This window comes from Dipodomys merriami, unplaced genomic scaffold (assembly GCF_024711535.1).
Source record: "Dipodomys merriami isolate MVZ:Mamm:240054 unplaced genomic scaffold, mDipMer1.0.p SCAF_50, whole genome shotgun sequence".
NCBI lineage: Eukaryota > Metazoa > Chordata > Mammalia > Rodentia > Heteromyidae > Dipodomys > Dipodomys merriami.
The window spans coordinates 1,347,400-1,626,875 of record NW_027206069.1 but is presented as its reverse complement, the minus strand read 5'-3'; the positions used below and the strand labels follow the sequence as shown (position 1 = coordinate 1,626,875).

Genomic DNA, 279,476 nt, shown 5'->3' with positions numbered 1-279,476 from the left:
GCTACCCTGACTTCAGGTGAGGAGGACTTGGCGCGGCCCTTCCCAGCCCCGCCGGAGCTGACGTCGGCCCCTCAAGGCCTGACTGGTTCAGCTGCCAGTACCTCCTAGGGCGGCTGATGCGTGCTGGGTGCCGACCACGTGCCAGGCACTGTGTCAAGATCTTAGCCAGGAATCCATGCCCCTGGCCCCCACTACAGCTCTGCAAGGGTGGCACTGCTCATCCACTCTACAGCGGAAGCCTGAAAGGATGCGTCCCGGAGGACGCAGCTAGAGGAGAGCTGAGTGTGCCGTACACAGATCAGAGTGCTTGCACAGACTAGAGAGGCCGTGGTCTACCTTTCAGCTTATGGGTTTTTTTGAGACTGGACCTGTGTCCTGGGCCCTGGGCCTTCTGTGGAGGTTCTGATGAGTTGTTTTTCCTTGAGCCAGGTCCTCTGAGGTAGTAGGAGAAGGATGAATGGACATCAACTGGGGTGGACCTCCTCCATGCCTGTCCATTCATCCATTCACCCACACAGGCACCCACACTGTCTACTCAACTACCTACCCATCATTCGTCATCCACCTATCCATCCATCCATCCTCCTATCCACCCATCATCCATCCATCCACCTATCCATACATCCAACCATCAATCCATCTACCCATCATCCACCCATCATCCATCCATCCAACTATCCACCCATCATCCATTTACCCATCATCCACCCATTCTCCATCCATCCACCTATCTATCCACCCATCACCCACCCATCATCTGTCCAGCCATCATCCATCCATCCTCCATCTATCCATCTATTCACATACCCATTTATCCTATTCATCCATCTATGCATCCATCATCTATCCAGCCATCCACCATCATCCAAAATCTATCCAGCCATCCACCATCATCCATCCATCCTCCATCTATCAATCTGTCCCCATACCCACTTACCTATTCATCAACCATCCATCCATCCATCCATCCATCCATCCATCCATTCATCCATCCATCCATCGTATCCATGCTTCTGTCTATCCATTTGTTCACTGGTCTACTTTTCCATACATCTACCCACCTACCTGTTCATCCCTCTACTCATCCCATCAACAACTAGTATCTCCTAGATCCCTGACTCTGTTCTAGGCCCTTGGGTACAGTGAAATACAAGACCAGGCCTCAGTCTTCCCTGGCATAGCCTATAGTCTGTTGAGGACCAGAGGTAAGGAGAAGGAATAAAGACAGTTTCAAGTTGGAGAGTTTAACCCAGATCTTGAAAAGCTGGAGTTTTTGACTTGAAAGATGGAAAAGCCTTTGGGGAGAGGTGAGACCTAAAGGGTGGGAAGTAGCTGATCACTTTGAGGGCATGAGGAGGAAGGTTCTGGAAGAACAGCGTGCTGGTCTCAGTGCAGTGGATGAGGGGTCCCTCGGGCAGGGGTCCTGGGGTGGGTCTGGAGCCTGGAGAGCTGGGAACACTGTGAGAGAGGGGCGTGGCTGACACTTGGCTGACAGAGCACTCTGCTTGCCAGCAAAGACCACCTGAGCGCCATCCTGGCCATCAAGGGGAACCTGTCCAGCAGCGACGTCAGGAGCATCCGGAACATTCTAGACATCAGCACAGGGGTGCAGGAGTCCTCCAGGTCCCTGTTTTCACTTATAAATGTTGGTTAGCGTTTGCTGCGGTCTGACCTGCTTGTGAGGGACAGCGAGCATCGGGCACTGCCCCACCGGCTCCTCCGCTCTGCCCCGCCCCTTCTGCCAGCCAGGCACTGGACTAGAACCCTGGCGGCTGGAAGTGGACAGACTCCAGTCTGCTGAGGGAAGCTGCAGATGGTGGCTGATGGTCTGTGCCCAAAAAGAAGGGCGCCGGGCAAGGAGGGCCCGGCTTCTCCAGTCTGTGTCCTAACCATGCGAGCAGCCCCTCCAGCTCTCCCGGGCCGGGGGCCGAGCCTCCTCCCTCCCAGCCACCACGAACTGGGCAGCAAGTCTAGACCTGAAGACTGAACCGGAATGGAGTGGAAACGGTGGACCCTTCACTGGGGTCCTGTGGTGAGCGGGGGCAGACTCAGCGTCAGAGCCCACTTCTGGATTGTGCTGTGGTCCTGACAGGGCCATCTGTCTGTCTAGGCTCCTGCCTAGACTCTCTGCACTCTTCGAGGACTCTGGAGAGTGGACACAGGAGGCCTGAGCATCTACCGCAGCTGGGCGCAGCCGCTAGGGCGTCTCCGGGACTGAGGCCGGGCCGGGCGGGGCGAGCTCTGTGCTCCTTCCCTGTTGCTGCTGTAGCACGTCTCCGCGTCACCACCACACTTGATTTTCTGTGGGTCAGAATCCAGACCGAGCATCAGAAGGAGGGAGGAGGCAGGATTTGGGGAGGCTCTCGCTTCCGGGCCTGCGGCGCCACGTGGCATCTGTCCTCTCCCACTCCAAAACCGAAGGGCCCCGTCGAGAACCTTCACCCGTCTCTGCTTTAAGGTCAGCTGTAAGCGACCTCAGTTCCCATCTTCTGTGTCACTAACAGTCACGCCGTCTAGAATTGGCACGAGACCATCGTGGGGCAGCCGTTCTGCTTGTCCCCTGCCCACCCCCCCCCCCCCCCGGCACCTTCCACTCCAGCAAAGTCCAGTCTTCCTGGCAGGCCTCTACCACCCCATGGGCCAGGCCTGACCCAGCCTCTACCACCCCATGGGCCAGGCCTGACCCAGCCTCTACCACCCCATGGGCCAGGCCTGACCCAGCCTCTACCACCCCACAGGCAGGCCTGACCCAGCCTCTACCACCCCACAGGCAGGCCTGACCCGGTCTCTACCCCCCACAGGCAGGCCTGACCCAGCCTCTACCACCCCACAGGCAGGCCTGACCCGGTCTCTACCCCCCACAGGCAGGCCTGACCCGGTCTCTACCCCCCACGGGCCAGGCCTGACCCGGCCTCCATGGCCTCTCTAGTGCCCAGCGGTGGGTGAGAGCCGGCTCTCTGCATCTATCCCCCTTCCCAGGTACTGTTTTAGAACACTGTGGGTGCACAAAGGTGTTTGTAGGAGTTCGCTCGTTTGATATTAATATTATTTTTATAGTACTGCTTTTGTACATGTGTACTACGCTCAGCGCCGTACAGTTTGGTATAAACATGGCTTTAAGAGTGGCTTTGAGTGGTCTGTTTTGGGAGCTGCAAACCTGTGGTGGGATGAGGAGTGTCTCTGGGGGCTTTCCCAGTCTGGGGTCTGGGCTCTCTGGCGCCCCCTGTACTCCAGTCAGGAGAATGCCGGCCACTTCACTGCGAGCTGAGCCGTGGCGTGTCGGGCCAGCGTGGTGGGTGCCGCTGGGACGCTCGGATGAGGGCTGCAGGGGTGGGGACTGGACTCCACCGTTCTAACTCCGTGCTTGGGCCCGGCGTGGACTCACAGTCGTAGAACTGACCGTGAAAACGGCCGCAGTGAACGGGAGCTCCCAGTGTGGTGGGGGGAGGGGGCAGGGGAGACCTCTGCACGCGAGTTCTGGCCTAGAATTAGGGGACAGAGCAAAGATCCTGGGGAGAGATGTGACAGCCATTCCACAGAGCCCAGGAAGGGCTCCAAAAGGCAGCTGTCCATCGGGACCGAGGAAGCTGGAGAGGGGAGGAGGGAGGCCCTTTCTGGAGAGTTCCATGCCAGGGCTGATGGCAGCTGGGGGTGCTGGAGGTCTCGAGGCCTGGAGAATGTGGGACAGTGCCCCCACCCTGCATGAGATCCTTCCCCCCAAGAGCACAGTGGAGAGCCGAGCGGCGATCACGCCGGCAGCTCTGCTTGGCTCTGGGGAATTGGCTGGATCCCATGACTTGAGGGGGTGCCGCCTGGCCAGAGCAGGCCTGCAGGAACTAGGAAAGAAGGGGTGGAGGGTGCAGGAGGGTGGGGAGGGGAGGGAGGCCTGTCAGAGGGGGCCGGGCGAAGGGCAGTAGCGTTGTGCGGGGCTGAGGTGCAGACGGGTCCTATGCAGAGGGGACTGTGGCTGAGCCGGTAGCATTTGCATTTTACAACTGAACACTTACCGGAGGCCATGAAAGTGGGTACGGTTAGAGGCTGGGGATACAGAAGGAGATGGGACCTGGGCACTGGTGTAGATTCCACCAGACACGGTGCCTGCCAGTGATGACCCGGAGGATGGCAGAGCTGAGTGCGCTGGCTTTGCAGGGTGCGTCTCATAATGAGTGCCAGCGAGCCCGTGGGAAGGGTGCGGGAACCGAAAGGCCCTGGGGTGGGGCAGGGTTTCCAGTGCGCAGCCCCCAGGGTGGGCATAGGGAGCCGGGGTCACAGGAGACCCCTGCTCAGGGGTCACGGGGAAGCACCCTTGCGGCGGGGGTCATGGAGATGGAGGTCAGGAGCTTCTGGGGAGACACATGCAGGCGTGGGCCTGGCAGAGTTGGGAGCTGACGGCTCTAGGGCCGGCGGCAGCCATGCTGGGGCAGAGGCAGGGCTGCTGTCCTCCAACAGTTCACGGGGGGCGGGGGGACATCGGTGGGGGGAGATGACTGCAGAGATGAGGAAGGGGGGACAAGGCGCTGGCCTGGGCAAGGCCCTGCTCCGCTGGACCCCGCCCTTGCCGGGAGGCTCGGGCCCTGAGCCTTCCCGTGGTGGTCCTCCGCTCCCCGTCCCGCATGTGCAGACACCAGGCTCTCCTCAGGACGAGGAGTCATCCGGAGTCAGGACACAGGGGTGCCGTCGGCCAGCCCTTCCCTAGTGACCGGCGCTGTGCAGGTGGAGATGGCTTAGGGGGGGGCCTGGAGGCTGGACGCCCCCCCCGCCAGCTGCCCCCAGGGCTGGTGTCCTCCCTGCACCAGGGTTTGAGGGGGGTTGGGCGGGGGAGGGGGAGGGAGGACGAGGAGGCCAGCACAGGCCACGCGGGAAGTTCTCAAGTCCAGGTCCACTGCTCTTCCCGCTCCTGCCGGGTCCCTTGAGCTCCAGCCCCATGAAGTGGGTCACGTGGCCCAGTCGAGGTTCGAGGCGCTCTGGGCGGGGGGGGGGGTGCGCACTGACTGACGGACCACAGCTCCTTGCATTCCTCCCATAAAACCCACATCCTCCCACCCCACGTCCCCCCGGCTCATCCTGCGTAACTCCGCTGCAGCACACCATCCTGTGGCTACTTGATGCAGTGGCCTGGCCTGGGGGGGGGGGCAGCTTCTCCCCTCCCCACCCTGTGTGGGGAGACGACACTTGGGGCCTTTCACACACAGGCAAGCACTCTTATCAGCACACACATCCCCAGTCCCTACTGTGGAAGAATACTGGGGTTTGAATTTAGGGTACCAGGTTTCCTGGGCAGGAGCTCCACCATTTGAACCATGTCTCTGGCCCTTTTTGCTCAGGATTTTTTGTCAGTTGTGGGGCTTGAACTCTGGGCATGGGCGCTGTCCCTCAGCTCTTCAGCTCAAGTCTAGCGCTCTACCACTTGAGCCACAGCGCCACTTCCGGGTTTCTGGTGGTTTATGGAGATGAGAGCCTGCCCAGGCTGGCTTTGAACCGCGATCCTCAGATCTCAGCCTCCTGAGTAGCTAGGATGACAGATGTGAGCCACCAGCGCCCGGCCCACTCAGGTTATTTTTGAGATAGGGTCGTGTGTTTTGCCTGGGCTGGCCTAGAACTCACACTCTTCCTGTTTCCACCTATTGAGTAGCTAGGAAGCCAGGCACGAGCCTTTGGTGATGCTCTGATATGCCCCCCATTCTTTATCCAGAGACTTGTGAACCTAGAAAACAAGTCACTGGATGCGTGGATGTGTGTACAGCACTGGGACAGGGCAGAATGTGTGCTGCCAACAGTGCCAGGCACAGGGGGAACAGCGGGGGAGCCCCCAGCAGCCCCCCCCCGCCCCTGCCCAGCGGGGCCATAGCCAAGCCTTTCCCCAGCCCAGCAGCCCCCCCGCCCCCGCCCAGAGGGGCCATAGCCAAGCCCTTCCCCAGCCCAGCAGCTGAGGACGTGTCCAAGGGCCTGTCCTGCTCCCTGGGTGCCCCTCCCCACTCCCACCCATGCCCTCTGCCCGCCCGGGGCTCTCCTGTTCCATAACAAGCGGCCATGTTGGTGGCAGTCTCTGTCTTCGTGTTAGCCAGGGGCCAATCACAAAGGTAGCAGCACCCAGCGACTGGACAGTGATGTGAGGTGGGAGCTGTGACCTGGAGCTGGCGCTGGAGTCGGAGGAGGAAGAAGTTCTTCAGAACCAAGGTGGCAGCTATGGGACACGAGACTGAGCTCTAAGGAAGGAGAACCAGGACCCGGGCCTCACTGGAAAGGATATTGCTTTGGCAAAGCTCAAGATTCTCTGCCAGTGGAACTTTCTGGAGAGTGGCTATCTGGAATGCAGCTTGGGTGCCTTGGGCAAAGCTGCCTAAGGGAGTCGGGAAGCAGCGACCGTGCGCCAGACCCAGGGAACACGGTGCCTCTGGCGCCCTCTGCTGATGGAGGTTAGTGCTGCAGCTGGCCCTGAGCAACTTCCACAAGCCCAGGAGGAGGATGAAGGAAGGGCTGGAGCTGGGGGAGCGTGGGCTTCCAGCGCAGCCTTCCACTCGCTGGCCCTTCGAGGAAATTCCCACCACCTGCGATGCGGCATCCGTCCTGCCAGCAAGACCGGCCCCCCTCAGGGACCATGTTCAAATTCAGGGGTACACACACCACACTTTGTTGCCTGAAGACTGCAGGGTAGTGGGCTGGCTCAAGAGTCAGAGCAGCTGTCTAGCAAGCTCCAGGCCCTGAATTCAAATCCCAGTACTGACAAAAACAATACTGAAGTGCAATGCTAACCTGCAAGCAAACTATATTGTAAGTATAGAAATACATACTGGGCCCTGGTGGCTCACGCCTGTCATCCTAGCCACTCAGGAGTCTGAGATCTGAGGATCGTGATTCAAAGCCAGCCCAGGGGCTGGGAATTTGGCTCAGTGGTAGAGCACTTGCCTTGCATGCCTGAGGCCCTGGGTTCGATTCTTCAGCACCACATAAGCAAAAAGAAAAAAAGCCGAAGTGGCGCTGTGGCTCAAGTGGTAGAGCGCTAGCCTTGAGCTGAAGAGCTGAGGGACAGTGCCCAGGCCCAGATTTCGGGCCCCATGACCGGACCCCCAAAAAAAAAAACTTACACAAAGCCAGCCCAGGCAGGAAAGTATGTGAAACTCTTATCTCCAATGAACCACCAGAAAATGGGAAGTGGTGCTGTGGCTCAAGTGGTAGAGCAATAGCCTTGAGCTGAAGAGCTGAGGGCAAGATGCCAGAGTGTCCAGGCTCAAACTTCAAACCCAACAACCGATAAAAAAAAAAAAAGAGAGAGAGAGAGAGAGACTCTCACAGACTTTCTTACCCAGCCTGGCTTTGAACCATGATCTTCAGATCTTAACCTCCTGAGTAGCTGGGATTACAGGTGTGAGTCACTGGTACCCAGCTTGACTCATGTTTTATTAAGGAACCTAGTGTCCTCAGGTCCTTTTTTTCTTTTTTTTTTGGGGTCTGGTCGTGGGGCCTGAACTCTGAGCCTGGGCGCTGTCCCTCAGCTCTTCAGCTCAAGGCTAGCGCTCTACCACTTGAGCCACAGCGCCACTTCCAGCTTTTTTTTCTTTTTGCTTATGTGGTGCTGAGGAATGGAATCCAGGGCCTCAGGCATGCAAGGCAAGCACTCTACCACTGAGCCACCTTCCCAGCCCCCCCTCAGGTCCTTTTCTGTAACACCTCACTATTATCCAACTCAGGTCTGGAGGCACATTGTCCAGACAAACCAATGCCAAGAGAAGAGTGCTGAGGAGGGCATGCAGCGACCCGGGAGGGCGGGCAGCAATCTGGGAAGAAGGCAGACTCATGCCTTCGCTCCAGGTCTCCCAGGGCTTTGGGGGAGAGGGAGTGTTCCCACGGGTGACATGCAGAAATCCTTTTTCTCAGGAGCTTGGGTCAGGACGTCTGCGCTCTGACGCCAAGCAGCAGTGCTAATCTCCTAGAGACAGCCTATTCTTATCGTGAAGGCGACACTCCGGACACAAGGGAAGGTTGTATCCTGGAAATGAGAAGGGGACAGGAAGAAGGCACGCTGGGTCACAGAAGGCAACTGTGACTTCCTGTTTGTCAGATCCCATCAGAAGAACGTCACTGGGCTGGGCGCTGGTGGCTCACGCCTGTAATCCTAGCTACTCAGGAGGCTGAGATCTGAGGATCTTGGTTTAAAGCCAGCCCGGGCAGGAGAGACCGTGAGACTCCTATCTCCAATAAACCACCAGAAAACCGGTGGTAGAGCGCTCGCCTTGAGCTGAAGAGCTGAGGGACAGCGCCCAGGCCCAGAGTTCAAGCCCCACGACCGACCAAAAAAAAAATAAAGAAGAACGTCACTGGTGTGGTGGGCATGGGGGTGTTTTGTGGGGGTTCGTAGTGAGGCCCAGCGCAGGGGGAAGGCGCGCGGGAGTGCTGCGGGGGCTGCGGGGGCGGGAGGGCTGCGGGGGCGGGGGGCTGCGGGGGCGGGGGCTGCGGGGGCGGGGCTGCGGGGGCGGGGGCGGGGGCTGCGGGGGCGGGGGCTGCGGGGGCGGGGGCTGCGGGGGCGGGGGCTGCGAGGGCGGGGGCGGGGGCTGCGGGGGCGGGGGCTGCGAGGGCGGGGGCTGCGGGGGCGGGGGCGGGGGCTGCGAGGGCGGGGGCTGCGGGGGCGGGGGCTGCGGGGGCGGGGGCTGCGGGGGCGGGGGCTGCGGGGGCTGCGGGGGCTGCGGGGGCGGGGGCTGCGGGGGCGGGGGCTGCGGGGGCGGGGGCTGCGGGGTCATCAGTGGACACAGAGTCTTTGAGCAGATGAGAAGAGTCTTGGAGATGGGTCGTGACTGATTTGTACACTGTGAAATGTACACTGCCCCTAAACTGTACTCTTAAAAACTATAAAACAAAAGCCATAAGTGGCGCTGTGGCTCAAGTGGTAGAGCGCTCGCCTTGAGCTGAAGAGCTGAGGGACAGTGCCCAGGCCCAGAGTTCAGGCCCCACGACCGGACCCAAAAAAAAAAAACAACTATAAAACAGGAGGTCTTACGTGTGGTTCACTGCATGCGAAAGGAGTGAAAGCTGTCTATCAAAATGGCATCCTTTGTGTCAACCTAACAAAATGGAACTGGCAGCCCCACAACTGCACGCTTACCAGCCCGGTAACCCTGCGGCGCGGGGACATTCTTCCAGTCCCAGCCACAGCCCCGCAAGAACCGCGACTGCACCACGGCGAAGACGTTCCGGCAAGCCGTGCGCAGGGCACCCGCCACAAGCCACGGGGACCGTGAACTCCCGCTACAAACCACCCTCGCATTCTTCTAAAGGTTTCTTCTTGGGGGTCAACCAATCAGCTCAGCGGCCATGAACTCAGTCCTCAGCTCTGCAGAAGAAGAAGAAGGAGAAGAAGAAGAAAGAAGAAGGAGGAGGAGGAGGAGAAAGAGGACGAGGAGGAGGAAGAAGAGGAGGAGCAAGAGGAGGAGGAAGAAAAAAGTTACTTAGCTAATACTGTAAAATCAAATGTCTTCTTCATGAAAATAAACACACCAAGGGCTGGGAAGGTGGCACAGTGGTAGAGCGCTTGCCTCGCATGCATGAGGTCCTGGGTTCGATTCCTCAGCACCACATAAGCAGAAAAAAACTGAAGTGGAGCTGTGGCTCAAATGGTAGAGCGTTAGCCTTGAGCTGAAGAGCAGAGGGACAGAGCCCAGGCCCAGAGTTCAGGCCTCACCACCGACAATAAATAAACAAACACACCAGGTTCTGGGTGTAAAATGTAAGGCTGTGGGGGCTGGGAAGGTGGCTTAGTAGTAGAGTGCCTGCCAAGCTAATGCATGAAGCCCTGGGTTCAATTTCCCTGCACCACATACACAGAAAAATCTGGAAGTGGCGCTGGGGCTCAAGTGGTAGAGTGCTAGCCTTGAGCAAAAGAAGCTCAGGGACAGAGACCAGGCTCTGAGTTCAAGCCCCAGGACTGGGAAAAACCAAAAATGATACAATAAAATGTAAGGTTGTTTCATCTGCTCTCTACTAACCAGTGATGTCATCAGGTTGTGTCGTTCCTTCCTTCCTTCCTTCCTTCCTTCCTTCCTTCCTTCCTTCCTCCCCCCGCCCCCCCAGCAGGCCACAAGCCGCCCGATGCGAGGCTGGCCGCTGGCCGCGCACAGACACAACCGCCTGTGGTGGCAGCACTGTTTCTCCCAGGCCTTCTCTCAGGAAGGGAAGTGGAAAACACATAAATACCAGTGGAGAAAAAGTCTTCAGGCCCCTCCTCCTCCCCCCTCCCCCCCCCCGCTGTGCCAGGAGGGCAGGAGACACGGCCACAGCTCTTGGGATGCCCCACTGCTCTTCTTTGCCACGGTACGTTGGCACGCTGTGTGGCGGCTCGCGGGGAACTCCGTGGCTCTTTTACAGCTGCACAGGGCTCCATTGTCTGGGGACACAGCAATGACTTCTCTGTTGTCCACGGGTGGGTAATTAGGGAGTTTCCAGTATGTTGCCACAACCATCAAAGGACTGACGTGCTCCCCCAGGGTACTGCCTGGGTGCCGGGAACGCGTGGACAAACCCCTAGGAAGGGAACCGGCGGGGCACAGCCTTGTGGGTCGGTCAGCTGGAGGTCAGCTCGACTCCTGTCATCAGATCCCCTCCACAGCGGCCAGCCCAGCCCAGCCCCTGCCCCAGACAGAGGAGGAGCAGCTAGAGTTGCAGGCTTGAGCCACTGGCACCTGCTAAACTATTTTTAATACATTCAGCTTACTGAATGCCAATTATACATCAGATGGTTTTTTTTTTTTTTTTACTTTGCCAGTCTTGGGGCTCGAACTCAGGGCCTAGGCACTGTCCCTGAGATTCTTTTGCTCAAGGCTAGTGCTCTATCACTTGGGCCACAGCGCCCTGCTTTTTCTGTGTATGTGGTACTGAGGAATCGAACCCAGGGCTTCATGAATGCTAGACAAGCGCTTTACCACTGAGCCACCTTCCCAGCCACAAGGAGGGATTTTTTTTAAGGATCTTGCTATGTAGCCCATGTGGTGGGCTGGAATCCATCACATAGCTTAGGCTGACATTGAGCTTGCAGTCCTCGTTGGTAAACTTTCCAGTAAAGAATTAACACCAGGGGCTGGGAAGGTGGCTCAAGTGGTAGAGCGCTAGCCTTGAGCTGAAGAACTGAGGGACAGCGCCCAGGCCAAGAGTTCAGGCCCCACAACGGACAAAAACAAACAAACAAACAAAAACAAGAATTAACACCAATGGAATAACTAGAAAAGATACTACATTGAAAGTATTTAAGTCTCATAAATTGCTTATTTCTGGAATTTTCCATTTAATGTTTTCAGACCACAGTTGGGTAAGTAAAATAGAGTAAAATGTGAATCCAAAGATTTATTTAAAAAATGTTTCTCAGGGGCTGGGAAGGTGGCTCAGGGCCTCAGGCATGCAAGGCAAGCGCTCTACCACTGAGCCACATTCCCAGCCCTGGATGCTAATTCTTTAACCAGGAAGCAGCTGGCAAAGATTTCCTCCAACTCACTGAGCGGTCTCTTGGTTCTGGCCATGGCTGCTTTTGTACAGAAGGGTTTTGTCCCTCAGCTTCTGCTCAAGGTGAGCGCTCTACCATTGGAGCTATAACTCCACTTCTGGCTTTTAGTAGTTTATTAGAGATAAGAGGCTCACAGACGTTCCTGCTTGGGCTGGCTTTGAACTGTGATCCTCAGATCTCAGCCTCTGGAATAGCTTGGGTCAGGCTTGCTGGAGGTGGAAACAGGAGGCTGGGCTGCTTGGCCAGGGTTCCGGGGTGCCGTCTAAGCAGTGGGAGGACATGAAATGTGTGAAGCGTCTCCTTTTGCCGTGCGCAGGATCTCGGAGGTAGCCGTTCTCCTTCTAGAAGATAGGTGCCGCCACAAGCCGTCCGCCAGTCCTGCCATCATCTATGCACAAGGATCCTCATTGTAGGGAAAACTGGAAACTCCCAGAATGTCCAGCAGGAGGGGAAGAGAGGCCAGCACACCACACGGCGCAGCGGGGTGACTCAGCGCCACGGGCTGAGCAGTCTGGGTGTGAGGCAGGGCCGCTCCCAGGGCGTCTTCAGCCCTCGGTGCCCTGACGCTGGTGACCCCTCAGCCTGATGTGGGAAGAGCCCGGGGCCTGCGCCGGCCGCCACGCTGGGGGTCAGTGGTCCTGCCAGGGGAGGGGCCACCTTCTGGGATGCTCCTGCCTCAGGTCCCCCCACCCCACCTCTGTCCCTCTCTGTGTGGAGGTGGAATGGAGGAACGGGCAAGGAAGGGGCCCACCAAAGTGACCTGTGGACTCTTCCAGAATCCTTTGGGGAAGGCTATGCTGTCCCATGCACTTCCACACGGACTCCAGGAAAAAGCAGTGCTGTCTAATACCAGCTCAAGGTGCATCCCAGGCCGCAGCATCAGACAAGAAACTGCCATCACTGCAAGGAGAGCAGGACAAACCTGGAACTCAGAGGCAGAAACTTTTTGAAGAGTCCCAGGGACACAGGAGATGGAGAGAGACTTAGCCAGGTGCCAGTGGCTCACGCCTGTAATCCTAGCTACTCAGGAGGCTGAGATCTGAGGATCATGATTCGAAGCCAACTGGGGCAGCAAAGTCCATAAGACTCTTACCTCCAATTCACTACTCAGAAAAAGCTGGAAGTGGTGCTGCAGCTCATGTGGTAGAGCACTGGCCTTGAAGCACAAAGGGGCTTAGGGACAGCAGCCAGGCCTTGAGTTCAAGCCCCAGGAGTAGCAAAAAAACCCCAAAACACTGAACAAAGATCTTCCCTATGACCCAGCCATACCATTCCTGGGCACCTACCAAAAACATGACAAGCCAGGACACCATAAAGACACCTGCACATCCATGTTCATTGCTGCACTATTCACAATAGCCAAGATGTGGAAACAGCACAGATGCACTACAACAGATGAATGGATCCAAAAACTGTGGTACCTAGACACAATGGAGTTTTACACGGCCATTAGAAAGAATATCATGTCTTTTTCAGGAAAATGAATGGGCCTAGAACAAATCTTGTTAAGTGAGCTGAGCTGAGCTCAGAGACACAAATGGTCCATGTTCTCACTCATCCATGGAAGCCAGCTCTAAACTACACTGGGCAAGGATCATTACTCCAGGTGTTCGCAGCAGTGACATTGAGGAAGGACACTCTCAGGGGAGGAACACGGGGCGCAACGCGTCTGCGTCTCAAAACACACAATATTTATCATGATAAATTCCTGGAAATGGAAATAAGGGTTGTTTGTGTTGTGTTTGTATTTGTTTTCTGATGTTGTTGGTGAAGATGGCATTGTTTGGTTTTGCTTTTTGGTGCTTTTTGGGGGTTTGTTTCTTAGGTTTTTTGTCTTATCTGTCATTGAGGTAAGGTGGGCACAGAAATGGGGGACAAAGGGGGAACAAATGCAGCAGTGGTGCTCACTGGACAGTGTTAAAAATGAACAGTACAGCCGGGCACCGGTGGCTCAGGCCTGTCATCCTAGCTACTCCGGAAGGAAGGAAGGAAGGAAAGGAAGGAAGGAAGGAAGGAAGGAAGGAAGGAAGGAAGGAAGGAAAGAGGAAAGCAAGCGAGCTGTACCGCTGTATGTATAGGGAAAAACTAGGAGAGCGCGAGGGGGACATTGCCCAAAAAGACATGCACTCTTTACCTGCAACCCTCTGTACATCACCTTCATAACATTTTTTTTTGCCAGTCCTAGGGCTTGAACTCATGGCCTGGGCGCTGTCCCTGAGCTTCTTTTGCTCCAGGCTCGCGCTCTACCACTTGAGCCGCAGCCACTCCTGTGTTTTGTTTTGTGTGTGTTTGTTTCTCGTATTGGGTAGGGTCTTCATGCTTTTGGACCAGTGTCTCGACTGCAATCTTCCTGCCTACACCTCCCGAGAAGCTGAGATTCCTGGGATGCACCTCGCCAGACCCTCCTTGGAACTTACAGAACAGTGACTAACCCCTTTGAACTTGCACTTTTATCATAACAATAAAAGACGCTTAATCTAAAAAACCCCTTTGGCGGAACAGTGCGGCCTGTGGTCTCTACCCTAGAGCCCCTTCTAGATGCATCCCTGTTGACGTGGGTCCTAGGTCCTTGTTTATGAGACTCTGTCCCCAAGGTCAGCGATCTGAGGAGCCAAGGACAGCCAGAACGCCAGCTGCCAGTGCCAGGAAGGAGCCGCGCTCTGCTCGGCGAGGTGGGGTCTTCAGGGGCTGCCGGACACGAGGCACCACTGTGGGCAGGGCCCGGACGGCAGGGAGCCCGGGGAGGAGGCCAGGCCTCAGTCCTGGTGCCACAGGACCCTCCCTGGGGGCTGAAGAACCCGGACACCATTCTGAAAGCAGCGAGGCGGTCACCAGGCTGGTGCTGCCCCCTTGTGGTGGCATCTGGCCCTGCCTTCGCCCAGCTGACCGCTGAGGAGCAGCCGGCCCCCTCAGGAGCACACGTTTTACTAGTGCTCCCCAAGCAACACCTGTAAACGATCTCACAATGTTTATGTCGATACAAAACGCTTCTTAAAAACACAAGCTTAAGGGCTGGGAAGGTGGCTCAGTGGTACAGCGCTTGCCTTGCATGCCTGAGGCCCTGGGTTCGATTCCTCAGCACCACATAAGCAAAAAGAAAAAAGCCAGAAGTGGCGCTGTGGCTCAGGTGGTAGAGTGCTAGCCTTGAGCTGAAGAGCTGAGGGACAGCACCCAGGCCCAGAGTTCAGGCCCCACGACTGGACCAAAAAAAAAACAAAAACAAAAAACCACAAGCTTAAATCACTGCTAAAGATGTAATTTCTAGAATACTGTGAGCATTGTCATTTTCAAACAAACATGACACAAAGGTATCTAACCACATCATCTTCAGATCATATTTAAATCTGCATTATTTTTTTTTTTTTTGTCGGTTGTGTGGCTTGAACTCTGGGCCTGGGCGCTGTCCCTCAGCTCTTCAGCTCAAGGCTAGCACTCTACCACTTGAACACAGCACCACTTCCGGCTTTTTCCGCTTACATGGTGCTGAGGAATCGAACCCAGGGCCTTGTGCATGCAAGGCAAGCACTCTACCACTGAGCCATCTTCCCAGCCCCTTAAATCTGCATTTTAAAACTGACACACAATCAATGCCGAGCAGAGCGCACGCATCCGGAGCCTGCAGCTTTGCTGATCCTCACCTGGTGTAACTCATACAACCAGCCCAGCCCTGGGATGCCCCTGGCCCGGACACCTGTGCGGCCCAGACACGCACCCCACAGGCGGTTCTTGAGACTTCTGGCATCATAAATTAATACTGCTTGCTTTGGCATTTCCATTTAAAAACTATACATTTGGGGGCTGAGAAGGTGGCTCAGTGGCAGAGCGTTTGCCTTGCATGCCTGAGGCCCTGGGTTCGATTCCTCAGCACCACATAAACTAAAAGAAAAAGCCAGAAGTGGCGTTGTGGCTCAAGTGGTAGAGCGCTAACCTTGAGCTGAAGAGCTGAGGGACAGCGCCCGGGCCCAGAGTTCAGGCCCCATGACCGGACCCAAAAACAAAAAACAAAAAACTGTACATTTTGTTCTTTTTTTAAAATGCTGGTCCTGGGGGTTTGAACTCAGGGCCTGGGCACTGTTGCAGAACTTATTATGGTTGGAAGCCAGCCTGGGCAGGAAGGTCTGTAAGACCCATCTCCAGTTAAAACAACAACAACAACAACCAAAAGTGAAGATGCTGCCCAAGTGGAAGAACACCATCTTTGAAGAAAAAAAGCTAAGGAACAGTGCCCAGGCATTTAGTGCAAGCCTCAGTATGGAGAGGGAAGGGGGGAAAGAAAGAGAGGGGGGAGGGGGAGGGGGAGAGGGAGAGGGAGAGGGAGGGAGGGAGGGAGGGAGGGAGGAAGGAGGGAAGGAAGGAAGGAAGGAAGGAAGGAAGGAAGGAAGGAAGGAAGGAAGGAAGGAAAGGAGTGGAGGGAGGGAAGGAGGAGTGGAGGGAGGGAGGGAGGGACCAGCAGCCATCAACCAGCCTTGGCACACTCGGCCCTTGAATGGCATTTCATATTCAGTCACCATCACCACCATTATTTCTCATGTGGCAACAGATCATTTTCTCCTCAGGAAGAGTGCTCAGCTTTGGGAATGGTCTCAAACTCTGTAAATCAGAGCTCTCTGGGGGTGGGGGAGATCCCCGTGTTGTCTTTTCTGGAATCACACAGATTGAGAAGCACTGATCTCGGCCAGGTGCCGGTGGTTTGTTCCTGTCACCCTAGCAACATGGGAGGCTGAGATCTGAGGGAGGATCAAGGTATCCAGCCAGTCCAGGCAGCAAAGTCTGTGAGACTCTTATCTCCAGTAAACTACTCAGAAAAAGCCAGAAGTAGTGTGTGGCTTACGTGGTAGAGCACTAGCCTTGAGCAAGAACAGCAGCTCAGGGACAGTGCCCAGGCCCTGAGTTCAAGCCCAGGAGCTCACATACACACGCACACTGGTCTAAACATGGTTTTCCAGCAAGTCGGTTATCTGAGCGGTCTCTCTTCCCCCCTCACTTCAGCAATTCTGGTAACTGTTTACTTTTTTCCCCTTGACCCTGCCTCTTGCTCGTGATCTCCATTAGCTCAATTCCTCCACAGGAGTTGCTGTGCTCTGCATGCTCATCGCCAGCCAGAAAGCAGGGAGCCTACTGCTCTTACCAACTCTACAGACGCCATCAGGGAGCTTCATGGCCTCATCACTCAAGCGCAGCTGTGTCAGACGGGGGGCTCGCTAATTTTCAAGTATTAAAGGAAGCTGGGCATGGTAGCCCACACCTGCAATGTCAGCACTCAGGAGGCTGAAGCAGATAGCAAGTTTGAAGCCCACAATCAAGAATTTGGAGTGACACATGCCAAAGGTAGCGCCTGCCTTATGCCAACTGGGGGGCAAAGTCGTTAAGTCTATGAAGAAAACACAGCTGTGTGACCAGGTGATCAGAGTTCCACAGAGGAGCAGGAGCGGAGCGCGGGAGCCCTGTGCACACCCAGGTCTCCCGGGAGACCCCCATGTTCTCCACAGTGACAGTTAAGCCATGACAGGAAACTCACGCACCCTCTGACTTCTTCCTAGACGCCCTTGGTCAGCAAGAAGTTGCCTGTTATCTTAGCTACTCCTGAGGCTGAGATCTGAGGATTGCTGTTCAAAGCCAGCCCTAGCAGAAAAGCCCCCAGGAGACTCTCACTTCCAATTAACTACTCAAAGCCAGCAGTGGCCCTGTGGCACACGTGGTAGGGCCCTAGCCTCGAGCAAGAGTTCAGGAACAGCGCCCAGGCCTTGAGTTCCAGCCCTGGGACCAACAGAAACAAAAGTACATGAAATGAATAAGAGAAGGGAGAATTGCCAGGTCCCCAACAGTAGGGTGCTCTGCTTTTTAGTTCTTCTATTTTCTCAGTTCCACATCAGGTTACTGTGGAAACTGAGGCACTCAGTCATGTGAAATCCATCTCATGGCCCACTGGGAAGGCAGACTCCAGGCCAGGAGGTTCCTGTTCTGTGCTTGCTCCTGATGGTGGGAAAGCACCTGGAACAGGAGGGAAACTGAGTCATGGAGGAACACACCAGGAAAAGAAAGCACCAGCTACTCCACCTGCACCAAGGCCCCACACCCACCCTTCCCCCAGGACATCAGTATTCACCAAAATACACAAGAGGAACGGATTCTAGGTGAGATTTAAAAGGCAGGCAGATCAAACGTTGAGGGAAAACTCAGGAACTCAATGAATGCCTAAAATCCAGCCGCAACCCCGCGGTGAGGATGGCAACCCCGTGGTGAGGATGGAAACATGCACCCCCTGCTGTGGCTCAGGGCTCAGGGCTCAGAAGCTGCCGTGGTGAATGGCTGGTGCCGGCCGCATTCACGTCAGCTTTGGAGGCCTTGGTTCTGGCCTCGGCCAAGCTTACAGAAAAAGCACAGTGGAAACTGGTGATCAGCCTATGAGGTCACAGGCTGTTAGCTTGATCATGCAGACCAATCTGTACACAGGAAACGCATTCAATCTCATTTTCCAATTGTGCTGTAATAAAACCGGGGATGGTGGTGTTGATTTGTAATATAACCTTTAAAACACACACACACACACACACACACTTGCCGGGCCAGTGGCTCACGCCTGTAATCCTAGCTACTCTGGAGGCTGAGACCTGAGGATTGTAGTTCAAAGTTACCCAGGGCAGGAAAGTCCACCAGACTCTTCCATTAGCCACCAAAAAACATTGGAGCTGTGGCTCAAGTGGTGGAGCTCAAGGACAGCACCCAGGCCCTGAGTTCAAGCCCTAGGAGCAGCACACTCACACAAGTTACCATGTTAGGGGCTGGGAAGGTGGCTCAGTGACAGAGTGCCTGCCTTGCATGCATGAAGCCCTGGGTTCAATTCCTCAGCACCATATAAGCAGAAAAGGCCAGAAGTAGTGCTGTGGCTCCACTGGTAGAGCGCTAGCCTTGAGCTGAAGAGCTGAGGCCCAGAGTTCAGGCCCAACGACCAACAACAACAAAAAAAAAATTACCATGTTTGTTTTTTTTTTTTTTTTGTCGGTCGTGGGGTTTGAACTCTGGGCCTGGGCGCGGTCCCTCAGCTCTTCAGCTCAAGGCGAGCGCTCTACCACTGGAGCTACAGCGCCACTTCCGGTTTTCTGGTGGTTTTATTGGAGATAGGAGTCTCACGGTCTTTCCTGCCCGGGCTGGCTTTGAACCGAGATCCTCAGATCTCAGCCTCCTGAGTAGCTAGGATTACAGGCGTGAGCCACCAGCGCCCGGCCCAAAAAATTACCATGTTATACTAGGTTGTTTCGTGATTTTCAGTAACGAGCCTCGATACGTGCCATCTTCGTTTACACTGGCCTGCGTACTGATCTCGTCTCTCTCTTGCATAACTTCTCTTGTGTTTATAGTACATTCAGGCAAGTCCTTCACAACTTTCTTCCCTGTGAGTTTTAGACTAGTACCCTGAACACATTCTGACAGTGTCTGCACTGGACAGAGAGCCGAGAGAGCGCAGCGAGCCCCGGTGACTGTACAAGGCTCTGTGTGCTGAAGTGTGTTAGCAGTGGCTCTCCTCCTCCACCTTCTAAATATAGCTCTGGTCGGCTCCGGAATGCGGGCGCAGGGGCCGGCCGCCGGGACACTGCGCATCCTGACCCACGAGCTCTGCTCGGCTGGCTTTGTGGTCTTCAGTTCCAATACACATCTGTATCAGAAGATTCGGGGCAAAGAAAATGGTGTTACATTTGACTTATGAGTTTTACCATGGTATAAAATTCACACACAGGTCAGTCTTTAACTTCTTTCCCAGAATTCCAGTTCGGAAGTGGGAGTGAGAGCAGTGTGGGGGCAGCTGGAGGCTGCGGGGGCGGGGCGGGGGCGGGTTACCCATCTCGCCTGTATCGAGTTCTTCCATTCCTGGGGGGGGGGGGGTGGATACTGGAGTTTTAACTCAGATACTCACAGCTGCTACACAAGCTGCCAGTGCTGGGGCTTGAACTCAGGGCCTGGGCGCTGTCCCTGAGCTTCTTTTGCTCAAGGCTAGCGCTCTACCACTTGAGCCACAGCGCCACTTCTGACTTCTTCTGTGTATGTGGTGCTGAGGAATGGAACCCAGGGCTTCACACACTAGGCAAGCGCTCCACCACTGAGCCACGTTCTCACCCCTAGTTATTTCTCAAGGACCTTGCGTTTTTGCTCATGGCCAGACTCAGAACAAAAGACTCCTGCCTCTAACTCCATTGTAGACGGGATGGCAGCGGTGTCCCACCATGCCTGGCTCGCTAACTTACTGCCTGGGAAGGCCTTGGATCACTGTCCTCTAAACTCTACCATCCCAGTTACTGGCACTACAGGCCTAGGTTCACCCCTTTAGAATAAGAGCAAGCACAGCACCCCTTGGCTGCTAAGCAGCTGTATACACCACTCTTCACATACAACCCAAACAGCTTTCTGCTTCTACCAGATAAGGAGTGACTATTTTTAGCTGGGCACTGGTGGCTCATGTAGTAATCCTCACTACTTAGGAGGCTGAAATGTAAGGATCCCAGTTCAAAGCCAGCACAGAAGGAAGGTCCAGACTTTTTTTGTTTTATTTTGGTCAACTGTGGGGCCTGAACTCTGGGCCTGGGTGCTGTCCCTCAGCTCTTCAGCTCAAGACGAGCATTCTACCACTTGAGCCACAGCGCTACTTCCTGTTTTCTGAGTGGTTTATTGAAGATAAAAGTCTCACAGAGTTTCCTTCCCTCACTGGCTTTGAACCTTGATCCTCAGATCTCAGCCTCCTGAATAGCTAGGATTACAGGCATGAGCCACCAATGCCCAACTGAGCCACCAATGCCCAACAAGACTCTTATCTCCAATTAATCACAGGACCAGCAAGAGAAAGAGACAGGGAGACCCAGAGAGAGAGAGAGAGAGAGAGAGAGAGAGAGAGGGACAGGGAGGGGGAGGGGAGAGAGAGAGGCACCAGGGCTCACACCTATAATCCTAGCTACTCAGGAGGCTGAGATCTGAGGATCGTGGTTCAAAGTCAGCCCAGGCAGGAAAGTCCATGAGACTCATCTCCAACAACCCACTAGAAAACCGGAAGTGGTACTGTGGCTCAAGTGGTAGAGTACTCCCCTTGAGCTGAAGAGCTGAGGTATAACATCCAGGCCCAGAGTTCAAGCCCCACAACCAAAAAGAGAGGGGGGGAGGGCCGTGGAAAGGGGAGAGGTGATTATTTTTTCTAAACAAAAGATGCTCTCAGCCTTTCTCCAGGTGCAGACAATCAGAATGGTTATTCCTGGATCACATTAATTACTCCAAAAATCAAGGCAGTGCCAGCTCATATGCTATGGCCTATACCGAACTGCAAAGCTAAGCATCACTCATAGTCCTGGGGGGGGGAGAGAAGGAAGAGGAGGAGAAGTAGGGAGGGGAGGAGGAAGGGAAGGAGGAAAGGAAAGGAAGGGAAGAAGGGGGAGGAGGAGAGAAAAAAGGAGGAGGGGAGGAAGAGGAGAAGAAAAGAAGGGGGGAGGAGGAGGAAAGAGAAGAGAAAGGAGGGAGAGGAGGAGGAGGAAGGGGAGGGGAGTGCTGCCCCACCCAGCCCCCAGGAAGCCACAGGGCCTGGCCCTGCCTCTCCTCTCCTGCCCGGCTGGCACAGCCTGGGAACACTGTCTACACTTCTGAAACCAGCTGGCAAATGCTGGGAACGACCCAGCAGGTCGGTAATTAAGGCGTTCTGTGCGGGCATCCTCGCGTTCTTCACGGAGGGGCGCACGTATTTGCGCATGCAGTGCGCCAGCCAGCTTCCGGCCAGGACGGCCATGGGTCCCAGTCCCCCCGTCTCTTGGCCCTGCCCTTTCTGCTTGTACTTGGTAACTAGGCTGATGGAACGCCTTCAAACCTCCGTGGACACCTGTGATTTGAGGTCACCCACTGGAGGAAAGACAGAGTCCAAGTCTCTGCTGAGAGAAGCCCTTCCTTGCTGGGGCTGGGGAGACGCCCTGCGTGCTGCGCGCTCCCGTGATCAGGACGGGCTCTGTAGTTTTTTATTTATTTATTTATTTATTTTTTGTCGGTCGTGGGGCCTGAACTCTGGGCCTGGGCGCTGTCCCTCAGCTCTTCAGCTCAAGGCGAGCGCTCTACCACTTGAGCCACAGTGCCACTGGGCTCTGTAGTTTTTGTGCTGGGCCTAGAGCTTGAACTCTGGGCTGGGTGCTGTTCCTGAGTTTTCATGTTCAAGGCTAGCGCTCTACCACTTGAGCCACAGCTCTGCTTCAGGCTTTTTTTTCTTTTTTTAGTAGCTAATTAGAGATGAGTCTCATGAGCTTTCCTACACAAACTGGCTTTGAACCACAATCCACAGATCTCAGCCTCCTAAATAACTAGAATCAAAGGCATGAGTCACTGGTGCCCAGCTTCTTTGGTCTTTTTTATTTGTTTGTTTTGTTTGTTTATTTTTTATTTATTTATTTATTTTTTTTGTCGGTCATGGGGCTTGAACTCTGGGCCTGGGCACTGTCCCTCAGCTCTTCAGCTCAAGGCTAGCGCTCTACCACTTGAGCTACAGCGCCACTTCCGGTTTTCTGGTGGTTTATTGGAGATAGGAGTCTCACGGTCTCTCCTGCCCGGGCTGGCTTTGAACCGTGATCCTCAGATCTCAGCCTCCTGATTAGCTAGGATTACAGGCGTGAGCCACCAGCGCCCGGCTCTTGTTTGTTTATTTTTGAGCCGTCGTGGGGTTTGAACTCTGGGCCTGAGGGCTGTCCCTGCGCTCTTCAGCTCAAGGCGAGCACTCTACTGCTTGAGCCACAGCACCACTTCCTCTTTGGTCTTTTTTAAAGGATCTTTTTGTGAATAAGAATTACCGAGGCCAGGCACCATTGGCTCATGCCTGTAATCCTTGTTACTCAGGAGGATGAGATCTGAGGATCACAATTCAAAGCCAGCTGGGGCAGGAAAGTCCGTGAGACTCTTATCTCCAATAAACCACTAGAAAACCAGAAGTGGTACTATGGCTCAAGTGGTAGAGCGCTAGCCTTGAGCTGAAGAGCTGAGGGACAGCGCCCAAGCCCAGAGTTCAAGCTCCGCGACCGAACAAAATAAATAAATTAATTAATTAATTAAATTAACACTTTGAGAACAGACATAGAAACCATAAATGGATCAATTTTTGCAATACAAATCACAATGGAAGTCATAGGTAACAGAATAAATTAAATAGGAACTATCAGGAGTTGAAAGATAAAAGAGAAGCTAGAGAAGAAAGTCATAGATATGGAAAAAACACTCAGAAATTACCAAAGGGAAGTCCAAGAACTGACAATGTCAAGAAATCTAATCTTCATGTAAATGGGATGGATGAAGGAGAAGAATACCAGAATAGAGGAATACAACACTTATTCAATAAGATTATTACAGCAAATTTCCCCAGTCTCAAAAGAGGAAACCTCACCTACATAACAGAAGCATACAGAACACCTAGTAGACAGGATCCTAGAAGAAACACTTCTAGGGGCTGGGGGGTTAGCCCAGCGGAAACACTTCTAGACACATCATAGTAAAGACAGTAGACTTGAGTTGCAAAGAGCTGATTTTAAATGCTCCAAAATCAAAGAAGGAACTATATTACAATGGAAAGAAAATCAGAATCACTGCAGACCTCTTCACACAAACCCTCAACACAAGGGAGCCTGGGAAAGTACTGTCCAAGCTCTGAAAACCAACAACTGCCAACCCAGACTGGTACAGCCTGTGGAGCTAACATTCACGTTTGACAGAGAAACTAAAAATTTTAATAGCAAAAAAAAATTAAAGGAATTCATGAACAATAAGCCAGGACTACAAAAAATACTAAAAGGAGGAATACAACCCGAAGAAAATAATCGAAATCAGGGAACTACATCAGGTAGAAATCACTAGATAAATTTAGTAAGCACAAGAATAGGAAAGAAGCAAAATGCAAGAAAGCAAGAAAATGGCAGGAAACAATGCATCTCTCTATAATAACCATAAATATTAACGGACTCAATTACCAATCAAAAGAAAAAGAACTGGGCTGGGAAGGTGGCTCAGTGGTAGAGCGCTTGCCTCCGATGTATGAGGCTCTGGGTTTGATTTCCTCGGCACCACATAAGCAGAAAAAGCCGGAAGTGGTGCTGTGGCTCCAGTGGTAGAACGCCAGCCTCGAGCTGAAGAGCTGAGGGACAGTGCCCAGGTCTAGAGTCAAGCCTCACTACTGACAAAAAAGAAAGAAAGAAAGAAAGAAAGAAAGAAAGAAAGAAAGAAAGAAAGAAAGAAAGAAAGAAAGAAAGAAAGAAAGAAAGAAAGAAAGAAAGAAAGGAAGAAAGAAAGGAAGAAAGAAAGGAAGAAAGAAAGGAAGGAAGGAAGGAAGGAAGGAAGGAGGAAGGAAGGAAGGAAGGAAGGAAGGAAGGGAGAGAAAGAGAAAGAGAGAAAGAAAGAAAGAAAAAGAGAGAAAGAAAGAGAGAGAGAAAGAGAAAGAAAGAAAGAGAAAAAAAGAACTGCAGGGTGGATCAGAAAACAAGATCCATCCATTTGTTGTCTCTAAGAGACGCATCTCACAGCCAAAGATAAAAACAAACTCTGAGTGAAGGGAGGGAAGATCTTCCCTGCACAAATGCACCCCGCAAGAAGGCAGGGGTCGCCATACTGATACCTGATAGACTTCTAGCTAAAATCAGTACAAAAAAACAAGGAAGGTCATTACATATTAATAAAGGGAATGAAATAAGAGGAAATCACAGTGGTCAATATCTGTGCACCAAACAATGGAACACCTAAATACATTAAACACTTTCATACTTACAGAACAAGATGGACGCAAACACAATAATAGTGGGAGATAAGCAGAAAAAGCCAGAATCGGCGCTGTGGCTCAAGTGGTAGAGCGCTAGCCTTGAGCTGAAGAGCTGAGGGACAGTGCCCAGGCCCAGAGTTCAGGCCCCATGACCGACAACAACAAAAGTGGGAGATTTTAATACCTCACTCTCACCAAAGGACAGGTCAACCAAACAAAAGACAAGCAAAGAAGCCTCTGGACTAAGTGACATTGTAATTTAAATGGGCCTAACAGACACCTACAGAGTTTTGCACCCAGCAACGCCCCAATACACATTCTTCTCAGCACCCCCATGGAACATTCTCCAAAATAGATCATGTCATAATTCACACAAAGAATTTACACAAATACAAGAGGACTGGCACAATCCCTTGCATCCTATCTGACCACAGTGGAATCAAACTAGTTCTCAACAATGAAGCATACTGCAGAAATGACTCAAATACATGGAGGCTGAACAGCACGCTAACACCTGGGTCACAGAACAAATTAAAGAAATCAGTTCCTACAATTCAAGGAGAATGAAAACACATCACAAAGGAACCTCTGGGACACAGCAAAAGAATTACTATGGAAGCTGGTGGCTGTAATCCCAGCTACTCAGGAGGCTGAGATCCGAGGATCTCTGTTCAAAGCTGGGGGGGGGGGGGCGAGGAGGGATCCGTGAGACTCTCTGGTTTCCAATCAATGACCAAATAAGCAGAAGCAGACCATTTTAAATGGTAGAGCACTAGCCTTGATCAAAAAGCTCAGGGACAGCACAAGGCTCTGAGTCCAAGCCCCAGCACTAGCCCCCAAAACTGGAAAAAGCAAAAAACAAAGAAACAACCCACTGTATCACTTTTGATCTAAGGTCTTTTTTTTTGGGTCCGGTCGTGGGGCCTGAACTCTGGGCCTGGGCGCTGTCCTTCAGCTCTTCAGCTCAAGGCTAGCACTCTACCACTTGAGCCATAGTGCCACTTCGGGCTTTTTTTTTTTTTGCTTATGTGGTGCTGGGGAATCGAACCCAGGGCCTCATGCATGCAAGGCAAGCACTCTACCACTGAGCCACCTTCCCAGCCCGCCAGCTTTATTCTTTTTTTTTTTTTTTTGGGTCCGGTCGTGGGGCCTGAACTCTGGGCCTGGGCGCTGTCCCTCAGCTCTTCAGCTCAAGGCTAGTGCTCTACCACTTGAGCCACAGCGCCACTTCCGGCTTTTTTCTTTTTGCTTATGTGGTGCTGAGGAATCGAACCCAGGGCCTTGAGCATGCAAGGCAAGCGCTCTACCACTGAGCCACCTTCCCAGCCCGCCAGCTTTATTCTTATGTGGTGCTGAGTGTAAGGTCCGCTCCTGGATGGCGAGCAGACTCCACCCTCCTCGCAGCAAAGTCTCCACCCAGTACCTGCGTTACCTAGGCAACTGGGACACCTGGAAGAGGTCACATCTGCATCCGCTGAGGTCACATCTGAATTTGATGTGGCCACACCTTTCCCCACCCATACCCTACATAAGGGCTAGCCCAGGCCCAGACTCTCCCTTTTTTCTCTCTGTTCGTTTCTAGCTCTTGCTGCTCTATTCTTGCTCTCTTGCTCTCTCTCTTTCCCAGCCACGTGGAGTGCCAACCTTGCCTGGTCCCAGCAGGTCTACCCCTTACCTGAATACCACGTGAGTGCTACTGTTCTTACCCCTCTCTCTGCTCTTTTCTCTCTCTTTCCTCTCTTCCCAGCTCTCTCTCATTCCCAGGCCTTTCCCAGCCACGTGGAGTGCCACCCTTGCCTGGTCCAAGCAGGTCTACTGAATAAACCTACCCCTTATCTGAATACCACGTACGTGCTGGTGCGGTTCTTACTCGCCTACCTCTTTTTAAAAACCTAACACTGAGGAATCGAACCAGGGCCTCGAGCATGCAAGGCAAGTGCTCTACCACTGAGCCACCTTCCCAGCCCCCTTTCTAAGGTCTTAATGAAAGGTTTATAACCACCAAACCCTCAGCTCCATTGGTCTTCTCACTGATTTGCTTGAAAGCCAGTCCTCCCTCCCCCTTTCTTTTTTAGAGAGCAGTATTAAGCTTTGTGCTCGCTAGACAGGTACTTTACCACATGAGCCATACCAGGGATTTTTGCATTTTTTCCCTAAGGGTTGGGGTTGCTAGAGTCTACCACAAAACATGCTCCCCAACTCAGAATGAGGGGCAGCAGAGAGCAGCTGCCATTTTGGTCCATTTATTCCCACTCCCTGCATGGGATGCAGGAAGCATTTCTTTCTAGCTCTACTTTCACTTGTTAGACTAAAGTAAGTGTTACTAAAAACGGCACCTTTGAAACGCCGAGGTGTGAGACGTGTTCAAGTGCTTCTCCCCTGTGGCTCTTAATGACCTGAGACTTTATGTAGAGCCTGGGGGACTGAGGGGACCCCTCATTCTCTAGTGATGGTTCCCCATTGTTTGCTCTAGGCAAGCGTTAGCCCCGCCTGGGCCCTCTGCTGGGAGGAACCTCAGTGCAATGGCCTGCCACCTGCTTCTGGAAGTCAGCGCTGCTGAGCTCCCCATCCCACCCCGGAACCAGGTCCTCCGGCTTCTCACAACTCAGCCTCACTTCCTTCCGAACCTCTACTCCCGCCAGCATCCTCGAAATCTGGTTGTCAGGCCAAGAGCAGCGATTCATGCTGGTAATCCCAGATGTTCAGGAGGTAGAGTGGGAGAATCATGCCAAGCTGGGCAAAAAATTAGAGACCCCATCTCAAGTAGTAAGCTGGGTATGGTGCCACGGTGCTTTAGCAGCACCCAGAGGGACTCCAGCTTTACCATGTATCTGTAGGGTCATGCTCTCTCGTCAGGTGTGCCATAGCTACATAAAGAACTTACTGCTAAAGAACAAACTGCCTCCACCTGAGCGGTGTAAAACAACAAGCCTCTCACTTTCCTAAAGGTCAGGAGCCTCGTGGTGAGAGCGGGGCTAGGACAAGGGGTCAGCCGACACCCACCCCCACCCCCACCGGGAAGGGCTCCGCTCTCCCAGCTCACTCCGCACTGTTGCTGGCCCCTGGCTTTGCTGGCCTTGGTCACAGGACTCTTTTCTCTGGACCCAGCTCTGAGAAGGACGCAGGGAAGGAGAGCAGCAGTTGGCCTTCTTGTGACCTAATTTGTCACAGCCAGAGTCTGAGAAGAGCTCAGCAGGGCCAGCCCATCGGCAGGGGATGGGAGGGGGACACCCACAAACCACGGGAGGGAAGGGCAGGCCACACCACCCCAAAAGCCGCCAGAGGGGCAGGCATTGTGCACAAGAGGTGAGCAAACGTTTCAAACTCTCCGAGAACCCTGGCCGGCTCTGCAGCCTGGGTGGCACACGGGGGAGCCACAGCTCCCGGGCCGGGCCAGCCTGCCTGCCCACACGCCTGCCCACCGCGGGCCGGGCCAGCCTGCCTGCCCACACGCCTGCCCACCGCGGGCCGGGCCGGGCCAGCCTGCCTGCCCACACGCCTGCCCACCGCGGGCCGGGCCAGCCTGCCTGCCCACACGCCTGCCCACCGCGGGCGGGGCGCAGCTGGAGGGGCCAGCATGGCACCAACGGCCACTTCCACACTCAGGGCTCCCCCAGGTGCTAGCTGGGGTGACCACACAGGCAGGGTCCAGACGTGGGAAAGGTTATAGACCACCCACCCCCACACACACACACACCCTCCAGGCTAGCCCAAGGGTCATACACACACACACACACACACACATACACACACACCCTCCAGGCTAGCCCAAGGGTCATACACACACACACACATACCCTCCAGGCTAGCCCAAGGGTCATACACACACACACACACACCCTCCAGGCTAGCCCAAGGGTCACACACACACACACACACACACACCCTCCAGGCCAGCCCAAGGGTCATCCACACACACACACACACACCCTCCAGGCTAGCCCAAGGGTCATCCACACACACACACACACACACACACACACACACACACACACACCCTCCAGGCCAGCCCAAGGGTCATCCACACACACACACACACACACACACACACACACACCCTCCAGGCTAGCCCAAGGGTCATCCACACACACACACACACACACACACACACCCTCCAGGCTAGCCCAAGGGTCACACACACACACACACACCCTCCAGGCTAGCCCAAGGGTCACACACACACACACACACCCTCCAGGCTAGACCAAGGGTCATACACACACACCCTCCAGGCTAGCCCAAGGGTCATACACACACACCCTCTAGGCTAGCCCAAGGGACACACACACACACACTCTCTCTCCAGGCTAGCCCAAGGGTCATCCAACCCCTCCTTGGGCTGGCATCCTGTGGGACCCAGCAGGACTCGCTGCCCTGGAGTTACTGGGGCCCCTAAGCCTCAGGAGGGGCTGAAGCAACTGACCGTGGAGGGAGGGGGGGTTCTTATTATGTGGGGCTCACCCGAGCAGGCACCATGGCCATCCCACTTGGAGGGCCCCACCCAGAGGGTGGCACCCCACTCGGGAGGGGGTTGGGCTGGCCGTGGGGCCTGCCCTCAGCTCTGATATCTCAGGGCTGTCTTTATTTGCATTTCCTTTAAACCAGGGATGGTGCACATCTCCTTATGAGTTTCTTTGCCATTTTTATCTCTTCTTCTGGGAAGTCTTTGTTCCCTCGCCCATTAGGTAATTGGCTCCTTAGGTTGGGGTCGTCTCGGGTTCCCTGTGTGTGTACACTGGCTATTGGCCCCTGTCTGATAGATTGCTGGTAAGCAGTTCTTCCCGGTCCTTGGCTGTCTTTCTGCCCTGGCTGCGATGTCTCCGGCTGCGCAGAGGCTTGTTTTAGGTAGTCCCGTTTGCCGAGTCCCTGCTGTGCCTCGGTTCCAGCGTCTGGCTACTCTGTCCTGCAGTAGTTTCAGTTTGATGTTGAGGTCTCTAATCCATTTGAGTGGATTTGCGCATGGACCGGGGTATCTGAGGTCAACCCCAAATCCAAAGCAGACATGGCTGCCTGGGGGCGGGAGGCCTGTGCGGCCAGGCCTCGGGCCGGGCGGCTCGGGACGGGGAGCGTGGCAGCAGCCGGGGCGGCCGAGGGCTGGTCTCCAGGCGCGGGGAGGGGCGCCGCCTCACCGGGAGGAACCGAATCCCGGCCAGGCAGGCCATCCCCTCCCCCGCCCGGGCCCTGCCACCGCCCCCCCCAGCGCACCCGCCCCCCCCTCCGCCCCCGCCCCCCCAGCGCCCACCCCTCCCCCGCCCGGCCCCCCCAGCGCCCACCCCTCCGCACCCGCCCCCGGGCCCCCCAGCGCCCACCCCTCCGCCCCCGGCCCCCCCAGCGCCCACCCCTCCGCCCCCGGGCCCCCCAGCGCCCCCCCCTCCGCCCCCGCCCCCCCAGCGCCCACCCCTCCGCCCCCGGCCCCCCCAGCGCCCACCCCTCCCCCGCCCCCGGGCCCCCCAGCGCCCACCCCTCCGCCCCCGGCCCCCCCAGCGCCCCCCCCTCCGCCCCCGGGCCCCCCAGCGCCCCCCCCTCCGCCCCCGGGCCCCCCCAGCGCCCACCCCTCCGCCCCCGGCCCCCCCAGCGCCCACCCCTCCGGCCCCCCCAGCGCCCACACCCCCGGCCCCTGCCAACCCCGGGCCCCCCCAGCGCCCCCCCAGCCCCGGGCCCCCCAGCGCCCACCCCACCCCCCCCAGCCCCGGGCCCCCCAGCGCCCACCCCTCCGCCCCCAGCCCCCGGGCCCCCCCAGCGCCCACCCCTCCGCCCCCGGGCCCCCCCAGCGCCCACCCCTCCGCCCCCGCCCCCCCCAGCGCCCACCCCTCCGCACCCGGGCCCCCCCAGCGCCCACCCCTCCGCACCCGGGCCCCCCAGCGCCCACCCCACCCCCCCCAGCCCCGGGCCCCCCAGCGCCCACCCCTCCGCCCCCGCCCCCCCCAGCGCCCACCCCTCCGCACCCGGGCCCCCCCAGCGCCCACCCCTCCGCACCCGGGCCCCCCCAGCGCCCACCCCTCCGCACCCGGGCCCCCCAGCGCCCACCCCACCCCCCCAGCCCCGGGTCCCGCCAGCGCCCACCCCCCCTCAGGCAAACGGAGACCCCGCGCCACAGGCCGTGCTCCTCACGGAACGGCCTCGGTCCCGGCGGCTTGGAGGGTTTTGGGGGTTTTTGACGGCCGGGGGCCCTGAAAGGCCGGGTTACCCCTCTCCTCCCAACCGTGTTAGGTAATGAGGGAGCCCCGGTACTTCCGTCCAGCCCGGTGCAGCCCCGGGGGCCACGGAGGTGTCCGGACAACACATCTCGATTGGGAAAAGGAAAGCGAAAGACCCCCGGCAGGCGAGGGCCGCGGGCGGCGAGGACGGGGGGGGGGGGGCAGAGCCAGGTTCGGAGGACGCGAGGCAAACGAGACACGCGGAAGCGCTCGGCTGCGGGGCCACTTTAATCCCAATGCACGGGCGCAGAAGCCCACGCGGTGCGTGACAGACACCAACGCGGCCGGGCTGCGGCGGGCCCCGCCCCGGCCTCCCCCAACACCCGCCGCCCGGCCAAGACCCCGCCAGGCCGACGTGGTGCCGCGGAGCCCCGGGCCTCGAGTCGGCGTCATCCGGGGCGGCCTGAATTTTAAGTCCAGGGACGACTCCCAAGGAAGAACCGAAGGGCGGGGCGGGGCGAGAAGGCGGCGGTCCGTCCGGGTGCGGGGCGGCGGGGCCGGGCCCTAGCCGATGTAGCGCTCGGGCAGCCACGTCTGCGGGGCGCGGGCCGGGAGGCGCGGCGGCGCGGCGCGCGGGGCCAGGGCCTCCATCTCGCGCACCACCTGCGTGAACACGCGGTCCACCATCAGCTTGCTCTTGGCCGTGACCTCCAGGAACGGGCAGCGCCACTCGCGGGCCAGCGCGCGGCCCCGCGCCGTGGGCACCTGGCGCTCGGCGTGCAGGTCGGCCTTGGTGCCCACCAGCACCAGCGGCACCGCGCGCGCGCCCCGCAGCTGCCCCATGCGCGCGCGCAGCGGCCGCACCGCCGCGAACGAGGCCTCGCTGCTCACGCTGTACAGCACCACGAAGCCGTCGCTGTTGCGGATGTACAGGTCCTTGAGCGTGACCAGGTGCTCGGCGCCCACCGTGTCCACGATCTCCAGCAGCGCGGGCGCCGCGTTCACCTCGATCACCTTGCTGAACAGGTCCTCCACCGACGGCTCGCACGTCTCCGGGAAGGTGCCGCACGCGAACTGTGTGGCCAGCGCCGTCTTGCCCACGGCCACGCTGCCGAGCAGCACCACGCGGTAGCCCTTGGCGGGACGGATGACCAGGCCTTCCATGGCCGGGGCGCGCGGGGACGGGCGACGCGGAGAATGGCGCGCGGCGGCGGAGGCGGCCGAGGGGCGGGCGAGGAGGGCGGGAAGGGGCGGGGCGGGCGCGGGGGCCCGGGAGGCGGCGGGGCGTCCTGGGGGGCGGAGGGGGCGACGAAGGGGGCGCTCGGTGCGGACGCGCCCCGCGGATCGACGTCCCCCGGGCGGCTCCGGCACGGAGGCCGCGGTCTCGGCGCCGTGGTCCGGCGGCCTCTGGCCTCCCGCGCCCCCTCCGGCCCGGCGTCGGCCCCGGCCGCGGCCCCTCCTCCCGCGCCCCCCCCCACCCCGGCCCGGCCCCGGCGCCCCAGCGGCCCCTCCTTCGGGCCTCCCCTCCGCCGGGCCCCCTGGACCTCGCTCCGCCCGCCGCCGGCAGGGGCCCCTCCGTCAGCCCCGGAGGTAACCCGATCCCTTCCCGGCCAGCCCAGGAAGTGCGAAGATTTCTGCCGCATTCCAGCGGCAGATGTCTGGGGCCGGAGCCCAGCCGCCCGCCCGGTCCGGCCTGGCTGGGCGGCGCGGCGGGCGGGGTACGGGGAGGGGCGCGGGGCGGCGCCGGCCCCGCCTGAGCGGTCTCGAAGAACTTGAAGGAGGGTCCGGCACACCGTGCCCCCACCACGGCCCCTCCCGAGGAGGCCACGACCTCTCACCCGGCGTCCCTGCCGGCCTGTCCGCTCTCCGCCCTGCCGCGCGGCCTGGAGCCGGAGGAGAGAGGCCCGGCCTGGCATCCCCGCAGGACGCCACCCGCCCGGCTCCACGCGAGCCTCGGCCCAGGCTGGCCAGCTCACCACTAGGCCTCCTGCCTCCCAGAGGCTGCGGGCAAATCCAGGCAGCCCCACGTCCACGCTGCACACGGTGTGGGCGGTGGGCCCCGGGTGCGCAGGCGCAGCCTTCCCCACGTACGCGCTGTCCACGGGGTCGACGGTGGCCGCCGGGTGCGCAGGCGCAGCCTCCGCACGTACACAGTGTACAAGGTGTGGGCGGTGGCCCCCAGGTGCGCAGGCGCAGCCTCCGCACGTACACAGTGTACACGGTGTGGGCAGTGGCCCCCAGGTGCGCAGGCGCAGCCTCCGCAGGTACACGGTGTGGGCGATGGCCCCTGGGTGCGCAGGCGCAGCCTCCGCACGTACACAGTGTACAAGGTGTGGGCGGTGGCCCCTGGGTGCGCAGGCGCAGCCTTCGCACGTACACGGTGTGGGCGGTGGCTCCCGGGTGCGCAGGCGCAGCCTCCGTATGTACACAGTGTACACGGTGTGGGCCGTGGCCCCTGGGTGCGCAGGCGCAGCCTCCGCATGTACACAGTGTACACTGTGTGGGCCGTGGCCCCTGGGTGCGCAGGCGCAGCCTCCACACGTACACAGTGTACACGGTGTGGGCGGTGGCCCCCAGGTGCGCAGGCGCAGCCTCCGCAGGTACACGGTGTGGGCGATGGCCCCTGGGTGCGCAGGCGCAGCCTCCACACGTACACAGTGTACACGGTGTGGGCGGTGGCTCCCGGGTGCGCAGGCGCAGCCTCCCCACAGACACGGCCAACGGAGGGACCTGACTGTCCTGTGGAAAAACCCTCGCCACTTCCGGAGAAAGAATTACTCTAGAGCTCAGCGGTTGCTCTGACGGCCTTCGAAGGAAACGCACGTAGGTCACCTGGTGAAACTAGATACTTTTCTTTTGTTGCTGTCGGTCTGGGGCCTGAACTCTGGGCCTGGGCGCTGTCCCTCAGCTCTTCAGCTCAAGGCTAGCGCTCTACCACTTGAGCTATAGCACCACTTCCGGCTTTTTTCTTTTTGCTTATGTGGTGCTGAGGAATCGAACCCAGGGCCTCGAGCATGCGAGGCAAGCGCTCTACCACTGAGCCACCTTCCCAGCCTATGGAAGAAATTTTGAATGCTAACCAAAAACACATAACCCATTGTAAACAAGGGCAGAGAGAATCCTTAAGACCCAGAAGTGACGCTGAAAATGAATTAATCTTTGAGTTTAGTGTAATTTCAAATTAATGTACGTTAGTTTTTTAGGTATTACAAACCTGCTCCATATATAGGAATATAAAGACTGAAAAGTGACAAGTCAACATTAAAGAGAAAACGAAGGGGAGACTTGCCATACTAAATATTAAGACATTCCCTAAAGTTAGAGTAAGAATCAGCACTGCACTGGCAGAAGAGGCTTCAGGGGCAGAAAGCAAAGAAGCCCTATCTATACTAAACATGTACAGACTTTTTATTCCTGTACTTATTCCCTAACCGATTCAGTAGTGTGGTTCTCCATATGGCATTTACATTGTTTCAGATCTTCTAAGAAATGCAGAGATGATTTAAAGTATTTGATAGAGCTAGGCATGATGCCATACACCTCTAATCCCAGCTACTCAGGAGGCAGAGAAAGGGGGAAGAAGAATGCAGTCTGTGGCCATCTGGGACTAAAGTTAACAAGACTTATCTCAGCAAATGAGACAGACATAGCCACTACTGTAATCCCAGCTGGGCAGGATCTGGGGGTAAGGGGACTTTGGTCTGAAGCTGGCGCCAAACAGAAGCAAGAGATTATCTGAAAAATAACCCAAATCACACACACACACACACACAAAAGTGTGCAGGTCCACAGGTGTATCTCAAGTAGTTCAAATACCAGTGTTGCCGAAAATAGGAGCCTGGCGCTGGTGATTCACACCTGTAATCCTGGCTACCCAAAAGGCTTTAAGCTCAAGATCACAGTTTAAGCCAGCCCAGACAGGAAAGTCCATGAGCATAATCTCCAGGTAACAACCAAAAAGCTGGAGGTAGAGCTATGGCTCAAGTGGTAGAGCACTAGCCTTGAGGAGTAAAAGCTCCTGAATTCAAGCCCCAGGACCAGCACACATGCACGCGCGCACACACACACACACACACATTATAAAGTATATCAGAGGATACGAATAAGTTATATACAAATGTTATAAAAGGAACTTGAGCACCCAGAAAGGTACCTGGAACCACTAATAATAATTCTGAGGGTCAAGTATTCATATTACTACATATATATGAATAAACATACATGCATACATTAGACAGAATTTGACATTTGGTCTTCACTCTGGTTCGTGACACGAAAGCATCTACCCCTTGGGGTTCCCAGGTGACAGTGAGTGTGCATCTTGAGTCAGCACAGCAGCTGCCCAGCATGGCGTTCGCAGAGGCCTGAGGTGGATTACAGAGGGTCTGGCTGCCAAAGGAGCAACCGATGAGCCCAGCCTGGCCTCCAGTTCTAACTCACACATGCTATGATACTACAAACCAGAAGCTCCTACAGTCTTCCTCTCCCCAGCCTGCTTAGCAAGCAGTTACAGGGAACTGGCTACGGTTTCCTAAGTGAGATACCGACATCAAACGTGGACGAGGACGAGGACATGCACATGGGAAGCACACACGCACGGCAGTGATGGAGGGGCTGGGACTGAGCTAATCACCGAAGTCAGTGATTTGTTCAATCTCGCCTCTGTGAGGGACCATAAAACCCTGCCTGAAGGAGCCTGGTGACTGTCACCACAGGGTGAGAGGGTGACACGCTTGTGATAGAGCTAGGCGTGGCGCTGTACACGTGTAATCCCAGCTATTTAGGAGGCAGAGAACGGGGGACTGCAGTCGGCGGCCAGCCGCGACTAAAGATAACAAGACTCTTTTTTGGGGGGGGAGGTCCAGTTGTGGGGCCTGAACTCTGGGCCTGGGCGCTGTCCCTCAGCTCTTCAGCTCAAGGCTAGCGCTCTACCACTTGAGCCACAGCGCCACTTCCGGCTTTTTTCTTTTTGCTGAGGAATGGAATCCAGGGCCTCAGGCATGCAAGGCAAGCGCTCTACCACTGAGCCAACTTCTCAGCCCCAAAGATAACAAGACTCTTATCTCAGCAAAGAAGACAGACATGATAGCTCCTGTGCAGGATCTGGGGGTAAGAAGACCTTGGTCTGACCTTGTGTCCAAGGAGACAGATGCTCCTGTGGTAGTGGGCCCTCTTAGGTCTATTAGGTCTAGCTACACATTATCTATTGTCTCCTTCTCCTTAATAATACATAGGAAGCCAGGCACAGGTGGCGCACGCCTGTAATCTAGCTGTTCAGGAGGCTAAGATCTGAGGATTGCAGTTCAAAGCCAGCCTGGGCAGGAAAGCCAATGAGACTCTTATCTCCAATTAACCACCAGAAAAACCTTAAGTGGTAGAGCACTTGCCCTGAGCTAAAGAGCTCAGGGACAGTGCCCAGGCCCAGAGTTCTGATAAATAACAATAATAATGATAGTACATAGGAAGTATACCTCTGAATTCCATGAGCCTTGATAGCACTTTAAGCCTATACCGGACATAGTGGTTAAGCTTGTAACCCTAGCCACCTGGGAGGCAGATATGGGGGTCTTGGTTTGAGAGCCCAGACTGGAGCCACCAGGCCACTTCTGCATGGGTTGCTGGCCAGTGCAGCCACTGGTAGAATTAGCTGGGGCTGCTAGGCGCCGGTAGCTCACACCTGTAATCCTAGCTACTCAGGAGGCTGAGATCTGAGGATCATGATTCAAAACCAGCCCAGACAGGAAAGTAAATGAGACTCGTATCTCCAATGAACCACCAGCAAACCAGAAGTGGGTGTAGCTCAAAGTGGTAGAGTGCTGGCTTAGGGACAGCACCCAGGCCTGAGTTCAAGCCCCATGACTGACAGAACAACAACAGCAGCAAAGACGAAGCCACCATGCCAGAGCAGGAACTTTTCAGAAAAACACTTCTCACAAGATTGACAGAAAGGAAGCGAAGCACTGTGACCGAAAAGACGCTTTCTCACATGGTGGCGGGGCTCAAGGGCGGGCCTGCAGCAGACAGGATTGCAAACGAAGAACACCATGGAGCCAGTGCTTCCAGTGTGAAGATAACCTTATTATTGGGAGACAGAGACCCTATCATCTGTGAACAACAGTAGATGTTTCGTTTCCATTTTTCCTTGAAGAACAAGAGCAAGCCTCATTCCTCACACCTGGTTGATTGCCTTTGTGTGGCACCGTTCACTGAATGCATTCTCTTCCCCTAACCTTAGGGTTTTTATGAGGAATGTCTGCTGAGTGTGTGTGTGTGTGTGTTACTGGAGACTGAACTCAGAGCCTCAGACTTGCTATGCAAGGCGCTCTGCCACTTGAGTTACATGCCCAGCCATGTTGCTTTTTGTTGAGACAGGTCTTGCTAATATTCCTTGGGCAGCCTCAAACCCTCCGGCTTTGCCCTCTGCCTTTCCAGTCGCTGGGGTTACAGGCAGGTGCCCCATGCCAAGCTTCTGCTGGTTTTCATCTTGGCTAGGTTCATGGATGTTGATTTTAGGATTCGTGGGTGAAGGTTCATGCTGGTCCTCGCCTCACCTCTATTCCCGTCTTTTCTTGTCTTTCATCTCACACCTCACACCATACCTCACACCACACCTCACACCATACCTCACACCACACACCTCACACCACACCTCATACCACACCACACCTCACACCACACCATACCACACACCACACCTCACACCACACCTCATACCACACCTCATACCACACCTCACACCACATACCTCACACCACACACCTCACACCACACCTCACACCACACCTCACACCACACACCCCACACCACACCACACCTCATACCACACCACACACCATACCTCACACCACACCTCACACCACACCATACCACACACCACACCATACCACACCTCACACCACACCACACCACACACCACACCACACCTCACACCACACCACACACCACACCTCATACCACACCTCACACCACACACCACACCTCATACCACACCTCACACCACACACCTCACACCACACACCACACCACACCTCACACCACACCACACCACACACCATACCTCACACCACACCTCACACCACACACCACACACTTCACCACACACCTCACACCACACACCTCACACCATACCACACCACACCTCACACCACACTACACCTCACACCACACCACACACCACACCTCACACCATACCACACCACACACCACACCTCACACCACACCTCACACCACACACCACACCTCACACCACACTTCACACCACACACCACACACTTCACCACACACCTCACATCACACACCTCACACCACACCTCACACCACACACCACACACTTCACCACACACCTCACACCACACACCTCACACCTCACACCACACACCTCACACCACACACCTCACACCTCACACCACACACCTCACACCACACACCTCACACCTCACACCACACACCACACCACACACCACACCTCACACCACACACCACACACTTCACCACACACCTCACACCACACACCTCACACCACACCTCACACCACATACCACACACTTCACCACACACCTCACACCAGACACCTCACACCTCACACCACACACCACACACCTCACACCTCACACCACACACCTCACACCACACACCTCACACCTCACACCACACACCTCACACCTCACACCACACACCTCACACCACACACCTCACACCACACCACACACCACACCACACCTCACACCTCATACCACACACCACACACTTCACCACACACCTCACACCACACACCTCACACCACACACCACACCACACCTCACACCACACACCACACACTTCACCACACACCTCACACCACACACCAAACCTCACACCACACCTCACACCACACACTTCACCACACACCTCACACCACACACCACACACCAAACACCAAACCTCACACCACACACCTCACACCACACACTTCACCACACACCTCACACCTCACACCACACACCTCACACCACACACTTCACCACACACCTCACACCACACACCAAACAACAAACCTCACACCACACACCTCACACCACACCTCACACAACACACCACACACCACACACTTCACCACACCTCACACCTCACACCACACACCTCACACTTCACCACACACCACACACCTCACACCTCACACCTCACACCACACACCTCACACCTCACACCTCACACTGCTTCCCGGGATCCCCGCTGGCCTCTGCGTGACTCGGGTCCTCCAAGTGTGGGCAGCCAGGTGCCCGTGGCGCAAACCTGTCATCCTAGCTACACAAGAGGCTGGGATCCGAGGATTGTGGTCCAAAGCCAGTCGAGGCAGGGAAATTTGTGAGACTCATCTCCAATTAACCACCAAAAAGCCAGAGGTAGAGCTGTGGCTCAAGTGGTAGAATGCTAACCTTGAACAAAAAAGCTCAGGGACAGTGCCCAGACCCTGAGTTCAAGCTCCAGAACCAGCACAAAAATCAATAAACAGTAGGGTGCCAGTGGCTTATGCCTGTAATCCTAACTATTAGCTAAGCAGGCTGAGATCTGAGGGTCACAGTTCAAAGCCAGCTCAGGCAGGAAAGTCCGTGAGATTCTTATCTCCAATGAACCACCAGAAAACCATAAGTGGCGCTGTGGCTCAAGTGGTAGAATGCTCACCTTGAGCTGAAGAGCTGAGGGACAGCGCTCAGGCCCAGAGTTCAAGCCCCATGACCAAATATAAATAAATAAGCAAGCAAGCAAACAACAGTTTGGATACAGACATGTGCCCAGGACAGTATCACGAGCTGAGGCAGGAGCCCTCTGCACACGTACACGCTAAGGAATGCTAGAGATTGCCACAACCTGGCGGAAAGCAGGAGAGACGCCCGAGGCAGATCTTCCTGCACAGACTTACAGAACCCAGCCGCAGGCATCTTCTCAGACTATAGCCTCAGAATGTACGAGGATCCAATCATCACCACTTCAGGTGACTGGACAGCCCAGCTGCTCAGAAGGCAGAGGTCAGGAGGATCACAGTTCAAGGCTAGCACATGCAGAAAATCAGTGAGACCCAATCTCAACAACAAGTTGGGTGTGGCAGCATGAACTTGTATTCCCAGCTACACAGGATTACAGTCTGTAATTGACTCTAGGCCAAAACACAAGACCCTGTTTACAAAAATGAACCAAACAAAATGGGTCTGGTAGCTTGGTCTCCAACGATGGCCAAGGAAGTTGCCTAGCAAGCGCAAAGCCCTGAGTTCAAACCCTAAGACTGAGGAAAACAAAATGACGTTCAGTTGGGTGGTATTCAGTCAGTCTCAGGCCCAGAAGAGCAAGAGCACTGGTGTCCAGCATGTACTGCCTGCTCTTCTTTTTCTGTGACCTCTTCTCATGCCATGTATCACATGGTGTTTATGGCCCCCTTACTACAAGGTAGTTTCTGTGAGGGCTGAGACATACGTGCACACACGCATACATGCATGCATACGCATATGTATGTATGTATACACACATGTATACACAATATAGTATGTTTATACATAACACACACATGTGGTTTGTATATAGTGCTCCTAGATAACCCATAGGCCCTGGAGCAGAGATCAGAGGCAGAGTCCCTAAATCTGCAATGCTGCTTGGGAAATGCGAGCTTACCCCAACACAACTGAAATATAATGTACACTTTGCATTTTGCTCAAGTAGAAGTCTGTTTAAAGAAAATGCAAGGTGGGGGACTGGGAAGGTGGCTCAGTGGTAGAGTGCTTGCCTTGCATGCCTGAGGCCCTGGGTTCAATTCCTCAGCACCACATAAGCCAAAAAAAAAAAAAAAAGAGTCTCATGGACTTTCCTGCCTGGGCTGGTTTTGAACTATAATCCTCTGGTCTTCAGATCTCAGCCTCTTGAGTAGCTGGGATTACAGGCATGAGCCACTGGCACCCAGCAAGACCCTTCTGACGTCCATCCCACAGCTAACTTTAGGCCTGTTGAATGAAGTGCTATGTTTATTGCAGTGTTTATGAATTTCTTTTTAAAAATTTCAGTGTTGGGGATCAAACCAAGAGCCCTTCCCATGCTGGACAAGTGCTCTATCACCTAACTACATATACAGGGAATTTCTTTAAAATGCGATGCATAAAGTATTTGTCTTTTTAAAATTAGATTTCCATCTTCTTGAAAACTATGTCAGTGATGAAGAATTTTGAGCATCTGCCCCCAGCTCTGTTTTTTCCAGGTAAGTCTTGTGATTCATTGTGCAATTCTGCACAGCACAGGGGATTGCGTTGTGCCTCCTAGCCAACTGATGGCGCCTGCTGGGAGACTGGATACATGCTTGCCTTTCTGAGTGAAGCCCTGGAGTTACCCTGCTGCTGCCAACTGCATGTTGTGGCTGCTTACATCAGCGCTGTGCAAACAGCACAGCATGGAACAGTCTAATCGGGTCACAGGGGAAGGGGCCCAGCAGGGGGGATTTTGCTGAGTTGTCTGTGACCTGCAGAAAAGCACAGTGAAAGCCTTTCCACAGGGAAGCCGTCGGAAGCGGGGGGCTCATACCTGCAAGCCTAGTCAGTCAGGAGGCTGAGATCTGAGAATCAAAGCAGTTCAAAGCCAGCCCAGGCAGGAAAGTCTAAGAGATGCTTCAATTAACCACCAAAAAAACGAAAGTGGAGGTGTGGTCACAGCAGTAGAGCAATTTGTCACGACTAAACCAGTACCGCGGAAGATACCCAAAGGAATCTGATGGTCAGAGAAGTCAGGAGGGGGTAACAAGTTCAACAAGAAAGGTACTTATTACCTTACTTATGTAACTACAAAGCCTCTGTACATCACCTTGACAATATAAGTAAATAAAACCTAAAAAAAAGGAAGTCGATATGAACATGAAAAGCGTGGAGAGAATCACCTTACCAGATCTAACACTAATATTAAAACTAAAAGTTTGGGGCTGGGAAGGTGGCTCAGTGGTAGAGTGCTTGCCTTGCATGCATGAGGCCCTGGGTTCGATTCCTCAGCACCACATAAGCAAAAAGAAAAAAGCCAGAATTGGCACTGTGGCTCAAGTGGTAGAGTGCCAGCCTTGAACTGAAGAGCTGAGGGACAGTGCCCAGGCCCAGAGTTCAGGCCCACAACCAGACCCAAAAAAAATAAAATAAAAAATAAAATGAATTAAAATTAAAGTGGGCACTGGTGGATCAATCCTGAAATCCTAGCTACTCAGGAGGCTGAGATCTAAGGAGCCCAGTCCAAAGCCAGCCTGAGAAGGAAAGTCTGTGAGACTCTTTTTTTTGGGGGGGAGGGGACCTCATGCATGCAAGACAAGAGCTCTATCACTGAGCCACCTTCCCCTCTGTGAGACTCTTATCTCCAATTAACCACTCCAATTAACCACCAAAAAAAAAAACAAAAAACCCCATCCGGGCGCTGGTGGCTCACGCCTGTAATCCTAGCTACTCAGGAGGCTGAGATCTGAGGATCACAGTTCAAAGCCAGCCTGGGCAGGAAAGACTGTGAGACTCCTATCTCCAATAAACTACCAGAAAACCGGAAGTGGCGCTGTAGCTCAAGTGGTAGAGCACTTGCCTTGAGCTGAAGAGCTGAGGGCCAGCGCCCAGGCCCAGAGTTCAAGCCCCATGACCGACCAAAAAAAAAAAAAAAACAAACCCAGAAATAGCGCTGTGGCTCAAGTGGTAGAGCACTAGCCTTGAGCAAAATAGCTCATGGATAGTGCCCAGGACTGTAGTTCAAGCCCCATGAGCAACATAAATAAATAAATTTAAATGGCAGGAACTACTACCTATCATCTTCCAATCTGAACACTCAATGACAATGAACTCAGTTCTCTAATCAAGAACCATAAGATGAGCCAGGCACCAGTGGGTTACGTCTGTAATCCTAGCTACTCAGGAGGCTGAGATCTGAGGATCGAAGTTCAAAGCCAGCCTGGGCAGGAAAGTACGTGAGACTCTTATCTCCAATAAACCACCAGAAAACCGGAAGTGACGCTGTGGCTCAAGCTGTAGAGCGCTTGCCTTGAGCTGAAGAGCGCAGGGACAGCGCCCAAGCCCAGAGTTTGTTGAGTTGGATCAAAAGGAAGGCCTAACTATCTGTTGTCTACAAGAACTATATCCAACTAACAAAAACAAACATTAGCTTAGGGTAAAAACCTGGAAAGCAGGCAGAAGTAGCTATGTTCGTATCTGCTGAAGCAGACTACAAATCAAAATTGGTATAAAGAGCTGGGTGCCAATTGCTCACACCTGTAATCCTAGCTACTCAGGAGGCTGAGATCTGAGGATTGAGGTTCAAGGCCTGCCCTGGCAGGAAAGTCTATGAGACTCTTATTTCTAATTAATCATAAAGGGGGGAATCCACAGAAGTAGAGCTGTGGCTCAGAGTGGTAGTACACTATCTTTGAGAGCAAAAAAGCTCAGGGACAGCACCCAGACCCGGAGCTGAGTTCAAGCAATTAGTATAAAGAAAGTTAGAAGGAGCCGGGCGCTGGTGGCTCACGCCTGTAATCCTAGCTACTCAGGAGGCTGAGATCTGAGGATCGCGGTTCAAAGCCAGCCCGGGCAGGAGAGACCGTGAGACTCCTATCTCCAATAAACCACCAGAAAACCGGAAGTGGCGCTGTAGCTCAAGTGGTAGAGCGCTCGCCTTGAGCTGAAGAGCTGAGGGACAGCTCCCAGGCCCAGAGTTCAAGCCCCACGACCGACAAAAAAAAAAAAAAAAAAAAAAAAAGAAAGTTAGAAGGGTATTTTATATTAACAAAGAGAATTTTTCCATCAAAAGAACATAATTGTTAACATTTATATGCCAAATGTCAGTGTACCCAACTTTGTTAAACACTACTGAACTTTAAAACACACTGGTGGCACATGCTTCTTATCCTAGCTATTCAGGAAGCTGAGATCTGAAGATGGTGATTCAAAGCCAGACCAACAAGGAAAGTCCTAGTCCTGGGGCTTGAATTTAGGGCCCAGATGCTGTTCCAAAGCTTTTGCTCAAAGATAGTGCTCTACTACTTGAGCCACAGCTCCACTCCCAGCTTTTGGGGGTGGTTTATTGGAGATAAGAGTCTCATAGACTTTCCTGCCTGAGCTTGCTTCAAGCTGCAATCCTCAGATCTCTGCCTACTGAATAGATAGGATTATAGTACAGGCTTAAGCCGCTGGTGCCTGGCTCCAAATTCATTTTATGATACCAATATTGTACTCATTCCAAAGCCAGACAGCAATACAAAAACAAGAAAGAGGGCTATGGACCAATGTCTTTGATAAACATAGACATAAAATTCCTCAATAGGGGAACAGCTTACACTAAGCAAAAGGAAAGAAATGTAAATATCACCTGATGTGGAAGAAATAGTTGTGTTGTCAAAGCTCATGAATTCACAAACTTTATAGACCATGATAATGACAATTTGCCTTGTGAAAGTTAACATGTGTTTGTGACTTCAACTAAGTATCACTATTCCATAATACTGTGAAATGTGAAATTTATATAATCACCTAATCTCAATAAAAAATTACAAATAGGGGCTGGGAAGGTGGCTCTGTGGTAGAGTGCTTGCTTTGCATGCATGAGCCCCTGGGTTCTATTCCTCAGCACCATATAAGCAGAAAAAGCCGGAAATGGTGCTGTGGCTCAAGTGGTAGAGTAGTATCCTTGAGCTGAATATCTGAGGGACAGCACCCAGGTGCAGAGTTCAGGCCCACAACCAACCAAAAAAGAAAATTAAAAATATTCCTCTCTACAGTATTTGTTAACAGATCCAACAACTTATTTTAAAAAATCAGATTGGTTTCACTCCACTTATGCAAGGTTGGTTTAATATACATAAACCAATAAGCACAATACAGCACATAAAGAGGATGAAGAATCATGATCATATTGCTTGTTATAGAAAAGGCTTTTGAGGGGCTGGGAAGGTGGCTCAGTGGTAGAGCGCTTGCCTTGCATGCATGAGGCCCTGGGTTTGATTCCTCAGCACCACATAAGCAAAAAGAAAAAAGCCGGAAGTGGTGCTTTGGCCCAAGTGGTAGAATGGTAGCCTTGAGCTGAAGAGCTGAGGGACAGCGCCCAGGCCCAGAGTTCAGGCCCCACAACCGGATTCCCCCCCCCCCAAAAAGAAAAGGCTTTTGACAAAATTTAACATCCTTTTGTGATAATAGCTCTGAAGAAACTAAGACTAGAGGAATGCAACTTAACATACTAAAGGGTCAATGGATATCCTATAGCTAACATCATATTAAATGTGGAAAAACTAAAATAATTTCCTCTAAAATAAGGAAGGAGACAAGGATGTTCACTCCCTCCACTCTTCAATAAAGTGAGGGAATTCCTAGCCAGAGCAAATAAGGCAAGAGAAAGAAATAAAAATACATGAGGCTCTAGGTTCAATTACTCAGCACCACATAAGCAAAAAGAAAAAAGCTGAAGTGGTGCTGTGGCTCAAGTGGTAGAGCGCTAGCCTTGAGCTGAAGAGCTGAGGGACAGCGCCCAGGCCCAGAGTTTAGGCCCCATGACTGGACCCCCCAAAAAAAATCCAAATAGGCAAAGTAGAAGTCAAATTATCCCCTATTTGTAGATGATGTGGTCCAAAGGACCCTAAAGACGACACCTCAAAACTATTAGATCTGATAAACACCTTTGACAATGTGCCAGGATATAAGATCAACACACAAAACTCAGCAGCTTTTTCTGTCCTGTTTCATTATCATCAGCAACAATTAAGTAACCCTGTGGCAGAGATCATAGCTATGGCTCACCACCTAGTGGCCCTGGGCGGGAGTATCAGCATTTAGTTCACTGTCTACCCATTGTAACTTTGAGTGTCAGTAATGACTTTGGCCAGGTGAATCCTAGAGAACTGAGGTCTTTGGCTTAGAAGACAGATGAAAAGCCGGGCGCCAGTGGCTCACACCTGTGATCCTAGCAGCTAAGGAGGCTGAGATCTGAGGATCAAGTTTGAAGCATCTGGGCAGGAAAGTCTGTAAGACACTTAACCACCAAAAAGCTTTGAGCAACAAAGCACAGGGACAGCACCCAGAGCCTGAGTTCAAGACCCAGGACCAGCATTAAAAAAATGACAATGTTTAGAAGCTCAGAGTTCTTGAAAAAGAAAGAAACAAGGAAAAGAATGCAGACTCTGAAACAGGGACTGGAATGACAACGGTTACACCAGAGGTAAATGCCGTGAGTAGCTTCTCACACTCAACCCTCAGCGAGGTCGGTCAGCGACCACCCATCATCTCTCCAACCTACAGGAAGAAATGGTTTTGTTTTTTGTTTTTTGTTGGTCGTGGGACTTGAACTCTGGGCCTGGGAGCTGTCCCTCAGCTCTTCAGCTCAAGGCTAGCACTATACCACTTGAGCCATAACGCCACTTCCGGTTTTCTGAGTGGTTTATTGGAGATAAGAGTTTCATAGCTTTTCCTGCCCTGGCTGGCTTTGAACTGTGATCTCAGATCTCAGCCTCCTGAGTAGCTAGGATTACAGGCGTGAGCCACCGGTGCCCAGCAAGAAATGCATTTAACAAGTGACCCATTACATTTCCTCTCCAACCCCAGGTTCTCTGTTCTGTTCTACTAATGCAATACAAATGCTGGATACCTGTTAAATCTGAATTTCAAATAAATAACAAATACTTTCTTTTTTTTTTTTTTTTTTTTTGGGTCCAGTCGTGGGGCCTGAACTCTGGGCCTGGGTACTGTCCCTCAGCTCTTCAGCTCAAGGCTAGCGCTCTACCACTTGAGCCACAGCGCCACTTCCGGCTTTTTTCTTTTTTCTTATGTGGTGCTAAGGATTTGAACCCAGGGCCTCAGGCATGCAAGGCAAGCGTTCTACCACTGAGCCACCTTCCCAGCCCCAACAAATACTTTCTTTTAGCATGTGTACATTCCACACAATATTTGGAAATACTTACAGGAAAAATACTTTTTTTTTTACTTTTTTTTTTAATTGTGAAAATACCATACAGAGGGGTTACAATTACATGGGCAAGGTAATGAGTGCATTTCTTATCAAGCATTGTTGCCTCCTCCTTCGTTTCCCATTCCCATCCCTTCCCACCCCCGCCACAAAGTTATACAGTTCATTTTCGACATAACATCTTGTAAATCTCATTGTTGCAATGGGTCCACCTGTATCCCTATTTAAACAATTTGTTCTTTCCCTTCCCCTCCACAAATTATACCAACATCAAATACAGTGAAAACAGGGATTATACTATGGGGGAAGTACATACAAAGCAACAAAGAAATACCTTCTAAATATGTTAGAAACAATAGCAAGAAAGAAAAAAACATTTGAGTCCTTATCTTGGGGTTCATTTCAGGAAAAATACTTTTATCTGAAATACAAATTTAACTGGGCATTGTTTTACCTGTAGCCCTCAATGCATTCTTGTTTCTTGGCAGTACTAGTGTTCGATCTCAGGGCTTCCTGCTTAATAGGCATTCTACTGCCACACTGCATCCCTTTTTGCTCTGGTTATTTTTTTAATTTAATTTTTTTTGTTGTTGTTGGTTGTGGGGCCTGAACTCTGGCCTGGGCGCTGTCCCTCAGCTCTTCAGCTCTAGGCTAGCGCTCTACTGCTTGAGCCACTGAGCCACTTCCAGCTTTTTCTGCTTATGTGGTTCTGAGGAAACGAACCCAGGCCCTCATGCATGCATACAAGGCAAGCACTCTCTGGTTATTTTTTAAAAATAATTGTATTTTTATTATTAAGGTGTTGTACAGAGGGGTTACCATTTTGTAAGTCAGGTAATGAATACATTTCTTTTTTAAATTTTATTTTATTGTAAAGATGCTATTCAGAGGGGTTACAGTTATACGAGTAAGGTAATGAGTACATTTTTTGTCAAATACAGCTTCCTTTAGTATATTGCTTTTTTTTTTTTTGGCCAGTCCTGAGGCTTGAACTCAGGGCCTGGGCACTGTTCCTGAGCTTCTTTTTGCTCAAGGCTAGCAGCACTCTACCTCTTGAGGCACAGCACCACTTCCAGCTTTTTCTGTTTATGTGGTACTGAGGAATAGAACCCAAGGCTTCGTGAATGCTAGGCAAGCACTCTTTTATTGAGCTACATTCCCAGCCCAGTACATTTCTTTTTTGGGGGGACAATATCACCCCTTCTTTTTGCTTTCCCCATTTTCCCCCTCCCATCCCTACCTACAAGTTACACAGGCCATTTTCTACATAATGTATACTGAATAGCATGATTGCATATAATTGCATTTGTTCACACTACCTCCCTCTCTTTCTGCATCTCCTTTTTCCCCAGTTAAAAGGGAAAAACAAAAACAAAAAAAAGCAAAAGCAAACCCCACTACCAACAACAACAACAACAAACCCACGTTTCCATTTCCTGGAATTCTTTCCAGTAAACAGTATTTTAAAAGTTCAGAGAGGGGCTGGGAAGGTGGCTCAGTGGTAGAGTGCTTGCCTTGCATGCCTGAGACCCTGGGTTCAATTCCTCAGCACCATATAAGCAAAAAGCCGGAAGTGGTGCTGTGGCTCAAGTGGTAGAGCACTAGCCTTGAGCTGAAGAGCTGAGGGACAGCGCCCAGGCCCAGAGTTCAGGCCCCACGACCAGACCCAAAAAAAATAAAAAAAGTTCAGAGAAGTCACACCTCTGTGCCCCTCCCCTAAGGGTGTCCTCCTTTAGTCGGCTGTGTGTGAGGGCTGAGTTGCTCTGGTTATTTTGAGACAGGCTTCATTTTTTTCGGAGCTGACCTGGAGCATTATCCTGTTTATACTTCCCTGCAGTAACTGGGATGGTGAGCAGGTACTGCTGCACCCAGCTATTGGTTGAGATGAGGGTCTCATGAGCAACGCCTCGGCTGGCCTGGGAACGCAGTCTTCTCATCTCAGTTTCCCAAGCAGCTGAGATTATAGGAATGAGCCACAGGAGTAAATAAGGAAACCTCATGCCCCATACTTAAAGCGAGGCAGCCTCCTGAAGCTACGCTCCCAAAGACACGTAGCCCTGTCCAGGGCAGACTCCAGGAAGTACGGCGCACAGCCATGACCCAGGAGGAATAATCAGGCAAATCCAAAATGTGGCTGTAAAGCAGTTCCCGATGGGAAGACGCTTCTAAGGGACAGGATAGAAACATGCAACCAGGGGCCCTCGGCCTTAAATTCTGACATAAATAAGTCAACTGTAAAAATATACCTTTTTGGACAAAGCAATTAAAATGTGATATTGGCTATTCCATGATACTAATTCTGTTTACCATTCAGGTTCAGCGGATCCTTTTTGTAACTTTTGTTGAGCAATTCTAATAATTATAATTGATAGGTCATGCTTTTTTTGTCATAGAAGCTCTCAACAAACAAGAATAGAAAGCCAGGCGCTGGTGGCTCATGCCTGTCATCCTAGCTACTCAGGAGGCTGAGATCTGAAGAGCATGGTTCGAAGCTAGCCCAGGCAGGAAAGTCTATAAGACCCTTATCTCCAATTAACCACCAGAAAACCAGAAGTGGCTCTGTGATTCAAGTGGTAGACGCTGTGCCCAGGCCCAGAGTTCAAGATCCACAACCAACAGAAAAAAAAAAAAAACACAAAAAACACACACACACAAAACAAAAAACCACAAGAATAGAAGCCAGACACCAGCAGCTCACACCTATAATCCTAGCTACTTGGGGGATTGACATCTGAGGATCCCAGTGCAAAATCAACCTGGGCAGAAAAGTCTGAGAGACATGTCTCCAATTAACTAGCAAAAAGATGCTAGAAGTGTGCTCAAGTGGTAGAGGCCAGCCTTGAGCAAAAAAGCTAAGGGACAATCCCTAGCTCTGAATTCAAGCCTCAACATTGGCATAATCAAACCCAAAAGTAGAAATGTGCTTATTGGTGGGGTTTTTTTTGGGGGGGGGGGTCTGGTCCAGGGGCCTGAACTCTGGGCCTGAGCGCTGTCCCTCAGCTCTTCAGCTCAAGGCTAGCGTTCTACCACTTGAGCCACAGCGCCACTTCCGGCTTTTTGCTTATGTGGTGCTGAGGCATTGAACCCAGGGCCTCATGCATGCAAGGCAAGCGCTCTACCACTGAGCCACCTTCCCAGCCCCTTATTGGTTTTTAAAAAACAAAGCATTTTGCTTTGCAATTAGCACATTTATAAACATGTTCATGTACATAAATGTATATAAATGTGTGCATATATGTACATTTGAGAATTTAAAGACTTTGTTTTTCCAATATCTTAAAATAGTTTGCTATTTCATCATCCTGAGAATTATTTCCTGGGCATTCCCAATGCTGAGAGATTAAAATGTGAAGAAAATGGAAGATGGATGGAATTGCCTAAAACAACACAGTGAATAAATGTCTGGTCATGTCATCCTCCCCTTTCCCCACCACACTGTATCACTGTCAAGAAGGAACCAATCGGGCCTAGAGACAAGCTTCCCATGCTCCACTTTTATTGGAAAGAACTGAGCACCCCAAGTCCTCCATTTTCTACCTATAACAGTAAGGACAGAAAATTTGGTCCAAGGAGACAGTTCACTGTCATTTAGGCAAGCAAAAGCATGAGAGAGCTGGGAGCTGGTGGCTCACGCCTGGAATCCTACTAACTCAGGAGGCTGAGATCTGAGGACCCTGGTTCAAAGCCAGCCCAGACAGGAACATCCAGGAGACTCTTATCTCCAATTAACCACCAGAGAACCGGAAGTGGCGCTGTGGCTTAAAAGTGCTAGCCTTGAGCTGAAGAACTGAGGCACAGTGCCCAGGCCCAGAGTTCAAGCCCCACAACTGACAAAAACAAGCAGCTGGAGCCAGGTGCTGCTGGCTTACTCGGCAGGCTGAAATCTGAAAGATCATAGTTCAAGGCCAACCCAGGAGAGAAAAGATCTTTAGACCCTATCTCCAAACTAAGCAGCACGAAAGCAAGACTGGAGGCGTGCTAGAGCACCACCTAGCAAGCATGAATCCCTGAGTTGAGCCCCAGTGTAGCCATGGGAAGACACTATGGAACTTGAAGCTCTGCTCACCGACCTCGGTGTCTCCGGGCCTCTCTGCTGTCTATGCCTAGGGAGGAGAAAAGGGTGGAGAAAGTGGCCAGAGACTGTCATTTTTTTCTGGAAGCCCCTTTCCTTGGCTGCCACCTGAGGACCAGAGAGCCCTTCCCGGATTCCCTAGGTCAGGGCCAGGGCCTAGACCAGAGGAGAGCTGACTGCTGGTGTTCTGCCCGCCTGACTCAGATCCGACTGGCCGAGCTAGAGCCCTGAGTGATGTGCTGAGACCACCTGGAGCCGGCCTGGCCTTCTCTACCTTCAGACAAGTGGAGGAGAAAGCTACGCCTCCGTGCCTGCACATGCCCAGAAGGAACCTAAGGCAGAGCCTTTCTTCAGGATTCTCCAACTCTTGGCTGTGCTTCACAGAGGGCTCCAGTGCCAAGAGCTGGCCCTCCCCAGCCCGCCCCAGAGGAGAGGCTGCTTTCCCTGAGGAAAGCTTCAGGAACCCACGCAGCCTCCACCCCTCCCCAGCACTGCAGACCCTTCCCCAAAGGTCGGCGGGAAATTTGGAAATCCAGGATTGAGGGTCAGCCTCCTTGCTCTGGACTGGAAGAAAGAAATGCTGGACAGGAGAAACCTCTGCTGGGGACTGGAGGTTCTGGAATAAGAGTCACAGGTCCATCTCAGGGCAGCACGTGGCAGCCAAGCTGTGCCACAGATAACTGCCGCTCTGGGCCTGCAAACCTTGTCTGTAGGAGAAGCCTTTCCATGTGCCACACCACGTTGTGACCTTTCCTGTGTGACCAGTGGTGGTGCTTACGATGCAGGCCTGGCCACTGGGAGAGCTAAAATAACCGTGCAGCAGAAAGCAGGTGTCAAGCATAGGAGCTCACGGCCAAATCTCTCCCATACCCTCCTGCCCCAGAAGTCACCCACTGCCCCGGCTGCCAGCTTCACTGGGCACAGTGTGTGCATAAACAGCTGACCCAGATTCCCAGCCTGAATGAGGACATTGCCTAGGCAGTCGAGGAAGTACCAGGATGAATTTAAATGTTGCTCAGAAGCAGAAAAACTTGAAAGCAAGTTCAGGCGACTCTTCCTCTGTGGCACTGGAACCAGCCTAAGCCGAAGGCCCTGGCTCCGCAGGGCCCTGGGCAGCAGTGCCGCCAGGCCCAGCTCCCTTGAGCTCCAGCTTGTTGGCAAGAGGTTGTATGCTTTAAACTTTAATTATCCTGCATTCCTGCCCAGACCCTATGACCTGGCTTTCCATCCTCCCTCCTTAGAGACCTACATAGTAGCAGTGCAATCACTTTCTGTCCTAACCACACACCCATCAGAGGCTAGATTCTCAAGCCAAAAATGGGGCTGCGGGGGGGGGGTGGGGTGGGCAGCGGCACAGGGCATCAGGAAGTAGGGAGGAATTAGTGACAGATGCATCAGTCAGGGTCATAGTTCACTTTGACTTTGTGTGTGTGTGCCTCCCACTTTGACTTTTCACGTGTCATCATGAGAACACCCCCCCTACTTCAGCTCCAGGGAGCATCGCTGGCCAGGGTCTGCTACCGAGCTGGGACCTCTGCAGCAAGGCTCTGAAGGGGCCTCATCCAGTACAAACTGGCTGTACTGGATCCTCCTGCTCTCCTCAAATAGAAATCGTCAGGAGTTGAGGAGAGCTTCTCCGTACTCCAGGCACTGGCGGTGTTTGTAAGCAGCAGCGGATGACTGCAGGCAGCAGCACAGGGTTCCAGGACTCAAGGATCCGCTGTTAAAGCTGGAGCTGCACAGGAACTTTTTTTTTTTTTTTGAGGTCCGGTGGTGGGGCCTGAACTCTGGGCCTGAGCGCTGTCCCTCAGCTCTTCAGCTCAAGGCTAGCACTCTACCATTTGAGCCACAGCGCCACTTCCGGCTTATTTCTTATGTGGTGCTGAGGAATCGAACCCAGGGCCTCATGCATGCAAGGCAAGTGCTCTACCACTGAGCCACTTTCCCAGCCCCATGCACAGGAACTTTTGTACCTTGGGACAGGACAGCAGACACCCACAGTAGGGGCGTGTTTCGGCCCTGCCAGCCCGTCAGTCCTGTGGGTTTCTGCTCTGTGCTCGCCGCGGCTTGTCCTAATTGGCAGCTCTGGTCATCTTCTCTTGCAGGCAACTTGAGCTGCTCTGCCTGCACTTCTGCTTCCACCACTGTAGCCCTCATAGGTCATCAAGGCAAAACATGCCGCTGCTGGGGTGGAAGCCCAACATTCCTTCTGAAGGGGGAGTCCCGGATTAGCGGCTGGCATCCCCAAGCTGCTTCTGCAGTGGCTCTCACTTTACAGCAGCCCTGCTGCTCTTACCACCCATCAAGCCGCCGTGGGTTTGAGGGTCCTATTAGCTCAAAGCAGCTCCTACTAACAACCCTGGGCAGGGGACACCAGTCAGTGGCCACTCACTCACACTGCTGCTTGGCTGCCATTCCGCCTGCTGCCGCCACTGCCACCTCCATTGCTGCTGCTTCTCTGTATGCTACCAGCTCAGCTGCTCTACTAATGACGAGAATCAAAGTAGGCAAGGGAGACCATCTGGGAAATCTTTATTGGTGTTGTTAGTACACCACCAGGGGGCAGCAGAGGACGGTTTCGCCCAACTTCACATTATGAGCTAACAGCCTGTTTACACAGCCAGAAAGGGGTGTGGCCACAGGTGTCGGCAGCTGGAGGTTATAGTCCTTTTATAGTTATAGTCAGGTTATAGTCCTGAACACTGGCCTGGGCGCTGTCCCTCAGCTCTTCAGCTCAAGGCTAGCACTCTACCACTTGAGCCACAGCGCCACTTCTGGCTTTTTCGTTTTGCTTATGTGGTGCTGAGGAATTGAACCCAGGGCCTCCACTTGAGCCACAGCGCTACTTCTGGCTTTTTCGTTTTGCTTATGTGGTGCTGAGGAATTGAACCCAGGGCCTCAGGTGTACAAGGCAAGCGCTCTACCACTGAGCCACCTTCCCAGCCCCTATAGTCCTCTCTTGCAAATGAAAAGTCTCAGGTCCTCTGCTGGGCCGCCAGGAGGGATAGTGCTCCTTTTCTGCCAGGGTAGAGTGGATTACAGGGTCTTCTAGAATGCACTGAGACAGGCAGGGACAAAAGTCCAGTGCCAACCGCTGGCCTGGACCGTGTCTTCTGGGCAGTTATGCTATGGGCTCCTAGCTGGTCAGAGTCCAGCTGCCTGCTGGCTGTCCTTTGCTCAAAGCAGCCAGGGTTTTTACAAAGGTCCACCAGTCAATGCTCCTTAGCCACCTTTTTTTTCCCCCTGGTCCTGGGGCTTGAACTCAGGGCCTAGGTGCTGTCTTTGAGCTCTTTTGCTCAAGGCTAGTGCTCCACCACTCTGAGCCACAGCTCCACTTCCAGTTTTATGGTGGTTATTGGAGATAATAGTCTCACAGACTTTCTTGCCAGGGCTGGCTTTGAACTGTGATCTTCAGATCTCAGCCTCCTGAGTAGCTAGGATTACAGGTGTGAGCCACCAGCACCCAGCTTCAGCACCTTTTATAAAGGAGGAAAAGTAAATCGTAGAAGAGTTATCTACAACAAAAGCTTATCAGTAACAGCAGTTAATTCCTGCCCCAATGCCCCAGAGAGGGGGACATTGTTTCCCACAGGAGATTCTGGATTCACAAATGGCCTTGTGGGCCCTGGGTGCCTTCCTTACACTGCACATGTGCTCCTTCCCTTGAAGCCCCACCTGGTCTCCCTGGAGGCAACAGGGTCCTGACCTGCAGGACTGGCCACTTTGGGGCTAGCCTACCTCAGCCGAGCCCTGCACACATGCACACTCCCAAACACCCTTGTGTATACAGCCCAACAGAGCAGCTGGCACCTTGGGGAGAGTGAACACTAGCAAAGCACTTGGGCACTGCAGGGCAAGACTGCTCCAAGAGACCAAAACCTAGCAAAAGCAGGAGTATTAGGCAGAAATTTTTATGTGTGTGAGATAAGGGGCAAGTATTAGCAACACAAACTAATAATAGGAAGGCATTAAAATGAAAAAGAGAGAAAGCTCAAGTTGGAAGAGCATGACTGGAAGTTCAGAACATACAAAATGGAGTAGAGGCCGGGCGCTGGTGGCTCACGCCTGTAATCCTAGCTACTCAGGAGGCTGAGATCTGAGGATCGCGGTTCAAAGCCAGCCCGGGCAGGAGAGACCGTGAAACTCCTATCTCAAATAAACCACCAGAAAACCGGAAGTGGCGCTGTAGCTCAAGTGGTAGAGCGCTCGCCTTGAGCTGAAGAGCTGAAGGACAGCGCCCAGGCCCAGAGTTCAAGCCCCACGACCGACAAAAAAAAAAAAAAAAAAAATGGAGTAGAGAGCAGACCAGACACAGCTGAGGAACAGACAACAGATGGGAAGATTCAATGAAGAAAACGTCCCATAAGAAAGAGTAGTACAGCCAGGCACTGGTGGCTCATACCTGTAATCCTAACTATTCAGGAGGCTGAGATCTGAGGATAGAGGTTCAAAGCCAACCCGAGCACGAAAGTCCATGAGACTTTTATCTCAAATAAACCATTAGAAAACCAGAAGTGGCGCTGTGGCTCAAGCGGTAGAGCACTTGCCTTGTGCTGAAGAGCTGAGGGACAGCGCCCAGGCCCAGAGTTCAAGCCCTGCAACAGAGCACCCCCCCCCAAAAAAAAAAAAAAAAACCAGGGGCTGGGAAGGTGGCTCAGTGGTAGAGCACTTGCCTTGCATGCATGAGGCCCTGGGTTCAATTCCTCAGCACCACATAAGCAAAAAGAAAAAAGCCAGAAGTGGCGCTGTGGCTCAAGTGGTAGAGTGCTAGCCTTGAGCTGAAGAGCTGAGGGACAGCGCCCAGGCTCAGAGTTCAAGCCCCACGACCGGACCCCCCAAAAAAAAACCCAAAAGGTTCAACTCATCAAGATAACAACCTCAAACCTTATGCACCTGCATGACCTGATAAGCCTAGTCCCAAAAAAAACATGAAGTTAAGCCAGATGCTGGTGGCTCACACCTGTAATCCAAGTTGCTAAAGAGGCTGAGATCTGAGGATCATTGTTCAAAGCCAACCTGGGAAGAAAAATTTGTGAGATTCTTTCTCTTTTTCTCTCTCTTTTTTTTTTTTTTTTTTTTTTCAGGTCCTGGGGCTTGAACTCAGGGCCTGGACACTGTCCCTGAGCTTTTTTGTGCTCAAGGATAGTGCTCTACCATTTAAGCCATAGCACTTCCAGCTTTTTCTGAGTAGTTTATTGGAGATAAAAAGTCTCGTAGCTGGGAAGTTGGCTCAGTGGTAGAGTGCTTACCTCACATGCATGAGTCCCTGAGTTCAATTCCTCAGTACCACAAAAGCAGAGAAAAACTGGAAGCCGTGCTATGGCTTAAATGGTAGGGCACTAACCTTGAGCTGAAGAGCTGAGGGACAGCGCCCAGACCCAGAGTTCAGCCCCCACAACCGACTAAAAAAAAAAAAAAGTCTTATGGTCTTTTCTGCCTGGGCTGGCTTCAAACCATGATCCTCAAATCTCAGCCTCTTGAGTAGCTAGGATTACAGGCGTGGGCCACTGGTGCCCAGCTTGTGAGATTGCTTATGTCCAATTAGCCAGCATAAATGCTGGAAGTGGAGGAGTGATTCCAGTGGGAAAGTACCAGCTCTGAATGGAAAAATCCAAATGAAAGTTCAAGTCCCTGTGTTGGAACCCCAAGACTGGCACACACACACATACACACACACACAAAAATCTATCAAGTGTAAGAGAAAAGGACAGAGCCGCTATCTTACCAGGAAGTTTCAACCTGTCCTTCAGATGCAAGGGACAAAACATAGGGATTGTGTGTGCAGGCAAATGCTCTACTATGAGCTATACCCCTAGTCCATTCTTCAAATATTCATTGTTCAATATTGACAAAGCATTGAGAAGTCAGATCTGGGAACCAGGAGGACAGTGTACATCTAGGGAGTTTTATAGCCCACAAAGAACACACACAGCAAGGTTGTTACAAAACATGCTGTGCACTACCTGGGCCTCAGCATGGGGCAAAGACTGGGATTCTGAGCCTGGACTGTGAGATAGAACCACATACCACTAAGATAAAACATTCCTAAGGGAAAACAACAATAACAACGAAAGAAAGGAGGATGGGGCTGGGACAGTGGCTCAGTGGTAGAGTGCTTGCCTAGCATGCATGAAGCCCTGGGTTCCATTCCTCAGCACCACATAAGCAGAAAAAGCTGGAAGTGGGGGGCTGGGAAGGTGGCTCAGTAGTAGAGCACTTACCTTGCATGCATGAGGCCCTGGGTTCGATTCCTCAGCACCACATAAGCAAAAAGAAAAAAGCCCGAAGTGGTGCTGTGGCTCAAGTGGTAGAGTGCTAGCCTTGAGCTGAAGAGCTGAGGGACAGCGCCCAGACCCAGAGTTCAGGCCGCATGACCGGACCAAAAAAAAAATAGTAATAATAATATCCAGGGCTGGGAAGGTGACTCAGTGGTAAAGTGCTTGCCTTGCCTGCATGAGGCCCTGGGTTCGATTCCTCAGCACCACATAAGCAAAAAGAAAAAAGCCAGAAGTGGTACTGTGGCTCAAGTGGTAGAGTGCTAGCCTTGAGCTGAAGAGCTGAGGGACAGCGCCCAGACCCAGAGTTCAGGCCCCACAATCGACAAAAAAATAAATAAAAATAAAATAAAAACAATAATATCTAGGGCTATGAATGTGGCTTAGTGGTAGAGGACTTGCCTAGCATGCATGAAGCCTTGGGTTCAATTTCTGAGTACCACACACAAAGAAAAAGCCGGAAGTGGCCACTGTGCTCAAGTGGTAGAGTGCTAACCTTGAGCAAAAACAGGAAGCTCAAGCTGCACACTGGTGGCTCAGGCCTGTAATCCTAGCTAGTAGGAGGCTGAGATCTGAGGATCACAGTTCAAAGCCAGCCCAGGCAGGAAAGTCCAGAAGACTCTTTTTTTTTTTTTTGGTCGGTCATGGGGCTTGAACTCTGGGCTTGGTTGCTGTCCTTGAGCTCTTCAGCTCAAGGCGAGCGCTCTACCGTTTGAGCCACAGCGCCACTTCGGTTTTCTAGTGGTTTATTGGAGATAAGAGTCTCACGGGGCTGGGAAGGTGGCTCAGTGGTAGAGGGCTTGCCTTGCATGCTTGAGGCCCTGGGTTGGATTCCTCAGCACCACATAAGCAAAAAATAAAAAGCCGGAAGTGGCGCTGTGGCTCAAGTGGTAGAGTGCTAGCCTTGAGCTGAGAGACAGTGCCCAGGCCCAGAGTTCAGACCCCATGACCGGACCAAAAAAAAAGAGTCTCACGGACTTTCCTGCCCCGGCTGGCTTTGAACCTCAATCTTCAGATCTCAGCCTCCTGGGTAGCTAGGATTACAGGCATGAGCCACTGGCGCCTGGCTACGGGAGACTCTTATCTTCAATAAACCACCAGAAAACCAGAAGTGACGCTGTGGCTTAAGTGGTAGAGCATTTGCCTGGAACTGAAGAGCTAGCACCCAGGTCCAGAGTTCAAGCCCCACAACTGACAAAAAAAAAAAAAAAAAAAAAGGAAGCTCAGAGACAGTGCTCAGGCCCTGAGTTCAAGACCCAGAACTGGCAATAACAACAATAATAATAATATCAAGCTGAGTACTGGTGGCTCACAGCTATAATCCTAGCTACTCAGGAGGCTGAGATCTGAGGATCATGGTTTGAAGCCAGGAAAGTCCTAAAGACTCTTATCCCCAATTAACCACACACCCATACACCCATACCCACACACCCACACACCCACCCACACCCACACCTACACCCACACCCCCCCCACACACACACGCAGTGGAAGTGGAGCTGTGGGTCAAGTGTAGAGTGCTAATCTTGACCAAATGAGGCTTAAGGACAGAGCCTACACCCTGAGTTCAAACCCAAGACTGGCACACACACACACACACAAAAAAAAAAAAATATATATATATATATATATATAATAATAACAATAATAATATCAGAACAATCTAGGTGGAGTTCTAGAAGGAAAGTGGCAACACATTTTCCAGAATTGAGAAGACACTTTCTGACACAGAAAGCTAGGCCTTTCCTTCTGGGAATTGGAACGGAAGCCAGGCCCCACACAGCAGTGTGGAACACTTACTGTGGCATGGAAAGCTGATACGCAGAATCAGAAACGGAATACAGGAAGTGTGCACTTTATACTTGCAGAGAAAGAGGGCAGTCAGGGGTTGGGGAGGGGTCACCCGGCTAAGCAGCATTAAGTGTATATACACACTCCACACCAAAAGCCAACCCCTCCAGCCCGGCCCCATCCTCTGGCTTGTGCAGCCTTGATACGGTGTTCTGGGTTGCTCAGAGAGTATCACTCACATTTGCCATGAAAAGATAAGCTCCCGCGGTATCCAGATCTCACAACCTAGAGAGGACAACCCAAGCCAAGTTCCAGAACAGAATCGCCAGTCTCTTAAAAGGTCTGGTCCAGCATATCACCAGAAGCAAGCCAGGTCTACCAGCATCTTCTAACCACAGCAATTGAAACAAGTAATCAGCTGAGTGCCGGTGGTTCATGCCTGTAATCCAAGCTACTCAGGAGGTCAAGATCTGAGGATCACAATTTGAAGCCAGCTTGGGCAGGAAAGTCTGTGAGACTCATCTCCAATTAACCACCAGAAAACTGATAGTAGTGCTGTGGCTCAAGTGGTAGAGCACTAGTCTTGAGCTGAAGAGCACAGGGACAGCGCCCAGACCCAGAGTTCAAGACCCACGGCTGACAAAAAACAAAAGCTGTGATGGAGTACTCAGAAGCTAAGCATTTTGCTACTCACAAATCCACACCTTCAAATAAGTTGTCTGAGTCATCAGCTCCCCTTCCATGGCCCAGCCTAGCCACTAGGCTCCAGGCCCCAGTCCGCTTACCATGACACCAACTCTCCCCCTCCCTTGCTTCCTGCTCACAACTCTGACCCTTCCACCAGTGCTAGGAGGCAGGCCTCTGGGGCGGACCACAGTGGCTCTTTCTGTGCCTGTGTGTCCCAGGGCAGTCTCATACACCAGAGAGCTTCCCAGACCCTGTCACTGGGTCTGTGTCCCAACAGAAGATCATGGTACCTCACATGTGCCTTGCAACAGCTCTTTAGCTTTCAAAGCAATGTTAAGCTATACTCATCGTGATGTAGAAATAATTCTTTGGTCAACAATAACCAAATGCATACTGAGACAACTTCATAAAGGCCTCTCTACCATTTCAGTGGCCCTCGACTACCTTCCCTCACAGCCTGTACAGGTACCCACCCAGCTAGCTACCAGAAACTCTGGAGTGCCCTCATGAACCACAGGATCCTGGAGTGGAGGACCACTGGCTGTGTCACCAAGGATTACCTGTCACTGGAACCTGCTATGGCTGTGTCAGGTCCCCACCACAGAGCCTGCACACAGCAAGTTGCCTATATACATTGACTGCAGGAAACTTCTCTGCCAGTGTGTCCCCTGTGAGGGTCTGGCCCACTGTCTCTGACTCACCAGCAGCCAGCCTGGGCCACTCATCATCTCCTGGATGTTGTCTTTGCCTTACTACCTTCTACTGCCACATACCCAAGCCATCTCATAAGAGAGACACGTAGAAGACCACTCCCCGGGGATCCACTGTTTGGGGTTGGAGGTGGTAAGACAGAACCTCTTGGCTTTGGGAGCTTGTGACAGAGGCTGCTCACCTCATGGCAGCAGAAAGCAGAGAATTAGGACCTGGGAGAGGCCAGGGACAACATATACTGCACAGAGAGAGGTACCTATTTACAATGTGAAGTGCACTTGAACCTATTCCCATGCTGCATCCTGCCTTCTAGTTCTCAAAAGCCCAGGTCCACTCAAAGTATATTGAGTGTTCAATGTTAGTGTGGGAGCATCCTGAGCACAGGTGTCACAATTCCTCACAGATTGTCTGAAGTCTCTGCACAACCCATCCTCACATCAACTCACCCAAGGCAGAAAACCACCAGGGTGACCTCCACACAGCTGAATGACCAGGAAGGTTCTCTGCAGATCCCTGGTCTCTGCCACTGGCAGCTGATGGGACAGGAACTCACCTAGATCTAATTATAAAATGTCTAGTCACACACACACACACACACACACATGCGCACACACACACACGCACACGCACGTGCGCACACACACACATGCGCGAGCGCACACACACACACACACACACACACACACACACACACACACACACACACACACACACACACACACACACACACACACACCCAATCATTTGCCCAAGGGCAAAGACACCAGATGCAGGATGGAGGGACTTGGTCCAGATGAACTGATGCTTGTTTTCTCTGAATGGTAAGAGAAGTACAGTCCCTGTTCCACCCCAGAACATTGATGTAATAAGCAGATTTGGGTGGGGGGAAGTCACTCATGGGACTTGAACTTGGGGCCTGGGTGCTGTCCCTGAGCTGCTTTGCTCAAGGCTAGCAATCTACTACGTTGGGCCACAGCACCACTTCCAGTTTTCTGGTGATTAAATGGGCCTGGTGGGCCTTGAACTATGATCCTCAGATCTCAGCCTCCTGAGTAGCTAAGCCAAGTCTATGGCTCAGGCTGGGTCACTGGTCTTTGTGTTTTCACGAGGAATATTGGGGAGCTACCAGACAGGTGTGGAGAGAGCCTTATAGCCAATCCATAAGAAGTTTCCAAAAATAAAAAACAAAAGAAGTTTCCAAAAATAGAGCTCAGTAAGGAGAATGAGGACATCTCTTTATGATTTTGGGGCTTAGAAACAAAAGGGCCAAGACTCTTCTCAGGGGTGGATGGGGGGATGGGGTACAAGTCCTGAGGGGCATCCTATCTCCAGGTGGGATACTCAGGGAGCAGCTCAGGCCTTCAGGATCTGTCCTCACTGAGAGGCCAAGGGGCCTCCAGGAGCCTCCAGAGCCTCAATGATAGTCCTCACCACCTACTGCCCTACCTCCAACGTGCTGCCAGTACCTTCAGGATAGCAACGTTGTGGACGCCATTCCCTAGAGGCAGAACATTAAAGACCAGCCACCCAGCATCTCCACCTGCTCAGATCTCACCTCTGCCCTCCCCACGCTCTACAAGAGATAGCTGCTGCACAACCCAGGACGCCTGACCATGTGATAAGGGCTAGTGTTGATGAGATCCTCCGTCAGCCACACCAAGGCAGTCTGGTGAATTCCCTCACCTGGTGCCGGGACAAATCCACCAGTGCCACTGCTGTTCCAGCTCACTGCAGACAAGCAGAGGCTTGGAGAATCAGCAATGTTCTTGGATGTGGCTTTGACCCCCTACTGCTCCTTGTGGTCCTCCATGGCATAGTCACAATTCCCATATGTGTTATTTCTTGTCACTGTAACAAAATGCCTGAGATAACATCTAGAGATAACCATCTATGATACTTTACAGTTTCAGTACAAGGTCAGCTAGATGCATTGCTTTTGGGCCTGAGCTTTTGGTGAAGCAGAACATAATGGCTGTGAAGTGTGTGACAGAGGCTACTTACCACATGAGAGACAGAAAGCAGAGAGGCACAGGGCGGGGCCAGGGCCAATATAAACCTACTCAAAGTTACTCTAGCCACAGAATTCCTCCAACTATGCCCTAATCTTCAGTTCCAGCACTTCCCAAGAATCCACTTAAATTTTGAATCCATTAGTGGATTCAACCATTGATTAGCTCAGCAGCTAATTGTCTCTGGAAACACCCACTCACCAAAAAATCTAGGCATCTTCCAATCCAATCAAGTTGACAATCAAGATTAACCTTTACTGTTTGAAATGAAATCCCAGACCCCAGCACTCTTCCTGGCTCTCTACCTCTAGCTTCCACTCCCCACTGCCCACTGCTCCTACCTAGACACGCCCACAATCCCTCCTCTTTGGTCTTGGGCACCTTTGGCATTTTTTTTTTTTTTACTTCCACTCACTTCCAAAAAGCTCTTCTGGGTCTCCCTGGCCTGATGTGCCTCATTACCCCTGAACTTCCATGCTGCCTCTTTAAACTTTTGCCACAACTTACAGTGAGAGAAGAGATTTAGGAAGTGGTGCTGCTGTAGCTCAAGTGGTAGAGTGCTAGCCTTGAGCTGAAGAGCTGAGGGACAGTGCCCAGGCCCAGAGTTCAAGTCCCACCACTGACCAAAAAAAAAAAAAAATTACATTTGGCTTCAGAGAAGGGATTTACACAATTGCCAAGACACACATGCAGACATGAGAGGCAAAGGTTTCCTGGGACAATGCTGTTACTACATGAAGAGGTCTAGTTACTACAGACAAGGTCTAGTCTGTTTCTGAGAGGTGCTATGAATGTGGGCAACTGCTATATCACCATCTGTGACAGCCCCACGAGGCTGCCTGCCAGGGTGCTTAATAGCACAGGGCTGATACAGTTACAGATTCCAATCCAAACTGCAGGCATCTCCTTGCTGCTCATGAGACTTGCCTGAGTCTGGGCTAAAGGGGTATGGGACGCTCCTACACATGGCCAGGAGGCTGCCCAAATGGTGTTTGAGGAGCTGAGCTGGCCTAGATTGTCTGGGGACACAGGGATGTCCTGAGGGTTAGTTCATATGGTTTTTGTTTTGGGTTTTTTGGGGTTTTTTTTGTCAGTCATGGGGCTTGAACTCTGGGCCTGGGTGCTGTCCTTCAGCTCTTCAGCTCAAGGCTAGTGCTCTGTCATAGCGCCACTTCCGGTTTTCTGGTAGTTTATTGGAGATAAGAGTTTCACGGACTTTCCTGCCTGGGCTGGCTTCGAACCACGATCCTCAAACCTCAGCCTCCTGAGTAGCTAGGATTACAGGCATGAGCCACCGGTGCTCGGCTCATATGGTTTCTTGCACCAGTTTCTGACACTACCCTTCTCCAGAAACTACTGTGACAGCAAGGGTGCTGTGCTACTATGGGGTAGCTCTAGTTACAACCACTGTACCTTGCTTCATTGACCAAGAAGAGGGCTGGGGAAAGAGGGGTAACATGCTGTGCTCCACCAGAAAGCAATGCCCCCTGAAGGCACTTTATTCCCAAAAAAAGATGGGAAGAGGGAAGGAGAGAGGAAGAAACAGTATGGGCAAACACAACGCACTTGCAGAGGTCACGGTTCGTGGGGAGGTTTGCACAGCCAAGCCCCTGGCTGAGGTCTAAAATCATGCAAATCCTCATAGCAGATGTCTTGAGAGCCAAAGGGAAAAAAATCCTCAAGACATGTCAAATTTCACAGAAGATAAACAGAAGCACAACTACTATAATGTTCCCAAATAAATTTCTTTGGTGTTTTAATTCAAAGAACCTAATAAAAATGGTAAAAAAAATCTTAAAAGGCTGGTAGGCACTTAGTATGCATGTCAAAATTTAGACATTTAGTCTTGAGTTTTGTTAGGATGGTAGCTATTATTAAAATGGAAAAGTACCAGGAGCTGGTGTTAGGCAGTGAGATAAAATTACATAAACTTATCTATGTGTTTAAGACGCAGAATCAAACTTGCAAGGTTTTATTATCTGAGGGGAAAAAATGTTTCTGGCTAGTCATGCAGAGGAAGAGTTCTATCAAAGATGGAGATCCTAGGGCTGGGAATATGGCTTAATGGTAGAGTGCTTGCCTCGCATGCATCAAGCCCTGGTTTCGATTCCTCAATACCACATACACGGAAAAAGCTGGAAGTAGGGCTGTGGCTCAAGTGGTAGAGCACTAGCCCTGAGCACAGAGAGGCTCAGGGCAGAGCCAGATCCCGAGTTCAAACCCCAGGACCAGCAAAACAAAACAAAACAAAACAAAGTGGAGATGCTGAGGGAGGCACCAGTGGCTCACGCCTGTCATAGCTGCTCAGGAGGCCGACATCTGAGGATTGCAGGTCCAAGCCAGCCTGGACAGGAAAGTCCGTGAGACTCTTTTCTCCAAATTAGCCTCCAGAAAACTGGAAGTGGTGCTGTGGCTCAAAGCGGTAGAGCTCTAGGCTTGAGCAAAAAGACGTTGGGGGGGGGGGCGGAGCCTGGGAATGTGGCTCAGTGTAGAGTGCTTGCTTAGCATTCATGAAGCCCTGGGTTCGATTCCTCAGTACCACAAAAACAGAAAAAAAGCCAGAGATGGTGCTGTGGCTCAAGTGGTAAAGTGCTAGTCTTGAGCAAAAGCTCAGGGACAGTGCCCAGTCCCCAAGTTCACACCCCAGGACTGGTGAAAAGAAAGAAAAGAAATGAAATGAAGCAAAAAGGAGGAGTTAGGACTAACAGGCTCCCCATGCTTCCTTTAGATCTAAGGCTCTCAGGCCACAGCAGAAATTACAAACTAGTTGAGGCCAGTGGCTTATGCCTATAATGCCAAGAGCCTTGAGATCTGAGATCAAGGTTTAAAGGCAGCCCTGGCAGGAAAGTCTGTGAGACTTTTTTTTTTTTTTGGTTGGGGTTAGGCTTGATCTCTGGGCCTGGGCACTGTCCCTCAGCTCTTCAGCTCAAGGCTGGTGCTCTACCACTTGAGCAACAGCACACTCCGGGTTTTCTGGTCGTTAATTTGAGATCAGAGTCTCATAGCCTTTTGCCCTGGCTGGCTTTGACCTGTGATCCTCAGATCTCAGCCTCCTGAGTAGCTAGGATTACAGATGTGAGCCACCTTTGCCCAGCCTGTCTGAGACTTTTCATCTTCAATTAACCACAAAAAGCCAGAAGTGAAGCTGTCATTCAAGTGGTAGAGCACTAGCCTTTAGCATGGGACAGTGCCCAGGCCCGGAGTTCAAGCCCCAGAACTGGCATTAAAAAAAAAAAAAGCAGGGGCTGGGAAGGTGGCTCAGTGGTAGAGCACTTGCCTCCCATGCATGAGGCCCTGGGTTCGATTCCTCAGCACCACATAAGCAGAAAAAGCCAGAAGTGATACAGTGGTTCAAGTGGTAGAGTGCTAGCCTTGAGCTGAAGAGCTGAGGGACAGCGCCCAGGCCCAGAGTTCAAGTCTCACAACCAACAGACAGACAGACACATACACACATACACACACACACACACACACACACACACACGCACACACGCACGCACGCACGCACGCACGCACGCACGCACGCACGCACGCGCCACCAACCACATTCTTCTGGTAATGCTGTTTGACCTGCACAGGATTTTTAAAATCAGAACTTCTAGTTTGCCCTTAGTCCCCATCATTCCTCACTTGCCTTGCCCAGCCTGCCTCACTGTTGTTCCCGGGGCAGCCCTAAAGGACCTGGCTTTCTCGCCTGTTCTATGGAACTTCCACCTACTATCAATTCCCAGTCACACTCTGCTCATCACACTGACGCCAATCAGCAAAGCAGAGTAGGATGAGACCCAGTCTTCAGGGATGAGGAATTTCCAATATGATGTTTGATTTTGATTTTTTTTTTTGCCAGTCCTGGGATTGAGTTCAGGGTCTGGGCACTGTCCCTGAGCTTCTTTTGCTCAATGCTAGCACTACCACATGAACCATAGCACCACTTCTGGCTCTTTTCTGTGTATGTGGTGCTGAGGAGTGGAACCCAGGGCTTCATGCATGCTAGGCAAGCACTCTACCACTAAGCTACATTCCTAACCCTAGGATGCTTGATTTTGTCTCCATGTTAATCTTTTTTTTTTTTTTCTTGTCGGTCGTGGGGCTTGAACTCTGGGCCTGGGCGCTGTCCCTCAGCTCTTCAGCTCAAGGCGAGCGCTCTACCACTTGAGCTACAGCGCCACTTCCGGTTTTCTGGTGGTTTATTGGAGATAGGAGTCTCATGGTCTTTCTTGCCCGGGCTGGCTTTGAACCGTGATCCTCAGATCTCAGCCTCCTGAGTAGCTAGGATTACAGGCGTGAGCCACCAGCGCCCGGCTTCCATGTTAATCTTGCTAAGGGGTAATCTCAATTTACATTTTTTTTTTTTAACCGGTGTTGCAAAGTAACTTCGGTGGCCTATCAGTAATGCTGGGAGCACCATTAATGCTGGGAGCATAGTTATCCTGCTCACATGGATAATGGCAGCCTGAAACACCAAGATGCTCTTTCATAGCCACAGAGCTAATGAATCAGATGTACTGCTGTTTGCCACAGGACTCTGTAACCGGAAAAACAGAGAGAAAGAAGTACCAAAGAGAAAACAAATTCACATAAGCACATATTTAGTATCAGTAACATTTACAATATACATATTTTAGTTGTAGAGATATGTGTACACATCTAATTTTTGTATGTACTTGAATATAGTCACAGGCTATTATTGTAAAGTTGTGGGTGGTAGCAATGAACTACACATACATTAAATTTGCCAATTTTGGAATATATTTATGCAGTGTAGCGATCACCACTCCAAGGCCATCCCCCGACCTCTTCTAATCTGGTAAAACTGAAACTGAAACTGAAACATGAAAGGCCATCTCCCTACTCCTCCTTCCCCAGGGCTGGCCACTACCTATCTACTTCCTCCTTTTAAATTTGATTCTAAGAGCCAGGTGCCCATGGTTCACCCCTATAATCCTAGCTACTCAGGAGGCTGAGATCTGAGGATTGGAATTCAAAGCCAAGTGGTGCTATGCCTTATGTGGTAGAGTTCTTACTTTGAGCAAAAGAAGCTCAGGGTCAGTGCCAAGGGCCAGAGTTCAAGCCCCAGGACTGATTTAAAAAAATAATAATTTTTAATTCTAGGAAGCATGCCATATTATAAAATCCTATAGTAGGACTGGGAAGGTGGCTCAGTGGTAGAGTGCTTGCCTTGCATGCATGAGGCCCTGGGTTCGAATCTTCAGCACCACATAAGCAAAAAGAAAAAAGCCGGAAGTGGCACTGTGGCTCAAGTGGTAGAGTGCTAACCTTGAGCTGAAAAGCTGAGGTACAGTGCCCAGGCCCAGAGTTCAGGCCCCACGACCAGACCCCCCCCCAAAAAAAAAAATCCTATAGTATTTTTCCTCGGGTGACTTATTTCCCCTAGTACAATAGATAATCTTTGAAGACATCCTGCTAAGGAAACTGAGCCAGTCATAGTTTTAAGTCTGAGATTTTAAGGTAGTCAAAACAGCCATGAGCCATGTACTGGTGGCTTACACTTATAATCCTAGTTACTCAGGAGGCCAAGTTCTAGAGGACTGAGGTTTGAACCCAGGCAGGGCAGAAAAGTCTGCAAGAATCTGCCTTCAAAATAACCAACAAAGGGGCTGGGAAGTTGGCTTAGTGGTAGAGTACTTGCCTTGCATGCATGAGACCCTTTGTTTGATTCCTCAGCACCACATAAGTAGAAAAAAGCCGGAAGTGGCGCTGTGGCTCAAGTGGTAGGGTGCTAGCCTTGAGCTAAAGAGCTGAGGGATAGCTGACCACCACACACACACACACACACACACACACACACACACACACACACACACACACACACACACACACACACACACACACACAGAGCAAAATGCCAGGCTGAAGTGGTAAAGTACCACTGAGCAAGCCAACAAGCGAAGCAAGTTAGAGTCCCTGAGTTGAAACCCCAGTATTGCCATAAACAAACACGGAGGGTGGGGAGTGGTGAACTTTGTAATTATCTAGCAAGTGAGTGATCTAGCAGGAGAAGCTTCCTTCTGTGTGAAATATCCAAACATACAAGCAGCCTTTACAAACTAACCTAAAAAAGGAACTCCAAGCACAGGCTTCTGCACACAAAACTCAGAATAGCTAGGTTTCACTTACCCAATTTAACAACAGAAAATGTCAAGCTGGGAGTGTTGAACTGGAGTTCACTGCCTGGTGGGGGAACCCTCTGTGCTCACCTAATTTAAGAAATCTCAAAATGTACCCATTCTTTGCTTAATAATTGCACACTGTACTAGCTATATTTACCTAGATCCCTATAGCAAGGTAAGGTTATTAGACATGTTATGGTTTCTAGATGGTTTTGCCATCTACGAGACAACATGATAGATACAGAAATTGACCCTAAGCTAGGTAGAGGGGCTCATACTTGTAATCCTAGCTACTTGAGTGGTTGAAATCAAGAGGATCACAGTTTTGAGTCCAGTGGGGGAAGGGCAGGAGTTTATAAGATCCCATTCCAACTAATTTAAAAACTGAGTATGCCCGGTACCAGTGGCTCATTCCTGTAATCCTGGCGACTTCAAATCCAGCCAGGCAGGAAAGGCCTGGTTGAGGATTGTGGTTCAAAGCCAGCCTGGGAAGGAAAGTCCATAAGACTCTAATCTCCAATAGACTACTCAAAAAAGCCTGATTGGTGCTATGGCTCACGTGATAGAGTGCTTGCTTTGAGCAAAAGAAGTTCAGGGCCAGTGCCCAGGCTTCTTTTCTCCAATTAAGCAACAAAAACGCTGGAAGTGGAGCTGTGGCTCAAGTGGTAGAGCACTCGCCTTGAGCAAAAGCTCAGGGACAGTGTCTGAGTTCAAGCCCTAGGACCGGTACACAAATAAACAATAAAGAAATGAATAAAACAAAAAGGGCTGTGTGGCGTGATTCAAGAAGTAGAGCATCTGCTTACAAATTAAAGGCTGAGAAACAACCAGTACTGCATTAAAAAAAAAAAAAGTTGATCCTAAACATGGACATAATAACAGCGTTCATGTGGGAGTTTAGAAACATCATGCTTGTGGTGAAGAGGACAATCAGAACTCCTACAATCCCCCGAGAAAAGGAGCTGTTTATTCTACCTAACAGGGCACTAACAGACTTCATCTTGAGTGTGGCCAAGACAAAGGTAGCTCTTTGCTGTCCCTATCACAGAGGAGATCTCTTGGTGGCAAAGAATGTAGTTTGCCAAGCTTCAGTACTTCAGTTTCTCCATCTAAAAATCATAATGACAAGAAAATCGATCTCAGAGAGCTGTTGTAGAGATTTTTTTTTTGTCAGTTGAGGAGCTTGAACTCAGAGCATGGGCACTGTCCCTGAGCTTTATCACTCAAGGCTAGTGCTCCACCTTTTGAGCTTCAGTGTAATATACACAAAGTACTGAGGCCTGAAGCCACCAAGCAGACTGTCAGGAATGCTCAACTGAACAATGGCTGAGGAGGATGGGGCATGCTGTAAATGTTGCATTATTTGGGCCTTTAACTTTATTTTTATTATTATTTTTTTTTTTTGTCGGTCGTGGGGCTTGAATTCTGGGCCTGGACGCTGTCCCTCAGCTCTTCAGCTCAAGGCGAGCGCTCTACCACTTGAGCTACAGCGCCACTTCCGGTTTTCTGGTGGTTTATTGGATATAGGAGTCTCACGGTCTTTCCTGCACAGGCTGGCTTTGAACCGTGATCCTCAGATCTCAGCCTCCTGAGTAGCTAGGATTACAGGCGTGAGCCACCAGCGCCCGGCTGGGCCTTTAACTTTAATCAAGTAAGGTAGGTCTTACTGGAGTAGGGTAGGCCTTTAGTACAATGTATATGACAATCTGATAAGAAGAGAAGATGAGCTGGGCACAAGCGGCTCATACCTGTAATCCTAGCTACTCAGTAGGGTGAGATCTGAGGATTGTAGTTCAAAGCCAGCCCAGATAGGAATGTCCAAGAGACACTTATCTTCAATTAATCACCAGAAAACCCTGAAGTAGAGCTGTGGCTCAAAGTATAGAGTGCTAGCTTTGAGAAAAATAAAAGAGCTCAGAGACAGTACCCAGGTCCTAAGTTCAAGCCCCATGACTGACAAAAAATCAAAACAAACACACAAAAAAAGGATAAGAAGATGACAAGCAAGGCTTCTCAAGCTTTTAATCCCAACTACTTAGGAGGCGATCTAGAGGCCAGCCTGGGAAAAAACTTCTGTAAGAGTCTTCCATTCCAAGCAATAGAAAGAACAAGGGGGAGAGAGAAGAAAGGAGAGCTGGGCATGGTGCTGCACACTAATCATCCCAGCTACTTGGAGCATAAATAGGAGGATCCAAGTTCAAGCCAGCCTAGACATAAGCACAAGACCCTATTCCAGAAATAGCTAAAGCAGCTGGGCACCACGCCTGTAATACTAGAACTTAAGAGGCTGAGATCTGAGGATCCAGGTTCAAAGCCAGCCTGGGCAGAAAAGCCCCTGTGAGACTCATCTCCAATTAACCACCCAAAAACCAGAAGTGGCACAGTGGTTCAAGTGGTAGAGCACTGGCCTTGAGCACAAAGAGGTTCAGGGACAGCACCCAGGCCCTGAGTTCAAGCCCCACAACTGACCAAAAAAAAAAAAATAGCTAAAGCAGTAAGACCATAGTCATAGCCCAAGTAGCAGAGCACCTGCCCACTAAGCACAGGGCCTTGAGTTCAAACCCCAGTGAGAGAGGGGGTGGGGGGACAGGCTCCAGTCCTGACCTCTCACTTATGAGCCACAATCCTCGTGCCTCAACACCTGCGTGCTGGACTGCAGATGTGTGCCACCATATGTGGTAAGATTGGAACCTTGTAGCTAAAAACCAAGGTACACCAAAACCACTAGAGCCAGAAACAGCATGGTCTTGGGACTCCCTCAGCATGGATTTCTGTTCTCTGGAACAGTGAGAAAGTAACTGTTTTAAGCTATGCAGTTTATGTGCCTGCTCACAGTAGACTAAGAGAGTAATGCAATGCACTTGGTTTGGATTTGGATTATATATGTTCCCCAAACTCTCAGGTTTTAGACCCTAAGATTAAAGCTTAACAGGAGGTCCGAAAGTCAGTTGGGGATGCCTTTAAGAGACTGTGGAGCCTTAGTCTCTCTCTCTGGACTACTGTTTTTGGTTTTTTTGTTTGTTTTTGTGGTCATACAGCTTGAACTCTGGGCCTGGGCGCTGTCGCTCAGCTCTTCATCTCAAGGCAAGCGCTCTACCACTTGAGCCACAGTGCTACTTCCAGTTTTCTGAGTGGTTTATTGGAGATAATAGTCTCATTGGGCTGGGAAGGTGGTTCAGTGGTGGAGCGCTTGCCTTGCATGCATGAGGTCCTGGGTTCAATTCCTCAGCACCACATAAGCAAAAAGAAAAAAAAAGCCAGAAGTGGCTCTGTGGCTCAAGTGGTAGAGTGCTAGCCTTGAGCTGAAGAGCTGAGGGACAGCGCCCAGGCCCAGAGTTCAGGCCCCACATCGGACCTGAAAAAAAAGTAGTCTCATGGACTTTCCTGCCAGGGCTGGGTTTTAACTGCAGTCCTCAGATCTCAGCCTCCTGAGTAGCTAGGATTACAGGAGTGAGCCAGTGGTCCTCGGCTGAACTCCTGTTTTGAGACGTGATCTCTTACTTCCAATGTGTGTGACCTCATAAACACTCCAGTTATGATTCTGTAAGGTTCTTACCATGGCTGAACCAAGGGCTGCCTGATCTTGGACTTTCAGTCTCCAACAATGTGAGTTAAATATTTCTCTTTGCTTTATAAAACTAGTCTGCCTCATATATTTCATTATAGTAGGCTATGTGTGAAACATTCAGATTCTCTAGGGCTGGCAAATAGAGTTCATGTAACATATGCTAACTGAATGAATGAGCAAATGGATGATGGAAGATAAACAGGTGCCACAAGCAACAGTGGGTGACTGACAGGACAGTCATGGTAGTCGTGGGTACACATTCACACCTAGACAAAGACAGTGAGTGTATACACCTGGCAGATCAATGGTTCACATCTATGAGCAGTCCCAGTGTGTGTGTGTGTGTATGTGCACACGCGCGCGCGCACACACACACACTGGTTCTGGAGCTTGAACTCAGGGCTCTGTCTTTGAGCATTTTTTCTCAAGGCTAGTACTCTGCCACTTGATCCACAACTCTACATCTGGCTTTTTGGTAGATGGCTGGAGAAAAGTGCCTCACAGGTGTTCCTGCCTGGTCTGGCTTCAAACTAGGAGTCTCAGATCTCAGCCCCCGGGGTTGCCAGGCGTGAGCCACTGGCATCAGCTTAAGTGTTGATGGATAGATATCACAGGGTGGGGACATGGGGGAAAGCAGTTCCTCACAGGTTTGTAGTGGATCCAGACCTCTTACACCTCCTTTCTCCTCTCCCAGGACTAACACACTGATGCTGCCTCCCCTCATGTGTACCTGAAAAAGAGCAATTAGAGCAACTGAATGTAACTCAAGAACCTGCAAGCACCAAACAGAACAATCAGTCCCAATGTGGTGGGAAATGGGTGGGAATTAGGCCTCAGGACAACTGAACCCCACACAGAAACTAGGTCATCTATCTGTGCCTGTTTCCTCATTCATGAGAACATGAAGCCAACCAAGAACACCTCAAGGTCATGCTGATTCTAACAGGTATAATCATGGAATACCAGAGTTCCATATGACACTGCTGAACCTGGAGACTGCTTCAGTAACATACCTACTAGGGCAGATATATATTTTTTTGTAATTTTTTTTTGCCAATCCTGGGGCTTGAACTCATGGCCTGGGCACTGTCCTTCAGCTCTTCAGCTCAAGGCTAGCATTCTACCACTTGAGCCACAGCACCACTTCTGACTTTTTCTGCTCATGTTGTGCTGAGGAATAGAACCCAGAGCCTTTTTTTTTTTTTTTTTTTGGGTCCGGTTGTGGGTCCTGAACTCAGGGCCTGGGTGCTGTCCCTCAGCTCTTCAGCTCAAGGCTAGTGCTCTACCACTTGAGCCACAGCACCACTTCCAGCTTTTTTTTTGCTTATGTGGTGCTGAGGAATCGAACCCAGGGCCTCATGCATGCAAGGCAAGCACTCTACCACTGGGCCACCTTCCCAGCCCCAGAACCCAGAGCTGTATGCCTACTAGGTGAGCACTCTACCACTGAGCCACATTCCCAACCCGATGTTAGTCTTTTTTTTTTTTTTTTTGTCAATCAGGGCGGCCTGAATGCTGGGCCTAGGCACTGTCCCTCAGCTCTTCAGCTCAAGGCTAGGACTCTACCACTTGAGCCACAGCACTACTTCTGACTTTTTCTGCTCATGTTGTGCTGAGGAATAGAACCCAGATCCTCATGCATGTAAGGCAAGCACTCTACCAATGAGCCACCTTCCCAGCCCCCCTGCTACTCTTTATTTGTGGTTATTTGCCTAGGCATTACCAGATTGAATCTGATACAGATAGTCTCCAAAGGAAGTTCCTGAGGCCATGACCACTAGGAAGCTTTTCTGGGCTCCAAAATCACAGGATCCTCAAGTTTTCAGGCCACTGTCCACAGCAACCCCTGGGGTGGGGAGAGGACTGGAAATCTAAACTCTCAGTTTACCCAGAATCAGACCCTGTCCCTGTCCCAGGCTATTTTAATAAGCCGCAGAGTGTAGATATCACACTGAGACCCTCTATCCTGGGGAAACCAGATCCCCACCCAGTTAACTAATGGTGGCTTCCTTTTAGAAACAGCCTCCCTTTAGAAACAGGCTCAAGGCCTGCAGTAGTTCACTCTTGTAATCTCAGGCCCTGGGAAAATGGAGAAATGAAGATCTAGACAGAGCCTCTCTTGGAAACAAAAACTTAAAAAAAAAAAGGCCTAGGGGTAAGGCCAAGAGGCTGACCTCTTGTCTTCAATGCCCAGGGGGGCCAGGGAAGCAGGAGGAAAGTAAACTCAGAACAGTCACAGACGTGGATACTCAGGACTGAGAGAGATGCAAGGCACACACTGGTAGTTCTCACCTGTAATCCTAGCTACTCAGGAGGCTGGGATCAGAGGATCATGGTTTGAAGTCAGCCTGGGCAGGAAAGTCCATGAGACGCTTACCTCCAAAAACTGGAAGTGGAGCTGTGGCTCAAAGTGGTAGAGAACTAGCCTTGAGCAGAAAAGCTCAGGGGCAGTGCTCAAGCCTTGAGTGCAAGTCCCATGACCAACAATAACACCACCAACAAAAAACCAACTGAGAGGACGCCTAGATCAGGTGGCAGTGCTGAGAAGCCAGTTGGACCCACTGTAATGGCGGGGCTGGCGCGCCCATGACAGGGCCCACTCCCTACAGACAGACCATCAGCACCGCGGCTCATCACAGGCTGGCCAAGGCTTCATCTGGGTGAACACACTGCCAGATCCATAACTCAGTGAAGGACTTGCCTCTTCTCTTTGGCCTAAACAAGTTCACACATACTTGGGATTTTGCCTGGTGTCTATATGGGCCTGGGACAATAGGGTGGGGGTCAATCCTTCACTGAGGACAGTGGGAATCATGCGTGATGCTTTTTTGCAGGGTTTTGCTGATAGAAACAAGGCAGGCATCCAGGAGAACCAGTCACAGCTATACCTCCACCAGCACTGGCAGTGGGCATACCAGGCATTTTTCCTAGGACATCTTCCCCATGGCTGCTAGAATTGTCCAGGCAGGTTTTCAGTGGCTACTGGCCTTAGTAAGTAGGATGCACCACATTGAAGAGACTGTCCTGTGTGTGATGACTGACTGTGAGGTGCCAGAACAAAACCAATCCAAGGGGCAGGGCCAGCTCTCCCACTTCCCCCAACTTGCATCATCTACTGTGTGTGGGACACATACAGGCTGACTCAAAATATCTTTTTTTTTTTTTTTTTTTTTGGGTCCGGTCGTGGAGCCTGAACTCTGGGCCTGGGCGCTGTCCCTCAGCTCTTCAGCTGAAGGCTAGCACTCTACCACTTGAGCCACAGCGCCACTTCCGGCTTTTTTCTTATGTGGTGCTGAGGAATCGAACCCAGGGCCTTGAGCATGCAAGGCAAGTGCTCTACCACAGAGCCACCTTCCCAGCCCCATTGACTCAAAATATCTTGCACATTTTCCTTTCTTTCCAGGAACACCAGACAAGATAGACTCTGATGGGTTTGTAATATTGTCCTTGGGAGGTGCCCACTTCAGTCTCCAGCAGTGCCTGAATGCTCCCTGCCTCTGGGCACTCACATATTCCTTCACCAGTTTGGATTCCCTTTTTCTCCTACAGGACAAGGCTCCAACTCCCAGCTAGGACTAATAAGAAAAAACAAGCAGCCAGGTGCTGGTGGTTTATGTATGTAATCCTAGCTACTTGGAGACTGAATCTGAGAATCACATTTCAAACCTAATCTGGGCAGGAAAGTCCCTGTGAGACTTTTATCTCCAATCACTCAAAAACCAGAAGTGCCCATACATCAGTGGCTCATGCCTGTAATACTAGCTACATAGGAGGCTGAGATCTGAGAATCACGGTTCAAAGCCAGCCCTGGCAGGAAAGTCCATGAAACTCTTATCTCCAGTAAACTACTCAGAAAACCGGAAGTGTTACTGTGGCTCAAGTGGTAGAGTGCTCGCCTTGAGCTGAAGAGCTAAGGGACAGTGCTACGCCCTGAGTTCAAGCCCCAGGACTGGGTGGGTGGGGGGGACCTCAGGGACAGCAGCCAGGCCCTGAATTGAAGCTTCACCAACCAAAATTAACAAAAAAAGGCAGGGAAGTATATTGTCCAAAGGGTCGAAGACTTCACTAAATCCACCAAACATTGTTAGCCTCCTTGTGGCTTTCCTGGGCAGGGCCTGAAATATAGGCGGGTCCAAATCCTGGTTGCCTAGCAGGGACTGTGATTTAGAATGCCAACCCTCCAGTCAGCCAAGCTGCTGTACTTACAAGATAACCTTCATTCCCTTCCAGCATCTCTGAATGTTGGCTCCTAACATACTGTGATGAAACACTAGTGCTAGAAGGAATATCTACCCTGTAGCTTGACCTCAAGGAGGACAGACATGCTTAACCAACCTTACGTGGCTTTAAAAGCTGAGAATGGGATGTCACAAAGGGGGACCAGCTGGCCAACCGGATGGTCCCTAACAATGGGGTACTACCTCAGTCCCCTTGTGGCTCACCACTCACAAACACAAGGCAATCAGTCCATGAAGAGGGAGTTAATTCATACTGAGCAGACTCTTAGACACCAATGTCTAAACAATCAGAAGGCCAGTTTGCTAATTTACCTCCGGGTGGCTACTCATCTCTGCCATCCCCGATGTGTGCTGAGATGCACAATCCATGCACTCACTCAACAAGGATTTCATAAGAACCAAGTGTACTTAACAACCTGTGAGTACCTGAGTGACGGAAATAACAAAGCCAAATGAGGTGGGAGCAGAAATGGGAGGTGGAATTGTGTAATAAGCTTGGCGTCAAACAAACTGGAGTTCAAACACTGTCCACTATTTATTAAACAGGTGACTGGGGGAAGTTGTTTAACCTTCCTGAGTCCCTGTCCTCGTTTATAAAATATGGGTGGGGTTACTAATGTAAACTTCTTAGTTGAATTTATGTTACTATTTCTCTGGAAAGATTTTAACAATACTTAAGGGAGAGACTCTAGGATCAGAAAGATCTGGCTTAAATCCTAGTTCTACTTACTGGGAACATGACTTTGGATAAGCAGCTTAATCTTTTTCACTCAGTGTCAATTTACTAATCTATAAAATGAGACTAGAAATCCCTTAGACCTAAGAAATAGTAATTATCTGAAAAGACTATCAAATTTTGAGGGTAATGATAAGCATTGAACAACAGTATGAGAAAGAGTAGTTCCGGGGTCTGCGGATGTGGCTTAGTAGTAGAGCACTTGCCTAGAATGCATGAAGCCCTGGGTTCGACTCCTTAGTACCACATAAACAGAAAAAGTCAGAAGTGGTGCTATGGCTCAAGTGGTAGAGTGTTAGCCTGGAGCAAAAGGAACTCACAGTGCCCAGGCCCAGGACTGGCATTAAAAAAAAAAAAAAAAAAAGAGGATAGCCCACGATTTAGTAGTGACTAAAACATACACTAACGATGGGCACTGGTGGCTCATGCCTGTAATCCTAGCTACTTAGGAGGCTGGGATCTGAGGATCAAGCTTCAAAGTCAGCCTGGGGAGGACAGTCTGGAAGACTTAACTCCAATTAATCACAGAAAAAGCTTCAAGTGGCACTGTGGCTCAAGTGCTAGAGCACTAGCCCTGAGCAAAAGGAGCCTAGGGAGAGGGCCCAGGCCCAGAATCCAAGCGCCAGGACTAGCAAAAAAAAAAAGTATAAACTTTTGTTTGGGGGGCGGGGAGAAGGGGCAATCCTGGGACTCAACCCAGTGCTCAGAACTTTTTGCACGCTCTACCATTTGAGCCACAGCTCCATTTCCAGCTTTTTGGTGTTTAACTGGAGGTCAGAGTTTCACATGGGTTGGAAACGTGGCTTAGTGGTAGAGTGCTTGCCTAGCATGCATGAAGCCCTGGGTTCCATTCTTCAGTACATCAACAGAAAAAGACGGAAGTGGTGCTCCCTTTGAGCAGAGAGGCTCAAAGTCAGTGCCCAGGCCCTGAGTTCAAGCCCCAGGCTTGTATAAAAAAAAAAGAAAAAAGTTTCACTGACTTTCCTACATGGGCTGGTTTTGAACCATGATCCTCAAAACTCACTCTTGAGTAGCTAGGATTGCAGGCATGAGCTGCCAGCACCTGGGGCTTGAACACAGGGCCTGGGCTCTGTGTCTGAGCCTCTTTGTGCTCAGAGCCAGGGCACTACCACTTGAGCTTATTGGAGATCAGACAGTCTCACGAACTTTCCTGGAGCTGGGCCACCGGCGCCCGCCTGGTACAAACTTCTGAAGAATCAAAAAGTGGACAACCAAAAATCGTGCTTTTTCAAAAAGTAATGGCTTTGTACGCCCCATCTCGGCCTCGTTTCACAGCCCTATTTCCCAAGTTTCTAATGCATTCATGCGGAGCCAAGCAAAAACGCGATGTCTCAATACTGCTAAGTCACGCTCCGCGGAGAGGGCCGCGTCCGCCGAGCCCGGCCCCGCGCGCTCCTCCGCCCGCGCGCGCCGCGGGCCGGCTTACAATGTGGAAATCACAGAGGAGTAAGCAGAACCGTCGCCTTCTGGCAAATTCGGCCTATCTAGAACAAAGGGCAGCCTCGTCGACCTCCACGCCGCGGGCAGCTCCCGGTGCGAGCGGCCGCCGCCCCCGGGGAACGCCCGCCCCGGGCTCCGGCGGCCGCCCAGGATCGCGGCGCACCAGCCGGGTCGGGGGGCCCCGGGCCCGGGGGCGTCCCCGGGGCTCCTCGGCGACCGGGCGGCCCCGCCACGCGCTCCCAGGGCCGGGCTGGGGCGCACTCCGCGGCGGCGGCGGCGTTTCCGCTTTGGGAAACGACAAGCCGCGGACGCTGGGCGTCCCGGGCCGCGCGCGGCGACTCCGCCCGGCGGCACCGGGGAGGACAGGCCCGGGCCGGGGAGCAGGCAAGGGCCCGAGCGGCCCCGAGACCAGGAAAGGGCAGGGTGGGGCGCGCGCGGGGCCGCGTCCGGCCCCGGAGACCTCTGCCTAGGCGGCGGCTGCTAGCGCCGTCCCCGCGCTGGCGGCCGGGAGTCACCGCGACGCCCGGGCCAGACCCCGCCCTGCAGGGGGAGGGGCAACCGCCATCTTCCCGGAGCGCCCGAACCGCCAGCCGGGCTTCGCTGTCGCGATACCGCGGAGAGCTCTGGGAAGGACAGGGGGGGAGGGGAGGTGGGGGAGGAGGAAGCCGGACCTGGGACGGGAGGCGGGCCGAAGCCGCTGGTGGAGCCCCAGGAAGCAGGGGAGGGCGGGGAAACGCGCGATTGATGCCGAGTACGAGCCAATGACGAGCGACCTCAAGCGGGCCTCCCACCAATGGGCAGTAGGGCCCGCGGCGGGGGGCGGGCGCCGGGGCCGAGGGTAGCTTGAGCGCGGCGGCGGCGTTGTTCAGTCAGAGCGAGAACATTCCAGAGGTGAGTCCGCGGGGGGCGGCGGCCCGCGCCCCTGCCCAGCGCTCCCCGCCCCTCCTCCCCGCGGGCCGCAGGCGGGGGCAGGCGCCGCCCGGCCGCCCGCGGCTCACGGCCGTGTCCCCGCCAGGTCGCCAGGCTCGGCGCTGCCGGTGTGGACGCGGACGTCGCTGGGACAGCCCCTCCCGCTGCTCGGCGGCGGCACCTGCCCGGCCGCTCCTCCGCTCGCCGCCCGCCCCGCCGCTCCGGACCCGGATTCCAGCGCCTCTTCCTCCCAGTCCCGGGCGAGCCGCGTTGGGTTTATGTCTTTATTTGACGAAAACGGTGAGTCGCGGACGGCGGGCCATGGCGGCGACAAGATGGCGGCGCGGCCGCGTGACCCGCCGCGCGTGTGGCGCAGTTTGTGGGGGGGGCGGCGAGCGCGCGCGCGCCGGCGTCCGGCTGAGTCAGGCCCGGGGCGCGTTTGTGAGTCACGGCGCCCGCGGCGACGGCCGCTCCGCCTCGAGAGGGAGGCGCGGCCATGCGCGCCCGCCGCCGCGCAGCCTCGGGGGCCGGGGCGAAGGTCGGCGGAGGGCGGCCGGGCGCGGCCGGAGCGGCGTCCCCGCGCGCTCCGGCGGGGCAGATGGCTCCCGGCGTGGACCCGCCGCTGTGAGGCAGGCCGGGCCGCCCTCGCGTCGCCGTTGGCCGGCGTTCCCCCCGACGGCGGATGGGGGAGGTAGGACCGGGGAGGCCGATTGCCCAGCGGGCAGGGGCCCCGCGGCCGGCGGCCACCCCCCGGCGGTTGGGACGCGGTCAGTCGGTGACGTGCGGGGCGCGCCGGGCCCACCCCGCGCGGCCGAGGCCGCGGTCCGTGTGGGGTGGTGGAGGCAGGCGTTTCCCTGCCGGCGCGGCCAAGATGGTGGCCTGCTCCCCGAGAATGTCACCTGCCCCGCCACCGCAGCTGGAAGCTTGGCCACCTCGCAGAGGAGTTCACTGGGGCCTGACCCGGGCGGGGGGAGGCATTCCGGGCAAGAACCGTGGCAAGCCTGCCAGGACAGTTGTGTGTGTTTCTTCTTTCTCTTTCAGAGCTGTTGCGCAGCCATTGGTACCTGTATTGGGGAAACATAGCATACAAGCAAGAAGCTCACAGCCTCAGCGGCGAAAATTTTTTCATGTCAGAGACCGAGAACTCTTGCAGTCGTTTATGTCATCCCTTCTTCTCCAGACAGAAGATACCAAAAAGTTGCAATCAAAGATCTCTTCATCTTATTGATAAAGCCACTAATAAGCCAAAATGTCTGTCAACGTCAACCGCAGTGTGTCAGACCAGTTCTATCGCTACAAGATGCCCCGTCTGATTGCCAAGGTAATGTCTGTCTTCATGTTGGTAGCAGCTCAGTCCGGAGCGCTCTCTGCCTTAGCTTTGAAAGATTGCATTCATTGGGAAGACACAAGGAAACTAAAAATTCTTATTTCCTTTAGGTTGAGGGCAAAGGAAATGGAATCAAGACAGTTATAGTCAACATGGTTGACGTTGCAAAGGCGCTTAATCGGCCTCCAACGTGTAAGTAAAGCTTCTTGGAGAAGCCTGAACAGGTATATTACAGAAATAATCTTGACAAATCTTTGAGTTTTACTGTAAATTTTTGTCTGGATTATGAACTTGTTAGCTTAAGGATTAAGTGTGGAGCCTTGGTTAAGCCAATTGATTGGTTGCTGCCACCGATTCACTAAACTACCAAAGCAACACATTTCATTAGCCCCATAATTTTAAAACATGATCGGTTTTGTATAAATTTGGTTGCTTAGGCAGGCAGTTAGTTGTTAATTATAATGAGTCAAACCTTTTCTTCAAATAGATCCCACCAAATATTTTGGTTGTGAGCTGGGAGCACAGACCCAGTTTGATGTTAAGAATGACCGTTACATTGTCAATGGATCTCATGAGGCGAATAAGCTGCAAGACATGTTGGATGGATTCATTAAAAAATTTGTTCTCTGTCCAGAGTGTGAGAATCCTGAAACAGATCTGGTGAGTGTGTTTCAGATTTTTTAAGTAAAGAAACAGTGTTTTTTCTGGTGGGTTCTATTACAACAGTCTGTTGCTGTTCAAGCACAATTGACTGGCAGTATTGAGTCAGTATGGAGCAAAGTTTGTATGTGAAGCTAGTGTTTTAGGTATCTCTTATACAAATTAATTAAGAACTTTCGTCTTGTATTATTGATGACATACTTTTTGCTTTTTTGGCAGCATGTCAATCCAAAGAAGCAAACAATAGGTAATTCTTGTAAAGCCTGTGGCTATCGAGGCATGCTTGACACACATCATAAACTCTGCACATTCATTCTCAAAAACCCACCTGGTAAGTCTTCCTAATGAACTTCTGAGGTCTTAATGTAAAGCAGCTAATGGTTGGAAACAGAAACGAAGGACTTGTTACATTGGATTGAGATATTCACTGTAAAACATTATGACAGGAGCCCACAGTAGGAATCTTACGTTTGGTAAATGAGAATTGCCTCTTTGAGCTTCATTGGCATTGAAGCACTGCAAGCAACACTCTGTGGCAGATAATCAAAACTATCTGGCACAATTTGAGCTTGCTATAGTAAGGAAGTCTAACCTATTCCGGTGTTCTCTCCTCCATGAGACAAGCCGTTATATAGACTTAAACAATACTATTTTTTTGTTGTTGTTGTTTTGTTTTTTTGGGTCCGGTCGTGGGGCCTGAACTCTGGGCCTGGGCGCTGTCCATCAGCTCTTCAGCTCAAGGCTAGCGCTCTACCACTTGAGCCACCACAGCGCCATTTCCGGCTTTTTTCTTTTTGCTTATGTGGTACTGAGGAGTGGAACCCAGGGTCTCAGGCATGCAAGGCAAGCGCTTTATCACTGAGCCACCTTCCCAGCCCTTAAACAATACTCTTAAATAAAGTTGAGTTGAGATACAGCCTTGCTTTAGGTAAATAGTTTTAAGTGGTGAGGCCACCTACCTGGTGGTGAGTTGAAAGCATCACCATTTAAGCTTTCTTAATCCTCAGTTATTTAAGTACTTGATGTTGCTGTATTTTTTGTAACCTATGAAGGACATTTCCCATCTATTTCCCTATAGAGAATAGTGACAGTGGTACAGGAAAGAAAGAAAAAGAAAAGAAAAATAGAAAGGGCAAGGACAAGGAAAATGGCTCTGTATCCAGCAGTGAGACACCACCACCTCCACCACCAAATGAAATCAGTCCTCCTCCACATGCTGTGGTGAGTACAAGGTTGACAGGCTTTTGGTATGAAGTATCTGGCATTTGGTTCAGGTGGGCAGACATAATAAAACCAGACTTCACTGGAACATTACAACAGTATATTGGGACTACTTGCTATTGGTGGCTTGAATTAAGGTAAATCAAATGTATTTATAGTGAGAAAGAGACTTACTGTCAACTTTACAGATCATATTTGTATATTTTAATACCTGATTTAAAGGTCTTTGTTTTTGTTAGCAGGAAGAAGAGGAAGATGATGATTGGGGAGAAGATACAACTGAGGAAGCTCAAAGGCGCAGAATGGATGAAATCAGTGACCATGCAAAAGTTCTGACACTCAGTGATGATTTAGAAAGAACCATAGAAGAGCGTGTCAATATCTTGTTCGATTTTGTTAAGGTGAAATAATATTTGCTTGATGTAAAAATGAACTTAGCACACCTCTTGTTTCAGCCTTTAGGTATTTTATTTACTTGGGCAGTTGTTATTTTGAGTACACATAGCCTGTTTTCACTTTTTTTTTTTTTTTTATCGAAGACCTGTTTGGGAGAGGTGGTAGTTCCAGGCTATCTCTAGCAATTGTGTGTCATTTAGAAATCATGAATTAGAAGAAAAATTAGTAAGACTGGTATCTCCAGTGTACTAAGATGATCTCATGTTGCACCGGTTTTTTTGTTTGTTTGTTTGTTTTTGTTTTTGTTTTTCCAGAAAAAGAAAGAAGAGGGCATCATTGACTCATCTGACAAAGAAATAGTCGCCGAAGCAGAAAGACTAGATGTGAAAGCCATGGGTCCTCTTGTTTTGACTGAAGTTCTTTTTAATGAGAAGATTAGAGAACAAATTAAGAAATACAGGCGCCATTTCCTAAGAGTAAGCAAGTTTGGTGTACTTACACACCAGATTATGAGTATGTGACCTTCTGAGGACTGTTTTAAATCCCCTTTTTGCATTCATTATCCTGTAAATGATATAAGCAGGCCTCCAGAGATAAGTAATGTAGGGATCTTTGCACTGACTTTTAGAACTTCTGAATGAGCCATACATGCCTTACCATACATACCTTCTTGGCAAATACAGTGTTAACTTTAAACCTATACAAAAGCTTGTTAATACTTTTGATTTTTTTTTTTCTTTTTTGCAGTTTTGTCACAACAACAAAAAGGCACAGCGATACCTTCTTCATGGTTTGGAGTGTGTGGTAGCAATGCATCAAGCTCAGCTCATCTCCAAGATTCCACATATCTTGAAGGAGATGTATGATGCAGACCTTTTAGAAGAGGAGGTCATCATCAGCTGGTCAGAAAAGGTAAGGAGTACATAGTAACTTTCAATATTAGTAATTCCTAATACTTCATGTCTTTTTTTTTTTTTTTTCCCCTGTTCATGGGGCTTGAACTCTGGGCCTGGGTGCTGTCTCTGGACTGAACGCTCTACCACTTGAGCCACAGCACCACTTCCAGCTTTTTCTATGATTAATTGGAGAAAAGTCTCACAGACTTTTGCCCTTCCTTCCAACTGCAATTCTCACCCTCCTGAGTAGCTGGGATGACAGGTGCAAGCCCCTGGTCTAATACCTCATTTCTTGTCAGCATTAAGTTGTAATGTGTTTATTTATTTTGTTTTTGTTTGCATGTCCTGGGGCTTTAACTCCAAGATCCTAACCACTGTTCCTGAGCTTTTTTGCTCACAGCTAACACCCCACCACTTGAGCCACATATTGCCACTTTTTCTGTTTATATGGTGCTGAAGAATTGAATGTAGGGCTTCGTGCATGCTTGACAAACAACCTATCACTAAGCTACCTTCCCCCAGCCCTAAATTGTGACCTTTTAAGTGCTTGTTAAGGTTTTGTTAAGAATATTATGAGATGGGCTGGGAAGGTGGCTCAGTGGTAGAGTGTTTGCCCCGCATGTATGAGGCCTTGGGTTCAATTCCTCAGCACCACATAAGCAGAAAAAGCCAGAAGTGGAGCTGTGGCTCAAGTGGTAGAGCGCTAGCCTTGAGCTGAAGAGATGAGGGACAGCACCCAGGCCCAGAGTTCAGGCCCCATGACTGGCAAAAAAAAAAAAAAAGAATATTATGAGACATGTGCCGGTGGCTCAACGTCTATAATCCTGGCTACTCAGGAGCCTGAGATCTAAGGATAATGGTTCAAAACCAGCCCAGGCAGGGCGCTGGTGGCTCACGCCTGTAATCCTAGCTACTCAGGAGGCTGAGATCTGAGGATCTCGGTTTAAAGCCAGCCCGGGCAGAAGAGACCGTGAGACTCCTATCTCCAATAAACCACCAGAAAACCGGAAGTGGCGCTGTAGCTCAAGTGGTAGAGCGCTCGCCTTGAGCTGAAGAGCTGAGGGACAGCGCCCAGGCCCAGAGTTCAAGCCCCACGACTGACCAAAAAAAAAAACAAAACCAGCCCAGGCAGAAAAGTCTGAGATTTATCTCCAATAAACCACCAGAAAATTGGAAGTGGCGCTGTGGTTCAAGTGGTAGAGCACCAGCCTTGAGCTGAAGAGCTGAGGGACAGCTCTTAGGCCCCACGACTGACCCCCCCCCCCCAAAAAAAAAATATTACAATGAACTTTTTTTTCTTTTTTGGTTTCTTTTTTTAGGCCTCTAAGAAATATGTCTCAAAAGAACTTGCCAAAGAGATTCGTGTCAAAGCAGAACCATTTATAAAATGGTTGAAGGAGGCAGAGGAAGAATCTTCTGGTGGTGAAGAAGAAGATGAAGATGAAAACATTGAGGTAATAAACATTGTTTAGTCTTGGCAGTAGGTGAGGTTAAAAGGTTGTGAACAGTTAGTTGTACAAAATGACACGGGCAATTCTAAATTTAAGATTAAAAATGCATAAAGTATAGTCTCAGTTTGGGAAATTAGTGGCAAATATTTTTGCATGGAGGGGTAGGGTGAGTAATTGTTTTTTGTGCAGTGCTGGGGATTCAACTCAGGACCTATGTAAGTTAGGCAACTGTTCTACTTTTGAACTACATTCCCAACCAAATTAAGTCCCCCCCCCCCCCCCCCCCCAGGTATCAGACTATGGAGACCATAACGGGGGGGGGGGGGGAAGGTCGAATATAGTTATATACTAACAGTTGGGAGGGTTTTATTTTTTATTGGTAAATCTATAGGTTTTCTCATTTGTGACCATTTGAGGGGCGAGGGGTGGCGTATACTAGGATTTCAACTCAGGACCTTGTACTTCATAAATGGTATTCTACCTTTTTTTGGGGGGGGGGGTCAGTTGTGGGGCTTGAACTCTGGGCTTGGGCACTGTCCCTGCACTCTTAAGCTCAAGGCGAGTGCTCTACTGCTTAAGCCATAGCGCCACTTTCTAGTTTTCTAGTGGCTTTATTGGACTTTTCCTGCCCGGGCTGCCTTTGAACATGATCCTTAGATCTCAGCCTCCTCAGTAGCTAAGATTATAGGCATGAGCCACTGGCAACTGGCATATTCTACCGTTTTTGAGCCGTATTTCCAGCCTGGCTTTCTTTTGCTGGTTATTTAGAAGATGGAATCTTGAGGATTTTTGTGCCTGCCTGAATCTCAGCCTTCTCCTGAGTTCCTAGCATTACAGGCATGAGCCACCAGGAGCCAATTCATTGAGTATACTGATTTGTTTGGGCAAAGACCTACAACTAATAAAAATACTTATTTACCAGGTGGTGTATTCGAAGACTGCCAGTGTACCAAAAGTTGAAACTGTGAAGTCTGACAACAAGGATGATGACATTGATATTGATGCCATTTAAAGGATGGATGCCACTTAGCTTAACAGTGTAATGCTGCAAAATTTCCTCCATTATCAGCCAGAAGTGCAACATGTATGTGCAAAAGCTAAATGGCTTAACATCATGCTACACTTTATACTAAAAATCTATTACTGTGAGTGGTCTGTGATTAAGCCCAATGAGACATCTAGGGAGTCCATACACACCAGTGAGCAGATGTAGTTTGCTTATTTATAGCATGTTTCTTTTGGAAAACTAGTGGTGGACACATTTGGATCACATTTATACAGTTATAAATAAAGATTTGATTTTGTTCATCAGATTTTGGGCTCTTAATGGCTTATCCTGAAGTAACTGGCTCCTTTTAAAAATGTTATGCTATCATTTAACCTGATAGGTCCTTGGAGCCTGGTAATTGTTATGTGCTGAGACTGTATCAAAGTCTTCAGCAGAATATAAACACAAACATGCTTGTTATGATCTTATTCAGCCATTAAGAAATAGAGAACTTTAAGTTTTATCTTTAGTTCCTTTGAATTGGCATCCTAAATCTTTTATACTAAGGTAATCTGATAATCAGATGGACAGTGCAACATCTTACTGAAGTAAAAATGACCTGCGTGTCCTTTTAAGAACAAGTTTTAAAGATTTGAACTTGTGATTTTTCAGTTCATGTATCCTTGCCCCAAATTGTTGTATTTGGAGTCATGTGCGTTGCACGTTGGATAAGCCAGGGAAATTATTAGGTAAATAAGTATTTTATGTGTATGTAGTGGTTGCTTTGTACTGAGAGAAAACTTAACTTTGAGGTGTAATTAAATAGTAAACTGATTTTATTTGGGAGAAACAGGAAAGAAGGTGCACTTAATCTTTAGCAATTTTTTTTCCAGCTTTTACCCCTAAATTATAATTTCAAAATGTTTAGACATACTGTATATTGTGTTGTGTTCTTTTTTCCCCCTGATATTATGGTTTATTTTTAATGCCTTTTACATTGGACATATAGCTGTGCTTTTTAGGTTTTTGTTGCTATCTTGCCAAAATAAGTGTTACTGTTGTTTCAAGCTTGATTTCCCCCACCCCCTCTCTGGGGGGAAAAACGACTTAACAAAAGTTAAAATCATACTTCCAAGTCAAAGCATATATTTTGGTGTGTGACTTGGGATATTTTTTACTTCACATTGAATATGGCTGGGCACCTGAAAAGTCTGGATGGCAGGTGGTACTAGGACAGCAGGTCCTGGCAGGCTCTCGGACATAACCAGATGAATTCCTTACCCTGTTAGCTGATGTTAACTCATTTGATAAGGGTTCTAACTATCCCATCTTAAAGGTTAAATTTCCCTCAAAAAGCGCATTCTAAGACTTTTGAAGGGTCCATGTGGTTAATTTTGTGTGAAGCACTGGCTTATACCTTTTACTTTACTCCTTTGTCTCCCATCTCATAGATTGAGACTTTTAATAGCAAATGTATGTAAAAAATTTTCACATTGAAATTATACAAACATTTGATAAAAATAAAACCTTGTTAGCTTGATAATTAACAGGAATTGAAACCTAGCAATCTTATTGGATTATCTTCATTTGCCTTGTGATAGAGTCTGGAGAACTTGGAGCAGGAACCATATCTATGCACCCAGAAGAGGGAATATGTTAAGGCACAGCAAAGAAGGTTTTGCAAGCTTACATACCTCCTAGGTTTGAAATACTTTGCAGCAGGGCCTGTTTGCTATTGAGATTGTGTACCAGCATACTGGTGGCAAGCTATTGAGAGTCTTTTGGTTGAAATTTTCAGAGCTTCTCTAAGGAAAGGGTTTGGGTTTCAACTAGTGTTAAGTCTGGTGCCAAATTTCAGTGGAATTCAAATTCACACAATCTGGATTTTATTTAGAGGTTCTCCTAATAGAGTAATCCTTCACTTTGCTCTATTGTCTTAAAATTTGTTTCAGACAGCTACATTACTTGATTAAAACAATTAAAAATGATATTTTTGTCTCTGCTTTAATATTGAAGTCAACTTTCCATTTTATAATCAAAGCTGTTTTGTGCCTGCTGCTTGGGACTTGTATTGGATGTCCTGCAGTGACATTTGTCTGTCTGCCTTTGCCATTGCTCATCTCATTGGCTTATGGCTTTCTTTAGGTTTGGTGTCTTTTATGAACACGAGGTATTTTTCTTAAAATCTCAAGTGCTTACTAGGGAATTCAGACTTCATACATAGAGAGCTGTATACCCATGGAGTATAGTAGAGGTCTATGAGCAGAAACGACTGCTTTCTGAAGCTGACATAACATTCGGTACTGGTTGGGTTTTCTAGAAGGGGTTGGGAGGGCTAATCCTTGCACTAGGGAGGAAGGTAAGAAATGACCTTGGCGTTTCTATTCACTCGTACCCGTGGCCCTGGGATGTGGGTACATGTCCGAAGGTCAATCACCTACATCCAATCAAAATGGTTAAGGACTGGGAAGGTGGCTCAGTGGTAGAGCACTTGCCTTGCATGCATGAGGCCATGGGTTTGATTCCTCAGCACCAAATAAGCAAAAAGAAAAAAGCCAGAAGTGGCACTGTGGCTTAAGTGGTAGAACGCTAGCCTTGAGCTGAAGAGCTGAGGGACAGCGCCCAGGCCTAGAGTTCAAGCCCCACGACCAGACCCCCCCCCCAAAAAAAAAAAAAAAAGTTTTAAGAGCTCTGGGCTGGGAAGGTGACTTAACTGGTAGAGTGCTTGCCTGCATGCATGAGGCCCTAGGTTCAATTCCTCAGCACCATATAAGCAGAAAAAACCAGCAGTGGTGCTGTGGGCAAAAGGAGCTTAGGGACAGTGCCCAGGCCCAGAGTTCAAGCCCCACAACCAAAAAAAAAAAAAAGCAACCTGGGACTTGAACTCGGGGCCTGAGACACTGCCCCTGAGCTTTTCTTTTTGCACAAGGCTAATCACATTGCTTGAGCCACAGCACCACTTCCAACCTTTTCTGTGTATGTGGTACTGAGGAATCAAACTCGGCTTCATGCAATGTTAGGCAAGCACTCTTAATCACTAAGCCACATTCCTAGCCTGTCCCTGAGCTCTTGCTCAAAGCTAGTACTCTACTACTTGGGCCAAGCTCCACTTCCAGGTTTTTTGGTAGTTTAGTGAAGGTAAGTCTCACAGACTTCCTATCCAAGCTGGCTTTTCAAGCTGTGATCCTCAGGTCAGCCCTCCTGAGTAGCTAGGATCTCAGGCATGAGGCCACCAGTGTGGAGTGATACAGCAACTTTTAACTGTTTCAACTAACAGTTGTCTCTAGTACTGGGAGTTGAAAGCAGTGCTTGGACTCATGGACTTTTCTAGCCTAGCCTGGCTTGGAACAACCTCAGAACTCAGCCTCCTGAATAGCTAAAATAGCAGGCGTGAGCCACCTCTTCCTTTTTTTTTTTTTTTTTTGGGGTCTGGTCGTGGGGCCTGAACTCTGGGCCTGGGCGCTGTCCCTCAGCTCTTCAGCTCAAGGCTAGCGCTCTACCACTTGAACCACAGCGCCACTTCTGGCTTTTTTCTTTTTGCTTATGTGGTGCTGAGGAATCAAACCCAGGGCCTCGAGCATGCAAGGCAAGCGCTCTACCACTGAGCCACCTTCCCAGCCCACCTCTTCCTTTTTTGTCAGTCGTGGGGCTTGGGCACTGTCCTTGCGCTCTTCAGCTCAAGGCAAGCGCTCTACCGCTTGAGCCACAAGGCCACTTCGGTTTTCTAGTGGTTTATTGGAGATAGTCTTTTTTTTTTTTTTTTTTTTTGGGGTCCGGTCGTGGGGCCTGAACTCTGGGCCTGGGCGCTGTCCCTCAGCTCTTCAGCTCAAGGCTAGCGTTCTACCACTTGAGCCATAGCGCCACTTCCGGCTTTTTTCATTTTGCTTATGTGGTGCTGAGGAATCGAACCCAGGGCCTCAGGCATGCAAGGCAAGCGCTCTACCACTGAGCCACCTTCCCAGCCCTGGAGATAGTCTTACGGACTTTCCTGCTTGGGCTGTGATTTCCTGCTTTGAACTGTGATTCTCAGTTCTCAGCCTTCTGAGTAGCTAGGATTACAGGCGTGAGCAACCAGTGCCTGGCTTCCTGACATTTTTAATGACACTTGAGTGACATGGGTAAGTGACTATAAGTTCTCATAGGTGGGAGATGGGCATTTATATATCTACCTGCAATGGGAGCAAAGGTCATTTTAGAGTCAAATCTCGATGCATTCTGACCAAGAAATAACACACAGGTTTGCTCTGGGGTATAGGGGATGGCTGCATAGAGGAGTAGTTTATTCTTAGGATATGGGCAACTAACCCCAAGGTAAGGTAGGGATTAGATTAGCTCAATGCCTGCCTTTTGGTTATTCTACAGAACAATACAGAACAGAACCTTGAAAGCTGGATTCTGTCTGCCAAGGGTTTTCCTGAAAAACAGATAATGTCTTTTTTTTTTGGGGGGGGGTCCAGTCGTGGAGTCTGAACTCTGGGCCTGGGCGCTGTCCCTCAGCTCTTAAGCTCAAGGCTAGCACACTACCACTTGAGTCACAGTGCCACTTCTGGCTTTTTTCTTTTTGCTTATGTGGTGCTGAGGAGTCGAACCTAGGGCCTCATGCATGTAAGGCAAGCGCTCTACCACTGAGCCACCTTCCCAGCCCCAGATAATCATTTTCTAACTGGGGAAGATGTTAACCTACTTGAAGCTCTTAAGAAATCCTACTGAAACCGGGCGCTGGTGGCTCACGCCTGTAATCCTAGCTACTCAGGAGGCTGAGATCTGAGGATTGCGGTTCAAAGCCAGCCCGGGCAGGAGAGACCGTGAGACTCCTATCTCCAGTAAACCACCAGAAAACCGGAAGTGGTGCTGTAGCTCAAGTGGTAGAGCGCTCGCTTTGAGCTGAAGAGCTGAGGGACAGCTCCCAGGCCCAGAGTTCAAGCCCCACGACCGACAAAAAAAAAAAAAATCCTACTGAGAAACATGCATTCTTTAGAGGAGGTGCCTGGCTGAGGAAGTAGTGGAAACTTGGGAACTTACGTGCTGAGACCTCTAGATGGAGCAGGTACCCCAGTAACTAGGCAAAGGCAGTAGGCAACCAAAAGGAAAGCTACTCTTGGCTGTGAACTTGCAAGCTATCATCTCTGCTTCAAGTAGCTCTGATGTCCCAAAAGTGGTTGCCATCAGCAACACAACCTGCAGTGATAGACCAAGCCATGTCCTCTTGGGTTCCCTTACAACAGCTGCAAATATCCACCGCCAATCATTTTTCCTCCCTCCCTCCTCCCCTTAATACTGATGACAGTATTGGGTTGGGGATGTGGCTTAGTGGTAAGAGTGCTTGCCTATCATGCATGAAGCCTTGGGTTCAATTCCTCAGTGCCACAAAGGACTCGGTGGAGGGTGTGGTTCCAAGTGGTAGAGTCTCTGCCTAGCAAACCTAGGCCATCAGTTCAAACTCCAGTGCTGCAATGATAGAACGTTATGGAAGTAGGGTTGTGGCTCAGGTGGGTGGTGCCAATGCCAATCTTCAGTGAAAAAGCAAAGTAAGAGCATGAGGCACTGAGTTCCTAGCACTCAAAAAAATTGAACAAACCTCTTTAATGCATGGTTTATACATGTGCTTTTTTATGTTTTTGTGCACTTGGGTGTTTTGGGCTTTGGGGGGATTTTTTTTTAAAGCATATACTAATCAAGGACCACTAATACTAATAATACAGTTATTAAGTCCTTAGAGCTCTGAGGGAACCACATGAAGCACTTGCTATATGTAAATTTCTATACATTCATGCACCTCTTAGGTGGGAAAATTGAGCTTTTATTCAAAGCAACCTGAGGAACATTCAGGGAAACTATAATTTTATAATCAAGTAGGGAGTACAGATACATGTTCATTTGGCAAGTTCTCACTTCTGCTGATAGGCAACACACAGCTTCTGCTTCATATTGGAACTATGGGGTTTTGAAGATCTGTGATGTGTTTGTCATCAAACAATACTTGGGGTCAACTTAATTGACTGATGTGCTTGATTTTTGTGTGTGCTGGAACCAGGGCTTGAACCTCAAGGCTAGGCTCTTGCATGAGCTTTTTTTCCTCATGGCTGGTGATCTCCCAACAAAAAATCTTATAAGGACACCTGTCAGCTAAATGCCAGTGGCTCATGCCTAATAAGCCTAGCTATTCAGGAGGCTTAAGATCTGAGGATCTCTGTTCAAAGCCAGCCTGGGCAGGAAAGTCCTTGAGACTGACCTCTATCACCAAAAAGCCAAAAGTGCAGCTGTGGTTCAAGTGATAGAGTCTAGCCTTGAGCAAAAAAGTTCAGGAACAGTGCCCAGGTTGTGAGTTCAAGCCCCAGGTCTGGCACAAAAATAAACATTTTTCCTTTTTTATAAGTTGTAATCAAAAAAGTAATTAAAAACATCTTCCCAGGATAAGCATCTTTAAGATATTTCTCAAAACAGAGTAATAACTTGAGCTACGGCGCTCTTTGAGTAGTTTGTCTCAAGGACTTTTCTGCCCCAACTGGCTTCAAACCTCCATCCTCAGGTCTCAGCCTCCTGAGTAGCTAGGATTACAAGTGTGAGCCCAGCAAAAAGTCTTGCTTTTTCACTAGTGTGTGAGACCCAAAAAAAAGGCATGTGTACTTTTTTTTTTTAATTTTTTTTATTGTAAAGATACTATACAGAGGGTTACAGTTACATGAGTGAGGTAATGAGTACACTTCCTCTTGAACATTGTTACCCCCTCCATTGTTTTCCCCCTACCATCCCCTCCCTCCCTCCCTTCCCCGAGGTTCTTTTTTTTTTTTTTTTTTTTTTTTTGATTGTGACTAAGTGATTACTTAATTTCCGGAAATTCACAGTATTGTGGAATAATGATGCTCATTTAAAGTCACAAGTTCATTCTAACTTTCCTGGAGCAAATTGTCTATCACAGTCTGTAATATATAACGGTGCTCACATGTTATATACCATATATGTGATCAGCAGCATGGGGATATTTGGTAGTGGTTCAACCAGATGAGTGGGAGTTCTTTGTTTCTTAAGTCCTGTTAGTTTTGTCATATCACCTAACATTTTGGATTTATCATCCACTTATCAGGGAGACCATGTACTGTTTGTCTCTTCGTTCTTGGCTTACCTTGCTCAACATGATTCCTTCTAGCTCCATCCATTTCCCTGCAAATGCCATTATTTTGTCATTTCTAATGGCTGCATAATATTCTATTGTGTATAGATACCACAATTTTTGGATCCATTCATCTGTGGTGGGGCATCTAGGTTGTTTCCATATCCTAGCTATTGCGAACAGTGCTGCAATAAACATGGAGGTGCATGTGTCCTTGTATATTGGTTCCTGTTGTTCAGGGTAGATGCCTAGAAGTGGTATGACTGGGTCGTAAGGGAGGTCAATCTTTAGCTTTCTAAGGACCCTCCAGACTGCTTTCCAAAGTGGTTGTATGAGTGTACATTCCCACCAGCAGTGTAATAGCGTTCCTCGTTCTCCACATCCCCTCCAGCATTTGTCGTTGGCTGATTTGTGGATGTGGGACATTCTGACTGGGGTAAGGTGGTATCTCAGGGTTGTCTTTATTTGCATTTCCTTCACCACCAGGGATGATGAACATTTCCTCATGTGTTTCTTTGCCATTTTTATTGCATGTGTACTTTTTTTTTTTTTTTTTTGGTCGGTCGTGGGGCTTCAACTCTGGGCCTGGGCGCTGTCCCTCAGCTCTTCAGCTCAAGACAAGCGCTCTACCACTTGAGCTACAGCGCCACTTCCGGTTTTCGGGTGGTTTATTGGAGATAGGAGTCTCATGGTCTCTCCTGCCCGGGCTGGCTTTGAACCGCGATCCTCAGATCTCAGCCTCCTGAGTAGCTAGGATTACAGGCGTGAGCCACCAGCGCCCGGCTGCATGTGTACTTCTAACCAAGTTATTCACTAACACAATGTTTTTCTTAGTTTCTAGCTTAAAAAAAATTAATGGGGGCTGGGAAGGTGGCTCAGTGGTAGAGCGCATGCCTTGCATGCCAGAGGCCCTGGGTTCGATTCCTCAGCACCACATAAACAAAAAGAAAAAAAAGCCGGAAATGGTGCTATGGCTCAAGTGGTAGAGCACTAGCCTTGAGCTGAAGAGCTGAGGGACAGTGCCCAGGCCCAGAGTTCAGGCCCCATAACCGGACCCAAAAAAAATTTAAAAAAAATTAATGGCTATTTTCCTTTTATTTTTGTTTATTATTATTGTTATTGTTATTATTATTATTGCCAGTCTTGGAGCTTGAACTCAGGGCCTGGGCACTGTCCCTCAGTTCTTCAGCTCAAAGCAAGCGCTCTACCATTTGAGATATAGCGCCATTTCTGACTTTTACTGTTTATGTGGTTCTGAGGAATTGAACCCAGGGCCTCATGCATGCAAGGCAAGCACTCTACCACTGAACCACCTTCCCAGACCTTGAGCCTCTTTTTTGCTCAAGACTAGTACTCTACCACTTGAGCCACATCACTACTTCTGTTTTTTTCTGTGTATGTGGTACTGAGGAATCAAACCCAGGGCTTTATACATGCTAAACAAGCCTTCTACCACTGAGACACTTTCCTAGCTAGCCCTTTATTGTTTCTGTGGTACTAAGAAATCAATCTCAGGGCCTCAAGCATGGTAGGCAAACACTTTACCACTAGGCCATATTCCCTGCCCAGTTTCTAGCTTTTAAGTCTCATGCTTTCTTATATATCCTGCCTCTGTGTATGTGTCTGTGTATCCATCTGTCTGCTTTTGTGGGTAAAGACAGGTTTAGAATCAAACAGCCTGGTTTTTTTTTTAGAATTAACCATATGGAAACATGGTTAAAAACTCAAATGAGTCCAGCATGTATTGAAAAGAAACAATGCCTGAATGCCTGCCTTCCCCTCCCCTCCCTATCTGAGCAACCAACAGCAGCTCAACTTTTTTTTTTTATGGTTAATAATTTATTATTTTTTATTGTGAAAATACAGTACAGAGGGGTTAAAATTACATGAGCAAGGTAATGAGTGCATTCCTTATCAAGCTGCAGCTCAATTTTCTGTGTGAGGTTTTGTTTTTTTTGTCAGTCGTGAGGCCTGAACTCTAGGCCTGGGCACTGTCCCTCAGCTCTTCAGCTCAAGGCGAGCGCTCTACCACTTGAGCCACAGCACCACTTCTGGCTTTTTCTGCTTATGTGGTGCTAAGGAATTGAACCCAGGGCCTCATGCATGCAAGGCAAGCACTCTACCACTGAGCCACCTTCCCAGCCCTGAGGTTTGGTTTTTTGTATGTTTTTTTTTTTTCTGGTGACTAACATCTAATTACAGTCATGTGTTGCTTAATGATGGGCCATCTCGGAGAGATTAGATGATTTTGCTAAGCAATTTCCTTATTGTGCAAACATCAGAGTGTACTCACACAAATTTAGGGGGGATATAGCTATCCTACCACACACCTAATCAGGCGGCACATGCACATTGTACTATTGTTCATAGGGCCATAGTGAACAGAGCACCCAAGATTAAGTCTTATCTAGCACAAAAGCAAAGGATGCAATGGAGAGATCTGGCAAACATGTTGGTGCTCTCTGTAAGATGGCATACTGTTTTATGGTAAATTATTTTTATAAGCAACAGGAGTACACTGTAAAATAACAATTACAGTAAATACATAACATGGCTATTATAATTGCCACGATGATGCACTGCATAATTGTATATGCTACACATTTATACAATTGGCAGTGTGGTGGGTGGGTGTACACCAGTGTCACCACAAACACCAGGAAAACATTTCCCAATGATGTCATAATAGTTACCTTGTCATCAGGTAATAGGAATGTTTCAGCCGCATCTAAGTTATGGGAGCACCACTGGACATCATTATGTATGACTATACTATGTGATAGGTGTGCTTGGCTGTGTGTTCCTACCATTCTGCTATCATTTAATGGTGTCTTAGGAGGACACGTAAGGAAGTGACTCAGCACTACATATTTTGTCTCAATATGCATGTTATTTTCAGCTCCTCTATTTGTTTCATAAGCATCCAAATTATAATTTTGTTATCTTCCTGACTACCTGGATCATCTTTTTTTTTTTTTTTTTTTTTTTGGGTCCAGTCATGGGGCCTGAACTCTGGGCCTGGGCGCTGTCCCTCAGCTCTTCAGCTCAAGGCTAGCACTCTACCACTTGAGCCACAGCGCCACTTCTGGCTTTTTTCTTTTTGCTTATGTGGTGCTGAGGAATCGAACCCAGGGCCTCAAGCATGCAAGGCAAGTGCTCTACCACTGAGCCACCTTCCCAGCCCACCTGGATCATCTTTTGTTTTTTGTCAGTTATGGAACTTGACCTGAGCTTGCTCTTGGTTCAAAATTAGTGCTGTACCTCTTGAGCCACAGCTCCACGTCTGGTTTTCGAGTGTAAATTGGAGATAAGAGCCTCATGGGGACTTTGTTGCCCTGGCTGGCTATGAGCCAAAATTCAGTCCTCAGCTCTCAGCCTCCTGAGCAGCTAGGATTATAGGCGACAGGCACCAGTGCCTGGCATGCACACCTCGGTGAGTGCCGATACTTATCTCTCTCACCGTGGCTTCTCAACTCCCACCTTGCTTAGGTGTCATTGGTGACTTTCTAAATTCTGTATGAGAAGTTGCTTTTGAGTGTCCTCATCCTTCATTGTTCACCTCTCAAAAGGAAAAAAAAGGGAGATTACAGGGGAAAACAGCCTCTATCTCTTTAAATGTCTTACACAGCCATTGCTGCTAGGATGCCCATCTTATATAACAGCCGTGGTCAGAATACACTTGCCCAATATTTGGAGGACAAGGTTGTATGTCCATCTTTGCTCCTGCTAGCTACTCCAGGCTTGCTCCAGGATGACAGGCTGGAAAGAGAGACACTGGAATTAGCCAGGATTTACCAATCAAGCTGCTATGGATTGAAGGTCCCCTTTGAAACTCATGCTGAAATTTAGTTACCATTTAAAATTTTTTTTTTTTTTTGGTCCAGTTGTGGGGCCTGAACTCTGGGCCTGGGCACTGTCCCTGAGCTCTTCAGCTCAAGGCTAGCGCTCTACCACTTGAGCCACAGCGCCACTTCCGGCTTTTTTCATATGTGGTGCTGAGGAATCGAACCCAGGGCCTCAGGCATGCAAGGCAAGTGCTCTACCACTGAGCCACCACCTTCCCTTAGTTACCATTTTAACAGTAATAAGATAAAAAAAAAATAAGGCCTTTAAAGAGAGTCTGAGAGATAAATGAGGGTGACAGAGGTAGAGGAATAATTCCATTATCACAGAAATGTATGTTACCATCAATATGGGTTTATTATAAAAAGGGAGTTCTGTCTTTTTATACTCTTGTCACTCTCTCTGCTGACACAGAATGAGATAGCAAGAAGGCCCCAGCCACATGCTTGGCCCCTCAGTCATGGAATTCTCAGCTTCCAGAACTTTAAGCTGGTAAATTTCTGTTGATTATAAATTACCTACTCCCTAGTAGTCTGTTATAACTGCACAAACTGAACTGAGGCACAAATCCCTGGCCTGGGAGCTGTAAGTCTACCAGTAGATTATAGATCTCCAAAGCTGTGACATCAGACAGATTTTTGCCAGACTGCCGTTTCATTGAGGAGATGGGTTCTTCATCATCGTCCATGATCTCACTACTACATAACCAAATAGTAATAATGAAAAGATAATGCTAGGCACCAGTGGTTCACACCTATAATCCTAGCTACTCAGGAGGCTGAGATCTGAGGATCTCAGTTCAAAGCCAGCCCAGGCAACAAAGTCTGTGAGATTCTAATGAACCACCAGGAAACTGGAAGTGGCACTGTGGCTCAAGTGGTAGAGTGTTCACCTTGAGCTGAAGGGTTGAGGGACAGTGCCCAGGCCCAGAGTTCAGGCCCCATGGACCGACAAAAAAGAAAAATAATAAATCTCTGTTGTTTGAGTCACTAACTTAGGATTGTTTGTTACAGTAGCTACAAATGGCCTATTTTTTTAAAGGAAGATAACAAACTGGGACTCTGTTATACATACACTGATGTTGGGAGTATAAAATGTGACACTGTAGCTTTGGATAGTAGGCTGGTAATCTTTTAAAAGATTAAATACAGTGTTACCATATGAGCAAATTCTATTCCTGAGGAAACTTACCCAAGAGATGAAAATATATGTCCAAGTAGTAACTTGCCCTTTAATGTTACATCAGCATTAGTCATAGCCAGAAAGTGGAAACACCCAAAATGTTCAACTGATGAAGTATGGAATATTGTTCAGCACTGTTGAGTTGTTCTCTCTTAATACCTATGGAAATTCATTGTTTATTCAAGATGCAATACTATTTCATAATTATGTGTAGGGAAATGTGTTTTCCAAGTTTTTATCCCATTATTGAAGTAGGGGTACTGGGTCTAAGTAACAGTGTCGCGCTCACTGCCATCCTGGTGCCTTGCTTGGTGGTGGGAACTTTAAACCCAGCTCTGAAAACCCTAGAGGTGAGATAGTCCATTCTTTAAGTTGCAGGTACAGCATGCTTGTATTTTGATTTTTTGTTTTGGCCAGTCCTGGGCTTGAACCTCAGGGCCTGGGCACTGTCCCTGAGTTGCTTTTGCTCAAGGCTAGTGCTCTACCACTTGAGCCACAGCAGCACTTCTGGCTTTTTTCTGTTTATGTGGAACTGAGGAATCGAACCCAGGACTTCATGCATGCTAGGCAAGCACTCTACCACTGAGCCACATTCTGTCCTGAGCTGTTTAGCTCCAGAAAACTGCAGATGTGTCATGCTGAGTATTCCCCTAGATGGAAACTTTTGCTCACTCCTAGATATTCCTCTGTATGGTTTGCTTTAACATTTCTGTTGGGTTTTGGGACCCACCCCAGACATGTTGTATTGCCTTTACAAACTTGTATTAGCTATATTCTGGACTGCAGCTCTTTGGGACAGGAGTCCACCTGAGTTACCAGTTTTCTCATAGACCTCCAGAGCTGGGCGCCAGTGGATTATACATATAATACTAGCTATTCAGGAGGCTGATATTGTAGGCTAATGGATAGGAAAATCATGAGACTCTTATGTCTAGTAACTACTCAGAAAGATCCAGAAATGGAGCTGTGACTCAAATGATAGAGTGCTAACGTTGAGCACAGAGAGGCTCAGGGACAGAGCTCAGGCCCTGAGTTCATGCCTCAGGACTGGCCAAAAAACAAAAAAAGCTAATAAAGACTCAATTTGACCTCTCAAAATGTGGCTTCTCTGTATCTTGCGATTAAATTCCTATATAACATTATAGCCATTCTTGTTCACACTCCCCACTCTTAATATTCTACTAGAATTCCTAGCCAGAGAAGGCAGGAGAAAGAAAAGGGATTCATATAGGGAAGAAAGAAGTCAAATTAAACATGTTTGTGGTAAAATGAAAGAAATAAGGAAACACTCCGATACAGAAACACTGGACATGGACTGGGAAGGTGGCTTAGTGGTAGAATACTTGCCTCACATGCATGAGGCTTGGGGTTTGATTCCTCAGAACCACATAAACAAAGTGGTGCTATGGCCCAAATGGTAGAACACTAGCCTTGAGCAAAAGCAGCTCAGGGATAGTGCCCAGGCCTTGAGTTCAAGCCCTAGGACCAGCAAAAAGGAAAAAACAAAAAACAAAAAACAACCCCCCCCCCCCACTGGACACATAAATTGACTTGTTAAATTGTAACCTGCCTGTGAAACTTTGACATTTACACATTTACACATGTGTGTGTCCTGGCTGGGGCTATAACTCAGGGCCTGGGCACCTTCCTTGAGCTTTTTGTTGTTGTTGGTCGTGGGGCTTGAACTCTGGGCTTCAGCTTTATCCTTGTGCTCTTTAGCTCAAGGTGAGTGTTCTACCGCTTGAGCCACAGTGCCACTCCAGTTTTCTAGTGGTTTATTGGAGATAAGTCTCATGGACTTTCCTGCCTGGGATGGCTTTGCACCTCGATCCTCAACCTTCTGAGTAGCTAGGATTACAGGCGTGAGCAGGTGGCGCCCCGCTACTTCCTTGAGCTTTTTTACTCAAGCCTAGTGTTCTACCACTTGACCACAGCTCCACTTTGGGGTTTTGGCTGGTTAATTGTAAAGAGTTTCAGGACTTTTCTGTCCAGGCTGGCTTCAAACAGTGATCCCCAGATCTCAGCCTCTAGAGTAGCTAGAATTTCAGCTGTGAGCCAGCTTGAATTGTTTCGAAATCAGGAAGTGTGAGTCATCTAAGTTAAGTCTGTTTGTTTTCATTTTAAGGTTCTTAGGCTATTCTGAGTCCTTGCCACATGAACATTGGGGTTACTGGAAGTTTGCTGGAGATCATTCTAGGCAAGCTCTCTGTCACTGACAGTTTCTCCAGCCTAGGATCATCTGTCACTTTTTTAACCTATGAGATTTAACCCCACTTTGTCTGTTTCCACAAAAAAGTCACCTGAGGTATTGATGAGAATTGCATTAAGTCAGATCAATTTAAAGAGTGTTGTCTTTTTTCTTTTCTTTATTATTTATTTGCACCAGTTCTGGGGCTTGAACTCAGGAACTGGGCACTGTCCTGAGCTTTTTTTTTTTTTTCTGAAGGCTAACAATCTGCCACTTGAGACACAGCACTACTTCTGGCTTTTTCTGTTTATGTGGTACTGAGGAATCAAACCCAGGGCTTCATGAATGTTAGGCGGGTAGTCTACCACTAAGCCAATTCCCAGCCCAATATTGTCATCAGTATTGTCTTTCAACCCATGAGCATTGAATATCTGTTTAGGTCTTCTTAAATTTCGTTTTGTTTTTAACCAGTCATGGAGCTTGAACTCAGGGCATGGGGCACTGTCTCTGAGCTTTTCTGCTCAAGACTGGTACTCTACCACTTTGAACCACAATTCCACTTCTGGTTTTCTGGTGGTTAACCAGAGAGAAGAACTTTCCTGCCCCAGTTGGCTTCAAACTGCAATCCTCAGATCTCAGCCTCCTAAATAGCTACAATTATAGGACTGAGACACCTGGTATCTAGCCTTCTTAAATTTCTTTCAACAATATTTTGTATTTTTACAATGTAAGTTTGAACTTTTTTAAAGACTATATAGATAGGGCTCGGGAGGTGGCTCAGTGATAAGAGTATTTGCCTCACATTCATGAGGCCCTGAGTTTGATTCCTTTAGTACCACATAAACAAAAAAAGCCAGAAGTGGCGCTGTGGCTCAAGTGGTAAGAGCACTAGCCTTGAGCTGAAGAGCTGAAGGACAGCATCCAAGCCCAGAGTTCAGGCTCCACGACAAAAAAACAAAAAACAAAAAAACTATACATAGGGAGGGGGTAACTGTTTAAAAAGAAATGTACTCATACCTATGTAACTGAAAGACCCCGAAAGACCCCATATATACACACACACACACACACACACACACACACATATATTTATGTATGTATATATGCATATATATATATATATATATATATATATATACATGATAGAACTTTTTCCTTTTTGGTTTGCTACAATATAGAATATAATTTTTTTTTTTTTGCCAGTCCTGGGGCTTGAACTCAGGGCCTGGGCGCTGTCCCTCAGCTCTTAAGCTCAAGGCTAACGCTCTACCACTTGAGCCACAGCGCCACTTACAGTTTTTTCTTTTTGCTTATGTGGTGTTGAGGAATCGAATCCAGGGCCTCATGCATGCAAGGTAAGCCCTCTACCGCTGAGCCACCTTCCCAGCCCCACTGTCTGAGTTTCTTTTGCTCAAGGCTAGCACTCTACCACTTGAGCCACAGTGTCACTTCCGGCTGTTTCTGTTTGTGTGGTAGTGAGGAATTGAACCCAGGGCTTCATACAGGCTAGGCAAGCACTCTACCCCTAAGATACATTCCCAGCCCCCATAATTGATTTTTGTATATTGGTCTTGTATCCTGCAACCTTGCTAAACTTGTTAAATCTAATAGTTCCTATATTTATAAAATATATTTATGTCTCTATATAAATATATACCAGTTTTTATATTTACTATTTTCTTTTTCTTTCTTTTTTGCTGGTCCTGGGACTTCTTTTTTTTTTTTTTGGGTCCGGTTGTGGGGCCTGAACTCTGGGCCTGGGCGCTGTCCCTCAGCTCTTCAGCTCAAGGCTAGCGCTCTACCACTTGAGCCACAGTGCCACTTCCGGCTTTTTGCTTATGTGATGCTAAGGAATCGAACCCAGGGCCTCATGCATGCAAGGCAAGCACTCTACCACTGGGCCACCTTCCCAGCCCCTCCTGGGACTTCTTGAACTCAGAGCCTGGACACTGTTCCTGAGCCTCTTTGTGTTTAAGGCTAGTGCTCTACCACTTGAGCCACAGTGCTACTTCTGGCTTTTTCTAAATAGTTTATTGGAGATAAGAGTCTCACAGACCTTACTGCCCAGGCTGGCCTCGAACTGCACTCCTCAGATCTCACATCTTCCTGAGCAGCTAGAATTACAGATGTGAGCCACTGATTTCTAGCTCTTTACTGTTTTCTATATTCATCATCATTATATCTGTAGATAGGAATTTCCTTTCTGATTTAATGACTTTTATGACTTCTTTTTTTCCAGGATCATGATTTGAACTAAGACCTTCACACTCATTTGGCCTGCTTGCTCAGCTAGGACTCTAACACTTGAGCCCTACCTCCACCCCAGCTTTTTGCTGGTTATTTTGGAGATGGAATCTTTACTTCCTTGCTAGGCTCCTTCAAACCATGATTGTGTCTCAGTTCCCTGATAGGATTACCGGCATGAGCCACCAGTACCAGGCAATTTTTGCTTTTCTCTCTCCTCTATTTTTCTTCCTTCATATTTCCTTCCTTTGTTCCTTCCTTCCTTTCCTTTCTTTTTGTGCCAATACTGACACCTGAGCTCGGGGTCTGGAGCTGGTCCTGGGGCTTAAACGCAGGGCCTAAGCACTCTCCCTGAGCTTTTTTTCCCTCAAGGCTAGCATCCTGCATCTTTCATGGTATACTGGAGACAGAGAGTCTCACAGGTTTTTCTGCCCGGCTAGCTTGGAACCATGACCCTGAGGTCTCTGGCTCATTGAGTAGCTGGGATTGCAGGTGTGAGACACTGGCACCTGGCCCAAATAGATTTTTCTTGTTTGGGAGGTTTTTGAGAGTTTTGTTATTTGCCTTACATCTAGACTAGAGTTCGAGAGAATCTCTTTTGGCTTAGCTACAAAAGCCAGTCTCTGCTTACTAATATTCAAATACAGCGATTATATTCATCTGCTCCTGGGCATATTACACACTCCGAGTCATCCACTCTCCTTCCCTCTTTGTGAAAGGAAGCTTTCAGTCCAGCCACTCCACAGGCAAGGAGTGTAGGTGGGACTCAGGGCTGACTCGGGCCAGCCCTGGACAGCTCACGTCTCAGGCTGAACCACAGGAGAGGCGCATCACTACTTCAGAACCAGAATCTTGTTCTAACAAACTTCCCTGGCTCCATGCTGTCTTTGCCCAGATCCTGAGTCTGACTGTGTCAAGTCAGGGGTTGGCCTTCCCTTCCTCCCTCCTTCCCTCTTTCATCTTTACATTCCATTTTCGGTAGTTCGGGACATGTTCTCTTTATGTAGCTCAGGCTGTCCTGGAATTTACTATGTAAGCTAGGCTGGCCTTGTGCTCATGATCCTCCTGCCCCACCATCCTGAGGGCTAGGATTACAGGCCACCACACCCAGCTGAGATTTTGCTCCTTCAGTTGTCCTTTTCCTTGACCTGCAATCATGCTGACAGCAAGTCATTAACCAAATGCAGTGGTGGCAGAGATTAGGAAATTTGATGAGCAGCCAGGACCACTGAGCAGCGGGAGGGAAACTGAAGTTCTGTGAGGGCATGAAGGCTGGCTGCTGAGGCTCTTGTGGTAGTGTGAGAAAGCCAAACAAGAGTGCCAGGGCCCAGTGCTTGAACACACACATACACAACAAAATAAACTACAAAAATAGCCAAGACATTTTCTCCATGCCGTCACTTGAGGCTGGTGACTTACTTAGCCCCATTCAACTTGACTGCTGGAGGCTTAACAATGGCTCACGAAGGTATCAGGTGCTGATGTCTGAAACTTGAGTGTGCTGCCTGGCCAAAGACTTGCAGGTGTGTGTGGTGACTCTGCTGAGGTGGGGAGATGCAAACCCTGAAGAACACACAGGTGTCCTTAAAGAGGAGAAGAGGCCAGGTGCAGGCCGTGCACGCCAGCAATCCTAGCCACTCAGGAGGCTTAGGTCTGAGGACCCCTGTCTCAAGGCCAGCCTAGGCAGGAAAGTGAGACTTATCTTCAATTAACCACCAGAAGGCTGGAAGGAGAAGGAGAACTGTAGCTCAAACAGTAGAATACCACCCTTGATGAAAAAAGCTGAAGGACAGTGCCCAGGGCCTAAGTTCAGGTCCTTGTATGGAGAAAAGGGGAAGAGAATGGGGGTGGGGGGAGCTAGGGCAGTATATCCAGAGGCGAAATTAAGCATCCACTGGTAGAGTGCTGACAACCATGGATAGAACCCCGGAAGAGGATGACTTTTTGCCCTGAAGCCCTGGGAGGAGTGCAACTTGTGGACACTTTTACTTCAGACTTGCAGTCTCCAGAACTGCGTATACATTCCTGTTGCCATCCCCTTGCCCAGGCCTGCACATCTGCCTTCAGGGGAGGCTGCAGCCCCAGCCGCTGGGCTGCTAAGACGCCCGCTTCCACAACACCGAGGCCATGTCTCTGCCCCCAATTGCAACATTGCCTCAGACAGTTCTTTCAAGCTTCCCCATCATTGAGACCAAACCTGGAGATGCCTGTGCCCTCCCCATACCTTCATCCAGACAAGTCTGGGCCTCTATTTCCTCCTTTTACAGGGCCAGCCTGGTGCCTGAGGCTCAGTCCTCTGGTGTTTTGCCTTCGATCAATTATCCATCCATTCTTTTTTTGTCAAGTCATGGGGCTTGAACTCAGGGCATGGGTGCTGTCCCTGAGCTTTTTCCACTCAAAGCTAGCATTCTACCACTTCAAGCCACAGTGCCACTTCCCATTTGGTTAACTGAAGTCTCATGAACTTTCCTGTCTGGGTGGGCTTTGAACCATGATCCTCAGATCTCAGCCTTCTGAGTTGGTAGGATTACAAGCATGAGCCACTGGCGCCCGGCCTGACCATTTTTTTTTTTTTTTTTTGGTCATGGAGCTTGAACTCTGGGCCTGGACGCAGTCCCTCAGCTCTTCAGCTCAAGGTGAGCGCTCTACCGCTTGAGCCACAGTGCCACTTCTGGTTTTCTAGTGGTTTATTGGAGATCAGAGTCTCAGAGACTTTTCTGTCCGGGCTGGCTTTGAACCGCGATCCTCAGATCTCAGCCTCCTGAGTAGCTAGGATTATAGGTGTGAGCCACCAGTGCCTGGCCAAGTCCTACTGGTGCCCAGCACAGCAGTACTGGGTGAGCGATATCACCAATATGCAGTGTGCTTGTTGCTTAGACATCTCCTGAATCCCCAGACTCGGGGTAGTCTTTCACCCTGTGTACTGAAGGTGGGGTTGTATCAGGTTTGATACCTGTACTTACCCAGCAAGCCTCTTCTTAGAGCACTATTACTTTACTGGTGGCTTGAACTCAGTGAGTTTATTTGGTGCTCTACCACTTGAGTCACACCTCCAGTTCCTCCTTCTTGCAGGTCTCCATACACATATCTTGCCACCTGTTTCTACCTTTTTATAGCAATGTTACTTAATGTAGGTGCAAGGAAAAGGTCAGTGTTACTTCAATTTTAACCTTGGTGAAAACCACAGCATCCTGGGGTGAGTACTGTCATCTTCATTTTGGCATTCACGGACTCACTGTGAGCAAAAGCCCTAGCGTGGAATGCTGAGTTCTCCATGAACTCCTTCAGTGCTCACTCTCTTCTTGTGGCTTCCATTCATCAGGATCAAGTGTAGGACTGGCGCTTCACCAAGCCCAGGCCTACCTGGCTCCTGCCTCCCTCCAACTCCCTTCTCCATTCTCATGCTCTTGACATTATCCTGACCCAGCTCCTTTTGCCAGGACAGCACTCTTTCCACTTGGACTGCCCTTGCTGTTCATTCTCACTAAATGGCTTTACAGAGCATAAACATGCTGCCCTCCAGGAAGCTTTTCCTGACCTTTCCACCAAGTTGGGCCAAAGGCCTTTCTGCTTGGTCTCCAACAACATTATGCTCACCCCCACTTATCACCTACTTTTCAGTATGGAGCACACATGGACCTCACAGGAATTCCAAAGAGGAAGAAGGAGACTGACACCTTCTGAGAGGGGGAGAAGGGAGCTAGTCCTCTGACGTTCCTCTATTAGGATAATCTGGTTCTTTGAGGTGTGAATGATTCTTAGGTGTGAAGATGTTTCACTGAGCAAGAAGTGTCCCAGACCTAGGAAGATGCTGGAGGAAGAAATTAAAATAAGGGAAAAGCAAACAAGATACACACATCCCACTACAAGACAAGGGTTATGAAAGCTTTAGGAATGGGGTTCAAGACCAAACTGGGTGCTTTGGGCAAACTACTCACCCCTTCAAATGGTCACCCAGCGGCTTGGGTAACCAAAGGCTCCAAAGTACGCTCAGTAACCGTTCACGTTACCCTCGCCCACGTAGGCCTCCCTCTTTTTTTTTTTTTTTTTTTTTTTGCCAGTTATGGGTCCTGAACTCTGGGCCTGGGCGCTGTCCCTCAGCTCTTCAGCTCAAGGCTAGCGCTCCACCACTGGAGCCACAGCGCCACTTGCAGCTTTTTCTACTTATGTGGTGCTGAGGAATCGAACCCAGGGCCTCATGCATGCAAGGCAAGCGCTCTACCTCTGAGCCACCTTCCCAGCCCCATGGGCCTCCCTCTTGGAACCTACATTAGTGGACTCCACCCAGGGAGGACAAGGAGAGGTGACTGTGGGGGCAGAGAATCCACGAGAGGGCCTCCTGGGCGACGTGCCGGCCCCGGCTCTCGGAGCCTGGAGCGGCGGGAGCAGCGCGCTCGCAAGCCCGGCAGGAGGCGGCGAGGGTGAGGCCAACCTGGGCTGCACGTCAAAGCTGCGGTCGTGACCGCGGCTTGAGGGACTGGTGCCTGGGGTGTCTCAGGTTCGCCCGCGGGGCGCCCTCACCCTTTGGCGGCATCTGGTGACTGGCGGGTCCGGGTCCGGGTCATTCTGGAAGCCCGGCTCTCGCGGAGAGCCAGGAGCGCCCGCTGGTCCCCAGAGCAAAGGCCCGAAGGTTCGTGGAGGGCTGGACGTCCGAGTCTCGCGGACGAGGCAGGGCCCCGCTCCTTCCCGCAGCCCTCCGGGAAGGGGCTCCCTTCAGAATCCAGCCGACCGGGTCTGAGGGCTGCAGATGCCGGCCCCGCCAGGGAGGCCGGCCCGCGCCGGACTGCGGGAGTCCGCGGCCCCGGGCCCCGCGCGGCGGAGTCGCGACCACCCCGGCCCGGGCGCCGCGCCGCCCCCGCGGCCCGCCGTGACCGAGTCGCCCCTAGCAACAGCAGTGGGGCGGCTTCCTGGGTCGCGCTGATTGGCCGGCCTCCAGGAGGCGCTGTCGTCACTTCCGGCATCCGGAGGCCGCGGAGGAAGCCGAGGGGCAGCCATCTTGGGTCTGTGAGGCTCGGCGGTGCCGGGAGCAGTAGCGGCGGCGGCGGCGGCGGCGGCGGCGGCGACGGCGGCGGAGGCAGGGCGGAGGCAGGGCGGAGGCAGGGCGGAAGGCGAGCCGGAGAGCGGGAAGCGGCGGGTGCCGGCGCCTCCTCCGTGGCCCGCTCCATGGTCGGCGCCCGCGGCCCGCGGCGGACTGTCTCGCGCCCCACCTTCTCCACACCCTCCTGCGTCTCTTCCTCCGGCGGGGTCGCCGGCGGCGCGACGGGCGGGCGGGCGGCGTAGGCCCGGGGGCCGGGACCGCGGGGCGCCCTGAGGCGCCGGGACGCCGGCCGGCCGCCCCGCCCCCGCCGGGCTGTTGGCCGCGGCTGCGGGCGCCCGGGGAGGATGAGCCCCGGGAGCCGTCGGGGCACGGCCCGGGCCAGGCCGGGCATCTAGAGCGCGGCCGGAGAGGGCGGCCGGGCCCGCGGCGGGCGGGAGACGCGCCGGAGCCGGGCGGTTTTGTGTTCGCCCTCGCGTGGTGCCGCGTCGAAGCGCAGGAAGATGTCCACTAGGACCCCCCTGCCCACGGTGAACGAGCGCGACACCGAGAACGTGAGTGGCCCGCGCCGCGGGGGGGCGGGGGCGCCGCGCCGGCTGCCACGGTCGGGGCCGGAGCCCGTGGGGCCGAGGGGCGCGCTCACACCCGGCCCTGCCTGCTCGCGCCCCGGTCTTCGAGTGGCGTGTGTGGAGCGAAGCCGTTCTCAGGGGCTCGCCTCGGTCCTCGCGGGCGTTCTGAGCGGCAGATGCGCAGCAAACGCTCTGCCCTCGTCGTCCACCCTCGGGACGCCCCCTCGGGGGGCTTCGCTCCCCTCTTCCCACCTCCGTGCCCCGCTGACAGCCCGTGAACTCCACGGAAGGAGGCCTGGATGTCGGTCATGTGGACCTTTCAAACTAGGGACAGCGTGGTTAGGGAGTGACAGCTTGTAGTAGAAATTCCGTTGTGGAAATGTTAGACTCCGTCAAAGTGTTTTCTGATCTCCAGTTCAGTTATTGTCTGTGTAAAACAGCTAGCAAATAACTTGTAAAAAACAACTTCACGCCGGGCGCCGGTGGCTCACGCCTGCCATCCTAGCTACTCAGGAGGCTGAGATCTGAGGATCGCGGTTCACAGCCAGCCCAGGCAGGAAAGTCCGTGAGACTCTTATCTCCAGTAAACCACTGGAAAACTGGAAGTGGCGCTGTGGCTCAAGCGGTAGAGCGCTGGCCTTGAGCTGAAGAGGCCAGGGACAGCGCTCAGGCCCTGAGTTCAAGCTCCACGACCGACAAAAAAAAAAGAAAGAAAGAAAGAAACTTTACTGGCATTCCATAAGGATTATGAGGTAATTGCTGGCAAATGCCATTTCATGCTTTCAATAGCATCCTGAGACATTGGTGGCTGGATAGCTATTAATTATCTGTCTATATAAATCTTAGTCTAAAATACCCTGTTAGTATGTTATTGTGCGGTGCTGTGTGTATGCCTATGTATATATGATTGAGATGGGTTAGAATATTACAGTACTAAAAGTTTTAACTAGATGAATGTGAACTCTTCCCACCTCCTTCCCTCTCCCTTTCCCTTTCTTCCTTTCTCACCTATTCCTCCATCTCTTCCTAACCATCCATCCCTCTTTCCTTCTCTTTTCCCTTCATTTTTTTTCTTTCAAGATGAATCTCAGTATTGCCCAGCCTAACTCTTGGGCTTAAGTGTTCCTCCTACCTCAGTTTACCCAGTAGCCAAGATAGACATATGCTATCAATCATGTTGTCTTGTGACCTTTTTCTTACTAAGGTCCTTTTGAAGAAATCTGTCCCTGACCTTTTTTTTTTGACCACTATGAAGAATGGAACAATGGGGGGGGGGTAGGAGAAGGAGCAGTTCAGGATTGATTGGTTTTGGTTGTTGATCTTTTCTCAGAGAATCCAAAACCTTACATTGTCCAGTGTGTAGCCTAGTGCTGGTGGCTCACGCCTGTAATCCTAGCTCCTCAGGAGGCTGAGATCTGAGAATTGCAGTGCAAAGCCACCCTGGCTTTGATAAGAGTCCATGGGACTCTTCAGTTAACCACTGAAAAAGCCAGAAGTGAAGCTGTGCTTCAAGTGGTAGAGCACTAGCTTTAAACACAAAGCCCCAGGACTGGCACACACACACACACATTTTTTTTTCAACCAGTATGGGAGTTCTATACTTACTAAAATGGAATGAGAAATAATCACAACAAATTTGTGAAAATGAACATTTTCAGTTGGATCTTTTTTTGCATATATTCCCTTGATGGGTATTTGGAGAAGATACCAGGAGTTTAGGTGGCAGTTGTGATTATTACAAACTTACTTGTCATATTCACCTGTTCTTTGGTTAGTTTATTGATTGTTTCTCAGTTTTTTGTGTATGTTAGAGTTACTACCTTTGTTCTTTAAAAATCTAGGGCCGGGTGCTGGTGGCTCATGCCTGTAATTCTTGCTATTCAGGAGTCTGAGATTTGGGGATTGTAGTTCAAAGCCAGCCCTGGCAGGAAAGTCCCTGAGACATAATTTATCTTCAACAAAAACCACCAGAAAACCAGAAGTGGCTCTGTGGCTCAAGTGGTACAGTGCAAGCCTTACGCTGAAGAGCTGAGGGACAGCGCCAGGGCCCAGAGTTCAAGCCCCATGACACTCCCTCCCCCCCCCTCCCCGCAAAAAAAAAAAGGGAGGGCTGGGAAGGTGGTTCAGCGGTAGAGTGCTTGCCTTGGATGCATGAGGCCCTGGGTTCGATTCCTCAGCACCACATAAACAGAAATGGCCAGAAGTGGCATTGTGGCTCAAGAGGTAGAGCGCTAGCCTTGATCTGAAAAGCTGAGGGACAGTGCCCAGGTCCAAAGTTCAAGACCTACCACCCGCCAGAAAAAGATTAAATTTGTAGCTTATATTCACCTTAATTCAGCCTTTCCTCGTTCCATTTCTGATGCTCCTGTTGGCATGATACGGAGGTAGCTGTGTGTCTTCCTCAGTGTGGCTAGCATCTTGATTAGTATGAGACCTCAGGCCCACTTCTGACAGAGCCTATATTACTTCTCTGTCATTACTGCATGGCTAATGTCAGACTTCCTGTCAGTTGAGTGGTGAGTGTACTGTGAACAGAGCTCTCCCCTGGCAACCATTGACTGATGTGTTTTTTTGTCCTTATAGTCTTACCTTTTCTAGAATGTTCCTAGGATATTTGTAGAGTCATAGGCTATATACATGTTTGTGTATGACTTTCTCATGCTGTTTGTTTTTGAGATGAGGTCTGATTTCAAACTTGCCTCAACAGGGCTGGGAAGGTGGCTCAGTGGTAGAGCGCTTGCCTTGCATGCTTGAGGCCCTGGGTTCGATTCCTCAGCACCACATAAGCAAAAAGAAAAAAGCCGGAAGTGACACTGTGGCTCAAGTGGTAGAGCGTCGCCTTGAGCTGAAGAGCTGAGGGACAGCGCCCAGGCCCAGAGTTCAGGCCCCACGTCCCGACCCAAAAAAAAAAAAAGTTGCCTCAACATACTCAATGCTGGGATTACAGGCATGCACCACTATACCTAGCTGTACCTGACTTGAATTTAGCATACTATTTTTGAGATTTGTGTTTTCATATGTATTAGTAGTTTATTCCTTTTTATTGCTAAGTAGTATGTTATTGGATGTATCGTAGGTTTGTTTGTGGCCTTTCTTTGTTTCTTTGTTTCTCTTTCTTTCTTCCTTTCCTTCTTCCTTTCCTTCTTTCTTTCTTTCTTTCTTTCTTTCTTTCTTCCTTTCTTCCTTTCTTCCTTTCTTCCTTTCTTCCTTTCCTTCCTTCCTTCCTTCCTTCCTTCCTTCCTTCCTTCCTTCCTTCCTTTCTTTCTTTCTTTCTTTCTTTCTTTCTTTCTTTCTTTCTTTCTTTCTTTCTTTCTTTCTTTCTTTCTTTCTTTCTTTCTTTCTTTCCCATCATTGGGCTTGAACTTAGGGCCTGAGCACTGTCCCTGAGCTCTTTTTGTTCAAGGCTCCAAGCTAGCGCTCTACTTTAAGCCACAGTGCCACTTCCTGTTATGTGGTGGTTAATTGGAGATAGTGTCTCATGGAATTTCCTGCCTGGGCTAGCTTTGAACTGTGATCTCAGACTCCTGAGTATGTGTGAGCCACCAGCATCGGCTCACATTTTCTGTTTTTGCTTTTAATCCATTCACCAATTGATGGACGTTGTGGCTATTATGACTACAATAGATTTATACTTTTCTTTTCTTTTTTTTTTTTTGGGTCCAGTCATGGGGCCTGAACTCTGGGCCTGGGCGCAGTCCCTCAGCTCTTCAGCTCAAGGCTGGCGCTCTACCACTTGAGCCACAGTGTCACTTCCGGCTTTTTTCTTATGTGGTGCTGAGGAATCGAACCCAGGGCCTCAGGCATGCAAGGCAAGTGCTCTACCATTGAGCCACCTTCCCAGCCCTATACTTTTCTTATTATGGGAATGTTAATTATTTTGGATGGTTGTGGGGCTTGAACTCAGGGCCAGGGCTCTGACCCTGATCTCTTTTACTCAAGGCCAGTGCTTTACCACTTTGACCCACTCTCTACTTCTGGGTTGACTGGTTAATTGGAGATAAGAGTCTCACTGACTTTTCTGCCCTAGCTGGCATCAAAATGCAATCCTCAGATCTCCCTCCTGAGTAGCTAGGATTACAGGTGAGAGCCACAGGCACAGGCTTAATTTTTTTTATTACATTAAAAAAAATTCTATTATAGCCAGGTGCCGGTGGCTCACACCTGTAATCCTAGCTACTGAGGAGGTTGAGATCTGAGGATCATGGTTCAAAGCCAGCCCCAGGCAGAAAAGTCCATGAGACTCTTATCTCCAGTTAACCACCAGAAAACTGGAAGTGGTGCTGTGGCTCAAGCGGTAGAGCGCTGGCCTTGAGCTGAAGAGCGCAGGGACAGTGCCCAAGCTCAGAGTTCAAGCCCCATGACCGACAAAAAAAAAAAAAATCTATTATAGAAGTGCTATACAGAGGGGTTAACATTTTGTCATTGGACAGAGGTGAGGATTAGTGAAGCTCCCCTTTAAATATAGGAACTCTTCACTTAGGGTTCTTGGCTTCAATCATAGAATAAGAATTTCTGGACAAGTCACAATGGTAAGAAAACCTGGCAGAGCTTTATTAAGTAAACAAGCAAGGAAACAGACAAAAAAGCAGAAGGGAAGGGGCATACTCTAGCAGAGTATGGGTGCTCTCATAGGGACACAAAGACACAGACACAGACTAGGAGACACCCAGCTCCTTGGGCAGTTGGGTATTTATAGAGTAAAAGCAGGGTGTCTGGCTTTAAGTTATGCAAAGCTAGGTGCTTTGTCTTTGCTTTAACTATACCTGGTGTTCCAGGTAAGACTGTATCCTGCCATAAAACAGATCCTTATCCTCAAAACAAGGAAACACCCTGCTATCTGCATTTTGGGGCATCTTGTCAGGCAGTTGTGAATTCTTGGGTGAGAAATGCATCCCTTAGGGGCTGGGAAGGTGGCTCAGTGGTAGAGTGCTTGCCTTGCATGCATGAAGCCCTGGGTTCGATTCCTCAGCACCACATAAGCAGAAAAAGTCAGAAGTGGCACTGTGGTGCTGTGGCTCAAGTGGTAGAGCACTAGCCTTGAGCTGAAGAGCTGAGGGACAGCGCCCAGGCCCAGAGTTCAGGCCCTATGACCAGCACACACACAAAAAAAGCATCTCTAATGCATTTCTAAGTTTTTATGTTTGTTTGTTTGTTTGTTTTATTTTTACTGTCGTGGGGCTTGAACTCTGGGCAAGCGCTGTCCCTACACTCTTCAGTTCAAGGTGAGTGCTCTACCACTTGAGCCACAGCGCCATTTCCGGTTTTCTAGTGGTTTATTGGACATAAGAGTCTCACGGACTTTCCTGCCTGGGCTGGCTTTGAACTGCAATCCTCAGATCTCAGCCTCCTGAGTAGCTAGGATTACAGGTGTGATCCACCGGCGCCCTGCTAAAGTTTTTAGATACCATATTTCTTAGTTGCCTACACCAGGCCTCAGTTTCCATAAGTTATCCTGCTTCATTTCCCCCAAAGTGACTTTGTTCCCTTAATCTTAAGGGGGGAAGTACATGAAGGAATATATCCTGTACTTGCTGTTAACTGACCATACCTCATTTTTCCTAGTCTATCCAGCTTCATTTCCCCCAAGATGACTTTGTTTCCTTAATCCTAAGGGAAGAAGATGGACAACCTTTAAGCTTGAATATTTGAATCCCTGGTATTCATTTACTATGCCTCATATTTCCTAGGCTATCCCGCCTCAATTTCATAAGTCAGGTAATAAGTGCATTTCTTTTTGGACAGTGTCCCTTCTTCCCTTGCTCTTCCAGTTTTTCCCTCCTGTTTTAACTTTTAAACTATATTCACTTAAAGAGAAGAATATTGCTTATCAAATCAAGAGTAATGAATATGACAGTGTAGTTCACTGGTAGAGCTCTTATCTAGCATTAAAAATAATGGGGTTTGGGCTGGGAAGGTGGCTCAGTGGTAGAGCACTTGCCTTGCATGCATGAGACCCTGGGTTCGATTCCTCAGTACCACATAAGCAAAAAAAAAAAAAAAAAAGCCAGAAGTGTCGCTGTGGCTCAAGTGGTAGAGTGCTAGCCTTGAGCTAAAGAGCTGAGGGACAGCACCTAGGACCAGAGTTCAGGCCCCATGACCAGATCCAAAAATAAATAAATAATGTGGCTTGAACTCAGGACCTGGGGCACTGTCCCTGAGCTTCTTTGATCGAAGGCTAACACTTTACCACTTGAGCCACAGTGCACCTCCAGGCTTTTCTGTTTATGTGGTACTGATGAATCGAACTCAGGGCTTCATGCATGTCTGGCAAGCAATTTACCAGGAAGCCACATTGCTAGCTTCTTCATTTGCTTTATAAATGTTAAGATCCTCCTTTATGGTGGATAGATAGGTCAAAGTTCACTATTACCACGTCATTATATAGGTCAAAAGTTAAACAATTTGACCCAAGTAGTATGCTGAGACTCACTGAGGTAATAAGCCTGCTCATGACCATGGATTGTGTAGTAGAAAAGCCACTACCACGACCTAGATCTCCAGCTCAGTCTCCTTTCTCAAGAGCTAGTTTACAACCAAGTGCTGTGGCTCACACCTGTAATCCTAACTACTCAGGAGGCTGAGATTTGAGAATTGTGGTTTGAAGCCACCCCAGGCAGGGCCTTCGAGATTCTTATCTCAGGTTAATCAGCAAAAAACAGGAAGTGAAGTTGTGGCTCCAGTAGTTGAATGCTAGCCTTGAGCAAAAAAAACTTAGGGACAGTCGTATAATTTGTGGAGGGGAAGGGGAAAAACAAATCGTTTAAATAGGGATACAAGTGGGCCCATTGCAACAATGAGATGTACAAGTCATTATGTCAAAAACGAACTTTATGGTGCCGGGTGGGGGTGGGGGGGGGTCGCGGATGGGAAGGGGAAACAAAGGAGGAGGCTACAATGCTTGATAAGAAATGTACTCATTATCTTGCCCATGTAATTGTAACCCCTCTGTACAGTATTTTCGCAATAAAAAACAAAAAAAAAATGCTTAGGGACAGCATAGGCCCTGCACCAAAACAAAAACCAGTTTATTCATTATTCAATGAGAGGGTGTACCAATATCCAGGACATAAGTAAAGTCAAATCTTAAATAAGTCTTATTCTTAAATTTTCAAACAAGTAGAATAAGTAGTTACCACTACTTATTTAACTCTGGACCATTAACAATGCCTAGAGATATTTTTGGTTGTCAAAATTAGAAGGGCAGATTGTTGCTGACCAGAAATTTTGCTAAACATTTTACAAAACATAAAGACAAACCTCTTTCCCCCATTAAAATTTACCTAGCTTGAGATGTCAGTAGTGGGACTGTGAAGGTGGCTCAGTGGTAGTGTGCTTGCCTTGCGTGCATGAGGCCCTGGGTTCGATTCCTTAGCACTACATAAGCAGAAGAAAATCAGAAGTGGTGCTGTGGCTTGAGTGGTACAGCGCTAGCCTTAAGCTGAAGAGCTGAGGGGAGCGTCCAGGCCCAGAGTTCAGGCCCTACAACTGACAAAAAAAAAAAGCGTTAAGAAATCCTGGTATCTAGTGAGCTCCATGTTCTCAACAGCTCAGTGACAGTCTTCTTTATTCATTCTCCCAGGAAACATGTTCAGTATGTCTTTTATCTCTAAACTTTCAGAAGAAATAAAGGCTTTAAAAAATTAACAGTGCCTTTATCGTGTGTATTTGTGTTGGAGTGTTTGTTTGTTTCTGGTACTGGGGATTGAACCCAGGATCACACACATTAAAATTAAAGGCTCCTTGATCCATGCAGACACACCCTCATGCTTTTTTTTTGTTTTGGTCAGTTGTGGGGCTTGAGCTCTGGGCCTGGGCCCAGTCCCTCAGCTCTTCAGCTCAAGGTGAGTGCTCTACCACTTGAGCCACTGTGTCACTTCTGGTTTTCTGGTGGTTTATTGGAGATAAGAGTCTCATAGACTTTCCTGCTCGGGCTGGCTTTGAACCTCTCAGATCTCAGCCTCCTGAGTAGCTAGGATTACAAACGTGAGTCACCAGCACTCAGCACATATTTTTTTTAATGGTACTCAGTTTATGTAGCTCAGGACCTTACACTTGTTAAGCACACAGTGTTACTTGAGCCAGGCCCACAGCACTTTTACTTTCACTATTTTTTGGGTAAGTCTAGCCTGAGTCATGGTTCTCTTATCTATGCCACCACCCTAGTTGGGATGACAGACAAGTGTTACTGCATACCCAGCTTATTGGCAGAGATGAGGGTCCCATGAACTTTCTCAGCAAGCTAGTTCCCAACTGTGATCCGCCCAGTCTCTACCTCCTGAACAGCTAGGATTATAGGACTGAGCCAGCACATCTACCAAATACTTATTTTTTTTTTTTGGCTGTCCTGGGGATTGAACTCAAGTCTCACACTAGGTTCATACTTTACCACTTAAGCTTGCCTTGAGCCTGTTTTTTTTTTTTTTTTTTTTTTTTGGGGTCTGGTCGTGGGGCCTGAACTCTGGGCCTGGGCACTGTCCCTCAGCTCTTCAGCTCAAGGCTAGCGCTCTACCACTTGAGCCACAGCGCCACTTCCGGCTTTTTTCTTTTTGCTTATGTGGTGCTGAGGAATTGAACCCAGGGACTCATGCATGCAAGGCAAGCGCTCTACCACTGAGCCACCTTCCCAGCCCTGTTTTTTTTTTTTTTTGCCAGTCCTGGGGCTTGACCTCAGGTTTTGGGCACTGTCCCTAAGCTTCTTTTGCTCAAGGCTAACTCTCTACCACTTGAGCCATAGCACCACTTCTGGCTTTTTCTGTTTATGTGGTACTGAGAAATTGAACCCAGGGCTTCATGGATGCTAAGCAAGCCACATTCCTAGCCTCCAGCCTGTTTTTTTTAAGTTACTTTAAAAATGTGTGTGTGTTTGTGCATATGTGTATGTGCGTGTGCCTGCATGTGCGGTGCATTCTTGTAGCAGGGCTTGAACTCCAAGCCTGAGCTGATTTTGCTTAAGGCCAGTGCTCTAGCTCGAGCCACAGCTCTGCTTCCGGCTTTTTTGGTGGTTTAGTGGAGATAAGAGTCTCCTTACGATAAGACTTTCCTTCCTGGGTTGGCTTCAAACTGCAATCCTCAGATCTCAGCTTCCTGAGTAGCTACTCAGCAACCAGCTACAAAGGAGAAACTGTCCTATAGCAAGACTATGTAGTGAAGCCAGGTACCTGCATCTTGATCAGTGTCACCTCTTTCATCATTCTGTTTTGCTTTTGAGGCTGGCCTCAAGTTTGCTATCCTCTACCTTGCCTCCTGAATAACTGGAGTTATAGTCCTGTATCACCATGCTTAGCTATTTTTGGATTCTTGAGACAGAGCCTTACTGTTTAGCCCATACTGACCTGGAACTCCCTAGTTGACCCAGGCTGACCTCAAAGTTGTCTGTTTTCCTGCTCAGCCTTCTGAGTGCAGGGCTTATAGATGTGTAATCACCATGCTTAGCTACTTGTTTGTTTTTTATTTTCGTGCTGGTCCTGGGTCTTGAACTCAAGGCCTGGGCACTGTCCCTGAGCCACAGTTCCATTTCCAGTTCTCTTGTGGTTCATTGGAAATAAGAGTCGCTCACAGCTTTTCCTGCCAGGGCTGGACTTTGAAGCATGACCCTCAAATCTCAGCCTCCTAAATAGCTAGGATTATAGGCTCCAGCCACTGTCTTGTGGCTATTAGTCATCTTCTAATAACCAGTAGAAACTTAGAGAGTTATAAAGCATGTTATTTATGTAGTAATTACTTAGAAACTTCAGTACACAATCTTGTATCTGTTACCTATTTCGAAGACTTCATTCTGCACAGGCTGTGGTGGCCCATGCTGTAGTCTAAGCTTTTGGGTGGCGGAGGCAGAAGGATTAGAAGTTTAAGGCCAGCCAAAAAAAGTTAAAATTTTATCATTCTGAAATATAGCTAGATTTTATCCCTGCAGTTTGTCTCCAGAGTAAGGGAATGCAGCCCCTTCTGATCTCTCCTGGGAGGACTAAGGCAGGCATTGTCTCTCATGTCCATTTTACAATTTTTTTGGGGGGGGGTCCGGTTGTGGGGCCTGAACTCTGGGCCTGGGCGCTGTCCCTCAGCTTTTCAGCTCAAGGCTAGTGCTCTACCACTTGAGCTACAGTGCCACTTCCGGCTTTTTTCTTTTTCTTATATGGTGCTGAGGAATCAAACCCAGGGCCTCATGCATGCAAGGCAAGCGCTCTACCACTGAGCCACCTTCCCAGCCCCTAGACTGATATATATATATATATATATATATATATATATATATATTTTTTTTTTTTTTTTTTTTTTTTGTCGGTCGTGGGGCTTGACTCTGGGCCTGGGCGCTGTCCCTCAGCTCTTCAGCTCAAGGCGAGCGCTCTACCACTTGAGCTACAGCGCCACTTCTGGTTTTCTGGTGCTATATTGGAGATAGGAATCTCATGGTCTCTCCTGCCCGGGCTGGCTTTGAAACGCGATCCTCAGATCTCAGCCTCCTGAGTAGCTAGGATTACAGGCGTGAGCCACCAGCGCCCGGCTAGACTGATATTTTTATATTACCATTCTTTTTCCTTTTTGGTACTTGGTCTTGGGGGCTTGACCTCAGGGCCTGGGTGCTGTCCCTGAGTTTTTTTGTTCAAGGCTAGTGCTCTACCACTAGAGCCAAAGCTCTACTTGCAGCTTTTTTGGTGGTTAATTGAAGACAGTCTCATGGGCTTTCCTGCCTGGGCTGGCTTTGACTGCAGTTCTCAGATCTCAGCCTCCTGAGGAGCTAGGATGACAGGGGTGAGCCACTGGTGCCTGGTTACATAACCATTCTTTATGCAGTCAGTCTACAATAGCAGATTCTAGAGTGAGAATGCTGGAAAGGAGTAGGCCTAGAACCACCTCTCGTTTGCCTTTTGCTCTTATACTTTCTAGAATGCAAGCATCTTTTGTGTAAAAGGTGTTTGAGGCTTTTTTTTTTTTTTAATGACATTCTTTCCACATTCTGTCTCCAACTCTTTCCTTGACTTTCCTTACCTCACCTAATACCTGTCCTAAGCTTGCCAGTGGTATCTTTGGCATGTATTAGCATTGCACGTAGAGTAGATTTAGTATTTTATTTTTTCTTCTCAAATCATTGAAAATAAGGCTACCATCTAGACATTGAAGATACTTGATGATAAAGAAACTGCCACATACTATGGTAATGTATTTTTTTCTTTATCTGTTAACTAAATTCAGATTCTTAAAGTATTTCTTGTTGATTATTTAGTTGCTTATTGCTGTGGAACAAACCACTCAACTATTTAGTAGTATAAAACAAGAAACATCTTACATTCACAGTTAATGTGGAAGAAATTTCATTAAGATATGGCTTATTGCCGGTCCCCGGTGGCTTATGCCTGTAATCCTAGCTACTCTGGAGCCTGAGATTTTAGGATCATGATTCAAAGCCAGCCGGGGCAGGACTGCCCGTGAGACTCTTATCTCCAATTAACGATCAGAAAACCAGAAGTGGTGCTGTGGTTCAAGTGGTAGAGTGCTACCCTTCAGCTGAAGAACTGAGAGACTGGGCCCAGGCCTAGAGTTGAAGCCCCACGACTGACAAAAAGAAAGATATGGCTTATCTCTATTCTACCAAGACTAGACCCTCAGTTGAAGGGGACCTTGAAATTGAGTGGGTAGAATTTTTGTTGTTGTTGTTGTTGCTTCTGTTTTGGGTACTGGTACTGGGGGATCTTGGCTTGGGCACCATCCCTGAGTTTTTGTGCTATGTCACTTGAGCTACACCTCCACCTCTAGCTTTTTGGGTGGTTAATTGGACATAGGAGTCACATGAACTTTCCTGCTCAGGTTGGCTTTGAACCTTGATCCTCATATTTCAGCCTCCTCAGTACCTAGGGTTACAGGCAGAAATCACAAGAGCTCTGCTCTAAGGTCATATTTTTAAACCACCACAGTAATAACTCTGGGTTTATAGAATCTAACCTAGTATTTTATTCTGTGGCCTGTGTACTCTAGTTAGCTTATCTGTAAGATAGAATTGGTGATAATGTCCTGACATGATTAGGCCTCTTATGACCTAGTTCCTTTACTTTAAAAAAAATTTTTATTTTTTGGTACCAGTCCAGGGACTTGAACTTGGCCTGGGCACTGGCCCTGAACTTTTTTGCTCAAGGCTTACACTACCACAGCTCCACTTCTGGGTTTTTGGTCATAGTTAATTTTAGAGATAGAGTCCCATGGACTTTCTCACCAGACTAGCTTCAGTCAGAACCCTCAGATCTCAGTCTTTTTTTTTTTTTTGGGTCCGGTCGTGGGGCCTGAACTCTGGGCCTGGGCGCTGTCCCTCAGCTCTTCAGCTCAAGGCTAGCACTCTACCACTTGAGCCACAGTGCCACTTCTGGCTTTTTTCTTTTTGCTTATGTGGTGCTGAGGAATTGAACCCAGGGCCTCAGGCATGCAAGGCAAGCGCTCTACCACTGAGCCACCATTCTAGCCCCAATCTCAGTCTTTTGAGTAGCTAGGATTACAGGTATGAGCCACCATCTTCTGGATTCCCTTACTTCTCTCTCCCTTTCTCTACTTACATTACCAGTAGTCTCAGGTGTTATTATGCCTTTTTTATTTATTTATTTTTTTGTGCTATGAGCTTTTTTTTTTTTTTTTTTTGGTCAGTCATGGGGCTTGAATTCTAAGGCTGGGTGCTGTCCCTGAGCTCTTTAGCTCAAGGCAAGCACTCTGTCACTTGAGCCACAGCACCACTTACGGTTTTCTGGTGGCTAATTGGAGATAAGAGTCTCTTGGACTGCCCTGCCTGAGCTGGCTGTGAACTGTGATCCTCAGTCTCTGCCTCTTGAGTAGCTACGATTACAGGCATGAGCCACCGGCGCCTGGATCCATGAGCTTTTTACTTTGCTCAAGGCTAGTAGTGTTCTCCCACTTGAGCTGTAGATCCACTTCTGGCATTTTTGGTAGTTTATTGGAGATGAGTCTCCCAGTTTCCTGTTGTATTTGGCTGAACCACAATCCTCAGATCTCAACCAACTGAGTAGCTGGGATTATTACAGGCATGAGCCATTGGCATCTAGCTCAGACTTCCTTCCTTCCTTCCTTCCTTCCTTCCTTCCTTCCTTCCTTCCTTTTGCCAGTCCTGGGCTTGAACTCTTGGCCTGGGTGCTGTCCTCCTCTTCAGCTCAAGGCTAGCACTCTATCACTTGAGCCATAGTGCCACTTCTAGCTATTTCGGCTTAGGTGGTGCCGAGGAATTGAACCCAGGGCCTCATGCATGCCAGGCAAGCATTCTACCACTGAGCCACCTTCCTGGCTCTCAGACTACTTTCTTAAAAGGCGATGTGATGAAATATGAGCCTGGTGTGTGAGAGAAAGATGAGACATAGAATCAACAGATTTTAGCTGGGCACTGGTTACTCATACCTGTAATCCTAGTTACTCAGAAGGCTGAGATCTGAGGATCACAGTTTGAAGACATCCCAGGTAGGAAAGACAGGAAAAGTCCATGAGATTCTTTTTTTTTTTTTTTTTTTTTTTGCCGGTCATGGGGCTTGAACTCTGGGCTTGGGCGCTGTCCCTCAGCTCTTCAGCTCAAGGCAAGCGCTCTACCACTTGAGCTACAGCGCCACTTCCGGTTTTCTAGTGGTTTATTGGAGATAGGAGTCTCACGGTCTTTCCTGCCCGGGCTGGCTTTGAACCGCGATTCTCAGATCTCAGCCTCCTGAGTAGCTAGGATTACAGGCGTGAGCCACCAGCGCCCGGCTCTCCATGAGATTCTTATCTCCAATTAACCACCAGAAAACCAGAAGTGGAGCTATGGCTCAAAGTGGTAGAGCGCTAGCTAGCCCTGAGCAATAAAACTCAGGGACAGACCCTGAGTTCAAGCACCATGACCTGCTAAAAATAAAAAATAAGGACTGGGCCAGGTACTGGTGGCTCACTCTTGTTAATCCTAGCTCAAGGAGGTTGAGATCTGAGGATCAAAGTTCAAAGCCAGCCCAGGCAGGAAAGTCCACGAGACTCTATCTCCAATAAACCACTAGAAAACTGAAAGTGGAACTGTGGTTCGAGTTGACAGAGTGCTAGCCTTGAGCTGAAGGACAGTGTCCAAACCCAGAGTTCAGGCCCCATGACCAGCCAAAAAAAAGGGGGGCGGGGGCTGAAAATATGGCTTAGTTACTTGCCTAGCATGCGTGAAGCCCTGGGTTTGATTCCTCAGTACGACATAAACAGTAAAAGCCAAAAGTGGCGCTGTGGCCTGAGTTCAAGGCCCAGGACCAGCAAAAATAATAAAAAAAAGTTGCCGGGCGCTGGTGGCTCACGCCTGTAATCCTAGCTACTCAGGAGGCTAAGATCTGAGGATCTCGGTTCAAAGCCAGCCCGGGCAAGAAAGTCCATAAAACTCTTATCTCCAATAAACCACCAGAAAACCGGAAGTGGTGCTGTGGTTCAAGTGGTAGAGCGCTAGCCTTGAGCTGAAGAGCTGAGGGACAGCGCCGAAGCCCAGAGTTCAAGCCCCACGACCGACAAAACAAAACAAAAAGTTAAAAAAATAACTAAAAGACCCAAAAAGATGAGTCTGAGGAAGAAAAGTCTAGACGTTTATGAGATAGAGTTGACAAGGTATGGAGCAAACTTGGTGCCTGTAGCCCACACCTATAATCCTAGCTACTCAGGGGGCTGAGATCTGAGGATCACAGACTTTATTCATGGCTAGGTGCCAGGGGTGGGGAGAGGTGAGATCTGAGGATCATGGTTTGAAGCCAGCCTGGGCTGAAAAGTCCCTGTGAGACTCTTACCTCCCAGAAAACTGGAAGTGGTGTTGTGGCTCAAATAGTAGAGTGCTAGCCTTGAGCACACAGAGGCTCAGGGACAGCGCCCAGGCCTTGGGTTCAAATTCCAGGATGGACAAAAAAAAAGTCTCATAGACTTCATTGCCTGGGCTGGCTTCAAGCCGCCATCCTCAGATCTCAGCCTTCTGAGTAGCTATGATTGTAGGTATTAGCCACCAGCACCCAGCTTTGTATTCTTATTTTAAAATTGAGTTCCTTGTGTTATGTCTTAAGTTCCTGTATCTTCATTCCTTTTAGTTTATATTCTTTTGTGTTGGTTTTTCTGTTCTTGTGTTAGTGCTTTACAGGTGTTCCTTTGAATTACTGTGGCTTTGTAGCATATATTCACTAAATGTCTACTTTTGAAATAATTTTAAATTTGTAAGAAAATTATAAAAAGTTATGCCTTAGCCAGATACTGATGACTTAAACCTAGATTTTGGCTACTAAGCAGGCTGAGATCCGAGAATTGCAGTTCAAAGCCAGGCTTGGTATAGACAAGTTTGAGACTTTTTTTTTTTTTTTTTTTTGCCTGTCTGGGGCTTGGACTCTGGGCCTGCGAGCTGTCCTTGAGCTCTTCAGCTGAAGGCTAGAGCTTTACCACTTGAGCCACAGCTCTACTTCTGACCTTTTTTGCTTATGTGGTGCTGAGGAATCGAACCCAGAGCCTCATGCATGCAAGGCAAACACTCTACCACTGAGCCACTTTCCCATCCCCAAGTTTGAGACTCTTATCTCCAATTAACTACCAAAAAGCTGGAACTGAAAGGTGTGGCTGAAGTATCAGAGCTGTGAAGAAAAATCTGAGTAAGTGCATGAGGCCCTGAATTCAGGCTGCCACACTGTACACACGCACATACACACACACAGCTGTTATATCTTTCTAGCTAATTTACACACACACACACACACACACACACACACACACACACACACACACACACACACACACACACACACACACACACACACACACACACACACACACACACACACACACACACACACACAGCTGCTATCTCTCTCTCTAGCTAATTCTCAGATTGTTAAACATTTTCCTTCCCTGGGGGAAGGAGGAGTTGGGGAGATGGGGAGGGAAGGGGATGGTAGGGGAAAAACAAAGGAGGGGGTAATGATGCTCAATAGGAAATGTAGTCATTACCTTACTCATGTAACTAACAACTCTGTACATTATCTTTACAGTTATATAAACATTTTTCTTCCCTAAAGCATTGGCCATAGCCTCCAGTGTTGGTTTTTATTTTTGTCCTTTTGGTGGTACTGGATTTTAATCAAGGCATTTATGCTCACTGGTCTTGTTTGCTTAGCCATGCATCCAGTTCTCTGTGGTTTTTTTGTTTTTGTTTGTTTGTTTTTGAAGACAGTCATGTACCCTCACTGGGTTTGAACCTCAAACCTCTTGATCTTATTCTCTTGAATAGCTAGGATTATAAGCATGATCCACTAGTACCTGGCTTCCAGTACTGATAAATAGTAGTATAGGTTTACTATTTCTTACCTGAAGTGTTTGGGACCCATTTAAGATTTTAGAATTTGGGGCTGGGGGTTTAGCCCAGCGGAAGAGCGCCTGCCCAGCGTGTGCAAGGCCCTGGGTTCGGTCCTCAGCGCTGGGGGAAAAAAAAGAAAAAAAAAGATTTTAGAATTTTCAGATTTGTGGGCTGGGATATGGCTTAGTGGTAGAGTGCTTGCCTAAAGTGCATGCGTAAAGCCCGGGGTTTGATTCCTTAGTACCACATACACAGAAAAGGCCAGAAGGGGTGCTGTAGCTCAAGTGGTAAGAGTGCTAGCTTGAGCAAAAGAAGCTCAGAAACAGTGCCCAGGCCCCGAGTTCAGCCCCAGGACTGGCCAAAAAGTGTTTCAGATTTGGGAATATTTGCCCAGACTTTATTTGGTGAACATCCCTAATATAAAAATATATATCTGAAATACTCTGAAACTTGATTAAAAGTTTTTTTTGAATGACCCATTTGAGATTTTGGATTTTTTTTTTTCGGTCTTGGGGCTTGATTGAATTCAGGGCCTGGAGCTGGGGCTCTGGCTGTCCCTGAGCTCCTTTGCTCAAGGCTAGCACTCTACCACTTTGAGTCACAGCATCACAGTTTTCTGTTGGTTAATTGGAGAGTCTCAGGGACTTCCCTGTCCAGGCTGGATTCAAACTGTGATCCTTAGATCTCAGCCTCTGGAGTAGCTAGGATTACAGGTGTGAGCCACTGGCACTTGGCTTGGATCTTTTTGATTAGGGGTGCCAACCTGCACTGGTAAGAGGCAGACCTGACTTGTTCTAAAATGAGTCCAAAATTTCTTCTTTTGTTGTAGTTTTTGCTGAAAGTTGTGTTTTAGTCTGTGACTTTTTTCAAACCAAGAGAGTGTTGTCTCACCCTAGTTTGCTAACAAATTTTTATTCCTTAGAAACGAAGCATGGCAGAGAAAGAGAGCATGTGGCATAGACATGCCACAGGGAAGATGGCAATTTAGCCTCTATCTCTGGCATTTTGAGCAAGGCTTTAGCTGTTTTCCCAGCTGAAATAGTAACTAGTTTTGTAAAGTTCTGTTTCTGTAATGAATGAAATAATTATCTGCCATCAAAAATGAAATTAAACTTTGTATCTCTGAAGTACAATAGAATTGGAAGATAGCCACTTATTGTTACAATTTGGCTTTGTAGATGTTTTCTTAGATTTGGAAAACCAGCCCATGTGTTCAGGAGGTGGTTTGTGAAGAGATTGAATTCTGTTTACAAGAGTTAAAACAATATGTAGTTAATCTTAAACTGGTAAATCTGTTATCTCCTCATGTAAGAGGTAATTAAGTATATTGGTTACTTTTCCTGTTACTTTGACAAAATACCTGATGGAGTTTATAGGACAAATTGTTTTTGTTGCTGAGTTTCAGAGTATTCTTGGCCTCATAATATGTGTGATGGCAGGAGTGTGTGTCAGAGGAGTTTCTTCATGGTAGACAGGATGTAGAGAAAGAAAGGAATGAGTCAGGGAAAAGATGCCTCTAAAGACCCACCTTCCTGTGACGCATTCCTCCAGGGAAGGCCCCAGCTCCTAATGTTGCAGAACTTCCCAAAATAGTGTCCAGTAGAGACCAAACTTTTAAAACATGAGTCTTTGAGTAGGCCTTACATTTCAGATTGAATTTATTTTATTTTTTAATATATATTTTTATTGTAAAGATAATGTACAGAGGGGTTACAGTTACATGAGCAAGGTAATGAGTCCATTTCCTATTGAGCATAAAGACTATAAACATATATATGTCTAATGTATGTATATGTGTATATGGATATATAGATATATATATCGTTGGTTGTGTGGCTTGAACTCAGATCCTGGGCACTGTCCCTAAGCTCTTTTTTTTTTTTTTTTTTTTGTCGGTCATGGGGCTTGAACTCTGGGCCTGGGCGCTGTCCCTTAGCTCTTCAGCTCAAGGCAAGCGCTCTACCACTTGAGCTACAGCGCCACTTCCGGTTTTCTAGTGGTTTATTGGAGATAGGAGTCTCACGGTCTTTCCTGCCCGGGCTGGCTTTGAACCGCAATCCTCAGATCTCAGCCTCCTGAGTAGCTAGGATTACAGGCGTGAGCCACCAGTGCCCGGCTGTCCCTAAGCTCTTTTGCATAAGGCTAGTACTATTCTACTTTGAGCCACACTGCCACTTCCGGTTTTCTTGTAGGTAACTGGAGATGGACTTTCCTTCCTGGGCTCTTGAGTAGCTAGGATTACAGGCATGAATCACCAGTACCTAGCATAAGGAATATTTAAATTTGTATCTTCAATGATTTATAATCTACAGCTCTTCTGTTATTACTATTTTTTTGTCCAAGACCAGGGCTTGAACTTGGTATCTGATGCTTTTACTCATTGGCTAATACTTTTAACACCTAAGCCATTCCTCTAATCCCTACACACCTCTTCTAAATATGGAGAGAGAGAGAGAGAGAGAGAGAGAGAGAGAGAGAGAGAGAGAGAGAGAGAGAGAGAGAGAGAGAGAGAGAGAGAGAGTACACACTGAGGCTTGAACTCAGGGCATGGGTATTCTCTCTTAGCCTTTTCTTTTCTCTCAAGGCTGGCTCTCTACCACTTGAGCCATAGCTCCATTTCCAGGTTTATTGGAAATAAGCATGTCACTGCCTGGCCTGGCTTCAAACCACAATAATCAGGTCTCAGCCTCCTAAGTAGTTGGGATGATAGGTGTGAGACACTGGCACACAGTTTTGGTTGTTGTTTAATTAGAACTAGTTTTTAAGTACTAGGCATGCTGGCCTATACTTATAATCTCAGCTCTCTAAAGGTTGAGCTGGAAGATTGTCAGTTTTTTTTTTTTTTAATTGTGAAAATACTGTACAAAGGGTTACAATTACATGGGCAAGATAATGGGTACATTTCTTATCAAGCATTGACGCCTCCTCCTTTGTTTCCTCTTCCCATCCCTTCCCATCCTCCCCCTGCCCCCGCACCCAATCCTTTCCCCCCCAGATTGTCAGTTTTTGAGACCAATCTGGGCTACATAGTGAAACTCTTAAAAAAAAAAATTGGGGGAGGCGAGGGAGGGAGGGAGATAAGACTCCTCTCTCCCAAAATTAATGTGAAACCAAAAATGGAGCAAATTTCTTTTCTTTTTCTTCTTTTTTTTTTTGGGGGGGGGGGGTCCGGTCGTGGGGCCTGAACTCTGGGCCTAGGTGCTGTCCCTCAGCTCTTCAGCTCAAGGCTAGCACTCTACCACTTGAGCCACAGCACCACTTCCAGCTTTTTTCTTTTTGTTTATGTGGTGCTGAGGAATCAAACCCAGGGCCTCAGGCATGCAAGGCAAGCGCTCTACCACTGAGCCACCTTCCCAGCCCATGGAGCAAAGTTCTTTCAACATCATAGTGATAAAAAGAAATTAGTAAATTCTCTGAATTTCTCATTTAGCCCCTGAATCATCTCATGAGCAAAGACATAGTCAGGCTTTACAGGTTATGGTGAGGATTAGATGTGCAGGTGTAGTTGGTAACATGTAGGGAAGTTATACTCTGTGACCAGAAGGCAGTCCTATTTCTATTTTATGGGAATGCCACAGATTCTAAATACAGATGCTCCTCAATTTACCATGGGTCTGTGTCCTGGTAACCTGGTCTGGTCTAAAGTTGAAAATACCATACTTAATACCCATTTTTATAAATGACCAACTGTCATAGCTTAGCCTAGTTTTCCTTACATGTGGTCTGAATATTTACATTAGCCTTCAATCTGTCAAAATCACATAACACAAGCCTACTTGTGGGCTATTTATATAATAACTCTACCTAAAAACTGGCACCATAGTATATTGTAGAATCTTGATTGTTTACTCTCATCTAAATGGCCAACAGGGTGTGCACTGAGAGAGTCACAGAAAAACATAATTCAAACTTAAAAGTACAGTTTCTACTGAATGTTTGGCTTTAGCACCAATACATAAAGTCAAAAAATCATGAACTCTTGGGACTGTGGCTCTACATTATATCTGACTACCCAGTTGAACTGCAAGCAACATTTGGTCTTTTTCTTGTTACATTTTCTTTGTTTTCCTCATAAATTTATATTATGTGGGTAAAGTTCCTTTGCACTGCTGGATATACTGTAGGATTAAGATTAAATAAGCCTTAATCTTTTGTTTCTTCTGCTAGAACCTCTTAAAACTTGGCAAGTACTTCATGTTCTCTCATTTCCTTGTCTTTGTGTACATTACATTGTAGCACACCTCACATGGAGATGGGAGGCAAGAAGTTACCTCCCGTACTGGGCGCTCTGGAGCAAGGTGTAGAAACTCAATAGCTTCCTGTGCAGATGAGCAACCTCACATCGGAAACTACAGACTGTTGAAAACAATCGGCAAGGGGAATTTTGCAAAAGTGAAATTGGCAAGACACATCCTTACAGGCAGAGAGGTAATACCTGTGCTTATTTTTGTTGTGCTGGAAGAAGAAAGTGCATGTATTGGGGATTTTTAAAAATTAATTTCCTTTTTTAAAAAAGAACATACCTTTGTTATACAGTGGGGTCTCATTGTGACATTTATATACACACACATATACGTATACAATATATCCTGATCAGCCTCCCTTATCACACTTGCTTAAAACAATTTTCTTAGGTATCGTTCGTTCTCTTTCTTTCTTTCTTTCTTTCTTTTTCTTTCTTTCCTTCCTTCCTTCCTTCCTTCCTTCCTTCCTTCCTTCCTTCCTTCCTTCCTTCCTTTCTTCCTTTCTTCCTTCCTTCCTTCCTTCCTTCCTTCCCTCCTTCCCTCCTTCCCTCCTTTCCTTTCTCTCCTTTCTCTCCTTTCTCTCTCTCTCTCTTTTCTTTCTTGCGTCTGTCATGGAGCTTGAACTCAGGGCCTTGTGCGTGACCCCTGAACTTTTTTGCTCAAGGTTTAGCACTGTACCACTTTGAGTCATAGCTCCACTTCTTGTTTTGGGGTGGTTAATTAGAGGTAAGAATCTCATGGACTTTACTACCTGGGCTAGTTTAAAACCCTGGTTCTCAGATCTCAGCCTCCTGGGTAGGTAGGATTACATGTGTAAACCACCCCAGTGCCCGGCTTTCTTCTGTTGTTGTTGTTGGTTTTTTGTTCTCCCCCTCCTACTCCCCCACCAGTCCTGGGGTTCAAACTCAGGGCCTGGGCACTGTCCTTTGCCACAGCACCATTTCTGGCTTTTTCTGCTTATGTGGTTGGTATTAAGGAATTGAACCCAGGGCTTTGTGCATTCTAGGCAAGTACTCTATCACTAAGCCACATTCCTAGCCCCTGCCCTGCATTCTGTCCCTCAGCTCTTCAGCTCAAGGCTAGCACTGTACCACTTGAGTCATAGCACCACTTCCAGATTTTTGGTGGCTTATTGGGAGATCAGAGTCTCATGAACTTTTCTGCCAGGCTGGCTTTGAACCACAATCTGCAGATCTCAGCCTCCTGAGTAGCTAGGATTACAGGTGTGAGCCATCAGTGTCCGGCTCTGTTCTGTTTTTATACATGTAAATAAACTTCTATCATATTCATCCCTCTCACTACTGTCTATCTTCCCATCCAAACCTGTTTTATTTTCTTGTCATTCTTTTTTTTTCTTTCTGTGTATTGTATCAAGGGATTTCACTGTAGTATTACTACTTTGGATATATGTTACTTGTGAATTCTTGGGCTTCTCATTATATCATATTGGAATTGTCTTGTCTCCCGCCAGTAGCTATAAAACTATATGGTAGTTGCCAGGCACTGGTGGTTCATGCCTGTAATCCTAGATACTTAGGAGACAGATCAGGAAAACTAAATAGTTTGAGACCCCATCTTTATCAGTAAAATTCTGGCACAATAGTTCTTGCTTATCATCTTAGCCACACAAAAAGTATATATTGGAGAAAGCAAATAGGAGAATTGCTGTTCAGGCCAGGCTAGGACTAAAAGTGAGACTCTATCTCAAAAATACCAAAAGAGGCCAGGTGTTGGTGGCTCATGCTTGTAATCCTAGCTACTCAGGAGGCTGAGATCACAGGATCGCAGTTCAAAGCCAGCCTGGGCAGGAAAGTCTTGAGACTCTTATCTCCAGTTAACCACCAGAAAACCGGAAATGGCACTGTGGCTTAAGTGGTAAGAGTGCTCACTTTTAGCTGAAATGCTCAGGGACAGTACCCAGGCCCAGAATTCAAGCCCCACAGCCAACAAAAAACAACAAAAAAACTCAAAAGAGCGGGTGCTAGTGGCTCAGGCCTGTAATCCTAGCTATTCAAGAGGTTTAGACCTGAGAATCGTGGTTTGAAGCCAACCTGGGCAGGGAACTCCATAAGACTCTTTTGTTTTGTTTTGTTTTGTTTTGTTTTGTTTTGTTTTGTTTTTGGGGGTCCGGTCGTGGGGCTTAAACTCTGGGCCTGGGCACTGTCCCTCAGCTCTTTAGCTCAAGGCTAGCGCTCTACCTTTTGAGCCACAGCAGCGCCACATGCATGCAAGGCAAGCATTCTACCACTGAGCACCTTCCCAACACCTCCGTGAGACTCTTATCTCCAGTTAACAGCTAGAAATCTGGAAGTGGAGCTGCGGCTCCAATTAGTATAGCACTATCCTTGAGCAATAGGGTTCAGGCACAGTGTCCAGGCCCTGAGTTCAAGCCCCACCACCAATGACAACAACAACAACGAAATGAAAAAGGATTAGGTAGTATTTGTCTAGCAAGCATGAGGACTTGTTCAACTCTAGCACCACCAAAACAAAATGTAGAAAAAAATTATTAAATGACTATTATAATAATATTGCTGCTTTTTTTGTGCTATTCCTGCAGTTTCCTCAAGGCTAGCTAGCATACTTGAGCCCCTTTGGCTTTTTTTTTTTTTTTGCCAGAGCTGGGACTTGAACTCAGGGTCTGGACACTGTCACTGAGCTTCTTTTGCTCAAGGCTCTAGCACTCTTACCACTGAGCCACAGTGCCACTTCCAGCTTTCTCTATTTATGAGGAATCAAATCCAGGGCTTCATGCATATTAGGCAAGCATGCTACTACTAAGCCACTTTCCCCGACTCCTCTCTGGCTTTTTAGTGATCAATTGGATATAATAATCTCATTTGTTTTCCTATTGGGATTGGCTTTGAACTGTGATTCTCAGATCTCAGTTTGCTAAGTAGCTAGGATTACAGTCATGAGCCACTGGTGCCTAGCTTTGAAGAAGACTCTGTGTGTGTGTGTGTGTGTGTGTGTGTGTGTGTGTGTGTGTGTGTGTTCTACTGGATATAATAATCTCATTTGTTTTCCTGTGTGTGTGTGTGTGTGTGTGTGTGTGTGTGTGTGTGTTCTACTGGATATAATAATCTCATTTGTTTTCCTGTTGGGATTGGCTTTGAACTGTGATTCTCAGATCTCAGTTTGCTAAGTAGCTAGGATTACAGTCATGAGCCACTGGTGCCTAGCTTTGAAGAAGACTGTGTGTGTGTGTGTGTGTGTGTGTGTGTGTGTGTGTGTGTGTGTGTGTGTGTGTGTGTGTGTGTGTGTGTGTGTGTGTGTGTGTGTGTGTGTGTGTGTGTGTGTGTGTGTGTGTGTGTGTGTGTTCTACTTCTAGCCAGGTGCTGGTGCCTAGCTTTGAAGAAGACTGTGTGTGTGTGTGTGTGTGTGTGTGTGTGTGTGTGTGTGTGTTCTACTTCTAGCCAGGTGCTGGTAACTCACACCTGTGATCCTAGCTACTCAGGAGGCTGAGATCTTGAGAATCGCAGTTCAAAGCCAGCCAAAGCCAGGGGGCAGGAAAGTCTATGAGACTCTTTATCTCCAATAAATCACTCAGGAAACCAGAAGTGGCGCTGTGGCTCAAGTGGTAGAGCACTCTCCTTGAGCTGAAGAGCTGAGGGACAGTGCACAGGCCCAGAGTTCAAGCCCCACGACTGACCAAGAAATAAAAAGAGCTCTACTTCTGGATTTTTTTGGTGGTCAATTGGTGGTAAGCATCTCACAGACTTTTCTGCCCAAGCTGGCTTTGAACCATACCCCTAAAATCTCAGCCTCCTGGGTGGGTAGCTGGGATTACAGGAGTGAGCCATTAGTGCCTATCTGAATTTCTCTCTCTCTCTCTCTCTCTCTCTCTCTCTCTCTCTCTCTCTCTCTCTCTCTCTCCCTCCCCCTCTCTCTCCCCCCCTTCTCCTTCTCCCGCTCCCTGTATCGCTCCCTCTCTCCCTCTCTTCCCCTCTCCCTCTTCCTTCCCCTCTCCCTCTTTCTCCCCCTCTCTGTCCTTTTCTTTTCCTTTCCTTTCCTTTCTCTCCCTATTCCCCCCCCCCCCCGCCCTTTCTCTTTGTTGGTCAGTGATGGGCCTGGGTGCTGTCCTTCAGCTCTTCAACTCAAGGCTAGCACTCTACCACTTGAGCCACAGCACCACTTCCAGCTTTTTCTGCTTATGTGGTGCTGAGGAATTGAACCCAGGGCCTCATGCCTGCGAGGCAAGCGCTCTACCACTGAGCCACCTTCCCAGCCCCCCCCACTCCTTCTTTCCTTCCTTCCTTCCTTCCTTCCTTCCTTCCTTCCTTCCTCTTCTTCCTCTCCCTCCCTCCCTCCCTCCCTCTCTTCCTCTCCCTCCCTCCCTCCCTCTCTCTCTCTCCTTCCTTCCTTCCTTCCTTCCTTCCTTCCTTCCTTCCTTCCTTCCTTCCTTCTTTCTTTCTTTCTTTCTTTCTCTTTCATTTTCTTTCTTTCCTGGGGCTTGAATTCAGGGGCTGGGCACTGCCTCTGAGCTACATTCTACCATTTGCTCAAGGCTGCACTCTACCACTTGAGCTACCGTGCCACTCTGGCTTTTTCTGTTATATGGTACCCAGGGCTTCATGCATGCTAGGCAAGCGCTCTACCACTAAGCCACATTTCCAACCTGAAGTTTCTTATTATTTGTCTTTCATACAGATTTCTTTTGGAAGTCTTGTATTGTTAAAATAGTCTTTTTAAAATAATTTTTTATTGTGATTGATTACATATATTTCACAAATTCACAGTATTGTGAGATAGTGATACTTAAAGTCAGAAACACTTTCTAATCTTCAAGAGGCAAATTGTCATTATAGTAGCCTGTAAAGCTTGTGAATTCTATGAGCTTTGATAATACAGCTATTTCTTTCATATTGGGTGATATGTACATTTCTTTACTTTTGCTGCCCTTGAGTTGCTTAGTTCATTTCATCATTATCCAGTGCAGCTGATGGGCCCCTCTGTTGTATGTTTTCCTGTTTCCCTCTGATTCTGTGTCCTTCTCCTAGTTTCCCTCAGATGTGCACATATATGTATGTATGTATATACATATACATATATATCTATATATATATTACACCATACATATGGTCAACAGCATGAGGTCATTTAGTAATGATATGACGAGATGAGTGGAGGTCCTTTGTAAAATGGAGTCTTAAAAAGCTGGTTTGAGGGGCTGGGAAGGTGGCTCAGTGGTAGAGCGCTTGCCTTGCATCCCTGAGGCCCTGGGTTTGATTCCTCAGCACCACATAAGCAAAAAGAAAAAAGCTGGAAGTGGCGCTGTGGCTCAAGTGGTAGAGTGTTATCCTTGAGCTTAAGAGCTGAGGGACAGCGCCCAGGCCCAGAGTTCAGGCCCCACGACCAGACCAAAAAAAAAAAAAAAAAAAAAAAGGTGTGTTTTGTTCCCATGCAAAGGATGTTGGCCTCCAAGTTTGCCTTTTGAAAGTTGTTGGTAGATTTCTGTCTAGCTTTCTTCTCTAGGAACATTGGTTTGTCCAGGCAAGATTCTTTTTTTTTATTTTTTATTGTGAGAATACTGTACAGAGGAGTTACAATTACATGGGCAAGATAACAAGTACAGGCAAGATTCTTTACTTCTGCCTGGTTGTAAGAGTAGGAGGCAACTTGTTGTCCTAGTCCTTGTTGGCAGTTGTCAGTTTCCTTTTCCATCTCATGATATACTCCTGTGGCATGGTTGGCCCATTGTTCTTGATCCAAAGCTGTATCTATATTCACATTGTAAGTGTCTATGTTTCTGTCCTACTAGGAGTCAGTGGTTATTGATGGGGTTAGTGCTGTGTACATTCTGTGTGACTTTGACTTGTGATTAGCCTAGCAGTCTAGTCTTCTTTGTACTTGAAGCCTCTGAATCAGGAGTCCTAAGTAACACTAGACAGATCACTTTGTCTCTGTGTAGTTTTTTCTGTTCCACTGTCAAAAATTATTGACACACTGGGGCTAGGAAGGTAGCTCAGCGGTAGAGTGCATGCCTTGCAAGCATGAGGCCCTGGGTTCGATTCCTCAGCACCACATAAACAGAAAAAGCCAGTAGTGGCGCTGTGGCTCCAGTGGTAGAGCGCTAGCCTTGAGCTGAAGAGCTGAGGGACAGCGCCCAGGCCCAGAGTTCAGGTCCCATGACCGGCAAAAAAAAAAAAAAAAAAAAAAAAAAATTATTGACACATTTTTCTCATTGTGGTCTTCTCAACTTAAGTTTTCAAACTTGTGTCTGGTTACTGTCATTCTTTCACATTTTCATTGGAAGTGTCCTGTTCTCTTTTTTTTCTGTGATCTGTCCCTACACATAGAGGACTGCAAAAGCAAGCTGAAGGATTTGGACTTGAACTACATACATTCTTAGGTCCTAATTCTGAAAAAAAAAAAATTGTTTTTCTTTTTTGTGCCAGTTCTGGAGCTTGAATTCAGAGCTTTACACTCTTGCCTGGCTTTTTTTTTTTTTTTTGCTTAAAACTGGCATTCTAAAGGCAGGGAAGGTGGCTCAGTAATGGAGTGCTTGCCTTACATGCATGAGGTTCTGGGTTAGATTCCTCAGCACCACATAAACAGAAAAAGCTAGAAGTGGCACTGTGGCTCAAGTGGTAGAGCACTAGCCTTGAGCTGAAGAGCTGAGGGACAGTGCTCAGGCCCAGAGTTCAAGTCCCATGACCCACCCCCCCAAGGAAAAAAAAAAAAGACAAATGGCTTATAATTTTAACTTTATTCCCCCTCATCTTAGTGCTTTTTCAGCTTGAACTCGGAGCCTGGGAGCCATTCCTGAGGCCAGTTCTCTACCACATTGCTTCCAGTTTTTTTGTGGTTAATTGGAGATTGAGAGTCTCACAGACTTTCCTACCCGGATTGGCTTTAAACCACAATCCTCAGATCTCAACTTCCTAAGTAGCTAGGATTATGCTGCCACCCTGCTTACAATGGTTTTTTTTTTTGGGGGGGGGGAGGGGTTGGCTGTGGGCTTGAACTCAAGGCCTGGGCTCTGTCCCTGAGCTCAAACTTGTTCAAGGATAGTGCTCTTCCACTTTGAGCCAGAGTGCCTGTTTTCTGGTGGTTATTAATTAGAGATAAGAGTTTCATGAATCTTTCCTGCCCAAGCTGGCATTGAACCATGATCCCCAGATCTCAGCCTCCTGAATAGCTAGGATTAGTGGTGTGAGCCACCAGCAGCTGGCTAAAAGTACTTTTTTTTTGGGGGGGGGGTCAGTATTGGGCTTTCACTCTGGGCCTGGGCGCTGTTCCTCAGCTCTTCAGCTCAAGGTGAGTGCTCTACCACTTGAGCCACAGTGCCACTTAACATTTTCTGGTGGTTTATTGGAGATAATCTTGCAAACTTTCTGGCCCGAGCTGACTTTGAACTGGGATTCTCAGGTCTCAGCCTCCTGAGTAGCTAGGATTACAAGCATGAGCCACCACCATCTGACTGAGTACATTTTTTTGTTTGTTTTTTTATTGTGAAAATACCATACAGGAGGTTATAATTACATGGGCAAGGTAATGAGTACATTTTTTATCAAGCATTGTTGCCTCCTCCTTTGTTTCCCCTTACCATCCCTTCCCATCTCTCCCTCCCCCCCACAACCCCTCCCAAGAATACATTTCTTATTGGACTGTGTTAGCCCTTCTATCACATCATTCCTTCCCAGTTTTTTCTTCCCATTCCCACCTACAAGTAGTATACTTCATTTTCAACATAATGTCTAGTGATAACACTGCTGCATTTGTTCACCTTTTGTTGGAATTAATATCTTTCAACTATAGAACTAGAATCCTAACTTTACATTTTTTTTAACCTACATACAAATTCATTCTTCCCTTCTCCAATTCTTATTTGTCTCATGCTGAGGATATGGTACCCGTACTGGTACCGGCCTGACCTGGGTGTCAGAATCATATGTGCCTTGCTGCAGCATTTCCTTTTTTCTAGTTTCTCTTGGGGTACATCCATAGGCAATCAATAACTTGAGTGGGTAGAAGCATTAGCCTAAATCAGGGAGATTTTTTTGTTTTTGTTTTCTTTTCTAAAAACATTGTTAATAGCCATAGTTTGGCCATTCCCAAAATATGCTATGGAAAGACTCCCTGGATGTTTCTGCAGCTCAGTTATGGGTCTTCAGAGTCAGAATTAATTTGTCCTCTGATACTATTTTTACTCTCACTAATTGAAAGTGGAATTTCCAGAAGTCATACATTCTGTAGGGTAACAAAAGCAGAAGCACATAAGAAAATTTCAGGAAGAAGCTTGACATTGGTGGCACATGCCCAAGATCTTAGCCACTCACAATCTAAAGATCATGGTTTAAAGCTAGCCAGCAGAAGAATTGAGCAAAATGCCAGAAGTAAAGGTGCAGCTCAAGTTGGTTGATTGCCGCTCTTGAGGGAAAAAGCTAAGCAAAAATTCAAGATCCTAAATTCAGTCCCAAATATGGGCATTCAAAAAAATTATTTTTTTTCTTCAGAAAAAGGGGAAAATAAAGGAAGAGGATACATGAGGATGGATATCGCTAAAGCACTTTTATTTGCACATATGAAAAGAAAACATGAAGCCTGTTGGAATTGTTTTAGAAGGTGGGAGGGGGGTTGGTTTAAAGGGAGAATGCATGTATGAATGTATGGAAATATCAAAATGAACCAGCCTATGCAAGTAATGTATGCTGATAAAAACTTAAATTTAATTTCTTTTTTTTTTTAATTTTATTTTATTTTATTTGAGAACATACTGTACAGAGGGGCTACAATTACATGGGCAGGATAATGCATACATTTCTTACCAAGCATTGCAGCCTCCTCCTTTGTTTACCCTTCACCTCCCTTCCCAGCCTCCCCCCTCCCCCCACCCAATTATACCCCCCTCCCCCCCTTAAACTTAATTTCTTATGCATTATCTTGTAATAGGTTTGTTGCTGTTTTGAAATAAGTTCTTAATCTGTAGAGAAAAAATTGCAAGTAGTGGTGCTAGAGATCAAATCAAGGATCTTACCCATGATAATCACACGCTGTGCTACTGGACTGTATAGAAATCTTTTCTTTCTTTCTTTTTTTTTTTTGGTCCAGTTGTGGAGCCTGAACTCTTGGCCTGAGCACTGTCCCTCAGCTCTTCAGCTCAAGGCTAGTGCCTTACCACTTGAGCCACAGTGCCACTTCCGGCTTTTTTCTTTTTGCTTATCTGGTGCTGAGGAATTGAACCCAGGGCCTCAGGCATGCAAGGCAAGCGTTCTACCACTGAGCCACCTTCCCAGCCCCTGTATAGAAATCTTTTCTTTCTGTTTTCCCTCCCTCCCTCCCTCCCTCCTTCCCTCCCTTTCTACCTTCCTTATTTGTTTCTTTGGTTTTTTTTCTTTCTTTCTTTGTTTTTGAGGGATGGTGATCAGGGGCTTGAACTCTAGGCCTGGGTCCTGTCCCTGGGCTCCTTTTGCTCCAGGCTAGCACTCTACTACTTATTTGAGCCAAGCACCACTTCTGGCTTTTTCTATGATTAATTGGAGGTAAGAGTCTCACAGATCTTGCTGTCTGGGCTGGCTTTTTTTTTTTTTTTTTTTGGTCATGGGGCTTGAACTCAGCCTGGGCGTTGTCCCTGAGCTCTGCCACTTGAGCCACAGCAGCACTTCTGGTTTTCTGGTGGTTTATTGGAGATGAGTCTCATGGATGTTCCTGCCCAGGCTGGCTTTGAACTGTGATCCTCAGATCTCAGCCTCCTGAGTAGCTAGGATTATAGGCATGAGCCACTGGTGCCAGGCTCTGGTGTTTTACAAGTGTTTTCATAGAAATGTTTTGAAGGGGTTTTAGAAAAGATTATTTTCCCGTATACCAAGTGCTATAATACTTGTACTTACATAAAGCATGTATTTTCACCTACACACTTTTATGATGTTAAAATTATTAGCTGTAATCGAGCTGTTATGGTCAAGATGTGCTTGTTTGTCAGCTTTTTAGTATTATAATACTTTACATGTGGGTTACCAGTTAGTCTGTAGTTAAATTCTGAAAATTCATGAATATTAATTTGATATTAATTTGTTTTTTTCTAGGTTGCAATAAAAATAATAGATAAAACTCAGTTGAATCCAACAAGTCTGCAAAAGGTAAGATTAGTCTAAAATTTGGTAAGATAAGAAATAAATTTCAGTATTAATTGCTATTTAGTTGGTTCCTTAAATATCTTACCTATTATTCATTATGTTTAGTACAGTAAGCTTCCTATTTAATTTAAATTAGCATACTGAGTATACTGGTACAATGAAACAACCTTGGAGTCTGAAATAACCTCAGAGTGAAGAAATCCACAGAGGCATGGTCAAAAGTGACAAAGGAGTCTTTATTATAGCCAGCCAGAGACTGACCTGTCCTGGGCTAAGGTGTCTCAGAACGAAGAGCAGTAGTGACCTCCGATTTACAGAAGCTCAAAAAAGATCATTAGAGGAGGGGATATTCTTCAGCTGCTGGACAATAAAGATGGTCAGGCAGACAGCATTCAGCTAATGCAGCTGGGAGCTAGAGATTTGGGACTGGAGGTAGAGGTCAAAAAGAAATAGAAAATGGTTTTTTTTTTTTGGGGGGGGGGGTCCCGTCGTGGGGCCTGAATTCTGGGCTTGGGCACTATCCCTCAGCTCTTCAGCTCAAGGCTAGCGCTCTACCACTTGAGCCACAGCACCACTTCCGGCTTTTTTTCTTTTTGCTTATGTGGTGCTGAGGAATCGAACCCAGGGCCTCAGGCATGCAAGGCAAGTGCCCTACCACTGAGCCACCTTCCCAGCCGGAAAACGGGGTTCTTACAATATTACTGTAGTCCCAGCCATTGAGAGGTAGAGATTAGTCAGTCTGAAATTCAGCATGGTTTCTACCTCAGAACACAAAAAAGAATGAAGTTTAAATTGAGTATTTTATAAAAATACTTAGATTCTTTGTACATGCCCTTTATCATAACAATAAAAAAACAAATAATTAGATTGTCTTCACTTGAAGGTAGTTATAAATTTAGAGGTTCTTAGTAGCACAAACTGAACTTCAAACTGAACTATTTTTTTTGGGGGGGGGGGGTCCAGTCGTGGGGCCTGAACTCTGGGCCTGGGCGCTGTCCCTCAGCTCTTCAGCTCAAGGCTAGCGCTCTACCATTTGAGCTATAGCGCCACTTCCGGCTTTTTTCTTTTTGCTTATGTGGTGCTGAGGAATCAAACCTAGGGCCTCAGGCATGCAAGGCAAGCCCTCTACCACTGAGCCACCTTCCCAGCCCCAAACTGAACTTTTTTTGTTTTTGTTTTTTCTAGTAATTGGGCTTGAACTCAGGGCCTGGGTGCTTGTCTCTGAGCTTTTTTACTGGAGGCTAGCATTCTTCTACTTGATGTACAGCTCCAGTTCTGAGGTTTTTGCATGTGTGTGTGTGTGTGGAGCTTGAACTCTGGGCCTGGAAGCTGTCCCTCATCTTTTCAGTTCAAGGCTAGCACTCTACCACTTGAGCCATAGCACCACTTCTGGTTTTCTTTGTTATTTTGGAGATAAGAGTCTCATGGACTCTTCCTGCCCTGGCTGGCTTTGAACCGTGATCCTTAGATCTTAGCCTTTTGAGTAGCTAGGATTACAGGAATGAGCCACTGTCGCCCAGCCTGACTTTTTTGGTAGTTAGAGATAAGAGTCACATAGGTTTTCCTCCCTGGGCAAGGTTTGAGCCATGATCCTTAGATCCCAGACTCCTAAGTAGCTAGGATGATAGGCGTAGTACCTAGTGAGTATTCTAAATATTAGATCTGGAGGCATGTTTCAAGTGAAGCAACCAAATACTCCTCCCTATCTTTCTGGTAAAGACTTGTTCTGGGAAGCAGTGGTCATTCTGTTCATTTATCAATTAACTAGGCTGGGTGCTGATGGCTCAAGCCTATAATCCTAGCTACTTGGGAAGCTGAAATCTGAGGATCATGGTTCAAAGCCAGTCAGGGCAGAAAAGTCCATGAGACTATTTCTTATTTCCAGTTAACCACCAGAAAACTGGAAGTGTAGCTGTGGCTCAAAGTGGTAGAATATTAGCCTTTACTGAAAGAGTGAAGAACTCAGGAATGGCGCCCCAGCCTGAGTTCAAGCCCCATAACCAACAAAAATAAAAATGAGGGCTGGGAAGGTGGATCAGTGGTAGAGTGCTTGCCTTACATGCATGAGGCCCTGGATTCGATTCCTCAGCACCACATAAACAAAAAAAAGCCAGAAGTGGCACTATGGCTCGAGTGGTAGAACGCTAGCCTTGCTTCCATGCTTCCACATGGAAATTTCAAACTAAAATAGCAGAAATTGTAACTTTGAGCCACAGCTCTACTTCCACCTTTTTGCTGGGTAATTGGAGATAATTGGTCTGAATTTGAACCTCAGTCTCAGCCTCCTGAGTAGCTAGGAGACATTACTATCATTGTCATCATCATCAAGCAAAATAACCTGTAAGATTTATTTGTGTGTTTTTGCTGGTCCTGGGGCTTAAACTCTGGGAGCTCTCCCTGAAGTTTTGTGCACAAGGCTAGCACTCTACCATTTGAACCACAGTTCTGTTTTCATGTTTTTAGTGGTTAATTGGAGTCTCTCAGACTTTCCTGTCAGGCCTGGCTTTTTGAAGCATGAGCCTCTTCAGCCTCTTGAGTAGCTAGGGCTACAGGTGTAAGCCATTGGTACCCAGCCACAGAATCTTTCATTTGACCTGCTTTGGGGCCAGCAGAACTCTGTAACAAGCTTCTGCCACCAGTTTCTAAGCAGTGTGATCATTGAATGCTAAGGAGGTAGCTCAAACCATACTACCTGAGTTAGTGCTTTCTTGCAGGGATTTATCAAACAATTATGTGCCTGTTGTAGGCCAGGTTTGGCTTTAGGCCCTGTGGATGATAGGTAAAACAGTTACATAAAAACCTGTCAACATTGCTCAAAGGATATTTCATGGAAGAAATGAAAAGAATAATTTTAAAAGTCACTCCAATTCTCAGAACCTTCCTGAGGTTTGAAGGGTGAAGACACGCAAAAGCACTCATGTCCTTGTAGGGGAGGTGTAGGAACATGACTGGCATTGGCATCGGGAAGCCTGGCTGCCTGTGGAGGGATAAACAGGCTTCCAGATCATGGCCAGGGCTTTGTTCTCAGTGCTCTGAGTAGTCTTAGCTGGATTGATAGAATGACCATCTTACATGCTTTCTGATTTAGCTGTTGTGGAAGCAGTTGGGAAATCCAAATGACAGCCTTAACTGTAGTGGATTGGAGAAAGGATTTCTGTATTAGCTGGACAGACTGAAGCCTGAACAGTTGTCAGGAATATTTGTCAACAACACAAAAGAAATGTCAGAACAACCACAGTAGCAACAGGAGGTATTTATATTGGAGATAAAAGTGCTCCTGCCTCTAAAAATGAGCCAAATTCTTTTGAGTATGTGCTAGTACTGGGGCTTGAATTCAAGCCCTGGTGCGTTTTGTTTGACTTTTTCATTCAAGTCTTTACCTACTACTTGAGCCATAGCTCCAATTCCAGCCTTTGGGTTGTTAGTTGAAGCTAAGAGTTTCACAAGCTTTCCTACTCCAAGATCCTCAGATCTCAGCCTCCTGAGTAACTAGAATCACAGAGTCACTGGTGCCTGACAGTCAGTGCTTTAGGTAAGAAAAGGTATTCATCAGATTATGTCTAAACCTGTCCATAACCATCTACCCTTGGCTGCTGATGCAACTCTAGATTAGACCAGTGAAGTCTCATAAGAATTCCATGCCATTTTTACCAATTTCTTTTCACAGAGCCAGCTGCTGTTCTGTTCCTCTTCCAAGGCTTCCCCAGGCCTTGTTTGTTGTATTCTTTTTTTTTGTTTGTTTGGTCGTGGGGCTTGAACTCTGGGCTTGGGCGTTGCCCCTGCACTCTTCAGCTCAAGGCGAGCTCTCTACCACTTGAGCCACAGCGCCACTTCTGGTTTTCTAGTGATTTATTGGAGATGAGAGGCTCAAGGACTTTCCTACCCTGGCTCGCTTTGAACCATGATGCTTGAGCCACAGCGCCACGTCCTGTTTTCTAGTGATTTATTGGAGATAAGAGTCTCTCACTGACTTTCCTGCTCGGGCTGGCTTTGAACTTCGATCCTCAGATCTCAGCCTCCTGAGTAGCTAGGATTACAGGCCTGAGCCACTGGCGCCCAGCTGACTGTTGTGTTCTTGTATCTCCTTATAATATCCTGTGTGCTAGGGAACTGATTTCTGGCTCCCTTCCCCGTACAAAGTTAGCACAACCTTGGAAAAGGTTAAATAAGATGACCTTCCTGGTTTCTTGGTCCTGTTAACTGAGGCCATAATGAGATGCCCTTCCCCTCTGAAGTCCTAGCATATGTCTGCCACTGCGCACCGCCACTTTTCTACCTATGTGTATTCTTTTTTTTTTGCGTGGGGGGGGGGGGAACAGTCAGTCATAGTGCTTGACCTCGGGGCCTGGGCGCTGTCCCTCAGCCCTTCAGTTCAAGGTGAGTGTTCTACCACGTGAGCCACAATGCCACTTCTGTTTTTCTGGTGGTCTATTGGAGATAAGAGTCTTACAGACTTTCTTGCCCGGGCTGGCTTTGAACTGGGATCTTCAAATCTCAGCCTCCTGGAGTAGCTAGGTGTGAGCCACTGGCGCCCAGCTGTGTACAACACTTACAGTGAATTCAAATCATGGTTTGAAAATGACATCATGATAATGCGTTTTTTATTTTAGAAAAACGTGTGTGTGTGTGTGTGTGTGTGTGTGTGTGTGTGTGTGTGTGTGTGTGTGTGTGTGTGTGTGTGTGTGTGTGTGTGTGTGTGTGTGTGTTTGTGTGTGTGTGTGTCCGTGTCCATGTCCATGTCTATGTTTTTGTCTATGTGTCTGTCCTGGACCTAGGGCTTGAAATCGGGGCCTCATTGAGCAACTTTGCTTATGTTTTTGTTATTATAAAGTTTCAATTGAGTTCACAAGTATAGCTCACTGGTGGGTTCATCTGGTGGGTTGATGGGCTAGTCTCAGTCAGGCAGCTTGTCCCTTTTTTCTGCATACCACATCTCATCTTCAAAGAGACTGGACCACCTTCTTCATATTGTTCATTCGTCAGGGGTGAGAAGCATTTTATCCAGCTTTTAATTATTTTGAATTTGCTAATATTGAATTGACCAAAGCAGGTGATAACAGCCAGGTCCAATATGAATGTGAAAATCTGGTATACTCTACAGAAGTATACACTGTGAAGCATGGCTCAGGAAGGTCTTTAGTTTACACCTTCCATACTAATTATTCCATCTTCTTCAGTGAGGACTTCCTAAGTTGGTTTTTTTCAGAATCTTGTTATAGATGTATTTGGAATTGTCAATCTCATATGCTCATGATGAAGTTCATTAGGACTGTACCAGTTTTGGTTCAAAGAATTAGATTGAATCAGACTAAGGTAAATCAGTATCTATTCCTGCCTATATCTGATCTTATTTTAAGGGCACCAGTGGCTTACTCCTATAATCCTAGCTACTTAGGAGGCTGATATCTGAGGATCATGGTTCAAATACAGCCCAGGCAGGAAATCTGTGAGATGTGGCCCTGTGGCTCAAAGGAGTACAGCACTAGCCTTGAGCACAAAAGCTGAGGCACAATGCCTAGGCCTTGAGTTCTAACCCCAGGATGGACTGGAAAAAAAAGGGAAAATTGAGAGTGTGGTACTGTGTTTCTTAGGATTAATGTTGTTTTCCATAAGTTAAAGCACTTGGGAATGCTATTTGGTAATTGGTTATAAACCCAATGCAGTACTATTTCAAGCTTTCACATTCTCAGATATGGGATAATAAACATTAGCAGTGAGTCAGTTATCAAAGAGAAAATTTGTATTTCAGTAGTGGCCTGTAGTGTTTAATAACATGTTGTGATTATCTGTTTTGTTTTTGTTTCATTTTAGCTCTTCAGAGAAGTAAGAATAATGAAGATTTTAAATCATCCAAACATAGGTATTTTCTGCTTTATTGTGAATACTTTAGGGGTCTAAATGCATTGATGAAAGTATCTCATGAAGCTAAATACATATTCCTGAGTAGACTCTTCACTCATACTTCAGGTATACTTCTTAAATATACTCACACACCACTAATAGTACACACACACACCCACACACCCCATTTAATAGTATTTTGAGCTTGAAGCTTTAATACAATAGAAAGATCTATAATTAGACTGAGTGTAAATTTTTAGTGTGTTTGCAAACTTAATTGTATTGCATTAGTAGATACGAGAAAGTGGAATTATAGAAAGTCAGAATGTATACATTGATTTTTTTTATTTTTTGTTGGTCCTGGGGCTTGAACTCAGGGCCTGGGCATTGTCTCTGAGCTTTCTCACTCAAGGCCAGTGTTCCACCACCTTAAGCTACTTCACCACTTCAGTTTTCTTGTGGTTAATTGGAGATAAGGATCTCATAGAGCTGGGAAGTTGGCTCAGTGGTAGAGTGCTTGCCTGCCTTGCATGCATGAGGCCCTGGGTACGATTCTTCAGCACCATATAAACAGAAAAAGCCAGAAGTGGTGCAGTGGCCGAAGTGGTAGTGTTAGCCTTGAGCTGAAATGCTCAGGGACAGTGTCCAGGCCTAGAGTTCAAGCCCTATGACCGACAGAAATAAATAAAATAAAACAAAGAATCTCATGGAATTTCCTGCCTGGGCTGGCTTTGGAGCTTGACCCTCAGATCTCAGCCTCCTGAATAGCTAGGATTACAGATGTGAAAGTAAGCTGGGACTTGACTGTAATGGCAACAGGCATCAGGCCCCTTCAATATGACCACAAAGGAAAAAAGAAAATACTTGTACAGAGCAGTACTTACAAGATAGATGAGTTACCAGGCACCAGTGGCTTACAGCTGTAATCCTAGCTTCTCAGGAGGCTGAGATCTGAGGCTGAGATCATGGTTCGAAGCCAGCCTGGGCAGGAAAGTCCATGAGATTCTTTTCTCCAATTAACAACCAAAAAGCCAGAAGTGGTGCTATGGCTCAATTGGTAGGCAATACCCTGGAGCAAAAAACTTCAGGAACAGTGGCAAAGCCCAAGGTTCAAAACCAGCAGCAAAGCGAAGAACATGAATGGTATACTTGCTATCTAGTTTTTTTTGCCAGTCCTAGGGCTTGAACTCAGGGCCTGGGCACTGTCCCTGAACTTTTGCTCAAGAGCCACAGTGTTAGTTCGGGCTTTTTCTGTTTATGTGATACTAAGGAATTGAACCCAGAGCTTCGTGCATGCTATGCACTAAGCCACATTCCCAGCCCTTTTTTTTTTTTTTTTTTTGGTCCGGTCGTGGGGCCTGAACTCTGGGCCTGGGCGCTGTCCCTCAGCTCTTCAGCTCAAGGCTAGCGCTCTACCACTTGAGCCACAGTGCCAATTCTGGCTTTTTTCTTTTTGCTTACGTGGTGCTGAGGAATCGAACCCAGGGCCTCAGGCATGCAAGGCAAGCGCTCTACCACTGAGCCACCTTCCCAGCCCTCCCAGCCCTTTTTATTATTTATTTAATGACTTTTGTTGTTGTGTTATTGTAGTTTATGTGGTACTGAGGAATGGAACCCAGGGCCTGATGCATGCTAGGCAAGTACTCTACAACTAAACTACAATCCCAGTCCATGATCTTTTTTTAATTTTTTTATTTTTATTTATTAATTTATTTTTGGGTCCGATCGTGGGGCCTGAACTCTGGGCCTGGGCGCTGTCCCTCAGCTCTTCAGCTCAAGGCTAGTGCTCTGCCACTTGAGCCACAGCGCCACTTCCGACTTTTTTCTTTTTGCTTATGTGGTGTTGAGGAATCGAACCCAGGGCTTCATGCATGCAAGGCAAGTGCTCTACCACTGAGCCACCTTCCCAGCCCCCAGCTTAATTTTTTTAAAATGTGGTGTTGGGCCGCGCTCCAGTGGCTCACGCCTATAATCCTAGCTACTCTGGAGGCTTAGATTTGAGGATCATGGTTCAAAGCCAGCTGGGGCAGAAAACTCTGTGAGACTCTTTTTTTTTTTTTTTTTTTTGGGTCCAGTCATGGGGCCTGAACTCTAGGCCTGGGCACTGTCCCTCAGCTCTTCAGATCAAGGCTAGCGCTCTACCACTTGAGCCATAGCGCCACTTCCGGTTATTTTCTTTTTGCTTATGTGGTGCTGAGGAATTGAACCCAGGGCCTCATGCAGGCAAGGTAAGCACTCTACCACTGAGAGCCACCTTCCCAGCTTAATTTTTTTTTTAATTTTATTTGTGAACATACTGTACAGAGGGGTTACAATTACATGGGCAGGATAATGCGTACATTTCTTACCAAGCATTGCACCCTCCTCCTTTGGTTTACCCTTCACATCCCTTCCCAGCCTCCCCCCTCCAGCTTAATTTTTTTAAATATGGTATTGGGCAGGGCTCCAGTGGCTTACGCCTATAATCCTAGCTACTCAAGAGGCTTAGATCTGAGGATCATGGTTCAAAGCCAGCTGGGGCAGAAAAGTCTGTGAGACTCTTAACCTCCAATAAACTACTCAGAAGTAGCACTGTGGCTCAAGTAGAGTTCTAGCCTTGAGCTGAATAGCTGAGGGACAGCGCCCAGGCCCAGAGTTCAAGCCCCACCACTGACAAAAAAATAAAAATGTGATGTTGGGTTCAGACCCAGAGTTTTGTGCATGTTAGGCAAGCCCTTTTCCATTGAGCTACAGGTTAGGCCATAGTTTGTTTTAGCAATGCTGGGATCACCCAGGGCTTTGGGCCTGACTAGGTAAGTTCTTTACCACTGAGCTACATATCCAGCCTCAAAACTAAAGTTAAACACTGAAATTATACCTTGATTTAGAGTTCTCTGTTTACTGATGGTTTTTTGCTTATAGAATGAATTTTTTTTTTTTTGCCAGTCCTGGGGTTTGAACTCAGGGTCTGAGTGCTGTTTCTGACAAGGCTAGCTTTCTAGCACTTGAGCCACAGATTCCTCCACTTCCAGCCTTTTGTGCTTAATTGGAGATAAGAGCCTTAAGAGCCTGGGTTGGCTTTGAACCTTAATTCTTAGATCTTAGCCTCCAGAGTCACTACAATGACAGGCAAGAGCCACCAGCACCTAGCTTGGATTGAATTTTTAAGAAATTTTTAAGAGACCTGGGCACTGGTGGCTCACACCTGTCATCCCAGCTACTCAGGAGACTGAAATCTGAGGATCGTGGTTCAAAGCCAGCCTAGGCAGCAAAGTCTGTGAGACTCTTATCTCCAATAAACTAGAAAAATGGAAGTGGCCCTGTGGCTTAAGTGGTAGAGTGCCCAGGCCTGAAGAGCGCAGGAACAGCGCCCAAGCCCAGAGTTCAAGCCCCTCGACTGACCAAAAAAAAAAAAAAAAAGAAAGGAATTTTTAAGAAATTCTGGGTACCCAGAAATAATTTGTGACATTCCTCACTTTTACAGTCTCTTCTGTTGTACTATATGATTAAAAAAAAATCCCTAGAAGCATTTTTTATTGGGCCAGTACTCAAAAACTCTCTTAATAGAGGAAAGTTGCTTTTCATAGTGTATACATGTACATGGGTTGTTATGTTCATGGGTAAGCCTGCAGACATTTGTTTTTCTTTTGTCTTTTCCTCTCTCTCAGTGAAATTGTTTGAAGTCATTGAAACTGAAAAAACACTCTACTTAATCATGGAATATGCAAGTGGAGGTAAGCATATACTTTTCCCCCTTCTTTTCTTTTTTTTTTTAATTAATTAATTAATTAATTTTTTTGGGGGGGGGTCCGTTCGTGGGGCCTGAACCCTGGGCCTGGGCGCTGTCCGTCAGCTCTTCAGCTAAAGGCTAGCACTCTACCACTTGAGCCACTGCGCCATTTCCGGCTTTTTTATTTTGATTGTGTGGTGCTGAGGAATTGAACCCAGGGCCTCATGCATGCAAGGCAAGTGCTCTACCACTGAGCCACCTTCCCAGCCCCCCCCCCTTCTTTTCTTTCAGAAGATTGCATAGCCAGACTATCCATATGGATAATTGTTAAGTTTCATCTAAATCCAGACTCATAATACACTAGTGAAGAACCAGAAAAGCTGATATTTAGCTGATAAAAGCTGCTAAATATCATTTACCACTTGAACTGTTTCCAAGTCTGTAGTTCAGTGCTTCACGTGGGCAACTTTTCCCCACTGTCCATCTCCAGAAATTGTGTTAAACTGAAGCTATGTGTGCATTAAACCCCATTTGCATCTTTCTCAGCTCCTGTTAACCATCATTCTGTCTCTGAATTTAACTACTTTAGGTACTGAATAGAATGGGAGTCATACAGTATTGTCTTTTTTTGCCTGGCTTTTTCACTTAGCATAATGTCTTTGAAGTAACCTGTTTTGTGGCATGTGCTGTTATTTCCTTCATTTTTAAGGCTGAATTCCTGTATATTTTGTGTACATTTTATTTGTCCCAAGTATTTAGATTTATTAATACATGAGTGTGTTGAAAATAAATGTGTGCTATATGTTAGATGCTTTTCTTTCTAGATTTTAATGTCATTGGTGGCCAAAAATGATGGCTTCAGAACATATTACTGTATTTTTCTTAAAGTGAAAATTAAGGTCTAATAGTTTTTTGAATTGATTCTCACTGTGGAGGTCAGCAGCTCTCCCGGTCACCTTTTCATTATCCCCGCCTCTGGCCCATGTCAGACACATGGTAGATATTCAACAGGTTTAGAGTTAGACTGCATTTGTAAAATGTAAACCTCTGGAGAAGCTTCCTGCAAGATTGTAGTTTTGTTGTTGTTGTTGTTTGTTGTTGTTGTTTATCAGTCGTGGGGCTTGAACTCTGTGCCTGGGCACTGTCCCTCAGCTTTTCAGCTCAAGCCAAGTGCTCTACCGCTTGAGCCACAGCACCACTTCCAAGATTGTAGTTTTGTCTTATAATTGTTGTTATTATTTTGCCAATCTTAGAGCTCGAACAAAGGGCCCAGGCATTGTTCCTAAGCTTCTTTTGCTCAAGGCTAGCACTCTTCCACTTGAGCCATAGTGCCACTTCTGGCTTTTCTGTTTGTGTATACTGAGGAATCAAACCCAGGGCTTCACACATACTTTTGAGAATTTAGTTGGGATTTTCAAACTTGAGGAGCAATAGGAAGCACTGAAGGTTAATGCAGAACCAAAAATTTGTATAGAATTGCAGTATTCATCCTATGTGAAGCACCACAACATAGAGTTCCCTTATAACTTCCTTGTTTGTGTGACCCTTGCGGTGGTGGAGGTGCTTGATCAAGCATCTTGTTCTTCACAGTGTCTCCACAGTATGCCTGGGCAGTGAGTGATGGGCCTTGAGGAAGTAGATGCTAGTAAGGCTTACTACAGTCTCCTACTGCCAGTTATGGACCAAGGCCTTCTGTTAGCATATAACCTCTCTGGTTTATCAGTCTACCATTGTTCTCTGTTCCTCTGTAGCTTAGAGACTCAGACCATGGGATTACTCTTAGTTATATAGGGGCAAGACTGGAATGGATGAGAAGAAACCCAAGTTTAAGGGTTAGGAGATGGATAAACTGTATGCTGGTAGCTAACACATATAATCCTAACTACTCAGGAACCAGAGATCTAAGAGGATCAAAGTTTAGAGTCAGCCGGGGCAGGAAAGTCAGTGAGAGTCTTACTTCCCAATTAACTACCAGAGAACCATATGTGTAGCTGTGGCTCCAAGTGGTAGAGTATTAGCCTTGAGCAAAAAAGCTCAGAGGCAGCCCAGGCCCTAAGTTCAAGCCCCATGACTTAAAAAAAAAAAAAAAAAAAGAAGAAGCCAGGTGCTATTGGCTCATGCCTGCAATCCTAGCTACTCAGGAGGCTGAGATCTGAGGATCATGGTTCAAAGCCAGCCCAATAAACCACTAGAAAACCGGAAGTGGCACTGTGGCTCAGGCGGTAGAGCGCTCACTTTGAGCTGAAGAGCTAAGGGACAGCGCCCAAGCCCAGAGTTCAAGCCCCATGTCTGACGACAAAAAAAAAAAAAAAAAAGATGGATAAATCCAGCTAGCCCTCGCTGACCATATGACTTGAGAATTTGGCTGGCTGGGATTTGAGAATGTGGCGGAGTACTGTGTTTCTTGAGTAGCAAGCCAAGGCCCTGAGGTCAAACTTTCATGTCAGAGTGAAAAATAATGTCCAGCTAACTGGGCTTCACTGTGGGTGTTCTAACACAGCCCTCAACATTATACCTTAAGGAATAGGTGTGGTTGTTTACTGTCTTGGGGTGGATTGTATGGTTTTGATGATACTAGGATTTGAATTCCAGGCCTTGCTGTTTACTAGTGTAGTACTCTACCACTGAGCCATGTTTCTAGCCCTGGTTTTCATGAGTTATTTTTAGAATTGTCTCCCTTCCTGTGCTTGCTGGCTCCTGTGTCACGATCTGCCTACTTTAGGCTTCCCATAGTTACTGGAATCACAGGCAAGTACCATTGTTCAGCCTCCCTTTGTTGGGACAGTCTCAAGTACCTTTCTGCCCAAGTTGGCCTAGAATTGTAATCTTCCCATTCTCAATTTCCCATAAATCCTTGGATGACAGGCATGAACCACTGTCCCTAGTTACAGTTTGAGAATGGGGTCTTATGAATTATTCTGCTCAGGCTGTCCTCAAACCATGATCCTCCTGTTCTCATCCCCTCAAGTAGCTAGGATTACAAGTATGATCCACTGGCACCCAGTGGACTGTGTTATCATCAGCTCAGGGAAGCACTGTCTGATATACACATTAAATTGACTGTTCTTGCTGGGTGCTGGTAATTTGCACCTATAATCCTAGCTCTACTACTCAGGAGGCTGAGATCTGAGGATTGTGGCTCAAGCCAGCTGAGGCAGGAAAGTTCTTGAGACTCTTATCTCTAGTTAACCACCAGAAAACCGTGGCTCAAGTGGTAGAGCACTAACAGGACCCATATCCAGTATCACCCCGTCCAACCTTTCTCTTGGTAAGGGTGCCACTCTGCTTTTTTTCTCCTGGCAAATAGCCTTTAGAAGGTTTTGGTTCAGTTGCTTAATCTGAATGTTAATACCTTTTTAATAAGGACAAAGAGATCTCACTTGAATTCCTAGTTTCTGAGTTGGATGATTATTAATTGCTTTATGGTTCCAGAAATCTCTTAAGAGGCTTACGTTGTATTTAAGTTTTTAAAAATAGTTTTAAATTATGTTAAGAGACTTGAACTTATCTGTGTTCTTTGCAGCAGAAAGTGGTCTTCAACATTCACTTGCTCTCTGTTCCTGAAGTTAAACTGCTCTCAGTAAATATTTACACATCTTTAGTTCTTTTCATTTATTTGGTATTGATACCACTTCTCTGGAAACACATAGGTCATTTATTTAGAAAATGCTGATAATAAGCTGGATGTTGTGACACTCACCTGTAATCCCAGCACTTGGGAGATGGAGGCAGAACAGTTTGACACCAGCCTGGGCTACATGGCAAGACCCTGTTGAGAGTGGGGAGGGAGGAGTGAAGAGGTAGAGAGAAAGTGGATTTCACTCACACTTCATCATGGTTAGAAAGCATTGTGTAGTGTTGGGCTGGGAAGGTGGCTCAGTGGTACAGCGCTTGCCTTGCATGCCTGAGGCCCTGGGTTCAGTTCCTCAGCACCACATAAGCAGAAAAAGAAAAAAGCCGGAAGTGGTGCTGTGGCTCAAGTGGTAGAGCGCTAGCCTTGAGCTGAAGAGCTGAGGGACAGCACCCAGGCCTAGAGTTCAGGCCCCACAACCGGACCCAAAAAAAAAAGGAAAGCATTATGTAGTGTAAATGAACATATCTGCCTGCCTTGTAAGAAACAGCATTATGTAATCAAGTGATAACATGGAAATATTTTTTCCTTCTGTTACTCAAGTTTATTCAGTTGGGCACCAGTGGCTCCTAGCTATTCCGGAGTCAGATCTGAGAGGATCATGGTTCAACGCTCCAGTTAACCACTAAAAAGCCATTGGTGGAGCTATGGCCAAGTGGTAGAGTGCTTGTCTTGAACAAAAGAGCTCAGGGACAGCACCCAGGACCTATGATCAAGCCCCAGAACTACAAAAAAAATTGTGCACTAGAGATTGAAAGTTAGAGCCAGGTGCTTTGAATCAGCACACAATGACCTCACCTTCACCTTCACCACACTTTCACCTCACCTTCACCTTCACCTCCACCATACCTTCACCTCAACTTCACCTCACCTTCACCTCACCTTCACCTCCCCTTCACCTTCACCACACCTTCACCTCACCTTCACCTCCACCATACCTTCACCTCACCTTCACCTCACCTTTACCTCACCTTCACCTCACCTTTACCTCACCTCACCTTCACCTCCACCTCCACCATACCTTCACCTCACCTTCACCTCACCTTCACCATACCTTCACCTCACCTTCACCTTCACCTCACCTTGACCTCACCTTCACCACACCTTCACCTCATGAGCTTCACCTTCACCTCCACCATACCTTCACCTCACCTTGACCTCACCTTCACCTTCACCTCACCTTCACCTCCACCATACCTTCACCTCACCTTCACCTCACCTTCACCTCACCTTCACCTCCACCATACCTTCACCTTCACCTCACCTTCACCTCCACCATACCTTCACCTCACCTCCACCTCACCTCACCTTCACCTTCATCTCCACCATACCTTCACCTCACCTTCACCTCACCTAACCTTCACCTCACCTTCACCTTCACCTCACCTTCACCTCACCTTCACCTTCACCTCACCTTCACCTCCACCATACCTTCACCTCACCTCCACCTCACCTCACCTTCACCTTCATCTCCACCATACCTTCACCTCACCTTCACCTCACCTAACCTTCACCTCACCTTCACCTCACCTTCACCTCACCTTCACCTCACCTTCACCTCCACCATACCTTCACCTCACCTCATTTTCACCTCACCTTCACTTCACCTCACCTTCACCTTCACCTTTACCTCACCTCATCTTCACCTTCACCTTCACCTCACCTTCACCTTCACCTCACCTTCACCTTCACCTCACCTCACCTTCACCTCACCTTCACCTTCACCTCACCCTCACCTTCACCTTCACTTCACCTCACCTTCACCTCACCTTCACCTTCATTTCACCTCACCCTCACCTTCACCTCACCTCACCTTCACCTCACCTTCACCTTCACCTTCACCTCACCCTCACCTTTACTTCACCTTCACCTCACCTTCACCTCACCCTCACCTTCACCTTCATCTTCACCTTCACCTTCATCTCGCCTTCACTTCACCTCGCCTTCACCTTCACCTTCATTGCACCGTCACCATGTCCTGAGCCCACTGCTCACCACCATTCTATGCTCATATTTATGCTTCACTACTGCACACGTTCCCCTCAGGTTCCCTTCCAACACACTCTCCTGTTTCTTTGCTCTCATCCTAACTCTCCTCTGTCAGCCAGATCCTTTTAAGAGTAAGTAATTTCCTTTTCTCAGTTTCCCATTTCCTTCAGAGTAAAGCTAGATACCTTCTTGAAGCCTGCTGTATGCTTCCCATATCTCATTCCCTGTCCTCACCCCCTTGCTCTCTCTGACCCCATGGCGGCCTTGATGTTTGCTCTCACTAGCGACTGCTTACTCAAACAGCTCTCTCCCTTCCATGGTCTGCAAAGTACAAACAAGCACAGTTATGCATGCACTTTTTTACTGTTTTCTTCCCTCTTTCTGCATAACACCCACAGACATTTAACATACTACTTGTTTGTTGTTTACCTCCCCTGCTAGAAGAGAAATTACAGAAAAGAGATTGTGCTCGTTCATTACTGTATTTTCCAGAGCTGTGAAATAGTACCTGTCATTAGTAGGCAATCAGTATGTGGTGAATAGTTGAATAACAAATGAACTTAGGAAATGCTTTGTGATCATTAGCCTACAAGAAGGGTATCCTCCTTTAATAGACTTGAATCTGTCTTAACTATCCATTTTCATTAGTTAGTTGTTAAGGCATATTGAAATCACATACCCCTTACAATTAAAAGTTGTATGAACATGAGAAATTTTTTTTTTAGGGGCGGGGGTCAGTCGTGGGGCCTGAACTCTGAGCCTGGGCGCTGTCCCTGAACTTTTCAGCACAAGGCTAGCACTCTACCACTTGAGCCACAGCGCCACTGCTGGCTTTTTCTGCTTATGTGGTGCTGATAATTCAAACCCAGGGCCTCATGCATGCAAGGCAAGCATTCTACCACTGAGCCACCTTCCCAGCCTCCAATTTTTTTTTTCTTTGATGGTACTGTTTTGTTTTTGCCAGTCCTGGGATTTGTACTCAGGGCCTGGTCACTGTCCCTGGGCTTCTTTTGCTCAAGGCTAGCTAGCACTCTACCACCTGAGCCATAGCACCACCTCCAGCTTTTTCTGTTTATGAAGTACAAGGAACCGAACCCAGGATTTCATGCATGTTAGGCAAGCACTTTACTATCTGGGGCTTGAACTCAGAGCCTCGTGCTTACTAGAGTGCATTTTCCTTCTTTTTTTTTTTTTTTTTTTTTTTGGTCAGTCATGGAGCTTGAACTCTGGGCCTGGCGCTCCCTCAGCTCTTCAACTCAAGGCTAATGCTCTAGCATTTGAGCCACAGCGCCACTTCAGGTTTTCTGGTGGTTTATTGGAGATAAGAGTCTCCAGCCCAGGCTGGCTTTGAACCACAATCCTCAGATCTCAGCTTCCTGAGCAGCTAGGATTACAGGCATGAGCCCCCCGGCACCTGGCTTTTGTTTGTTTGTTTTGTTTGTTTGTTTGTTTTGTTTGTTTGTTTGTTTTTGGGTCCGGTCATGGGGCCTGAACTCTGGGCCTGAGTGCTGTCCCTCAGCTCTTCAGCTCAAGGCTAGCGCTCTACCACTTGAGCCTCAGCGCCACTTCCGGCTTTTTTTTCTTTTTGCTTATGTGGTGCTGAGGAATCGAACCCAGGGCCTCATGCATGCAAGGCAAGCGCTCTACCACTGAGCCACCTTTCCAGCCCCTGTTTTTGTTTTTTGAGGCAAGGTCTTACTTATATAGCTCAGTCTTGCCTTGAACTTGCTATATAGCTCAAGCTGGCTTCAAACTCAAGATCTTTTTCCTTCCTGAGTCCTGGAATTATAGAGGTACATTACCATGTCTAGCTCAGAAATTTAAGGCTTTTTTTTTTTTTTTTTTCAGTTTAAGATTTTATTGGTACTGGGCGCTGGTGGCTCATGCCTGTAATCCTAGCTACTCAGGGGCTGAGATCTGAGGATCACAGTTCAAAGCCAGCCCAGGCAGGAAAGTCCATGTGACTCTTACCTCCAGTAAACCACCAGAAGACCAGAAGTGGTGCTGTTGCTCAAGTGGTAGAGCCCTAGCTTTGAACTGAAGAACTGAGGGACAGCGCCCAGGCCCAAAGTTCAAGTCCCACAACTGGGGGGCAGAGGGGTGTGTGTGGAGATTTTATTGGTGAACCTTAATGCTTTTAGTTAAACTTTATACTTACTTTAGTTCATATTCCACATATTCTTCATACCTACATTAAAAATAAAAATTAGAGCACTGATAAAAGGAAACAATTTATAAGAAGACTAATACTTAGATGTAGAACTTCTGCTTACTTTTATTTCTCTCAATTATAGGTGAAGTATTTGACTATTTGGTTGCACATGGAAGAATGAAAGAAAAAGAAGCAAGAGCTAAATTTAGACAGGTATGAATTAATATGTCATCATTTTATTAATTTAATTAAAGATAGCTTTCTAAACCTTAAAGCAAACAAGAGTTTAAGAGTTTTCATGGGCCCGGGTGCTGGCGGTTCACGCCTGTAATCCTAGCTACTCAGGAGGCTGAGATTGAGATCTGAGGATTGTGGTTCAAAGCCAGCCCGAGCAGGAAAAATCCATGAGACTCTTATCTCCTTAAACCACTAGAAAACCAGAAATGGTGCTGTGGCTCAAGTGGTAGAGCACTCACCTTGAGCTGAAGAGCTGAGGGACAGCGCCCAAGCCCAGAGTTCAAGCCCCTTGACCGACCAAAAAAAAAAAAAAAAAAAAAGAGTCTTCATGGGGCTGGCAGTGTGGCTTAATGGTAGAGTACTTTCCTAGCATGCATGAAGCCACAAGTTAGATTCATTCCTCAGTGCCACATATAAACAGAAAAAGCTAGAAGTGGCGCTGTGGAGGGCTAACCTTGAGCCAGAAGAAGCTGAGGGACAGTGCCCAGGCCTTGAGTTCAAACCCCAGAACTGGCACCAAAAAAAAAAAAAATTTATAAGGCCTCTTGGATGGAAATGGATTGGCCATCCAGTTCAACTAAAGTGTGTTGGGTACATTCATTTCCTGCCTGAGGCACTATGTTAGAAGCAGACAAGTGCCTCTCTTACTTTTTTTTTTTTTTTTTCCTCGTCCTGGGGCTTGAACTCAAGGCCCGGGCACTTTCCCTGAGCTTCTTTTGCTCAAGGCTAGCACTCTACCACTTGAGCCACAGGACTACTTCTGTGTATATGGTACTGAGGAATGGAACCCAGGGCTTCATGCATGCTAGGACAGCACTCTATCAAGCACTCTACTAAGCCACATTCCCAGCCTTCATTAACTTTTCTTCTTGCCTTATCTTTACCTCCTATTTAAAGAGTTGGGTTTTGTTTGTTTGTTTTTTTGGTCAGTTGTGGGGCTTGAACTCTGGGCCTAGGAGCTGTCCCTCCACTCTTCTGCTAGCACTCTGCCACTTGAGCCACAGCGCCACTTCCAGTTTTCTGGTGGTTAATTGGAGATAAGAGTCTCACAGACTTTCCTGCCTGGGCTGGCTTTGAACTGTGATCCTCATATCTCAGCCTCCTAAGTAGTTAGGATTACAGCCGTGAGCCACTGATGCCTGGTTTAAGAGACTCATTTTAACAAACCATTCTCTTCGAATGAACCTAGGGCCTTGTGGTTTGTTAGGCAGGCGTTTTACTTCAGTCCTATATTTATTTAAATCTTGCAGCAGCCTTATGAGTCGATAGAGATAGAGAACAGAAGCATTGGAAAATTATGTAACATGCACAAACTTTGTGCCTGCTAAGTAGTAGAACTGTTGTAGACTGAGACTCTCTGACTCCAAAACTCAGAGGGTGCATTGTCCTGCAGCTCATCAGCTCAAGGCTAGCGCTATGCCACTTGAGACACAATGTTACAACCAGTGGTTAATTAGAGATGAGTCTTACGGACTTTTCCTGCCTGGGCTCGCTTTGAACCTCACTCCTCAGATCTCCACCTCTTGAGTAGCTAGGATTACACATGTGAGCCACTGGCGCCTGGCTAAAATTCAGAGTTTTAAAAATCATTAAATTGGCTGGGTATTGGTGGCTATAATCCTAGCTATTGAGGAGGCTAATATCTGAGGATTACAGTTCGAAGTCAGCCTAGGCAGCAAACTCTGTGAGACTTTTTTTTTTCAGTCATGGGTCTTGAATTCTGGGGTTGGGCACTATCTCTGAGCTCTTCAGCTCAAGGCAAGTGATCTACCACTTGAGCCACAGTGCCACTTCTGGTTTTCTGGTGGTTAACTGGAGGTACGAGTCTGACAGACTTTCCTGCCCCCAGCTCAAGGCAAGTGATCTACCACTTGAGCCACAGTGCCACTTCTGGTTTTCTGGTGGTTAACTGGAGGTACGAGTCTGACAGACTTTCCTGCCCCCGCTGGCTTTGAACCATCATCCTCAGATCTCAGCCTCCTGAGTAGCTAGGATTACTATAGGCATGAGCCACTACCCCCCTCCCCCCCAACTCACACACCTGGCTGTGAGACTCTTATCTCCAGTTAAACACCAGAAAACTGTTAGTGATGCTGTGGCTCAAAGTGGTACAGCACTAGCCTTGAGTGAAAAAGCTCAGGGACAGCACCTAGGCATAAGATACTACTGCCCAAATAAATATGATCTTGTAATAAGACTTCATTTGTAAAGAGTAGAAGCTTAAAATGTTTTTTCTTACTTGTGATTGTTTCTAACATTTATAAGATGATTTCTGTGTTGCTTTGTATGTCCCTCCCCCACGGTATAAGCCCTGCTTTCACTGTATTTGATGTTGGTATAATTTGTGGAGGGGAAGGAAAAAAAAACAAATAGTTTAAATAGGGATACAGGTGGACCCATTGCAACAATGAGATGTATAAGACGTTATGTCGAAAAACAAACTTTACAACTCTTGGGGGGGGAGGGGGAAGAGGGGGGGAAAATGGGAAGGGGAAACAAAGGAGGAGGCAACAATGCTTGATAAGAAATGTACTCATTACCTTGCCCATGTAATTGTAATCCCTGTACAGTATTTTCACAATTTAAAAAAAAAAAAAAAGAATGGAAGCTGCGAACCCTTGGCTCACATTTACAATCCTAGCTCTTCAGGAGTCTGAGACTTCAGGAAGACTCTCATCTCCATTTAACCACCAGAAAGCCAGAAGTCCTGTTGTGGTTCAAATATTCAAATAGCCTTGAGTACAAAAGCTCAGCTACAGCTCCCAGGCCCTGAGTTCAAATTCCAGGACTTGAACAAAAAGGAGCAGGAATGACAGATATTAAATATCCAAGTTGAAAATGTAGCCATCATTTAACTTGACTTCCCACTGGAGTTTATAGCTTTAAAGAGAAGAAATTAGACTTAATGAATTCTGGAAACTCAAACATTTGTTTGTCCTTTGCATAACGCTGTGTGTGTGTGTGTGTGTGTGTGTGTGTGTGTGTGTGTGTGTGTGTGTGTGTGTGTGTGTGTGTGTGTGTGTGTGTGTGTGTGTGTGTGTGTGTGTGTGTGTGTGTGTGTGTGTGTGTGTAACGCTCTGTGTGTGTGTGTGTGTGTGTGTGCGCGCGCGCACGCATGCGTGCCAGCACTGGCCTGGGCATTGTCTGAGTTTTTTCCTTTCAAGGCTAGTGTTCTACCACTTGAGCCACAGCTCCACTTCTGGCTTTTGGATGGTTAGTTGAAGGTAAGAGTCTCACAGACTTTCTTGCCTGGGCTGGTTTCAAACTGTGATCCTCAGATCTCAGCATCCTGAGTAATTTTTTTTTTCACTTTTTTTGTTGGTCATAGAGCTTGAACTCTGGGCCTGAGCGCTATCCCTGCACTCTTCAGCTCAAGGCGAGCACTCTGCCGCTTGAGCCACAGCGCCACCTCTGGTTTTCGAGTGGTTTATTGGAGATAAGAGCCTCACGAACATCCTCAGATCTCAGCCTCCTGAGTAGCTAGGATTACAGGTGTGAGCCACTGGCGCCGGCTCCTGATTAGTTTTTACAGGTGTGAGCTACCAGCACATAGCTCAGTAACTACTCTTAATTATAAATTGGCTACCTAAAAGCCAATATTTTTTGCCCCATACAGCTTAAATTTTTCTCATTCAGAGGAATCTGACGAGGAGCAATTTATGTGAAAGTGATCTGTTGACCAAGAGATAAGGGTGTGCGACAGCCAGGGAGAGGAGAGCAAGCCATGCCTAGTCCCTCTCCTGTCTACTCCTCACCCTCTGACCCCTACATTAGTAGACTTGTCAGAGAGACTTAAGCAGTTATTGGACCGTGTCTTAAGATTCTTATTTTAAATTTCCTGCAGACGGAACAGTATTCATTTGAGAAACCTTATTAGTCTGATACACAAAGTGGTTTATGTATATGTGCACCTTATAGCTAGTGGCTAGATTTGCTGTACATAGAATTATTGTCATTACTTGTCACTTGGCTCAGATAGCTCCTTCAGCCTAGAAGAAGCAAGCATAATACTGATTCTACTTTTCTGTTTCTAAGGGTCTTGCTTTTCAGCCACTTATAAATCATCACTATTTTGACTAATTTTTTTAAAGTTTTCCTGTTTATGACAGAGCGGAGGAAGGTATTACACACATACACAGCACTGAAATAGTGTCAATGCCATATATAGGTCCTTCATTCCATGTTTAGCAAATGTTTTTCCCTCTTTCTACACCATTTCCATTCTTTTTTTTTTTTTTTTTTTTTTTTTTTGGTCCAGTCGTGGGGCCTGAACTCTGGGCCTGGGCACTGTCCCTCAGCTCTTCAGCTCAAGGCTAGCGCTCTACCACTTGAGCCACAACACCACTTCTGGCTTTTTTCTTTTTGCTTATGTGGTGCTGAGGAATCGAACCCAGGGCCTCATGCATGCAAGGCAAGCGCTCTACCACTGAGCCACTTTCCCAGCCCCACCATTTCCATTCTTACTTAATATGTATGCCATTTTAATTTTTTGGTTGAGCTCTTTTTCTTTTCAAAGAAGATAGATTCTGCTCCACCTTCTTTGTTTGCCTCTGGCAGATGGTATCTCTGTTTTTTCCTGGACGACCAACAGGGAATTAGTCTAGCTTCTTATGTTAACCTGGAAAATGTTCAGACCCCCAGCTTCCTTAAAGGTCACACTCCTAGCTTAAGAACAGATCCAGAAACAGCAGTAGAGTTGACTATTTTCCAGTTACCTTTGAGTTGTTTGGAACCAAAAGAAGAGAAATGATCTGAAAGAGGGCAAGATAAAGGCAAATGTGATTCAAAAGCAGAATTTGAAAATCACTTGTACCTGTAATCCTAGCTACTCTCAAGGCTACTCTCAAAGCTACTTCAGAGCCAGCCTTGGCAGAAAATTTCCAATTAGGGCTGGGAAGATGGCTCAGTGGTAGAGCGCTTGCCTTGCATGCCTGAGGCCCTGGGTTCGATTCCTCAGCACCACATAAGCAAAAAGAAAAAAAAGCCGGAAGTGGCGCTGTGGCTCAAGTGGTAGAGCACTAGCCTTGAGCTGAAGAGCTGAGGGACAGCGCCCAGGCCCAGAATTCAGGCCCCACGACCGGACCCAAAAAAAAAAAAAAAAATTCCAATTAGCCACTAAAAAAAAGCTGGAAGTTGGGCTGGGAAGGTGGCTCAGTGGTAGAGCGGCTTGCCTCGCATGCTCAAGGCCCTGGGTTCGATTCCTCAGCACCACATAAGCAAAAAGAAAAAAGCCGGAAGTGGAGCTGTGGCTCAAGTAGTAGAGCGCTAGCCTTGAGCTGAAGAGCTGAGGGACAGCGCCCAGGCCCAGAGTTCAGGCCCCACGACCGGACCCAAAAAAAAAAAAAAAAAAAAAAAAAAAGCTGGAAGTGGAGGTATGGCTCAAGTAATAGAGTGCTAGCCTTGAGCAAAAACATTCAGGGACTGTACTCTGGCTCTGAGTTCAAACCCTAGTACAGACACAAAAATAAAAAGAAAACTTACAAGCTAAATCTCAGTATCAGAAAAATAAATCAGAAGGATAAAGTAATATCAGTACTGAATGAGGGGGAAAAAAAGAAAAGAATTGAGTCAGGAAGTAGCAAAGTAAAATGTTCTTGGGTTGTTGTTTTTTTTGTCGGTCGTGGGGCTTGAACTCTGTGACTGGGTGCTGTCCCTGAGCTCTCCACCACAGGGCCACTTCCAGTTTTCTGGTGGTTAATTGGAGATAAGAATCTCATGGATGGTTGGGAACTTGGCTCAGTGGTAGAGTGCTTGCCTTGCATGCCTGAGGCCCTGGGTTCAATTCCTTAGCACCACATAAGCAGAAAAAGCTGGAAAAGGTGCTGTGATTCAAGTGGTAGGGCTGAAGAGCTGAGGGACAGTGCCCAGGCTGAGTTCAGCCCCCACAACCAACAAAAAAAAAATAGTCTTATGGACTTTCCTGCCTGGGCTGGCTTTGAATCACGATCCTCAAATCTCAGCCTCCTGAGTAGCTAGAATTACAGGCATGAGCCACAGTCACCCGCTATTCTTGATAAATTTTTGTTTGGGCAAAACAAAGTTATTTTACTTACCCTGTTTTCAAGCAACAGTAGTCAAAATAACATGCTGGAAAGAAGAATGATGGAAGAAGTAACAGATCATAAATTGATATGTTAAATCAAAATCCTTTGTACAACTACTTAAAGGTAATAAGAGTAATGATAAATAAACATGTAAGCCAGGAGCTGGTGGCTCATGCTGTAATCCTAGCTACTCAGGAGGCTGAGATCTGAGGATCGCGTTTCAAAGCTAGCCTGGGCAGGAAAAGCTGTGAAACTCTCATCTCCAATAAACCACCAGAAAAGTGTGGTTCATGTGGTAGACCACTGTGGTTCAAGTGGTAGACCCCTAGCCTTGAGCTGAAGAGCTGAGGGACAGCACTCAAGCCCAGAGATCAAGCCCTATAACCGTCACAAAGAAAAAAGAAATATGTGGGCATCCTTGGCACATACCTATAATCCTAATTACTTAGGAAGTCTGTGATCTGAGGATTTAGGTTCAAAGCTAGTATAGGCAGGAGAGTCCATGAGATGCTTATCTACAATTACCAGTAAAAAGCCAGAAGTAGAGCGGTTGGGAATGTGTCTTAGTGGTAAAGTGGTGTTCAAACATGCATGAAGCCCTGGGTTCCATTTCTCAGTACCACATAAATAGAAAAGGCCAGAGGTAGTGCTGTGGCTCAAGTGGTAGAGTGCTAGCCTTGAACAAAAGAAGCTCAGAGAAAGTGCCTACTCCTTGTGCTCAAGCCTTCTTGGACTGGCAAAAAAAAAAAGCCAGAAGTGGAGGTGTGGCTCAAGTGGTAGAAGCCAGACTTGAGTGAAAAAGCTGAAGGATAGCACACAGGACCCGAGTTAAAACCCCATTATCAGTACGCCCAGAAAGGGAAGAAAGTTTCACCTCTCCTGTAGTTTTTTGTTTTTGTCAGTTGTGGGGCTTGAACTCAAGGCCTGGACACTGTCCCTGAGCCTCTTTGTGTTAAAGACTAGCACTCTACCACTTGAGCCACAGCGCCACTTCCAGCTTTTTCTGTTTATGTGGTACTGAGGAATCAAATCAAACCCCGGCTGTTCATGTATGTTAGGTAGGCACTCTACCACTAAGCTACTGTGTAGTCCAGACTATACCTGCCTGCCTTCTCTCTTTCCTTTTTTTTTTGGGAGGGGGGGGGGGGACGGTGCTAAAACCAGGACTTGAACTCAGGGCCTCACATTCTTACTTAATCCAGTCTGGCTCTCTGCCACCCGAGCTCCATGTTCCTTTTTGGGGTTTTGCTGATTGATTGGGGAGAAGAATCTCATGATCGCCGGGCGCAGGTGGATCATGCCTGTAATCCTAGCTACTCAGAAGGCTGAGGTCTGAGGATCACGGTTCAAAGCCAGCCTTGGCAGGAAAGTCCGTAGGACTCTTACCTCCTATAAACCACTAGAAAACTGGAAGTGGTGCTGTGGCTCAAGCGGTAGAGCACTTGCCTTGAGCTGAAGAGTGCAAGGACAGTGCCCAAGCCCAGAGTTCAAGCCCCATGACCGACAAAAAAAAAAAAAAAATCTCATGATCTGGGCTGCTAGTGGCTCATGCCTTGTTACTTAGGAGGCTGAGATCTGAGAATCATGGTTCGAAGCCATCTTGGGTAAAAAAGTCTGTGAGACTCTTCAATTAACCACCAGAAAATTGGAATTGGAGCTGTACCTTAAAGAGCATGAGCGTTGAGCAAAGAAACCTAAGAACAGTACCCAGGTTCTGAGTTTAAGCCCCATGACTGACACAAAGTTCTTAGAAATCTGTCTGCCTGGGCTAGTTTCAAATCCATTTCTTAGATCTCAGCCTCCAAGCCTCCCAGTTACACTACAAAATAATATTGGAAGTACTTTTTTTTTTTTTTTTTAGCACCACTGCAGTTTGAACTCAGATCCTTGAACAAGTCTTTCATCTTAGGAATTACTAATGGTGATTAACCCTTGCCTGTCTTTTCCAGATTGTTTCTGCAGTACAGTATTGCCACCAAAAACGAATTGTTCACAGAGACCTCAAGGTGAGTGGCCACTTCCTTTGGTGGCACTTTCACAAATTAGATATAGCTGATGGGTTTTGGGTTTTTTTGTTTTGTTTTCTTTTCTTTTGCCTGTCATGGGGCTTGAGCTCAGGGCATGGGCACTCTCTTTGAGCTTCTTTTGCTCAAGGCTAACACTCTTAACCACTTGAGCCACAGCATCACTTCAGGCTTTTTTTGGGGGGGGGATGGGCTTGAACTCTTGGCCTGGATGCTGTCCCTCAGCTCTTCAGCTCAAGGCTAGTTCTCAATCACTTGAGCCACAGTGCCACTTCCAATTTTCTGGTGATTACTTGGAGATAAGAGTCTCATGGACTTTCCTGCCTGGGCTGGCTTTGTACCTCCATCCTCAGATCTCAGCCTCCTGAGTAGCTAGGATTATAGGCGTAAACCACTGGCGCCTGGCTCACTTCAGGCTTTTTTCTGTTTACATGGTACTAAGTAGCTAGGATTACCAGATCTCAGGACCCATACTTACTTATCTCTGTACTGGTGGCTTCTGTGTGCAAAGCTCTGACTTCTTGATCACTGTACATCCAGATAACCATTTAGTGTCTGCTTTGTAGTAACATCCTGATTGTTTGTAATTAATGAAAGTGACTGTGATTTATATCTCTGGATTGATGTTGAGGATTCTTCCCACTTACAGCTATTTCAACAATGTTTAGTGTGCCTAAAGAAAATATAAGGCTGGGTGCTGATAGCTCACACCTGTGATCCTAGCTACTCAGGAGCTAAAGATTGAAGTTCAGAGCCAGCCTGGTCAGACTTACCTTCAGTTAACTACCAGAACCGGAAGTAGCACTGTGTCTCAAAGTGGTATAGCGCTAGCCTTGAGCATAAAAGTCCAAGGACCATCCCACAGGTCCTGCATTCAAACCCTATGACCAACAAACAAACAACAAAGAATATATCTTTTTAAAAAAACCAAAACCTTATTCTTTTTTTCTTTTTTGCCAGTTCTGGGGCTTGAACTAAAGGCCTGGGTGCTGTCCCTGTGCCTCTTTGTGTTCAAGGCTATAGCGCTCTACCATTTGAGCCACAGTGCAACTTCAGCTTTTTTGAGTAGTTCATTGGAGATAAAAGTCTCAGGGACGCCGGGCGCTGGTGGCTCACGCCTGTAATCCTAGCTACTCAGGAGGCTGAGATCTGAGAATCGCGGTTCAAAGCCAGCCGTGAGACTCCTATCTCCAATAAACCACTAGAAAACCGGAAGTGGCGCTGTAGCTCAAGTGGTAGAGCGCTCGCCTTGAGCTGAAGAGCTGAGGGACAGCGCCCAAGCCCAGAGTTCAAGCCCCATGACCGACCAAAAAAAAAAAAAAAAAAAAGTCTCAGGGACTAGCCGGGCGCTGGTGGCTCACGCCTGTAATCCTAGCTACTCAGGAGGCTGAGATCTGAGGATCGCGGTTCAAAGCCAGCCCGGGCAGGAGAGACCATGAGACTCCTATCTCCAATAAACCACCAGAAAACCGGAAGTGACGCTGTAGCTCAAGTGGTAGAGTGCTCGCCTTGAGCTGAAGAGCTGAGGGACAGCGCCCAGGCCCAGAGTTCAAGCCCCATGACCGACAAAAAAAAAAAAAAAAAAAAAAAAAAAAAGTCTCAGGGACTTTCCTGCTCCTGTTAGCTTCAAACCACAATCCTTAGATCACAGTCTCCTGAATAGGTAGGATTACAGGTATGAGCTACTGGCACCCAGCTTACAACCTTATTCTTAGTAGAAAAAGTTGTCAAAAGTTTTTCTTGACCTTGGGGTAGTTAATATTTAAATTTGTTATTAGCCTATATTTGATATTTATATTTGACTGTTGGTTCAAAAACTAGGAGTTGTAATTTGTCTCCTATTTTTTCCTCTAGAAAATATTTTCCAATTTTATTAATTAGGAGACATTTACCATATATTGTTGTAAAAAAACTTTTATTCAATGCCTAATCCTGTCATAGTTGTGATTTTATTTAAACTTTGCTTTTGTCTTGATGTTTTCCCTCTAGGCTGAAAATCTATTGTTAGATGCGGATATGAACATTAAAATAGCAGATTTTGGCTTTAGCAATGAGTTTACTGTTGGCAGTAAACTAGATACGTTTTGTGGTAGTCCTCCATATGCTGCCCCAGAGCTCTTCCAAGGCAAAAAGTACGACGGACCAGAAGTCGATGTGTGGAGTCTCGGCGTCATTCTGTACACTCTAGTCAGTGGGTCACTTCCCTTTGATGGGCAAAACTTAAAGGTATAAGAAGCAGTTGTTGCTGTGTTTTTTTTGTTTTTTTTGTTTTTCTTTGGCTGGTCCCTGGGCTTGAACTCTGGACTTGGGTGCTATTCCTGAGTTTTGCTCAAGGCAAGTGAGCACTCTACCACTTGAGCCACAGTGCTACTTGCAGCTTTTTCTGAGTGGTTTATTACACATAAGAGTCTCACAGACTTTTTGGCCCATGTTGGCTTCAAACCTTAACCCTTAGGTCTCAACCTCCTAAGTAGCTAGGATTACAGGGGTGAGCCACTGGCACACAGCTCTGTACTAATATTTTTAACATTATATCAGCATTAGTTTCAGTGGGTTCTTGTGGATTTTGTTTTTGTTTTGTTTGTTTGACTCACTAGTTTTATTTCTTCTCTACATCCCCAAAGGAACTGAGAGAGAGAGTATTGAGAGGGAAATACAGAATCCCATTCTACATGTCCACAGACTGTGAAAACCTCCTCAAACGCTTCCTGGTGCTGAACCCAGTTAAACGTGGCACTTTGGAGGTAACCGCTCCAGGGCAAAGGGAGAGAATTTACAGAACTTGACTTGGTTTGTGTGATATACTAAATGCTTGTGTGGGGTTTTTTAAACAGGAAGGTAAAAAAAAATTGTTACCCTGAGCAGTAATCAATGAAATATTGAAAATAAAGTTTCCTTAATATTGTGATTATTGGCTTGTTTTATTTTATGCTACTAATGAACAGTTGTCCATTTCAGCAAATCATGAAGGATAGGTGGATCAATGCAGGGCATGAGGAAGATGAACTTAAGCCATTCGTCGAACCAGAACTAGACATCTCAGACCAGAAAAGAATAGGTAATTAATTATTCTGTTTTTGCGTAGTGTGTGTATTTGTAAAAGAAAAGCATTTATTTGATTGCAGTGTGTATATTTCAAAAAGGAAAAACACAGTGTTTATGGATCAGTTCTTTCATAGTACCTGTAGTTTCCTGTTCCAGTACTCAGTAACTCAGAAAGACAGCTGCTTATTCATGTTAGAACATGGGGAATCTTTTAGGTCAAATAAGGGAAATTGTTTTGCCCTGTAACAAAATGACTTTTTAGCAAATTAGAACATTATAAAATATATTTTACCCTTCTTTTAGATATTATGATAGGAATGGGATATTCGCAAGAAGAAATTCAAGAATCTCTTAGTAAAATGAAATATGATGAAATCACAGCTACGTATTTGTTGTTGGGGAGAAAGTCTTCAGAGGTAAGAGTAATCAGAGAAGACCTAAAATACCTTTGGTGTTTATTATCAGTTTATGTGAACTGTACTCTAGTTTTTAAAAAAATGTATGTGTACTGTATTAAACATATCATTAAGGGGCTGGGAAGGTGGCTCAGTGGTAGAGTGCTTGCCTTGCATGCATGAGGCCCTGGGTTCGATTCCTCAGCACCACATAAGCAGAAAAAGCCACAAGTAGCTCTGTGGCTCAAGTGGTAGAGCGCTAGCCTAGAGCTGAAGAGCTGAGGGACAGTGCCCAGGCCCAGAGTTCAAGGTCCACAACAGACAAAAAACAAAACAAAAATCATTTTAAAAAAATCTACCTATGGATAACAAATTTCTTTTAGCCACTATGAGCTGTTGTTTTAAATATAATAATCATTTATGATAGTGTAATAAAACTGGTTATTCCTAAATTAACCTGTATTTGTTAATAGTTTGGAAATTACAAAGTGGCAGAGTAAACAGAATGTCTTTGGCTATTTGGAAAAAGTTAGGAAGATCCAATATTGTGTGAGTTTTCCCAATCATCAGAAAAATAATTGTGTCTAAGTTTAGGGTTGTCTTTTTTTTGTCATGATACCTGCCCTTAAGTACATGTTCGTGAGAAGTGTGTATGTCATGAGAAGCTGAGTTCCTGACAAACCACTGGGGTCTGTGTGGCTGTTGTTCTTACTCTCCTGTAGCTGGATGCTAGTGACTCCAGTTCTAGCAGCAACCTTTCACTTGCTAAGGTTCGGCCAAGCAGTGACCTCAGCAACAACACTGGGCAGTCGCCTCACCACAAAGTGCAAAGAAGTGTTTCTTCAAGCCAGAAGCAGAGACGGTACAGTGACCACGGTAAGCCTGAGACCATTCTAGTGCCTTCTCTGAGCGTGTCCTCTTTTTTTGTCGGTCATGGGGCCTGTACTCTGGGCCTGGGTGCTGTCCCTCACTCAGCTCTTCAGCTTAAGGCTAGCGCTCTACCACTTGATCCACAGTACCACTCCTGGCTGTTTCTGCTTATGTGGTACTGAGGAATCGAACCCAGGGCCTCATGCATACAAGGCAAGCACTTTACACTGAGCCACCTTCCCAGCCCCGAGAGTATCCTCTTATATAAGCCTTGCATGTTTGGAGATTGACTTAATGTCTATTCCTAGGATTTCTTGGGGCTCCTACCAGTGCTGACATGATCAAGGCTTTGATGTTGGCACATTTGGTAGGCTTTTGCTAGGTAAGGTTTTGTTGAGTGGGAACATCAGCCTCTGCCCTTTGAGATCCCAGTGGTTCAGCTCATCGATTCTCCACCTCTTTCTTGGGCTGTCTAGAACAGCAGTGCTGGTAGAACTGTCTGTGATGGGTGCAGTGTTCTCTGTGTAGTCGGGACAGCTAGCTGTGAGTCATGGGAGGCTAATGAGACTTGAGCGGAGGAAATGAGCCACCTTTTAAAAATTTCAATAACACGTGTCCAATGGATACCATATTGGACAGACTGCCCTGGAAAATATGCAGTATCCCATTCTTGCCTCAATACACAAGTTGAGTGTTTACTGTCACCTGTACCTTCTCTCTTGGTGTGGTGAAACCATCCTCACTTTTGTGCTTCACCACAAGTTGCTCTATTATGAGGCAGATAGCCCTCACAAGTTTGTTTCTCAAGCCCATGGCTATTCCATTTTCAAGGCTACCCTATATTGAGTCGTAAGTCAGTGACGTGTGTGTCTAGTCACCTGAAATTATAAATGTTCTAATATACAATCCTTGTTTGTCCCTGTTCATTGCATTTCCTTGCCCTGGATGCTTTCTACTTCCACTCTTTCATCTTTGATATTTGAAACTGAGTGCTACACCAAACATTTCAAATGTACACAGCTTGGTTTTACACTGAATAATGAAATTTGCTTGGCTTTTACTTCTCTTTTTGTAGCCATGTGCCCTTTGAGGCCATAAGTGTCAGCTATGCCTGGGAGAGCCAGAACCTAGGAGAGCCAGAACCTGTTCTGACACCAGTATTTGTGTAGATAGTTTTATTTGGCCTTTTTGGGTTTTTTTGTTTGTTTGTTGTTTTTTGGTCGGTCCTGGGAGTTGAATTCAGGGCCTGGGTTCTATCCCTAAGCTTTTTCACTCAAGGCTAGTACTCTACCACTTTGAGCTACAGCGCCACTTCTGGTTTTCTGGTGGTTAATTGAAGATGATTCTCACAGACTTTCCTGCCTGAGATGGCTTTGAACTGCAATCCTCAGATCTCTCTGCCTCCTGAGTAGTTAAGATTATAGGCATGAAGCTGGGCACCATTAGCTCACACCTGTAATCCTAGCTACTCAGGAGGCTGAGATCTGAGGATCGCAGTTCAAAGCCAGCCCGGGCAAGAAAGTCCGTGAAACTTATCTCCAATAAACCACCAGAAAACTGGAGGTGGGGCTGTAGCTCAAGTGGTAGAACGCTAGCCTTGAGCTGAAGAGCTGAGGGACAGCATTCAGGCCCAGAGTTCAAGCCCCACGACCAACCAAAAAAAAAAAAAGATTAAAGATTATAGGCATGAGCCACTGGGGTACCTGGCTTGCATATAGCATTTACAAATGAAACTGTGATCTGGATTCTGTCTCTTCTAGTGGTAGTGCTTATGACACGAAGGGTAGCATGTAGCTCTAAAACTAGTTTAAAGAAAATTGTTCCTATCAGTAGAATTTTTCATTTCTCTATGGCTTAAGTTTACTCTTCCTTAAGTTCATTTTTCCATCTGTATTATCAATGCCTTTTTCGCAGCTCAGAAATATTACTATAAGCCGGGCGCTGGTGGCTCACGCCTGTAATCCTAGCTACTCAGGAGGCTGAGATCTGAGGATCGCGGTTCAAAGCCAGCCTGGGCAGGAGAGATCGTGAGACTCCTATCTCCAATAAAAACCACCAGAAAACCGGAAGTGGCGCTGTAGCTCAAGTGGTAGAGCGCTCGCCTTGAGCTGAAGAGCTAAGGGACAACGCCCAGGCCCAGAGTTCAAGCCCCATGACCGACAAAAAAAAAAAAAAAAGAAATATTACTATAAAAACCAGGAGCCAGTGGCTCACACCTGTAATCCTGGTTACTTAGGAGGCTGAGATCTGAGAACTGAGGTTTGAAGCCAGCCCAGGCAGAAAAGTTCATGAGACTCTTACTGCCAGTTCATCACACCAAAAAGCTAGAAGTAGAACTGTGACTCAGGTGGTAGAACAGTAGCCTTGATCACAAAAACTCAGGGACCGTGCCCAGGCCATGAGTGCAATCCCCAAGACTGACATCAAAAAAATTAAAAAAATAGAGATAAAAAGAAGTTTGGCTCTGGTAGCAGACATTCACGAATCCTTAATTTGGATCCATTTTTTACATTTTACCCAAAGTAAGATTCCAAGTAAAGTAAAGATCTAAATATAAAAACTTAGGCTTGGGAATGTGGCTTAGTGGTAGAGTGCTTGCCTAGCATTCATGAAGCTCTGGGTTCAATTCCTCAGTACCACCTAAATAAAAAAAGCTGGAAGTGGTGCTGTGGCTCCAGTGGTAGAGTGCTATCCTTGAGCAAAAGAAGCTCAGGGCTGGGCACCAGTGGCTCACGCCTGTAATCCTAGCTACTCAGGAGGCTGAGATCTGAGGATCGTGGTTTAAAGCCAGCTCATGCAGGAAAAGTCCGTGAGACTCTTATCTCCAATAAACCACTAGAAAACTGGAAGTGGCAGTGTGGCTCAAGTGGTAGGGTGCTTGCCTTGAGCTGAAGAGCTGAGGGACATTGCCCAGGCCCAGAGTTCAAGCCCTACAACCAACAAAAGAAAAAAAAAGTCTTTCAGACTGTCCTGCCTAGGCTGTCTTTGAACTGTGTTCCTCAGGTCTCAGACTTATGAGTAGCTAGGATTATAGATGTGAATCAACAGCAGCCAGCTTCCTTATTTACTTTTAATTCGTTTTCCCATAAGGTAAATATTTAGATTTTTGTCATGAAGTAGCTATTTCACTGTTCACCTTCTTTCAGTAGGCCTAAAGACTTTTTTACTGTAGAATAAATGATGAGCATTTTATGTTGTTCTCTTTTTGAAACAGGGTCATCTGATTTTTTTCTGGTGGTTTTCTGGAGATAGGATTTTCACAGACTTTGCTGCTTGGGCTGGCTTTGAACTGTGATCCTCAGATCTCAGCCTTCTGAGTAGCTAGGATTACAGGAGTGAGCCACACCAGGCCAGTGCTGTTCTTTTTAGTTGTTGGTTGTGGTCGTGAGACTTGAACTCGGGTCAGGGTACTATCCCTGAGCTCTTTGGCTCAAGGCTAGCATTTTGCCACCTGAGGTACAGCATCGCTTCTGATTTTCTGGTAGTTAATTGGAAGTAAGAGTCCCATGGACTTTCCCTGCTTGGGCTAGTTTTAGATCGTGATCCTCAGATCCAGGCTTCTTGAGTAGGAGTACAAGTGCCACCAGTGTCTGGCCTTCCAGTGCCATTCTTTTTTTTTTTTTTTTGGTCAGTCATGGGGCTTGAACACTGTCCCTCAGCTCTTCAGCGCAAGGCAAGTGCTCTACCACTTGAGCCACAGCGCCACTTCTGGTTTTCTGGTGGTTTGTTGGATATAATAACAGTTCTCACAGACTTTTCCTGCCTGGGCTGGCTTTGAACTGCGATCCTCAGATCTCAGCTTCCTGAGTAGCTAGGATTACAGGCATAAGCCACCAGCACCCAGCCGGCTTCCAGTGCTGTTCTTTAAGATTACTACTGGAATAGCTGGGAGCCAGTAACTTATGCCTATGATCTAGTTACTCAGGAGCCTGTGACTTGAAGAATATAAGCACTCAGCTTGTCTTCTATCTTTTAAAAAGTAAACTTTATATTGTAGCTGGACCAGCCATACCTTCAGTTGTGGCATACCCCAAAAGGAGTCAGACCAGCACTGCAGATAGTGACCTCAAAGAAGATGGAATTGCCTCCCGGAAATCTAGTGGCAGTGCTGTGGGAGGAAAGGGAATTGCTCCTGCCAGTCCCATGCTTGGAAATGCAAGTAATCCCAATAAGGCAGATATTCCTGAACGCAAAAAGAGCCCTGCTGTCCCTAGTGTAAGTATCATTGGACTGTGGAGTAGTGTTGGCACTCTGTTATTTAAAGCCTTGACTTCAGCCCTGGCTTTTACTGGTTCATTGGAGATGGAATCTTAGAGAATTTTCTATTTAAGGTCCACGTCTTAGTCCCCTGAGTAGTTATCATTACATGTGTGAGCCTGTCAGCACTTAACTCTTCCCCCTCTCCCCCCCCCTTTTTTTTTGAGGGGGGGGGTCCGGTCATGGGGCCTGAACTGTGGGCCTGGGCACTGTCCCTCAACTCTTTAGCTTAAGGCTAGCACTCTATCACTTGAGCCACAGCACCACTTCTGGCTTTTTTTCTTTTTGCTTATGTGGTGCTGAGGAATCAGACCCAGGGACTCATGCATGCAAGGCAGGCGCTCTACCACTGAGCCACCTTCCCACGCCCCACCCCTCCGCCTTTTTTTTTTTTTTTTTTTTTTTAAGTTGGTCATGGGGCTTGAACTCTGAGCCTGGGTGCTGTCCCTCTAGCTCAAAGCTAGAGCTCTACTACTTGAACCACAGTGCATTTCTGGTTTTCTGGTAGTTAATTGGAGATAAGAATCTCACTGACTTTACTGCCTGGGCTGACTTTGAACCACAATCCTCAGATCTAAGCCCCCTGAATAGCTAGGATTAAAGGCATGAGCCAACAGCTCCCAGCCATTTCCCCTTTTAATAAAATCTATGCTATTTTTTCTTTTGCTGTTGGTGATTTTGGTGTAATATATATGAATCTGCTGTAAAGCCAACATGATGATCAGGCACCAGTCACTCATGCCTGTAATCCTCATTATTCAAGAGGTTTGAGATCTAAGGATCTCAGATGTAGTCCAGCCCAGGCAAACAGATCCAAGAGATTCTCCTCTCCGTTTAATCAACAAAAAACCAGAAGTGAAAAAGTACCAGCTTTGTGCAGAAAAGCTAAGCAAGAGGCTGTTAAGTTCAAGCCCTAGTACTGGGACAAGAAGAAAAGAAATTCCAACAAAATACAGATACTTTATGTCTGAGAGAGAGAGAGAGAGAGAGAGAGAGAGAGAGAGAGAGAGAGAGAGAGAGAGAGAGTGTGTGTGTGTGTGATCCTGCCTTTTAATTTTGCAAGAATGAGCTTTTAAAAATAATAGAGCAGGTTGAGTGCCAGTGGCTCATGCCTGTAATCCTAGCTACTCAGGAGGCTGAAATCTGAAGATCATGGTTCAAAGCCAGCCCAGGCAGGAAATCTGGGAGACTCTTCTCTCCAGTAAGCCACTAGAAAACCAGAAGTGGTGCTGTGGCTCAAGCAGCAGAGTGCTCGCCTTGAGCTGAAGAGCTCAGGGACAGTGCCCAAGTCCTATGACGGACAAAAATAATAATAATAATAAAGCATTCTACTGTCCTGTTTTCACTTAAGTAATCTATATAATATTTAAAAGTCATAGCTGCAATTTTTTTTGTTTTTGTTTTTTCCTGCTAGGGCAGAATGTAGAGATTCTGTGGCCATCACTCCAGTTCTGATCTTTTTATCATTTCTGTTGACATTCTTACTTAGAGAATGAATAGTTACATTTACATAAATAAGGTTTTTGTACTCATTTACTTGTACGTATTTAAGACAAAAATGCCCATTTCTTGCAGAGTAACACAGCATCTGGTGGGATGACACGCCGAAACACTTACGTTTGCAGTGAGAGAACTCCAGCAGACAGGCACTCAGTGATTCAGAACGGCAAAGAAAATAGGTATGAAGACTTACTTGTCAGCATGAAAACTTGCTTTTTCACCAAGAAAAATGTATGTTATTTACTTGTTAGTTTTTATAATCAAAATAAATATTCTCTGAAGGTGAGTTAAATTTGAATGGTAATTTTTTAACAAGAAAATAGAATTCCAAATTTTTATTATCCAGAACATCCTTCTCCTGGCTGGCATGTCTGATGAGAAAGTACTGGTTTAAATAGGGGATATTTATTTCAACAGGTAGATAGTAAACTAAGGTCTCATTGTAGAATAGTAAATAGGCAAATGACACTGATTTTCATCCAGAACGGAACTAGAGAGCAGGTGCTAGGGATATGGCTCAGTGATAGAGTGCTACTACTTGGTCATTCACATGGCCTTGGGTTCCATCCTCAGCTCTGTAAAAGCAATAATAATAATTAGAACAGAGGGTGGATATGAGAGGAATAGAGTCCTGACGCAAGGCGACTGGAGGATGTGTATGTATGCAAGGGAGGGAATGTTTGGTGAGAGATCAACAGTTTTCCACTAAGGAACAGAGTGCTGAGTTAGCGGCAGAGACCCTGCAAGATGCACTTTAAACTACAGGAGAAATAGAATCCAACTGTCTGGATTAAAATATTAAGCTGGGTGGTAGTGACTTGTGCCTATAAATCCTGGCTAGTCAGGAGGCTGAGCTCTGAGGATCACGATTCAAAGCCAGCCAGCCAGGGAAGTCTGTGAGACTCTTACCTCCAATTATTCACCCAAAAAAAAAAAAGCCAGGGCTGGGAATCTGACTCAGTGGTATAGTGCTTTCCTGGCATGAATGAAGCCCTGGGTTTGATTCTTCAGTACCACATAAAGAAAAAGGCAGAGGTAGTGCTATGGCCCAAGTGGTAGATTGCTATCCTTGAACAAAAGCTCAGGGACAGTGCCCAGGCCCTGAGTTCAAGCCCCAGGAATAAAGCCAGAAGCGGAGCTGTGGCTCAAGTGGTAGAGCATTAGCTTCTACCTGAAGAAGCTCAGGGACGGCACCCAGGCCCTGAGTTCAAGCCCAAGACCATCATAGACTCAGAAAAGTAGAATTAGGCTAGGCACTAGTCACTCACACCTGTAATCCTAGCTACTCAGGAGGCTGAGATCTGAAGATCAGGATCACTGTTCAAAGCCCAACCCTGGGTAGGAAAGTCCATGAGACTCATTTCTAGCTAAGCACCAAAAATGCCAAAGGTGGAGCTGTAGCTCAAGTGATAGAGACCTAACCTTAAGCCAGAAAGCTCAGTGCCCAGGCCCTGAGTCACCAGCTAAAGAAGAAAGAAAGAAAAGTAGAATAGGTAGGTCCAGAGACAGGAAAAGAAATAGAAGTTAGGCTGGTAGAAAGTAAATACATGTATATTCCATGCACAGCAAATTTCTCAGCTTGCCATGAAGTTTTCATCTTTATAAACTAAATTCTGAGTGAAAAGATAAAAAGAGTGATTCTGGAGTAGAAATCCATAAAAATAAACCTCTATTTTTGTAATTTGTACTCTCAACTTGAGCACTGTCTGGTCATATCTACAATCAAAGTAGCTTCTTTGGTTTTTTTCTGTTTGCTTAGGTTTTTTCCCGTTTGGTCATCTTGTGACATTAGGTTTCTGAAATTGCATTAAAGGTTTCTGTCTTCGTTAGATCTCATTCGTCAGATGACATGTGACTGCAGAGAAAGGGCCTCCCGCCTTAAACCCTGTGTACCATGCCCCTGTTCCATAGGCCACTTAGGTTTGAACTGATAAGCTAAACTTGTAACATAAAACTATACTTATACTATATGTACATTGTAATATTTTTGTCTGACTCCTGGTCTTTGGATGTGGGGGACACATGTCAGTCTTGGACTCGTATTTAGGGCCTGGGCTTTGTCTGAGCTTTTTTGCTCAAGGCTAGTACTCTTCCATGTGAGCTACATCTCCATTTTGGCTTTTTGGTGGTTAATTAGAGATAAAAGTTTCCATGGAAGCCAGGCACTGGTAGCTCACACCTGTAATCCTAGCTACTCAGGAGACTGAAATCTGTGGATCCTGGTTCAAAGCCAGCCCGGGCAAGAAAGGCCATGAAACCTTTTTTTTTTTTTTTTTTGATAGCACTCATCTTTATTTTTTTTTTTTTTGATAGCACTCATCTTTATTCTTTTTTTTTTTTGATAGCACTCATCTTTATTCTTTTTTTTTTTTTTTTTGTCGGTCATGGGGCTTGAATGCTCCAGCGCTCTACCTACCACTTGAGCCACAGCGCCACTTCCTATGAAACTCTTTTTTTTTTGGGGGGGGGGGTCCGGTCGTGGGGCCTGAACTCTGGGCCTGGGCGCTGTCCCTCAGCTCTTCAGCTCAAGGCTAGTGCTCTACCACTTGAGTCATAGCGCCACTTCCGGCTTTTTTCTTTTTGCTTATGTGGTGCTGGGGAATCGAACCCAGGGCCTCAGGCATGCAAGGCAAGCGCTCTACCACTGAGCCACCTTCCCAGCCCCCCTATGAAACTCTTATCTCCAATAAACCACCAGAAAACCAGAAGTGGCACTATAGCTCAAGTGGTAGAGCGCTGGCCTTGAGTTGAATATCTGAGCGAGCGCTCAAGGCCAAAGTTCAAGCCCCATGACCGATCAAAAAAAAAATCAACTTGAGAACATAATTAAGTTAGTTTTCAGGTAATGATTGGTATATTTATTTCCTGACAATATTCCATTCCCTGGTAGATTTTTCTTTTTTTACAGTTATGTTCTCCACTCATCAAATATGTTTGAGTTCATAAGTGAACTTAATAAGAGATAAGACTGGAGCCGGGCGCTGGTGGCTCACGCCTGTAATCCTAGCTACTCAGGAGGCTGAGATCTGAGGATCGCGGTTCAAAGCCAGCCCGGGCAGGAGAGACCGTGAGACTCCTATCTCCAATAAACCACCAGAAAACCGGAAGTGGCGCTGTAGCTCAAGTGGTAGAGTGCTCGCCTTGAGCTGAAGAGCTGAGGGACAGCGCTCAGGCCCAGAGTTCAAGCCCCACGACCGACAAAAAAAAAAAAAAAAAAAAGAGATAAGACTGTTACAGATTTCCTATAGGACAAGAAAACAGTTCTTTCTTGATCGTTCTTGTTTTTAGAAAGGTTTCTAACTTGTTGAACTGCTCTGTCAAGCTTCCTGGCCACTTCTAGAGCGTGTGGTTCTGTGAAGTCCAGTCAGACCTTGGTATTCAGTCAGACCTTGGTATTCATGCCCTGCTTCACCTTCCTGTTTGTGTAGGTATATACGCACGCGCGCGCACACACACACACACACACACACACACACACACCCTCTCCTAATCCCTCTACACAGACACACACAGACACACACACAGACACACACACAGACACACACACAGACACACACAGACACACACACACAGACACACAGACACACACACACACACACACACACACACACACACACACACACACACACACACACACACACACACACACACACACACACACACACACACACACACACACACACACACACACACACACACACACACACCTCTCCTAATCCCTCTTTCCTAAAGTCTTTTGTTTCACTCTGGAAATAGTTTGCATTCCTCATATACTTTCTACCTTGGGCTCACTCTCCCATATCCTACCTGGGCCACGGTATTCACTCAGCTTGAATCATTAAAATATTTTGCTTTTGCATTTTGAAGATGTTTTTGTTAGCCAAAGTTTCAGGACCACATGCTACATATGTAATAGGGCACACAGTTTCGGGGCTCATTTATTGAGAGGATGCTGTTGAACAGTACTGGAGTTTAATACTCAGGGCATTGCATTTTTTTGGGGCGGGGGGGCTCCAGTCATGGGGCCTGAACTCTGGGCCTGGGTGCTGTCCCTCAGCTCTTCTGCTCAAGGCTAGCACTCTACCACTTGAGCCACAGTGCCACTTCCAGCTTTTTTTTTTTTTTTTTTTTTTGCTTATGTGGTGCTTAGGAATCGAACCCAGGGCCTCATGCATGCAAGGCAAGCACTCTACCACTGAGCCACCTTCCCACCCTCCGGGCATTGCATTTATTATGTAGTCATTCTACCATTTGAATCATACCCCTAGATTTTCCTTTTAGTACCAGCGATGGGTTTTTAGGTGGGTGTTGTTTGTTTGTTTGTTTGTTTTTGTCAGTTGTGGGACTTGACTTCAGGGCTTACTTAGGTACTGTGAGCCCCTTTGTGCTCAAAGCTAGCATTCTACCATTTGAGCCATATCACCACTTCGGATTTTTGAGTAGTTATTTGGAGATAAAAGTCTCATGGGGACTTTTCTGTCTGGGCTGGCTTTGAAAACCATGATACTCATATTTCAGCCTCTTGCGTAATAGAATTATAGGCATCAGTTGTGGGTGCCCGGCTTGTTTTTTTCTTTATAAGATTTTTTTGTAAAACATTATAGGGCTGGGAAGGTGGCTCAGAGGTAGAGTGCTTGCCTTGAATGTATGAGGACCCCTGGGTTCAGTGGTGGCTCAGTGGTAGAGTGCTTGCCTTGCATGCATGAGGCCCTAGGTTTGATTCCTCAGCACCACATATTCAAAATGAAAAAAGCCGTAAATGGCGGTGTGGTTCAAGTGGTAGAGCGCTAGCCTTGAGCTTAAGAGCTGAGGGACAGCGCCCAGTCCCAGAGTTCAGGCCCCACAACTGGACCCAAAAAAAAAAAAAAAAAATTCCTCAGCACCACATAAAGCAGAAAGAAACAGAATTGGCGCTGTGGCTCAAGTGGTAGAGAGCTAGCCTTGAGCTGAAGAGCTGAGGGACAGCACCCAGGCCCAGAGTTCAGGCCCCATGACCAACCAAAAAATTTAAAAAAAATTTATTATAGCCAGGTGCCAGTGGCTCATGCTTGTAATCATAGCTACTCTGGAGGCTGATATCTGTCTATACCAGTTCAAAGCTAGCTCAAGCAGGAAAATCTGAGAGACATATCTTCAATTAACCATTAAGAAAACTGGAAGTGGCAGTAGGGCTCAAAGTGATAGGCTACCCTTAACAAAAACAAGCTCAAGGAATAGTGCCCAAGCCTGAGTTCAAACAGGCTAGTCGTGTGCTTAGAGATAGAGCACTTACCTAGCATGCAAGAAGCCTTGGGTTCGATTCCTCAGCACCATGTAAAGCAAAAAAGCAGTAAGTGGCACTGCGGCTCAAGTGGTAGAGTACTAGCCTTGAGCAAAAGAAGCTCAGGGACAGCACCCAGACCCTGAATTCAAGCCCCAGGACTGGGGGAAAAAATTAAAAATAAAAATAAAGGTGTTATACAGTTATGTAAGTCTATAAATAAAGAGTACATTTTATTTTTTTGTTTCTTTGGTTGGCTGTGGGGCCTGAACTTTGGGCCTGGGCACTGTCCCTCAGCTCTTCAGCTCAAGGCTAGCGCCATTTCCAGCTTTTTCTGCTTATGTGGTGCTGAGGAATTGAACCCAGGGCCTCATGCATGCAAGGCAAGCTACTCTACCACAGAGCCACCTTCCCAGCCCAAGAGTACATTTTATTTTGAACAATTTCATCATTCTCTCACTCTTGCAGTTTTTCCCTCTCATCTCTACACACAGTTGTATAGCTCATTTTCTTTTTCTTTTTTTTTTTTTTGGGGGGGGGTCCGGTCGTGGGGCCTGAACTCTGGGTCTGGGCGCTGTCCCTCAGCTCTTCAGCTCAAGGCGAGCGCTCTACCACTTGAGCCACAGCGCCAACTACGGGTTTTTTCTTTTTGCTTATGTGGTGCTGAGGAATTGAACCCAGGGCCTCATGCATGCGAGGCAAGCACTCTACCACTGAGCCACCTTCCCAGCCCTAGCTCATTTTCAACATAGTGTCTAGTGATTATCACTGCATATCACCTTTTTTTTTTTTTTTTTTTTTTTTTTTTTTTTTTTTTTTGGTTTGTCGTGGGGCCTGAACTGTGGGCCTGGGCGCTGTCCCTCAGTTCTTCAGCTCAAGGCTAGTGCTCTACCACTTGAGCCACAGCACCACTTCCGTCTTCTTCTGCCTAAGTGGTGCTGAGGAATCGAACCCAGGGCCTCATGCATGCAAGGCAAGCGCTCCACCACTGAGCCACCTTCCCAGCCCCCCACTAATTTTTTTTTGGGGGGGTCCGGTCGTGGGGCCTGAACTCTGGGCCTGGGTGCTGTCCCTCAGCTCTTCAGCTCAAGGCTAGCGCTCTACCCCTTGAGCCACAGCACCACTTCTGGCTGTTTTTTCTTTTTGCTTATGTGGTGCTGAGGAATTGAACCCAGGGCCTCAGGCATGCAAGGCAAGCGCTCTACCACTGAGCCACCTTCCCAGCCCCACTAATTTTTAATATATAGGGTTTTTCTCTTGAAAATCTGCTTTATGGTTTGGTCACCTGTGGCTTACGCCTGTAATTTTAGGTATTCAGGAGGTTAAGACTTGGAGGGTTGAATTTTGAACTCAGTCTGAAGCAGAAAAGCCCTGAAGACTTCATCTCCAACTAAGCAGCAAAATGCCAGACTGGAGATAGGGCTCATATGGTAGAGATGCAGCCAAAAGCAAGAAAGTCAAGTGAGAATGGGAGACCCTGAATTCAAGTCCTGGTATTATATCATACACACACACACATACACTCACACACACAATCAGTTCATGTATTTCTTTTTTTTTAATTAGTTCGTGTATTGCTTTTTTGTTGTTGGTCATGGGGCTTGAACTCTGGGCCTGGGCGCCATCTTGCAGCTCTTCAGCTCAATGCTAGCGCTCTACAACTTGAGCCACAGTGTCTCTTCTGGTTTTCTGGTAGTTTGTTGGAGATAAAGAGTCTCACTGGGGGCTGGGAAGGTGGCTCAGTGGTAGAGCGCTAGCCTTGAGCTGACGAGCTGAGGGACAGCGCCCAGGCCCAGAGTTCAGGCCCCAGGACCGGACCCCAAAAAAAAAGAGTCTCACTGACTTTCCTGCCTAACGTGCCTTTGAACAGTGATCCTCAGATCTCAGCCTCCTGAGTAACTAAGGTTACAGGCATGAGCCGCTGGTGCCCAGCTATGTATTGGTTCTATGGTTATTATTATTATTATTATGTACAGAGGGGATACAGTTACATAAATTAGTTAATACAGTCCTTTTTTTTTTTTTTTTTTTTTGGTATGTGGGTCTTGAACTCTGAGCTGAAGAGCTCAGGGTAAGAACTCTACCACTTGAGCCGGGCGCTGGTGGCTCACGCCTGTAATCCTAGCTACTCAGGAGGCTGAGATCTGAGGATCGCAGTTCAAAGCCAGCCCAGGCAGGAGAGACCGTGAGACTCCTATCTCCAATAAACCACCAGAAAACCGGAAGTGGCGCTGTAGCTCAAGTGGTAGAGCGCTCGCCTTGAGCTAAAGAGCTGAGGGACAGCGCCCAGGCCCAGAGTTCAAGCCCCATGACCGACAAAAAAAAAAAAAAAAAAGAGTCCTATGGAATTTCCTCCCTAGGCTGGCTTTGAACCCTGATCCTCAGATCTCAGCCTCTTGAGTAGCGTGAGCCACTGGCACCTGGCCAAGAATGCATTTATTTTTGGACAATGTCACCCCTTCCCTTGCTATCTCCCAGTTTTTCTCTCTTAATATATTGGTTTGTGATAGTTTAGCCTTCTGTTTTTTGTTTTTTGTCAGTCATGGGGCTTGAACTCTAGGCATGGGCGCTGTCTCTGTGCTCTTCAGCTCAAGGCTAGTGCTCTACCACTTGAGCCACAGCACCATTATCAGTTTTCTAGTGGTTTATTAGAGATAAGAGTCTCATAGACTTCCCTGTCTGGGCTAGCTTTGAACCGTGATCCTCAGATCTCAGCCTCCTGAATAGCTAGGATTACAGGCTTGGGCCACTGGCGCCAGGCTTAGTCTTCTGTTTTATCGACTCTTCTGTGTGAAGAATAACGTTCTTGGGTTTAGAGGAAAATGTGGTTTCAGCAGGATCTTCTGTTATGTATACGTGAGTTCTGAGAGCCTGGTTTTGAAGCCAGTCTGTTGATAACCTGCTTACTCTCTGCTGTAGTGTCCCTAAGGCAGTCATTCACACACGTTCTGCAGTCTCTAAAACTGGCCCACTAATGCCAGTGACCATGGGTTCTACGATGACTATTGGTTGGCATAGTATGATTTGGTTCTGTCAGCATAAAAAAGGTTGCAGTGAGTCTTAAACCACTCTGCGGACACTGACACATAGTGTCCAACAAACTGTTGCTTTTGTTGTCAATAATAAATTAAACTGTTCAGAAGGTATGTGAGTAATTTTCCTAAGTTAGGTCGTGTAGTTTTTCTGGTTAATAATGTCACTGAACCACCCACATCCATGGGCCTCTGCCCTGCTTGTCCTGTGCCTTTAGATGTCTGCATGAGACTAAAAATTAAATTGCTTTATTTAGCTGTGTATGTGTGTGTACTAGTACAAGGCTTGAACTTGGGGCCTCACTTGGCTTTTCTTCTCAAGGCTGATACTTTACCTCTTGAACTAGCTCCACTTACTGGCTTTTTTTTTTTTTTTTGGTCCGGTTGTGGGGCCTGAACTCTGGGCCTGAGCACTGTCCCTCAGTTCTTCAGCTCAAGGCTAGCGCTCTACCACTTGAGCCACAGCACCACGTCTGGCTTTTTTCTTTTTGCTTATGTGGTGCTGAAGAATCGAACCCAGGGCCTCATGCATGCAAGGCAAGTGCTCTACCACTGAGCCACCTTCCCAGCCCCTTACTGGCTTTTTTTATTGGTTAGAGATAAGAGCTACTTTTGGATTTGTCTATCCAAGCTGGCTTTGAACCACAATCCTCACATCTCAGCCTCTTTAGTAGCTAGAATTATATGCATGAGCCATCAGCAGCCAGCTGGTGTAGTATTCAGAGAAGGATGGGCAGAAGCAAACATGTATAGATTTCTTTCGGACTATAGTACTTTTGGTGGTGGTGGTGGTGGTGGTGGTCACATGCTTGAATTCTGGGCCTAGGCACTGTCCCTCAGCTCTTCAGTTCAAGGCAAGCGCTCTACAACTTGAGTCACAACACCTCTTCCAGTTTTCTGAGTGATTTAGTGGAGATAAGAGTCTCAGGGATATTCCTGCCCGGGCTGGCTTTGAGCCATGATCCTCAGATCTCAGCCTCCTGAATAGCTAGGATTACAGGCATGAGCCCATCAGCGCCTGGCAGGACTACAGTACCAGAGTTTTGCTGTCACTGAGTAAGCTTTTAGCTTGCGCAAAAATGTGTCTGTGTTCTGACCTGGGCTAGATGTCTCAGTAGCAAACAATTCAAAGTGCTATCCCTTAATAGTAGCCTTCAGTGGCTTATTGATTGACGAACCTGCCAGGAGGGTGTGTGGAGCATCTGTTCCTTCTGAGGCTTTCTGCTGACCCTAGGGATACCCGGGCCATGTTTGTAGGCCAATGGCAACAAAAAAAATGATTACAGGTACAGTGCAGTTTATGAGCACATGCTAAAAACTCAGGAAGAAGTAACTGATTCAATGAGTATGCAACCTCAGGGCTAAAATTAGATAAAGGAATAGATGCCAGCTGTCCAGACAGAATAGCTCGTTGATCAAGTTTTGTTTGATGTGTGAACAAGGGACTGCACATGATTGGGAAGGCCAAAAGGTCAAGTTTCAAGACTGAACAGCAGAAGGTAAAACCTGGAGGAATGGCCAGGGCCAGACTGCATCACCTGAGGATGAGCAGCATGACTGTCAGGATGAGAGCTTTAGAAAATATAAGCAGAGGGGCAACGAGGTCAGGTGGTGTCAGGAAGTTCTGACTGCATTGTGGCTATGTTGCAGATGTAGGGGTGGAGGCAAAGGAGAGCAGTAAAGAGTAGGGTGAGGCCCTCAGCTTGGAGGTAGAGCCTTGATGGGGAGGACAGCCCCAGGGAAAGTACCACCTCCATACTCCAGCACTCCATCCAGAAGAACATTTGGGGGGTGGGGGAAACTGCACGGGGAGGTTGCTCAAGATTCCTGGTCCTTGCTGTTCTTAAAGGAAAGGAACTGCCCTTGGAATCCCAGGGCTATGAGAACTGAGCTGTTGTCCTGATGAACCTTCATGTGTATTGTGAGGGGAGCTGTTTATGTCAGGTGAAACAGCAGGTTGCAGCCACTGTCACCATTTTTCTGTGAACAGTTGCTGAGTTTTCTTTTTTTTTTTTTTTTTTTTTTTACAGCAGCATTCAGCTTTCCTATGAAATCTGAGTTTTCTTGTGTTGAAGAAATGAGGCTTAGCTGGGTGCTGGTGGCTCATGCCGATAATCCTAGCTCTGAGGATCATGGTTTAAAGCCAGTCTGGCAGGAAAGTCCATGAGATTCTTTATCTCCAATAAACCAGAAAACCAAGAGTGGCACTGTGGCTCAAAGCTGTAGAATGTTAGCCTTGAGCAAAAAGAGCTCAGGAACAGCACCTAGGCCCTGGGTTCAAGCCTTGTGACACACACACACACACACACACACACACACACACACACACGAGATGCAACCCTGGGTGCTAGTGGTTCACACCTGTAACCCCAGCTACTCAGGAGGCTGCAACCTAGAGGATCATGGTTCAAAGCCAGCTCAGGCAGAAAAGTTACATAGTCTCTGACTTCTATCTACCAGCAAAAATTGCTGGCCAGAGGCACGGCTCCAGTGCTAGAGCCACCAGTCATGAGCAAGAAAACTAAGCCAGACCTTGAGACACTAGAAAAAGGAGACATGTTGAGCCTCGGGGACGTGCCAAGGCCCTAAGTTCGAGCCCCATGACTGAAAAAATAAAGTAGAATAAACTATGTCTATGATTTCTCAGCACAAATTGAGAGTGTAGTGTGGCTATGTCTCATACTTGTTTGACCAGATAGACTTGTGTTTAGACATCTCCTACAGGATAGAGAATATAGACCTATGTAGACCTTGAAGGACATCATCTGTCTTATAAGCATTCAAACACGTTCTCTTAAGGATTGTTGTTTAGCATGAATTGAAGTCTCCCTACATATGATTTTTGAAAAGAAAAAGATTGCTGTTTTAAAAATGCAGGAATATGGAGCTGGGAAGGTGGCTCACTGGTATAGTGTTTGCCTTGCAAGCATAAGGCCCTGGTTTCCATTCCTCAGCACCACATAAGCAGAAAAAGCCAGAAGTGGCACTGTGGCTCAAGTGGTAGAGCATAGCCTTGAGCTGAAGAGCTCAGAGACAGGGCCCAGGCCCAGAGTTCAGGCCCCACAATGGGCAGGGGAAAAAAAATGCAGGTATAGCCAGGTGCTGGTGGCTCACACTGTAATTCTAGCTACTCAAGAGGCTGAGATCTGAGGATCTCAGTTCAAAGCTACCCCAGGCAGGAAAGTCCAATGAGATTCTTATCTCCAGTTAACCACCAGAAAACCGAAGTAGCGCTGTGGCTCAGGTGGTAGAGCCCTCCTTTCCTTGAGCTGAAGAGTTGAGGAACAGCCCTCAGGCTCAGAGTTTGAGCCCCACAACTGACCCAAAAAAAAAAAAAAAAAAAAAGTATATGCTGGGCACCGGCAGCTTGCACTTGTAATCCTAGCTAGATCTCAGAAGGCTGAGATCTAAGGATTGAGATTCAAACCCAGCCTGGGCAGAAAAGTCCCTGTGAAACTTAACTTCCAATTAACCATGAGAAGTAGAAGCTGGAAGTGGAGCTGTGGCTCAAAGTGGTAGAACGCTAGCCTTGAGCAAAAGAGCTCAGGGACAGTGCCCAGACCCAGAGTTCAAGCCCCATGACCCAACAAAAAAAAAAAAAAAAAAGGCTGGCATTTGATCCAGAATCCCTAAAATGTTAAAGAGCTTTTTGTTCTTGGATGGGTCACGGGTCTGGGGAGGAAGCTGTGCTTTGACAGCAAGTTGCTCTTTGGTCACTGCTCCATCACACTGTTGTTTCTGCCTCTGCCTGAACCCAAACCCCTCCCAGCCTGACAGAAGTGTTCGCTTATGCAGCTAGCCCTGCCTCAGTCTGTGCCACACCTTCCACCTGTCGGCTGAGACATCAGAAGTCGATGTCCATGTCAGCCTCGGGGCACCCCAAGATGATGTTACCTCCAATAGACAGTGAAGGAGATAACTTCAAGGCTATGTAAGAAAAATACACATTGCTTGTGAAACTAATGTGTACCCACTGCCGCTTAATTTTTGTGCTGTGGATTTTTATAGCCCAAGGCTTTGTTAGAGTTGTCTCCAAGGTGTCTTTCCTCTGTGTGGTTTTGGTGAAGTACATTCTGTCTCATGGTGTCCCGGTTGTCTGCCTGTATCTGTGCCTTTCCATGCTACTAAGGGCATAACAATTGCCCCCCCAAGTTGCTTTCAGCATGTGGGGTTTCACACATACCATCTGTGCGCTTCTAAACTTTTTGGTTGCATCTTCAGTTACACATGCAGTCCTTTCTTTCTTTCCTTTGGCACGATTCTCTGTGTGTAAGCAGTCTGAGAGGAAGCAAAGCGGGAAAGCTTGAGTCAGTTTCCCTGCATTGAACTTGTCCTTGGAAATGTACATGTACCATATATACCCTTACACAGTTCGGCTTCTTTTCATGCCCTGTTTGTTTGGTAATCCTATCCCACTTAACGTACCTTTTGCCTCCTGGTTTTTTCCACTGTATAAAAGGTATATGGTAGTTACAAATTTTCATGTGCCATGACTTTGTTAATACATACCTTTTTTTTCCTGCTCTCTCAGCGCTATTCCTGATCAGAGAACTCCAGTTGCCTCCACCCACAGTATTAGTAGTGCAGCCACCCCAGATCGCATCCGCTTCCCAAGAGGCACCGCCAGTCGTAGCACTTTCCATGGCCAGCCGAGGGAGCGGCGGACGGCAACATACAACGGCCCCCCTGCCTCGCCCAGCCTCTCCCACGAAGCCACACCACTGTCCCAGACTCGAAGCCGGGGCTCCACTAATCTTTTTAGTAAATTAACTTCAAAACTCACAAGGAGGTAAGTGCATGCCAGGTAATGCTGTTTATGTTAGACCAAATTCATCAAGCAAAAGCAGAAATATGCCAGGCGCCAGTGGCTCATGCCTGCAATCCTACCTACTCAGGAGGCTGACATCTGAAGATCATGGTTCAAAGCCAGCCCAGGAAGGAAAGTCCCTGAGACTCTCATCTAGAAAAAACACTAGAAAACTGGAAGTGGTGCTGTGGCTCAGGCGGTAGAGTGCTTGCCTTGAGCTGAAGAGCACAAGGACAGCACCCAAGCCCAGAGTTAAGCCCCACAACCGATTCCTGCCCCCACCCCCCAAAAAAGCAGAAATATGTCCTGTTTTGTAGATCTGCTGCCTAAATGCTTTTCATTCTGTCCATAGCTTGTGAGTTGAGAGAGAGAGAGAGAGAGTGTGTGTGTGTGTGTAAAACTGGTCTTTAAAATAAAAATTGCATGGGGCTGGGAAGGTGGCTCAGTAGGAGAGTGCTTGCTTGCATGAATGAGCCCCAGGGTTCGATTCCTCAGCACCACGTAAGCAAAAAGAAAAAAAGCCGGAAGTGGCACTGTGGCTCAAGTGGTAGAGCGCTAGCCTTGAGCTGAAGAGCTGAGGAACAGCGCCCAGGCTCAGAGTTCAGGCCCCACAACCGGACCCAGTAAATAAATAAATTAATTAATTAATTAAAAATTGCAAGGTATGAACTGGTTGGCTCATGCCTGTAATCCTAGCTACTCAGGAGACTGAGATCTGATGATCAGAGTTCAAAGCCAGCCCAGGCAGGAAAGTACATGAGACTCTTATCTCCAATTAACCACCAGAAAACCAGAAGTAGAGCTGTGGCTTGAGGGAAAAGTCAAGCTCCATGACAAACCCGAAAAAGAAAATAAGAGAGGGGAATGTGGCTTAGTGGTAGAGTGCTTGCCTAGCCCTGGGTTTGATTCCTCAGTAGCACATACACAGAAAAAGCTGGAAGTGGCGCTGTGGCTTAAGCCTTGAGCAAAAGAAGTTCAGGGACAGTGCCTAGTCCCTGATTTCAAGCTCTAGAAAGAGAGAAAAAAATTACAGAACTCAGTGTCTTTTCAGAACACTTTGGATGTTTCTGATAATTTTTTTTTTTTGGGGTCCAGTCGTGGGGCTTGAACTCTGGGCCTGGCGCCGCGCCGTCCCTCAGCTCTTCAGCTCAAGGCGAGTAGCGCCCTACCACTTGAGCCATAGCACCACTTCCGGCTTTTATTTTTCCTGCTTATGTGGTGCTGAGGAATCGAACCCAGGGCCTCATGCATGCAAGGCAAGCGCTCTACCACTGAGCCACCTTCCCAGCCCCTGTTTTTGATAATTTTTAGTCCCTGCTCCTGTTAATCCACACACATTCATTCACATGATGGGTCCCTAGACAAGGAAGAGAGACATTTCCTCTTCTTTCACATGGTTATCAGTTAATAATAGTTGCTAAATTTCTCAATCTGAATTTTGAAATTGTTCTCATAAGTTACATTGAGAACCAGGCAACTCTCCTCTAAGTGGTAAGTTTTAGCAATAAAATTCCAGCTTATTCTGAAAAAGTTGTATCTTGGAGGCTTGGCTCAGCAGTAGAGGGCCTGACCAGCATGAGACCCTGGGTTCAAATCCCAATTCTCCCCCCCCCCCACCCCCGAAATATGTATATGCTGGGCGCCGGTGGCTCACGCCTGTAATCCTAGCTACTCAGGAGGGTGAGATCTGAGGATCGTGGTTCAAAGCCAGCCCAGGTAAGAAAGTCCATGAGACTCTTTTTTTTTTTTTTTTTTTGTAGGTAGTGGGGCTTGAACTCTGGGCCTGAGCGCTTTTCTTCAGCTCAAGGCGAACACTCTACCACTTGAGCTACAGCGCCACTTCCAGTTTTCTGGTGGTTTGTTGGAGATAAGAGTTTCACAGACTTTCTTGCCCGGGCTGGCTTTGAACCTCAATCCTCAGACCTCAGCCTCCTGAGTAGCTAGGATTACAGGCATGAGCCACCAGTGCCTGGCTTCCATGAGACTCTTATCTCTAATAAACTACTAGAAAACCTGAAGTGGCGCTTTGGCTCAAGCGGTAGAGCGCTTGCCTTGAGCTAAAGAGCTGAGGGATAGTGCCCAGGCCCAGAGTTCAAGCCCCACGACCGACAAAAATTAAAAAACATATATATTTTTATATATATATTATATATATTTATATATATAGCTAGTAGCTATTCAGGAGGCTGAGATCTGAAGATCATGGTTCAAAGCCAGCCCAGGCAGGAAAGTCCAGAAAACTGCAAGGGGCACTATGGCCCAAGTGGTAGAGCACTCACCTTGAGCTGAAGAGCTCAGGGATAGCACCCAGGCCCAGAGTTCAAGCTCCATAACTAACAAAAAATATATATATATACATATTCCTCCAAGAGGTCTTGGGTCCAGGGAATCTGAGTGTCCATTCAGAAACACTTTTTCCATGATCTGAGGTGATTGCAAGAGCACAGCCATATCAGCACACACACATAATGAAAGGAGGATTGTACTCTTTTTTTTTTTTTGGGGGGGTCTGGTCGTGGGGCCTGAACTCTGGGCCTGGGCGCTGTCCCTCAGCTCTTTAGCTCAAGTCTAGCGCTCTACCACTTGAGCCACAGCGCCACTTCCGGCTTTTTTTGTTTTTGCTTATGTGGTGCTGAGGAATCGAACCCAGGGCCTCGAGCATGCAAGGCAAGTGCAAGTGCTCTACCACTGAGCCACCTTCCCAGCCCGAGGATTGTACTCTTAAGACCCAAGAGCCTTGTACCTGGACCCTGGATGTTTGCCTGGTGCCTGCATTCTTACTAAGTGTTTGTGTCTTACAGAGCAACAGCAGGGTTTTCACAGGCTCTGAGGTGAAAGGTGCCATCATCTCTTGTTTCTCTGCATATCTCATGGCCCACTAACAGTGCTCATTATTTAAACTGTAAGCTCTATGTCAGGCTCCAATTAGTTTTATTTTATATTAGATAAGTCATCTAAACCTTAGGTGAGGGCAACTAGAGATGTCACTCAAGTGATATAAAGCACCTGTCTGGGCCGGGCGCCTGTGGCTCACACCTGTAATCCTAGCTACTCAGGAGGCTGAGATCTGAGGATCAAAGCCAGCCTGGGCAGGAAAAGTCCGTGAGACTCTTATCTTCAATAAACCACTCAGAAAACTAGAAGTGGCGCTGTGGCTCAAGTGGTAGAGCACTACCCTTGAGCTGAAGAGCTCTGGGACAGCATCCAGGTCCAGAGTTCAAGCCCCACGACTGACAAAAATAAAAATAAAAACACCTGTCTGCACATCAAGAATCAGGATTTGGTGGACCCTTTAAGTGCTTTGCTCAGCCCCGTGCTCTGCCACCATTCCAGAGTGGGGAGAACACAATGGTACGAAGGGCCTCATGCTTTGGATGCCTATCCCTTGGCCATGGGACACAGCGACCCCTGAATAGCTTCTTCCTTCCTCCTGGCGTCATTTAGAAAGGATCATCCTGTCCCAGTCTCTCTTTTCTCCAGCTTCTTCTCCGGGACAAGGCTGAGCTGGAACCTGCCTCTCAGACTAGTTGCTCGCCCTTTCACCTTTGTTTAATCATGCATCAGTCAGGTCCAGAAATTCAGAAAAGGTAGTATGTGTCCACACACTTTGCTCTTTTTTCTTGGGCAGGACAGGGATTTGAACTCATGGCTTATTCATGGCTTGTGTGCTACCATTTGAGCCATGCCTCCAGTCTTGCACTTTGCTAGTTAGTTGAAGATGGACTCCCACAACTTTTCTGCCAGGATCCTCCAGGTCTCAGCCTCCTTGAATAGGTAGGATTACAGGCATGAGCCACCAGTGCCTAGCTATAATGGGCTCTTTTTTTTTTTTTTTTTTTTTTTTTTTTTTTTTTTTTTGGTCAGTCGTGGGGGCCTGAACTCTGGGCTGGGCGCTGTCCCTCAGCTCTTTAGCTCAAGGCTAGCGCTCTACCACTAGAGCCACAACACCACTTCTGGCTTTTTCCTGCATTTGTGATGCTAAGGAATCGATCCCAGGGCTTCATGAATGCAAGGCATGCACTCTTCCACTGAGCCACCTTCCCTATAATGGGCTCTTTAAATAAGACCTTGGACATCATTAAACCCTAGACCTTCCTCCTCTGTGCTTTTTGGTCATCCTAAGACTATCATAGATAAAAATACCAGCTACCATTATTTGAATGTTTACTGTCATAGGTATCTATAGAAATAGGTGTTACTCGTTTTATATGTGTGTGTATTTCATACAGTTTTATGTACAATTCCATATATATAAGTAGTATACACATTTCTATGTATAGTGAATATTCTTATGTGTCTAATATAATCACCTTCCCCCACACACACACCCATATTCCATCCCTCCAGTTCACCCTGTGGGTTGGTGTTCCCTACTCCATAGAAGAAACTAGAAGGGCTGAGGCAGACACCTTAGATCCTACAGCAGAAACATGGCTGGGCCAGGAAAAGACCATCAAGCCATAATCTGTGCTCACCACAGAACACTTGGTTAAAGGGCCACTGAGGGAGCAAGTCCTTTGCTCTAATTTTCTAATTCATTTATTTTATACAATATAGTGTTTAATCAATAACTCTTGTTTCTTTTTTTTTTTTTTTTTTTTTGGTCCAGTCGTGGGGCCTGAACTCTGGGGGTCAGGGCACTGTCCCTCAGCTCTTCAGCTCAAGGCTAGCGCTCTACCACTTGAGCCACAGCGCCACTTCCAGCTTTTTTCTTTTTGCTTATGTGGTGCTGAGGAATCGAACCCAGGGTTTCATGCATGCAAGGCAAGGGCTCTACCACTGAGCCACCTTCCCAGCCCCAATAACTCTTGTTTCTGATTTAAAAAAAAAAAAAAAGATAAGTGGTCCAGGCTATTTCTACCCTTTTAGCTTTGTGATAGGATCTCATTATATAGGTGGCCTTGAATTCACCATCCTCCTGCTTTAGCCTGCCATATGTGCTAGGATTACAAGCATATATGCTATGTCCAGTCCTGTCTTTTTTTTTTTTTTTTTTTTTTTTGGTCGTGGGCTTGAACTCTGGGCCTGGGCACTGTCTCTCAGCTCTTCAGCTCAAGGCTGGCACTCTTATCACTTGAGCTACAAAGCCATTTCCGGTTCTGGTGATTTATTGGAGATAAGAGTCTCAAGGACTTTCCTGCCCTGTCTGGCTTTGTACTGTAGTCCTCAGATCTCAGCCTCCTGAGTAGCTAGGGTTACAGGTGTGCACCACCAGTACCCGGCTATGTCCAGTCCTTTATATCCTTAGATATTTAACCAGTTCTGTGAAAGTTTACAAACTAACATCTGTCCTTTTTTTTTTTTTTTTTTTTTTTTTTGCCAGTGCTGGGGCTTGAACTCAGGGCCTGGGCACTGTGCTTTGCTAAAGGCTAACACTCTACCACTTCAGCCACAGTGCCACTTCTGGCTTTTTCTGTGTATGTGGTGGTATTGAGGAATCGAACCCAGGATTTCATTCATGCTAGGCAAGCACTCTACCACTACACCCCATTCCAGCCCTTGGTTAAGTATTTTGTAGTTTGATTTTTTGTACTATGTAGATGCCAAGATTTTTAAAAAGATTTTCTGAAGAATATTAGAAAATGTCATTTATTATTATGTTGCAGTTAACTTCTTTACCATCAGACATTAAATTTTATCATAAAACTATCCATCTGAAAGCTTTGAATGAATTGAGGTACAACTAACATCAATAGTTACTGTTAAAGTTATTCTTAGAGGTGGGTGCCGGTGGCTCACGTCTGTAATCGTAGCTAATTCAGGAGGCTGAGATCTGAGTATCACAGTTCAAAGCCAGCCTGGACAGAAAAGTCAGTGAGGCTCTTATCTCCAGTAAACCACTAGGAAACCGGAAGTGGTGCTGTGGGTCAAGTGGTAGAGTGCTCACCTTGAGCTGAAGAGTACAGGGACAGTGCCCAAGCCCAGATCTGGTTCAAGCCCCACAACCCACAGAAAAAAAAAAAAATCTAGATAAACGATCTTGTCCATTATCTGTAATAATTTTAAATTTCAACAAATGTCAGTGTTTTTGTTTGCTTTTTATTACTGGCCAAAATAGGAGCCTTCTTTGATTGTTTTTTACTTTTTTCTTTCTATAAGAATTGATTAAAGCCGGGCGCCGGTGGCTCACGCCTGTAATCCTAGCTACTCAGGAGGCTGAGATCTGAGAATCGCGGTTCAAAGCCAGCCAGGGCAGGAAAGACCGTGAGACTCTTATCTCCAATAAACCACTAGAAAACCGGAAGTGGCGCTGTAGCTCAAGTGGTAGAGCGCTTGCCTTGAGCTGAAGAGCTGAGGGACAGCGCCCAAGCCCAGAGTTGAAGGCCCATGACCGACAAAAAAAAAAAAAAAAAGAATTGATTAAATTTTCTATTTATGCAAATCTTTTTGTTAACTTTTTTTTTTACTTAATTTCTTTTAGAAACATGTCATTCAGGTTTATCAAAAGGTAGGATTTATATATGCACACTTATTTAAATCCTCACTCCCAAATGGCTCCTGCAATTAACACCAGGTTTGGCTTTCTGGCCCTTTTTTTTCCTTAAGAACTAAACTTTCTGCTGAAAACTAAATACTTATTTCTTTAGAAGGAAACTGGAAAGAAATAGATTAACTCTGTCAGGCATTTTAAAGGAACTGTGGCACCCATGCAAAAAAAAAACCTCTGCATGCTCTGTGCATTTTCTTTCTTTGGTAGAATTATTTAGCATCCAAATAATTCTGTCTTCATACTAATAACACTTAGCATGCTCCTGTTTGAGGAATGAGATGTTCAGTAACATTAACCTACCATTAATGATTAGCTACAAACATGCAGAAGGTAAGTGTGGAATAGTATTTCTTAACATTTTTATCTTAGGACTGACTTCACAAAGGCTTTAAAATGACAGAAATTAATGCTCTGCTTTTTGGAGATGAGCATAAAATTCAGAACTCCAGCTGTAAGGGTTGAAGAGTAGATAGTATCCTATCTAAAACTACTTCCCACCACCCACTGAAGAAAACATATTTCGCCAGATGCAGTGGCTCATGCCTGTAATCCCTGGAGGCTGAGATCTGAGGATCATGGTTCAAAGCCAGCCCAGGCAGGAAAGTCCACAAGACTCTTTATCTCCAGTTAACCATCAGAAAACCAGAAGTAGTATTGGGGCTCAAGTGGTAGAGCACTAGCCTTGAACTCAGGAGCTCAGAGGACAGCACCCAGGCCCAGAGTTCAAGCCCTACAACCGACAAAAAACAAAACATGTTTCACTGTTTTTACTAATACATGACAGTCGGTGACATCTCAACTTGATTAATATTTTTGGCATGGACAGTCAAAGGAATAAAAGTTTTACTGTTTTGGGAATATATGTGTATGAGGCCAGAAATCTGCCTTTAAGGACCGTGTCAAACCTGTACCTTGTCAAAGTCCAATAGGCCAGGTCACTGTTTTTATACTTATGAAATTGATGATCACTGCAAGGGTCTTGTTAACAGAACCCTTTGTCAGAAACTGGGACAAGAACTCCCTTCCTTGTTTTTTTCAGTTGGTCTTCCTAATCAGATTTTGGCTTCAAGGATAAATATTGATTGCTCACGCTTGTAATCCTAGCTACTCAGAAGGCTGAGATCTAAGGAACACAGTTCCAAGCCGCTAGCCTGGGCAGGAAAGCCAGAAATGCAGCTGTGGCTCAAGTTCCTTGAACAAAAAAGTTCAGGGACAGTGGCCCTGCCCCTGAGTTCAAGCCCCAGGACTGGCACTGAAAAAAAGCAAAGTTTCCTTGGACAGAAAGTTAAAGTTGAACCTAGGATAGCCTCCTTTCTTTGTTCCTTTTGGAAACCTATTGTACTGTGAAGAATGGTTACAGCCAGTGCCCAGCCCATGGCCATGGCGTGCCTGACCGGAGCAGCCACCAGGGACACTGGCACTGACACCACACTAGCTGTAGAGCCGTTTTAGGCACACACGCCTGTGTCCTCACAAAGGAGAATGAGTCACTGCCTGGGTAACATTTAGAGAAAGAAGAGAGGTTATCTTTAAACATAAAGCGGTTTCAGTTCAACTGTCAATGTATAGAGTACATCTTGGTCAGTGTCACCCTTTCCAGTTCTCTCAGGAAGTTTTAATAAGACCTCTTTTGGATGCTCAAAAAGTGCTTGGTCTGCCGGGCACCAGTGGCTCATGCCTGTCATCCTAGCTACTCAGGAGGCTGAGATCTGAAGATTGCAGTTCAAAGCCAGCCCGGACAGGAAAGCCCATGAGACTCTTATCTCCAATGAACCACCAGAAAACCAAAAGTGGCACTGTGGCTCAAGTGGTAGAGTGCTTGCCTTGAACTGAAGAGCGCAAGGACAGCGCCCAAGCCCAGAGTTCAAGCCCCATGACTGACCCCCACCCCCCAAAAAAAAAGTACTTGGTCATACTGGTTCATTGTATGTTTTGATATCAGGGTAGTTGTGTACCTGTGTGTAAGATTTCTTTTCTCTTTCTTACTTCCCTTTGCTTCTACATTCTATTCGTTGAGGCTTCCAACTGAATATGAGAGGAACGGGAGATATGAGGGCTCAAGGTGAGGGAAATGATTTTTACTTAAAATATCTCTTGGTACTTAGTTCATTTTTGTGGCAGAAACTGTTTCTGAAGTGTGTGTGTGTGTGTGTGTGTGTATGTGAGAGAGAGAGAGAGAGAGAGCGATGGGGCTTGAACTCTAGGCCTGGGCACTTCAGCTGAAGGCTAGCCCTCTACCACTTGAGCCACAATGCCACTTCCAGCCTTTTCTGTTTATGTGGTGCTGAGGAATCGAACCCAGGGCCTCATGCATGCAAGGCAAGCGCTCTACCTCTGAGCCATCTTCCCAACCCCCCCGTTTCTGAATATTGTACTCATAGTCCTGCTGCCCCTTTGGGAAACATACATGGATATAGATACAGATAGAGATATATAGCAGGCTTGGTTCTGGTTCCCACTGGTCCAGGGAGAAGGCTGCGTGTTCCTCTGTGACCAGATGAGGGCACCAGTGTGCTGTGACACTGATACTCTTGCTTGTTTGGGGATGGATGGCCTAGGGTCATTGTCAGTGCTCACAGATAAAATCTTCCACTCATCACTGATGTTTAACGTGATTCTGTTCTCTCAGCAGAAATGCAGTAGGAGTATTTCAAACAAGATGCTCTAATAGGATGTTAGGATCTTGGTGTGAACATGGGTTCACAGATAGGAGTCTGTAGTGGTGGTCTCCTCCACTTGGCCTCTTTCACGGCAGTCACCCCATGCTATTTCTCTTCTCTGGTCTGTCCAGTGCTAGCTCTGGTATGTCGTTATCATGAGTGCTATGTGGGCTGCCCAGGCTATCACAGCCTGCAGCGGGATGTCCAGGTCTGTGACCCCATCCACAACAATAGGCAAGGGAGGAAATACCCTCCAAACATAGCAGGCTGGAGTTTTTTTTGTTTTTGTTTTTGTTTTTGTTTTTGTTTTTGTCGGCCGTGGGGCTTGAACTCTGGGCCTGGGCGCTGTCCCTCAGCTCTTCAGCTCAAGGCGAGCGCTCTACCACTTGAGCTACAGCGCCACTTCCGGTTTTCTGGTGGTTTATTGGAGATAGGAGTCTCACGGTCTCTCCTGCCCGGGCTGGCTTTGAACCGCGATCCTCAGATCTCAGCCTCCTGAGTAGCTAGGATTACAGGCGTGAGCCACCAGCGCCCGGCTTTGTTTTTGTTTTTATTGGGTCCGGTCGTGGGGCCTAAACTCTGGGCCTGGGCGCTGTCCCTCAGCTCTTCAGCTCAAGGCTAGTTCTCTACCACTTGAGCCACAGCGCCACTTCTGGCTTTTTTCTTTTTGTTTATATGGTGCTGAGGAATCGAACCCAGGGCCTCAGGCATGCAAGGCAAGCGCTCTACCACTGAGCCACCTTCCCAGCCCCAGGCTTGAGTTTTAAGATGCACATTTTTATTATTATTCAGGAATGAAGGGCAGACGGATCAGGAGATGATCACCATGCTCAAGGAGAGTAACACCACCCGTCAGAGGGCCAGATGAGAAAGTATCAGAGCCAGGCAGGATGCAGAGGCCTAGGGAAGAGCCTTGTTCATTGTTTCATAGGGAGGAATGGGCCGGGAGGGATATGCAGGTGTAGTGGTGCCTAGTTTGAATAATCCCCAGGCCTCTCCTGCCTCATCGGACTTCGGGCAGTCCCCTGGGACCTTTAAGTATGCTGCATCTTGCTGCACTAACGGGGCCTGGAGGCGTTTCTAGCTAAGACCCCTGAGTATACCAGGAGGAGTTTATACTCCCCTATCTTTCATGCAATGCATGGACGGAAGGAGGAACTTCCTCATAGTGTCCTGTATGGTTGTCTCAGACTCTTCCCCCCTTCCCAGGAGGCACTTCCTCCCTGAGCCGAGCACTGTATTACCAGGGAGGGGAGGCTCTGCATCTCCTTGGCTTTTAAAATTTGGTCCCCACAGCCAGCTCCTAAGGCTTTGGGATAGATGGTCTCCAGCCCTTCCTCCAAGGGGAGCAGGGTTTGTGAAGCTGGCTGGCAACTAAAAGAGACTGGCTTCAGAAGTTACACTTTATGGCCAAAAAGAGGGGTTGGAGGCCTACCTCAGCAGTAGGTGACAGCCTAGCAATTATGAGGCCCTGAATTCAACCCCCCCTCCCAGTATTGTGAAATAAATAAAACAACAGTAAAAATAAAAACATGCTTCCTGGTACAAAGCAAGATGACCCGGCCATGGCTGTCAGATGCCATGTAAGTATACAGATGTTCTGCCCTAAGCCTGCTCATCTGCCTGCCTCCAAACAGAAACTCCCCCCTGGCTCCCTTGTATTTCATTGGCATGCCATGGAGAGTCTCTCCAGAGGCCTTTCTTCTGCCTGCTCCACTTCCTTGTGCATTGCCCCAGCAGGCGCTCACCACCCCGTGCGTACCGCTTCACCACAGGCCCCCACGTGGCCAGCGCTTTCGCTGTTTTGTAATCCAGTGAGTATGAATACAGCAATTTAGCTTACGCCCAGGATTACACAGTATGCACACCAGTCATTTCAATTCTCCACAGACAAATGAGCTGTAACTTCATTTTTCCATTTCATGAATAAGAGTATGTCATCTGGGTATTTTTTGTTGCTTGTTTTCGGGGGTTGATGGGAGAGTGAATGTCCTTGCTGGCCTTGGACTCCTGGGCATGCAACATCTCTCCCAGTAGCCCCTTGATATGATGAAATTGGGAAATTTACAAAATGGAAGGAAATCAGTAAGGTGGATAAAGGTGATGGGATGGTTACCCCCCCACATGCCCAGGCTCTTTGCCAGGAAGACAGTTTTACCTCTTTTATCCTTTGTGTCAACTTCCTTGGCGCTCAGGGTGAGCAGAGTCAAAGGAACATACACCTGTAGCCAGGTGCTGGTGGCACATGCCTATAATCCTAGCTACTCAGGAGGCTGAGATCTGAGAATTGAGGTTCAAACCCAGCCTTGGCAGACAAATCTGAGAGACTCATCACCAGTTAACCAGCTAAAAGTTGGAAGTAAAGGCATGGCTCAAATGGTAGAACACCAGCCTGGAGTGAAAAAGCCAAGGGAGAGCATGAGGCCTTTAGTTTAAGCCCCACTGCTGGCATAATCAACCCATTTATTGTTTAAAACACAAACAGCCACAGATAATTTCCATCTAATAAATAATAATCTACCACTGTACATTTCAGTCGAAATGTAACTTCCGAGCAAAAGGACGAAAATAAAGAAGCGAAACCCCGCTCACTGCGTTTCACCTGGAGCATGAAAACCACTAGTTCCATGGACCCCGGTGATATGATGCGGGAGATCCGCAAAGTGCTGGATGCCAACAACTGCGACTACGAGCAGAGGGAGCGCTTCCTGCTCTTCTGCGTCCACGGCGATGGGCACGCCGAGAACCTGGTGCAGTGGGAAATGGAAGTCTGTAAGCTGCCAAGACTGTCTCTGAACGGGGTCCGGTTTAAACGGATATCAGGGACATCCATAGCTTTCAAAAATATTGCTTCCAAAATTGCCAATGAGCTAAAGCTGTAACCCAGTAATTATGGTGTAAATTAAGTAGCAATTTAAAGTGTTTTCCTGAACACGATGGAAATGTATAGAGTAATATTTAGGCAATAACGTCTGCATCTTCTAAATCATGACATTCACGTCTAAGGGCGAGAGCATGCCTGGGAGCGAAGGCTGGCCTTTTCTACGAATGCACTACATTAAAGTCGTGTGACCCTGGCCTCTGTCTTGTTTCCATTGCCCTGGGAGTCAGCGTGTGGCACCGCCTGCCTGTGCCTCCTGTGTGTGGTGTGAGTTGATGGTGTGTACAGAGCAGGTGTGCGGGAACACGTCTTGAGGCTGGCACTAGTACCTCTGTGGGAGATCATTTGGTGCTAAAACATTACGATTGCCAAGGAGGAAAATACTGAATTACTGCTAAGAATTAACCTTAAGACTAGTCAATAATTAATACAGGTTTACAGTTCATGCCTGTGGTTTTGGTGTTTGTTGTTTTGTGTTTTTTTAGTGCAAAAGGTTTAAATTTATAGTTGTGAAACATTGCTTGTGTGTGTTTTTCTAAGTAGATTCACAAGATAATTAAAAATTCACTTTTTCTCAGTAAAACCTTGCATTGTCTCCTCATGCTATATTTAAGATTTAGACTAAGTACATTGCCCGCCTCCATCAAGTTGAGCAGAAGCGGAGGGACGCATGGAGTCAGCGCTGGTCCTCTGTGAATCTAGCAGTTTGAGCCACTAACATCTTTTCTTTCAAGCCCTCCTGGTACCTTGAGCTGGGGGTGGGTAGCAGGAGTAGCACAGGTGGGGGAAGTACCTGGCCTTGGTAGCTCTGTGATCTCCTCTTTCTGTTGTGGTTCACATTTGAATCAGACCTACACATTCTTTCTGGCAACTACATGGTTTGCCTAGGGAAGTTGGGGGGAGGGGGGATTGAACTTAACACTCAGGACATCATCGCTTCATGGTGTGTGCCTTGGGGTCTGCTGACGCCCTGTGTAGGAGGCTGGACAGCCCTCCCTCCATCGCAGGTGTTGGCCAAGGCACCTTCATACAAGACACATGAACAAGGAAAGTGTAGGTCCCGGGACTTGCATCGCAGGTAGTTGGAAAATTAAATGTGAAGAATTAACCTGGTTCAGAACATGCTGAGAGGGGCTGCGAAGGTGGCTCAGTGGTAGAGCGCTTGCCTTGTATGCATGAAGCCCTGGGTTCGATTCCTCAGCACCACATACACAGAAAAGGCCAGAAGTGGTGCAGTAGCTCAAGTGGTAGAGCACTAGCCTTGAGCACAGAGAGTGCCCAGGCCCTGAGCTCTAGCATCAGCAAAAAAGAAAAAAAGATCGCAGACGCCAGGCATGGTGACCGTATTGATATTTTTGCTGCTTAGGAGACAGAAGCAGGAGGATCACAAGTTACAGCCACATTGGACCACTGTCACAAAGGAAGAGGTTATTCAGGCTGTAGCTCACTGGTAGGACACTTGTTCTAAGTTTGATCCCCAGCACTTTGAAAATAAATTTGCCAGGATCACATCTGTAATCCTATGTACTCAGGAATCTGAGTATCGAGGTTCAAAGCCTGCCCCTGGCAGGACCATCATCTCCAACTACTAAAAAGGCCAGAAATGGTCTGGGAAGGTGGCTCAGTGGTAGAGCGCTTGCCTTGCATGCTTAAGGCCCTGGGTTCGATTCCTCAGCACCACATAAGCAAAATGAAAAAAGCCGGAAGTGGCGCTGTGGCTCAAGTGGTAGAGCGCTAGCCTTGAGCTGAAGAGCTGAGGGACAGTGCCCAGGCCCAGAGTTCAGGCGCCACCACCGGACCCTAAAAAAATAAAAAATAAAAATAAAAAGGCCAGAAATGGTCTGGGAAGGTGGCTCAGTGGTAGAGGGCTTGCCTTGCATGCATGAGGCCCTGGGTTCAATTCCTCAGCACCACATAAGCAAAAAGAAAAAAGCTGGAAGTGGCGCTGTGGCTCAAGTGGTAGAGCACTAGCCTTGAGCTGAAGAGCTGAGGGATAGCGCCCAGGCACAGAGTTCAGGCACCATGACTGGCAAAAATAAAAATAAAAAATAAATAAAAAGGCCAGAAGTGGAGCTATGGCTCAAGTGGTAGAGTGTTGGCCTTGTTCAGAATGTCCCTTGTGCAGCACCCAGATCCTGAGTTCAAGCCCTAGGACTGACACAAAAAAGAAAAGCATGGGTATGACTAGTTTGGGGCCTGAGCAGCAGGAAGAAGGCTTGCTGGGCCCCAGCATGGAAGGTGGTAGGGCTTGGTGGGAGGGAAGAATGACGTGGAAGCGGAAAGCGGCTGGGTGAGTCAGCCGGGACACAGGCAGGCTGATGGAGACTGGAGAATCTCAGTGGAGGAGGGGCCTGCTGGAGCCCTGAAGCCACCACAAGCAGAAGAAGAGAATGCCAAGCAGCAGCAAGGTAGAAAGTCACTGTGACCCTGCAGTCCCTGTCCTGTCCTACCCTGTCCCATTGGAACTTAGTAGCTTCACGGGAAATGGGAGATGGCTCCTGTTAGGTTTTTATTTTTTTTTATTTTATTTTATTTTTTTTTTGTCGGTCATGGGGCTTGAACTCTGGGCCTGGGCGCTGTCCCTCAGCTCTTCAGCTCAAGGCGAGTGCTCTACCACTTGAGCTACAGCGCCGCTTCCGGTTTTCTGGTGGTTTATTGGAGATAGGAGTCTCACGGTCTCTCCTGCCCGGGCTGGCTTTGAACCGCGATCCTCAGATCTCAGCCTCCTGAGTAGCTAGGATTACAGGCGTGAGCCACCAGCGCCCGGCTCCTGTTAGGTTTTTAAAGAGAGGTAGCCAAGTAAGAACAGTACCACCCACCCACGTGGTATTCAGGTAAGGGGTAGGTTTATTCAGTAGACCTGCTGGGACCAGGCAAGGTTGGCACTCCACGCGGCTGGCAAAAGAGAGCATCTGGCCCTGGGTTTAGGCCTTATATAGGGTAGTGGCGGGGAAAGGTGTGTCCAGGTAAAGGGAAGTGGGACCAGGTGGGAGAAAGGTGTGGCCACATCAGATGCAGATGTGACCTCTGGATGCAGATGTGACCTCTTGCAGGTGTCCCAGTTGCTTAGGTAACGCAGGTACTGGGCGGGGTCTGCTCACCATCCAAGAATGGACTTACAGCTCCCAAATACACTGTTTTGCAGAGCAAAGTGTTGGGTCCTGTCCAGCGAGTAATTGTGCATCTCTAAGAGCAGTACTGAGCCACAGGTTTCCTGAGTTGCTTTTGTTTAGGCTTGGTACTAGTGGATGTTGATTTTAGTGAGAGCATTAATAGTTACTTCCTTCACCAGGATTAAGACAGGAAGCCCTTTAGCTTCCATAATTTAGAATACAGGGTTTTTTTTTTATTTTGAACACAGTGATTTTTTTGTTTTATTTTTGTGCCAGTCCTGGACTTTGAACTCAAGTCCTGGGTGCTGTCCCTGGGCTTTAACGCTCAAGGCTAGCGCTCTACCACTTGAGCCACCAGGACTATTTCTGGTTTTCTGGTGGTTTATTGGAGATCAGAGTCTCACAGGTTTTCCTGCCTCTGCTGGCTTTGAACCACAGTCCTCAGATCTCAGCCTCCCGAGTAGCTAGGCCAACATACTTTTATCTGTGTCATTGTTGACTCACTAGTGCTGCTTGGCCTGCTGGGGCTGCTGGAAGGATAAATGGTGCCCCGCGGCTGTGGAGGACACTTTAGAGAGGGTGTCACTAGTCTTGCTGTAGGTCAGTCTCATTATAATACTGGCCTCAACCTCCCTTTCCCCCTTGAATGCTTGAATTACAGGTGTGTGCTACCTACCACACCCAGCCAACAACTTCTAAGAAGTAATTTGATTTGCAGTTTTGGAAAAAGCCCTGCACAGGTAAGCTTTTCTTGTGGACTCTGTGGCGCTGCGGTGATGTGGAGTGGCTGTGTGTGGGGGAAGGCAGGACGGGGCCTGCAGGGCCTCACCCTGGCAGGTGACTCACAGAAAGGGAGAGAGGCTGCGTTGGGGGGCGGGGGTGGCACGGGCACACTGAACTACCAAAGCAAAAGCTGCGGCTCAAGTGGTAGAGCGCTACCCTTGAGCATAAAAGCTCAGGGACAGTGCCAGACCCTGGGTTCGAGCCCCAGGACTGGCACAAAAGATCGAAAAGTGGAAGTGATCAGTAATATCTGGCTTGGGCTGCTGGACAAAATAGAGCAGGCAGGTAGCAGGTTTCCACAGGGCTCCCAGCAGCGCCCCTGCCTCGGTCCTGAACAGGAGCAGGGTTGGGATACGAGTCAGTGTGCATCCTGGGTTCAAATCTCCAGCATCAAGGCCAGGAAGCAGGAGCTCTGGGGAAGGGGCAGGGCAGCACAGGAAGGGGGAGGAAAGTGCCTGCTTCCTAGCTGAGGAGCCTGCTGTCACCGCCCCATAGTAGAGCCCACCACCTCCCCTTCCTCCTCAGAGGCAGCCCAGGCCTGGCCCAACCCTGCCTGCCCCTGGGGGTACCCCCTCCTGGAACACTACCCAGTCCTCAGTGCCACACACTTAGTCTGTCCTGTCTCCCTCCCCACCCTACTATGAGCCCATGGGGCAGATCTCTTCTGGATCCCAAGAGCTGAGAATAGCACCTGGCCCCTGCTGTGAAATGAGCACATCTGTGAAAGTGCTAATGAAGTGTTCTGTTCGGAGACTGGGAAGTGTAGGGCTCTTGGTGGTGGGTGGGCAGGCAGCTGCTCCTGAGGTCCCCAGCCGCCCAGCCGCCCAGACAGCAGCTGCGGGAGTGAGGTTTGGTTTGACTTGCAGTGTCTTGTCCAGTCTGGCCTCCGCCAGCCCCTCCTCTAGGCCCTTCCTGTGAGATCCAGCAGGCCCAGGCCCCGAGGTGGTCAGCCCCTGGGGTCTGCCTCCTCCCCAGCAGGCTGCCCACACCTGGCACCATCATGCCCAGCTTTTGTCATTGAGCTCGGCTCAGACACAAGTCCTGGCCAAGACACATGGGTCCGCCTGAGCATGCCATCTGGGGTTAGTCTGCCCATCACCCCAAGACTCTGGTTGTCTTATCACTTCTGGAATGTGCCCCATGGGAAGAATCACAGCCTGGTGGCCCAGCAGGCTGGTGCCCACAGTCTCAGCAGTGGGCTTGCTGCCAAGCTTGCCCTGGGGTGTGGGTTAAGCCTCTACTAGGCTGTACCTAAGATGGACTGATGCTTCCTTGATTTGTTTGGTTGCCTTATGTTGTGCAGGAATGTTTGGGGGTGTGGGCTTCCCTTGCTTTCCCGGCTTCCTGACGCCATAGACTCGGAGTGTCCAGGGAAGAAAACTGTGGCTGTGTCCAGGCCAAAGCCACGTTCCACCTGCTTAACCCACCGGAGTGATTTTTTTTTGGGGGGGGGGGCCGGTCATGGGGCCTGAACTCTGGGCCTGGGCGCTGTCCCTCAGTTCTTCAGCTCAAGGCTAGCGCTCTACCACTTGAGCCACAGCGCCACTTCTGGCTTTTCATTTTTGCTTATGTGGTGCTGAGGAATCGAACCCAGGGCCTCATGCATGCAAGGCAAGCGCTCTACCACTGAACCACCTTCCCAGCCCCCCGAGTGATTTTTTGGGGGGGGGCTTGAACTCGGCCTGGGCATTAGCCCTGAGCTTTTGTGCTCAAGGTTAGTACTCTGCTACTTGAGCCACACCTCCACTTCCAGTTTTTTTGTGGGTTTTTTTTTGGCAGTTAATTGGAGATAAGTCTCACAGACTTTTCTGCCCCCACCCGCTTTGAACTGCGATCCTCAGATCTCAGCTCACCTGAGTAGCTAGGATTATAGGCATGAGCGACTGGGGCCTGGCCCCCCAGAGTGGTTTTAAGGTGATGTCCCAGAGCCCATCCCTCCACAGGAGGGAGTCTCCCCAAACTGAGAGGGAGCTCTGCGCCTCCCCCTCCACCCTGCTCTGCAGCCTGGGCCCCGCAGCACGCAGGCTCCCCAAGACCCCAGGTACCTGGGACCACTGCTCCTACTTTTTTTTTTTTTTTGGTCCAGTCGTGGGGCCTGAACTCTGGGCCTGGGCGCTGTCCCTCAGCTCTTCAGCTCAAGGCTAGCGCTCTACCACTTGAGCCACAGCGCCACTTCCAGCTTTTTTCTTTTTGCTTTATGTGGTGCTGAGGAATCGAACCCAGGGCCTCATGCATGCAAGGCAAGCGCTCTACCACTGAGCCACCTTCCCAGCCCTGCTCCTACATTTTCTGGTCTATGACTTCCTGCTTTTTGGGTCAAGGAGGGGGCAGGGCTTTAACTAGTAAACATTCTTAATATTTGAAAATTCAATTCAAATTTAGATTTGAAGATTAAAAGATTGAATTTGGGAGCTAGAAATAGGGCTTAGTGGTAGAGAGCTTGCCTAGTATGCATGAAGTCCTGGGTTCAATTCCTCAGCACCACATACAAATAAAAAGCTGGAAGTGGCGCTGTGGCTCATGTGGTAGAGTGCTAGCCTTGAGCAAAAGAAGCTTAGGGACAGTGCCCAGGCCCTGAGTTCAAGCCCCAGGACTGGCAAAAAGAAAAGATTTGAGTTTTGGGGTTGGTGGCATGGCTCGGTAGAGTGCTAGCGGTGAGTAAAAGTGGTAGATACTGAGTTTGACTTTTAGAAAAATAATTTTTTTTTTAAGGAAGATAAGAGATTGAGGCCGGACACTGGTGGCTCACAGCTGCAATCCTAGCTACTCAGGAGGCTGAGATCTGAGGATAGCAGTTCAAGTCCAGCCTGGGCAGGAAATGTCCTTGAGACTCTTATCTCCAATTAACCACCAGAAAACTGGAAGTGGCGCTGTGGCTCAAAGTGGTAGAGTGAGTTCTAGCCTTGAGCAAAAGGAGCTCAGGGACAACACCCAGACCCTGAGTTCAAGCCCCATGACCAACAGCGAGACACAGAGAGAGACAGAGACAGAGACAGACAGACAGAGCCAGAGAGGTTGAGATTGAGCTTTTGCTTCTCTAGGCTAACTACCCTAGTCCCTACCCGACAGGAAAAAACTGGGTTCCTGAAAGTCTTATTTGGGGATGCGGTTAGCGGTGATGCGGGGGGTGGGGGGGATTGAAGCCACTGCCAGACCACCACACAGCCACAGCAGGGCACTGCCAGCTCCCAGACTGGGAAGATGCCCAGAACACTTCCTGCCTGCTCCAGGCCCCTAGGGCAGGATCTGCACAGACTCCTCTCCCACTGTTCAACCCCTCCCACCCCTCACCCCCCCCCCCCCCCGCTGCAGGCACGCGTGGGCAGTGTGTCTGTGAACTCAAAGCAGTCATGTTCTGCATGGAAGTGAGCGGAGAAGTCGCACATGCACACGTGTTCATTGGCATAGCCAGACGTCCCAGGGGGAGGGACCCGCAACACCCAGCACCCCACACCCCACACCCTCCTCCAGCCAGGCTTTCCTATGCACAGCTCAACTTGGCCAGCCTGCTGACCACTCCTCTGCAGCCCTGCCCTCTGGTGCTGTCCCCCATCTTGTGGGCACACCCCCAGCCACCCGCCTGCCAGAGTGGCTGGAGATCAGGTCACCCACAGCCACCACACCCGGAACCCTTTTGTCCTGGTAGTGCCAGGGTGGCAGTGCAGCAGACATTTTGCAGGGGTTTGTTTCCTAGTACCAAGATTTTACTCAATTTAACCAAACAACTGGGGCTTTTTTTTTGGGGGGGGTCTGTCGTGGGGCTTGAACTCTGGACCTGGACGCTGTCCCTCAGCTCAAGGCGAGCGCTACCACTTGAACCACAGTGCTACTTCGTTTTCTGAGTGGTTTATTGGAGGTAACAGTCTCAGCTGCCCAGGCTGGCTTTGAACCTTAATCTTCAGATCTTAGCCTCCCAAGTAGCTAGGACTACAGGTTTGAGCGTCCAACACCCCCCTCCCCCCACCAACTGGGGCATTGAAAATAGTCATGTGATCCTTGAGGCTGGAAAAGCAGAGGCAAAGCCAGCTCCTCCTTGCAGGTCTCTGGGGCCTGTCACCTTCTCCCCATCCACGAATGAATGCTGTTGCAGCCTCTCCTCAGGGTGCATACTGGGTCCTGATTGATGTATTGGCATGGGTGTAAGGCGGGGCAAAACTAGGCAGCACGCTCTTTGGTTGGTTCCTCTTGGACTGTATTTTCTCCAATGATCTTGGCATGCAGGAACCCAGGGGCGCAGTCCAGGTGGGGAAGAGTTGATGGAGACCCCCTCCCCCACCAGGCATCCCTATCTTCTTTCCACCTAGACTCCTGGACATGATTCCCCACCCGCCCCTCCCCCCCCAGCCCTTACACTCTGGACTCCCAGCTCTGCATGGCATACCAAGGTTACAGCCCCAGTTGGCCACCCCACCTGGAGAGGGGCAAATGTCATACGGAAGTCCCGCTCCGCCATGTGCAGAGTGGCCTTGTACTCGCATCCTGGGGTGGCACTGGAGCGCTCCCATGTCCTGCCCATCACGCAAGCGGGGCTGAGAATGCTGCCCGAGGAAAGGCGCTGCCGGGAGGCCCCAGGCCGGCGGTGCAGAGGTTGGCCAGCAGAGGGAGCCAAAGCAAAATAGGCTTAGAAGCAGCGCTGGCTTCCGGCTCGGACTTTCTGCCCTTCTTCTGTCTCTCCACAGCCACTCCTGCAGGCTCCGTGGACCCCTAGGACAGGACTGACCCATACACACCAGAGTCACCTTCAGATGACACTCTCACTCTGAGGAAAATTGAGACGTCGTGACTTCAGAAAACAAGCAAAACCACCTCCTCTGTGTCTTCAGCGAAGCTAGGGATTTGGTCAGCCAGGGCTGCGGGGAGGAGTGGGAAGGGTCTAGTCTAGTAGCTGTGGTCTAAAGGCTGCCCTGCCTCTCTTGGCTGAAATGTCACTGCCTGGGTGACAGCATAACTTTTTTCTTTCTTAATGTCTGAAACCACCATTCAAACTCTGGTCCTGTGGCTTTCACTCATTGGCTAGCGCTGTCCTGAGCCATGCCTCCAAGCACCAGGATGACTTCTTGCATTGGAAAGACTGTTTCTCCTCCTCCTTTGGGAAGATTAACTTGAACCCCTGTGAGCACAAAGAGCAGACCCTTAGGGCACTCAGAGAGGCCCCGCTAAGTACCAGCCTGGCTCAGAAACAGAAGGGTTGTCAGCAGCTCACAGACAATTGCAGTGTTCTAAATACTGTTGACAGAAGAAGTAGGTCCCACCCATGAGAAGCTGGAAAGCTTTAAAAGTCAAAACACAGTGAAATGAGTCCAAGGCTCATAGTCAAATGACCTTAGGGTCAGTCTTCTGAGCCTCAGTTTTCCTATCACAGGGGTAGGAGTGGGAACTGAATTTCTGCTGCTGATGCTTTAATGAACCTTTCTCTGGCTGTGATAAATACATCACAGCATTTAAAGACATGTTTTGAGGGGCTGGGAATGTGGTTAGTGGTAGAGTGCCTGCCTACCATACACAGAACCCTGGGTTCGATTCCTTAGCACATAAACAGAAAAAGCCAGAAATGGCGCTGTGGCTCAAGTGGTAGAGTGCTAGCCTTGAGCAAAAAGAAGGGATGGTGTTCAGGCCCTGAGTGCAAGCCCCATGCACCCATGGCTCATGACTGTTGTCCTTGTTGCTCAGGCTGAAATCCGGAGGCTCACAGTTTGTGTCCAGCCTGGGTGGAAGAGCCAGATTGCATCTCCAACATAGCAAGCAAAATGTGAAGCTGGAGATGTGGCTCAAGTAGTAGGGCACCACTCAAGCAAGCAAACTGAGCAAAATGGAAACTGAGTTCAAACCCTGATACTGGCAAACTAAACCAAAACCAACCACCTTTTTTTTTTTTTTTTTTGAGGGCTGGCAGTGTAGCTCAGTGATAAAAGTGCTTGCACAAGCCCCTAGGTTTGATCCCTAGCACCACAAAAAACACTTTGTCTTGGGGTTGGGGGTGTGGCTCAGTTGGTAGAGCACCAGCCAATAAGCAAAAGTATCAAGTAACAAGTTCAAGCCCTGGTCTTGAACAACAAAAATTACTGTCCTTTTGGGGAGGGCAGTCTTGGGGCTTGCACTCAGGGCCTGGGTGCTAATCCCTGAGCCTCTTTTGCTCAAGGCTAGCGCTCTACCATTTGAGCCACAGCCCCACTCCTGGCTTTTTCTGAGTAGTTTGTTAGAGAGTAAGTCTCAGAGTTTGCTGACTGGGATGGCAACAAACTGTAGTCCTCAGATCTCCTCTTCTGAGTAGTTAGGATTACAGGTGTGAACCTCCGGTGCCTGGCTACTTTGTCTTCTATAAATGATACATGTTCACTGTATTTGGGAAATGAAGTATACAGAAGGAAGTCACCTGTTCCCCACCCACCAGCAGCGGAAGGCTGCTCCAGGGTTTTGCCTCGCATCCTGTGTGGGATCCCAGGGAACAAGCTGTTTCGTAACCTGCGTTGGCTTGTCAGCACGCTCAGCTCCATCCTCCGTGGTGCTCCACCCTGGGTGATGCTTGCTTCTAGCCCCTGCCGAGGGCTCAGCTTCACCAGCTATTTCTTGTGGGCTGTGCTGGCCAGTTCTCCCCAGTTCAATGATCATGTCCCTTAGTTGCTGTAGTGCTACGGTCCTCAGGTGACGTTCTGAATGCTGCTGATGGCCACCAGGTGCAGGGAGTCCTGGTAGGCTGGCCGGTGAAGCTGCGCCACAGTGCTGAAGCTCCCACCGGGCGCAGGGCTGAGCCACGTGGCTGAAACCTCGTGGGGCTGTTGCTGCTGGCCAGAAACCCCAGGCTGTGAGTATGGTCCGTCCTGCCAGGCCTCAGGGAGATGGGCACCCTACTTAGGATCCTGCTTGGACACTGTGTGTTCCCAGCTCTTTGGACCCCCCCAGTCCTGTGCTGTGTCGCGGTGGGGCTCCTCGTTCTGTTCACCAGGCACCACTGAAGTCTGGAGTCTAGCAGAGGAAGGGGGCTGTCTGACAGGGGAAGCCCAGAGCACAGGCCCACGGAGCACCAGGGTGGCCTGGCCCAGGCTGCTCTGCAGGCCTGGCTCAGCACAGGGCAGTGGGGCGGGTGCCTGGCCTGGGCCAGGTGACACAGCATGCCAAGCTTCATTACCAAGAAGTCCTCCCAGGCCAGGCCTGGTGCAGGGGCTTCCCGCATGGCAGCCAGGTGCGTGACTCACTGCAGCATTAGGGAAGCCCTCTCGTGCCTCTGCCTACCATACACGCTCCTCTCTAGGTGGAGCCACTGAGGCAGATGGCAGGATACAGCCCTGCCGCGCAGCACTCAGCCTGCTGGGGCTAGGCTGAGTCTGGGTTGGGATGCTTGTGTGTGCAGACAAAAAGGTGCTTAACCGGGCTGGGAAGGTGGCTCAGTGGTAGAGCGCTTGCCTTGCGTGCCTGAGGCCCTGGGTTCGATTCCTCAGCACCACATAAGCAGAAAAAAAAAGCTGGAAGTGGTGCTGTGGCTCAAGAGGTAGAGTGCTAGCCTTGAGCTGAAGAGCTGAGGGACAGCGCCCAGGCCCAGAGTTCAGGCCCCACGACCGGACCCCCCCCCCAAAAAAAAAAAAAAAAAAGGTGCTTAACCACTGGGGGTGGGTGGCTCATGCCTGTCATCGTAGCTACTCAGGAGGCTGAGATCTGAGGATCACGGTTCAAAGCCAGCCTGGGCAAAGTCCATGAGATTCTTATCTCTATCAGAAAACCGGAAGTGGCGCTGTGGCTCAAGTGGTAGAGCGTTGGCCTTGCGCTGAAGAGCTGAGGGACAGCGCCCAGGCCCAGAGTTCAAGACCCACGACTGACAAAAAAAGTGCTTACCCATGTGTGGAGGGCGGAGGTCTGCAGCCTTGAGGCTCCGTGTGGAGGCCGCCCTGGCCAGCAGGTGGCAGCACACGCCAGCCCACGGGGGAAGGAGAGGCCTAGCCAGGCAGCCTGCTCCTCCCAACCCTCGAGGGGTTCCAGCACTCCAGACCCTGAGCTTGGAGGGCCGAGGAATGGCGCCCTCGACAGCCGACCCCCTCTTGCCCACCAAGGAGGTCCAGGAACAGCCCCCTGGGCCCTGGAGGACCTGAGGGGCCTCCAGCGGAGGCCGGGGGGAGGCAGCTGGGCCGGAGGGTGGAGGCTGGTTATTTAGGAGATGGAGTAGGTGGTGGCGAGGGGAGGGAGGGAGGGAGAGGAGGCAGGGGAGAGAAGCCTGGATTTGAGGGCTGCCAGGAAGACGGGAGAAGGAACTGGAAAAGTATCAAGTTTCTGCCTCCATCCGCACCACGGGACCGGGAGAGCGCCAGGCCCCGCCTCCCGCAGCCAAATGTCCTTAGATGCTCATGCAGCCTCGGAGCGGCGGCGCCCCCGCCTGACCCGCCTGTCCCGCGCACGCGGCCCGGCCCGGCGGGGCCCGGCGCCTCCTCCCCGGCGCGGGGCGACCAGGCCTCGGGACCCCCGCGCTCCCTGACAGCTTCCCCAAGAAAGGCGTCGGACACCGGGCAGGCCAGACCCTGGTTTATTTCAGCAACAGCTTAGCCATCCAAAAAATAAACTCTGCCCGGGCGACGGGCGTCTACGGCAAGGCGGAGGGCTGGGCCGGGGCGGCGGGCGCAGGGGAGTGCGGCGCGGGAGCGGAGCGGGAGCGGCCGGCGGCCGGCGGGCGGCCTCACTTCTGGGCGGGCATGAGGTCGTCGAGGGCCTGGCTCTGCTCCAGCCGCTGCTCCATCTCGATGAGCAGCTTCACGCCGTCCACCACCATCTGCACCAGCTCCACCTCCGAGAAGCCCAGGCGGTCGGCGTTGGAGATGTCGAAGACGCCGCCCACGGCGGCCGTGTCCACCCCGCCTGGGGAGCGCGGGCCGGCGGCCGGTCAGCACCACGGGGCCGTCCGCGGGCCCCCTGGCGCCCGGCCCCGGGGTCCCCCCTCACCTGTGCCCCGCTTCTGGAGCCGGAGCCGCTTGAGCACCTCGGGAAACTTCTCGTGCTTGCCCAGGTGCGGCAGCTTGACGTGCACGCCCGCGCGCAGCCCGGTGCCCAGGTTGGAGGGGCAGGTGAGGATGTAGCCCAGGTGCGGGTTCCACATGAACTCGTAGTTCCTGGCCTTGAACAGGCTCTCGATCTGGGGGCGGAGGCGCGTCCTCAGAGGGGGCGCCCGGCCGGCAGCCCCGAGGGAGGGGCGGCTGGGGACCCCGGCCGGGCGCGCGCACGCGGAGCCCCACCTGGGTGAGGCCCGTGCAGAAGCGCGTGAACACCTCCCTCATGTTGCCCCCCTTCTGCATGGAGATGACGCGCAGGTGGTCCTCCTCGTTGATCCACACCAGGAAGGTCTTGTTGTCATTGTGCCTGCGGAGGGGGGGGCGGCAGGCCGCAGCTCCAAAGTGACCTCAGTCCCCCAACGACCTCCGCCCAAGGACCGAGCCCCACCCGGCGAGGGGAGGCCCGGAGGGGAGGGGAGGCGGGGCGGAGCCCACGCGGTCCCGCCGCCAGCGAGGCCGGCCGCGCAGGCGCCCTGCCCGACGCGCCTGCATCACGGTCAACGGGCTGCGTGGGGGGGGGGGGGACGGGGAGGGGAGCAGAACAGGGAAAACAAGCCGCTCCGGCTCCCGGGAGAGCGGAGACGCCGGGAGAGCGGCGCCGGTCCCACGGGAGACTCGGGAGACGGCCGCGCCCCGCCCCGCCCTCGGCGGCCCGCAAGCACCTGCGCCGCCGCCACGCAGCCCCGCAGCCCGGACGCAGCTCCCCACCCCCGCCCCCGGCCGCGCACGGGGAGGGCGGAGGGGGGGACGAGGGGGGAGGGGGAGCAGGGCCGGGACAGGAGGACCGGGCGGCCCGTACCAGATGCCGCGGGCATCGGGCCAGTCGCGGGCCATGCCCGAGGCCAGCAGCAGGGGCGACACCGGCTTGTCGAAGAGGAAGTGGTCGTCGATGAGCTGCTGCTGCTCCGCCTCGGTCATGCTCTTGAGCGAGTAGTAGCGGCCGGCCAGGTCGCCCTCCAGGCTGGACAGGGCTGCGGAGGGGCGCGTTCAGGGCCGCGCCCGCCCGGCCCCCGCCGCCCGCCCGGCCCCCGCCGCCCGCCCGGCGCGCCCCCCCCCAACTCCCGCCGGGATCCCCGCGGCCCCGGGCCCCGCTCCGCTGCCCCCGGGGAACCGGATCCCGCGGCGCCAGAGGAGCGCAGCGGTTCGGGCGGCCGGTAAACAGGCCGGGCCCGGGACGGACGACCCGACGGACGGACGGACGGCGCCCTCTACCTTCCACCGCCAGCTTCTCGATGGCGCGGCGCTCCCCGCGGCTGCAGTGCGGGGGGAGGCAGAAGCCGCGGATGCTGCGGCCCGTGCGCACCCGCGAGCTCAGCACGTAATTGGGGTCCAGGTCGTCGCCGCCCTGGGGGCACAGCGAAGGACGCGGGGTGAGCGCCGGGGGACCCCCGCCCGCGGGCCCCGCGCCCGGCCCGGGCGTCCCGCACCTGCAGGTTGTCCGGGTTGAGGTCGGTCTTGTGCTCATCGCTGGGCTGGTAGCCGCCGTGCCGGTCCTCGATGATGGGGTCGAAGAGCTCCTTGAACACCTCGTACGACTCCTCGTCGCCCGCCACGCAGCCCACGGTCATGATGAACGGGTGGCCTGGGGGGGCGGTGACGTCACGGCCTGTGCGGGGGGACCGGGCGGGGGGGACGCGCGCGGGGGGCCGGGCCGGGGCAGGGGGCGCGCGGGGCGTCGCGGGGGCCGGGGCAGGGGGCGCGCGGGGAGTCGCGGGGGCCGGGGCAGGGGGCGCGCGGGGCGTCGCGGGGGGACCCGGGGCAGGGGGCGCGCGGGGCGTCGCGGGGGGACCCGGGGCCCGGCCCGGCCGGGGGCGCGCGTACCCGGGTTGTCCACGCCGGTCTGGATGACGTCGTCCAGCGTGAAGCCGCTGGGCGTGGACTTGGCGCGCAGATCGGCGTACAGCTCGGGGGTCAGCACCTTCGCCATGTGGTTGTTGTGGTTGCTCAGGTCCGGGAACTCCTCCTCCGCCGCGAAGCGCAGCTTCACCGCGCTGTGGCTGTTGGAGAAGGGCATGGCGGCGGCGGCGGCGGCGGCGGGCTGCGGGGAGGCCGGCCGCAGTCAGCGGGGCGCGGGGCCCGACGGCCCCGGCCGCCCCCGGACGCGCCCAAGGTCAGCGGGGTCCGCGGCGCGCGGCCGCCCGGGGCGCTCGCAACGCCGCAGCCCGCGGGCCCGCGCCCCCTCCGTGCGGCTGCCCCGAGCCCCGCGCCCCCTCCGCGCGGCCGCCCCGCTCCTCCCCGCGCCCGGGCCGCGCTCACCGGGAGGCCGGGCGGAGCGGGGCGCGGAGCTGACAGCAGCTCCGAGCGCGGCGCAGGCGGACGGGGGCCGCTCGGCTCCGGGGCTCTTAAGAGGCGCGTCGCGGGCCTCCCATTGGCCGCTATTTATAGCCCATTCATTCCATTGGCCCGCGCCCAGGGGTGGGGCCTCCGCTTTGTCCCTCGCCCGCAGCCCCAGCCCCCCTCCGCCGACCCCCCTCCTCGCCCCGATGACCCCACGGCGGGGACCACGCCCGCCCGCCCGGCACTCCAGACCCCGGCCGTCCTGGGCCCCCTAGACGCACGTAACCTCCAGGCGGGAAACTGAGGCTGGAAAATCTCCCTGCGGTAACCCGGGCCGGACTCTACGACCGCCGGGGTCACCCAGAAGCAGGGGTGAAGGCTCTCCCCCGCCGCCGGGGTCCCCCCGCCGGGCGGCCCGGGCCCCGCTCGCCCTCAAGGTGCCCGCGGACACCTCCGGTGTTCGCGGTGCTGCAGCGCCAGCGGCGCAGCCTGGCTCCGGCCCAGCCCCGCAGCCTCCGGCGCCCTGACCTTGGGCGAGCACCGCGGCTTCCAGGCCCGAGGCCAGAGCCGAGGCCCGGGAGACGTCTCCCAGCGCCACTCCCGGAGGAGATGCTAGCCAGTCTCCAACCCCTGAGGCCTCGTCCTCGGAGGCCGCCTGGAGACTCGCGCAGAGGTTGCAGCAAATGCTGCTGTGCATGCCAGAGATTTTTTCTTTCTTTTTCTTTTTTTTTTTTTTTTTTTTTTTTTTGCCCGTCCTGGGTCTGGAACTCAGGGCCTGGGCACTATGAGCTTTGGCTCAAGGCTAGCACTCTACCACTTGAGCCACAGCCCCCCACTTTGGCTTTTTCTGTGTATGTGATAATAAAGAATCACACCCAGGGCTTCACGCCTTGCTAGCAAGCACTCCACCACTAAGCCACCTTGCCAACCCTGCAAGACATTTTTTAAAAGATTATTTTACTAATCAAATCGCTAGAGCTACTTTTTTGGGGGGTTCAGTCATGGGCCTGAACTCGGCCTGGGCGCTGTCCCTCAGCTCTTCAGCTCAAGGCTAGCACTCTACCACTTGAGCCACAGCCCCACTTCTGGCTTTTTTCTTTTTGCTTATGTGGTGCTGAGAAATGGAACCCAGGGCCTCAGGCATGCAAGGCAAGCGCTCTACCACTGAGCCACTTTCCCAGCCCAAATCACTTGAACTATTAAGCTGGAAGTTTATGTCCTCTTACCCTACCCACCCAAGCTTGCAAAAATGTAGAAGCCCAGCACTGGTGGCTCTCGCCTGTAATCCTAGCTACTCAGGAGACTGAGATCTGAGGATCATGGTTCAAAGCCAACCCGGACAAGGAAAGTCCGTGAGAGTCTTATCTCCAATAAACCACTAGAAAACCAAAAGTGGCACTGTGGCTCAAGCCGTAGAGAGCTAGCTTTGAGGGACAAAGCCCAAGCCCAGAGTTCAAGCCCCACTACCAACCAAAAAAAAAAAAAAAAAAGTACAAGACTGGCCTGACCAGTGCTGGCTGTCCGTGGAGGCTGTGCAGACTTGCCCACGTTCTGCCTGGAGCTGTGCATTGCTGCATCCTTTTTGGAATGTATTTGGCAGTATCTATAAAATTAAAAAAAATTTTTTTGGTCCGGTCATGGGGCCTGAACTCTGGGCCTGGGCACTGTCCCTCAGCTCTTCAGCTCAAGGCTAGCGCTCTACCACTTGAGCCACAGCACCACTTCTGGCTTTTTTCTTTTTGCTTATGTGGTGCTGAGGAATCGAACCCAGGGCCTCAGGCATGCATGGCAAGTGCTCTACCACTGAGCCACCTTCCCAGCCCCATCTCTATAGTGGAATTTTATTCAGTTGTCAACAAAGAGTCTGGTAACTAATATCCACGCAGAGCTTTTCACATTGCTGTGTGACTAAAACAAGGAGACCCTCTCAAGGTATGTGAGAGAGGGGTAGGGTGCTGCTTTTAAAAAGGCCCCAGCGAGAAAACAATGGAGGGGGTAACAATGTTCAAGAGGAAGTGTACTCATTACCCCACTCATGTAACTGTAACCCTCTGTATAGAATCTTTACAATAAAAAAATAAAAAAAAATGTTAAAAAAAAAAAAATAAAAAATAAAAAATAAAAAGGCCCCAGGGGCTGGGAAGTTGGCTCAGTGGTAGAGCGCTTGCCTTGCATGCCTGAGGCCCTGGGTTCGATTCCTCTCAGCACCACATAAGCAAAAAGAAAAAAGCCGGAAGTGGCGCTGTGGCTCAAGTAGTAGAGTGGTAGCCTTGAGCTGAAGAGCTGAGGGACAGCGCCCAGGCCCAGAGTTCAGGCCCCACGACCAGACCCCCCCAAAAAAAAAAAAGGCCCCAGACCCAGGTATTGGTAGCTCACGCCTGTCATCCTAGCTACTCAGGAAGTTGTGCTCTGAGGATCACAGTTCAAAGCCAGCCCAGGTAGGAAAGTCCTTGAGACTCTTATCTCTAATAAACCACCAGAAAACAGGAAGTGGCGCTGTGATTCAAGTGGTAGAGCGCTTGCCTTTTGAGCTGTAGAACTGAGGGACAATGCCCAGGCCTGGAGGTCAACACCCATGATGGACAAAAAAATAAATAGGCCCCAGACCTGCCACACAAGGCCCACTGCAGTGAGCACGTTGTCAAGAGAACCAAATAATAGCAGGTGTGTTGGACAAGGGGGCAGAGAATTCCAGGCTTGAGAGACAATGGCCAGGTGCCTCTCAGATGAGATTGGGCCCAGAGGCCAGGCAGCGCTCTCGGCAGCCCTGTGCGTGCGGGGTGGGGTCCTATTCCCACTGGTGTCATTACTGTTGCGGGACTCGGCTTCTTTGCTCGCAGAGGCCTTCCTCCTGTTCCAAGTCAGCATTTCTTAGAGCAATAAAACAAGCCAATGTGCAAAGGCAAATGTGGGTCTGGCCAGACAGCAGGTGTCCCTTGAACTTGGAACTCCTGTCTCTGGGCCCCTGTAGCCAGTTTCCCAGCTCAGAAATATCCACAGCTGCTCCCCCTGCCACTGCCCCCCAAGTCTGAAGTCTGGAGGGCTCAAGTTTCTGTTTGTAGGCATGAAGAGAGGAGACAGGAGCTGGGCTGGGCGGGGGTTGGGGGGCACAGGACTTCCTCCTGTCCTGTCCCTACAACTTCTGGCCACAACCCTTCCCTCGTGGGCTCCTCCTCAGGGTCCTTCACTGCAGAGGTGGGGAGCAGAGCGCGGGACAGCCTTGCCCAGGCTCCTGCCGGTGCTCTCCACAGCACTCAGCCTCCTGGGCTGGGGATACGCTGAGCTGCACCCAGCAGCCCGTGGATCTGTGCTGCGAAGGTGGGGGTGGCGGCAGCTGCAGGAGCTGGGGGGGAGCACAGTAAGTGACTTTAGGTGCCTTTAAAGAAACATGTTGGGGACTGGGAAGGTGGCTCAGTGGTAGAGCGCTTGCCTCACATGCATGAGGCCCTGGGTTTGATTCCTCACACCACATAAGCAGAAAAAAAAAGCCGGAAGTGGCGCTGTGGCTCAAGTGGTAGAGCGCTCGCCTTGAGCTGAAGAGCTGAGGGACAGCGCCCAGGCCCAGAGTTCAGGCCCCACGACCGGACCCAAAAAAAAAAAAAAAAGAAACATGTTGGGGTGAGGCCCCTACCACCCACACAGGAGGGGGGAGCCTCAGTGGCCCCCAGAACAGGGGAACAAGGGAGAAGCCTGAAGGGGGCTTCAAGGGACCCAGGCTGGATCCACTGCAGCCCCTGCACCCCAGGACCCTCAGCAGCTGGGCTGGCAGCGTCTGGGCCAGAAGCTGGGTGACATCACCATCCGTTTGTGACCCAAGTTCCTTAGAAATTGCTCCCAGTTACACATTAACCACAGGGCCTGCAAGGGGCCTGGGCAGACACAGGCGTGGACAGGCCTGGGTTCCAGGCCTGAGTCCCGGGCCATCCACGCGCTCCGGCTCTACAGTGCTGGAGACTGCTAAGGGGAAGTTGGCTGGGGTCAGCAGAGGGGCTGCGGCTGCAGGGCAACAGGAAGCAGGGCCTGGAGGAAGGAACTTGCAGAGGGAGCCTGGCTGCGGGCCGCAGCGCTGCGTCCAGCCGCATCCTCCGCTCCTTCTCATCCAGGCTTCTTTCCCATCACCTCTCCCCATCTTTTTTTTTCCCCCTATTTGTAGGTCATGGGGCTTGAACTCAGGGCCAGGGGCGCTGCCCTGGAGCTCTTTCGCTTAAGGCACAGCACCACTTCTGGCTTTTGAAAGGATGCCATCTTGGAATCATGATCCTCAGACAGCCTGGGCCGGGGCGCCTGGTCCCACTTTCCTCTAGTGTGCTGTCAGTTCCCTAAAGCTGGGTTTATGATTTTACTTTGCCTGTCCTGGAGCTTGTACTCTGGGCCCGGGCACCATCCCTGAGCGCTTTTCACTCAAGGCTAGTTTTCTACCACTGTGAGCCACAGAGTCCTTCTCATTTTATGGTGCTTAATTGGAGATAGGGCAGGGAGTGTCCTTTGTGATCCTCAGATCTCAGCCTAGTGAGTAAAGGTGTGAGCCACTGGCCTCTGGCCAAGTTTGTGGTTTAAAATTCCACGCCTAATGATGAGCTGAATTGCTCAGGGACTGCTCCCAGGCCTAGAGCTCAGGCCCCACTACTGACCCCCCCCCCCAAAAAAAAAAGAGTGATCTTTCATGAGATTGTTTCAAACATATTTATAAGATTATGTCTTTGTTGCTTTGTGTGTCCCTCCTCCATGGCATAACCCCTGCTTTCACTATATATGATGTTGGTATATGTGGAGGGGAAGGGAAAAAAACAAATTGTTAAAAGGAGGACCCATTGCAACAATGAGATGTACCTTATGTCAAAAAACAAACTTTGCAACTTTGGTGGGGGGGGGGACGAAGAGGGGGATGCGAAGGGATGGGAAGGGGAAACAAAGGAGGAGGCTACAATGCTTGACAAGAAATGTACTCATTATCTTGCCCATGTAATTGTAACCCCTCTGTACAGTATTTTCACACACACAAAAAAAAATTCCAAGCCTATTTTGGCTGTGTGAGGTACCGGCTGTCAGGCAATCTCTCTGAGTCAGTTTCCTGGGCTGTAAACCCCACCACAGGACTATGGAGAGAGGATTCATTCAGATTCCACTTCTGTCCCCCTTGTATAAACTCTATATAGGAGAAAGTGAGGTGAGATAGAGCAGGAGACAAGGAAATAATATTACTGTAAGCAAGTATCAAAAAGGTCAGATTGAGACGTTAAAGCAAAGAAGCTGAAAAGCAGATACGCTCCTTTTCCACCACAGCTCCTCGTTAATATTAGATACAAGATCAGAGGCACAGGGGTTATCCAAATTTGTCTTCTCCTTTGAAATAGTAAAAGCCTGAGAACTCTTCACACAGTACAGAGGGGAAGACTCAAAGGCCTATCGATCAAAAGGAAGTCCTTGGGGTTGGGGTAGGCCTAGAACCACTGCCTGAGGGCCGGGGAATTGAGGAGCTACTGGGGGGGGGGGTTCTTTGGAGCCTTCGACTCTTGTGTCCTGTCTGGGAGCCGCAATGTTTCTCTCCTCCGTGGCTCCCTACTTAAGATGTTATCCTAAGGTGGATCCTGGCTGGGTTCCTTTTTGTAACAGGCCCTGAGATGCTTTTCACGAGCAGATCTTAGGAGCCCGGGAAGTTGAGGGGAGGAAGCTATGGGCCATCCTCCGGTGACAAAGGGACCCAGCTCAGAGAAGATGGGGGGCGGCTCAGACAGGAGCTGGGGAAGGAGGCCTGGGGCAGTGGACAGAGGCGGGGAAGTCCTCCCCGGCCTGGGAAGGGCTTTGGCCGGGGCTGGGAGGAGGAGCTCAGGGAGTGGAAAGTAAATCTCCCGGGGGAGCAATTAGGGAATGAGTCAGGCGGCGGCGGGCCGGGCCGGGAGGTCTCCAGGCTGAGAGCGGGAAGCCGGCCCAAGCCCCTCACCGTGGGCCTGACCCAGCCTGCCTTCCCCCGCGCTCCCCGCGCTCCCGGGGCTGGGGGTCTGCGGGGCTCCACCCTGCGGGTCAGGGGTCAGCGGCCTGCCGGCCCCCCCCCCGCACCCCCCCCCCCCGGCGCCGCGGAGAAACCGCCACGGGAAGGACGGGAAGGGCCCTGCCTGCTCCCGGGCCCGGCCCCCTCCCTTTCCCCGCCCCCTCCCTCTCCTCGCCCCCCCTCCCCGGGCCCCCTCCCTCCCCGGCCCCCCTCCCCGCCCCTCCCTCTCCTCGCCCCCCCCCTCCCCGGGCCCCCTCCCTCCCCGCCCCTCCCTTTCCCGCCCCCTCTCCCCGGGCCCCCTCCCTCCCCGCCCCTCCCTCTCCTCGACCCCCCTCCCCGCCCCCTCCCTTTCCCGCCCCCCCTCCCCAGGCCCCCTCCCTCCCCGCCCCTCCCTCTCCTCGCCCCCCCTCCCCGCCCCTCTCCTCGCCTCCCTCCCCGCCCCTCCCTCTCCTCGACCCCCCTCCCCGCCCCTCCCTCTCCCCGCCCCCCCTCCCCGGGCCCCTCCCTCTCCCGGCCCCCCTCCCCGCCCCCTCCCCCTCCCCGCCCCCTCCCTCTCCTCGCCCCCCTCCCTCTCCTCGCCCCCCTCCCTCCCCGCCCCTCCCTCTCCTCGCCCCCCTCCCCGCCCCTCCCTCTCCTCGCCCCCCCTCCCCGCCCCTCCCTCTCCTCGCCCCCCTCCCTCTCCTCGCCCTCCTCCCGGGCCCCCCCTCCCCGGGCCCCGCCCCGCTGTGCCCGTCGTCCCCGCTCCCAGGAGGGGTTCCAGGCGCATTTCCCGCGGGATCGGCCCGCACGAACCCCAGCGGGTGGCGCGGGCGGGGAGTCGGCGCGGCGGGGACAGGGCCCGACCCGCCGACCCCGGCCCGGCCCGGAACCTTTGCAAAGACTCAGCGTCCCCGGCAAAGGGTCCGGTGTGCCGTGGCCCGGCCGCCCGCGGCTGGAGCCACGAACTCCGTGGGTCGCGTGGCGGTGGCGCCGGCGGCGGGCGGAGCGGGACTCTTATTTTGCCGGGTCTTTGGATCTCCCCGGCAACGCGCGGAGGCGCGGCGTGACGTCATCGGCGTGCGCCTGGAGCCGGAGTCGCCGAGCGCCGGGGAGCCGCGTGCGTGTCCGCGCGGCCGTCGCTCGGTGAGGCTCCGCGCGGGGTGCGGGGCCCGGGGCGTCTCCGCGCGCCCCGCCTCTCCTCCTCTGGAGCCTGTTTGGGGTCCGGGAGTGGCCCGGCTGGCCGCTCGCCTCGCCCCTGCCAGACGCCTGGCCAGGGCCGCCTGATGTCGGCGGCGCGCGCCCTCTGGGAGGATCTTGTATTGGGGGGCAGGCGGTCGTGGGGCTCGAACTCTGGGCGCTGTCCCTCAGCTCAAGGCGAGCGCTCTACCACTTGAACCGCAGAGCCACTTCCGGCTTTCTAGTGGTTTATTGGAGATAAGGGTCTCACGGTCTCTCCTGCCCGGGCTGGCTTTGAACCGCGATCCTCAGATCTCAGCCTCCTGAGGAGCTGGGATGACAGGCGTGAGCCACTGGCGCCCGGCCTTCCTGAAGGATCCTGTGTGGGAATCCTTGGGCCCCATCCCTGCCATTTCCCCATTCTGGTCCGTCCATCTCATAGCCATCCCAGTTTCTCAAGCCAAGAATGGCTTCAGTTCTCAGGACAGCGCAGAACTCTATTGGGCTGCCTTCTAAGCAGAGCCAGGGCTCAGCCAGCCAAACCTCTGCCCAGACACAAGCTCTCAGCCTGCTTCCTGCCCCTGATCTCATGCCCGCCTCTCCCCAGGCCCCTGACCTCATGCCCATCTCTCCCCAGGTCTCTTGCACAATGAGCTTTGTGGCTTATGAGGAGCTGATCAAGGAGGGTGACACTGCCATCCTGTCGCTGGGCCACGGTTCAATGGTGGCAGTGCGTGTGCAGCAAGGGGCACAGACTCAGACCCGACATGGTGTTCTGAGACACTCTGTGGACCTCATTGGCAGGCCCTTTGGCTCCAAGGTGATCTGCAGCCGAGGAGGCTGGGTGTATGTGCTGCACCCCACGCCTGAGCTCTGGACTGTGAATCTCCCACACCGCACGCAGATCCTTTACTCCACTGATATTGCGCTGCTCACCATGATGCTGGAGCTGCGGCCCGGCTCCGTGGTCTGCGAGTCGGGTGAGTTCTTCAGCTCCAATTGAGAAATTGACCTGAAGGTTTGACCAAAGATCCAGACATGTGCCGTGAAGTCTGCCCTTCTTCCAGACAGGAGTGCTTGAATACTCGGGTTCTATTGTTCTACTGGCAGCACCGTAGTCAGGGAGGGTGGAGGCAGAGAGGCCGTCGCCTGGTGTGACCTTGGAGTGATGGGTATTGGGGGTTGGGCCTGAGGTAGCAGGGTCTTTCCTGCCTGGTGGGACAGTGCTGGTGTTACTTGGTTCTGACCAAGGTGCTCGCTGCTCGTCCCTTGTCCCTGGGCTGTTGAGCATCTGAGAGTTGTCCCTGGAAGGAGACCCTCTGACCCCAGGAACTCAGCAGCAGTGGGAAGCCTATCTTGCACTCATCCTCTGTCAGGCCCTTGCTTACCTCTAGTGAAGATTAGTGGCCCCATTGTTGCTAAGCCAAGATCTGAGGGTGGGTAGGGTTAGGCACAGTTAGCTCTTTCCCCATCCCCCATGCTGAGGTCCCCTGAGGAGGAGATAGGGCATGTAGCCTTGTCAGAAACAAATCTAGACCTGCGTCTGGGTACATTACTGGTGACATGTTCCTTTTCTTTTTTTGGCCAGTCCTGGGGCTTGAACTCAGAGTCTGGGCACTGTCCCTGAGCTTCTTTTGCTCAAGGCTAGCACTCTACCACCTGAGTCACAGCACTACTTCCCGCCTTTTCTGTTTATTTGATACTGAGGAATGGAACCCAGGGCTTCATGCATGCTAGGCAAGCACTCTACCATTAAGCCACATTTGTAGTCCAGTGGCATGTTGTGTTTTTTTTTTTTTTTGGTTAGTCGTAGGGCTTGAACTCTGGACCTGAACGCCGTCCCTGCACTCTTCAGCTCAACGCGAGTGCTCTACTGCTTGAGCCACAGTGCCACTTCCAGTTTTCTAGTGGTTTATTGGAAATGAGTCTCACGGACTTTCCTAACTGGGCTGGCTTTGAACCATGATCCTCAGATCTCAGTCTCCTCAGTAGCTAGGATTACAAGTGTGAGCCACTGACACCCGGCCAGTGGCATGTTTCTTGTGGGCTGGGCTGCCTGGATCATAAAAGCCTGCTGTTGATGGCATTTGGAGAGGCTCAGGGATGGGGACCCACAGACCTTAGGCCATAAGTTCCTTGAAATCACATTGGTACATGACAGGACAGACATGTGTGTTGTCTTGGCTGCCCTTGACCACCTGGCTGTATTGTTTTGTATGGCCCAAAAATGATGTCATAAATGTCCACATAGCCCTTGGCAGAAAAAAAGACCTCCCGCCTGCCCCTGCTTAGCTCGTCACCCTCACCTCTGTGTGGGAGCAAGGCACAGACCAGCTTCATCAGCTGTGTGCCCTGAGCCAGCCACCCCGCCCGCAGGCCCTCATGTCTGGTGAGCATGCTGCTGTACACGGCCAAGTTCCTGTCTTTTTTTTCTCTTGGCCTGTCGTGGGGCCTGAACTCTGGGCCTGGGCACTGTCCCTCAGCTCTCCAGCTCAAGGCTAGCGCTCTACCACTTGAGCCACAGCGCCACTTCTGGCTTTTTTCTTATGTGGTGCTGAGGAATTGAACCCAGGGCCTCGAGCATGCAAGGCAAGCGCTGTACCACTGAGCACCTTCCCAGCCTCAAGTTCCTGAGAAGCAGTGGGCCATGGGCCCAGGTGGATAGTTGAGAACCAATGGTTGTGGAGAAGCTGGTAAGACAAGACTGCAGGCTCCAAGGTGACTTAGGGAGACCTCCACGTAGAGTGGTCGGGGAAGACCTCTTGGAGGTTGAAAATGAGGCGGAGGCCAGGCGCCAGTGGCTCAACCCCTAGAATCTTAGCTACTTAGGAGGCTGAGATCTGAGACTCGAAATTCAAGACCAGCCTGTGCAGGGAAGTCCATGAGACCTTTATCTCTGATTAACTACCAAAGAGTTGGAAGTGGAACTGTGACTCAAGTGGTAAAGCGTAGCCTTGAGCAGAAGACCCCAGGACCTTAAAAAATTCAGAAACAGCGGCCCAGACCCCGGGTTTAAGTCTTATTTCAAGTAAGAAATTACAAAGTGAGAGGGAGAGAGGAAAAGAAAATGAGAAGAAGGAGGCACTTCCAGGCGTGGAAATGTCCTGTGGTGCAAGTATCACTGCCAAGTTGGGTCAGCCAGGCTAGCGCGCCTCCACAGGGAGAACTCCAGAAATGGGCTTACTGGTGGCAGGTGAAGGGGCGCCTCTCAGACAGGCTGTGTCCTGGGTGGGAAGGACACAGGGCTCACTGACAGGACTAAGGGTGGCTCTCCCCGAGAGCTGAGAGGGAGAGGCCTAGAAAACCAAGAATGCAGAGAGTGAGGGTGTTAGCCCTTGGAGAAACTGGAAATCAGGAGCTGGAGGTGGAGAGACGGGAGGGTGAGGGCGCTGACGCCTGTCTGGCCTAAGCGATGAGTGTCTTTGCCAGGTCCCAGCAGGCGTCAAGGTAACGGGGTAATGGATCAAGGTTGGTAAGGCTGATGCGTAGTGCTGGGCCTTGGAGGGGAGGTGGAGGTGGAGGGTGGGGATAGGGAGATGCAGACTCGGTCCACTTGATACAAGTCAAGTGCAGGGAGCCAGTTAGCGGGTTCACGCCTGTCATCCTCACAACTCAGGAGGCTGAGATCCCTGAGGATCACAGTTCTAAGCCAGCCCCAGCAGGGATGTCCAAAAGACTCCTATCTCAAATGAACAATAAGCCAGAAGTGGAGCTGTGTGGCTCAAGTGGCAGAGCACCAGCCTTGAGCAAAATAAAGCTCAAGGGACAACAGCCAGGCCCTGAGTTCAAGCCCCAGGACCAGCAGGGAAGAACAGGGCTGGGTGGGAGGCTGGCTGTGCCCTGTGAGGGCGGGCAAGGCCTGGGAGCTGCAGTGTGGGGAATGGGCTTAGGCAGGGCTGGCGGATGGGCTGAGGGAGCCCATAGATAGAGTGAGGCAGTGGCTTTTGGTAGGACTTAGAGATCAGCTGTTGTGGGGAAGGTGTCAAGGTCGGTGTGAGTGGTCAGCCATGTTGAGCCTGGGCCTGCTCCTCCCAGGCTGGACAGAGCTGCTGCCACCATCCCCTGTCCCAGCCCAGCATCCCAAACACAGGGCCAAGGCTGCCAGGAGTGGGCTGGCGGCCTGTGGGGTGAGGCCCACTCATGACCGGGCCTGCCGCTCTCCTGGCCCTTGCAGGTGAGGTTGGTGGTTTCCTGGGTGGCCGTGGGCAGCACGTGCTCCCCGGCAGCTGCCCTGCCTCTGCCCTCCAGGTACTGGCAGCGGATCTGTGTCCCACGCCATCATCCGCAGCATTGCCCCCACCGGCCACCTGCACTCGGTGGAGTTCCACCAGCAGCGAGCGGACAAGGCCCGGGAGGAGTTTGAGGAGCACCGAGTGGCCCGCTGGGTGACGGTGCGCACTCAGGACGTGTGCCGGAGCGGCTTCGGCGTGAGCCACGTGGCTGATGCCGTCTTCCTGGACATCCCGTCCCCCTGGGAGGCGGTGGGCCATGCCTGGGACGCCCTCAAGGTTGAAGGTGAGGCTGGGGTGTGGGTGGGAGGAGGCGGGGTTACAGCTCTGGGCCCTCGCCTTGTGGGAGCTGATGCCCTGGGCACAGCAGGATCCCTGTCATCTCCTGGCAGGGTGTCTGGGTCCAGAGTGATGGCTGCTGCCCCTTCTCCCTCCCCCCATCCCCGCTCAATGCCCCCCCCCCCCCCCCCCCCCCGTGCAGGTCCAGGCAGCTGGCCCCTTTTAGGGAAGATGCTGGGTGTGGAGGCGGAGCGCTGGGGAGATCTCCGGAAAGGTGGGCCTGAGCCAGAGAGCCCAGGGACTTTGCCTTTTCGGGAGAAGGAGGCTGAAGCCTCTGCCAGCCGGGGCCCTGCCTGGGCCTGCCGGCCGGGGCCTGCCTCCCATCTCTGTTGTAGTAGCAGGGGCACCTGTGGATCCATATCCATATAAGGTCCCCAGCGTCGCATAGTGCTGTCCTCCCAGCTTTGCCTCTGTGTCTGCAGACCCCCGGCTGCAAGGTTCCCAGCCGGCCCAGCCCCAGCCCCAGCCCCTGGGAGCCCAGCCAGGCAGAGCCCCTGGCGATCCCGCTCCAGAGTGGCCTGGGGAAGTGTGAGCCCAGCCTGCCTGTGCCCCCTTCTCCGGGTCCACTGTGGGCTGTGAGCTCGCCTGCCTTCTTCCCTTTGGGGTCTGGAGTTCTCAGCAGCCGGCCTCTCTGGCCTCTGGCTGCAAGGCACGTGATGTGTGCTGCCGCTCCCTGATGCCCGATGCCCTGAGCCGCTGGCGGGGCGGCAGCCGCCCGCAGCCCCTCCCACCCTGCCGCTGCTAAAGAGTCCTGGGTGCAGCCTCCCGGGGCTGCTGCTCCCTGCCCCTGCCCCTGCTCCCTGCCCCTGCCCCTGCCCCTGCCCCTGCTAGGGACCTGCTTGCCCCTTGAGCGGCCCGCTCCCTGCCCTGCGAGGAGAGGACCTGGGCCAGGCTCTCACCTACTCAGAGATTGAGCTGGTGGGAGGCGGCAGAGCCGTGCGGGGGAGGGGCCAATGGCAGCCTCTAATTTCCCGTGACAGCCACGGCCCACGCACAGCCCCGCGCGCCCCTATTGTTAGTGCTATTCTTAGGCTGCTCTGACAGCAGTGCCGGCCTGTCCCTCTACCCCCCTCCCGCCCTCAGCTGCCCTCGAGGAGGTGGGCGGTAGTGCCCACCGGTGGCCAGCGAGTCCAGGGCATCCTTGGGCTAGGTCAGGCTACGCTGGGCTGGTGAGTGGAGGCTTGCCAAGCTATGCACAGGGCTCTGCAGCCTCAGACCTGACCTCCACCCCCTCCCGCCCCCCACCCTGCTCCCCACAGGCGGACGCTTCTGCTCCTTCTCGCCGTGCATTGAGCAGGTCCAGCGCACGTGCCAGGCGCTGGCGGCCCGCGGCTTTGCGGAGCTGAGCACGCTGGAGGTGCTCCCGCAGGTGTACCACGTGCGCACCGTCAGCCTGCCCCTGCCTGACCTGGGGCGCGCGGCTGCCCCTGCAGGCCCTGACAGCAGCCCTTTCCGCAGCGGCACGCCCATGAAGGAGGCGGTGGGCCACACCGGCTACCTGACCTTCGCCACCAAGACCCCGGGCTAGGGGGCCGGGGCCTGGACGCGCGTGCCCTGGACATGCCACGGCCAGAAGCTGCCTTACGTGGTCGGCAGAAGCTTGTGGAGAGACTTGCGTGGAAACAGATGGCGGGGGCTGGGGCCGGGGTGCGGGCGGCTGGGGGGCGCCGCGGCCGCTCCTGGCTGCCATCGCTACCGAGGCCAGGCTCTGGCTTGGCTGCTGTTTGTTGCCAACATGAAGTCTGCACTGCCACTGGCTCTCCTGGGTGTTGAGGCCAAGGGGCACGGTGGGAGGAGGAAAACTGAGACCCTGAACTTGACAACCCCGGGGGCCTCGCGGGGCTGCGGACCCTCCCATCCCTGGGCCAAAGCTAGCGGTTGGCCAGACGCCAGGGTCAAGCTGACCCAGAAAGTCTTGGCCCGCCCGGTCTGCTGATGAGGACTGAGGTGGCCCAGGCTCAGGGAGGTGACCCTGCAGCCCCGGGTGCTGAGTGGCCAGGCCTCCAGGGCCTCCAGTTCCCGGGGCAGGCGCTGCCCCTTCCACGAGCCCAGCAGGATGCGGGCGGGCTTGCAGTTGTTCAAGCCTAAGTCTGTGCAGCCCAGGCCTCCCCGGGTTCCCTGCTCCGGGGTCAAGGAAGCCCCTTCCCTGGGACAGGAGTTCAAAGCGGTGCTCCCCAGAGCCACGTGGTCATCACAACGCCCTGGCCAGGCTCCAGAGCCTGACACCGGGGCCAGCCATCGGGAACCTGCGGGTGCGAGGCTGGTACCCGTGTGCCTGACAGCAACAAAACAGGCCTGGCCGTGCCGACTGCTCTCCCCAGCTGCCCGGGAGCTCAGCGTGTGCCCCCACGGCCTCCTTCTCAGGGTCTCTACCCTTTCCTCCATCCTGGGGTCGGTGCAGCGGGGACTTCTGTTTACAGGGTGGCAGCCTGGGACTGGACAGGAAGGGGAGGAAGGCGCAGCTGTGGCCCCACACCCTCTGCAGACAGGACCTCCTTCCGGGCCTGGCCTGACCCCTGACCCCCCCGCTTGCCCCCTAAGCTTGTCTCCTTCACACCCTGTCCTCAAGACAGCCCCGTGGGAGGTGGGTGTTCCTTGGGGTGGATCCCTGGCTTGTGGGATGTAGGAGTGTGAAGATCAGGTCATGCCATTTAATACATGGGGCTGGGTGAAGCTGGCAGCCTTTGGTGGTCAGCAGGGCCTGTGCGGGGCTTGGCCTGCGGCCAGGAGGCCCAGCTCAACCTCGAGCTGTCCCCAAGCAGAGCCCTGCCTCGTTCCTTCAGCCAGAACACAGCCTGCGGTGAACCCCTCTCTCTGCGCACATGCCTTAGCTTCTTTCCTGCCTGTACTGAATGGCCATTTTGTCTGCCTTCACCCCGGCTGCCCCGTGCATGGGTGGAGCGGTAGTACCCTAGTTTTTCAGAGGCAGCAGGGCCGCAGCTGGTGCATGACCCGTCACGCGCCCGGCTGTCACCTCGTCAGCAGCCTGCGACTCATCAGCAGGCCCTCACTTACTCTCTAGCCCCTCAGTTTTTCCGTGGAAATTCCCGCATCTGGTCTGCTGCTCCCCCTGGGCACGGGCTTCCAGTGCCAGGCGTTAGGGCCACGGACACTCAGACACACACCGGAGGCCACCGCTCCTGGGCACCTTGCCACTTGCCAGGGTCTGCCCTTCCTGAGGCTGCCTCCCAGGACCCTTGCCCTGGGTGTGAGTCTCAGTGAGTAGGTGTGAACTGGGTGCTAGTGGTCACACCTGTAATCCTATGTACTCAGGAGGCTGAAGCTCTGAGTTCAAGCCCCAGAACCAGCACACGTGTGCATGTGCGCGCGTGCGCACACACACACACACACTTCATGGGCTGCTAGAGGCCTTCCCCACCCACGCTGCATGTGGTCCAGTCCCTGGGGTTCTCCTGTGGTTCCGCTCTTGCTCAGGTTCCACGGGCCGGCAGCCAGAGCCTGGCCTGAGCTGAGGAGCAGGGGGGCCTCCTGGAGATCCGCTGCCTTCCACAGAGGCCCGGGAGCGTGGAGGCCCGCGGGAGTGCGCCTCGCTGTGCCGGGAAGGTGCGCTGCACTGCGTCTTCATGGCTTTGTCCCACGTGGGTGGGCTAGGGCCTGCCAGTTCCAGATGTCTTAGGGGCTTCCAGGAGCCACGGTGGGGGAGACAGCAGTGGAGGGGGGTCGGGGCAGGCAGGCTGAGCCTGGGCTGGAGGCCCGCAGCGGGAGTGCCCCTGCCTGCCAAGAGCCATTTTTTCAGAATCTGGGGACTTGGGTTCCCTTGGGAAATGCCCTTTGCCCTCTGGGCACTTGAATAGCTTTTTGAACATCGAGGAGGCTTTATCAGGGCTACAGAAGAGAAGATCTGCAGTCAAGAACTTTCTGGAATCTGGGCACCAATGGCTCATACCTGTAACCCTGGCTGTTTGGGAGGTGGAGATTCAGAGGACCTTGCTTTGAAACCAGCTCTGGAAGGAAAATCTGCTGGACTCCATTGCCAAAACAACCAGCACAAAGCAGCTGGAGGTATGGCTCAAGTAGGTGCCAGCAGAGCAAGCTCAAGGCCCTGAGTTCAAACCTCAGTACCACCACCACCCCCCCCAAAATTTTTTTTTCTTGAAAATCCAGATCACCACTTGGAGTTATGGTGAGCTGGGCCTGGACCTGGACAGCGGCCCTCACCCACTGCCCAGCTCCCCAGGTAGGCGAGTAGGCTGCGTGGCGGTGCTGGTACCGCCTGTGGCACTGCAGCGCCCATCCTGCCTGGATCTGCAGTGCGGCAGCCTCCGCTCAGCCCTGCGGCCCAGCCCATCCCCCTGGGGTCTGTAGCCTGCATGGGCCAAACCTAGTTGCACACACACATTTTAATTTGGCCACATGGTGATACTCGGCCGCTAGGTGTTGGTTCTGTACCTGACCTGCTGTTAGATGGATGTTCTGTGCCTGACCTCCAGCCAGGTGGAGGGCGCTCGCTGCGGGGGCTGTGCGCGGGCCGGGCAGGGGCCTTCCTGTCCCTTCTGATGCTGGAGGCTAGTGTCTGAACTCACTTCCCGGGGCTCCAGTGGCTCCCAGCTGGTGTGCTGGCCCCCTGTGGCAGAGGGCCCCCCTCCTAGCCCCGGCCGGCCCCATTGGGTGGCAGGCTCTGCACAGTATCCTCAGCGAGCAGGGACGGTGGGGTCACCTGGCCCTAGCCAGGCGGTGGTCGGCGTAGCCCAAGCAGTTTGTGTCAGCTGGGTGCCCGGATGAGGGCATTTCAAGGTCAGGCTGCCTCCAAGGCAGGCTCACAGGCGGAGGAAATAACTCGCTCCCACCAGGCTGAGAATAGCTTGGAATTGGGTCACTCACCGAGAGATCCGGTCACAGCCTCCAGCCTTTGACAATAATCAGCTTTCTCCCCTGCATCTGTCCCTTCAAAGGGGGGAGGGAGGGAGGCAAGGGCACATTTTTGGAAGAAGGCTCTGCTGTGGCGAGCCTCCCCTCCCAGGACCCCAGCCTCCCGCGTGGAGGATCACAGCCCTCCCAGGGGTGTGCAGCCCAGGCCCTGCACTGCTGAGCTTTTGCAGCCAGATCCCTGCTTTCCCCATGATGCCCCGCTCCTAAGTCTTCCTCCTCTAAACCAGACGTCCCCTCCCGTGGATGGAGGAGAAGAGGGGCTCTTCCAGTCCTGTCCTGAGGGAGCCCCCCACCTCACGTGGCAATGCCTGTTCACCTGAGGCCCCTGCCCACGTCCCCACGCCATCCACACCCCTAGTACCTCCAGAGCCCCCACCCCCTGCCCTCCCTCAACCTGGTGGCCTGCCCCATTCAGCCTGACTGGAGCTTGAGCCCAGGTGCCCCTTGACCTCCGGGCCCAGGGACAGACCGAGTCCCCGGACCGCAGCAGCGTCCCTCATGGTCTGGACTCAGGTGTTTGGGGGGATGAGGAGGAACCTGCTTCGGTGGGGACTCAGTATCAGTCCTGTCTCTCTGGCCACTTCAAGGCCTGAGTCCTGCCATACGGCCGCCTCCAGGGCAGAGCAAGCATGCCAGCAGCCAGCGCCCTGCTTCCCTAGCCTGTATTTCCTCCAACTGGAAACACCTTGATTAACTCTGGGAGCTTCCACAGGGAGGGCTGTGAGAACTCAGCAGCTCCCTTTGCTTGGAATGCTGGCCTTGGAACCCCAAGGGCTGGTGACTGAGGCTCCATCTTGTCCAGGCTCTGGGCTCCTGCAGAGACTGCGGAGGCCACAGTCCAACACGGTGTGGGTCTTACTGGGCCCAATCTGAGCAAATCAGATGTTTTAGTTCACCAGCTAGGAAGTGTGAAGCCTGGGTGAGTTTCTTGTGAAATGAAAGGACAGATGCTTTAGGGACGCAGATGATGTGGTGGTGGAGTTGTGTGGGGCCAGCAGGGTGCCAGGGTGAGACAAGGTGGAGCCCAGGCCCCGCCCAGCCCCTCGAGGCAGAGGACTCTGGGATGTCTTGGTTTCTTAGGCACTGAGCCAGCGGCAGGGTGGAGGAAGGAAGTGGGGTCACACGCCATGGGGCTGGTGGGAGAGAGAAGATGGCCCTGTGGGCGCAGGGCCGCAGTGTGCAGCGTCCTCTGCTCACCTCGGTGCGGTGCGCGGTGCAGCCCCACTTCCTGCCCCCAGCGCCCCTCTGGCCTCTCTAGTACCAGAGGACTCCTGCCGTCTCTGGGGCCCTTCCATTCCTGCTCCCTCCTTCTTGGTCCTGCTGCCAACACAAGCCCGGCCCGGCCTTCTTCCTGGAAGATTGCTCAGTGCCTCATCCTTTCTTTTTTTTTTAATTTAAATTTAAATTTTATTTTTTGGGTCCAGTCGTGGGGCCTGAACTCTGGGCCTGGGCGCTGTCCCTCAGCTCTTCAGCCCAAGGCTAGCGCTCTACCACTTGAGCCACAGCGCCACTTCCAGCTTTTTTTTTTCTCCTGCTTATGTGGTGCTGAGGAATCAAACCCAGAGCCTCATGCATGCAAGGCAAGCACTCTACCACTGAGCCACCTTCCCAGCCCCTCATCCTTTCTTTTCTTTTCTTTTCTTTTTTTTAAGACCGTCTCACTGTGGGAGCCCAGGCTGGCTGGAACTTGAGATCCTCAGGCCTAAGCGCCCCACGGATGTGTACCCCTGTGCCCCACCAGAACCCTGTCTTCTTGCTGTCTAGTTTGAGGAGTGCTGCTCTCCAAATCCTGATCTGTGTGGGGCCCCCAGCCCCAGCCAAGACAGCCGCATGACCGCCAGCCACAGAGGCTCAGCGAGTGTGTACACAGGGCTTGCTCAGGGCAGGAATGTGCACAGAGATCCCATGTGGGCTCCACGGGAAGCACTGCTGTGGCTGGTGGCCATCTCGTGGCGGTCAGGTCAGCAGCAGCTGGGCTTCGGTCATCCAGAGCCAAGACTGGGGACTGGACTCACTGGGGACACTGGCCACCGGGGCGTCTCTGGGCGCAAGGAGGTGTGAGCCCTGATGAGGAATGCTGGCACCGTGGGGGCACGGCGGCCACAGAGCCCTGTTGCTAAGCTACATGCTCAGTGGACATTCGGGGTGCCAGGCAGCAGGGAGGGAGACGTTTCTTGGCAGAGGAAGGCTTGAGGGCACGGGCCACTGCGCCCTTGCTCTGCTGTGGGGACATCAGGCGGGGGCCAGAAACACTGTCTTCCTGGACTCCGAGTGAAGTGTGCCTCCCTCCTGCTTTTGTCCCTGGCCCGCCACCCAATCTGCCTCCCCTCCCCCCTCCTGCCCCAGGCTTCCATCCCGTGTGGCCGGTGGGAGGTGAGGCTCAGGCCCCATCCTGGGCCTTTGGCTCTGCACTCCATTGGAGCTGCGCGGAAGAGCCCGACGCTGCCCGCCCTGGCCCTGGCCGCAGCCTCTGCGGCTGAGGACAGAGGAGGGGTTTGTTTTGCTCCCTCCAGGCTCCACTTCCTCCTTCCGTGGAGAGACTGCTAAGGAGGCTGGGGCTTGAGTGTGGCAGCTGCTGGCGAGGGGGGCCTGCGGGGGTCACTGGGGGCCTGCCCCCTGCCCGGCCTGCCCCTGTGTGACGCCCCCCTCCCCCACCCCCAGGCAGTTGTTGGGTTTCTAGGTCAGACCTTTCCTCTAGCAGGGCCCCCACGGCCCCCCAGCCCCACCCCCCTCCTCCGGGGCCGCAGACAAGAGACAAGATCCAGAACCCAAGCGCTGCTGCCTCAGCACCGCGCGCAGCGGCAGCGGCCGGCGCTCGGGTGTCTGTGTCCAGTTCCGCCTCCCTCCTGAGCTAGGCATCCCCCGGGCTCAGTAGGCGCCCAGAGACATCTGCCGGTGCCGGTGCCGTCACAACCGTGGAGTGACAGGCCCTCCTCCGCCCCCCCTTGTCCCTGTGGACCCACAGCGCCTCCCCCAACTCCACCCCAGGGGTGGCAGCACAGTCCAGGGCACGGAGGAAACTGGCCTCGCTGTGGGCGGTGTGTGGGGGGCTGCCGGGGCCCGGCTTTGGGCTGGGACTGGGGATTTGGGGTCTTAGCCTCCCCAGGCCCACGTGGGATGGAGTCCACGCAGGAGCTTGTGGACTGGACGTGGGAGGTGCCCAGGGGCTCCCCAGGCCCGTTCCCCTCCCTCTGTGGGAGCGCCAGCACTTGTCCAGCGCCGGCTATCCTAGGTGGGCCTGGGTGACCACCTCGCACCTCTGCCTTGGCAGCTGGCCCACCTGTCCTGGGGGCAAGACGCCGGGACGAGGCCCTGGCTGGGTGCTGGCCCTGGTGGCCCGAGGGGTGAGGCCGGTGCTCCGCAGGCGCCGCCCCTCCCCCACCCTGCTGCCAGCAGCGAGGCTGGGAGCTGGGGACAAAGAGGCAGCTGCCGGGGGCGGGGTGGGGCCCCAGGGCCTTCGAGCCTGCCCAGCCCCTCCTGTGACGTCACCGTCACCACGCTGGAGAGAAGGGCCCTTTCTTCCTCAGCAGCCGCTGGGAACCGGCCTGGAGACAAAGCCGCTGCCAGGCAGGGGGCCAGTGAGCGGCCAGCCCCCCCTGCCCCCGTGGCATACAAGGGGGGGCGGGATGGGGGAAGGGAGGCAGTGGTAGTTGGCGCCTGGGAAGGGACGCAGGTTTGTGCATGGCACCAGGCTCGTTTGTTCACTGGCCCGACACATCCAGTGTGAGGGGCGGGGCTCCCTGTCCTGAGGGGCAAGAGGTCCCCCAAGGCTGTCCCCCAAGGCTTGGGGCATGCTGGCGAGATCCCGCCAGTGCAGGAAGCTGTGGCAAGCAGCCGTGGCTGGAGACCCCGGTGTTGAGGCTGAGCTCCTGCACAGGCTGCGCACAGGCGTGCGCAGGTCAGGGAGAGATTTGCTTTTCTATGGTGAGTGCTCAGTGACGCGCTGGTCCCCAGGAGGGCTGTCCTGGGGGCACTCCAGAGTCCCCCTTCCTGCCCCTCAGAGCACTCCCACGCCCTCCAGAGCCGTGGGGACGGCACAGGACTCCGCCCGGCCCTTCAGGCTGCCCCATGAGTGCCCGTTCTGTCCAGAGTCTGGAGCAACGCCCTGGCCTTGGCGGTGCAGGTTGGAACCCCGGCCTCCCAGGCACAGGCCACGTCCTTCCCCGAGTTCTGGGCGCACCAGCAGCAGGCCAGGCGGGCTTCCTGCGGGAGGCCGTGGCAGAACTTGCAGGTCAGGCTGGGATGGAGGCCAGGGAGCCTCGCTGTGCCCACTGGCTTCCATGTCCGATGCCCTCGGCGGGGCCCAGCCCAGCCCCGGAGTCCTGGCCTCACCGGGGACAGACAGTCCAGTGTGTGTCTCAGACCATGGAGGACCCTGTCTGGTGACAAAGGCAGGTGGGTGAGCTTCAGGGCCCGCCACCTAGCACAACGGCCCTAACATTTCTGGGGCAGATCTTGCAAGGTCCTTGTGAAGCCCCCGGCTGAGCAGTCGTGCAGGGGCAGGGCAGCTCCTGGTGCTGGGGGCTGCCTGCACCCACCCACCCACCCCCACCACTTAGGTCTGGGCAGGTGTGACCTCGGCCGTGGAAAAGCCCTCCCCCAGACGCCCCGACAGCCCCAGGCCCCTCCCGCAGTGCAGGAGACAGGCGGGGGCGGGGTGTAAGTAGGCCAGAGCTTTGTGCAGCGTTGCCATGGTGCTGTGGCTGCCTGTGCAAGCTTCCCTTGGGGCCTGTTCCCAGGGCACCTCAGCCCTCCCTTCCCGACCCTGTCCCGGTCAGGGAGCAGCTCCTTACCCTCAGGGACCTGCTCACGCACATACGTATGCACACACATGCACACCCATTATACAAACACACTGCACACACAATGCATGCCCCTGCTAGCACCACATTGTCATGCACATAGTTGCACACTTGCACACAGACGTGAGCCTACACACTCACATGCTCACACTCACATGTTCACGTGCCACGCAGCACCCACCCATATTTGCATATGTGCACATTCACACACAGCCACTCGTGAGTGCTTGGGGAAGTGGAGGAAGACGGCTCACTGAGGGCTTTAGTTATTCAGGTGACTGTATCTGGTCTGCAGAGCCTCGGCTCTGGAGGCCTGGGTTGGGGCGCCTGGCCCCAGCAGAGCCCCCCCCCCAGCGGTCTGCTTGCAGAGGCTATGGCTGCAGCTGAGCCGGAGAGGGGCCAGACGAGGAATGGAACATGGAAGTATAGGCGACTGCACCCTCTCTGGCCTGCTGCCCTGGGAGACACCTGGGTACCGCCTGGGCAGAGCTGCATCCTGCCTGGCACTAGACAGGTCACTTTACTCCACCCGCAACTCCACATTGCAGTCAGGGCCCCTAGCCATTACCTTCAGGACGCAACAGCCCAGAATGGCACCGTGGCAGGGTGGCAGAACTCTACTCTCTGGGCAATGGTAGTCATTGGTAGGGCTGGCAGGCAGCAGGAGTCCCACGCAGAAGCCCTGCTGGGCCGGCCCCAGCTCCATTCTTGTGGTCAAAGTGATGTGGCTGTGGAGCAGGAGGGGGCTAGGGCCATGCAGGTCCCTGGTCCCCTTGAATCCTGGCTGATGAGGACCCCACTAGCATGGACAAGGAAGGGGACAGGGCAGTGTGGCTTTGCTGCTGCTGGTGGAATGAGCAGTCAGGAATCAAGACCCCTGCAAGGATTTCCCATCTTCTTTGAAGACGTGGCTGGGGCTTTGTGTTCGCGCCTCAGGCTCTAGGCTCTCATCTGACAACCCTGGGCTCGCAGAGGCTGAGGTGTGTACCGCAGGAGATGCACCGGGCAGGGCAGGCGTAGGAAGGTATCTCCTTGCCACTTCCTGTGATGCCTGCCTTTGGGGAAAGCTGTTGTCTGTGCGAACCTGAGGCTCTGTGAGAACAGGGGTCCTGGCTGTGCTGACCCTGGGGTGGAAAGGTGTATGTGGAGGCTGCAGGGTGCTGAGCATGTGGGCGGGGCTGCCAGGTATGGCCCACCAGAGCCCTGAAGCCCGTGGGTGTGTTCATGAGCAGCTGGGCTTGGGCAGTGGAGCAATCGCTGAGATCCCAGCAGGCTTCCGTCGGCAGCACTGCCCAGGAGCCAAGGGCCATGCTTCCTGGGGAGGCAGCTGTCCAGGCAGCTGTGGCCTGTGAGTTGCCTGGACTGGGAGTCATGCTCCCAGATAACCAGGGGGTAAAGGGCAAGATGGAAGGGTCACAAGAGCAAGGTGTTGGCGGCTCCCGCCAGTAATCCTAGCTTTTTTTTTTTTTTTTTTTGCCAGTTGTAGTGCTGAACTCTGGGTCTGGGCTCTGTCCCTCAGATCTTCAGCTCAAGGCCAGTGCCCTACCACTTGTGCCACAGCACTACTTCTGGCTTTTTTTCTGCTTATAATCCTAGCTTCTTAGGAGGCTGAGAGCTGAGGGTCGTGGTTCAGTCAGCCTGGAAAGAAAATTTGTGAGACTTTTTTGTGTGCCTGTCCTGGGTCTTGAGCTCAGGGTCTGGCTGTCCCTGAGCGTCGGTCAAGGCTACGTAGCGCTCTACCACAGTCACAGCTGCATTTCAGCTCTTTGTGGTGGCTGATTGGAGGTAAGAGTCTTGGCGGTGAGAGCAGCGGGGCTGGTGGGCCAGGCAGGGACAGGATGGGAGATGAGGGCTCAGAAGCTGTGAGATCTGCCCCAGGCCAACTTGCAGTCATGGTTAGTGGTCACTGAAAGTGACCAGCTCAAGCATCGCCCACTGCCTGGCACAGACGCTCGGCCCGGGTAGTTCCTGACCACCTGGCCACCATCAGTCAGGACAGGTGCGCCCGGTGGTGGCCCAAGTAGGACAGCTGGACCAGCCGGCTGGTCATAGCCCACTTCCTGTCCTCTGCTTGGCAAAACCAGGCCTCAGGCGCCGCCTTATGGTTGCACATGGAACAAGCAGGCAAGTGGAGGCTTGGAAAGGCACTTAGAGGAGAGTTCCAAGGTCAGAGGGCAAGGATTGCCGTGCAGGTGGGTAGCCATGCAGGATGGAACTGTGCGTGGGGTGAAGGGTGGCCTCGTCTGTCTGGAGTCCTCCCTCCACATTGCCTGGCCTACCAGCCACTGGTGGCGGGGCTCAAGCAGGTAAAGCTGGGACAGGGAGGAGACTGAGCCGTGGTCCAGGCCCCAGGCACTGCCACCTAGAGTATCCCCTGGGGCACCTGTGCCCGTGTGCATGTCCACAGCCAAAGTCACAGGCCAGGTGGCTGCATGGCTGAGCCTGGGAGGGCCGTCCTGGCAGAAGCCAGCCCCTGAGCGTGAGCTGGTGCTCGAGTCCCGGTGGGAACGCCTGGTGTGGGCAGCAGTCTCACCGCTCAGTGACCCGTGTCAAGATGCCAGGGGACAGGCCGTGTCAACCCTCAGCTGTCCCCACTCTTCCACGGAGCCAACCTCAAGGTCTTGGCCTGGCGGTTACCTCGGCCCGCAGTCCTCAGGCTGTGCACCCTCGTGGCTAATCACATCAGTCCTAGGACACCTGGCTTATCTTTGGGTGACTGAGTCTGAGTGAGGGCTAGATGCCCGGTCCTTGGCAGATGGCACCGGCACCCGGGGTGCTGGGGCGCATGCCAGGCCTCAGCTCTTCGTCAGTCACAGAAGTGCCTCAGGCCGGTGGCAGCCCCCCCCCCCCCCCCCCGCTGTCCCACACAGGAGGTTCTACCCGAGCTGCCGAGGGCCCCACTGCACACTGATGAGCAACAGCACCCAATTCTCTCCCAAGTTTCCTGGATGGGTGGGGACCCAACTCCCCCAAACTCAGCCTCATGCTCTCAGCACGTGCCGTGCGCTAGGGAAGACCCTTCAAAAATCATGCTCTGCCAGACGCTGGTGGCTCAGCCCGCCTGTGGGCCCAACCGCTCCTGAGGCTGAGTTCCTCCAATCAGGACGCCAGACTATCTCTAATTATGCACCAAAAAAAGCCAGAAGGAACTCCAGGAAATAGAAACAAGAGTTTTTTTTAATTTGTTGCTATTTTCTTTTTTGCCTTGTTCGTTTGTCTTTGGGAGGGTAAGTAAGGAGAGGCACAGAAATGGAGGGACAAAGGGTAAAAATGCAGCAGTGGTACTCCCTAGATACTGAGCTGAAAATGAACTATACAATTTGTGGATGGGGACAGGAGGAAAAAACCGGAAGAGAGGAGGGACATTGTTCAAAAAAGGAATGCACTCTCTGACATACATACCTGTACCCCATCCGTACATTACCTTTATAAAAAATAAAGCAGAAGTAGAGCTGTGGCTTAAACGGTAGAGTGCTAGCCTTGAGCAAAAGAGCCCCAGGACAGCGCCCAGGCCCTGAGCTCAAGCGCTGGGACTGGCACCAAACAAAACGAAAGGAAACCAACCTCACCCCCAGGCACAGGAGGGCCCAGCCTGCCAAACCCCAGACCGTGTGGCCTGAAAGGCAAAGCAGCCAGGCCAACTATTCCCACAAAGGTAGAGAGGCCTCCAGGCCCGGGTGGGGCGGGGAGGACTTGAACAGGAGGGCCTCTACGCCTCCTTCCCTGCCCTCAGGCCCACCTGGCTCTGTCCCCAGATCCCGAGGACGGAGGTGAGACGGCCACAGCCTGGGTGCTTAATGCCTGCAATCTGAGATCTGAGGATTGCGGTTCAAAGCCAGCCTGGGCAGAAAAGTCCCTCACACCCTTATTTCCTATGAACAATCAAAAAGGCTGGAGTTGTCAAGTGGTAGAGCACAAGCTTTGAGCATAAGCAGCTGAGGGACAGCCCTGAGGCTCCCTATGTCCCCCCCCCCCCAAACAAACCAATTCCCTACAGCCCAGGAAATAAAGATGGCTCTGGACACATACTGACTAGCAAGGGCATTGCCAGCCTGTCTGGGGCCAGGACTCCAGAAGCAGGGCCAAGCTCACTGGGGTGGCAGCCTGCTCCATCCTTAATTGGTCTTCAGAGCCCCTGCGCCTCCCTTCCCCCTCACTGGTCCCTGGTCCTGGCAGATGCCCAGCGACCCTTATTCCCGCGTGGGTGGGCAGGGCTGAATGCTGTCAGACAGTGTGGGAGGAATGTGCCGCGAGCAGAGAACACATATCTACACTCATGTTTTCTCCACCACCAGACAAGCAAGACTTGTTTTATTTCAGTAATAATTAAGGGATATACTAATAAGTCTAGGTCAAAATAATACTGAGTTATTTCACACACTAATACAGTAATCATACAACTTACAAGGGACAGAACAGTCACATCAATGCACTAGAAAATAAGCCTGTATTACACGTGAAAATCCACAGCAAATTATCTCTCCCATTATTAAGGTAACAATATCCAACCAGTTAAAACACTGCGAAGCTTTGTGTAAATCAACCAGCATGTATACAATAACCTGATGCTCAAAACCCATTTACAAATACTGACACAATGAGAAAAAAAGCTTGTTACAGCAAATACACAGGCATTTTAGAAAAATAAAGCACTGAACTGAACTCAGGAAGCTTAGTAGAATAACTAGGTCACAGGAGTGACTTCCAACTGTTCCACAGGGACATCTGACAGCAAAGCAGACTGGCTGTAAGGCCAGAGGACGCCGCAGACATCCTGCCCATGACATGGCAGGAAGACTTGGCTGGAGATTCTATTACTATGCCACCTCTTCATGGAGGATGACAGAAACACAGCAAGAGTAAGCCGGACTTACTTGTGGCAGCTCTCAAGAGGGACAAGTAAGGGCTGGGAATGTGGCTTAGTATAGAGTATAGAGTGCTTGCCTAGCACGCATGAAGCCCTGGATTCCATTCCTCAGTACTACATACACAGAAAAGCTGGAAGTGATGCTATGGGCTCAAGTGGTAGAGTGCTAGCCTTGAGCAAAAGCAGCTCAGGGACATCGCCCAGGCCCTGAGTTCAAGCCCCAGGACTGGCCCCCCCCCCCCAAAAAAAAAAGGACAGGAAAAAAAGGCTGGTATTCATGAGGGGTGGTTCTGGGAGATGATCAGAACTGAAATGTATTAAAAAACAGGAAATGGAACCAAAAGCACTGAATAAGGTCATTTATAAGATCATTTCCAAGACCGAATGAACGGATGTGAAACTGCTCCACAAGGAAGAATCTGCTTCACCCAAGAAACTGATCCAGGCACTGGTGACCCATGTCTGAAATCTTAGCTACTCAGGAGGCTGAGATCTCAGTTCAAAGCCAGCCTGAACAGGAAAGTTTAGGACTCTATTCCAATTAACCACCAAAAAGCCAGAAGCAGAAGTGTGGCTCAAGTGGCAGAGTGCTAGCCTTGAGCAAAAAAGTTTAGGGACAGCACCCAAGTCCCGAGTTCAAGCTCCAGGACCTGTGTGTATGGGTGTGTGGGTGCATGCGTGCACCCACACACCCTGAAAATTTAGTAGAATCTGTGGGAAGGATATGTCTGAAGTCACTTTGAATGTCATTTTGATTCCCCAGTGCATATAATTTTAAAACTTTAAGGAGCATTCTAAAAGTACTACCCAGAAAAACAATCCTAAAGCAGTTCTGGCCAAAACAAGAATTCCAGTAAGTTGGACTATGAACAGAGGGAGGCTCATTGCCTAAAGACCCAGGATCCAACGGGTCTCACACACACACCAAGGGTATGTGTGAGGCTCAGCAAAGCCTGGCTTAGGATGTCTGTCATCTTTAGGTACTTGGAACTACTCCTGTATTAATTGTGCTTTTAGCTCTGTAAAGAGATAATTTCCTTCTCAGCTACCAAATTAATGTCTGAAAGAAAAGTAACAAAAGGTGTGCGCACAGGATTGTGTCTGAATGCTGACTACAGAAGATAAGGCCCACACTATCAAGGAACTCTGGAAAATTATTTTAACTTACATGAACAGGACCCTCAGAAAGCATACAGAGAACAGAAACTTTATGTCCTATAGATTCTAATGGCCTTTGACAGTAGACAATCTCCCCGCCAGTGATGAGCAAGGGGTCCCACAGGACTGGGCAGCCTAACTCCTAGCAGGGAACAAGTTTCCAGGCTCTGGCAGTTTGTCTCATACTTGACAAGCACATCCACTTTATAGCCTTCATGCACAGAGGAGCCCAGCATTAGCACTAGCCAGATCATTCTGCTCAGCTACAGTACAACCTGACACCGTAATACAATCCAGTTTTCACTCTCCAACTACAGGTATAGCAGTTTTCACTCTCCAACTACAGGTATAGGTGTTTTTTTTCTTAAAGGTCCACTACATTTAAATGTTCTCATTCTAATAAGGAAAATTTGAAGTTGAGATCTCACATCCAAAAATGTGAAGGCTTGGTGCTGGTGGCTCACACCGTAATCCTAGCTACTTAGGAGGCCAAGCTCTGAGGATTGTGGTTCCAAGCCAGCCCAGGTCAGAGAGTTCTTGAGACTCTTACTTAACTCCAACTAACCACCAAAAAAAGCTGGGGGGTGGGGAGAGGGAGACTGTGGCTCAAGTGGTAGAGCACTACTAGCCTAGACTTGCACAAAAACAAAATAGCTGGGCTCCAGTGGTGAATGCCTGTGATTGTACTCAGGAGGTGGAGATCTGAAGATCATGGTTTAAAGCCACCTTGGGCAGGAATGTCTATAAGACTTTTATCTCCAAACCACCATCAAAAAAAAAAGCTGGAGGGGCTAGGAATGTGGCTTAGTGGTACAGTGCTTGCCTACCATGCATGAAACCCTGAATTCCATTCCTCAGTACCAAATACACAGAAAAGGCTGGGTGTGGTGCTAAGCCTCAAGTTGTAGAGTGCTAGCCTAGAACAAAAAGAAGCTCAAGGACAGTGCCTAAGCCCTGAGGTTCAGGCCCCAGGAGTGGCCAAAAAAAAAAAAAAAAAAAAAAAAAAAAAGCGGGTGGGTGGCTCACACCTATAATCCTAGCTACTCAGGAGGCTGAGATCTGAGGATCATAGTTCAAAGCCAGCCCAGGCAGGAAGCCTGTGAGACTCTCTTTTTTTGGGGGGGTCAGGTTGTGGGGCCTGAACTCTGGGCCTGGGCGCTGTCCCTCAGCTCTTCAGCTCAAGGCTAGTGCTCTACCACTTGAGCCACAGTTCCACTTCCGGCTTTTTTTCTTTTTGCTTATGTGGAGCTGAGGAATTGAACCTAGGGCCTCAGGCATGCAAGGCAAGCGCTCTACCACTGAGCCACCTTCCCAGCCCCTCTGTGAGACTCTTATCTCCAGTAAACCACTAGAAAATGGGAAGTGGCACTGTGGCTCAAGTGGTAAAGCGAGCTGGGGGACAGTGCGGCAAGCCGAGTCAAGCCCCATGATCGATGTCCCTCCCAAAAAACCAACAACAACAAAAAACACAAACAGACAAAAGCTGGAAACAGAACTGTGGCTCAAGTGGTAGTACACTAGCCTTGAGCTTGAAAGCTCAGGGGGACGGTGCCCAGGCCTTACGACAGCTGTGCACATGCGTACACAGACACACATGCACACAAAGGGACGATACTGAACAGCTGATGTTTTATCACTTTCCAGTGCAGTCTCAATAGGATTTTGGCTATTAGTTTTCATAATTTTCTTGGGTTGCACACAAAACTAAGATCCCCATCTGAATTCAGGGTATTGGGAAAAGCACTCCCTACCCCCCTGCAAAAAAAAAAATGTCTATGAAAGAGCAGGCAATTCAAACAACCCTCTCCAACACCCATTATCCCCTATCAGGCTGTATAAGGGAGATTGCTTCTGCTTTATTTAATGTGTAATTACATAATTTCCACGCACTACTTCAGCGCTTGGACTCTACTCCTATTTGCTCCCCAAGTTTTCCTTCTCATAATTTCCCAGCGTTACATAAGGTGGGTCTATTTCTAGATTCTGAAATTAGTGCATTTAATACTTGCACAACCCACTTAAAAGTTACAAGTGCTGTCCCTTTTCCATGTTTTGATTAAAACCACACAAGATAAGCACACATACACAAAAAGCAAACTAAACAAACCACACCACGTCATATGGATAACGATCCAAACGTAAAAGTTAGAACGTGCTGTAATGATATTCGTTTTGCAACATCAAAAGCAGCAGATACTGAATATAATTTGCTTAAATCATAAATACTGAGATTGAAATATGCATGTATAAATCATATTTAGGCTCCACGAACTGAAAGTTCTCTATAAACACAAAGCAGTATATATAAAGTGCAACACAAGCAAGGTCGGCGCGGCTCTGGTGTTTAGTACTCCCACTCGTCGGATTTCAGGTCGAGGTAGCTGAGGATGTTCTGGGCGAGCTTCACGGCCTGTTTCCGGGCAGCCTTACACTTCTCCTCCCCCTGAGGGTCCACGGCGTCCAGGGCCAGCAGCTGCTTGGTCAGCATCTCCTCCAGCCGGATGTAGTTCTTGTCAGTCCGATTTCCATCAAAGGAGAGGACTTCTCCCTGGATCTCCGACAGGTGCCCAAGGACGCTCCAGACGGCCTTGTGGGAGGGGTGCTCCTCACAGGTGAACAGCTTCCTCTTCTCCAGGGCCTCCTTCAGGTCCACGTAGGTGATCAGCGTCTGCACTTCAATCACCGCTCTTCTCCTGGCTTCCCGGATGCAGGGGTTTTTCTCGACACTCACCTCATCCAGCTGTCCAATCAAACCCTGCAGCTCTGTTTTGGAGCTCAGGTACAACTCTGAAGGATTCTGTGGTTGGAGAAGTTCATTTTTTATTTCTCTCATCCTCTTGAGGACCTTTTCTATTTTAAGAATGGACTGGTTCTGTCTCAGGTCAAACGCATGCGTGGTGTCGGCTTCTTCTTCTAAATCCAAATACTTCAATAATTTGTTGATATCTTCAACTACCTCCCTCCGGTAGTTTCTGATCTCTGTATGCCCGCACACATCTAAAGCATCCAGATCGGCAATCAGCCCCGAAAGCACACATGACAAGTGCTTGAAGGTCTCATTACTGTCCACTCCCGTCAGCAGTGCGATCAGAGTGCCCCTGGCCTTGTTCACCTCACACATCACAGAGTTGATCTTGGGGACAGAAGGATGGATATCCTCAGAGAGTGGCAGGGAAGGCTGCTTCCTCAGGCAGTCTTCGATAATCTCTTGTACTGCACAGATCTTGGTTAGCGTGTGATACCTTGCTTTCCGCAAGGAGATCTTCCCTCCGGTTTTCACGTGTGTCAGCCTCAGAATGATGTCCTGGATTCCTTCCTCGAACTCATCGGTTATACAGCTGCCCCCGCTGTAGAAGGGTACAATCTTTTCTTTCACCAGGGCCTGGGCTTCCTTGAAGATGTTCTGTATTTCCAGCCGGTGTGGGTGGTTTGCATTCTGCTCCAACTCCTTGAGAAGGCACTCTGTCTCCTGCGCAGCCCTCTTCCTAGCCTGCTGAATGTCTCCTTTTCCTTCTGTATCCACAGAGTCTATTTCAAAAAGCTGTTTTGTTAGAAACCGCTCGAGTTTCTTGTAGTTCTTGTCATCTGACAGACCGCTGAAGCCAATTACTTGCTGTTCTACACCTTTTACTTCTTTCTGAATTTCCTGAAGCCTACTAATAGCAGGATGTTGGTTTCCCATATCCATACTTTTGTTGTGTTCAGTTTCACAAGCACTAGAAAACGACATGAATGACGAATTACAGCAAGTCTCTGCAGAATGACAACTATGCATTAGTTTAGTCTAAAATTCTCATTTCTGATACTCTAAAGGAGGAACTCAATGGTGCAATGCCTCTAATCACATAAAATAATACTTCTCTTGCCAGGCACTCTTGCCAGGTGGCTCACTCCTGTACTCTTAGCTACTCAGGAGGCTGAGATGTGAGGATTGAGGTTTAAAGGCAGGCCGGGGAAGGAAAGTCCTTGAGACTCTGACCTCCAATTAACCCCAGAAAACCAGAAGTGGCACTGTGGCTCAAGTGGTAGAGTGCTAGCCTGAGCTGAAGAGCTGAGGGACCATGTCCAGGCCCAGAGTTCAAGACCCACGACAACCAACAAAAACCAAAACCAAAACTCTCATTTCCAAAACAATACACCTTAGCAGCGGTACTCACCAGACACTGCGCTGAAAATGAACTGTACAGCCTGGGGGAGGGGGACAGGAGGGAAAAACTGGCAAGCGCGAGAGAAGGGGTGACACTGTCCAAAAAGAAGCTACTCATCACCTGACTTTGTAACAACAAACAACGAAAGTTAAAAGAAAATCTTGAAGAAAAAAAAAACAAAACCCTGCTTGTCATCATAGCAACGCAAAAGCCAGCCACACTCAAGCACCGGGCCGGGGCGGACACCACGGCCGGGCCGGGCGGCGCTGAGGGTCTTCAGTCATAAAAGCGCATGGAAGATGACAGACCGTCAGCCTGGGAACGGCGCACGCGGAGATTCGAACACCGGGAGCGGCTCCTTGGGCTCAGAATGGCCTTCACCGTTCACACCACCCCATTCCAGAAAGGTCTCCCGCCCCCGCCCCCCGCCCCCGGCCTCCGTGGGGCCTGCTCCGAGTCTCCCAGGCCCCGGGGCCCCACCACGCGGCCGGGCCGCCCGCCCGCCGCCCGCCCGGCCCCGCCCGGCCGCTCCTCACCCAGGAGATCTGGGTGGCGGCGGTGTTGGCGGCCGCGGCGGGCCGTCGGCCCTTCACCGGGAGCGGCGCCGGAGCGGGGCCCCCCGCTGCATGCCTCGCCCTTCCCGGCTGGGTCTGGCCCGGGGCCGGTGAAGGGCCCGGCGGCGGCGGCAGCTATGGGCCGCGGCGGCCGCTCCGGCGTCTCGGCCGGACCCGACGCGGCCGCCTGACCTCACAATGGGCGAGCGCGAGGCGGGGCCGCGGCGGGCGGCCGCGGGGAGGAGGCCCGCGCCGGAGGCCGAGGCCCGCGCCCGCGCCCGAGGCCGGCTCCCCGCACACTTACCGGCGCCGCTCGCGCCATCGCGCCCCACCGCACCGACTTCCGCCGCGGAGCCGCCGCCAGCCTCGTCCCCGGCTGAACAGGCCCCAGCCCCGGGAAGGCCTCGGCGGGCGCCCGCGCCTCACCTCCCGCCAGGCCACCGCCACCGCCGCGGCCTCGACGCCCGCCGGCCGCTGCTCCCGGTGCGACTCCGTCGGGCTCCGCGACTGCCGTAAAGCAGCGCCTCCGCGTCACGCCGCCGCCGTGCGCCGCCGCTGTGCGCCGCTGGCTGCGCCATGGCCGCCTTACGGCCGGGAGGCCGGGTCCTGCGCCCGCCGCTCTGCCGCGCCGTGGCGGACTGCGGCCCGCGGCTCGGCCCCGAGCGCGGTGCGGAGCGCGGGGATGCGGCGCCGAGCGGGGTAAGGCGGGCGCGGGGCGCGGGGCCCACGCGTACGTACCGACTTTCCTGCCCGGGACGGTTGCTGTGTGCGCGTGCGCGTGCCGGTCCTGGGCTTGAACTCGGGGCCCGGGCGCCGTCCCCGAGCTGTCTCCACAGCGCCACTTCCGGCGTTCTGGTGGCTCATTGGCGTTTCCTGCCTGGCTGGCTTTGAGCCGCGATCCTCGGGTCTCCGCCTCGTCACTCGGACCGTCTTTGTGCTCCCGGGGCTCCCGCGCTCCGCTCCGACGGCGCGGGCTTGGTCTTTGTTGTTTTGGTGCTGAGTGCCTGCCGCCCCGCGGCCCCGCGGTGGCGGGGAGCCGACCCGCAGGGGGGGAGCCGTCCCGCGGTCCCGCCGGGGGGTGGGGGGAGCCGTCCCGCGGTCCCGCCGGGGGGTGGGGGGAGCCGTCCCGCGGCCCCGCCGGGGGGTGGGGGGAGCCGTCCCGCGGTCCCGCTGGCGGGGGGAAGCCGTCGGGCTTAGGAGGGAGGCTGAGGGCTGGGGTTGCGCGGTGCTGAGGGAAGCGTGAGAGCCGGTGAGAGCAGGCCTGGCCGGCGCTGGTCCCGGGGGCCTCGTCCGGGGGGGGCCTCGTCCGGGGGGGGGGCTCGTCCCGGGGGGGGCTCGTCCCGGGGGGGGCTCGTCCGGGGGGGTCTCGTCCGAGGGGGGCCTCGTCCGGGGGGGGGCTCGTCCCGAGGGGGGGCTCGTCCCGAGGGGTGGCTCGTCCGAGGGGGGTCTCGTCCCGGGGGGGGCTCGTCCCTCGGGCTGCAGCTCAGCCAAGGCAAGGCGCGGGCAGACTCCGGTCCCGGTCTCGGTCCCGGCCGAGCTGCCGGACCTCACCACCAGCTCCCCGGGGCTCGGGCAGAAGTGAGCCCTCCCGGAGCGCCTGGGCCCTGGCGGGGTCCGCGAGCGCTTGGTCCTCAGGGCGCGGCCCCTGCCCGGGGAAGCGCTGGTGACGCCGCTCACCTGAAGAGGCCCACCCCCTCCGCACCCTCCCCTAGCCCTTTAGGCTAGACACTGGACAGGCACACCGAGAACTGGTCTACCTCATCAGGGCAGCCTGTGTTTTCTGTTTCGTCTTGTTTTTGGACGGGGACACAGTCCTGGGGCTGGAACTCAGGGCCTGGGCGCTGTCCCTGAGTTCTTTTGCTGAAAGCTTTTTCCGCCACTCCCCAGTCTGTGACTTCTGTGCATCAGTTTCTGCGTTGGCTAAGTAATTACATATCTGAAGGTACAGAGATGGTTGTTGTCTTTGGGACTTAGAGTGGAAGTATCAAGTCTTAAAAATAAAGGTTGCAGATTTTCTTCTAATCTAAGCAGATTTTGTGTTTTAATCATTTCTAAATGTCTACCTTGCTTTGCAGCGTTTTCACTCTTCACCTTAAGAAGGTCTGCTTTCAGTACTTATACAAACTGTATCTGAGCTTGGGGGGACCTCCGAGGTTTGAACCCAGGGCCTTGTGCATGCTGGGCAAACACTCTGTCACTGAGCTACACTCAAATGTTTATTTTATTTTATTTTATTTTTGTCGGTTGTGGGGCTTGAACTCTGGGCCTGGGCGCTGCCCCTCAGCTCTTCAGCTCAAGGCTAGCACTCTACCACTTGAGCTATAGCGCCACTTCGTTTTCTGGTGGTTTATTGGAGATAAGAGTCTCTTGGACTTTTCTGCCCAGGCTGCCTTTGAACCTCCATCCTCAGATTGCAGCCTCCTGAATAGCTAGGATTACAGGGGAGAGCCGCTGTTACCCAGCTTCCTCTACGTTTTTGAGACAGTAGAATTGATATTTCAGAAGTCAGAGACTCCTTGACCGCTTTTCTAGTGCCAGACTGACTTTGTGCTACCAGTGGTCCCCATGCACTGCTGGATCTGGCTGCTTGTGTGTCCAGCACCCGTGTGGTAGGGGCCAAGGACCCTGAGCCTTTATGTTCCACCTCAGAGCTCTAGAGCTGGAGGCATGGGAGAGCAAGGACAATGCTGCCCCGTGCTCCCTGCTGGCTCTGCTGAGAATTTGCCTTGGCTGGAAGACCTCTCAGTGTCTATACCCCACCCTGGCCTAGAGAACAGGAGATGGGGGGGGGGCAGTTTGCAGGGCTGCTGCGTCTTGGTAGAGAGCTGGGCTAGGCAGAGCTGGGCTGGGTGAAACCCAGTGAGGGGCCATCCAACCTGGCCAATTCTAGGTAAGGAAAAAGGGTTTCAACGACTAGAAGCTCAGCTCTCCTCTCAGATCCAGTCATGAAACAGCCTGACAAGCAAGAGCGCACCTGCTCACCGGAAGACATGGGGTCCCTGGCCGGGCTCTGGAGGTGTTCAGTTTTGACACCGCCAAGCCTCAGGAGGACAGGCATTGTGTGGGGTAAATTACAGGGTCATGCCCCCGCAGCTGCTTTCCCCTCCTTCAGGCCTGCCTCTTCCTTCCTCACGGCAGCTTCTAGGCGAACCAAGGCAGGAGTGTCTGTGCGCAGGGAAGCGGAGGAACTGGCCTGTCACAAGCAAAGACGAAATCTCTCAAATGATAGTGAAATACAGAGGATGACTGGACAACTTGTTGCTCAGAGTTCATCCCTAATGCAGATTGCACATAAGTAAGACTCAGTGGGTCAAGATGATGTGTCCCCCCTGGCTTTCCCTGCTGGGCAGCTAGAAGGCTGCGTGTCTGGGGCTCCCTTACCACTTCCCGCTGGGGAGCCTCGAAGAGGAAAAACCGGCACAGCCCCAGTCACCCGGCCTGCGGGAGGTCAGTGAGGTGCACAGGGCGGCCCTACTCAGAATGGACCCCCTCAGACTTTGGGGGAGAAGCCCAGACGCATTTGCAGAAATGGAAGCCTCCTTGCACCCCAGAGGAGTTCAGTCTGAGGAGAGGACATCAGGGACGTGTATGGGGCCCAGGGTGGCAGCGGTGGTATGTGGGCTGAGCAGCAGGGCACACCACAGGCCTCGCACTCTCCAGGAGGTGGCACTCGGCCCCCTCAGGAGATCTCAGGAGGCTGAGATCTGAGGATCATGATTTGAAGCCAGCCCAGGCAGGAAAGTCTGTGGGATTCACATGTCCAATTAACCAGCAAAAAGCTGGAAGTGGAGCTGTGGCTCACTGGTAGATTGCACTATACTTGAACATAAAAGCTTAGGGAGCCGGGCGACAGTGGCTCACGCCTGTAATCCTAACTACTCAGGAGGCTGAGATCTGAGGATCACAGTTCAAGGCCAACCAGGGCAGGAAAGTCATGAGCCCTAACTCCAATAAACCACTAGAAAATGGGAAGTGGCATTGTGGTTCAAGTGGTAGAGAGCTGCCTTGGGCTGAATCGCTTAGGGACAGCGCCCAGACCCAGAGTTGAAGCCCCAGGGTGGGCCAAAAACAAAAGAAAACATAGCCAGCACTGGTGGCTCACGCCTGTAATTCTAGCTGCTCAGGAGGCTGAGATCTGAAGATTGTGGTTTGAAGCCAGTCCAGACAGGAAAGTCTGTAGACTTTTTTTTTTTTTTTTGGTCATGGGGCTTGAACTCTGGGCCTGAGTGCTGTCCCTCAGCTCTTCAGCTCAAGGTGAGTGCTCTACCACTTGAGCTACAGTGCCACTTCTGGTTTTCTGGTGGTTTGTATTGGAGATAAGAGTTCACAGGCTTTCCTGCCTGGGCTAGCTTTGACCATGATCCTCAAATCTCAGCCTCCTGAGTAGCTAGGATTACAGGCGTGAGCCACCAGGGCCCAAGTCCCAAGTCTGTAGACTCTCATCTCCAATAAACTATCAGAAAACAGGAAGTGGAGCTGTGGCTCAAAGTGGAAGACTACTAGCCTTGAGTAAAAAAGCTCAGGGGGGGGCTGGGAAGGTGGCTCAGTGGTAGAGTGCTTGCCTTGCATGCCTTGGGCACCTCATAAGCAAAAAGAAAAAAGCTGGAAGTGGCACTATGGCTCAAGTGGTAGAGTGCTAGCCTTGAGCTGAAGAGCTGAGGGACAGCGCCCAGGCCCAGAGTTCAGGCCCCACGACCGGACCCCCCCAAAAAAACAACAACAAAAAAAAAGTTTCATAGAGTTTCCTGTCCGGGCTGGCTTTGAACCGCGATCCTCAGATCTCAGCCTCCTGAGTAGCTAGGATTACAGGCGTGAGCCACCGGTACCCGGCAGTGATTGCTCTTTTTCCTGTGCTGAATTCATTCCCAAACATTCCAAAATCCTCAGGCACTTTGTAGTCTTGCAGAGAGTAAGTTGAGGAGGGGCAGCAGTGGTGCGGATTGCTCATTGTGGTGTGGTTAACCCCACTGTGTTTTGTTGAAGGTCTGTTCCCCAGGATTTTGTCCTCCAAGAAAATCCTGCCATGATTGGATCGGACCCCCAGATAAGTATTCAAACCTTCGACCTGTCCATTTCTACGTCCCAGAAAATGAATCGCCAGTGGAACAAAAGCTTAGAGAATTAAGACAAGAAACACAAGAATGGAACCAGCAGTTCTGGGCAAACCAGAATTTGACTTTTAGTAAGGTAGGTGAAGGTTTCAGATCAGAATAAGAAATAATGCGCTCAGCCGCTGGGGGGTGCTATATCTTTAGTAGCTGCGCTGCCTTTCTGTTGGGTGCAGCCACTGTGTAGCCAGGCACAGGAAGAACTGTCCAGGCCTGAGTCACAGTCAGTACCTGAGGCTTTCCAGGCCAGGAAGTGCCCGTCTTGTGCATTCATGCTTGTGAAAATTAGGGTTGGTGGTGTTATTTCTGAGATAAGTAAGCCAAATAGGTAAGCTAAAATCCTTAGCAGCTTACTTACAGATAAACTATGTCAAACTCACAGAAAAAAATATTAAAACTTCACTCACTTGGGTGGGACAAAAGTGTATTTATCAGATTCCATGGATCTGTAAGCAAAGGGCTTCCCGAAGTTTATTGACTGTCCATTTTCAAGCATGAAACCTTTAGCAGGTTCATGATTGAAAGTGGGCTTTGAGCTGGGCTGTGGCTGGTGAATCCATGCGAGACTCACCCAGAACCCGTGGGCTGTGCTGTAGCCGGGGAAGTGGGAAGGCGGAGAAGGGGCAGTTCTTGCCTTTGTTCCTAAGCTTTCGTTCCAGTAGTCATGATCATCTTCTTGTAGGAAAAAGAAGAATTCATTCGCTCCAGACTGAAAACTAAAGGTCCAGGCCTGAAAACGGATGCAGGTCAGTGCGTCTGTGCTGTTTTCTGCGCACACTGCGTTGGTAGGAGCAGTAGGAAGGAGGGATAGTCAGTGGGCGCAGTGAGTGTGGGCTCAGGCCCTCGGTCTCTCCAGCCAGCCTCCCGTCTCAGGTTTCCCTTTTTTCTCTTGCCTCTAGAGACTTCTTTTCCTTGTCCTGTGTGTCACTGTTGTGGGTTTCTGGGGGGTCAGACCTTCAGTCTTTCATGAGATCATACCCTGAGGATTTTAGGTTTTTGTGGTGTTTTCCTTGCCAGTGCTGGGGATGAACTGGGGCTGGCATAGGTGAGGCAGGTGCTCTCCCGCTTGAGCCACACCCCCAGCCTGGGTCCTTCCAATCAGTGACTTTGGGCCTGAGGTCCCAGGGCCTTGGCATACACCCCAGTGCGTCCAGCTCCCACCCCACACCCTTGCTCCTCTGCCCAGAGTCTAGCCAGTTAGGAGCAGGAAGCAGAGAGCTGTTTCTGGTCCTCCTCTCTGAAGGCTAACCCCTGCAGGGTTTCGCAGACTTTTGCCTCCCCGTCCTTTAACCATTGCTGAGCTTCCAGGTGCCTGTTAATTCTTCACTTTTTGCAGTAACTTCCTCATTTTTCTCTGGCTTTTAATCTTTAAATCAGGCCAGGACACCTTGTGCTTGCGTGTGTGTGTGTGTGTGTGTGTGCGCGCGCGCACGCGCGCGTGCTTGTGCACGCAGGGGCGGGGCCAGTTCTAGGCTTTGAACTTGTCCTAGGCACTGTCCCTGAGGTGTTTTTTTTTTTTTGTTTTGTTTTGTTTTTGGTGGTGTGGGGACTGAACTCTGGGCCTGGGCGCTGTCCTTCAGCTCAAGGCTAGCGTTCTACCACTTGAGCCACAGGGCCACTTCTGGCTTTTACTGCTTATGTGGTGCTGAGGAATCAACCCAGGGGGGCCTCGTGCATGCAAGGCAAAAGTGCTCTACCGCTGAGCCACCCCCCAGCCCCCACCACCCCCTTTTTTTGGTGTGGGATGATTGCTTATTATAGGTAAGAGTCTTACCAGCTTCAAGCTGCAATCCTCAGATCTCACCTCCAGAGACACCAGCCACTGGTACCCAGCCAGAACACGTATTCTTTTTTTTTGGTTCCGGTCGTGGGGCCCAAGCTCTGGGTCTGGGTGCTGTCCCTCAACTCTTCAGCTCAAGGCTAGCGCTCTACCACTTGAGCCACAGTGCCACTTCTGGCTTTTTGCTTTTTGCTTATGTGGTGCTGAGGAATCGAACCCAGGGCCTCAGGTATGCAAGGCAAGTGCTCTACCACTGAGCCACCTTCCCAGCCCTCAGCACATATTTTCTATGAAACACAATCCAGTAGTTGACTCTTTGTGGGCCATTTGGATTTCTGTTGGAATTACGTAACTTGGCTGTTGGAGACCATGGCAGCCTAGACAGACCCAGCAGACACCAGACGCCAGACCATGGGACTGAGGTTTGGGGCACCAGGGGCCCGAGGTCTTCCATCAGCTTCAGGTGTCTGGGTCCATAGAGGGCATTTACAGGTACATACACAGAGAGAAGTCACCAGCACCAATAATGCAAAACAATCTTTTTTTTTTTTTTTTGCTGGTCCTGGTGCTTGGACCCAGGGCCCGGGCACTGTCCTTGAGTCTCAAGGCTAGCGCTCTACTACTTGAGCCACAGCTTCTGGCTTTTTCTGCTTATGTGGTGCTGAAGAATCGACTCCAGGGCTTCATGCATGTGAGGCAAGCACTTTACCACTGAGCCACATTCCAAGCCCCGAGATATAATCTTAATCCTTGAAGTCACAAACACCAATCATGTGGTAGGTATACTTTTACTTAAATGACAGATGACCTTCTTTACCTTAAGAAGCAGGTGTAAGCATAGATTTTTGTCTATCCCCAAATTCCCAGAAAGTTTGGTGTGCAAATAGCCTATACTGGGATGGAAATGTGAATTCCCTTCAGGTCGGGACTGACTGACATTTTCAGGAAGCTCTTGGCATTCTGAGAGTTCCTGTTGGGAAGAGGCATTCCATCCTCCCAATCCTTTCAGGTCTCACAGCTCAGCTTTTGGAGGCTCTGACACACAAGCACATGAGCTTGGATGTATTCCAGCAAACTTACTTTTCAGAAACAGGTGATGGGTCAGATGTGGCCTGTAAATAAGATTTGTCAACCCCTGCTTCACATCCATTGCTTGTACCCTTGCTGGACCGTTCTACCCAGAATGCACATTGTGTGGATTTGCAGCTCGGTGTGGACTGTTAGACCCTGGGGCCTGCCGGGCCCTGCCTGGCCACCAGCCGCCTCCTAGGTCAGCCGCTTTAGCAAGGGAAATCACACTGCCTGAGTTCCCTCTGTCTAGGATGTTTTATCAGTCTAGTGCTCCACCACCTTCCCAGCCCCGTTGAACAGTTCTTTACTGGCAAAATGTTACTCTGAGGGCAGTTGAGGACCATTGACCTCAAAAGGCAGGGCTGTCTGGGCTCATGTGCCGTGTCCCTGGTAGTCTCCAGCTGGGTTCCTCCGGAAGGAGGGTGGGCAGCAGAGTGGTCTGGATGCCAGCCCCCTACTGCATGTGCTTTGTGACACCAGTGGGGTCTTGGAAAGCATTATTTCCTAATCCGAAGTGTAGGAATGGCAGTCCCAAGTGCTGGGTGCTATGCTAAGTCCTTTGCATGCACATGCATATCCGAGGACCAAAGGAAAGAGCTGCTGTTGCCTTGCTCATTTACACGAGGAGTTTGAGGCTTGTGGGGATCAATTCCCACCAAGATTGCGGTAGAAGAGGAAGAGGAAGAGAGGGCCTAGTTCTGCTCAAGGGAGTCGGATCTCAGCAGCTTTTAGCTATTGGCTTTGCTTACGTGAGCAAGCTTGTCTGGCTCTGTGTGTTTGTGTGTGTGTATGTCTCTTGGCTGTCTGTGTTGAGTGTGAGTGTATGTGGCTGGCAGCTGTGTTTTGTGTGTGTGTGTGTGTGCAAGTGTGTGTGTGTCTCCCATTTGTTGAATGTGGAGGGGGCTGCTGTCTGTGTTGAATGTGTGTGGTGTGTGTGTGTGTGTGTGTGTGTGTGTGTGTGTGTGTGTGTGTGTGTGTGTGTGTGTGTGTGTGTTCTGTCCAAGGGAGTGTTAGGCTGGCTTATTCTGTAGAGCATGTTGGAGACTAGCCACTCTCCTGACAGATGGAAGAGGTTGTTTTGAGTCTGTTAAAATGTCACAGAATCCTATTGATGGCTCTGCTAGGTGTTGGAAGTCTGGCTTCCAATCAGATTCTACAATTAATAAAACAAGGCATGATGTGTGGAGGAGAGGGTACAGCTGAGGGTGGGCGGGCGCCCTGAGTGTTCAGGAAATCCCAGTTAGATTTTTTCTTTTTTGCTGGTCCTGGGGCTTGAACTCAGGGCCCTGGGTTCTGGCCCTGAGCCTCTTTTGCTCTACCACTTGAGCCGTAGCACCACTTCCAACTTTTTCTGTGGTACTGAGGAATGAAACCCAGGGCTTCATGCGTGCAAGGCAAGCATGCTACCACTAGGCCACATTCTCAGCCCCCCAACTAGATTTGAGGCATAGTGAGGGCCTGTGTTCTTAGAATGCTAAGAGTGGATGGAAGGTGTTCTCACCCAAGGTAGCAGTTGTGTGGGGTGGTGCAGGTCACTGGCAACATCATTTGTACATGGTGAGCACACACTTTTTTTTTTTCTTTTTGTCGGTCGTGGGGCCTGAACTCTGGGCCTGGGCTTTGTCCCTCAGCTCTTCAGCTCAAGGCTAGCGCCCTACCACTTGAGCCACAGCGCCACTTTGGGTTTTCTGAGTGGTTTATTGGAGACTAGGGCTGGCTTTGAACCGTGATCCTCAGATCTCAGCCTCCTGAGTAGGTAGGATTACAGGAGTGAGCCACCGGCTCCCAGCTAACACACACACACTGTTTTCTGTCAGTGTAAACACAGACCAAAATGGGGATGGGGCCATTTCATGAATGTGTTTCACACACGCTGAGACTGGAGGGCTCATTGAGGAAGGAGAGCATTATTGAGAATGGAAGTGGTGGGGGTGGAGGTTATGGCTCAGTTGGTAGAGCACCAGTTAAGAAGCAACAGTGTCTGGTACAGAGTTTAATCCTGGTCTCAGACAAAAGAAAGAAAAGAGAATGGCAGTGAGCTGACTACCTCCTGGCGAAGACCGGAAGGAGAGGGTAAGGGTCAGGGGCCCACAGCCTCCTTTGAGGACGCACCTCCCATTTTTCAGTGTAGAGCCCAGAGCTTCCTGAGCAGGAAGCTGTGATCTGGGTCCACGGCCGGAGCTCAGCACAGAGGCGGGGACAGGGCCTCGCCATGGACTCAGCCAATGCTAAAACCAGGGTGAATCCAGACTTCGCTCTCCACTTCACCTCCCTCCTTCTCTTCCTCCCTCCCTTTCTTTTTCCTCTCTTCCTCTTTCTCTCTAGGTGGCATGAGCACTGTCCCTTGGCTTCTAACTTTTTGTAGTTAACTGGAGATAAGTCTCTAAGATGTTCCTGCCCAGGCTGGCTTTGAATGACGAGCCTCAGATCTCAGCCTCCTGACTAGGATGGCAGGCGTGAGCCACTGGCACCCGGCTTCCCTTCTTTCTAAACTTCCTCCTGCTGTGGTCTTCTGTGGCTCCCAGCTCTCTCCTCCTGTGTTGGGTGAGCCAGCCTGGGGCTGGCCTTTCCTCAGGCTGGCTTCCTGACAGCCGGGGCAGGCGGAGGTCTGTTGTGTTGGAGGAGCCTGGCTGCTGTCATGGCAACGCAGGGCAGAGGAGGGGGCTGGGAAGGGCTGGCCAGACACAGGGGCCAGTGTTCTGCCACGCACAGCAGAAGGGCAAGTGTTTGCGGCAAGGGTGGCATAGGCCATCTGGACTTGCAAGCAGTCTGCAGCAGATATTCCCAATGACACAGACCAACAACGCGGTCCGAGGTTGTTTAAACTCCTCGGCTGCGCCAGGCACCTCAAGCAGGCAAGCAGCGTTTATGCCCTCCGAATTCGCTGGGAAGGTTTTCAGAGTTGAAACTGTGCTGTGGAGCTGCTTTGAGGACTGTGGCAGCGTGGAACTCCTAGCGCTTTTCTAGAAGGATCTAGCTGAGCACATCACACACCCATATACCGAGAAGCAGGAGAGTGCTTGCTGTGGACCATCTGAGAACTAACTACGAGGAACCGCGGGTTCAGCCGGTTATTCTTTCAGTCTTGCTTTTAATTGCAGAGGGGAGAGCACCTCAAGATCCTGTGACTGCAGGCAGGGTTCCTGGGTCACCAAGGTTCGCTGCGTGGCTGCGTGGAACACGGCTGCTTTCAGTGCCCGCCCTGACTGCAGCTCTGCTGTCCCCAAGTTAAATGTCACCAGTAGGGCAGGCACTGGGGGGTGGGGGGAGGCATCTTCCTCCTGATTCTTTAATTGCTCAAGTGTGTGCATCCGGGAAAAGAGGGCGGCGTGGAGATGCATCCAACTTGTCATCTGGTATTTGTGAGACACCCACGCAGTTTCAGTAATGGTGTCATGGATTCTGGGTTTTTTCCTCTCCCTTGCTCCCCTCCCCTCCTCCCTCTTCCCTCCTCCCTCTCCATCCTCCATGGGAGTGACAGTGACCTGGCTCCTGGGGCTGAGGCAGCTGAGCAGGAGCCCAGGAGGCTCAGTGCACAGGGGCAGAACCCTGGCCTGAGGCGTCTAGTTGAGGCACCCCCCCGCCCCCCCCCCCCCCCCCGTGTCTGAGAACCTTCAGGCGGGGAGGTGTCAGAGGCCGCTGCCCACACCCATGGCCAGATGACCAGGCCTTGTGTGTCTCTGCTTAGCACCGGGGCTCTGAGCCTCCTCCTGGGGCCCTGCTGTGGTGGTGTCGCGCCCGGAAGGGAACGGGTTTGTGGGGAGATTGTTTCCAAGCCCACCCTGCGGCTGGGGGCAGTTTCTCCTGCTTCAGCTCTTCCAGTGGCCAGGAAAGGCCTGGAGGTGCCACGGGGGGCTGGCTGGGAGCCACCCCTCCTCCCCCAAGGCTAGCCAGGACCCCGACAGCCACTGCGGCCCAGAGCCGCTGCTGCCCTGGACCCTCCATTCGCCCCTTGCTGCCCCGTCTCCGCTTCTGTGTCCTCTTACTTGTGCCTCCACCTATCCCCTCCCCCCATATCTGTCATCAGGGGATGGCTGATGTCCCTTGTTACCCTCCCGTCACTGAGCCTGAGGCAGAGCCCTGCCCATCTATGGGGCCCGGCATGCCAGCAGGGGTTGACCACACCCTAGATGCCAGGGTTACACCCTGGGAGGAGCCAGCACAAAAGTGGGGTTCCTGGCCTCTGGCCCTCAGGGAGAGCCTCAGAAGAACCTTCTAGATGCTATTGTGGTATTTGGCTAGAGCTGTGGGTCACGATCGCCTGACACTGCTGTGTGTGAGTTGGGAGTGAGCGTGGACACACACGTCCTCTGCCTGTCTGCATTGTCTCCTTGAGTGCCCTGAGGACAGAGGCCAGCCCCCAGCTGCCGGCAGGAAGCAGGGCTACCAGGCACAGTGGCCGCGCCTAGCCACAAGGAGGCTGAGGAGAGAGCGAGCCACGGTTCAAGGCCAGTCCTAGAGGCCCTCTTCTCAGCCGCCACCCAGCAGCTTGCTCCTGCCATTCTGAACCACAAGCCAGGCTGAGTGGTGGCTCCTCATTCTTGGCTGCCTCACGGACAGAAACGTCCATGAGACTCCATCTCAACGGAAGGGAGCCGTGCATGCGGCGCTTCTGTTGCCCCCGGAATGGCGGTGGCCAGCCAGGCATGGTACAGGTGCACACCCAGGTAGGAGGCAAGGCCCTACCTCCAAATGAGCCAGCGAAAACCTGGGCTGTAGGCATGGCGGAGTGGCAGAGCACCTAGCAAGCTCCAGTGCCCCTCCCCACACTGAAAGAAAAGGTTGAGCTGAGGCTGAGCCCAGTGCAGCTGAGGGTTGACTTGCCCTCTGTATAGGTCCTGTTGAGTTCTCCCAGCCCGGCCTGGCTTGTGCTGGAGCCTTGGGGCTGCTTAGGTCTGTGCTTGTGGTGCAAGTAAAAGTTGGGCCAAACACCTTCCCTCTTCTTTTTTGTGTCAGTGGTGGGGTTTGAATTTAGGGTGCTGTTCTTGAGCATTCTGGCTCAAGGCTAGTGCTCTACCACTTGAGCCTCAGCCCCACTTCAGATTTCCTGAGTGGTTTATTGGAGATAAACAGCCTTTCCTGCCCTAGCTAGCTTTGAACTGTGATCCTCAGATCTCAGCCTCCTGAGTAGGTAGGATGACAGGCGTGAGCCACCAGTGCCCAGCCACAGTTTTCTTATTTTGATGCAAATCTGTTTTCTGTATTTTTTCTTTGTGCTTTATGTATCATATGGAAGAAAATGTGATAAAGTAAACATCTGCTTTCTTGAAGAGGTTTAGGGTTTTTTGGGTTTTTTGTTTTGTTTTTTTTCTGGTCATGGAGCTTGAAATTCAGAGCCGGGGCTCTGTCCCTGAGTCCCTCTGTGCTCAAGGTTAGCACTCTGCCACTTGAGCCACAGCACCATTTCCAGATTTTTCTGAATAATTTATTGGAGATAAGAGTCTTAATGACTTTCCTATCTGGGCTGGCTTTGAATCGTGATCCTAAGATCTCAGCCTCCTGAATAGCTAGGATTACAGGTATGAGCCACTTCCAGCTTTTTCGGAGTGGTTTTATTAGAGATGAGTCTCAGGACTTTTATGCATGGACAGTGCTTTGAACTATGATTCTCAGATCTCACCCTCCTGAGTGGCTAGGATTGCAGGCAGGTATTTTCAAATTTACTTTGATAGTGCTAGGTAAAGTTCCTCCTTAGCCTTTTGCATGTGAATCCTCAGTCATCTTGGATTGTCTTGGTGCTGCCCTTGTCTGTCCTTGAAAATTACCTGACTGTGAGGGGTGGGCTTTAGCAGTTTCTTCCGTTGATTGATGCGTGTTCTGGAGCAATATTGTGCTATACTACAGAGTCTTGTGGGAAATTTTGAGGTTGAGAAATGGGAACTTTCTTTTTGATTGCTTTAGATATTGGATTGTTTACATTTCCACATAAATTTTAAGAAATATTTGTTAATTTCTCAAAAAAATTGCAGCTGAGGAGCTGGGAAGGTTGCTTAGTGATAGAGTGCTTGGCCTTGCATGCCATGAGGCCCTGGGTTTGATTCCTCAGCACCACATAAGAGAAAAAGCCTCAAGTGGTGCTGTGGCTCATGTGGGTAGAGTTCTAGCCTTGAGCTGAAGAGCTGAGGGACAGCGCCCAGGCCCAGATTCAGGTCCCACGACTGACAAAATAATAAATAAATAAAATTGCAGCTGAACAAGAAGCCTTGGAATTTTGGTAGGGCTGAATTTATGGATTAGTCAGTAGTGCTGCCGTGTGTGTGTGTGTGTGTGTGTGTGTGTGTGTGTGTGTGTGTGTGCGCGTGCGTGCGTGCGTGCGTGCGTGCGTGCGCGCGCACGCGCACTGGTACTGGAGCTTGAATTCAGGGCCTGGGTGCTGTTCCTTAGCTTTTCTGCTCAAGGCTGGTGTTCTACCACTTGAGCCACAGCTCAACTTCTGCCTTTTTGCTGGTTAATTGGAAATAACAGTCTCACAGACTCCTGTCTGGACTGGCTTTGAAACTTGAGCCTCAGATCTCAGCCTCCTGAATAGCTAGGATTACAGACATGAACCACCAGTGTCCACTTCGAAATCTGTTATTTTTGATGTATGGAAAAATGAGTTGTTTTCTAGATTGATTGATTTTAACATATAGAAATTGGTAATTGTGCTGGGTGCTGCTGGTTCATGCCTATAGTCCTAGCTCCTCAGGAGGCTGAGATCTGAGGATTGTGGTTCAAAGCCAGTCTTGGCAGGAAAGTCCTTGAGACTCTTATCTCCAATAAACTTAAAAAAAAAAAAAGCTGAGGGCTGGGAATGTGGCTTAGTGGTAGAGTGCTTGCCTTGCATGCATGAAGCCCTGGGTTCAATTCCTCAGTACCACATACACAGAAAAGGCCAGAAGTGGTGCTGTGGCTCAAGTGGTAGAGCGCTAGCCTTGAGCTGAAGAGCTGAGGGACAGCGCCCAGGCCCAGAGTTCAGGCCCCACAACTGGACCCCCCTCCCAAAAAAAAAAAAAAAAAAGTGGTAATTGTGTGTGTGTGATTTATACTGTCAGCTTCTTCTAGTAGGTTTTTTTTTTTTTTTTTAATCCTTTCTCCTTAAGTATTAGTGTTTAAGTTGTAATTTACTTTCAGGTCAAAAAGCAGCATTGACTGCAGACGAAATGGCTGATTTTTACAAGGAATTTTTGAGCAAAAATTTTCGGAAGCACATGTATTATAACAGGTAACTGTTTATGCTTGCTTTCTTCGCTATGGGTTCAGGTGTCACATCTAGATGGAGAAAGCTTGCTTTCCTTCCTGAATGGAACTGTTGTGGTTCCCATGGGAGGTGGAAGCCATGGTTTTGTCAGCATCCCTTTTGCCTTGTTAAGTAAGACTGACAGCCCCAGGGCATTTGCATAATACCCCATTCCTCTTGTTCTGCCTGGAGGGCTACACCTAGGCTCCCTGTCCCTCCTTGGAGAAGCCTCAGTCCCTCTGGGGCAGGAGCTGGACCTGGGAACTGTGGTGGAGAGAGGGACGGGCTGGAGGCTCAGCCCAGGGCCTACCCAGTCAGCCTGTCAAGAGAAGGGACAACAGGGAATTAAAAGAAGATTAGAAATTAAGCTGGGCACTGGTGGTTTAAGCCTGTAATCCTAGCTACTGGGGGCTGAGATCTGAAGATCTTGGTTCAAAGCAGCCGCAAACAGATCTAAAAGACTTTTATCTCCAGTTAACCAGTCACAGCTAGAACTGGAGTTGTAGCTGAGATGGTAGAGCACCAGCCATGAATGAAAAAGCTGAACAAGAGGATGAAGCCCTGGGTTCAAGACCCAGTACTGGCACAGAAAAATAAACAATGTTAGCATGTCAGGTTCACAGATGTCTTTGTGTTCATGAATTTATGAAAGTTTATGTGTAGCCAGGAGTTGGTGGTTCATGCCTATAATCCTAGCTACTCTGGAGGCTAAGATCTGAGCATCAAAGTTCAAAGCCAGCCCGGGCAGGAAAGTCCATGAGACTCTTATCTCCAATAAACTACCAGAAAACCGGAAATGGTGCTGTGGCTTAAATGGTAGAGTTCTAGTCTTGAGATGAAGAGCTGAGGGACAGCACCCAGGTCCAGAGTTCAAGCCCCTTGTTGGACAAAAAAAAAGTCCATGAAACTCTTCATCTCCAATAAACTACTCAGAAAAAGCCAGAAGAGGCCCTGAGGCTTAAATGGTACAGTTCTAGCCTTGAGCACAAAGAAGCTCAGGGAGGGGGACTAGGCCCTGACTTCAAGCCCCGGGGACCGAGAAAAAAAAAGTTCATGTGTAGCTATGGCAAGCCCATCGAATCATTATTCTGAAAATTGCTAAGTTGAAGGAAAGAATCATGGGCTTTACCCAGGCGGCCTCCCTGCCTTTCCTGCTGCAGAGGTGCTGCTTCAGGGAAACACGTGAAGAACCCTTCCCTCTGTAGAGACAGCAGTGCAGAGGAGTGGATGGGTCAGCCAGGGGCGGCATTCCTAGTGCCCGATCCATCCGGGCCACCACCACCCTGCCAGAAAAGCCGACATGATGGGATGTTATGGGTCCAGTCAATGGACAGCCTGGGGCTGACAGGTGTGGCCTGCGGGCGGCACAGACCACACCCTGTGAGCTGTTCTTATACAAAGACAGTGCTATATCAAATCTAAGTGCGGGTTTATTGGCAGAAGGTTTAGGGGCACGGGAGGGGCACAGAGCCTGCTTTGAAGTGACAGCCTGAGGATGCCGTTGGAGAAACCCAGTGTGTGGGAAATTACACAAGTCATCCAGCTCTTCCACGGCAGTTGGAAAAAGAGCAGTAAAGTGAGGGGTGCTGTGGAGACTGAGTTTAGTACCTTGTCCAAACCTTTTTGAGTCCTGAGACAAACTGCCCTTGATGGGGTATTTGGACAGATGATTGGATGATGGTGGTGTCCCAGGAGGAGGTGCAGTGGCGGTGTTGCTATGGTGACGGTGTCCCAGGAGGAGCCGCAGTGGCAGTATTGCCATGGTGACGGTGTCTCAGGAGGAGCCCCAGTGGCGGTGTTGCCATGGTGATGGTGTCCCAGGAGGAGCTGCAGTGGTGGTGTTGCCATGGTGACGGTGTCCCAGGAGGAGATCCAGTGGTGGTGGTGCTGTGGTGACAGTGTCCCAGGAAGAGATGTGGTGGTGGTGTTGCCATGGTGATGGTGTCCCAGGAGGAGATGTAGTAGTGGTGTTGCCGTGGTGACGGTGTCTCAGGAGGAGATGCAGTAGTGGTGTTGCCATGGTGACGGTGTCTCAAGAGGAGATGCAGTAGTGGTGTTGCCATGGTGACAGTGTCCCAGGAAGAGATGCGGTGGTGGTGTTGCCATAGTGATGGTGTCCCAGGAGGAGCCTCAGTGGCAGTGTTGCCATGGTGATGGTGTCCCAGGAGGAGCCGCAGTGGCGGTGTTGCCATGGTGACGGTGTCCCAGAGGAGCTGTAGTTGCGGTGTTGCCATGGTGACGGTGTCCCAGGAGGAGCCTCAGTGGCAGTGTTGCCATGGTGATGGTGTCCCAGGAGGAGCTGCAGTGGCGGTGTTGCCATGGTGACGGTGTCCCAGGAGAAGATGCAGTGGCGGTGTTGCCATGGTGATGGTGTCCCAGGAGGAGCCACAGTGGCGGTGTTGCCATGGTGACGGTGTCCCAGGAGGAGCTGCAGTTGCGGTGTTGCCATGGTGACTGTGTCCCAGGAGGAGCCTCAGTGGCGGTGTTGCCATGGTGACGGTGTCCCAGGAGGAGCTGCAGTGGTGGTGTTGCCATGGTGACAGTGTCTCAGGAGGAGATGCAGTGCGGTGTTGCCATGGTGATGGTGTCCCAGGAGGAGATGCAGTGGCGGTGTTGCCATGGTGACGGTGTCCCAGGAGGAGCCTCAGTGGCGGTGTTGCCATGGTGACGGTGTCCCAGGAGGAGCTGCAGTGGCGGTGTTGCCATGGTGACGGTGTCCCAGGAGGAGATGCAGTGTCAGTGTTGCCATGGTGATGGTGTCCCAGGAGGAGCCACAGTGGCGGTGTTGCCATGGTGACGGTGTCCCAGGAGGAGATCCAGTGGTGGTGGTGCTGTGGTGACAGTGTCCCAGGAAGAGATGTGGTGGTGGTGTTGCCATGGTGATGGTGTCCCAGGAGGAGATGCAGTGTTGGTGTTGCCATGGTGATGGTGTCCCAGGAGGAGCTGCAGTGGCAGTGTTGCCATGGTGATGGTGTCCCAGGAGGAGATGCAGTGGTGGTGTTGCCATGGTGACGGTGTCCCAGGAGGAGCCACAGTGGCGGTGTTGCCATGGTGACGGTGTCCCAGGAGGAGATCCAGTGGCGGTGTTGCCATGGTGACGGTGTCCCAGGAGGAGCCGCAATGGCGGTGTTGCAGTGGTAGCATGCGGCTGCTCACTGGCGCAGCAAGATGACCTGTGTCCATGGGTGAGATGACAGGTCGCAGCCCTTTGGTGGTGACAGGGCTGACTGGGCCCTGACTGGGCCGTCCGGTGCCGAGGTGGGACGTGCCTGGTTCCCTCAGAGCCCACCAGTCCTGTTGCTGGTGGTCCTGCTCACCCCTCCTCTGCTGTGCCTTTCTGGGAAAGGGAACATTTAACGAAGAGCACTGATAACCTGCTGAGCCAGCCTGGAAGGGGAGGGAGGGCGGGTAGGTGGGTGGACAGCCTGGCGGGGGGCAGCCCGGGTGAGGTCAGCCCAGGCTCCAGCCCGCGTCTCCCCTTTGTCTGCAGAGACTGGTACAGGCGCAATTTCACCATCACCTACTTCATGGGGAAGGTGGCCTTGGAGAGGATTTGGAACAAGCTGACGCAGAAGCAAGCGAAGAGGAGCGGCTAGCACTCCCCTCCGGCCCGCAGCCTCTCCGCTGGCCAGGCCACGCTGAGGGGCCTGGGAAATGCTGCAGTGACCACAGCCCCATGTTTTTGTCTGTGGCGTATTGTCAGGAATGTTGTCAATAAAGCTCTGAGTGCTGTGCCTGCTTTTGTGTCTTTTTTTTTTTTTTTTTTTTCCAGTTGTGGGGCCTGAACTCAGCCTGGGCGCTGTCCCTCAGCTCTTCAGCTCAAGGCTAGCGCTCTACCACTTGAGCCACAGCGCCACTTCTGGCTTTTTTCTTTTTGCTTATGTGGTGCTGAGGGATCGAACCCAGGGCCTCAGGCATGCAAGGCAAGCGCTCTACCACTGAGCCACCTCCCCAGCCCTGCTTTTGTGTCTTGAATCACACCAGCTCAAAATGTAGTAATGCAAACATGCTAATGAAGTTTCACTTTTAAAATTAGGCCCCTCAGCCGGGCGCTGGTGGCTCACGCCTGTAATCCTAGCTACTCAGGAGGCTGAGATCTGAGGATCGCGGTTCAAAGCCAGCCCGGGCAGGAGAGACCGTGAGACTCCTATCTCCAATAAACCACCAGAAAACCGGAAGTGGCGCTGTAGCTCAAGTGGTAGAGCGCTCGCCTTGAGCTGAAGAGCTGAGGGACAGCGCCCAGGCCCAGAGTTCAAGCCCCACGGCCGACAAAAAAAAAAAAATAAATAAAATAAAATAAAATAAAATTAGGCCCCTGGGCCTGGTGTCCTCGCTATTTAAGACTATCGTCTAAAGATCACGGTTCAAAGCCAGCCCAGGCAGGAAAGTCTGTGAGACTGTTATCTGCAATTAGCCACCAAAAAAGCTGAAAGTAGAGCTGTGGCTCAAGTGGTAGAATGAGTGCTAGCCTTGAGCAAAAAAGCTCAGGGACAGCGCTCAGATCCTGAGTTAAGCCCCAGTATTAGCTCCCCCCAAAAATAATGAAAATTGAAAGTAAAGGGCTGGGAAGGTGGTTCAGTGGTAGAGTGCTTGCCTTGGATGCATGAGGCCCTGGGTTCGATTCCTCATCACAACATAACAGAAAAGGCCAGAAGTGGCACTGTGGCTCAAGTGGTAGAGCACTAGCCTTAGGCTGAAGAGCTGAGGGACAGCGCCCAGGCCCCACGAAAGACAAAAATGAAAGTGAAAACCTTAAAAAAGTTAGACCACTGGGCACTGGCAGCTCTCCTACAGTTCTGGCTACTCAGGAGGCTGAGACATGAGAAATAGTGGTTCTAAGCCAGCCTGAACAGAATAGTTTGCAAGAGTCTATCTCCAACCTGGGCCCTGGTGCCTCACACCTGTAATCCTAGCTACTCAGGAGGCTGAGATCTGAGGATCACAGTTTGAAGCCAGCCCTGGTAAGAAAGTCCACGAGACTCTTATCTCCAATTAACCACCAGAAAACCAGAAGTAGAGCTATGGATCAAAATGATAGAGTGATATCCTTGAGCAAAAAAGCTCGGGGGGGGGGGCTGGGAAGGTGGCTAAGTGGTAGAGGGCTTGCCTTGCATGCCTGAGGCCCTGGGTTCAATTCCTCAGCACCACATAAGCAAAAAGAAAAAAAGCCGGAAGTGGCGCTGTGGCTCAAGTGGTAGAGCACTAGCCTTGAGCTGAAGAGCTGAGGGACAGCGCCCAGGCCCAGAGTTCAGGCCCCACGACCAGACCCAAAAAAAAAAAAAAAAAGCTCAGGGACAGCATCTGGAACCTGTATTCAAGCCCCAGTACTGGTATGTATGGGTGTGCGTGCACACACGCACACAGACCCCGTGAAGGGAGTAATTCAGGTGGTTGCTGAATGAAGTGACTGAACGAGGCAGCAGAGATGGGGGGCTCGGGCTCCAGCCCTGATGGCGGCACGGTCCCGGAACGGGGATGGTACAGCACCTGTCCGATGCTATGATGGCTGGCCAGGCTGCACACAGGCTTCCTGCAAAGTTCTAGGGGCGAGGTCACACTGCCGCGCCCCACAGGCCATGAGGTAGAGCAGGCGCTATGTTGAGGATGCCTTGAGGTCCCTCAGGAAGATGCAGCTCCAGCCTCCAGTGCCACACAGACTGGCTCCGAAATAAGCACAAAAGGCACCAGGAGTCTTTGTGTCTGGGACATCACCCTGTAGCTCTCCCGGGATTGTCCCCTAACCGCTCCCGGTGGTCATGAGCCCTGCAGGGCCACAGAAGAGCTTGGCAACTGAAAGACTCATAATCTGTGTGGTGGCCTTTCTTTTCTGCCCGAGGATGGCGCTCTATCACTTGGGCTATACCTCCACTAGTTTTAGCTGGTTGATTGAGATAAGAATCTCATGTGCTTCTCTGCTTGGGCTGGCTTCGAACCAAGTCTCCTGTGTTGATGGGATCACAGGCATGAGCCACCAGTGTCCAATTTTCTGTAGACCTTTACATCTATAGAATAAAGCCTATCAATGATATATTTAATTTTATTTTTTTGCCAGTCCTGGTGCTTGCACTCAGGGCCTGGACACTGTCTCTGAGCTTCTTTTGCACTCTACCACTTGAGCCACAACGCCACTTCTGGCTTTCTTCTTTTTGCTTATGTGGTGCTGAGGAATTGAACCCAGGGCCTCATGCATGCAAGGCAAACGCTCTACCACTGAGCCACCTTCCCAGCCCCTGTTTTGTTTTTTTTTTTCTGTCAGACATGGGGCTTGAACTCTGGGCCTGGGCCCAGTCCCTCAGCTCTTCAGCTCAAGGCTAATGCTCTACCACTTGAGCCATAGCTCTACTTCTGCTTTTCTGGTGGTTTGTTGGATAAATTGTTTCACAGCCTTTCCTGCTTGGGCTGGCTTTGAACCATGATCCTCAGATCTCAGCCTTCTGAGTAGCTATGTTGACAGGCGTGAGCCACTAGTTGCTGGCTTCTATTTTTAATATTTAGACTGCATGACTATATTAAGAAGTCTTAAGAATAGTTTAAAAAAATAGAAGGGTGAAATATGTTGAGATTAAGGAGAGGAGAGCAAGGGAGAAATAGAAGCTGTGAATCTGATTTAAGATACATTGTATGTATGGATGGAAATGTCACAACTCCTTGTACTACTAATGTATTCTGGTTTAAAAGAAAAAAAAAAGATGGTTGATAAAGACTAACTTGGACTCCTCTCGTGCCCCTGTGCTGCGTGGTGTTTGAGGACACTGGCTGCTGCTTATTCTCACAGGCCTGGGCTGGCAGGATGACAGTGCGGCCCCAGGTCTGGTGTCTGGCACTTCCCAGGCTCTGGAGTTACAGTAACCAATAGTCTCATCTTCCAGGAGCACCTGGCAGACATCTGGGGGCAGAGGAGGTCTCTGCCATGCCCCCCCACCGGCTTACTGCTCATCCAGTCCCCTGCGTTTTAATCCTTTGTCTCTCTCTGGAGGGCGAGGCTGTGGAGAGGTGACTGGCTCCGGGTCTCAGTGCTCTAGCACACAGCACGGCTTCTACACCAGAGGAGCTCAGGGTCCTGCTCAGCTGCTCCCAGGCGGAGGGGAGGGGGTCTGAATATCTGCAGCAGATATCTTAGACTTCCTGGTAATGGAGAAATCGTCACATGGGAAGTAGTGTGACCGAGTTTTATGTTTACTGCGTTTTTGTTGTTGTTGTTGTCACCAGTATTGCTTTTTTCTGCTTGTTACAATCAGAAGTTTAAAAATACCCATATTCTGCTGACATTCTCTGAGTTAAAATTTAATGTGAACTGCAAAGGAACAGCCTCTAATTTTAGAGAACCAGAAGGCTCTGAAAGCCCCAAGAACAACCAGTGGGGCTTGGGTCTGGGTGAGGGTACTGTTTCCAGTGGGGCTTGGGTCTGGGTGAGGGTACTGTTTCCAGTGGGGCTTGGGTCTGGGTGAGGGTACTTTTTTCCCCTCCGTGGGATTGCTTTCATCTTTTTTCAAAAATTAGTTTACTGGATTGTGCGGCGCTGGTCCCCGCGGAGGGAGCCCCCGCCCCCCCCCCCCCCCCCCCCCCCCCCCCCCCCGTCGCTTTGTGGCTGTGTGGTTGCGGGAGCCCGGCGGGTGGGTCCGGGCGCCGGCATGTGGCTGTGGGAGGACCAGGGGGGCCTCCTGGGTCCCTTCTCCTTCCTGCTGGTGCTGCTGCTGCTGCTGACCCGCAGCCCCTTCAATGCCTGTCTCTTCACCGGCAGCCTCTACGTCCTGCTGCGCTTCTCCAGCTTCGAACCCGTGCCCTCCCGCCGGGTGCTGCAGGTCCTCAAGCCCCGCGACCGGGTCTGCGCCATCGCCCACCGCGGCGGCAGCCACGACGCCCCCGAGAACACGCTGGCGGCCATTCGGCAGGCAGCTAAGAATGGAGCCTCGGGCGTGGAGCTGGACATTGAGTTTACTTCCGATGGGATTCCTGTCTTAATGCACGATAACACGGTGGACAGGACCACGGATGGTTCTGGGCGACTGTGTGATATGACATTTGAACAAGTCAGGAAACTTAACCCTGCCGCAAATCACAGACTCAGGAATGATTTCCCTAATGAAAAGATCCCCACCCTGCGGGAAGCCGTTACCGAGTGCCTCAGCCATAACCTCACCATCTTCTTTGATGTCAAAGGCCATGCAAATATGGCTACTGATGCTCTAAAGAAAATATATATGGAATTCCCACAGCTATACAATAGCAGTGTGGTCTGCTCCTTCCTGCCGGAAGTTATCTATAAGATGAGACAAACAGACCGGAATGTCATAACAGCTCTAACACACAGGCCATGGAGCCTGAGCCATACAGGAGATGGGAAAGCCCGCTACGAAACATTCTGGAAGCAGTCCATGTTTGTGGTGATGGACATTTTGCTCGACTGGACCAGGCACAATATCCTGTGGTACCTGTGTGAGGTTTCAACATTCCTCATGCAGAAGGACTTTGTATCCCCGGACTACTTGAAGAAATGGTCAGCCAAAGGAGTCCAGGTGGTCGGCTGGACTGTGAATACCTTTAACGAGAAGAGTTACTACGAATCCTATCTGGGCACCAGCTACATCACAGACAGTATGATAGAAGACTGTGCGCCCCAGTTCTAGAATTCTCCCTGGGACAGGGAAACTCAAGGGTCAGAAACTGCCTCTTGGCCTCAAACAGGGATAGCAAAATGTCCCCCTGAGTGCTGGCCCAAGCCCTCGTGATCGGGCGGGCGTACACAATCACTTAGTAATTGCATTTTTACCTGAACACACCAAAACCCAGGATGGCCACCATGCCCCATGGAATGCCTACGTTCAGCACTTGTTGATCTTGAGAATCTGGGTCTGAGAAAAGGCACAACAGATCCTGCCCGACCCAGTGAGGCGCCGCCGGCCCAGCGAGGGTGGGCCTGAGGCGAGTCTGCAAACGCAGACGCATGAGACCTGCATGAGTATTTGGAGTTGACCTTTTAAAGCTTGCCATACTTAAGTCACTTACTTATTTCAAATGTTTGTTCTCAGCTGTTAACTAGGTACTGTAGATATCAAACTTGTGACCATACTAATAAAAATCATTAAAAGGGACCCGAGAGGAAAAAAAAAATTAGTTTACTGTTTTTATAAAGATGATGTACAGAGGAGTTACAATTACATGAGTCAAGTAATAAGTACATTTTCTTTCATACAGTGTCTTCTGTTCCCTCACTGTCTCCCAGGTCCTCCCTTCTGTCTCCACCCATGAGTTGCATAGTTCACTCACATCAGTGTCCAGTGAGCTCCACTGCTGCATTTTTTTTGCCAGTCCTGGGGCTTGATCTCAGGGCCTGGACACTGTCCCTGAGCACTTGAGCCACAGCACCACTTCTGGCTTTTTCTGTGTATGTGGTACTGAGGAATCAAACCCAGGACTTCCTGCATGCTAGGCAAGCACTCTACCACTGAGCCACACTGCCAGCCCACCTGCTACACTTTTTTATCCTTTTTCCCTTGAGTTTGCTTCCATCTTTTCAAGCTCTCTTTCACTACTTTTGTGTTTGTTCTGTTTAGTTTTTTTTTTTTTTTTTTTGTCGGTCGTGGGGCTTGAACTCTGGGCCTGGGCTCTGTCCCTCAGCTCTTCAGCTCAAGGCTAGCGCTCTACCACTTGAGCTACAGTACCACTTCCGGTTTTCTGGTGGTTTATTGGAGATAGGAGTCTCACGGTCTCTCCTGCCTGGGCTGGCTTTGAACCGTGATCCTCAGATCTCAGCCTCCTGAGTAGCTAGGATTACAGGCGTGAGCCACCAGCGCCCGGCTTGTTCTGTTTAGTTTTGTTGTTGTTGTTTTGTTTTGTTTTGTTTGTTGGTCATGGGGCTTGAACTCTGGGCCTGGGCGCTGTCCCTCAGCTCTTGAGCTCAAGACGAGCACTCTACCACTTGAGCCACAGCACCACTTTGGGCTTTTTCTGCTTATGTGGTGCTGAGGAATGGAACCCAGGGCTTCATGCATGCAAGGCAAGTGCTCTACCTCTGAGCTACCTTCCCAGCCTTTTTGTTCTTTTTTTGTGCTAAGCAATCAGCTTGTAACTTATGCCTTCTGAATTTGGGGCTGAAGGACCTTGATTTTTCCCCCCAAATTCTTCATGTAGGCATCCATGTGCGGTAAGGACAGCTTTGTTCTTGAGAGAATTCCTGGCCGCTCATCCTGCTGCTTTTTTTTTTTTTTTTTTTTTTTTTTGTCGGTTGTGGGGCTTGAACTCTGGGCCTGAGCATTGTCCCTCAGCTCTTCAGCTCAAGGCGAGCGCTCTACCACTTGAGCTACATACAGTGCCACTTCCGGTTTTCTGGTGGTTTATTGGAGATAGGAGTCTCACGGTCTCTCCTGCCCGGGCTGGCTTTGAACCGTGATCCTCAGATCTCAGCCTCCTGAGTAGCTAGGATTATAGGCGTGAGCCACCAGCACCCGGCTTCATCCTGCTGCCTTACCCACTACTCCTGCTCCCTTACCCGCCACCCTGGCCTCTGTCCCTGCTCCTTTACCCACCACCCTGGCTTACTGTAGGCATTTGCAGGAAGTAGAGTGTGAGAATGGTCAGAAATCTGACTGCTGGGGCTGGGAAGGTGGCTCAGTGGTAGAGCGCTTGCCTTGCATGCTTGAGGCCATGGGTTCGACTCCTCAGCACCACATAAGCAAAAAGCCAGAAGTGGTGCTGTGGCTCAAGTGGTAGAGTGTTCCCCTTAAGCTGAAGAGCTGAAGGACAGCGCAGAGGCCCAGAGTTCAGGCCCCACTACTGGCAAGAAAAAAAAAAAAAAAAGAAATCTGACTGCTGTTACTCATCCAGCAAACACCCAGTGCCCACTCCGTGCTGGGCACAAGGACTCTGCGCCAGCCATGTCAGGTAATGGCTGTCCCTGGATGCACTCCCAGACTAGCAGGATTAGGGGTAGAGGGAAAAAAATAGTAACAATAGAGAACCTACTAGAATTGCTTATATAATCAACTAATGTAATGGTTATGTTCTTTTTTTTGCGGGGGAGGGGGGGTGCGGTCCGGTCATGGGGCCTGAACTCTGGGCCTGGGCGCTGTCCCTCAACTCTTCAGCTTAAGGCTAGCTCTCTACCACTTGAGCCACAGCGCCACTTCTGGTTTTTTTTTTTTTTTCTTTTTGCTTATGTGGTGCTGAGGAATCGAACCCAGGGCCTCAGGCATGCAAGCAAGCACTCTACCACTGAGTCACCTTCCCAGCCCCAGTTATGTTCTTAATCATAGATTAAACTTTTTTATTTCTTTTGTCGGTGGTGGGGCTTGGACTCAGGGCTTGGGCACTGTGACCTCTTTGTGCTCAAAGCTAGCTAGCACTCGACCACTTGAGCCACACAGCCACTTTCAGTTCTGTCTTTTTTTTGTCAGTTGTGGGGCTTGAACTCAGGGTCTACGTACTGCCCCTCAGCTCTTCAGCTCAAGGCAAGCACGCTACCACTTGAGTCAAAGCACTGCTTCTGGTTTTCTGGTAGTTTATTGGAGATAAACGTTTCACAGACTTTTCCTGCCCGGGCTGGCTTTTAACTATGATCTTCAGATCGCAGTCTCCTGAGTAGCTAGGATTACAGGCGTGAGCCACTTTTCAGCTTTTGAGTGGTTAGTTGGAGATGAGAGTCTCACAGGGACTTTTCTGCCTGGGCTGGATTTTGTTTTTGTTTTTTATTTTGGTTGGTCATGGGGCCTGAACTCTGGGCCTGAGCGCTGTCCCTCACCTCTTCAGTCTAAGGCTAGTGCTCTACCACTCGAGCCATAGCTCCACTTCTGGCTTTTTCTGCTTATGTGGTGCTGAGGAAGCAAACCCAGAGCCTCAGGCATGCAAGGCAAGCGCTCTACCACTGAGCCACCTTCCCAGCCCCTGGGCTGGCTCTGAACCACAATCTTCAGATCTTAGTCACCAGCACCAGGCTTAACTTTTTTTTATTTTTTTATTTTTTGTCAGTCCTGAGGTTTGAACTCAGGGCCTGGGCTCTGTCCCTAAGCTTCTTTTGCTCAAGGTTAGCACTCTATTATTGAGCCACAGCGCCACTTCCGGCTTTTTCTGTGTATGTGGTGCTGAAGAATGGAACCCAGGGCTAGGCAACACTCTACCACTGAACCACACTCTCAGCCCAATTTTTTTTTTTTTAAGATAGATTCTTCTTAGCCCAGGCTGAAGTAGCCCAAGCTGACCTCAAACTCTTGATTCTCCTATTTTTGTCTCAATTATGGGATTTCAAGCACATAATTTATATGTTTATATAAGTACACATGCATACATGTGCATTGTGTATTTATGTGGGGTTTTTGGTGGCACTGGAGATTCAACTTGAATACCTTTTGCATGCTAGGAAGGCACTTTTTTTTTTTTTTTTTTTTTTTTGACACTCATGGGGGTTGAACTCTAGGTCTGGGCGCTGTCCCTGAGCTCTTTTGCTCAAGGCCAGCCCTCTGCAACTTTGAACCACAGTGCCATTTCTGATTTTCTGGTGGTTCACTGGAATTAAGAGTCTCACGGACTTTCCTGCCCTGGCTGGCTTTGAACCTCGATCCTCAGACCTCAGCCTCCTAAGTAGTTAGGATTACAGGCGTGAGCCACCGGCACCCAGCAGTCTGCCTGTCTTCATTAAACATTTCCCCAAACACAGGCCAGCCCCATCCTGTGGGTGCTCAGGGCCTCCTGTACGGTCCCACGAGGGCAGCAGCCTCTGTGCCTACTCATGCTCACGAGCACCTGGTGCACCCCAGGCCTGCGGCAGGCCCTAGGTGTGGAGCAGGGCCCAGCTCTCAAGGGTCCCTGCTCCCTCGGTGCTCTCCGAGCGCTGTGCCCACCTGGTAGACAGCATCCTTCCGGGCAGATGCTGCTCACCATGGGGCCCTGCCAGGAATGTCATTTCCGTGGTCAGAATGGATTGATCTGTCTTCCAGAGATGTTCCGGCAGCTTCCAGCTGCACTCTGAGCCGCTCTCTATCGATTGTGATCATCGTCGCCTCCACTTTGCCTTGTCAGTCCTTTGGTGGAAAAGTACAGGGGTGCAGCCAGATGCGTGGGGGATGGATGGCTGAGGTGAGGGGACACAGGATGGAAGGGTGAGGTGGGGAGCTGACCAGAGAGCTTTACTTCTGTTGTGTGGCTCATCACTGGACAAGCCCGCTGCTCCAGGCACGCCATTGGACACAGGGAAGGTTCGCCCACAGACTTGCCACTAAACCATTAAAGCAGGTCCATGGGTTGGTACAGAGTGGAAAGGGTAAGCAGAGAGAGCTGGAGTGGCTGGCAGAGGCCTTGGAGAAGGGCTTTTGGTTTGTTGTGTCAGTCATGGGGCTTGAACTCAGTGTCTGGGCACTGTCCCTGAGGGTTTTTTATTGGTTGGTTGGTTGGTCATGGGGCTTGAACTTGGGGCCTGGGCACTGTCCTGAGCTCTTTTTGCTCAAGGAGAGCGCTCTACCACTTTGTGTTGCAGCGCTGCTTCCAGTTTTCTGGTGGTTCATTGGAGATAAGAGTCTCACGGACTTTCCTGCTGGCTGGCTTTGAACCACAATCCTCAGATCTCAGCCTCCCTTTAAGTAGCTAGCTGTGAGCCACCAGCACCCAGTTGTCCGAGTTTGTTTTTTGTTCGTTTTTCTCAAGGCTAGCACGCTACACTTGAGCTATAGTTCCCCTTCCTGCTTTTCTTTTTATTCATTGGAGGTAAGAGTTTCATGGACTTTCCTGCCCGGGCTGGCTTTGAATATTGATCCTCAGGTCTCAGCCTGCTGAGTAGCTTAGATTACAAGCAATGCCCACCTCTTGTTTGTTTGTTTGTTTTTGTGGTTGGTCATGGGGCTTGAACTCTGGGCCTGGGTGCTGTACCTGCGCTCTTCAGCTCAAGGCAAGCACTCTACCGCTTGAGCCACAGTGCCACTTCCAGTTTTCCAGTGGTTTATTGGAGATAAAAGTCTCACGGACTAGCCGGGCGCTGGTGGCTCACGCCTGTAATCCTAGCTACTCAGGAGGCTGAGATCTGAGGATCGCGGTTCAAAGCCAGCCCGGGCAGGAGAGACCGTGAGACTCCTATCTCCAATAAACCACCAGGAAACCGGAAGTGGCGCTATAGCTCAAGTGGTAGAGCGCTCGCCTTGAGCTGAAGAGCTGAGGGACAGCGCCCAGGCCCAGAGTTCAAGCCCCACGACCGACAAAAAAAAAAAAAAAAAAAAAAAAGTCTCTCAGACTTTCCTGCCTTGGGCTGGCTTTGAACCTCGATCCTCAGATCCCAGCCTCCTGAGTAGCTAGGATTACAGGCGTGAGCCATCAGGGGCTTAGCTCTTGTTTTTTTGGTTTTTTTTTTTTGTCTCCTCCCCTCTTCCCCCTAGCCACACCTGGGCTAGAGAGTATGTGCAGTGGAGGGCTGGCTGGTAGTGCATTCAGGGACAGTTCTGGGCAACTGACTTAGAGCAGATAGTGTCTAGCTTGTCCTTGGAGCCTCCCAAGCCTGTCCTCATGATCAGGCTCCAGTATCCTGTCTGCACTGCAGGACATGGCTAAGTCACCCACACAGACCCAGTCCCCACACCTTGGACGGCCAGCTCCCAGCCATGAAACAGGGCTTCTGGGCAATACATCTGAGTTCAACCTAGGAATCTGGTGATCTGGTCATAGACACAAGACCAAGTGACCATGAGGAGGTATGACCCTCTTGATCTCCTTCCCCCGCCCTCCTCTATGTGCTGCCTTCAACTAATGAGAATTCTAGGGGGGACATGTTATAGCATCTGGGTCCTCTTAACAATAGCAATAACAAAGCCACGTGTCTAAATGCACCTGGCTCTCAGAGCTCTATTTATGTGGAGTGTGGCATCCTCATAACTGCCCAGAGTGGGTTCCTGGCAGCTTGGACCCTGCATCCAGCTGCGGTTGGGCCTGGGCTGGGTGTGGGCTGGGAGTGGGCAGCGGCTGCTGTCAGCTGCAGGGGTGGGGGAAGGGCAGAGGGACCCTGTATCACCTCTGGATGCCGGGAAGCATTGTGAACACCAGGAGCGAGCCAAGCAGCAGCGCTGCAAGGGTGTAAATTACATCAATTGCTTCGAGATTTTCAGTACGGTGGAAAAATAGCATCCTGGCTAGAGAGTTTAGGGTAAGCAAGTAGCAAGGATCAGGTACTGGTGTTAGGGTGTGGACATGCACATGTGCAGCTGCACATGTGAGAACAAAGCAGTGCTGGATCCTCCAGGGATAAGCTAGCCTCCTCCATCCGAGGAGAGCAGCCATGGCCGCCGGTGTCCCCGGGTGAGAAGAGGCAGCTGGGCTGTGAAGATGCTGGCCTTGCATTGAGAAAGGGTAGCCCAGGCAGTGTGCTCACGTTCTCACCCCAGTCCTGAGAGTGTCTGAGCTGGAACGAAGGTCTTTGCAGGTCTCAGGAGAGCACCTGGGTTTAGGGTGGACTCTGGTGGTGTCTTCAGTGTCCCCAGAAAGGAAGACTTGATGTGCAGACACACAGACAGGAAAGCTGCGTGGCGACAGGGCCCATGCCCAGGAACACAAGGGCTGCCTCCAGGAACCCAGGAAAGAGGCAGGAAACGGCCCCCTGGCAAACCTCCGCTGATCCATCCTGATGGGGCCTCTCAGCCCCTCGGCTGTGATGAATGGTGCTGTACTCAGAGGTCACGTGCTTCCAGAATTGGCACGGATGAGGATTTCAGGGAGACTCCACAGCATGGGCCACCGGGAATGGTTAATGTACAGTCCTGGGGAAGGAGAGGCGCTTCCTGTCTGTTGGGACTACAGCAGGCCGGAGGGCTTGCCAATGGCCCCCCGTGGTGCTGGCCTCTGGTGCTGGGCTGGGAGTGAGTTTCCAGGCTTATGTCTGTAGGAGTGACGTTACGCACACAGGCCTGAGAGAAGGCCTTGCTTTCCATGTTTTCCCTGGCCTCAGTTTCTCCACCTGTAAAATGCAAGTGTGCTCTGTTCAAATCACAGACAGACAACAGAATAGTGGAACAACTTAAACATGGTTCCAGCACTCCCCTCCCCTCCTCTGGGAGGGGGTTTGGGCTGGAAACCAAGGGCCTCTGGGCATGCGTGTTCCTGCTCTACCGCCAGCTGTGGCTGGCCATCACCACAGCCACCAGAGGTTCTATTTTACAACTGAAAAGAGTTACAGAGATGGATGACAAGGAGGGTTGCACAACACCATGAATATAACATTGAACATACACCGCAATTAAGGTGGTAAGTTTTATGATGTACTGTATACCTTTGAGTGCTGGCGGCAGGGCTTGAACTGCAGCGCCCTGAGCTCTTTGCTCAGCTTTCTCCACAGGGCCTCGGGGTGTGGCTGTTGGGCCAATTTAGTAGGCCGGCATCTTTGCTGGTTGGAGATTGTGTCTTGCACATTTTTCTACCGAGGCTTGCTCTGAACCTTGATTCTCTAGGTCTCAGCTCCTCAGTAGCTAGAATTACAAGTGTTAGCCATGGGCTCCTAATTAATACAGAGGTATTTATTCTTTTTTTTTTATTTATTTTCTTTTTTTTTTCCGGTTGTGGGGCCTGAACTCTGGGCCTGGGCGCTGTCCCTCAGCTCTTCAGCTCAAGGCTAGCGCTCTACCACTTGAGCCACAGCGCCACTTCCGGCTTTTTTCTTTTTGCTTATATGGTGCTGAGGAATCGAACCCAGGGCCTCCGGCTTGCAAGGCAAGTGCTCTACCACTGAGCCACCTTCCCAGCCCCAGGTATTTATTCTTTTTGAGTGAAATTGTTTTCCTATTTCATTCTTGGTTTGTTCACTGTTGGCATAAGAGCTACTAATTCTAGCTACTCAGGAGGCTGAGATCTAAGGATTACGGTTCAAAGCCAGCCCAGGCAGGAAAGTCCATGAGACTCTTAGCTCCAATTAACCATCAAAAAAACCAGAAATGGGGGCTGGGAAGGTGGCTCAGTGGTAGAGTGCTTGCCTTGCATGCCTGAGGCCCTGGGTTTGATTCCTCAGCACCACATAAGCAAAAAGAAAAAAGCCGGAAGTGGCGCTGTGGCTCAAATGGTAGAGCGCTAGCCTTGAGCTGAAGAGCTGAGGGACAGTGCCCAGGCCCAGAGTTCAGGCCCCACGACTGGACCCCTCCAAGAAAAACAAAAAAAACGAAAAATGAAAAACAGAGATGGGGCTTTGTTCCAAAGTGGTAGAGCACTAGCCTTGAGCACAAACACTCAGGAACAGTGTGGGTGTCAAGTTCAAGCCCCAGGATTGGCATGCGCACACACACATACACACACACACACACACACACACACACACACACACACACACACTTCAATTAGGAAGTTGCACAAAGGGGTCTCAACAAGTCACTTTGTAAGTACAATGCGTCTTGGTCATTGTCACCCCTGCCATTGCTCTGCCCACAATACATGTTCATAGTAAGATGTAGGAGGAAACCCGGGTGTGGAACCTGTTCCCCATGACCCGTCCTCCATGCAGCCTGGTAGTCACTACCTGTCGTGATGCTTATCGAGCCGGCATGGAATTATTCCAATCACAGAGACGCCTATCCCTC

At 50.2% G+C, this 279,476-nt stretch overlaps 8 protein-coding genes, 2 long non-coding RNA genes, 1 other non-coding gene and 1 pseudogene across 30 annotated transcripts in view; 7 read left to right on the top strand and 5 right to left on the bottom strand.

The window, feature by feature from the left end:
* Tnfaip2 (TNF alpha induced protein 2) overlaps window positions 1-3,125 on the top strand; it is a 13,165-nt gene extending 10,040 nt beyond the window's left edge. For all 4 annotated transcript variants that reach the window (XM_069997509.1, XM_069997508.1, XM_069997511.1 and 1 more), the window contains exons 11-12: window positions 1-16; window positions 1,513-3,125. The exon at window positions 1-16 is cut by the window's left edge and continues 106 nt beyond it. In XM_069997509.1, coding sequence (XP_069853610.1) covers window positions 1-16; window positions 1,513-1,654 — 158 coding nt within the window. In that variant the 3' untranslated portion in view covers window positions 1,655-3,125. The remainder of the gene's footprint in view (window positions 17-1,512) is intronic.
* A 27,513-nt stretch (window positions 3,126-30,638) lies between these two features.
* LOC138810549 (ras-related protein Rap-2c-like) lies at window positions 30,639-31,977 on the bottom strand. The gene has a single exon (XM_069997771.1). It carries the CDS (start codon window positions 31,535-31,537, stop codon window positions 30,938-30,940), a length of 600 nt encoding a protein of 199 aa, XP_069853872.1. The 5' UTR covers window positions 31,538-31,977; the 3' UTR covers window positions 30,639-30,937.
* Window positions 31,978-68,921: 36,944 nt separating this feature from the next.
* On the bottom strand, window positions 68,922-75,861 carry LOC138810548 (uncharacterized). Of its 2 annotated transcripts, none has more exons than XR_011367156.1 (3): window positions 75,742-75,861; window positions 72,181-72,265; window positions 68,922-69,076 (listed from the first exon to the last, which is right to left on the bottom strand). It is a non-coding gene; the product is annotated as an uncharacterized lncRNA (long non-coding RNA). The 2 variants fall into 2 exon arrangements; XR_011367157.1 differs by having other exon boundaries at window positions 72,202-72,265.
* A 2,862-nt stretch (window positions 75,862-78,723) lies between these two features.
* Eif5 (eukaryotic translation initiation factor 5) lies at window positions 78,724-86,752 on the top strand. Of its 3 annotated transcripts, none has more exons than XM_069997507.1 (12): window positions 78,724-78,861; window positions 78,986-79,179; window positions 79,921-80,200; window positions 80,317-80,398; window positions 80,694-80,866; window positions 81,086-81,197; window positions 81,945-82,087; window positions 82,330-82,488; window positions 82,798-82,959; window positions 83,231-83,395; window positions 84,699-84,833; window positions 85,753-86,752. In XM_069997507.1, exons 3-12 carry the CDS (start codon window positions 80,129-80,131, stop codon window positions 85,840-85,842), a joined length of 1,293 nt encoding a protein of 430 aa, XP_069853608.1. In that variant the 5' UTR covers window positions 78,724-78,861; window positions 78,986-79,179; window positions 79,921-80,128; the 3' UTR covers window positions 85,843-86,752. The 3 variants fall into 3 exon arrangements, with proteins under 3 accessions (XP_069853608.1, XP_069853606.1, XP_069853607.1); XM_069997505.1 differs by having other exon boundaries at window positions 78,762-78,861; window positions 82,327-82,488; XM_069997506.1 differs by lacking the exons at window positions 78,724-78,861; window positions 78,986-79,179 and adding an exon at window positions 79,467-79,570 and having other exon boundaries at window positions 82,327-82,488.
* LOC138810606 (small nucleolar RNA SNORA28) lies at window positions 81,387-81,512 on the top strand. Its single transcript, XR_011367194.1, has one exon. It is a non-coding gene; the product is annotated as a small nucleolar RNA SNORA28 (small nucleolar RNA).
* Window positions 86,753-99,609: 12,857 nt separating the features above from the next.
* LOC138810411 (uncharacterized) lies at window positions 99,610-107,229 on the bottom strand. Its single transcript, XR_011367123.1, has 2 exons — window positions 106,908-107,229; window positions 99,610-106,197 (listed from the first exon to the last, which is right to left on the bottom strand). It is a non-coding gene; the product is annotated as an uncharacterized lncRNA (long non-coding RNA).
* Window positions 107,230-107,478: 249 nt separating this feature from the next.
* Mark3 (microtubule affinity regulating kinase 3) lies at window positions 107,479-199,633 on the top strand. Of its 9 annotated transcripts, none has more exons than XM_069997499.1 (19): window positions 107,479-107,975; window positions 128,527-128,718; window positions 138,563-138,616; window positions 144,425-144,473; window positions 148,102-148,167; window positions 156,078-156,148; window positions 164,166-164,222; window positions 166,230-166,466; window positions 166,865-166,984; window positions 167,199-167,298; window positions 167,589-167,701; window positions 168,451-168,556; window positions 172,548-172,765; window positions 174,383-174,486; window positions 186,369-186,530; window positions 187,131-187,388; window positions 193,828-193,854; window positions 195,914-195,958; window positions 199,093-199,633. In XM_069997499.1, the coding sequence occupies exons 1-19, from the start codon at window positions 107,925-107,927 to the stop codon at window positions 199,436-199,438; spliced, it is 2,376 nt and encodes a 791-aa protein (XP_069853600.1). In that variant the 5' UTR covers window positions 107,479-107,924; the 3' UTR covers window positions 199,439-199,633. The 9 variants fall into 9 exon arrangements, with proteins under 9 accessions (XP_069853600.1, XP_069853597.1, XP_069853599.1 ...); XM_069997496.1 differs by having other exon boundaries at window positions 168,403-168,556; XM_069997497.1 differs by lacking the exon at window positions 107,479-107,975 and adding an exon at window positions 119,098-119,139 and having other exon boundaries at window positions 168,403-168,556.
* A 12,193-nt stretch (window positions 199,634-211,826) lies between these two features.
* Ckb (creatine kinase B) lies at window positions 211,827-214,693 on the bottom strand. The gene is made up of 8 exons (XM_069997493.1): window positions 214,619-214,693; window positions 214,184-214,400; window positions 213,790-213,944; window positions 213,575-213,707; window positions 213,162-213,333; window positions 212,546-212,669; window positions 212,256-212,445; window positions 211,827-212,171 (listed from the first exon to the last, which is right to left on the bottom strand). Exons 2-8 carry the CDS (start codon window positions 214,374-214,376, stop codon window positions 211,993-211,995), a joined length of 1,146 nt encoding a protein of 381 aa, XP_069853594.1. The 5' UTR covers window positions 214,377-214,400; window positions 214,619-214,693; the 3' UTR covers window positions 211,827-211,992.
* Trmt61a (tRNA methyltransferase 61A) lies at window positions 213,678-228,097 on the top strand. 2 transcript variants are annotated; one of them, XM_069997495.1, is made up of 4 exons: window positions 213,678-213,732; window positions 222,421-222,763; window positions 226,032-226,298; window positions 227,611-228,097. In XM_069997495.1, the coding sequence occupies exons 2-4, from the start codon at window positions 222,433-222,435 to the stop codon at window positions 227,877-227,879; spliced, it is 867 nt and encodes a 288-aa protein (XP_069853596.1). In that variant the 5' UTR covers window positions 213,678-213,732; window positions 222,421-222,432; the 3' UTR covers window positions 227,880-228,097. The 2 variants fall into 2 exon arrangements, with proteins under 2 accessions (XP_069853596.1, XP_069853595.1); XM_069997494.1 differs by lacking the exon at window positions 213,678-213,732 and adding an exon at window positions 221,388-221,750.
* Window positions 228,098-240,322: 12,225 nt separating this feature from the next.
* Bag5 (BAG cochaperone 5) lies at window positions 240,323-247,609 on the bottom strand. 5 transcript variants are annotated; one of them, XM_069997491.1, is made up of 2 exons: window positions 247,509-247,609; window positions 240,323-245,784 (listed from the first exon to the last, which is right to left on the bottom strand). In XM_069997491.1, exon 2 carries the CDS (start codon window positions 245,754-245,756, stop codon window positions 244,413-244,415), a length of 1,344 nt encoding a protein of 447 aa, XP_069853592.1. In that variant the 5' UTR covers window positions 245,757-245,784; window positions 247,509-247,609; the 3' UTR covers window positions 240,323-244,412. The 5 variants fall into 5 exon arrangements, with proteins under 5 accessions (XP_069853592.1, XP_069853591.1, XP_069853588.1 ...); XM_069997490.1 differs by lacking the exon at window positions 247,509-247,609 and adding an exon at window positions 247,197-247,272; XM_069997487.1 differs by lacking the exon at window positions 247,509-247,609 and adding an exon at window positions 247,075-247,186.
* Window positions 247,344-265,684, top strand: Coa8 (cytochrome c oxidase assembly factor 8). The gene is made up of 5 exons (XM_069997492.1): window positions 247,344-247,469; window positions 251,754-251,957; window positions 252,561-252,624; window positions 261,843-261,933; window positions 265,439-265,684. Exons 1-5 carry the CDS (start codon window positions 247,347-247,349, stop codon window positions 265,542-265,544), a joined length of 588 nt encoding a protein of 195 aa, XP_069853593.1. The 5' UTR covers window positions 247,344-247,346; the 3' UTR covers window positions 265,545-265,684.
* A 3,895-nt stretch (window positions 265,685-269,579) lies between these two features.
* On the top strand, window positions 269,580-271,043 carry LOC138810402 (glycerophosphodiester phosphodiesterase 1 pseudogene; annotated as a pseudogene).
* Window positions 271,044-279,476: the final 8,433 nt, after the last annotated feature.

What these genes read in the sequence shown, in the direction of transcription:
- LOC138810549 (XM_069997771.1), bottom strand. Translation starts at nt 31,537, where the DNA reads ATGGAAGGCCTGGTCATCCGTCCCGCCAAGGGCTACCGCGTGGTGCTG.
- Eif5 (XM_069997505.1), top strand. Translation starts at nt 80,129, where the DNA reads ATGTCTGTCAACGTCAACCGCAGTGTGTCAGACCAGTTCTATCGCTAC. An exon ending in TGCCCCGTCTGATTGCCAAG is followed by an intron (nt 80,201 to 80,316) that starts GTAATGTCTGTC and finishes TATTTCCTTTAG; the next exon opens with GTTGAGGGCAAAGGAAATGG. An exon ending in GCTTAATCGGCCTCCAACGT is followed by an intron (nt 80,399 to 80,693) that starts GTAAGTAAAGCT and finishes TTCTTCAAATAG; the next exon opens with ATCCCACCAAATATTTTGGT.
- Mark3 (XM_069997496.1), top strand. Translation starts at nt 107,925, where the DNA reads ATGTCCACTAGGACCCCCCTGCCCACGGTGAACGAGCGCGACACCGAG. An exon ending in ACATCCTTACAGGCAGAGAG is followed by an intron (nt 128,719 to 138,562) that starts GTAATACCTGTG and finishes GTTTTTTTCTAG; the next exon opens with GTTGCAATAAAAATAATAGA. An exon ending in TTTAAATCATCCAAACATAG is followed by an intron (nt 144,474 to 148,101) that starts GTATTTTCTGCT and finishes CCTCTCTCTCAG; the next exon opens with TGAAATTGTTTGAAGTCATT.
- Ckb (XM_069997493.1), bottom strand. Translation starts at nt 214,376, where the DNA reads ATGCCCTTCTCCAACAGCCACAGCGCGGTGAAGCTGCGCTTCGCGGCG. An exon ending in CCCGATGCCCGCGGCATCTG is followed by an intron (nt 212,670 to 213,161) that starts GTACGGGCCGCC and finishes CCCCCTCCGCAG; the next exon opens with GCACAATGACAACAAGACCT. An exon ending in GCTCCAGAAGCGGGGCACAG is followed by an intron (nt 212,172 to 212,255) that starts GTGAGGGGGGAC and finishes CGCGCTCCCCAG; the next exon opens with GCGGGGTGGACACGGCCGCC.
- Trmt61a (XM_069997495.1), top strand. Translation starts at nt 222,433, where the DNA reads ATGAGCTTTGTGGCTTATGAGGAGCTGATCAAGGAGGGTGACACTGCC. An exon ending in CTCCGTGGTCTGCGAGTCGG is followed by an intron (nt 222,764 to 226,031) that starts GTGAGTTCTTCA and finishes TCTGCCCTCCAG; the next exon opens with GTACTGGCAGCGGATCTGTG. An exon ending in GGACGCCCTCAAGGTTGAAG is followed by an intron (nt 226,299 to 227,610) that starts GTGAGGCTGGGG and finishes TGCTCCCCACAG; the next exon opens with GCGGACGCTTCTGCTCCTTC.
- Bag5 (XM_069997491.1), bottom strand. Translation starts at nt 245,756, where the DNA reads ATGGATATGGGAAACCAACATCCTGCTATTAGTAGGCTTCAGGAAATT.
- Coa8 (XM_069997492.1), top strand. Translation starts at nt 247,347, where the DNA reads ATGGCCGCCTTACGGCCGGGAGGCCGGGTCCTGCGCCCGCCGCTCTGC. An exon ending in GGGATGCGGCGCCGAGCGGG is followed by an intron (nt 247,470 to 251,753) that starts GTAAGGCGGGCG and finishes GTTTTGTTGAAG; the next exon opens with GTCTGTTCCCCAGGATTTTG. An exon ending in AGAATTTGACTTTTAGTAAG is followed by an intron (nt 251,958 to 252,560) that starts GTAGGTGAAGGT and finishes ATCTTCTTGTAG; the next exon opens with GAAAAAGAAGAATTCATTCG.